Source organism: Nyctibius grandis, chromosome 3 (assembly GCF_013368605.1).
Source record: "Nyctibius grandis isolate bNycGra1 chromosome 3, bNycGra1.pri, whole genome shotgun sequence".
NCBI classification, from domain to species: domain Eukaryota; kingdom Metazoa; phylum Chordata; class Aves; order Nyctibiiformes; family Nyctibiidae; genus Nyctibius; species Nyctibius grandis.
Window position 1 is genome coordinate 12835107 of NC_090660.1, and position 288358 is coordinate 13123464.

Genomic DNA, 288358 nt, shown 5'->3' on the forward strand with positions numbered 1-288358 from the left:
TTGAGTCTATGCTATTCAAGCTTATATTTGTCAGGGGAGCATCTAATAATGCCAGATGGAGAGCTGGATCCTGCACATGATGATACATGGGACAGTCTGCACCTGTTGAGTCTGGGGGGATGCTTCACTTTAGGAAAGCCACTTCTAGGACAAAGACATTGAGCTGCCGAGGCACCGTGTCATCCCTCACACCCTTACCAACAGATCCTTCTCTTCTGGTTTTACCGATAAAATTCATGAGAAGGAAAATTTTTCAAGGAAATGAAGCAAACCCCACAACCGTGCTTATAAAAAATGCTGAGGTTTGAAAGAAAAGTGACGGGGAAGTCACATTTTAAGCTGCACCTGTGTCCCGGATTCACCCTGTTGAGCAAAAATGCAGCACTGTCACTTCAGATTCCCTCCTCGCTGTCGCCAGTGGGACAGCAGTGTCCAGGGTGGGAAGGGTTGCATCCATCTACTGCTGCATTTCTTCCGTGGCTGTGTCACTTTTCTCTGTCTGCTCCTCAAAGGGGTTGTTTGTCCCTAAACTCAATGGCCTCCCCCAGATCCAGTCTCTGGTATTTGACATGAATCTTGCTGGCAGAACGCATCCTGGCAGCCTTTTCCGTGGGGTCCTCTGAGTGATGGACAGACCTGTGGCTCCTCAAACGTTACCCTTCATCCTGTCCCTAAGCGCCTCCTGTGAACTTCCACAAAAGGACTCTGAACACAGTTGAGCAGCGTGATATGTCTTGGCATCCCTGCCTAGGCCTCTTCAAAATGTGCTTCCCCTTGTTCATAGCAATCAGGCCATTTCCGATGATGCTTCAGCAATGCCTCCCAGGCAAGTGAGGGCATGATCAGTCCTTCTTCTCCCAATTTTGTTCTGAGTGAGTCAGATAAGTCCAATAGGCAAGGAGAAGCTCTGCAAGTCAGGGGAGAACAGTGGCCTGCAGTGTTTACGTGCCCCTCACAGCCCTGCTGGGAGAGAGAATTGCTTCTGGATCCACGCACCCAGGAGCCTCCGTGCTGCTGAGGTGCAGGGGGGTATTGCCAACAGCCCAGCACCTGAGGCCGTAACTTGTGGAGCATAAGGTGGCCAAGCTCCGTAATTGCTCCTGTTTCCTTTCCAGTGTGTCTCCCAGGAAATTAGCCACATGGCCCCACTGATGTCAAGGCAGGGTCTCACTACCAGGAGACTTTCCTACTTTTTGGTTTTACCTAAAACTGATTGTAGAGTGGGTGATACAAATGTCTGTCCTTTCTTAAATGCATGTATCTATATCTCTCCATGTTGATCTGGGGTTATATTCTGGTGTCCCTGGCCCTAGGACTTTTGACATCTTGGGACTAGGAGATTGGCAGGCTCTGAATTTAGTGATTTTCATGGGTCCCTTGATGGTAAAAGTAGAGCTGTCGTTGCACCTAGCTGTACCTTCTGCAACAGTGTCGATACCTGGAGATACAGCAATGTGTTAGTAACAGTATGATGAAATCCAGAAGTGACTCCTCTGCCAATTATCATGAAGTGGCCACCAAGGTAGGAAGGAGTTTTTATTCTAAAAAAGTAATTTCTTCTTCCATTGTTTCTTGGTGTTTCAGTCAATCCATTCATTTTTCAACAGGAATCCTGTTAAGATCGGGCTTTACTTTATCCACTGTTAAGCACAGGACAGGATAGTGTATGAAATGAAGTCAGGGAAACAAGGATGGGGTTTTCCATTATTATTTACTTTTGAGACAGCAGAAGGCACACATATCCTATCCTCTCCTAAAAAAAAAGATCCCCTAACTAGATCCTCTTTTTGCACGGTGATTGGGCAGAGGTTTTATGTGGTTAAGTGTCCACCGAGATACTTGATTAACGCCAACAACAGCTAAGTGTGCTACTCCTCCTCCTCCTCCCATTGTAATAATACATCTTAGACAGGAGAGCTGACAAAATTCACCAGTGCTGGCACTTACAAAGGCAGATTTCCCTGGGAAATGTATGGCCCGTGGACCCCACTCAGATGGCTTACCCCTAAATTAGCCTCTGTTTGGGTGGTTCTTGTTAGCAGGAAAAGGCTTTGGGATCAGGCCATCTGGGATCTGGGGTGAGGAGCAGCCTTGAACAGAGGAAGCAGGAGCTTTTGCTGTTTCAGTCATCAGGAGAGCAGTTCCAGCAGGAACGAAAGCCATATGAGAGCTGTGCATGTACAGCGTACGACACCTCCGTCTCAGGCTTGTAGGACAGTGCTGACGTTAGTCCTTTAGCGAGAGGGGAATCAAAGAACTGAGTAGTTAAAGTTGTTGTTCAAGGCCAAACATCCCGCCCCACACAGAGTTGGAAAGAAATGCAAGCCTCTTGCCTTTCAAACTCTGATGTAAACCACTTTTCTCTGCTAGAGGTATAGGATTTCCAGTGCATTGGGGGAAAGAAGCATGGTACAGAAGTACAGAATAAAAGGAAGACATGAAAGACTTTGTCCTGGGGTGTGAATTTTCAGGAAGCAAACTACAAGCACCTTGTAACTATTTTCTTAGATTATTGGGTGCAAAGAAGGATTTGGCCTTATGCATGGATGGAATAATGAATAAAATTTGCTTTAATTAAATCCCACTAATGTGCCAATCTTGTGTGCTTGTATTGCTGATATCAGGAGGTAGACTATAGTTATAAATTCACTGCTCAAGATGTGTAGAAGTTATATATAAGGATATTGCAAATGCAAAAGATGAGAACAGGGGTTTCCCATTCAACTTTAATTCCTGCTTGATGTGTGAATTTGCAGTACCTAAATGGTGGTGGTGGGTGTTTCTGTTGTGCTGTTTGCTTTATAAAGATGCAATTCAAACGTGATTGTAAAATCTCCTGTGTTATATCCCAAATTCACCTCGTAGCAAAAGAAAGTAAGAATATGCACGGCAACAGGTACTCCCTGCGCAGCTTGCGTTAACTGAAGTGTGTGAAGCGCTGGTCACCCGCGCTGCAGAAGGCACTGGTCCAGCCCTGTGGCCAGTGCCAGTGCTGCCCCTGCGGCATCCAGCAGCCTCAGCCCCGTTGTGCGAACTGTGGATCTGGTTGTCCGTGATGGTTTCCTACCTCTCTATATCGATCAAATGAAGCTCTTTGCAGAACACATGAAACCTTCAATTTACACAGCCTGGGCCAGCTCTTTCTGTCTGCAGCAGCAGCCACCACCATTACCCAGCCCTGTCTGCTGCCTGGGCTACAGTAAATGCTTTATTAGCACCAGGAAAAATTAAAATGCCTGCACAACCCAGGAGAAGGCCTGCCTATATTTAGCGTCTCCTCCGCTGCAGCGGGCGACTCTGGCTCGCCTCCACTCTGCCCTGCCAACGGGGCCACGTCCCCTCGGTCCTGGCACAGGAGCTCAGGGCTGGGAGCCAAACCTGGCTGCAGCTACGACCCCGTCACTGCAAATGAACCCAGTGGGGCTCAAGGGGAAACCCTCCCCCAAAAGCTAACTCCGCAGTGTTATCGTAAAAACTATACGTGCACAAGGGGCTATTCTCTGCGCTCCGTTTATGTGGCTCTGCTGTTCGTGCTAATAGCAGCGACGTTTGTATGTCCCGCGGTGGGAACAAACCTCTTAGTGAATAATGTAGTGTTAAATTCTGGGTAAGACATCAAAGTGCCAGTAAAACCAGTGCTATAAGATTACCTCTGGCAGCTCCAGCTTGTGACCAAGCTATTTTTAATATTATAAAATCTGCTGCTCCCCTCCCATGAATAGGCATACTGTATTTTGCCCTTTCAAGTCAGAACATGCTTTCGTGAATTTCTTTCTTTTCTGCTTTCTCTTTTTTTTTTTTTGATATCTTAATACTCTCACCTGTCCTTTTAGGAGGACAGTAAAATTGAGAGTTCGAGGTTTCAGGGAAATTAAGACACTTACTTACTTATATTTTAATTCATGATAGAGACCCTTACTATTCTTCAAAGGCGGGCTTGGTGTTTGATGTAAACAGAGAGAAACTGTGTGCCTGGGTATGCTTGTGCATAAGGTACTGTCACGGTTTAAACTGGGCTGGCTATTAAACCTGAGGCAGACGCTCTCTGTTAACCCTCCCCCCCCACCTGAAGGGAAAGGGAAAGGGAAAAGGGAGAGCGACTTATGGGTTGGAAAGTTAAAACAGTTTTAATAAACTATAATAATGAAAAAAAGTGTAATAATAATATTGGAATAATCAAATATATACAAATATATACAAAACCAAGATCGAGCTCCCCCGATGTCGGCCACGTCACCACCGGCACTGCAGGGCAGGCTCCGGGAAGGCCCAGGCTGGGCCCAGCGATGGTCGAGAGCTGGATTCAGGGACGCACGGATCGGGATCGGGGGCAGCAGGAAAACGGACAGAGTCCTCTTTGGACACTGGCCAAAAGCTCAAGCCGCAGAAGCAGCCCGAAGCAGCAGCAGCACCCAAAACCAGCAGGCGGAAGAGGCAGAAGAAGGCAAGGGATGAAGGAAGCGAGACCCTCGTGATCCCCCCGCTTTATACTGAGAATGACGTGTATGGGATGGAATACCTTCGTTGGTCAATTTTGGGTCACCTGCCCTGTCCGCTCCTCCCTGCAGGTGCGACCCCCCTTTGGCTCTTCACTCGTAAGCAGTGAGGAATTTAGCAGTGACCTTGGTTTCTCTAAGACTAAGTACAGCAAGAGCCTCTCTGCATAACATCCCTACCGGTGCCTCAGTGATAACTACAAGCTTCGAGCGTTATCAGTCCTGGAAGCAGACACTGTCTGCAAAACATGCAGTTACTTTCAGAAAGTGCGGTTACTTAGAAGAGACTTAGCTGAAAGTAAAAATCACTGAAAGGAAAATTGGCCTGGTTTGGGCCAAACCAGGACAGGTACCTACAAATATCACGTGCTTATTGATCTGAGGTCTCAGCAATACCTAAGCATACGGAAAGTGTAAGAACCGCAAGAAAAGGCCATGGGAACAGGAAAAGGCCCTTTTAATTCCACCTTCCTGCTTTTCCATCCTTCTCCCCAATCCCCTTCTTCTCCAGCGACAAACCTAGGTGTCTGTGGAACTCATTTACATGCTTTGCTTTCATTGCCTACTCCCCTAATTTCTTCCATATGTTTATTGCCCTTTGTGTGCAATACTCCTGCTTGTGTTCTCTATTTGCTTATAATTTCCTAAGTTTTCAGGTTCTACCTCCTGGTTTTGGTCTTTTCTTTTTTTTTTTTTTTTTGTTTTTTTGGAACCTGCTCACCCACGTGTGATCTCTGTGAAATTTTGCTTAAAGCAAAGTTAGCAGCAGCCACCAGTGCTGCTTGGAGCCTCTGCAAAGTGAGGCTCTTAAAGCAGTGCGTGGTTCAGAGGTACTACGTCGAGACTGCAGACAGGATGGGACCTACTGGGAGATCCAATTAGTACAAGCCCTGCTTCAGTGAGTTGACGCTCCCCTTCTCCTCTGCTGCTCCGGGAGCCATGGCTTTCTAGAATGGGCCCATAAGGAGAGGAAATATCAAGACAACTCTCAGTACGTGGCTTGGTTTAACAAAATGCTGAACTGTGCACAGCAGCTCCGAGTTCACAGAAAAATGCTCGGAGTCTATTTTTGAAAGTATTAACTGTGCTGTTTGCAAGAAAACCATGGTACTTGCCACTGCTGCAGTTCTTTTATGCCCTGATACTCATCAATGAATTTTTGTTTATGAGCAGTCTCTATGCTGCATGTTGTGGATCCCCCTCAAACCAGATGCGCTGATGGAGGCCCTGCAAACATGATCCCAGCCACAAGACTTACAAATGCTTGGGCGTCTAGATGCCCCATAGGAATGTTGCCTGAACAGAACTTTTTGGATTTTTCAATTAAATTGGCAGCTTTGTGCCCCTATACAAAACCTGGTGCATCCAGAAGCCCTAGACAGAAGCATGGGAATGCTGTACGTGATAGTGAGCGCTCCGCAGCAAACACAACTGGGAGTGTTCAGCCCACCTATGGCAAGGCACAAGCTGCCCACAAGGCTGGCAAGAGGGTGGGTGGATGCGATATACCTCTGTGGCTCTCACACTTGGCTTGGGCTGCTGAGCCCTCACAAGCCTGTGACATGTCTCAGCAGCCACAAAGTTCAGAAGGCAAAGAGCTGCTGCTGAGTTTAGTTAGCAATGCCTGTAACTCACAGCTGGTAGAAGAACATCAATGATTTTTTTTTTTTTTAACTACGGGAAAACAAGCAATAATTTTGGTCTGTGTGCATGCATGTATGGGAGCATGTTAGCAAATTACTAGTTAGTTTCTTAGGTAAAATCCTTGGTTTTCTTCCCAACGATGCAAGACTGCAAGTCTGTTTTTGTGTTTTTTTTTTTCTTGTCGTCTTCAGTGACTCTATTTTCAAAGGAATGGAGATTATTGCCTCAGTGACAGCAGATTTCTTTATGCAGGAACACCTAAACTTGTCCTTAGTTTTAAACTTGGGAGTTACCTGTTTGACTGTGGGGTCAGCCCCATGGATTCTGGATGTGCACTCATGCCATCACTTGTCACAGTGTTGGGTAACCTCTTCACAGATGCCTCTTATATCTATATCTGTATCCACATCTCTATCAAGATGTAATCTACTCAGTGTGTCATTCCCAAAGATGCAGTATTATACACAAATAGATAAATGAATAGACACAGAAACACATATATAAAACCAAAGCATACAAATGTAATTTGTTGGAGAATTCTGGCTGTAAAAGTCTTACAGAAACCTACATATGCTTAAATACCAAGTATCAGTATCTCCCAAGGCATATTCTGTGAGCAATCCCCATCATTGTTTCTGACTGCTGTGCAGTGCAGATGCCTTTAGTAGGGAAGCAGAGTTTCCCTGGTCTCAGTTCCCTCTGTGCAGGTCTTTGCTGTAGCTGTAGTCACGAAGGCCAGTGACTAGTGCACCATGCGCTGGTATTGGCATTCACTGGTGGCTGCACAACCTAGGTCACCTCTTGTATCTCATACTCCTGAAGGGTATTGGGTGCTGGATCTCCCAAATACAGACTGCCCTGGAATTATTAACAAAAGTCATTATTGACACACTTGTACCCAAACCAAGATGTTGATTTCTGACATTGCACCTATTCCACCTTCTTGATTCTCTAGAGAAACTGGGGGATTGTGTAGCCTGAACCTGCTTGGCAAAGGAGTAGCAAAGGCAGGGCCAGAGAATTGCTGCCCCTGCCTTGCTCCCTCTTGATTCCTGGAGCTTCAATCAGCCAGCAGCTTGGTAGCAATGTCTGGGGTGCCTGGCCAGGGAAAGAGTGTGGGGATGGATGGAGGGCACCCACAGGGGAAGCAAGACTTGGCTCTGGAAGGAGGGAAGGGAGAGACAGCAGGGAGGAGGCACCTGAGGTGCACATGAGCATGTGAGAACCACCACGTTGCTGGAGGTGAGAGAAACCACCCAGGTGAAATGATAGTCCTGCAGAAGTCCAGGGAATTTTTCTCTTTTCCTTCATTGGAGCCAGGGTCCCAGTCCTGGCTTTCGATACAACCAGGCATTTATCTCTGAAATGTGCTTTATATTTTCTTACCTGAGATGGAAATGCATCCTCCATGGCCATTGCTATGGGATTTCTATTGAGAACAGTCTCCATGGCATTACTGTGGGTTTCAGTTCAGGGACTGCACCTCTGTAATAGTCACGTTGCCTTTGACTTGAGCTTAAAACCCTGTACAAAGAAGGAAGATGTTTTGTGATCACTTTGAGGTCAAGGTTTGACTTCCAGTACACAATGGCAGCTCCCACCAGGGGTGTCCTCTGTGCCCGAGGACTCATCCTTTGGAGGTGCCTTTTGTTAAAAGGGGCCCAAGCAGTGCACACATGTAAAAGCAAATACCATGGGTGTGTAAGACATGGGGAGAAATGTGCTTTGCTGGGTGGTGGAAGGGGATGAGGTGCGTATGTGGGGCACATCTTGATTTTGTGAAGCCAGCGGGGATGAGCTTGGTTCCAATTCACATAACACTGCAAATTTTGGCTGGACTCGGCCCCTGCCACCCGCCACTCCTCACAGACGGTGTTACACATCCGCGAGTCATGTCTCAACACCCCCTCCTCCATTTTTGGGACCAGAGGCCATCCCCTTCCCCTGAAGAGTGAAGCTCTCCGTTATGCCATCTCACCCTTCTCCTGGGGCAGGGTGCGCTACCTGGGCTGCGCTGGGGCATGGGGCATCACCCTGTGCAACACAGCCTGCCCTGGCCACCACTCCTGCCCCTGCCTCTGCTCCCCAAACTTTCCGCTCAGCACAAATGCCCACGTGCTAGGGTTGCCTACGTGTTATGGGGAGCAGCCAGACCAGCCCTCTCTTCCCTCCTCACCCCCCATGGTGGAACAATTAAACCCACTGTTATGTTTTTTTGTTTCCCTGCAGAGTTTTGCTGATCTACACATGGGAAAATCTGACCTGCTGTTCAGATACTTGTCTTCAAACCCACCTTGGTAATTTTTCCTTTGTTTTATTTAACATGTCAAATAGAGGCTAAGGTTTTCACCCTTCTGATTTTACCATGTTTGGTTTGTCAGTTTAAAAAAAAAAATCAACAGAAGGATTACATTTCAGTGGCACAACACCCTAATCCTCAGGCAAATGATTTGTCCCAGCTTAATATGAAGTACTTAGGATGTATTGTTTGATGTAAACACTAGTTCTAATAAAATGGTGCCTGAGGTACAGTTCTTCAACTTGTAATACCCTATTTGTGTTGGCCTGTACACATTGGATTTGAAACCATTATGATAAAATATATCCTCCTTAGCCTGATAAAAAAAAATAAAATCACAGCGTAGGGCCTACTCTCCAAGGAAGGACACCGAGTGTAGCGAGGAGTCCCCTGCACACGCTGTGAGCGATGTAAGGGTTGACCAGAATTACACCCCCTCATTCACGGGGTGCATCTAGGACAGAAATCATCTCTCTCTGGACAGCGCATCAGTCTCGGTCTGTTCGTAAGCATCCTGGGGAAAGCGGCTTCCCTGCCCCACAGCTCGATAGTGGTATTTTGGAGTCCGTTTGAAGTTCTTCCTGGCTTTGTCCCGAATCACCCCATCTATTTGAAATTATTTGTGTTTGGCAATATAAATATGCTCCAGGTGTGACCAAGGGTCTTCCTAAAATGCTGGGTTTTAAAGAATCTGTTAGGAGAACTGGATGGCTAACTAGGGAGGGGGCAAGAGTGTAAGGGCAGAAACACAGCACAACAGGCACCCCTGTACAAGTCGGGCCCTGTCAAAGAGCAGCCAGCTTAGCACCAGCAGGCAAAAACGTTTGGCATGTCAAGACGCTACATTTGTCTTACCACTCCATTAACACACGAGTGACAGAAAGTCACTTCTAGCTTATACCCCTGCTGCTTATACTACCTGGGTTCCCGTGAAAGGTTTTCGCAGAAATAAGAGGAAACCCACGGTTCTGGCAGCGTTACGGCAGAGTGGGCTCCACCGCTGCCTCAGTGCCTTTTGCAAGGGGGTAGATACCAACATTTTAGGTATGCTTCCTCGTTCTCACCCAGCGATGGCTTGTTCGAAATAATGCCATCTTTATGTCAAGCTTTGAAGTCCTTTTACAAAATAAACAGGCTAACAAGGGTAATGATGAATGGGGCAAGGATAGCCCTTTCATGGAGATTCTCTGTAGCAGAAATGAAGATTGAGAGAAAAGTGATTTAAAAGACAAGAAGAGGTGAAGAAATGCTCAGGGACTTGCCCATGCACAAGAAGGAGGGAAAAGATTTACAGGCACGGATGCTAGAGACTAAGCACACCTGTTACCAGCTTGTACCACATGTTGAGTTGCTCCTTATTAAACAGCTCAAGTGGAGGATGATTTGGTCAAGAAAATATAGAAGTGGGCTTCACATGGCTCTGCGGTAGCAATTCCCAAATTGTTACAAAAAGGTCCTTCTGCAAACTCTGTGCTTTCTTCCCCCTTCCTGGAGGACAGCTCTGCTTGGCTGTGTCTCTCCTGCTGTTGCTTGTGCCCCTTTCCTGTCCCTGCTCCCACTCCTGGTGTGTTGTCCATCACCAGAGCTAGCCTGGATGTGGAAAGTTTCTTTTGTGCCTCTTGGAGAAACATTTTCCTTCATCACAATTGTGGTGGGCTGTCCCTGGCTCGATGCCAGGTGCCCACCAAAGCCGCTCTATCACTCCCCTCCTCAGCTGGACAGGGGAGAGAAAAATATAATGAAAGGCTCGTGGGTCAAGATAAGGACAGGGAGAGATCACTCACCAGTTACCATCACCGGCAAAACAAACTCTACTTGGGGAAAATTACTTTAATTTATTGCCAATCAAATCAGAGTAGGGTAATGAGAAAACGAAAACAAATCTTAAAACACCTTATCCCTACCCCTCCCTTCTTCCCATGCTCAACTTCACTCCCAATTTTCTCTGCCTCCTCCCTGCCAGCAGCACAGGGGGACGGGGAATGGGGATTGTGGCCAGTTCATCACACATTGCCCCTGCCGCTCTTTCCTCCTCAGGGAGAGGACTCCTCACACTCCTCCCCTGCTCCAGCATGGGGTCCCTCCCATGGGAGGCAGCCTTCCACAAACCTATCCACCGTGAGTCCTTCCCACGGGTTGCAGTTCTTCACTAACTGCTCCAGTGTGGGTCCCTTCCATGGGGTGCTGTCCATCAGGACAGACAGCTCCAGCGTGGATCCCCCAAGGCGTCACAAGTCCTGCCAGCAAACCTGCTCCAGCATGGGCTCCTCTCTCCATGGGGCCACATGTTCTGCCAGGACCCTGCTCCAACGTGGGCTTCCCACAGGGTCACAGCCTCCTTTAGGCATCCACCTGCTCCAGTGTGGGGTCCTCCATGAGCTGCAGGTGGGTATCTGCTCCAGTGTTAACCTCCATGGGCTGCAGGGGGCAGCCGGCCTCACCATGGTCTGCACCACAGGCTGCAGGGGAATCTGCTCCGGCGCCTGAAGCACCTCCTCCCCCTCCTTCTTCACTGACCTTGGTGTCTGCAGGGCTGTTTCTCTCCCATATTCTCACTCATCACTCCAGCTGCAATTGCTGTTGCGCAGGTTTTTTTTCTCCCTTCTTAAATACATTATCCCGGAGGCGCTACTGCTGTTGCGAATGGGCTCAGCCTTGGTCAGCAATGGGTCCATCTTGGAGCCAGCTGGCACTGGCTCTGTCGGACACAGGGGAAGCTTCTAGCAGCTTCTCATAGAAGCCACCCCTGTAGCCCTCTGCTACCTGGCCATGGAAATCCTGTACAGCAATCTCAAAGCGTCCAGCAAGCAGGACTTTTTGACATTGCCAGAATAGTTCCTCCGGGTCTGGACCCACTTTGACCAAGGAAGAAGGAAGGGACCCAGGGGACCCTGAAGGAAGGTGCTAAGATGAGTTGCAGAGGCTGGGAGGGAATATCTTGACGCTGCAGCTGATACGATGCCACTGGGAAGTAGTTACAGTGGTTCCCAACTAAGCTTTCCATCTGCAGTGCAGTTCATGTAAGGATAGAGATAACCCTGCCCCACAGGGCCAGCTGACACCTCTGCCATTTTGGGCTTCCCTTTTCCCCTCAACCTTTCTTGTGTTTCTAGTATTGCACAGCGAGTAACATGGGACCCACATTTCTGCTCATTAGGGGGTGTCTCGTGCCTTTCAGCCCCTTGGAAAGTGAAGCTGAGAGTTATTCCAATCTGCTTGCAGTCTTTGTGAGGCACCAGTGATGAGGACAGAGGGACCTCGCTTGACACAGAGGTTTCGGGTTTGATGGGAGAGGAGTGTGGTACCACACACCTTTGTAAGGTTTCTGTTTTCCCCAAGGAGATATAGAAGCATTAGTTGTGTAACGAGAAAACGTTCAGCTTTCTTGCTCAATGCCTTGAGTTAGCTTGTGGGACAAACTCATGAAATTGGAGCATGATCAGGTATTTCAGTTGCCTGGGCTCAGTATCTGCTGTTGTGTACAGCAAGCCATGAGAGGCTGGGTAAGTTAGCTGAGACTTTGCAGAGAGCACAGTAGGAAAAGCTATCCGATGCTTCTGGGTGTCCCTGCACCTGATAACACATTAAAAGGGGCCTGGCTTGTCCTAACTAAAATGTGTGGGCTGACACAGTTGAAAAAAGAAAAGGCAAAAGAGCTAACCTTTCCCCTCGCTTTAGGCTGACCCTTGTGGAAGCGGAACAGATTTCTGTCAGGGAGGGGCTGGTGAGCTGAAAAACGCAAACAGCATCCATCCCTCCTCCCCTTTCTGGAGCTTGGTTTCACTATGGTCTTTCCAGAGAAAATAGAAAAGTGTCTGTGTGAAAATTCAAGAAGCAACAACAACAGAAGATGGGTTTCTACCCTTTCCCCAGAAGACATCACTCAAGTCACGACTGGTCCCTGATGCTGCTCTCAGCTTTCAACTTTGCCTGTTGCAGCTACTCATAAGCAAGACTTTTTGGAGGTCCCTTTCTCAGTCACGTGTTGTGACCAATTATATGTTGGTTTTGGGAGGAATCAGGCAGAGTGTTTTGGGAAGGTGACCAGGCATCAGGATTTCCTGAGCTGTCTGGACACACCCTGTCCCGGCTCTGTCAGGGTGACAGGAGCTGTTATTACTGCCGGTTGGTGCCACCATACCCGCAGAGCCTGGGCGCTCCTGGAGTGACTCTGGGCAACACCACTAGGTTGAGCTCCAAAACGCTGCCTAGGCAGTGTGGGGACCTGCATGCTGGTGGCCACGCAGCCACTGCCACCACTTTTGCTCCAGCGACCACGTGTCCATGGCAGGAGGTTCAGCTTCCGAGCCTGCTGCCAGCTCGCCGTGACCTGGGGCGGGTTGCAATCCCTCTATATCCGCTTAGTCATTTTTAAAACCAGCACAGCAATGCTTAGTCCCAAACCTAGCAGGGAATTACACACAGAGGCTGATCAGATAAAAACTGTGCCTTCCACTCCAGGAGCAGGGGCTGAAATTACACCCTGTAATTATAATGTAGTTAACCTGTGACTGCGCTTTATGTATTTTTTTTTTTCCCTTCAAGCCAATTATTACTAAAACTGTAAACTCACTATGACTGAGTTGTTTATCACTGCCCTTAGAGGAAATTGTCGTTTGGCTTCACACTCCTCAGAAGCCAGGTACACTACTTACCTTATATTTACACTGCCGTTAAGATAACATTATTATTAATACCGTTATTTTTCCTGTGTTAGCGCAATATTGTTGGTATTAATAATACTTAATTCAGGTCCTCAGTTCCTTAGGAGGAATCACAGCCCATGGTTATTATTAAGCTTGCAACTGGGTAATAAGCAGTTTGTCCCAGCAAAATTATGGTCTTTACAGTGAGGTGGCAACAGACCACGGGAGCCCAGACTGCTCGCCGAAGCCGATTGAAAAATATTCCCCTGGGCTCAATGAGCTTTGGATTTGGCTCCCTGCGACTGACAAGAGCCAGGAGGGAGCACAGGATCTACAGCCTCGCGATCCCCAGGGTTTCAGCAGCCCCAGGTGGGGCTGCTGGTGTCACCTGTCATCGTGGCTGATATGCCATGGCAAAGGTGGGTCCTAGCGAGGGGCTGACAAGAAGAAGGGGAGACTTTGCTATCGTTAACTCGTGGGATGGTGGGTGGGAAACAAGGAAAGCAAGGCGTGCTGTCAGGGCTTGCGGTGGCTCCTGAAAGGCCATCCCTGGCATCAGAGCAACATATCTGAGAGGCTGCTATGATGGGGTGATGGACATGTTCCTGTCACATGCAGTTCCTGTCACATGCAGTCCCTGTGCATGTTCACGAGAAGCAGCAGACACTGCGGTGGAAAACCAGGGTTTGGCACTGGGAATAAAACAGTTTGGCTTGATCCCTCAAAATATTTCTCATGGGTTATCCTTTGAATCTGCTCTTTGACAGGTTATCTTATCTGCAGAGGTGTAAACCTTACTCTGGTCCTGCAGGAGTTTCTGTGGAGTATTTTGCTCCTGGCTGACTTTAAAAATGATAGCAGATTACTGGGGGTGCTCTAAGTTCCCAAGCAAGGAGACCAGGACATTTTCAACTGGGCCACACTGGGAGGTATGGCTGTACATTCAGAAATCTTACATTACAATTTATCCCCCAGGTGACCTGAGAAAAGGAGCCTTCTCTCTCCGAGCCCTCCCTCTCCAATTTTTTTGAACACCTTAGCTGGCAGAGAAAGGGATCTGCTACCAGCTAAATAATAGACATGACAGAAGTTTATGAAAACATCAATTTTTGATAATTCATGTTTTTCAGCCTATCTAAACATAATATTTTTTTCCCAAATGACTCCACTTGAAATCTCCTGTAATAAACCAGAGATACCCTTTCCTCTATGCCATCAGATACAAAAACCCATTTTTCTCTTCCATGCTGTTAAAATCCTATCTATTTTGCTCTTGGTAGCTAATTGCTTGCCCGTGCTTCCTCATACAGAAACCAGCTTTGGCTTCACAGCCATTTTCACTCCAAAATGCCCAGAATGAGCGCAGGGTCCTGTGCAGGGTTTACTAATAAAATGCTTCTCTCCCACCACTGTGCTGACTCCTTGTGAACCCAGCAGTGGGCAGAATGTGATCAAGGAAGATTGCATCGATAGATGCATCTTACCAGAAAGCTTCCATGTAATTAACAACATTTGTAGCCTTAAGTTGGAGTGCACTTTAGAGGCAGTGTGGGTCTATTGCTTTCTACTCTTCGCGTGAATCCAACTGCTCTTAGCTAGGCCAACTTTTGACATTACAAACTTCATCAATGATAAGAAAAGAAAAAAAATAGTGATAGTTTTTAGAATTGCTTTTTTTTTAAACATGTGTGGAGAAAGAATATACTGTCATGCTGTTATCAGCCAAATTGCCCCATTTCTTTGTTCATGGAATAGCTTCTGCATGCCTAAATCTCTGGCAGCACAAGAAATAGAGGTCAAATCACTGTCCTCTGGCTCAGGTTGGCAAGCTGTGACTTCCACTGGTAGCGGCCTTGCAGCCAAAAGGATTTACTCATCTGAGTAGCTGCTTTTCATGGTGTGGGTGGAGGAGGTACAAGTGACCTGGCCTACTGCAAATGTCACCAACCAGCCTTGTCGCTATCAGAGTTGGAGAGATCGAGTAGCTGGCTCAGCCTTTCTGCTACCATACACTGGTTACGCTGAGCTCATTAAGAAAATATTGATAGCGCGGAAGTTTACGCAATATTTGATCCTGCTCTCTTCCTTTGAAGCTGCACAGATCTCGAACAGCTTGCTAGAGGGGAGAGGGGAGCACGCGCGTGCATATGAGAGAGAGAGAGGGAAATCGAATGCTCTCAATGAAGAAATCTTGCCAAAAATCTCTGGGCCTGGTTTGGGCTGAGAATGCAAGCATCAGATAAAAATAACAAGTCACACGGTAGAGGACAGAGCGCAGGGCTCCTTTCTCTCTCTTGCCTGGGGCCGCGCATGCCCCCTGAGCCGTGCCGTGGTGAGGGGAGTCCAGCAGCCTCCTCCAGCAGAAGGCTGGAGTAAAGAGGGTTTGTGTTTGATGTATGAGCTTTGGCTTGCCATTGTGAGTCACCCCAGAAGTAGCTGTAGGCAAAACAAAAATCTTTTGTGATTAATTAGAAAAACTGGACAATTATGAATTGACTGCACACAGCCAGTGTACGGTAATATAAATAGTAATGAAGCTGGCTGGGTGCGATGAACACACTGTGTTTATGTGAGAACGCAGGAGAAAGGATCCGATTTAGGTGGTGTCAGTTTAAATAACGTAATTTCTGCTCTCTGACTCTTTGTTCGCTCTTTATCCAGGATTAGAACTGAAACTTTAAAACTGAGTTTTAGTCGTTTTATCTAAACGCCTGGTTGTTCTTTTGATGTCTGCCCGAAACATATGCTTCTCTTCAACGACCATCTCAAATTATTGTGTTACGATGGATGAACAAGTCTAGCAGTGCTGGAAGTGGTGTGCGGTTATTGTTGCTCCTTTGTGTTTGTCAGTAGCCCTTGCACAGGGTCTGACAGGCTCCATCCACGCACGGGGAGCGGATGATTATTTGAATCCCCCAGGTTCTGGGTAGCTTTCAGAGAGGGAGGGAGAAAAAAAAAAAAAGATCTATAGGCGGCTCTCAGCAGCACAATGGATAATTATATTCACAATGTTCTACATCGCTCTTCATTTAGCTGCCACCTAATTAAAAAAATATATCGGCGATAAGATGACGTCAGCTCTGCGATTTGCCGTCGGTTTCGGGGGAGCCGCACGCCTCGCCTGCACACGGGCTTTTTAGGAACGGGAGGGAAACCGACGTGTGTGATTCGGAGGATCCGCCCGCTCACCCCCCGCGGTCCCGCTGCCTTCCGCCGTGCGGACACCGGCGCGCTCCGTCCCGACTGTGGGGGTGTGCGCAGGCTGCCGCGCGGCTGAACGCCGTGACAGTCGTGACAGCGGATTAAATCGCGTTCCCCCCCGCATCCAAGGAAGGCTCAAACCGCCCTCCCGACCCCGGCAGGGCTTTGCCCCTCGCCGGGCCATGACCTCGGTCGCTGGCGGTGCCGGTGCCCGCGCCCACCGCCCTCCCGCCCGGCCCCGCTTTGTTCTCCGCTGCCACCGGCGGGGGCCGCCAGCGCCGCCGCCCGCTCGCCCGCGGGGGAGGTGGGGGGGCGGTGGTCCCGGTCGCGACATGCTCGCGACCCCCCGCCGCCGCGCCGGGAGCCGCTTAGGGGCTGCTGCCGCTCGGCACGGCCCGCCCGCCGGCACGGGAATACCCCGCGCAGGGCCGCGCAGCGTGCGCGCAGGGAGCAACCGCAAAGCGGGGCGTGTGAGCGGCAGCATCTTCCCCGCTCTCTGAAAAGAGAAGTGCGGGGAAGGAAGGGACCCTCCCGCCGGGTTTATTGCTAAAACGGCCCAGGTACCCACGCACACCCACCCCCCACCTGTTTGCAACCTTCGCACCTGAATTTTTTTTTTCCCTGGCCGTTTCATTTCGCAGGGAAGATTTTAATCCCAGTACTTCATACTTGCAAATATATCCAGGCTAAAACCATGCCTGGTAGGTTTTTTTATGTTACGTCTCCATCAAGCATGCACAAGTACCTATGGACGTATTTCTAGAGAATACTCCTGGAGGAGAAATACTCTCCTCTTCCAAGTCAAGCAATAGTGGTGGTGATGTAGGCTCGATCTTCAGTTAGCACTGTAATCCCGCAACAAAACACAACACTGCAGGATGAAGGCATGTCTCTGCTGTAGTTTGCTGCACTTTTACTGCCTCTGAGACAAAGAGCAAAGGTACGATGGGGGCAGGTGTGAGAGGCAAGACAATAATAAACATTTCTTTAAGATAACTATCTATCTTTCACTAGATACTGTTGACAGAAGATGAAGATAACATCATGTGAAACAGGGTGAATGGCTCATGACGGTATTAAGTGCTCCCAGATAGTATTCATTTTGGGGAAAGAGTGACTCTTTTTACACTTTGGGTCCTGCCTGAATTAATGGAGCACTGATTAAAGGCTTTGAGCACAGCTGCAAACTGCTGCAAATAATAGTACAAGAACCGTGGGCCTTATGCGGTGAAGTGTTCCACGTGCATGCAGAGATATGCAGGGTGACACTGAGCTGTGTTTTTGCCGATACGTTAGCTCTAATGTTAAATTTAGTGAAACTGTGCAGTGGCCTAGACCATTAGTTTAATGTTCCAGCCTCACAAGATCTTAATCGTGCACATCTTTGAACATTTACAGAATTGCAGCCTAAACTTTGGCTGAAAAATCACCCTGGGAAGCCATCAGGCCATACTCCTTTTGAATTCCATCTGGAAGTGTAGGGAACAAGGACAGCAATATCGACCACATTATCTTTTCTTGCACTTCTACCGACTACTGTAGCCCAAAAGAAAACCTGGGTCTTTATCCTGCAAATCCTCCATGTACAAAATTTTCATTGCAGTCGATAATATCTGACTTAGCAATTAATGTTCTCGTTATTGTTCCCATGTCAATTATTTCCCCAGTCTGAGTCAGAGTATATCTGCATTGCAACTAGCAGTCTGACCTCAGCGCAAGTACTGTGTGTTAGTTTTTAATCTAGCGAGCTGGAGTGTCCCTAACTGCTAAGGCATGCCAGCAAGGGCATCAACCTCCTAACCACATGCCCTGCACCTGCTGGTTTTGAAAGGCCTCTGTAAAGCACATGACACTGGTTTTCATTTCTTTTCTCACACTGTATTCTGATTGCAGCATGGGCAACCCCCATGCAGTTCATTCTACATGATGTGTGAGGTTTGTGGTGTGCTTCCCCAGCTGGATACCTCAAAAAGCTCCCCACTGGCGATGCTCTGTGGCCACTCTTCCTGCAGGACTCTGGGTTAACTGTGTCTCTGTCTGCTCTTCCTTCCTTGAGCAACTCAATCCTTCAGAAATCTCTAGGCGGACCATTCAAAGTGATTTACAATGCACTTGGTATTTTTGTGGGTGTAGCCGTGCAGAGCTCACTTCAGCCTGTGCGTCTCTGTCCATGACATGGCCAATAGTAAGAGTACTGTCTCCAATCTGTGCTGGGAACGTAATGCCCAACAGTGGGCCAGATCCAATAGGCTGCCATAATGTTTCCTTCTCAAGGTCCTTTTTCTAAAAAACTTATGTTTTGCTTTTTGTTATATTGTATGTCATATTATAAGGGAGTCCTTTAAAATAATAATAATAGAGAGCTAAATTCTCTGACTGTTTCCCACCGCCAATAGCAATAACTGATCACTGTTGCTGTCCCTTTTGTCCGGGAATGATGGAAGCTCTTTTTCAGGCCTTGAACCATTGCACTGCTACTTCTGCCACCTGAGCTGATGCCTTTTACCAGCCTTTGGAAGATGCCACTCTTTGTATCTTTAACAGAGAGGAGCTCTACTAAGATTGTGCCCCCACACCAGGCCAGGGAGGGGAGGACTATGTCCTTGCCGCAAGGCAGGGTCAGTGTCTGTTCACTGCAGTTAAACCATACCTCTGAAAAAAGGAAAAAAAAACAACTGTAAGCAAACATGACAACATAACAGCCACCTCTTCCCACTGTCCCAATGCTCAAATGAATACACATATTGTGCATGTGGGAAGGGGATGGGGGAGAAGACCAGAAACTCCTAGATGCCGAGAGGCTGTTCAGCTTCACAGGGCTTGGTTTAGCGACCATTTCCTGAGCACCTCCGGGACTTTCCCATCATGTGCTCCATTCCTCATCTCCAGCATCTGTTCAGCAGCACCTGGCATCTGTGTTGCCTTCGCATTTTGTTTCTTGTCGTCAGTAGCGGTGTGGGCATGTGTCACTTCTGCCAGCGCAGGAGCCAAGCCAGCTGCTTTTGGATGTTCTCAAGGTACAGCCGGCAGCTCCAGGTCCTCCTGCAGGCCTTGCTGTAATGCAGACTTCTCATATTTGACTTTGGCACAGCCACAATAGTTGTAAGTATGTCAGGTTCCCAAATACTTACTTGTTGAGATCTCTCCTATTTAGATAGTAGCTATTTGGCAACTTTGGATGTTGCTCTTGTCCTGGCATAACCTTCTTCTGTAACTATACCTCAGGATTAATTGTATTTGCTCAAGAAATTGGCAGGATTGTGGTTTGCCTTCTGCCTACTTGCCCCAAACTGGTGAGCCTAATAAAGTGTTGTGAGGTGTGTTATGATATTCGAACGACAACAAATATCAACCTTTTTAATCAGCCAAGACTTTTTGTTATCAAGTTCTCTATCATTTGCCATCTGCCAGGCTGTTTGACGTTGCATAGCGTAGGCTTGGCATGGTGTTCCTGACTGATAAATGAAAGAGAACTGGTCAGATGAACCACTTACAATCTATGCTAGTTATTTCTAACTTAACTGGAAATGCATGCGGAGCAAACTAAGATTTACAATTTGTTAATCTGTTGGTATGTGCTGTGCAACACCTTATCAAACACCCAAAAGTGAGCCAGAAGAAGACAGCAAATAAGAGGCAGCTTACTTGGTGACCTTTCTGGTTTAACTACCATAGGTATCCATCAGTCATGTACCAAAAAATTTCAGGAATATCTTGTTATTTCACTGATTCTGTTGTATGTTACTCCCACTATTTATTACAGAATCACTCACGCTGTTATCTTATCTCTGGTGGGTGCACTGCTATCTACAAAGGAATATCTCTAGCTCTTTTTATGCCTCGGCCGAACACTGAAGACTATGACTAAGTTTTCTGACTGTTTTAGGATGACATGCTATTTGGTGCCTTTATCTTCTGTTAGCCAAGGCAAGATTTTTATCTGGAGGTACCTAGACCCTGTCTGCTGGCTGTTCATCTGGAGCCACGCTTTCAAAATCCAGTTAGGTTGGGTCAGGTTCTGAGTTTGCCCCAGCACAGATGCGAGTTGACTTTGGTTCAGATAGGACATGAGGAAACGCAGGGCTAACATTTGCTTCATATTAGTCTTTTGAAATTTCTTCCTCCCTTTATATTGAGTATGAGCTCATTTTGCAATTTTCGGGACAGATTTGTGCAGTTCGGGCAGAATATGATAAATGGTGTCCTTAATTGATTTCCAGTGTTTTATGGACTTACTCATTGTTACCATGGTGTATTTTCTGCCCGTATTCATGAATTCAAGGGTTTCATCAGCAAGTTTTTTTTTTCCTTTTCTTTTTTCCCTTCTCAGTTTTCAGTTGGACTGCAGTCCTATTGTTCCTTGCTGACAAACAGCCTTCAAAACCAGGTGAGGTTGTATCACGTTCTTTGTTACTCTCCAGATGTTTCATTAGGGATGTTTCTGTGACTCTTCTGCTTAATTCCCAGAAGATTTTCACTTGCCAGGCATCCTAGTGGCACTCTGAATTATCCCAAAGACACTCTGAGTAGAGCACTTAACTGAAGCCAATTAGAGGATGTACTTGCTTAGATGTGTTAACTTGCCTGTGAATGTATAGGAGACTGCCTTGTTTTGGTATCTTTCCACTATATAATCTACAATTTGCTCAGATCCTGCCAAATTCCTTTTCCACTCAATACCTGCTTTATAAGTTAATGGCCTAATTTCGCTTTTCCTCTTATGTTTTCAGTTCCATAGCCGTGTTCTTTCCTTTTTCTACATCTTGTGTCTATTTTTGACCTCAATTCAAAGGATCATCCAAAATTGTGCCAACTCATCTGAAACTGCCAAGACCTGAAATACGGTGTTTCTACACTTGGGCTGAAAATCCTCTACGTTGGCTGTATAGATCATTTGCTATATAGATTAGAACAGTAGGGATCTAGTCTCCAGGTATTAGTCCAGTGCAAATAATCATAATGACTAGTTTGCCCATCTCCAAAGGAAGTCACTTGTCCACATACCATACCTACCACTAAGGGAAGAAGCTATGATATGTTTTTCCTGTAGCAAAGCAGATTGGCTAAAGGCATTTGCTGGCCTCCAGTAGTGGAAGTACTCCATTTCAGTGCAGCTTGGGCATGGGTTCCTCTGCTGTTCTTTACCAGTTCAAGATAGAAGGATGCAAACGGTTTAATTTGTCCTCTTTTGCCAACAATTAGTTTATTGTGGGCACAAGGCAGTAAGAGAGTGTCACTCTGGTGAGAGACCAGGAACTAATCATGCCTCCAATCTCCTGGTATGGGGCAGAGTTGGAGATTACATTTTATTACATGACAGGGGTCAAGAGCCCACAATAGCCGGGACTAATGTTATGGGAGGGAGACAGTTAGTTCAGGTTACCGCTCTTTCTGTCTGATGTTGGTAATTAGGTCATCCAAACCTCTTACACTGACTCCAGCCAAAAAGAGGGAAGTGGACCCCTGACATTTGCAATGGAAAATCTTAATATCTGCTGTTGTTCAAAATATTAATGGCTAAGGCTTGGTGTTGAGCCTCAGCATTAGGGAGGATAAAGTGAAGAGTGGTAGGGAGCAGTGTGCTGGAAGTTGGAGGTGCTGTATGGCCTTGGTTCAGCTCACCCTAAGGTTAAGATTGAGCTTAAGATCTTATTGACTTCAACAGGATCTAAACTATTTGTATATAACCTGAAATCACGATGGACAGAAGTACACGTAGAATCAAGAGCATCATACTTCAGTTTGGGTCTGTATTACCAGATTTGGGAGCGTTTCCCAGTCCCTTCTCTGAGTGAATTCTCTTGCTCTGTTATGCCCTCGGACCAGTGCACTAATAGAAATAACTCCATAAAACTGCTTTTTGGAATTTGGTGGTAATTTCTGTAGCACTCACGATAGCATCAGGAATGTGTTTTGCCAGCACCTTCCCAGCACAAAGGCCAATTGAATACAATCTCTGAGAGTTCACTGGGGAAGGAGGTGGTCGCTCCAGTGGAGGTGAAGCTGATGCAATTCTTGCATCTGTATAAAGATAAGAAGGAAACATATTGTGTTTTCTGCCTTCTGTGTGGTTATGAAGAGGCAACCACAACCCATACTGTATAACGTTGAAAAGCAAAAAAAAAAATTCCAAAGCAGTCATGTACAATGACTGAATTGTAGAAAGGATACCCCCCCCCCAGCCCAGTGTCTTTCCTTCCCACATCACCTTTGCCATAGCCTCCAGGAGTAAGGAGTGTCATGGTTGAGAGATTGCAAAGATTTCTTCCCTTTAGAAGATGAGTTTATGAATTAGAGCACTTATTCTGAACCTTGAAGAAGCTGATTTTTTCTCTCATCTCTGCCCCAGGCTCCTTGTGTGCCTCTGAGTCAGTGACTGGCATTTCTGGTGAGGAAGACATGCCTAACTCCTACTACTTGCAAAATTTATGTTCTCAAACACCTCACTGAGCTGCCACCTGGCTTGGAGACAACTGAAATCTGAAAGCACCCAAGGATGCATTTAATACAGCTCCTGCAGGTCGGACACCTCAGTGCATGCAAGGTAGTGCCCTGCAGGAGCATGGGGCTTCAAAGCAGCCCCTGGCCTCGATCGAGGGGCTGCGCAACCCACTTCAGGCCGCTGCAGCTGTGCAACCAGCAGCATCTGTGGGGAGGGCTGAGTAATCCTACGTGAGCCTGCTGTGCAGAAGAAAACCTTTGGTTTTGGTGGTTAAGGCCCTTACGCACCAAGAAGTCATCTTCTGGGTGCCACTCCAACGCGTGCGCCTGAAGGAACAACCAAGTCCCTGAAGGTCTGACCAGCTCAATGTGCTGTTATTAAGGATGGCCAGTAGTGACGGTTTTGGGGCAGAGCATAGGAAAGGAGGTGAACCTGGAGTGAGCCTTTGCTCGCTCTGCTCTCCCCTAGCCATTGCTGTTCCTGTCCTTTAAGGCATTGCGTGGACACCTCGGAGCAGGGCCATGGGGCTTCATCCCTTGCAGTGTGGTGGCTGCTGAGTCTTTCTGCTGGCTGGTCTGATCATTTGCGCAATTTGGCCAGCAGTGCCAATGTCATCTCTGAGGGGCTCTGCCTCTGCACCTGCCTCGCATCAGTTAGTGGGAAGTCCTGAGACCCTTGCCTTTGAGGTGCCTAATTGCATTTGTGCGTCTCACCAGCAGTCCTCTGTGCCGCCTTCTCCCTCTGCAAAATGAGATCACGATACTTCCCTACACTGGCACGAGTGTCAAACTAACACAAGATTGCAAAATGCAAATATTAGAGCAATGGAAAGCATTTAGATACCTCAAAGAGATGGCCCGAGTGGTACGTATACCCTGTTATGTCACGCTTTATTTTCCCTGGAAAAAAGGGAGGACTCAAACCGTTGTTTACAGATTGGCAGTCAGATCACTGGCTTGCATGGTGCTGTTAAATCCAAAAGTTACACCACAAGTGGCTTTGGCCCAATATTCTCTAACGAATTTATTAATGATGCCTGACAGGCTGTCTACATTTGAGGATGTTCAGTTATTAGTCAGAAAATTAAACTTACAGCTGTGTCACCCGTGTGAAAAGAATACAGAAAAGTACATCTAAAAGGAACCATAAAGAACACAAGAGTCAATATTGCAGGGGTAATGGCATTTTGCTAATGCTCGGTTGTTGGGAAAAATTGTCTGTTTTTTTTAAAACTAATTTCCTATTGTTTGTTCATCAGATTAACTAAACCCAGCCTTTGATTTGGGATGATAAGACTGAAATCCATCAAGAAAAGTATATGTACTGTTTTTATGTTGTTACTCAATTTGTTTCTCCTCTTATTCCACAGAAATATTGTAACTCCATGAGTCCCACGTTCCCCTCAGTGAAGACAATGATAATTTTGTCCCAGAGCAGCCTCTAGCCTAGAGAAGCCTCCAGCCATGGCTGCACTGTCTCCTTCCACTCCCAGTCCTCAAGTGCCACTGGTTTTAGTGGGAACAGGGTGATTTCAGTGCCCCTAAGGAACCACGCCCTGGTTTCCAAAAAGGTGAAAAATGCAGACAATAAGAAAGATGATGCAGAGGATGTTACTGTCTGCACGTTTGCCATCCAAGGGTAGATGCTGACACTTTATCCCACTGAAGCGGTGGGCAAAGCACACTTGCTTCTGGTAAAACAGAAGAGGCCAATGTGTAGGGCTTTTACTGCCTCCATTTCCCAAGGAATTTCTAACGAGTCAGAGTTAACTCCAGTGTTTAAAAGTAAAATATGGTTATGGCTCTCAAATGCAAGCTACATTTAACAACCATATATTGATTTTTTTCCTTTGTAATTTTATTTCCATGAACATTTCTGTTTTCTTAATTAGTAGCCTTTTAAAGAGAGATTTAACATTTTCATTATCAGAGGGTAACTTATGAAACAGCTGTATGGAGAAAGAGGGAGAGACAGAGAGGGTAGGAGAAAAAAAGAGCATCGGTGAAAGACTTTCTATCTGTACTTCAATAGGAAACGTGCGTGCACACGCGCGCACGTGCACACGCATACAGACAAGCTGACCCTGACGTTACAATTAAGACAAAACAGCAGTGGCGAAGCCGGTGACAAAACTCAGCTATTTCCAACTGCACAGTCACCTTGTAACGGGAAGAACTGTTTACCCCATGTTCCTTATTAAACTGAAGTATTTTATTTAATGAGCATGACTCATGCAAGGTGTTCCCATAAATCATCAGCTGGTTTACAAACTCAATAACTAGGCTTCCTGCTATAACTAGGCTGTGCACACCTTAAATTATTAACACGCCAGGGCCTTAAGGCAGATCTTTGATGATGATGATATAAACACTGTGAGGACAGGGTGCTCTCTCAGCAAAAGATTATTGACTCTAATTACCATTTACCACAGGAAAAAGAAAAGAAAAGACAATAAAATATGAGGGAGAATTTAAATCTCAGATTTAATTTTATGAGGAGTTTTAAACCCCCAAACTTTTTGTTGTTGTTTTTGCTGCCGCTGCTGTTGGCTGCTGCTTTTGCATGATACTCTGTAGTTGGCTGATCTTGAAAGCATGACAGTTGTTAAGCAGAAAAGAAACAAAAAAATAAAACATGAGAGAATGTTCAGTTGATGCTATGTATGTTCTTTGAAAAGGATGGAAAAAGGCCAGAGGGAACAGAAAATGATAATACATTGGAAAGAATCCCAGCCTTAATTATTTTCATGTATGTAATGTAATAAAAAGGTTAAAGCACTAATGTGCCTGACTACAGTCATTTGGTTTGTAAACCAGAACTGCAGGTCAGCCTTTAAAAAAGGAATAGTATACCCTTATTATAGGCTTCAATTTTACCCAACCCTCACTATAAGAATGCTGGAAGTAATGGTATCAGGGTTGAAATATAGTTAACAGGAGGGCTTTATTTTTATTTCTGTCCAGGTGAAAGAGCAGAGATAGTCCACTGTACAACACACACTTCATTTCTGTGAGTGCAAACTCCATTAGAGAGTGGCACAGCGAGGAAGCAGAAGCTGGATTCGGTGTAGTCACATCCTAACACAGGAAAATAAACCGTGCCTTTCACTAGAAGAGGAAATGGCTTTCGGTTTAAAGGCATGTTTACAATGTTGTTGCTTTTTCAACCTAATTTTTGAAACTGTGTTTTTATTAATGTAAACAGCAACTTCTTACATTTTTAATGATCCTTCCATGCTGTCAGATCCCAAAGGTACTTGGCAGATGGTACAACGAGGGCTCACTTTATGCCCACTGCTGAAATAAACCATTTGGGGTTGGAATAAGGCTATCATCCTGCTTTATTATGATAATAGGACAATGTCTGTAGCTTTATTGGGAAGAGTTTTCTCCTTCCAAACTCCAGTGCGCTAAAATCTTTACATTTCTTAATTTTAATTGTTTTATCTGTCAGTCATTTGTGGGTGGAAACAATGGTGTCCCTAAGTTTGCACCTTATTTAGCACCGCTTTGCAGCTGCTAATGGACTTTGTGTGCACTGATTCTGCGACTTATACATAGTAATGCAATTGAGGCCAAACCCTGTGCAAAAATGGAGGCAATATATTATTATTTCTCCTCCAAAAGGGTTGGAGCTGTGATTTTATTTTTCTTTCAAAAACTAGCACCTCCATCAGTACCCATGGGTCACAGCTGGAGTACTGGTTCAATGTTAAGCGTTAGGGAGATGCACCTCGTAGTGAGCCACTAATATCATGTTCTGCTGTATTGAAGCTTTCCTTGGAGGTCCGTTATCCAAGCTCTGGTCAGTCCCACTTCTACTTAGCATGTGATATATGGCACAAGCGGAGCCAAAGGTTGTAAGCTACAGGCAGTCATTGGGCGTTTTAGTGTGGAAAGCTTTTAAGTACTGGTGCTGCTTCCATCTTCCTAGCAAGAGATGTTGTTCTGGGAAATACAGATGTATTTTGTTAAGAACATTCTCCCTCAGCCTTGCATATGACAGAAAGCTAAGTGCATGATGCATGATATCTAGCAGTAGTGGGTCCTTAGGTTTATGCGTGCCATTTAATCTGGATGTTAGTGTCCTATATTCATATCTGTACTGAGAAAAATGAGTTTAATGCAGTGCTTTCACACTCTCTGAGGTTCATTGTCCCAACAATGAATGGGAGATTTACATGAGTAACTCTTGTTAATATTATTGGGAGTTAGGAAAGCTACACAACACACACCGTATATAAAATATATATAATGTAAAAAACTGTGCATGAACATGTACGTGTGAGAGAGCGAAGAGAAAAGAGAAAGATAACTGAAAGCATTCACACATAATAAAGTAAAAAAAAAAATCAACATTTCTTTGTCCCCACAACTCCATTAATGAGGGATATGGTTAATTTTAACTATACAAGTCAGGAATTCTGAGTTTCCATAGAAAACCCAACTCTATTCCTCTTTGTGTGTGTATTTCTACCTTGTATTTACTTGTTCACAGAACATAAATACGGTTGTATGGCACAAGTGCTCTCTAGTAGTAGAAATGAGTGCTCTTCCATTGTGGTGTCTCGTGACCACACTGTGGGCTGAATGTGCAACTCTGGTCTTACGTGCGACAAGACGAACTTCAACAGAGTTCCTATAGAGTGAAACTGCAACAATGGAGCTGTGAATCTGGCCCTGCCCTTGTTTATGACGTTGTTGTGTGATTTACCTCACATCGTGTCACGTTGCCTACTAATGGCATCTTGAGAAAGTCACAAAGTGACGAAAACAAGTTCTGTGTTATGCTGGAATACGAGCTATGTCAATCAGAGACAAGAGATAGCCAACCAATTATTGCCTGGGATGTACAGAAAACAGAGCCAGCTGCTGACGGAGCTGCCAAAGTTGCTGTAAGCAGAGAGGCAGCCTGCTGAAAGCACAGAGAGAGAGTGAAGGGTAGCAAACTGTATGAAGGCAGTTGAAGAAAAGCTGATCCCCAGGCATGTTCTGGGCCTCTTGTGTTAGTGGTTTATTTATGCAATGAAAGCCTGAAAGACAACTTCTGTGCAGCAAAGAGCCTTACCCAGGCCTGCAGAGACAGCCACTAAACTAATTTCTAAGCTTCAGCCCCACTGCTGCACTATCCCATTCCTGCTGCTGAAGCGACCTGGCATGTATTGCCTTGGTTTTGTGTTCCTAGCTGACTCCACATCTACTCTGGTTGGGATGGGAAGAATGTAGTGTCCATTTTCTCATGTTTTTTGGCAGCAGCACATCATCTTCTTCCCACCTTCTGCCCCGTGCAAGCCTCTCCATACAAACACACACCTGCCAGCTCTCCCCCAAACCTGAGACTATTACCAGTTAGAGATGTAGCAACACCTTCAGAAGGAAAGCTATGTATGGTCTCAAAGCAATGGACAAGAGTAGCTGTGCAGTTTCGTTTTGTCTCCTTTCTCCCCACCCAAAAAAAGTGTTGGAACCATAATCCTACCTGTTTTGAAGAAAGCTGTTTGCAGGCAGCCAGCAGAGTTGAGCTCAAGGGTGAGGACACCTTCTGCCTCAGAGGTCTGATGGCCAGGCTGCACCATATGCAGGAAGTGTGACATGGTCTGTGCTACTCCGTGGTGAGCTGAAGGGTTTGCTCTGGGTGAGATGAGAGCTTGAGATAGAAGGTGAGAGCTTCAGTTCAAATCTAAACTAGAGCCTTGAGCTTTCATGGCAAGACAGACCAGCCCTCATCGCCCTTCATGTCTGCAAGTTGTGTGGAATGGCTTGATTGCAGTAAATGGATGCCCATACTTATCATGCAACTTCTTCTGGGGCAATCTAACCATAACCCTGACTTATGCTTTAGGGAAATCTCACAAATGGTCACAGCCACCCCAGAGAGGAAAAGCAATATAAAGACATTGATGCTATAAGCGAAATAAATGGCATTACCATGAAAAGCAGATTAATCAAGGCAGTGATGGAGATAAATCTCTCATTTCCATTTTTGCATACGATGTGCTCTAGCATTGCTCTTCTTTCTGTCACTAGTTTACAATCTATAACCTAGGTTATTCTTGGGTTTTATGTTTTTTTCTTGATGTAGAGGGTGGTTGGTTGCTTCCCTGTAGTTGACTGACTTTGAGAGCATGGCTGTTGTTTGAAGCTGTTGAAAGTTTTGCAACACTGGAAGACCTGGTAGATACAGACCATCCAGCAGAGCACATGTGGCTACCACAGGTTCAGTTTAGCCACAGGACTCATGATGGCTCCCACTTTACCTAGAAAGGTACACACCACTGTCTTGAGAGAGAGAGAAGAGGGGTTCTGGAAACAAGCACAGATACGTCTGCGCATACAGCAATAAATGCTGTATATGCATTTAAGTCTGCCCATCACCATAAATGATTCCAGGAAGGATACCTCTCTTCTGGTGAGGAAAAAATGGACATGCGTTTCCAGATGTAGATCAATAAACTCAGCATGAGCAACGGGACACTCTGAACTTCCAAATACATGTGCATTTGTGAAACTGAGAGCCACCGAGTCTTAAGATGGCTGATTTCACCTCCCAACCTACACCTGGAGGAAGTGTTTTCAGGTTTGCATTCTAGCTCTTTCGTTAAACACGTGTAATAAATAGTGTCATAACTTGTAATGCAAGAATGTGCTGGAAGGTAACAATTTTAACTGCTATTCTCACTTTTCCCTCCCATCTATTTAAATATAATAGTGTTTTTTTTAAAAAAAAAAAAGGAAGAGGAAGTATTAGGAGTTCTGGGCAACTTGTACAGCATGGCTGTGTGTGCGGGAATTATATAGAAATTTTAATCTGTACTACTAGTTTGTTGCTGCTCTGGGAGGAAGCAGCAACAGCAAAAAAACTGCCTGTAAGTACTTGTTGAAATAATGGCCCCATCAAACCAGATGTTGGCCAGATGAGCAGTCTTTTTGTACATGTTCATGTTCCCCTTGCTAATATTTGATTTCTATGTACAAATTAAACCTCACTTAGTGCCTGCCTACAAACTGGCAAGCCTCCAGATTATTAGGACATTTTAACACTCTTATATTTTAAACAAAAAACTCAAAAGCATTTGCTATGCCTTTTTTTCAAGGGTGCTTAGGCAAACAACAACAACAACAAATTCAAGTGGCCAATCTCGCTCGAGTTGGCTCATATGGAAGGTCTGGCTGAGGAGAAAGTGTATGTTATACTCAGATGTGTCATATAGAGCTATGGATGTGGGCTCATGCTCTGCACAGGAGATGCCCACTGAATTAGGTGTTAAGGAATCACTGAAGACTGTTGACTTGCTACCAATCTCACCCATTAAGTGCCTTTCAGTGAAGCATGCCAAGTAGTAAACTAGCCATGATAACTTGACTTTTTAGCTTTTGCCAGAGAAACTTAATTCTTACGCAGTAGCACGGAAAACATTTTTATGATGAAGCCTTCACAAGTCAAAATACCACTGTTTTTGTGACTCTGGATATCCCAAGGGTAAAAATTGAATGAGTCATTAAGTTCCTGAAAAGCAATATATTCATGTGGATTTAAATGTGTTCACAAAGCAAGCCTTTCCCTCTGTCACGACTCTCTCCCATTATGAGAAGTTCAAAGTCCTTCTCTGTCAATAAAGCAGCCACATCTGGGAGATGAACTCAGCAAACATGATGCAGCATCTCCTACTGTCCTCCAAGGCTTTCTCCTGAGTGTGTCACAGGATGTGTCACAAGACAACAGCAAAAATTAATCCAGGGAAACATTATGTCCCTACAGGTATTTTCTGGCTGGCATTATTGTATATTGATGGAAACTAGGGTTCTGATTCATTGCGTATATTTACATGAGCGTGACTGGGTCAAAGTCAATGGAGCCAATGGTTTAATATTGGTGCATAACCTTTGGGAGATAACCTTGACACTTTGGGGTCTGATTTTTTCCAAATAGTTCAGAACCTTCTGTTCAAATTATGGTGAATGGAAACCCTGATGCTTTCACATTACTGGAAATTAGGGCCTTTGGTGTCTCAAACAAAATACTAAAACAGGTTCCTAAAACACTAAAGCACTAACACGTATTCTCAGTTCTTCTGAATATTTTGACATAAAAATAATTATTTAATTAAGCCTACACTAGGAAACTGTGCTAAATGCTGGGAGAGATTGCATTTTAAGTCCTATTCAAGCAAAGAATTGATCTAGTCTCTTAAAATAAGATTGTGATGAGCTATTCACCAAAGAGACATTCTACCACTCAATTTCAGCAGACCTGTCAAGTGTTTGTATCCCAAAATAAACTGCCCTTTTATTCTTCATGGCTGGGGACAATGTGGTGATCACATCAAGTCCTCATGTTGGCTCACCTGTATGTTTATCTGAAAGTTCACAAACTCTGGCTGTGGTCATTTTCACTCCCATAGGTCCCATTAGTACCAAATGAAGTGTCCAAGTGATATTTGATGCCTAATGCAACTTAGTAGGCTCATATCTGTTATGTTTCCCATGGTGCTTTTCCAAATTAATGAAAAAATTTCTGGTTTTATACTGTCTATGTGAAAACCAGTCCTTCTCCATGGCCTCACTATATGATAAACCTTTGCTCCTTAAGGGTTTTGTATGTAAAGTAGCACAGATTTAATATAGCATGTGTTTTATTTTGAGCAGACTCTACATTATAACGCAGCAGTGTAATAGAACTCTTCTGGTTGACAAACGCTCTGGTGTAAATGATTTAATTTACTAGCTGAAGCATGAGTCTACATATTATTGTACTGATCAGTCATTGCATACTAAAATCACTCATCCTTAATGTAATGATTTGGTATCCCTACAGAGAATTTGAGTCATCAGAAAGTCATTAGATACAGTAAAAAATGAAAATTACTATTACACAGCAGTAAACACTATTAACTGTTAGTTAAAACAGCATTTAATTTAGCAATGCAACAGTTTACATATTTCTGCAGTTTACTTAGTTTTCATGTAATTGTGACTACAAAGCTAATGCTTCCAGTGCCAATAGCATGACAGAAATATGGGGTGGGGGGAAATATGACCAACTATTTCTGCTCAAAGTGGAGCAACTACACATTGTTACAGCGCATCACGTTAGCCTTCTTAATGGTTCAGCCATATGGAGTAGAAGCCACCACTGACTGTAGAGAAGGCAAGAAAGAATGGTACAGTTCTTTAAGGCATCCAGGCAAACGGTCCCTCTGTGGCAGAGATGGTATGTTATTTATCCTCCTGTGGTAAATGGAAAGTTTTCAAAGAAGTGTAAAGGAAAGTAGAACACAACAAAGTTCAGAGCTCTGTTATGGTCTTCAAGCTTAGGTAGTCTAGTACCTGGGCACCTGTGGTGGCTGGTTCACATTGCTTCTAAGTAGCAAGATAATATTCTTATGCAACGCTGAGGCTCCTGAACACCTCTTAATATGAGTGCACATCTTCTTGTGTCCATGATCTGAATGCAAAATGAAGGGGTACCATGCCCCTGGGAGTTTGGTTTCATCAAAGGAGACATTTTGAGTAAAGCCATGGTAGATTTAATTGCTAGGGACAAAGTCTGAAAAAGGGCCGTTCAGTGTTTATGTGTGACATACAAGATTCACACAGGTTTAATATCCTCCTGGCGCATCCAACATGACTGACACTTCCACCGTGACTGCCTCCTCTCATGCCTATGGCTAAATGTTATGACATTGCTGTAAACATGTACTAGTCTACAGCAAACGTGTCTTGCTGGGACAACGTGTAGAGTGTGGTAGGGAATGTTTACCAGGCTTTTACTCCCTGTTAGGTGTAAGTCTAACATACATGTGGGGATATAAGCATATATTTACTGAGGGACATATTTAGCCTGGTGTCAGTAGCAGCTGAAAACCTGATGGATGTTTGCTTAGCAATAAAACACTCCTTTGAAGTATCATCTGTTTTTACGCTTGGGTAATTGAAGTACAGTTTCTACAGGAAAACATTTGCATTTCTTTAGGTTCTGGCATATTGGTCCCGACAAATCTTGTGAGAAGTCGCCCCTCCACCAAGAGGCAGTGGGGCTGGTACAAGGGGACATGTGGCTCAGTGGGCCCTCCCTCTTCACCGCCTGGTTTTGCAGCTGAAACCCCTAACCAGATGGTTCCCACCATACCCACTCAACCAGTGGGTGGCTGCCTTACTAAAGGGAAGGGGAATCTCAAGCCAGGTGTGATTTCTAAAGCTAGAGCTGTCAGAACCCTTCAAATCAATTTTTTAAGCTAGTGTTATTAATCATCTAGTGAAGGTGCTTTCCTCAGGCACAGCTAGGCCCATTTCACATTTGGGTTTAAGTGGAAATTAAAGGGCATTTGTGCTAGGTGAATGCAGCCTGATCAAAATCACACTTTTTACTGTAAGGTGTCCTCTTGCAGACAGGGCCCACAATAAAGGTCTCTTCTCTTCTCTTCTCTTCTCTTCTCTTCTCTTCTCTTCTCTTCTCTTCTCTTCTCTTCTCTTCTCTTCTCTTCTCTTCTCTTCTCTTCTCTTCTCTTCTCTTCTCTTCTCTCTCTTCTCTTCTCTTCTCTTCTCTTCTCCTCTCCTCTTCTCTTCCTCCTCTCCTCTCCTGCCTTTTCCTTTTTTCCCTTTTTCTTTTCTCATTTTAGTTTTCATTTTCCTTTTTGTTTTCCTTTTCCTTCTCCTTTTCCTTTTCCTTTTCCCCTTTTAATCTTTTTCTTTATTTTTCTTTTTTCGTATATGAAACTTGTGCCAAACCTCTGAGTAGAAACCATATCTCGCAAGTCCAGGATTAGCTCCTTAACCACAGGGCTGTGGTTCATTTCGTGTTGTTTTCTTTTTGTCACAGTGTTGTATAAATGTCGGGGGCCAGTTTTATTTCTTCCAACCATAATCCACACAGGTTGCATAATGGACTGTCTTCTGCCGTCCTGTAATTCAGCTGAAGTTGCTGGAATAACACCAGAGGTGAATCTGATCCTTCACTTCACATATGCATGTATATTCTTTGTGGGTTCTGTGTAGCTATAAGCCTGGGAAGTATTGATTTGATATGCAGAGGATCAAATGTATGTGCCTAGACTTCACTGATAAGATGATAGAATTATGGGAATTCTCTCATTTTCATATGTTTGAATGAAGAATTGGCTGGAGGGGCATTTTTTGTTGGTATCATATGAATGTCTGGTGATACTTTTCAGTTAGCAATAATTACATTACATCTGCTGTATACATAACTGGAAACTAATTCTTCTTATGAAGCTACAGTACATGGATATAGATTTTGAGTTTTGTACTGTTACATTTACCAACCACATAATTGCATATTTAGTCCTATTACACTAGATCCTGAAATGTTATGGTCCAGGGTATAATTATATCATTTACTCTCGAAGAAACCCTCAAGATATAATATAAATAATAGGATTGCAGATTCATAGAAATTAGAGATGGGAAAAGAGCCTATTAGGTCATCTGCAACCCAGTGAGAAAAATTATAAACAGTTTGCTGGAGTGTATCTTAATCATAGGCATTGATTGCCCTTTCTATCTCCTTGTGCTAGAATTCCCCCAGATCCCTGCAGAAGACCCACTTGCCAGTGTGGGAGAGGGACTGAGAACTGGTGTCTCTGCACTGGCTGACAGCTATGTAGGAGAATTGGCAAAAGCACACTGGTTTCCCCTGGTAATGGAAAGTCTGCCCAGAAATCCATGCAAAGGTGTCTTCTCTTCACCAGAGGCATCAAATTTAGGTGTTGCATTGGTCGCTGGCAGACGTAGGGTTGAGGGCTCTTATATGTCCTGGGCTACTCTCTGCACAGGACCTGTGCTGAGGTTTATACTGGCCACACCATTCAGCTTGCCTTTAACTTAGACCCTGGCCTTTTCCTCTATGTAGTTATTTAATTGGAGTGTAAATAGCAATTATAAAGCAGCCACAAATATTAACAGCAGCTCTTATTTGAAATAGCTATCTCCTCTTCAGCCCTTTTTTCTTCCATAATGGACAGAAGCCTTCTAAGAGGTACAAAGACTGGAGAGATGGCCATGAACTGATCCAGAAGTTGTCCAGGTTGTTTCTCAGTTTGGTACCCCTTTCCGTCACTCTCTGCTCTCTCCGTGTAGGCACAGCTCCCTCCATCCTGTGTTTTCTCACTTACTGGTTTTCTTCTTTCTTCTTCTCCCTTCACTTTCTTGTCATTCTCAGAGAAGCTGGTTCTCCTTTTTCTTCCCTCCTCCTCCCCTTCCTATGCACAGGAGAGACCAGCCTCAACAAGAGAGTGTGTGGGTAAAACCACCTGAACACGCTCACCTGTGGTGCATTTAGACGCAAGTAGAAAGAACATAATTATAATTGGAGTTTTATGGCTTCAGCCGGCTTCACCTTCATTAGTTCTTACTGCAGGTACATGAGGGAGAAGCTACCGCCATCATACCTCTGCACTCTCCATCCGTGTCTCTAGACAGGCCCCCGATGACATGTTTTTCAGGCTCATGCTGTTTCCATTAACTCTCATGTGCTGCTACTGTGTTCATTACTTACGGTTTCTCCTTCCTATGACAGGGATGAGTGTGAGCCCCAGAGTCTTCTATGGCACCTGAGACAGTGGAAAGTGGTCATGTCATGATGCAGCACCCATGGGGACGTCTGCAGAGGACATGCCTTGGGGAAACTAATCCTTTCCCCAGGACAAAACCAGTGGTGCACGGGGGGCTCTCACATTGCACCCCTGCCCACCTCCGCATGCCGGGGTTGTGGGGGGCCAATGACACCTCTCCCTCTTTGTCCTCTCTGGGGGTCAGAGACTGACATACTGAAAAGCTTCGTGATTTCATTCACTTGGGGGATCTCCATTGGGGATCTGGCCCTTTCTTACTTGATTGTGAACCAGTGGCGCAGCATTCCTGAAGGATGACTGCAGAGATGAGGCAATTAATTACAAAGCTGACTTAACTGCCTGCTCAGGTTTAAACAAGTTTACATCACTAGCATTCCCCCAGTAGTTGCTTTTAAAGGAGCAGAACATGCTGCAAAGCGAAAACTGTCTGGGCTGATGTGGCTGTGTGAAAGGGCAAGAGTGACAGGGCAAGAGTGACAGGGCATGGAAAGCCAGGAAGGAGCAAGGAAGGACTCAGTTCTCCATGAGCAGGGCAGCTCAAGGGAGATTTCATGGTTTTCAGTTCAGTGTTGGAGGTTGCACTGTGAACTGAGGAGCTGATTGTGTGGAGGATGGGGTCTGGTTTGGTATGGCAAACCAGGATGACCCTCCTCAAAATACTGATAGACCTGGTGTGATACCAATAATTGAGAACAACTGCAAAGATGCTTTGGGAAGACTGCTTCTTCCTAATGCCTTCCTGTATGAAGATCCAGATGAGCATCACTCTCAAGAGCTCCATGGAGTCAAGAATCATCACTGCTAATAACAGATGAATGAATGCAAACATGGAAACATACAGGTGCCCCTCACCAGTGGCAGTCATCCCTTTTAATATTATGGACCTTTTTGCTGCCACAAAATAGTCTAGACTGAAACGCATGTGTGATGGAGTCAGTTAATAGTGAACTTTTACAAAAAAGGAGCAGAAGCAAAACATACTACCAAGAAAAAAAGGCATTTGGAGGCACAGGAAGCATGGGAAAGGGCATCTTTTGAATTATTTTATGCCATTGTAACCAGTATCTTCTGCTGCTATCCTTTGGGCTTTCTAACCTGTGCTGAAAGCTTGTCTTCAATTAGCGTTTCTGTGGAGCCTTTACAACAGTAAGTCCTCTTTAGCCTGCAAAAGTTTATCACTTCACTAAGAGCAGCATGTCTGTATCTGAGCAAAGTTAGGCCCCTGTAAAAAAAAAAAATTACTTTGCACCAACATCTGCCCTTAGGGGTTTTCAGAGGTGGACTGAAGAGGTGGACTAAATAGAGTTGTTCCAGATATCCAAATGTAACAAAGAACAAGTTAGGTCCATGCCATCCATTAAGATTAGAATGAACTGTAATTCTAATTTCAGGCTGTGTTTTTATTTAAACCCTAACCATGGATGTATCTAATAAACACTAGTGGAAACTAATTTACATTCTAAAATCTATTAATTTAATAACACTCATTATGTAAGTCAACCAGTAAATAGCAAGTAAAGCAAGCAGAGTGAAACAACAAAATGAGCTAACCAATCTAACTTAAGTAATGACAAGCACTGCAATCTATAACAAAAAATCATGCAAGTTAACACTTTAACAGCATTTGCCATTTCATCAACTAAAGATACAATGCATCCCAGTCTATTAGGTCTTTCATGCTTGGTGTGACGAAAGTGTGGGTTGAATAAAAACAAGTCCTTACAGGCAAAATTCAACCACGCATGAAAAGGCTGGATAAAATCTTCCCCATTCATTCAGTCCTACGGAAGGAGGAACTAGAACAGCCACTGGGTAGAAAATCTGTGTTTCTCCAAGGCAAAGAAGGATGGCAGAACCATGGGGCCTGGGAATGAGTCCAGACATGATGTATCAACACCTTGATATGGAGGATGCTGTGTTGCTGTTGTGGTCCATGAGACTGGAAGAGCAGCTGTTTCAAAGCTTTGCAGCCTGCCTGTGGGGAGGAACATCTCTGCAGTGCCTTGAAACGCAGACATAAACTGGGAGATTTCACCTCAGAGAAAGAACAACCTGGTACTCGGGGCAGAGGACGAGACACTAGCAAATCTGGGTTTTGGTCCTTTTACCAATTGAGTCTCTTTCTGGTGAGAAATGTCACTTTTCCTAGAGCTTAAATTTAGTGGTTTTGGTGCTACCATTCCAGGGAGGCAAAAGTGACTGTTACTGCACAACAAAGGTAGCAGCATTGGCAGCGAGGACATGGGTCAGATAGGACTGGAGAACCTGGCCTCTTTTGAAGAGACTCTGCAATGGTGGAGCATCTTGTATGAAAGAATAACAAGAATTTATAGTTAACACATGTATATTTAAAGATCATACCTTTCAAACACACCAGATATTGCTGTTGTCTGCTGCTCACTCCAGCTCTGCTTCCCAAAGCAGTGGTGACCCCTTTGGCCTCTGCAGGCAACTCCACACCCTTAAACAGCAGTGCCAGCTCCTTGTGTCATAGACAAGGCACAGTCCATAGTGCATCCACTGATGGTTAAGAAAAGGACTTTGCTCCTAAGGGTTATACAGCCCTTGGACTTCTTTCCAGAGCTGTGTCTATGGTTTAGAGAATTTCTCCTTATTTCTCTCTGAGCCTCTCACTCCAATTTCCATCTGTTTCCAAAAATCAAACAAACAAGTCCTGAGTGCTATGACTCCTCCCCAAGGGAGGAGATTTATTGTTTTGGTGAGAACCACCCACTGGCCAAGCACTTGCATAGGTCAGTTCCTGAGTGGTAAAGCCTATAAATGAGTTCGTTTAGAGATTTAGTGATGCCCCTGGGAAACTTTACCTCAACACATCTGTGTAGAGGCAGCTCCAGGCCTATGCCTCTCCCATCCCTTTTATTTTTAGAGACTTATTCCCAAGAACAGCAGACTTCTTTCTTGGGGCCATATTTTTTTAAAGTGGTCCTATCTCTGCATCCAAGTGTGAAACTGTAACAATAATAATAATAACAACAACAACAACTAATGATGATGATAAGAGTAATACCTTTCACTTATGTGTTTCTCATTGCTATGATTTGCATTACATCAGAAATGTACAATAGGGGCTCCCTGCCAAGCAGATAACCAGTGTTGACCTGAAGAAGTTGCGCTCCAAGACATAAGCGAGTTCCATATAAAAATACACATGCAAAATTATATACACTCACATATATGGACTCAATCTGATTCATCCAAAGAGATGAAAGCAGTTGGCAAACAGCAATTAACTCATTTTCATGCAATAGATAAGCATCATCTTTCTATCTGATGGATGAGCAAGACGAGTTAAATGACTTGCCCAAGGTTACACAATGCATCAGGGCAGAGCTTGGAAGCAGTATAAAGGAGTCCTTATTCCCTGATCTAACCTTCCTCTTCTTGACTTTCATCTGAATTTTCAGTGTACAGGGGAACAGACTTTCAGTAATGTGCACACTCATATACATATACTTGTAAACCTGGAAGATAAAAAGACATTAAGGTTGGGCTCTAACTGCATATGGTTAGCAAACTCCCCTTGAAGATCTGTACATTCTCCACAGCCTCTTAGTTTGCTTAGTTTGAAAGGCTGGAGCCCATTAGCATTTGATTTTGAGTAACAAATTTTCTGTTCCAACGGAAATTATGTCTCTCTTGATGTTATAATTCTCAGTTTTAATGTCACTAGATTTTGGCTTTGGTAAAGAAGAAGCAAGAGTTACTGGTGAACTGCAAAAGGATGCTTTTCTTAACAGCAAAGAGATTGTAACCATTTAAGTGTCTTCCCTTTTTTGGTGTCTGCCTGAGAGGGAAGCACTCACTATTAATTTCACAGCAGTAAATTATAGAGAATTCTCTCACTTCTGAAACGTTATCTACTCAAAGATCTTTAGGAATATTATGCACTAATTCAGTATGACAGCACTGCTATAAACATATATGGGGCTTCTCCACATTTTACAGAGGAAAAAAATCACAGAAGGAAGTTTGAAGGCCTGCTTGTTAGCGACAATTCTGTGTGAATGGTGTGAAAGGCCAGGCATATAAATGTAATAGTCCACTTCCAGGGACAAATCGGAATATGCATACAAGGCAAACTATTGTACCCAATAGCTATGAAATTTAATATCAAACAAGTAAGTGACTTACCCAAGTTCTCAAAGGAAATCTGTGGCAGAATCGGGAAAGCATCCTGCTCTTGTTCTTGAGCCACAAAACCACTCTTCACTTTGAACCTCCAATCAGTCTTTTCTTTGATTTAAGGTTGACTGAGATGAGCTGATTAAGTTTCCGTGTATCATCTGGAAGCTTCAGAACAGGCTTGTTTTGCTAGACATTCCCATCAGCCCCCATAGTTTCAGGCCTTTTGATTATAAAATGCTTTTTACGTTAGTCTTCATGGAAACTCCCTTTTTCTTTTGTTTTAATCATTTACAAGCTGGAGCCTTGCCAATTTATGTAACATGGTCTCATCCTACTCATTATTTCATCATACTCCTGCCAGATCTTTATTAAATATATTTCTTCCCCCCCTTTAGTAAAAAAGGGATGGGTGCCTGGGAACCTGGATATGCAAAATGAGTGGGAATTCAGATTCTTTTTTTCTCTAGGTTTTTCACACTCTTTCTTTCCAGACTTAGAAATATCAGTGAGAAGGGTTATCTTCCCCAGTTGTGGGAGAACAGTGCCTGTCAAGTTTAGGTGGGTTATTAGTGAAGGGGCAGGGGTCTTACCCTCCCAAACTCCATGGTTCCCACTAAGAAGGAGCCAAGCCACAGACTTTAAGATCTTATTCATGATCCTAGCACACACAAAAATCTGTAAAATTTTCTCTATAGGTCAGTGGAGCAAGTTTTAACTTTCCTAAATACCTCCCAAGCCTTTTGTACCTGCAGTTCAGGTACTCTTGGTTTTCCCATCTCCTTTCACTGCTTTGGTATTTTCCTTTCTTTCCCTTCCCTCTCATCTCTTATTTTTAAGGCGTATGCCTTGCTAACTGAAAAACCTATATAACTCCCTGTGATTTTTCACCACCCACATTCATCCCTTTGAATGCCATGAGTACAACCTCTATAATGTGATACTGAGAACTGTGCCCAAGACATCCTCAAGGGACATAGTGGTGGTCTTGACTTGGCCGGACAGTTCAGGGAGCAAGGACATTGGACACAGCTGAATCCTGCTGGTGAACCTTGGCCGTGGTGGTTGTCCATTTGTAAGCATTTATTTGAGGACTCCTTTTGTCTTATAAAGACCCATCTTGTGAGGAAGTAGTCACAGGAGATTAGTCCAGGGCTGTAGACTGTGTTGCTCATACTTGATAAAGCCACACTTCTCTTTTTGGGTTTTTTTTTTTAGACTCAACCAAAGCCATCGAGAGACATGTGATTCCATACTCCATGGGGCAATTCCTGGACTAGGCAATTTGCTGATGATTGTGTTGTTGAGCAGATCACAGGTCCCAGTCTGCCCCTCTAACTGCCCCACCATCCTCTCTGTTCAGAGCCAAGCATAGGCGGCTGCCATGGGATCCTGTAACAACTCCCTACTGACAGCTGCTGGCAAGTTATGGGCCCACTAGCCTTTCACAGACATTTTTGTCTGCTATGGCCCTTGTCTGTGAGATACTTTTTCCCCCTGTGCTTGCCTCCCATGGGCATAAACTGTTCTGCTTGTTCCCAGGATGAGAGGTTTCTGATGTATTTTGCATATATTTTGAACCATGAGCTTTTGTACAGTTACACTAACTTGTGGTTTTCTATGTGTGTGAGGCTCTTTTACCCCCAGTAGTTTTCCTAACCTTTTTTTGGTGATAACTATCAGCTTTTTGTGGTTTGAAGAGAACAGGGGCTCCCATTACTTAAACTTTCTGCTGTGCTGCAAACATTTTAACAAGCAACTTGCACAAACCTTTTTCTCTTACTTGATGGACACTGTTTTAGTGTTCAGAAGTGGACTTGGCACCAGAGAATCCAACCATGCCTTATTAGTGTAGGTGTTGACTGCATGTTGTAAGAGATCTTGAAAAACATGCCGTGTTTTCAGCATGTACCGCTATAGTACAGCATGGTATTGTACTTGTGTCATTGGAAGTGTGCTATCAGCTGAGATGAAGACCCTGTCTCTGTGTTTCAGGGATATTCTCCTCGAGATCCCCTCCCCAACCCTCACACATGGTTTATTTCAGTGTTTTTCAAGTACAAACGCAACTGCTCTTCAGAAGTACTTTTATGAGCCCCGGGGGTAAGTCATCTCTGGCAGGGATGATTTAGCAGTATGCCTTTGAGAAGGTGAACACAGCAGAGGCAGGGAAATCACCCCAAACCTCTCACAAAGGTGGTGGTAGACCTTTTAATGCAGATCCCGAGAGCCTCTTTTCACCCCTCTCCATCACAACCCCAGGCAGAACTAGGGGATGAACTTCAGGTCTCTATAGCCCACATTGCGCTGGAGACTTGTAAGAGTAATATAAAATATGCTGTGTGCTAGAGGTAAGCACTTGTCACTGCCAATTGAAAGCATCAAAACCTGAATGCTTGAACTGCATTCAGGAGGATGGGGCAGGCTCATGTTTAGTCTGAACAGCAGGAAGACAATGGGTGGACCATGCCAAAAAACCATGAATACGTGCTCATATCCTAACAGAGAGGGGGAAGAAACCATCTTGAAGACCTTCGGCTTCAAGGAAGTGCTCACTGGAGGCAGAAAAGGTGCCAGCAGGCCAGTGAGAGCTGCGAACAAAACCTCAATTAAAGTACAAGTAGGATACCCAAAGGTCTGTAATTAAACACAGGTCAATTGGCTGGAGGGAGGGGAGTGAATGTAGGGCCCCAGTGTTGTCAGAAACTGTGCTGAAATTATCGTCAAACTGGTACCATGTCAGACTTGGCTTCTGTCTCAGTTCAGAAGTGGCTCAAGAAATAGGGAAATATATTGGGATAGCAAAGGTACCACTGCTCTTCATTTTCACCTGCCTTCTACTTGGCTCTATGGTAATTACTGAATTTATGCTCCGATTTTGTCTTAATTTGTGGAATTAATGGTGTGGAAAATGTGAATTTCTGAGGATATGCAGCAAACTTAAGTAGGAAGTAACTTTTTCAGGAGCTATGGTTGTTACAGGGTTACTTGTTACTTTGGCTCAGACCTGACAGTAATGTTGCTTGTGGCTTTAACATCTTCAAAGTACTTTGCAAATAGGAATCCCAATACTGAACCATGTGATGGAAATAACTTTCAACCACCTCAGTGCCTGGGAGGGGAGGAACATCAAGACTGGCCTCACAGTTTATGTTTTCAAAGATGGCTTTTACTTTTTGGTGCTCAGCTTTTGGATGCCAAGCTCACAGACCAGCTCTTTGGCTATACTGAGAAACCGCAAGAGCCGCTGAGTTTCTGCCAGGATGCTGAGTGTGGTGTCCCATTATTAACACAGCGCATTTATTAAAGTTGAATAGCCTCTAAATAAGGGTATTTTATGGGATATATTTGAATATTTAAGGTTTTATAACTTCTCCAAACAAATGCTGAGAGTCAGTTTTCCTTCCTCACGTGGTCTCATGAGGAACTGGCAGCCAGTCCTGGGAGAGGGACAGGAGTGGGATGATCAAACCCCAGGTTTGTAGGGGTGACGAGGGGCAGGAGAGCCCACTGAGACAAGCATGGACACCCCAGGGTGTGGGTAAAGAAGCAGCAGTTGTGTGGGCAAAGCTGGTGGGAGGGCGTTTTCCCAAGCCAGCTCTGCATCGGCCAGTTTATCAAACTGAATCAAATCGCTTCCAGCACAGCCTTAGGGAAGAAGTGGTTGTTTGAATGGGGGTACACGTTGAAGAGAGACCTCAGTACTATGGAGCTCGGCATGTTTAGCTACAGACCCACCCTGAACCGCAGCTCTGGTTTGTCCCCTCCCCTTTGCTGTAGCATCCCAGAGACTGTGATCTCAGTACAGGCTCTGTGCTTGCTCTTTGACAAGTGGTAGCCTGCAAAAAATCACCTTGTAATTTTAATACTTATGTCTTTGTTTCACAGCGGGGCTCTAGAGGTTTTTAGCCATTTTTCAGGAGGCTCCAGACCAAGTTGTAGTTGTTAGTTACGCTCTGTGATGGAGCAGCTCTCACACAAAACCAACATGGCAGCTGTTGCTGGGGTTTCATGGACACATAACAGCCCAAATGCCAAAAAGACAAGGGGAAAAAAAAATCTATTTAAGCAATTTTTTCCTCTCTATAGGAACTTAGTCTGTCAGCAGCATAAACACTTGCAATCATGCACTTCCTAGGATGCATGTGCTATCGAAAAGGGAGGTGTTAATTGCTGTGCTAATTACAACATGATTGCTTTGCACTTGTTTTGCACTTGCAGGTGATTAAATTTTTAACGAAGCATATTACTTGGCACTGTTAGCACAGTTAACACATTTCTCTCCCCACCCCCCCTTTTTTTTTTTATGCCTTGGGAGAAGTCCCGCGCCACAGACCCTTCGCTGGCTGCGATGTGCTGTTGTGCTTGGAACAAGCTTCTGTTTAGGCTGTCGGTAGCAGTAGCCTGGCTTCCTGCTCAGAAAGAGCAGCAGCCTGTTATCATCAGGCTCAGCACGACGGCGCTGGCCAGATGCGAATGCAGAACCCACCAAGGTATTAGCTAAAAATTAGGCAAGGCTGTTGATGCCAGTCTCCCAGATTTCATTTAAAAACTACGCCAGCTCGAGCCAGCCAGGCAGCAGCGGTGGAGGGTGTGCGGGAAGGTGGAGAAATGACAGCAAGTTCCCCGTGATTTATTTCTGCTTTGCCGAGCGGGTTCCCAGCTGAATGAGAGCAGGGGAAACTTGCATCTGTTCGATGGGCAGGCTCGTATCTCTCTGATAAAGCAGCAATCACACAGCCCAGCGAGGCTGCGTGACCAAAGGAAAGCTGGGTGAACCAGCCTGTTGGATTTACTGATGGGCATAGATGGCTTTACCTTTCTGGCTGCTTCCTTTGCAAGTTCCCTGCAAACTTGTTGGTTCTGATGGTTTGAGCTCATTGATCCCAAACGAACAATGATCTGTCCTTGGTGGATGTTGTCTAGCCTGGTGGATTGCTTGGCTCTCTGGGCCTTTGCCTTTGGAGACAGTCTGGTCTATTTGTTATGGCAATGGAAATTTTTTGAAGCTCTTTGGATCAGGCTGTACGAATGGACTGGATGGTTGCTAGTATTATACATAAAAAAAGGGGTGTGATCTAGTTCTGGAAAGGGCTCTTCACAAGAAGAGGCCAAAAGGTGCCTACTGTTTCTGTTTAGGGATGATATTACTAAAAGGAAGAAACTGGGCAGACAATGAGAAATACTGAAAAGGTTAGAAAAGACGATCTCATTTAGCCAGTTTTTTAAAATTCATGAGCAAGAGTCACTCAATAAGGAAGCACAAAAGGAAAAAAGAAAATTTGAAACCAATAAGGAAATATTTTTAGACAACACTTAATTAACCCTGGGAACTTATTGCCACAAAATGCCACTGCGCCCAAGAAATTAGCAGAATCAAAAATAGACTAGACATTTGTATGGATAACGAGAACTACATTAGACTAGATTAAAAAAATATATAAGGGTTAAAAACTCTCATGCTTCACAGTGGTAGGAAACAGCTAACTGATGAGAAGTAAGAAAAAACTTCCCCTATGGGCAGATCATTCCATGATGGTTCAATAAGGGGTTTCTCGCGCTGTCCTGCGAGGCAGCTGGTCTCGGCCGCTGTCAGGGAGGGCACCGAGCGCAGCAGAACAATGGCCTGATCCGGCACCCGGCCATTCCTTTGTTCCCGTACGGCATTGTTCTGCATCCGAGCTGGGCCAGGGATACCTTCTACAGATAGAAAGGGGGAAACCAAAGAGATTGCAAGGAGACTACGTGAATACTCCTGACATGAATCTTTGCCTCTCGCGCATGCACGCACCCAGTGAATTAATAGGAACAAAGGGAAAAGTCGCTGCTGGGATTGTTTACATAATATGAATTAAAAAGTGCCTTGGAATACCTTCAGCATGAATTAGCTGAATTTATTTTGACTAAATGTTTGTGAACATCTTTTAGCTGCATGTGCTGAATTTTACATGAGCATACCTTGACGAGGAGTGGAATCCTGAAGGATTTGGGACAGCAGGTCTGGTCCCTGGGGAGCTGGGAAATAAGACTGAAGGGTGGCACCCACACTGGCAGTGAGCCTCGTGCCCTGTAGCTGGTTTGTCTTTAGCATTAAGTGTTAAAATAAAATGCGGGCTTGTAAATTGCTGTGAGGTGATAGCCTTACCATACTGTCATGACTTGGCAAGTTCAGTCTAGAAGTTCATGGATGCTGACCCTTACATATTAAATATAGATAATGTAAATAGATTTGCCCATTGGCATTAAGGGGCCAAACTTAAGTATCTAAGCCTCACACTTTCTGTGCCATGTAATTGTTCACGTGTCGCTGTTCACATAACTGGAGGACTAACAGGCCAAGGGGGAATGAAAATGACAACGGGAATATGTTTTCTGCAAAGCTGGAGAGTTTGCATTAACAATTTAGGATGCTGTCGAGGCTCTCTTTAAGGAATTCTCTCATTAGATCTTTTGGCCCACAAATCACAGCCCTTCACCTTTCCCACCGTTGCAGCCACGTGGCCCTGCAAGCAGGTCCATCATGCAGGAGCGAAAGGCGAGCAGAGGGAGAAAACCCTGCGTGCCCGACCCCTGCCCTGGGGGAGGCAGGGTGTGTGTGTCCCCTCCACAGGGCCTGAAGGGGTGGGGAGCAAGGTGGGGGGTGGCTGCAAAGCCCTGGGGACTCCAGCAAAATGTCTTCAATCACAGGATCGGCTTTTGCTTGACTTTTCTGTGCCAGCTTTAATAGATGTGAATTGATATCGCTTTTAACTGGCAGGTTTCATTATCTGCAGTTTCATTAAGAGCGATATCTGCTAAAGGACCACTGACTGTTTTTTTTATTTTTTGCTTAATGGGTTCAATTATATCCGTAGCAAACCTTGCCATTTTTTCCCCCACCAAACTTCATATTCTAGTCTATTACTCACTGTCTGTCTGGCCCCCATCGTGCTTTCACTGCAGATGTCATAACAGAAAAGAGATGAACAGGCAGCTCTTACTTCCCGATAAATTAATGTGCTGCAGTCTAATCCATATCCCAAATGATAAAGTTAACAACAGTTTGCAAGCCTGTCACATAATCTAAAAAATTCAGATGGATATTTTTCCCCCTCGTGTGGGAGGAAAAAGCTGTTTCGGGGATGAACAGTTATTAATACGTTTAAGCTGCAGCAGAATGTCATGGAAATGGCACAATTAATTCAGCCGCCACCTCAATGCAGCGGCGAGGCACTTTTATTGGGAGCAACCTGTTCGGCAGGCTGCCGGCCGTGGCGTGGTTCCCGGGGCTGCTGCAGCCCATCCTCCCTCCTTCGCCTGCTTGCTCCAGCTGGGCTCAGGCCCCGCTCAGCTGCCAGCCTTTCGGGGCAAATTTCTGCCACGCTCTTCGGGGTCAGTCACCTGTGGCTCTCCCACACTCCCCAGCATGTGGTTACTGGGATGTGGAAACGGGGGCTTGGCAAAGCCTGCTCTAAATCTGCCGTGCCGCTCCAGAAACCGCTGCGTTCAGCAGCCTCAGCAGCACGCGTCCGTTTGCGAGAGGCAAATTAATTTGCGGACCCGAATGATAGATATCCCTAGACCTGCCGCTGTGCCACAGGCGGGGAGGGATGCGCTTCCCGGCATCTGCCTCCTGTACGCTTTCACTGGGGAAATCGGTGCACAGAGCCTCTCTGTTCACACACGGCAGCTCAGGTGCATGGGGCGAGCATCCAAGGGATGGATCCTCAGCCGAGGGGAACTGGGTTAGCTCCTTAAAAATGCATGGAGCTAAACCAGTTTACACCAGCTGATGATCAGGCCCTTACTGCATAAGTGCCTGTGGGAGCTAAATGTGCAAAAAGCGTTTGTTTGGATAAACTCTCCAAAAATGGGAAATTACCCTAGTTTCTCAGTCAGGAATTCTTAGAAGAACGTTTCCTGTAAGACTGTCCCTGTGTCTTTCTCCAGCCATACCAAATATAATGGGAAAACACTTTTATCCTAATATTTTTCAGTTATTTTAACCACAATGCAGATGGGCAGAGGAATGAGGGAGAAGAATAAAGGTAATAATGAAAACTTTGCAAGCTTTCTGTGCTGCAGGAAGCTGAGGTATAATGGCATGGAAAGGACGTGAGGGATGGAGAAATCTTTATATCAAAGCCTAATTGCATATCCTTGATTTCAGCACTTTGTTTTGCTCTTCTTGCCAGTTCTACGCGTTATTTTTTTTTTTTTTTTTCCTGATGGCAGGCATGGCTGACATGAGATTTAGATCTAAAGCTTGCATTGCTGGTGTTACACTGTAGCTCCCTTTTACTTCAACCTGCAACCCCACTTTGTAATCTGGGCTAAGCACACGTTCAAGGTGCAAATATGTAGTGGGTAAGGAGAGAGGGGAGATATTTGGCATTGGGGTGTTAGCTGCAGTTGCTGAGCTGATGGACTGAGAAAACCAGAAGAAAATGAGATGGCAGAGTGCTGCAGAGCTCACTTGGGAAGCTGGAGGAGTACCGCAGTGGGCGACAGCTTTTTCAGTGTGCTGGCTCCTGCATGGAGCAGGCACGCCATGCTGCGGCCCGCACAGCCGGCTGCAGAGCGTGTGGGCACCGTGGGCCAAAACAGCCTCCTCCAAGCCTGCTTGAGGTTCTTCCTTCGCGTCAGAGTCACCATTGCTGGATAAGGGGAAGGTACGGCCATGCGCGGGCTCTACCCCTCTTGCTCCCATTTTGGCACATCTGGCATCAGTGCTACCCTCACGATTCCTCAGCACGGGAGTTTCCATCCAAAAAGCGGATGGGAGGCAGAGGTGGGAGACGCTGGGTGTCCCTTAAGCCAAGTGCCAGCCATGAGGGACCAACAAATGTCTCCCTCGCTCAGAGCAGAATGAATTCAACAGGGGCTGAGCAAGTATTAATGCAGAAAATATCTCACCGCTATGGGACACATACCTAAATCTAATACAATGAAAAACACAGGTGCTGACTTTAAGGACATTTCCCTCTTTAGGAGACACTGACAGAGGCAACCCGTTGTTCAGGAGCTTAATGGTCTCTAGACAAGGACCCTGCAAACAGCCCCTTTTCCTCTTGAGTGGTTCTGATGCCAAATAGGGGAAGGCGAAGCTTATTCCTGAGGCTGACCTATTTCTGTGGAGCAGCTGAAAGCCAGGGTAATAATCCACTTATCTGGGGAGAAACCCACAGCAGCACCTTACAGACAAGCATCATCCCGCAGAGCTCTGATTCAGCAGCCCATGGGTGGGAGCTGACAACCTCCCTCAGTGCCCCTGCTCAGCTGCCCGCAGTGCCCAAGAGGAAGGTCTGTCCAAAAGATGGGGTGGTGTCGACTAGTGAAGATTTTGCTTGAAATTTTACCTGATGGTGACTTTTACAGAAAGCCTTACAAAGTACCCAGGACTGCAAAACTAACAAAAACTAGAATATAGCAGAATATTGCAGGGAAAATCTGTCATTAAAACATCTTCAGAGCATGACGATGTCTTCACCAAGGAGTCATCCAAGAGAACATTTTCTGATGCCTTTCAGTTTGAAGATGGCAATGACTGAGGAGTGAGCGGTGTCCCCACAGTCACACCTTGCAGCCTTGCTAGGTGGAGGGTGGTGGAGCACAGGCCAGCCCTGGTGCTCAAATGCTTCTGATCAGCTGCAGCAACGTCACCAGGTCTGGTCTCATGCCAAAATCATGACGCTGAAAGGCGAGACCTCTGCAGTTCTGTACAAGGCCACTTAGCTCGTTGGCTAGGTGCCACCATGCTGTATTGCCATTTTGGTTAGTTTCCTCACAAACCTTGTATTGGGGATGCTCCTGAGGTCAGAGCAGGTCAAGTTCTTCCTAATTCAGGGCCTGGGTAGGAAAGTGGGGAGGTGGGTACCAGTGGTTTTTGTGCTGCTGGAGGCTGCAGTGAGTAAGCCATTCCCTACTGACCAGGGCTTGTGTGCAAGTAAGGGACCTGCTCAAGCCTACCAGAGATCTCATTGCTACCACCACATAACTCATGTTGGTTCCCACTTATTAGCAAATCTTTCCCATATCAGGAATGAGGTAACTCTCACTCACCCAGTTAGCTGTGTCTTCCAAGAGCCTTCCAGGCAAAGAGTGAGGTTCTCCACTGAGCAGGTCTGTGCTATTTGAATACTTTTGCTGAGCTTTCCCTGGCTAAAAATTATCTTACCTTAGAGGACTTCTGTGCCCGAGGGACCACATAGCGTTCCGCTGGGCATGCCAGTTGAGCGCCAGCAGAGCGTTAAGGCTAACTCCTTTTGTGGGTGTGGTGACCTATGAAGAAGAAAGTGGGTGTCTCTGAAAAGAGTTTGGAGCTCATTATATTTTATATTTCAAGACCCATATTACGATTTATTCAGGACACACTTCTACCTCTTCCCCATCTTTTGTGAAAAACAGCCCCACAATGGTTACAAAGTAAGAAAATGTCACAGGTTCTGGCCATGCACATTTTACTAAGTACTTTGGGTGAAGACATTCCCAAACTGCCTGGGAATCATCTCACATGGACCAGATGACCTTCAGCTCCATTCCTCTCACCCAGACGAATCCTTTCAAGCATTGTGGGATATCAGGACCTAATAGGCAGGGAAAAGCACTCTGCTGCCTTTTCCCTTTCTGTGTTGGAGCATTTCTCCCTCTGGAGAGAGGTGAAGTGAGGTACTGCACAGGCCACCTAGGCCATTAGGGTATCAGGATTTTGTGCTATGATAATTTCCTGTACTCACACATAACATGGGTTTGGTGGTGTTGGATTTTCTCTATGTTCTTGATAATAATAATAAATAAAAAGGTTGAAAAATGTCTTCTGTACCCCCCTGCACCCCTGTTTGTGGATGGCATGGCTGTTTGGTAAATCTCAGTATTTAGAACGGATCCAGTTATTAGAGCTGAAGTCACAAACACCAAAACAGAGCTGACTGCTTCAGGCAGCTGATGAGTGAGGAACGGCCTAAGTTAAAAAGCTGCAAGTTGCCAGACTGATGTGAAGGTACTAGATGTAGGATTCAAAACTGTTGAATGTGAGTGCATTAAATAACACAATCAACCATTGTGAGGATTTCATAAAGATGGGCATATGGCAAAAGAAGGGTTGCTTTGGTGTTTGTCTTTTGCATAGAAATCCTTTATGAACACAAACAGGATTAAACGAATAGCTCCATGAGCACCAGAAGTAATCAAGCCTAGTTTCCAATACCTCCTTCCTGCGTAGGTCCTCTGCTGCCTGAGAGACAGATCTCATTAGCATTTTCCTCAGTTGGCACTAGTAAGTCCTTGCATCTTCCTGTCCACCTCTCTTCGCAAAACGTATAGGGACATTTTTATTCTACCTCTTCATTGTGCTTGGCTGAACTCAGGCAACAGGTCCAAAAGTGACTGGGCAAGATGAGGGGACAGATAGGTCTAACCACGGTGTGCTCCCACGTGTCCCTAGGAAATCAGAGCCATGGACTGGCCGTTGCGGGGGAGGCCCTTACCAGACTTTATCATTGCTGCACTGTGCCACGGCTCTGCACTCTCCTGTGCCATCCCAGAGCAAACGGGGTGTTCAGTGGTGAGGAAAGCTTACAACATGCTCCTGGCCTGTTGTTGCACGTAAAGTGAACCTGTCTTTATATGCCAAGGGCATTCATACTGGCAACGTTTCTGAGGTGTTTAGAAAAGTCCTCAGTGTGGAGGCTAGCCTGGAGATAGGTATCCCTTTAGGTCAATTCTTCAGGAGCATGAGGTGATATTTCCATGCTCCCCATCTCCCACTGAGGACTGACCAGGCGTCATGGTACAGATATTACCCAGGGTGTTCAGCCTGGCTGCCTTTTTATCTGCAGGAACCCACACAGAAGAACTTTTTTGTAACAAATTCACATCACGCTCCACCGGAGGAGAAAGAAGTAGGTTTCCTTTGTTTCTTGAAGCCAATAGGAGGGGCGTGCCTATATCAGAGGACAAATCCATTTTGCGAGCTGTCCGCAGGGTACTCCTCCAAATGCAGCAGGCTGCTGAGCTATAGAGGTTCTTCATCTGCAGCAGCCCTGGAGGAGCCCTTAGAGATCCTCTGGGGGCTCTGAAGGTTGCCTAGATTTCCCAGGATGGGAACTCAGGAAGATAAGCTGGCCTTTTAATCTTATTTTTTTAATTAAAGAGGTTGATGACATAAAATATTCTGACTGCTGGTGATGAGTTGTGGGCCAGTAAAAGATTGGATTCAAATTTGAGTCCTTTATACCTCACACCTATCTTTCTGGTTTCTGAAATGGCGTGTGCATTTTTATTTCTCATTTTTTTTTCAGGCATGCAAAAGCATTTCACTCTGGAACACAGGAACTACAATGTGATGAGGCCACATTGTTTCATCACATGGAAACCTGTGTAATTTCAAGTGATCCCCGCTGAAGTTAAAACAGACACAGAAGACCACATTTTCATTAACTTGTGAATATACACGAATTTTACAATGGTAGTTTGAGTTTGGAAGCGAGTGCCATCTGCAGTGTAGGGGCATCTTGTTAGCAGATGTTATTTGTCTGAGAAGTTGAACTTATTCTAATGACTACTTTTATTTTTTTCACATTTGCAAGACACTGAACAAATGTAAAGACACAGCTACTACTGTGCAAATTGTTTTATATTTGAAAATACTGTGTAAAGGCAAATCGTCATTTCTACTTTGCAGACAGATTTGCCCACAGAAGCGTGTGGTGACAAGGTGGTACTTAGGAACTGTTTGTATAAGTAGTTGTTTCCTAGTATTCTAGGGAATTCATGAATGCAAAGCATATAGATAAAATCCCACTTTGTGTGGGTGCATTTGTTGAGCAAAGTTGTCAGATGTCTGTTAAAAGGAAATAATGCTTGTATAGCAGGTTTTCACAGATGTAGTGTGTGAAAAATTATTATTAAAGCATTTCTAATACATTTCCAGAAGAATGAATAGGGCATGAGTGATTTGTGAAATTATTATTTTGTGGTCAAAACACAGAGAATGTCAGAATTTGAATTTAGCTGTACATGTGGTTTTCCTTCTGTGAGACTTCTAGATTGTCTACTGTGAAGAAAAATATTTCAAGATGTTTGTCTTGACAGTTGAATACGCTAATCCAGGGAAGTAAATAACAAAACCCCCCAATGATATGGGGCCACTGTGGTCGCTCCTGATGGAAATTGGTTCTGTCTGTTTCCACTTTGCTGTGTCAGGCTAAACCCACTCCTCTCGTTTGGCTCAGGCTGCTGAAACACTGCTTTCCTATGTTGGATATTTTTTGCTGGGGGAAGGAAACAGCCTACAGACCACACCAGAGGCAGGAGCAGTTCAGGAGATCTCTCTGTATACTGCCCATCTTTCGTTTCCCAAGGAAATGGGAAGATGAACAGGACATGGAGCTGAAACTCCTCCTCTGATGAAGAGCAGCAGTTGGGGATTTTCCTGATTTAAAGCTAAGCAAATGGACTCTTTACATTGCTGAAATCTACCTTCAAACAGGTAAAGCAGAGCACTGCTGGCAGAAGACATGCTTTGAGCTCAGGCTACAATAACCTTTGGGGGACCTTCTGGGCATGGATCAGGAGATGCCTATTAAAGCCAGTGTTGCCACTACTCTCACACGCCTTTCTTGCTGTAGTCAAAGTTTTAATTACCACTCCCGTTCATGAAGATGGGTTGTTGGCTTAAACTTCAGATTTTGTTTTTTTTTTGTTGGGGTGTGGAGGAGGACATGTAGGTTTCTATTCCATTCAATGGTGAAGAGCGAGCTCTGAAGTTAACCCAAATGCATCCTAAAGATGAAAAGAACAAAAGATACAAAGACCATGGTTTGAAAAAGAACATTTTTTTTCTCTTTCCTTTTTCTTTTTTTTTTTTTTTTTTTTTTTGGTAAGCCAGTGCTGTGATTTTGCCCTGATTGATGTTTCTGAATGCTGGAGGTTGGCAAACAGGGGTCAGTATGAATAAATATATGAAATAAGTAAACACAGCAAGCCTGATTAATACCCAAAGCGTTTGTATTCCCAGACATATGCATAAACCAGCTCCACCCCGATTAATCAGGTCTGTCTGTACTGTGTAATACTTACCATTTTTTAATTAAAATTGAGAGCTCTAACTGTCCAGAGTGCTACATGTGTGTTCTCTGAAAAATTACAGCACAAGCAGAGGCCATTTTTTTCCTACTCCTGCTACAAATTTCATACTGAACTTTAAAGGCAATTTCAGGTGCAGCCAGATACTATCCATTATCTTTGCCTGTACTCCTAATCAAAGCAGCACAATCTGCCTCCAAAAACATTTGTTCTGAATGGCTGCTGTTTCTGAAAGCAGATGCTCTTGAAAATGTAGCTGTCAACAGCTCCACTTACCAGTGTTTTCTTACAAAGAAATATTCCAGTTAAGGTTTGCTTGGATTTAACTGCATGCTTATGATCATGCTGGTGAGGTATAATATTTTTGCCTGTGCGCATGGAACAAATCAATAAGCTGCTTCTTCATGACCCTGGTTTTGCTTTTGCTTCTGCCTGTATAAATCAGGAAGATCTCTGCTCAGATGAGTAGTTACACCTGGCTAAAATTGTGGGAGATGAGACTCGATTCCTTTGTTTGAAGTAGAAGCAGGTTTTTATACAGGGAGAGAATAAACAAGTACTTCATGGTTGCCTTCTCTCTGTGCTCTGTTTTTTCTCTTTTTTAGTATTTGGACAAGTAAGATTTTACTCATATACTATGCTAAACCAATGACTCCATCTAGCTTCCCACAGCACACTTTTTATAGCAGAGAATACTCCTTTCTTGTCTTGCTGAAGCACATATTTTCACATGATTTGCACTGATAATACAACTCCACTGAGCAGCTTGATAGAATATATCACTCTTCACAGTCTAGCAATCCCCCTCCTTAAATAATGGAAGTGGTAGACTCCTGGTAGGCTTGATTTTAAATATTTTAAATATATATAATGGTTTGCATACTGTGCAGTGATTTGTAAAATGTGAATGCCTACAAAAACCATGGTTACCAAGCATAACATTATCTTATTTTTACTTACACAACCAGTAAAACAGCTGGAGGTCTAAAATCATGGCCTGGCATTAAATACATTACTACATTTTAACCGTGCAGGATGAGGCTGTCCTTTCAATTGGGAGATAGGAAGAGAAAGAAAGTGTAGTGATTACTGGAAAATTAACACCTCCCATTTTAATAGACTGATTATACCAACAACACTTAAATAGAAACCCTTCAATTGAAATGAATTGGAATTTTATCTATCTATCTAAAGAGTGAGAAAGGCACAAGTGGCTCTGAGCTACACAAATCGTAGTATCAATCTTCAGAGTGGGAATGGAGTATTAGTGGAAATGGAGTATTTTACTAATGGAAATTATATCTTTTGTTTTAAGACCCACTAGTATGACACTGTTTAAATTTCTTTCTTTTTATTCCTGTCCTTGAAAAGAGATCCATATCAAGAGCGCTCCCCTAGTTGCCTTTTTCAAAGCTTTTCAGCATCCATAATTGTAATCAACTTGCAATGAATTAAGCTGTAAGCCATAAACCCAGGTCACTGCAGCACACCCACAAGGTTTAGGACTAGGTTTCCTCACCTCAAGTAGCGTTACCAAGCCATATCAGTAAACCTTCACAAAAGTGGTATCAAAGGAGAACAATTTTGTTACTGTACTTGGTGCCTCAGAAATAACAGGTAAGTTGTTCTTCCAAAGATATGCCCTCATGGGCCTTGTTGAGATGTTCAAGCTCTCCTGGGGTATAGTTTCAGTGGGGGCTTTTGCCTGCTGGGAGGCTGATGGGAGGTGAGGTGTTGAGACCCTATGGGGCAAGGGAGTTATCCCACTCCTTAAGAAAACCACCAACGAATAGGACACCTGGAAGATTACAAGAGCAGGCAACAGGGCACAGCTCAAATCAGAAATTCCTCATTGTTAAAAAGATGCCCTTAAATGTGTTTGTTCATCAAAAGGGCCCAGAGACGAACATTTCTCTTTATTTCATCTGGTCTCACACATCATGATACCTCTTGGCAGTGTCCCCTCTTGGATCCAGATGTGCACTACACCAAAATCGCCCCAGAGAATTCCTGAATTCCTCACATTTTAGTAGTCTGAGGATTATCAGCAACATGAAGGGGTCACTTGGCACCTGATCAATGTTGTTGATCCAATATCTGATCAGTGATACAGGTGCAGAATGAAAACCATCAGCACTTCCCAATTCATCCCCAAGAAGCTACATACTCTTCCACTAGGTAGATCTTTCAACTACAAGCCCATTCATGGCACACAGTGGCTGTAGTGGGAGTAAATAGTGCTTCAGTGGCTCCTCCAACCCCAACAAAAGTATAAAGAAAGCTGTCCAGGAGCTGATAGCTGCTTTCTTGCTCTGCCTGCGCTAGGGAACAGTAGGAAATTCGGCGAAACCTTATGCTTGTGACATTAGGAGACCAAGATCTGATTCATCTGCCTGATAAAGCTTTGAACAAGTACAGGGGGAATAAAGAGAGTTTGATTCTTGTCTCACGACACGAGTTTTACATCAGTGGTATTACTGTCTGTGTTTACACAGGCAGCCAAGCCAGCTCTCAGACTCCACACAGTCCATTAAAACCAGCTTGTGCTGGTTTGTCCCCTGCAAAGCCTCCTGGCTCGCTTGTCTGACATGTGCTCAAAGGGCCATACCAATTGCACATTCCCCACCTCCCTGAGCACCAGCACCCTCCAGGTGCGAGCCCCCACCCCCCAGCTCCTAGCCCCAGGGTCCCTGGTGGGGAGGAGAGCCCTTCCCCTCTCCCAGGCTGCCAAACCAAAGGCAGGGAGAGAGGGAGGGCTGTGGTATCGCCTGTCCCACCTCCTCCAGTGTTGCCTTGCATGATAGTGCAGGTCCATTCTCCAGTGTGGACATGGTCATCCTGGGCACTGAAGACCTCCACTGTGTGCTTAAGGAGCCAGGGTAGGAGCTTAGCCAGCATAAACAGCAGAATGGTGACTTCCCAAGAGCAACATTGATCTACCCCAGCTGAAAAGGTTCTCTTGGAGACTCGACAGTGCCTTTACTTACAGTGCAGGTGTTACTAAGGAAAGGTTGTGGTGGCAATGGCACGGTGTCCTGGAGTCAAAAATGTCTTGTTTACTTTGGAGAGGATCAGAGAAGGACACAGATTATACAACCAAAAGGAAGAATGTGGCCAGTTAATAGCGTTGGCAAATAATGGAGGAAAAAAATCTGCACTTTTATTCAAAGAAGAAAATGAGCATTGTAGTAAATATGCAGACAATCCACACCAAGTACAAATCTGGTTTCTGTGTGTAAATGTGTGGTCTAGCTTCAATCTTTATGGAAGCTGTTTCAGCTTCAAATGAATGTAGTATTTCTGAAATAGTTTAAACAAATGTGATCTGTCTATGAAAGGAAACAATGGATGTAGTAAACAAGCAAATATGTTTTCAATAGCTGAGCTAGAAGGATGATGAATATTTCATCAAAGGAGGACTAAGTGTGGGATTTCTCATGTTACACCTGTCCGGCGCTTGTGTTCAGTGGGTACAAGGATGGGTTTGCTGCTCATGGAGGACATGTCAGCCCTGCACCCTCCAAAGTCAGGGGATGGACATCTGCTTTTAGCAATTTCCAGCCATACCAATGGAAATGTATTCAAAAGTAGGGATCAGCTGCATGCCTTAAAAATTAAAAGCCTATGCATTCAATGCGGTTCAGATGTGGTTTCACTTTTCTAGCACCTGGCCCTTTTCCTTACGACACCCTGCCTCAGAAGGACAAGGCGAATCTGCATTACAGAAGAGCTTGGTAGGGCAGCCTGCCTCTCCTGCCCTGGCTATCCCGTCTCTGGTTTTGCCTGTGCCATGAGTACAGACGGCACACCACGGGGAGGAAAGCTACCCTCATGTGGATGGAGCTGAACCCAGTGCTCCCATTGGTGGTACCCGAGTTTTGTGCCGTTTCCTCTGTTGCCAGCTCCCTTGAGCGTGTGCTCAAACCGGCAGTTGTGGCAAAGTTTAAGCTGCTTTTCCCAGCTGCACCTGAGTTTGCACTCTGCAGTGAAACACCACGTCAGGAAGGGGAGGGCAGGAGAGCAGGACAGCCCGTTGTCCAGCCTGCTCCTTCTGCACCGTTTTTCATGTGGAGATTGGTGTTTGCTCCGAACTTTGCTCCCGGAGTGAGAGTGGCAGTCCAAGCGTAACCAGAGCATCCCCCTATCCTGCGAAGTGCACTGCCAACACCAGGAAATCCCAGGAGCTAATGCCTTTGGCACAGCTGCCAAAGGTGGGAGGTGAAGGGGAGGTGAAGTCAGTGTAGCAAGCAAAGCACAGCAATTCACTATTAAAACAGAAAAAAAAAGATCCTACAAAGATACACTGTGGTACTGTTAATGTTGCAGGACTTGCTAATTACTTACATGTTCCTGACTTACAAGCATGTTATTTTTTTATAGCCTTCACTTTTCACTGATGTTGTTTTTGCACTTTTTTTTTTTTAGGGTGACAAAGAAGAACTTCAGCTTACTGTCTGCTGCCAATTAGCTGTTTTGTCCCTGACCCACAACTGAAAGGCTTGTGTGACTTAGAAGTCCCACAGATGTTGCCAGAGGAACCTCAACAGCTTCTCTCTCCATACCTAGTGAGGATGTGAATTTACAGACACACTTTAAGGAGTTTAGTCTGAAGCTGAGCAGTTGGCTGTATTTAAAAGCTCTGCTCACTGCTCTGTAAATCTGAAAGATTTCATAGGTTCCTTCTCCTTAAGTTTCCACAGAAGAGCTTGTAAATGCCTTGGACTAAATAGCTGTGCAGTTAATGAACTGTGCATACACAGCCACTATGTCCAGCTATGAATTCACAGTTAATAGTTTAACAAAGATGTCTGGCTTCATATGTTTTTCATTCTTTTTTTTTTAAATAGTGATAGGCTTGTCAATTAAATCCATCTTTAAAATAGATTTTACCAAACATATGTACTGTCCATTGAGATTCATTTAATGTTATCTTTTCAACATGCTTTTCCAAAAGAAATAAACGACCCAATATTCTATTATAATCAGTAGAATTTTTTTTTTTTTCAACTTCTCTAAGTACCAAACGTCTTACACGATACTGTAAAACCCTCTGGAGAGATTTTCTTTTACGGAGACACAAGTGTGATAATTTTTAGTCTGAAATGCATATAAAGCTCGATTTTCAAAAGCATGCACTGCTGCCGTTGTTTGTGGATTTCAACCCAAGATACCCAAAGTATGATTTTTCAGGGATACCAAGCAAACATAACTCCTAAGGACTCCAGCCAGAATTTTTCCTGTTCGTTGCTGCTGCAAATCAAGCTCTGCATTGCTGAGGGGACCAGAGAGCATTTCTTGAACAGTTTTTACTTCCAGTGTTTCCTTACTGTGGAAATAGGCTTAACTGGTACTTGATGGCATTCAGTCACAGATGACACAGCTTGTAAAGCTGAAAAGAGAAGCAAAACTCAGGTGGTGAAAATTCAGCTCAGTGCATGAGAAAGAGAGGAGAGAGAGAGAGTTTGTGAGTGAAAGCTTGACTCTTTGAAAAGGAGACAGATGGTTTGCATCTACTGGCATAAATATTACAAGCTTCAGGTGTCCCAAAATGCTGTGAAAAGCAACATTAGAAACTGGTGGCAAGTAACATGTCCAAAAGTATCCAGGAAAACAACAGCTTTTGCCACTGCTGCAGGTAATTTGAGGAAACCTTGTGTGTAATTTCAGAGATCATGAACATCATTTGTGCCCAGAATAGAGCAACATTCCTGCTCTTTTCCCAGCACCAGACTTCCTTTTTTTTAAGAAAATCCTCTTGGTCGGGTGTGAGGAGCATGAAAGAAGCTGGTTGCATTATAAAATGCTACACGTCTGAAAGTATTTTTACTGTTTATTTTCAACTTTGCTGGATCATGCCCCCTTTAGAATCCCCCAAAACTTGCCCCCCCCCCCTTCTATAACTTTTAATCACTCAAGCAGGCAGTCCTTAATTACATTTTACAGACACAGCAATGCAGCACAACCTGGTCAAAACAGCTGTGGGAAAGTTTCTGCTTTGAAGAAAATATTGCTGGTGAGGATAATTTTGCAGCCAAATGGAGTTTTCCTTCATTTATATTAACACAGTATCTTCTGTCTCCTCCCAGCTAGTTTCCATATGTATAAGTAGGCAGCATTTCTTCCTAGACATAATGGTTTCTGCTGTGGTTTTCTGCATTTTCAATTTTGTGAGACAGTGTTCAAACACGGATGTGTATTGCTAAGATTTTGAAGATCATAATGGGATGTTTGGTACCCAAATATCACTGAAAGGTCTCTGTGAAGTCACTTAAGTGTACCAATATACGTTCTTCTGTGTGATACAGGGCAAAACATTCACAAAAATAGACATTCACAAATATTAGTTTAGATGTTTCAAAAACTTACAACACCCAGCAACTCTCACTTGGGGCAAAGAAAATACCAAGAGTCCTACACACTTGCAAAGCAACCTATGGCCATTATTTCACTGTGATCTTGGTCATGGTTCCTTAATCTATCCCTGATACTGTTTTTTTAAAGTATTGCTACTAGCAGACTTGTGGCTAAACGGGCTCTTATGACGGTTCATTCTAGTTAGCCTTGGAAACCTGTTTGACCTGAGCTCAGACACCAAGCTAGAGGTGGCATTGGCTTGTGCTTGCTGCCTTAAGAATCTGCCCCAGAAGACGTGCAGAGACCGTTAGTAACGTTTTCCCAGCAAACTACGCAAGGTGTGATTATCCTCTCGTGCTGGCTTTACTGTGGTCTAAGTCTGTTTACTTGCATGGGGTTATTTGTCATTTGTGTTCCTACAAGGAAATATACTGCAAGACCCTAAAGGTTAAGGGTTCATGAGAACAAGCAGAATAAACTGCTTATCTGGAATCACAGGAGGGTGATTGCTGAGCTAACATTTGCAAAGCATCCTTTCTTAGCAAACCTGATTTCTCCTTTCTATGAAATCATTTCCTATAGCAGAACTGATATGTAAAGAAATGTATTCCATAATTTGTGTTTATTCAAATGTTCTTTTCACATTTCTTTTATGTTTCTGTTATCAGATCTTTTATTGGATGTTAATGGATGTTATTCAGCTCTCGAGGGATCTTGGACATTTTCTCAAGGAACTTATCAAAATGTCTGAATTCTACAGTTCCTGTTTTTTTCTCATGATGCTCACTTCTTGTTGTTCTTTTTAACGTCTTACCATGTAGTATTGTAAGTACATTAAATTAGTAATGAAAAATGAAACCGCAGGAGTCCACTGTATTCTAGATAATGACTGATACGTCTTCTCACTTGTCTGTGTTACATTATAGTGTCATAACTTTTCTTTATATCCAATAATATTTTTCATTATTGCACCATCCACAGAACAGAACTGTAGGGGTTTGTTCAGATTCTAACAATATTTTTCTTAAGTAAATCCATATCTAATAACAGCATTTATTTTCTCTTTCTTTTTCTTGCTGTGTAGTGGAAGGTAATGCACTGCTTTCTCTTAGACCTCATATTGGTTTTACAGGTGCTCAAAGATGTCATCAACAGATATTAAAGAAGATACATCAGAAAATAGAAGAGGCCAAGGTGCAGTGCTGCTCAGGGGCTACAAAAGCTTTAGCTCTGTGCCCTGGTGTCAAAGGGATTAAATGTGAATTTGACAGGAAAGAATGGATGGGGGGTCAGTGGCTCTGAGCCGAAATCCTCCCCAGGTGAGGCTCTGTGGCTAGTTAGTAGCTTCCCCCCCCCCTCCCCCTTTCCATTCCTTCAGGTGTGCTTGTTGGTTGATTTGTGCCTTGGTGGAGGACTATTGCTTCCCTCTCGGTGGTGCCCCTACTTGCCTGGGCTAGGTTTGCTTTAGTGTCTTGCAGCAGAACAGAGCTGAACTCTGTAGCAGAGCTCTGTGGTGGCTTTAGGGTGCATTTGTATCCTAAATGCATAATTTCTGGAAGCAAACATGATCCATGCTATTGTCTGCCTGGAGAGACTCTTGCAGTTACTGGAGAGGATAGGAGTCTATAAACTGTTCGGAGCCCTTGAAGTTTCAGGGGCTCCTTCCTGTTCTACAGCTATGTATTAAAAGATGCTATGGTGGAGCACAGGGATGTCCTTCAGAGGTGGGCTTGCTGGAGCTTCAAAGCCATGTGGTGAGTAACTTTAATTTCTTGTATTGGGTGTTCCCGCACAGATAGCGTGTGAAGGCTGCGTGTTTCCTCCTGTAGGGATGAACTGAGGGAAATATAAAATGTGTGTGCAGGGAACCTCCTGCCTTCCCCAAAGTGGAGCTGTGGAAAGGGTGAATTCCTTTGGGAACTAAAAATGCTTTTAGTAGTTGAAGTAACTAAAATAAGTCACTTGCTTAAAATATGCAATGTCAAATGTTTTTATTTCTGGTAATCTCCATTTCCCCCTAATTGAATTTTATATCATGAATTGGAAAACTCTGAAACTGCTTTTAAAGGTGTTTCTGTGGCCCAGCAATACAGGTTCTCCCTTCAGAGATTACTCAGTCCCTGGGGCCTGGCTCTTGCCGCTATGGGGATAATGGGGACTCTGCCATGGAGGTAGGAGCTGAGGGATTTAATTACTTCAAGTAAAAAGGCACTGAACCCAACTTCCACTTCTAGGTAATGATCAGGCTACTAAGTAGCAGCTTTAAAAAAAACAATCCTCCATGTGCCCATTTTCACCAGAGTTTAACTGAATGGGCACCCTTCCAATGCTACTGCAGCTTCCAGCAGCAGGGTGGTGGGTTGGAGCAGGGGCGATGTGTGTGTGCTGGAGGTAACCGGTGGCCTTGGCCCCTGGTCAGCAGGCTGCACATCAGCACAAAAAGCGAACTGGGGGACAGGAGGTCCCAGATGAAGTTTCTTGCCTTTGCTTGCTATACATTGACACATCTTGTTTCTCTCTGTCTGCCAGTGGCTTATTTTGCAAAGGGGCAGCTTGAAGCAGGGTGAAGCTGTCAACGGCTTGTTGTGCAAAGGGCCAAGGACCCAAACGTTGTTTACATAAGTACCTGCCATTGCTTATGGTTATGTAAAGTAGGAATGAGTATCTAAACCCAGGATCAAAAGCCCCCTACACATGAATGAGTCTGTTAAGGGGGAAAGAAAACAAGGCAGGGCTGTGCCAGTGAAAGCATGGATGGCTTCACATTTTGGTTTGTGGAAGAGCTGAAAGTAAAGACAAACAGTGAAAATGTATGGTATTTCTCAAACACCAGGTCAGCAGGGAAAGTAATAATGGAAAAAAAGATTCCCCTCCTCCATTCCATTCACACAGGCACAGAAAAATCCACTTAACTGCAGGGAGATGCCAGGCAGGATTATGAGGATGGTTTTAATGAAAGAGAAGGAGGAACTATTGTTTAATGGGCAGTGACTCAAACTGCCTAAGCACACCACATGCACTATAGGCTGCAGCCAAAAGGATGAGTGGTCTGTTATGCCTCTCCTATGGCAGGCTCGGCTCCAGTCCTGCCAGACAAATGAAAAAGATGAGTTAATTATTTGAAGAGGGAAAGTCATCCTCCTCTGAAAGCATTTGTATTTTTGGAATGCCTCCACCGACTTCAGGTGGTTTGAGGGTCAAAACTGCCATGCTCAGAAAAGTCCTCGGCATGCTCATTGCAGCAGGTGCGGGTTATCTGTTTCATCTTGGAGAGGTAGCATGGGAGACAGCCTGATGCGAGAGACTGGCATCTGCTCCTGCCACAGATCAGATCGAGAGCTGTGGGATGCATTTTTACTGCATGCGGCTATTTCTTCCTCCTCCCACAAAGAGGGGTTGCGGGGGTAATTGGTGATAGTGGCGCAAAACCTTCACAGCAAAACACTGTCTTTCCTCCAGGTGATGTGTGTATGCCTGAGTCTGCTCTGCAACCTCGGTAGTGGCTCCCCGCCTGCCTGGGGTTGACTGTTGTATGTTTGCAGATGGAAAAATACTGCTGTTGGTGCACTTTATGTTTAGAGGGAATGAACACCTGAGTATTGCATACAGAGGAGGAGCTGTGATCTAAAATAATTTGGTTATGACTCTACAAACCAAAGTGGATGTAGGATGTGCTGGTGACTATTTTTACCGTGCTGAGTAGAGGTGGATTATAGCTGAACCTCCCCAGTGCTGGCTATGGGCCACATGGAGCAGATAAAATATCAGGGTAATTCTCATTATGTGGTAAACCTGTCCTTTCTCACTGCTATCCTCCCTGACTGGTTGCCTTTGCTCCCCGACCTGACTTACGCCTCTGACTCCTCCTTGAGTTGCCATCCTATGCAAAACTCCCCCAGAAGCACTTTTCTTCCCATACCTCCACTGAGGAACTTCACCTCCTAACACAGATGGAGACTTTAGCTGTGAGAAAGCTAGGATTTCTGTATGTTTGCTGCAAGGGCCAGAAGCAATCTAGATTTCTAAACTTTCTAATACAGCCCCTCTAATAACATTTATACACAGTAAAATTCCTTATTACAAATAAGGATTTTAATTCTAAGCTTAGCTTGATAGAGTGTAATTTAAAGCCATTTAGGATGGCTTAGCCTTCAAAGCAAACTCAAGATTGTTTAATTAGTCATGCAAGCCACTGAACACTACCCATAACACAAAACAACTAAAGTATTTATTAGTTTTAGAGCTAAGTTAAGCCTTGCTTGTTCTAAATTTTCAATAAAGTGCATCAAGTGTTAAGCACATCTTGCTTTTTCCTAATCTTCCAATGCTCAGTAAATTTTATTTGTGAATAAAAGCATAGCCCAAGTGTGGCAAGATGTGGAACGAAAACCAAATTGAATCAGTTCTTGTACGTGTTAGAGGAAATAGTGGCAGTAGCAGTGCTTGGGATGTTCCAGAATTATTTTGTTTATTTTTTAAACAGTCTTTAAAACAATTGCAAACCAGTCCAGGCTTTGTATCGTGGCTTCTGAATGTCTTTTTTTTCCAGTTCCTAGACTTTCTGAAATAAGGTGTGCTAAGAAATAAAGTCCCAGTAAGTAGTCCTGTAGAAGTTGCAAAATGCAGCAAGGAAGTGGTGAATACATTTGTGTGATGCAGAAAGAAAATGGTCTTTCTCTATGGTTTCTTTTAAGAAGGGGCTGTCACAGGCAATGCCAGGGTTTCAGGGTTTAAATTGAAACCATTTCTGATGCGGTCAATACGCAGACAGGCCAGGGTTCTGGAGTTTCTTATTGCTTGTTTGTATTACCTGTACAGTTGCCTGTACACCAATGCGCGCAGCATGGGGAATAAACAGGAGGAGCTGGAAATCCGTGTTCGGTCGGGGGGCTATGATTTAGTGGCAATTACAGAGACTTGGTGGGACGCCTCGCATGACTGGAATGTGGTCATGGATGGCTATGTCTTGTTTAGGAAAGACAGGCCGCTAAGGAGAGGTGGTGGAGTTGCTCTTTATGTGAGTGAGCAGCTAGAATGTATTGAGTTCTGTCCAGGGGCGGATCAGGAGCGAGTTGAGAGTTTGTGGGTGCGAATTAAGGGGCAGGCTGGCAGGGGTGATACTGTTGTGGGTGTCTATTACAGGCCACCGGATCAGGATGAGGAGGGTGATGAGGCCTTCTACAGGCAGCTGAGAGCAGTCTCGCAATTACAGGGCCTGGTTGTTGTGGGGGATTTCAACTACCCTGATATTTGCTGGGAGGCCTACTCAGCCAGCCATCCTCAGTCCAGGAGGTTCCTCCAGTGCATTGATGATAACTTTCTGATGCAAATGGTGGATGAGCCAACTAGGAGAGGAGCGCTGCTGGATCTGATCCTCACTAACAAGGAGGGTCTGGTTGAAGAGGTGAAGGTTGAGGGCAGCCTTGGTTGTAGCGACCATGAGATGGTAGAGTTCAGGATCTCATGTGGCAGGAACAGAATAGCTAGCAGAATCACAACCCTGAACTTCAGGAGGGCCAACTTTGGCCTTTTCAAGCAATTGCTAGGGGAAATCCCATGGGACAGGGTACTAGAAGGTAAGGGGGCCCAAGGTAGTTGGTTAGCATTCAAGGGCTGCTTCTTCCGAGCTCAAGATCAGAGCATCCCAACAGGTAGGAAGTCAAGGAAGGGTACCAGGAGACCTGCATGGTTGAACAGGGAACTGCTGGGCAAACTCAAGTGGAAGAAGAGGGTGTACAGATCATGGAAGGAGGGGCTGGCCACTTGGGAGGAATATAAGTCTGTTGTCAGAGGATGTAGGGAGGCAACTAGGAAAGCTAAGGCCTCCTTGGAATTAAACCTTGCAAGAGAGGTCAAGGACAACAGAAAGGGCTTCTTCAAATACATTGCAGGTAAAGCCAACACTAGAGGCAATGTAGGCCCACTGATGAATGAGGTGGGGGCCCTGGAGACAGAGGATAAAAAGAAGGTGGAGTTACTGAATGCCTTCTTTGCCTCTGTCTATACTGCTGGAGGCTGTCCTGAGGAGCCCCGGACCCCTGAGGCCCCAGAAGAAGTCAGGATAGAGGAGGAATCCGTCTTGGTAGATGAGTGCTGGGTCAGGGACCAATTAAGCAACCTGGACGTCCATAAATCCATGGGCCCTGAAGGGATGCACCCGCGGGTGCTGAGGGAGCTGGCGGAAGTCATTGCTAGGCCACTCTCCCTCATGTTTGCTAAGTCGTGGGCAACGGGAGAGGTGCCTGAGGACTGGAGGAAAGCGAGTGTCACTCCAGTCTTCAAAAAGGGCAAGAAGGAGGACCTGGGGAACTATAGACTGGTCAGCCTCACCTCCATCCCCGGAAAGATGATGGAACAACTTGTCCTTGGTGCTGTCTCTAGACACATCAAGGATAGGGGGATCATTAGGGGCACTCAGCATGGCTTCACCAAGGGGAAGTCTTGCTCAACCAACTTGATAGCTTTTTATGAGGATGTTACCCGGTGGATAGATGATGGTAAAGCTGTGGATGTGGTCTATCTCGATTTCAGTAAAGCGTTTGACACGGTCTCCCACAGCATCCTTGCAGTTAAACTGGGGAAGTGTGGTCTGGATGATCGGGTAGTGAGGTGGATTGTGAACTGGCTGAAGGAAAGAAGCCAGAGAGTGGTGGTCAATGGGACAGAGTCCAGTTGGAAGTCTGTGTCTAGCGGAGTCCCTCAAGGGTCAGTTCTGGGACCAGTTCTATTCAATATATTCATTAATGACTTGGATGAGGGAATAGAGTGCACTGTCAGCAAGTTCGCTGATGACACCAAACTGGGAGGAGTGGCTGACACACCGGAAGGCTGCGCAGCCATTCAGAGAGACCTAGACAGGCTGGAGAGTTGGGCGGGGAGTAATTTAATGAAATATAATAAGGGCAAGTGTAGAGTCCTGCATCTGGGCAAGAACAACGCCATGTACCAGTACAAGTTGGGGGCAGACCTGTTGGAGAACAGCGTAGGGGAAAGGGACCTGGGGGTCCTAGTGGACAGCAGGATGACCATGAGCCAGCAGTGTGCCCTTGTGGCCAAGAAGGCCAATGGCATCCTGGGGTGTATTAGAAGGGGTGTGGTCAGCAGGTCGAGAGAGGTTCTCCTCCCCCTCTACTCTGCCCTGGTGAGGCCGCATCTGGAATATTGTGTCCAGTTCTGGGCCCCTCAGTTCAAGAAGGACAGGGAACTGCTAGAGAGAGTCCAGCGCAGAGCCACAAAGATGATTAAGGGAGTGGAACATCTCTCTTATGAGGAGAGGCTGAGGGAGCTGGGTCTCTTTAGCTTGAAGAAGAGGAGACTGAGGGGTGACCTCATTAATGTTTATAAATATGTAAAGGGCAAGTGTCATGAGGATGGAGCCAGGCTCTTCTCGGTGACATCCCTTGACAGGACAAGGGGCAACAGCTGCAAGCTGGAACACAGGAGGTTCCACATAAATATGAGGAAAAACTTCTTTACGGTGAGGGTGACCGAACACTGGAACAGGCTGCCCAGAGAGGTTGTGGAGTCTCCTTCTCTGGAGACATTCAAAACCCGCCTGGACGCGTTCCTGTGTGATATGGTCTAGGCAATCCTGCTCCGGCAGGGGGATTGGACTAGATGATCTTTTGAGGTCCCTTCCAATCCCTAACATTCTGTGATTCTGTGATTCTGTGATTCTGTGATTCTGTGATTCTGTGATTCTGTGATTCTGTGATTCTGTGATTATTTGGATCCATGACTGTCTGACTGGGATCAGGAGTGTTGCTTGGAATTGGGTTATCCCCAGTTTATAGAAGCGACATCCCAGCCCTCTGACCTGAGGGGCTGGGGCACAAGCTGATTGGTACATTAAGAAGGGTTGGTGTTGGGTTTGATCTAGGGTTTGAGTAGCCTGTGGTGGGGTACTGCCTGGAGAGTTGTCCAGGATTTGTTATGAGGACAAAAGTTCTTAACTGTGACTCCAGGACTGACCAGCCTTAGAATATCTCCCAGCCAGAGGCCTCTCCCAAATAACAATGTTTTGTGTCTAGATGTGAGGCTGCATATCCATTGACATCAGACAGGCAAACAGAAAAAGACTAGGGAAACACAAACTGAGAACTAGCGTGAGCGTGTGTATCTCTAAGAAAGGCATGCAGTCTTCAGTAATGACTCTTCAAACAAAATTGAGATTATTAGATGGGTTTAGACCCATCAGAAGCGTTTGACTCTTCTGCCTCCATGGACTTTTACCTTGCAGGAGAACATATAATGCTTGTGTGCTGCTGGGAACGCGAAGGGTTGTAGCTTGTGTCATGCAGAAGTAGGATTTAGCCATTGTGTGTCTGATCTGTAAAATGCTTGACTTGCTGCCTGAGAGACTGAACCTGGGCCATGGTATGTCTCTGCACTCACTTTTGTAGAGAGAAATCTCTCCTCCTTCAAATCCAAGAGAAATCTTCCCGGCAGTACTGGGGCCAAGGTTTCACCCACATGACCTCTGTTCTGGGGTGCCTCGAATTAGCTGGTGAGCTGAAATCATTGCCGTAATGATTTTCAAATATTCTGCAACTTGTGGTGGGGGGGGAAAAAAGAAGGTTACTTGTCTTAGTAACTACTTTTGATTCTCTTAAATGCCTCAGATATTTTCTTGGTCACAGCAGCCAGCTTTTTACAGGTGAATTGTTTTCTGGGTTCTGTTGATATTTACAATGAATTATGTTCCCACCACCAGAAACAACAGCAGGAAATGCATTACTTTCCTCCACGGAAATCAAGTCTAAACCAACAAATATCCCATAACAAATTAGCTGCATCATTGAGAGTGGATTTTTGTAGCTCTTGTTTGCAAGCAGTATTTTTGCTTTTATGGCTTTTTTCAGGATAGTGATAAAACAGGACCATAAGACAACTGTTGCTGGTATTTGTTCCCTGCTTTCATAACTGTCCTACTATAATTCCCTTTATTTCTATAGTAAAAAGACCCTCTTATTGGTCTATGGAAAGCGGGCGTATAAAAGGGCTATTGTAGAAGAAACTAATGTTATATAAAGAACAATTCACCTATGGGAAGAAATGGGCACAGCCTTAAGCAGCAGACTAGTTTCAGAAACAGCGTGCTTGTGGCACATGTGCAAAACACACAGACAAAGCATTTGGCTCGCTGGGCTGCTTGCACTGGCTTGTTCTGGTCAGGATTTGGGCACTGCCAAAAGCTAGGGGTTGTTCCTGACTTTGGGGGCACACAGAGCATGCCTGCACTGCTTTAGGGGCTTTTAGAGCCTTCGGGTTGTGAAATAAGCCCTGGTTAAAGCAAGACCTTCCTAGTAAGGTTGCCTGAGGCTCTGGCAGCCCAGAATACCTGCCAACAGAGGATCCTGCCCAAGAAAAGAGGGCTCTGCTAGCACCATGCCTGTGACCGGGAAGAGTTTGCTCAAACCTGTGACAACTCATGGAAATGGCTGGATCTGATGAGGTGGAGTTTTCTGACACAAGTGTTTGGAATATCCACTGTTTTCTCTGCCTTGGAGGGATAACTGCAAAACAAAGGCTTGGGAGGTTGGGTATCTTTTGATAAGACGCTCCTATATAAGGACAAAATATTATAACTCTATTGCTTGTTGATTTCCTGTCATGTGAAATGTTAGTTTCTGTGGTGAATGAGAGAAACTCTTACACATTATCAGTCTTTAAGTTACTCTGCCCTAAGGCTTTGGTAATTTAACTTCATCATTTTTCAGAGTTTTTTTTTTTTTCTTGTTTTTTAATCTTGAAACTTGGGGGTGAAAAAGACCCAAACCTTTCCAAATCTGCCCCTACTCCCTCAGGTGATGTTCTTCTGAAGTGTAAATGCTCAATTATGCAAAGATAAGAATATGAGAAACTGACTTTGGAAAGCAAAAAAAGGTTACCTTGATTAATGAGTAAAGCTGTGTTAATAATGGGTTTTTAGTCTCGTGGCCAAACCAAGGAAGGGATGGGGAAAGGGAAATAAACTAATCTAACTGGAAGTAGCACTCGCATAAAGCCAGAAGAATAACCAGGGACAGAAGAGAAATGCAGGTAGCTGGGAACCCTCCTAATTTTTTGGGTCTCTCCTGGTCTCTTCCGTCTTTCATGTGGCAAGAGGGATTCAGTGATAACTGGTGCTTGCAAGTATGTAATGCAATTCCTCTTGGGGTAGGAGGCTGGATAGGAACGTTATCCTTTCCTGTCAGGAGAGGTGGAGGAGATCAGGGCTGCTCTTCCTCCAGGAGCTGCAGCCAGCTTCTGTACCAAGTACCGTGCACAACGTTAGGCTGAGCTGTGCCTGTGTCACTCCAGACAAGGCGTGCTGCAGGCTGTGTTTTGCCCAGTGGAGATGCTAAAAGGGAATATTTTGGAAGGTGTTATTTAGGGGACAAAAGATGTAAGGAAGAGGTAACTTGTTCTTACTAATTTTGGCTCTTCTGTGCCATCTACCACACTTTAAAAGCATGCACTTGTAGGCATGCCCCAGGGTATCCTTACGTACAGAAACAGGTATGTGTAAAAAATTAAATGTGACTGCCTTGACCTCTTCTGACTGACTCTAAGGCTGTTAGGTTAACCTAAGCATTTATTTTTAAATGGTTTTTTTTTTCCTAATAATTTTTTGTAATTTTAAGTAGCATGATCTAAACTCTGATATCAACTAGATACTGGAATTAAACATACTTTTCAGTATAATATTACCTGAAAGCTGCTAGATAAGCCTGGTAGGTAAGATGATTTAGGTCACAAAAAAGCAATCATTTCTTTAGAGAAAGCTTGGTTACAAAGTTTTTGTAGTTTAGAGAACACAAATCATGCTCTCAACATGCAGGTATGAGATAATTTGAGTCTGGTATTTGAGCTAGTACCATTTATCATGCTGTCAGCTTCAGGTCTGAGCAGATTAAGCATGTGGTATAATGCTGGGACATCAAGGCTGAAGAAGTCTCCTTCCAGGACTGCAACAAGAATTTATATGTTCCTGGTGCTAAGTGTCTCCTCCCTCCCCGACTACATTTTATGGATAGTTTTACTGTTTGCGGTGATTCTCTTCCTTGCTCATCCTTCTGCCTTTCCATGTTTCTCTTCAGATTATTTCTTTTTTGTTTGATTACTTTGCAAACTGTACAAGGGTCTCCTGTTATTTGTCTCTGTCTTATAACTGATGTCCTGCATAACTTTGTTTTTTGGTGTAGTTTATGTCCTGCATAAGTTATATTTTTTTTGCTAGATGTCACTGGTGAAGGAGATTAATTGTAGAAATACCACGATGCTCCTTTTTGAACCACAAGTATCTGCAAGTGTCTGGCTCTTTATGGGCAACTGTTTATTAACTCATTATCAGCATGCTGTTTTTTGATTTTTTTTTTGAACAAATTTTCTATTGAATTGAAGTGGACATGACATTTTCTAAGCTTTAGAAAACTGCATCCGTTATCCTTATGTAAAGTCATCCATACTAAGGAGGCCTGTATTAAGGGTACCTTGTTTGTGTCCGGTTCAGCCACTGAAGCCTAACAACATTCAATTTAATACATGAGCTGTTCAAAATGCCATGTGCATCATTTGATGTGTGCCTGCTGCAGACCCCACCATCCTACAGAATGTTCTTTGTTCTGCGGGGTCCCCATCACCGGCTTTGCAGGTTTGAAATCCCTTAAGAGAGAAAATCACCCCATGTCAGAGTTTTAATTGATTTTTAAATCAGTCTCTTGATGTGCGCAAGCTAACCACTCACTTCTCCAGGCAAAGGACCTGATGGTTATCACTTACACAATTACATATCAGTGAGACTACACTCACTTAAGTGAAGTTGATTTTGATTCTCAGGCCCAGAGAAACAAAGATAGATAGTTGCAACTTGTAGCAGCCTGTTGGCCATAATGCCCAGAGACTTCAGTTACAAACATCTGTTCTGGACTGGAATTTCCTCTAGATGCTGCAGTGATGGAGACCAAGGGGTTGAATCTATACAGTGTGCTGAAAAGCACAGAGCTCTCCAAATACTGCAATGGCTTCATCCCCAATAATTCACAACAGAGCTTAAATGCCAAAGGACCAGGTATTTAAGACTATTCAAATACCTAACATCTTGGGGTGTTTAATGCCTAAATAAATTAATCTTATCATGCATGCGGCCCTTCTGAGGAATGTTTTTGAGGTGACTTGGAAGCTTTGAAAAATGTTGCCCTCCAAGCCTAGAGGTACTTGTGTCGGGGCGGGGGGGGGGGGGGGGGCGCTGGTGGTTGTGGTGGTGGTGGTGGTGGTGGTGTGTGTGTCTTGGTCTGGGCTTGGTTGAGCCCTTCGATCATCTGTTCTTTGTGTTTTCCCCCCCTTCCAATAACTAACAGCTCCTGCCTGCCTTCAAACCCTGCACTGAACAACCTGATGGGCTCCATGAAATGTGGTTTAAGTTTGTTTATGTTTGAACATTTTGTAAGCGCTTGGGCACCTGGGACAGCTGTGCAATGGGGGCTGCCTTCCAGTGGGAAGGGCTTGAAGCGTCCTATTTATGTCTTAGCAAAACATGAATAATATATAGGTGTCAATATATTTTTTTCATAAGTCAAGGTACAGTTGTCTTATGTAGTTTCATTTGCAAAACATTCAATAGGGCATACTCTCTAATGGGCTTTTACTGCTCTGCAAGGAAGGAACATAAAATCACAAAGGAGAATAAGTTTTGAAATGCTTAAAAATAATTGAACTAAAGCATTGCTCAGTATTTATTGAGCTTCAGACTGAAAAAGCAAAAGCCTCCCCACCCTGCTTTATGTCTTCTGAGTTTTCTATGAATTCGAAATAGTGCAGTACTTCTGGAAGCATCTTTTAGTAGCAACAAAATCTAAATTAAAATGTTATATGGAGGGAGCTTGTCTCATCAGTGCAATGCGAGTGAAGTTTGGCATAAAGTAAATGTTTTAATCTATTCAAGTAACCTGAATAACGCACAGCCCTCTGAATTAATAGGCAGGAAGTCAATCAAATTCTTCTGTTAACTTTATAAACCTCAGAAAGCCATGGCTTGAGTGGATAAAGAATGTCAGCAGAGTTTGAGTGGCATTTAGCAATATGCAATTAATTTGGAAACGTGTGTTTAAAGGGCAGTAAATTTACTGCATGTAACATAGTTCACTTTCCTGGGCAGGTTTATCTCTTTGGAGGAGATGTAAAACTGAATTCCTGAGTAGTGGTAATACTGCTTGGGCTTTTCCTGTGATGCCAGTGTGTGATCTACCTGTATTTTTATGATAATGTCTGTCGGTTGAGGCATTCCTCACTTTATTAAACTGCTGCTGCACCTCAGCAAGTGACCAGAGATGTAGGGTTTACATGTCACTTCACAGACACTGAGATTCCCTGAGATATGTGATGCTATTTATAGTCCCAAAGTGGTTGGTTATTAGCTGTAATTATTTAATGAATTAAGTGGCAGTCAGCTGAAAGTATTGACGTGGAGGCTGATCAGCTATAGTATAGTGGTGAACAGGAAAGTGAATGCAATTTGTTAAGATCAGTGAGCTGAAGATCTCTTAGATATCTGGCCACTGGAATTCAGCTCGTTCGCCTATCTCCTCCCAGTAAGGTTTTAATTTTCTGATGCCCTTTTGTCATGTCTGATAATATCTTGAAAGCAGGACTCAGGTATGCCCTGACTGGTAAAGCAAAGCAGTACTATTGATTTCTCTCTTCTCTTGAACACTAGGGTGTGTTTCTGGCGATCTGAGGCATTTGAGTAACTTTCAGTATCTGAACAGGTAGCTAAGGCCAAGGGCTGGGTTTGTCCTCGAGCCCTCTTTTGACCTTGCAAGACCAAGCCCTCAGTATGAGCTTTTAAATAAAGCTGGCAAAAGCTAATTTCTTGGACCTTTGAAGTAAGTATAGGCTCAGGACGGAGGTCAGGCTGCAGTATGTGTAGGCTCAGGATGGAGAGGCTTAGCAGCAGAGCAGGTAAGACTTCTGCTGCATGGGCTCAAGTAGGTGACCCTGCTGTTACCTGCCTACCCTTGGTCCCACCGGTGTCTGGCAGGCATGGGGTGAGAATGCATAAATGTAAAGGATAAGCCAAACTGAATGCAATCCATGAAAATTCATGTATGTTTAGGAGCATCATGGTTTCCAATTAAAAGGTGAGGTCAGGATGGAGTGCTGTGAATTTGCCTTTGAATTTTATCTACAGATGAGCTATCTGAAAAACGTCAGAAGCTTTGTAGCTATCTGTGAACAAGTGTTCCCCCCCAAATCTTTTGGGTTTGGAAGACTCTGAGGGCTGGTTATTTTATACTGTCTCTAAGGATGACTTATGCTAATCAACTTTTGGTTCTTTAAGATATGATAATGATTTTTTTATATTATCATACAACTTCTGAAGAAAATGCATTTTTTTCAGGAGTAACTTTTAGGTACCAGTGAGTGCTAACTTACTAAATATTAGCCCACAAAAGTGTTAATGAGTTAACTGCTTGGTCATGAAGTCCTTGCTCATGTATTATCTTCTGGAGTCCAACAGTAGCAACAAGAGGTATTCAGGGTCTTTGTAACCATGTTGTGTGTAGTGATTTGCCAAGCAAGCCAGAAAATTAATTTCTATTGAAAGTGTAGACAAAATGGACCTTTGCCATCTGAAATGCCAAAGAAGTCCTCAGTGAACTGTGTGTCTCGAAGAAGAAATACCTGGGTACTGAGAATGCAACAGAAGCACTATCTAAATGTCAGCTAAGTGGGAGGAAAATCTGTATTGCTATGTTCACCAGACTGGTGCTGGCCAAGTTAGAAAAGTTCTGTCTTCTACCATGCAGTTTCTTTTCTGTAGTGAATTTTCCCATAACTCTTCATGCAGTACCACTTGACATCTTATTGATTTCATCCTGTATTTATTAATTTGGGGTATTTTAACACACATTTATCCTGGGCTTGTGCTCTGATCCAGATCTAGTAAACAGACTATAGATTTGCACAGCTTCAAGCATGTGAGTAGATCCAGTTACAGGACAAGACTATTCTTGATTAGATCTAGGCTAATTTCACTCTTGATTAACTGTAGATAGTAAAACCAAGATGACAGGCAAAAAGGCTTTGTGAAGTAAACATTGAGCATTGCTACTGTGCAGAGGCATGAACCCCTGAGATGTACAAAAGGCAGTGTTGCACTGTTTCTTTACCTGGGACTGGTTAGTCCATTTGTCCTTGCTTTGGGGATGGAGGTAAATTTCCCCTAGAGTCTGACACCAGCAAGGTAGGTTAGAGCAACCCAATACCAGCATGAGCTAATGCTGGTTTGGGACAGGGAACAGTGGGGTCAAATGGTGCTGGGATGCAGGACAAGAGTAAGAAACTTAAATAAGACAGTGAGAAGAGGGAGATGACCTAACACAGAATCAAAGAATAACACAGAATCAACCAGGTTGGAAGAGACCTCTGGGATCATCGAGTCCAACCGTTGCCCTGACACCACCCTGTCAACTAGACCATGGCACTAAGTGTCATGTCCAGTCTTTTCTTAAACACATCCAGAGATGGTGACTCCACCACCTCCCTGGGCAGCCCATTCCAATGTCTAATAACCCTTTCTGAAAAGAAATTCTTCCTAATGTCCAACCTGAACCTCCCCTGGCGAAGCTTGAGGCTGTGTCCTCTTGTCCTATCGCTAGTTGCCCGGGAGAAGAGGCCGACTCCCACTTCACTACAACCTCCCTTCAGGTAGTTGTAGACTGCAATAAGGTCACCTCTGAGCCTCCTCTTCTCCAGGCTAAACAACCCCAGCTCCCTCAGCCGTTCCTCATAGGTCAGACCCTTCAGACCCTTCACCAGCTTGGTCGCCCTCCTCTGGACTCGCTCCAACACCTCAACATCTTTCTTGAAGTGCGGGGCCCAGAACTGAACACAGTACTCAAGGTGCGGCCTCACCAGTGCCGAGTACAGAGGGACGATCACTTCCCTAGACTGGCTGGCTACACTATTCCTAATAGAGGCCAGGATGCCATTGGCCTTCTTGGCCACCTGGGCACACTGCTGGCTCATGTTTAGCCGGCTGTCGATCAGCACCCCCAGGTCTCTTTCCACCGGGCCGCTTTCTAACCACTCTTCCCCCAGCCTGTAGCGCTGCATGGGGTTGTTGTGGCCAAAGTGTAAGACCCGGCACTTGTTCTTGTTGAACCTCATGCCGTTGGTCTCGGCCCACCTATCTAACCTGTCCAAATCCCTCTGTAGGGCCTTCCTACCCTCCAGCAGATCAACTCTCCCACCCAGCTTGGTGTCATCTGCAAATTTACTGAGGGTGCACTCTATCCCTACGTCTAGATCATCTATAAAGATATTGAACAGCACCGGCCCCAGAACTGAGCCCTGGGGAACACCGCTAGTGACCGGCCGCCAGTTGGACTTTGCCCCATTCACCACCACTCTCTGGGCTCGGCCATCCAGCCAGTTTTTAACCCATTTAAGAGTCTACCCATCCAAGCCCCAGGCAGCCAGTTTGTCTAGGAGGATGCTGTGGGAGACAGTGTCGAATGCCTTACTGAAGTCTAGATAGACTACATCCACAGCCCTGCCCTCATCTACTAAGCGGGTCACTTGGTCATAGAAGGAGACCAGGTTGGTCGAGCAGGACCTGCCTTTCATGAATCCATGTTGGCTGGCCCCGATGCCCCGATTGTCCTGCATGTGCCGTGTAATGGCACTCAGGATGATCTGTTCCATCACCTTGCCTGGCACCGAGGTCAGGCTGACAGGCCTATAGTTCCCTGGATCGTCCTTCCGACCCTTCTTGTAGATGGGCATTACATTTGCTAATTTCCAGTCAGCTGGAACTTCTCCAGTTAACCAGGACTGCCGGTAGATAATCGAGAGTGGTTTGGCAAGTTCATTTGCCAGTTCCTTCATTACTCTGGGGTGAATCCCATCCGGGCCCATAGCCTTGTGGGTGTTCAACTGGCACAGCAGGTCACTAACCATTTCCTCCTGGATCCTGGGAGGTTCACACAGCCCCCCGTCCCTAACTTCAGGCTCTGGGGGCCGAGTCTCCTGAGGACAACCGGTCTTGACATTAAAGACCGAGGCAAAGAAGGCACTGAGCACCTCTGCCTTTTCCTCATCCCCTGACACTACACTACCCTCCTCATTCAGCAAGTGGTGGAGGCTCTCCTTGACCCTCCTTTTGCTGTTTATGTATTTGTAAAAGCTTTTTTTGTTGTCTTTGACTGTAGCAGCCAAATCGAGCTCTAATTGAGCTTTGGCCCTTCTAATCTTCTCCCTACACGACCTGGCCACGTCCCTATAGACCTCCCAAGTTACCCAACGCTTCTTCCAGAGCAAGTAGGCTCTGTTTTTTTCCTTAAATTCTAGTCTAAGTTCCCTGTTTAACCAGGCCGGTCTTTTTCCCCGACGGCTTGCTTCCTACAGACTGGGACAGCCTGCTCCTGAATATTTAACAATTCCCTTTTGAAGCATGTCCAGCCTTCCTGGACTCCTTTGCCCTCCAGGACTGATTCCCAAGGGACTTGGTCCACCAGCCTCTTAAACAGGCTAAAGTCAGCCTGCCGGAAATCTAAGGCAGAAGTTCTACTCTTGCCCCTCCTTACTTCCCCCACTATCGAAAACTCTAACATTTCATGGTCGCTACTCCCAAGATGGCCACCGACCCTCACATCTCCCACTAGTCCTTCTCTGTTCACAAACAACAGGTCAAGCAGGGCCCTTCCTCTAGTGGGCTCATTTACCACTTGCATAAGGAAGTTGTCCTCCACACATTCTAGGAACCTCCTAGATTGCTTCCTCTCTGCCATGTTGTATTTCCAGCAGACATCCGGCAAGTTGAAGTCACCCACGAGTACAAGGGCTGGCGACTGGGCGGCTTCTGACAGCCGCTTGTAAAATGCCTCGTCCGCCTGCTCATCCTGGTTGGGTGGTCTGTAACAGACTCCCACTGTAATGTCCGCCCTGACGACCTTCCCCCTGATCTTCACCCATAAACATTCAACCTTGTCATCCTCACCATCTTCCTCAATTTCAACACAGTCCAAGCACTCCCTAACATATAGCGCTACCCCACCGCCTCTCCTGCTTCGCCTGTCCCTCTTAAAGAGCTTATAGCCATCCATAGTTGCACTCCAGTCATGAGAGTCATCCCACCACGTTTCTGTGATGGCAACCACATCATAACCTTCCTGCTGTACAGTGGCCTCTAGCTCTTCCTGTTTGTTGCCCGTACTGCGTGCATTGGTGTAAACACACTTCAGCTGGGCTAGCGGCCTTGCCCCCGACGCAGGCCTGTCACCCCTAGGTTTATTTGTGGCTGCCCTGGTCTTATCCCCCTCCCCCATCGAACCTAGTTTAAAGACCTCTTGATCAGCCCTGCCAACTTCTGGGCCACAACCCTTTTCCCCTTCTGATTCAGCTGTTCCCCATCTGGCATAAGCAGGCCCGGTGCCATGAAAGCCGCCCCGTGGTCAACAAACCCAAAATCCCACCTACGGCACCAGTCTCTTAGCCACATATTAAACTGTTGTACTTTCATAGTCTTTTCCCTATTTTCACCAAATACCAAAGGAATTGAAGAGTATATCACCTGCGCACCTACCCCCTTTACCAAATGCCCCAGGGCCCTGAAGTCCCTTTTGATTGCCCTGGGACTTCTCTCTTCAATCTCATCCCTACCCACCTGGAATACTAATAGTGGGTAGTAGTCAGAGGGCCTCACCAGTTGAGGAATCCTCCTGGCAACATCCCTTACCCGTGCCCCTGGGAGGCAGCAGACTTCCCTGTGAGTCGGGTCTGGCCTGCATATGGGGCCCTCCGTTCCCCTTAGCAGGGAGTCGCCTATAACAATTACTTTTCTTTTCTCCTTTTTGGAGCTGGTTGCAACCCTCTTACTTGGTTGCATCTGTTCACATAGTCCCGTAGAGGGTCTTTCACCTAGATTTGTATCACACCTGCGACACCCCTTGTCCAGCAAGGAAAAAAGAGGAAAAATTGGTTCAGATCCTGGAAGAAGTCTTCCTCCAATGCAATTAGCTCAGGATTGCTTATTACTTGTGGTTTGCTGCTCTCCTGCAACAGAGGTAACTTCCAGGCTTGTCCCTCATGGTAGGTTTTCTCCTTGTTAGGAGACAATGGTGGGGAGCTGTGCAAGGAGCTGCTGGCACAGGTTAGGTTTTCAGTCCCTCGTGGTGTTGTGTGCCTCAGGCAAGTTAAGACGGTGAAAGCAGCAGAGGGATATTGCCTGAGTGAGGTTGATTGGCCGGGTTTGGAGGTTGGGGTGCTTGGCTCTCTTTTGGAGCTTTTTCTCTGGAGTCTGAGGAAATCTGAGGCTGAATCAAATGTTTCAATTTCTACATTAAAAGCACTGTCAGGAATAACGAAGGGCTGTGAATGAAGAAATGTGGCAGGGTTGGGAGAAACGTATGAAACTGGGGTTGGAACGCTGAAGCCAAGAGCATTGGAAAATGGGAATCAAATGGTAAAAGGGAGGTAAAGAAACTACTACTAAAACTAAATGCTTCAAATTTTTTTAGAAAGAAAAAAAGGCATGCATGTGGTATCTAGTTGCATGACACTGCATCATACTCCAAGATGTGCCATCCTGTTTTATCGGTCTAGTTTTTCCCTCTTTATGGCATGTAGATTCCGAGTAAAACTATTACACTGGAATTTCTGGGTTTCCACTGGATTTACAGTGGACTTATGACAGTCTAGTTTGACCTGGTGTTAAATAAGTTTTCAAAAAAATTAGACTTTTTTTAATGTAACTGTTGTGCTTTGGAGGACTGGCTGGAGCAAAGCATGATTGAATCAGCTTCATGTAATGGAGTGGCTTGAAAAACAAATTAACTGGATTCTTTAAGAAAACACCATTATACTTTGGCTAAGGTTGCACCGACAAACGTTGTAAGCTCAGCAGCACTTCTGAACAAAATGCAGAAGTAAATGTTTTCTTAGCTCTAACAATCATTGAGGCCGTCTTTGGCTGTCACACTCCCTGTTCATATATTATTTTTATACTCCCAGCCTACAGAAACAGCAGCTAGGGGAAGTTTTTATTTTGCATTTGACAAGCTGCATTTTGCTATTTTTCAACTTGCCTTTTTCCCTCTTGCTATGAGGAATTATGTCTGGGGCTTAGAAACTACAACTGCTGTTTAGATACGTACTAAGAATTTCAACTTTATCTCTGCAGCTTCTGTATTACTGTCGTTTTATTGTTTAGGTATTGGTTCCACTTAAATTTAAATCTTCTGCTTGGAGGTTTTATGGCTTGTGTAGTTTCTAAGCAAATTTTAGATGAGAATACATATTTTTAATTGAGGTTACAAAGTGGTTTACTTACTACAGGAGAAGCAGTTTAAGAAAAAAATGTAGTTATTAAAAACAAAAATTAACTAAACTTGGCACATGCTTTCTTCTTCCTTCCAAAGTAGCCGAAATTAATGTTTAAAAATTAATGTTGAAAATTAATCACTTGATATACACCATATGCTTGCTATCTTTCCAGTCAGTTGTATTGGATCAGCTTCTCTCTACCTCTGAATTGGGCTGTGATCCAAACTGCATCATAGCATGTGAAAAATGTGGGGGTATGACTGTTTCATCTAATTTTGGTTATGTATTACACTGGAATTTGTTTAGACCTTATCTAAGGAACCACGATTAGACCTTAGCAGTGGAACTTCTGAATTGCTGCATTAATGGCAGCACACAAACAAATATGCTAGATATGGAGAATGGGGGGAAAAACAGGATTCTGAAGATATTCACAGCTGTTACAGGTTGGACTGAGACTAGTGTAGAGGAGACAGGAAGCAATGTAAAATTAAGAGCAGTGGTTTTAAAGGGTATATTTATATACTGTATGTATTCAATATAAAGAGTATCACAGCTGAATTAATATGCTTCAAAGAAGAGGATTTGCACATAAGAGAGACTGGTAATGCTATATATGGCTTGGTCACTCTGCAGCACTTCTTGCAAATTCACTTGCGCCTGTATATTTTTTTTCATTCCCAATTCCCTGTGAAGCTTAAAGCAGTGTGGAAAGCAAGCCAAGCTTTGCATAAGACGGGCAACGTGCTCTCCTGGCCACAGGCGAGCCTGATCCTTTGCGGCGGGCGGAGGGAGGAGAGGGGGATCGGCTGGCTCGTGTGCTGCGTAGGTGCTCCTTGAGCGTGTACTTACGTAACCTTCCCAAAAAATCAGGCCCCGACAGCTCCAGAGAAACTTGGCTTGTCAGACTGCACGTATGCCACCTGAATTCAGAGGAGCTATTATCTGCAAGCTGACACCTCTTGCAGGGCAATTATGTGAGCAGTCATGAAGCGCAGGAAGCTGGCCAGGGCAGTGCCTCTGCCAGGGCTGCTGCCTGGCTCCTGCCGTGGGACGAGGCTGCCCATGGCAGAGGGGGACTCGTGGTCCTTTCCAGCTGGTAGAGCTCCTGGGAGGAAAAGACTAGGTCAGTCTTGGGGTCTCCTAGTGTCATGTGGGTTTTTTTTTTTCATTTTTGTTTTTAAACTGACCAAATCACTCGGCACTGCTTATATAGCTTCCTCTTATCAGGCCTTTTGGGCTTTTTTTGCCCAAATGCTATCTAGGCTGAAGGCAGTTACAGAAGAGTGTCTTCCAGTTCCCAACTGAAGCACCCAGGTCCAGATCTGCAAGGTGATTTAGCTTCTTCCAGGCTATGTAGGTGCCTGAGAGCAACTGCAAAACTGCCTTGGAGTAAGGCGCCCTGCTCTCTGTTGACTTCAGTGAGGATTAGATAGCTTGCCTGCTCTGGGTGCTTTGAAAGAGACATCTAACATTTCTGAATGTTTAAACAGCTTTGAAAATCCTGATCTTCCTCTTTTAATCTTTAGCTTCTAAGTGCTTCCATGGTCTGGCAATTCTAATCATTCTGAATATACACCAGGCTTGTTAAACACACAGTAACTCTTCTTGCACTGGTCATACATATGTGCATACAAAAGACTGTGCCATCGCTCTCTTTATCATAAACCATAAACACAAATAATTTCTGTAATAGTCCTAGATGCCTTCTGCAGTTCCCATCTCTTCTATAAACTGTAGAAAATGCATCAATGTAAATGAATGCTATCACCTCAGTCCCATCAGCTTTAAGATTGCCCCTGGGGCTGCAATCTCCATTTTGCAATGGCTTTTGCTTCTGTTTGCTCCTATAGAGTTTCTTTAGCTCCTGAACTACCCATTCGCTGTGCTTTGGGCACAGCTTCCTTCTACTATTCTCATCTCACTTGTTCACCTTTCGTATTCTACTTCTGTTGCCATCCTCCAAGAATTTGCTTACCTAGGTCTTTTTCAGTGATCCATTTGATTATGTTTGTCTTCCTAGTTGCCTCCTCTTAATTTTAAGCCACGTGAGCCATGAACATAATTTTCCTGAAATGGGGTGGACTTTGCTTGATGTTTGTATTGGACTGCTTTTTATTCCTTTGAATGTCACTCCACACTTGCTCTTCCTTCAGAGATACCACTTCAGCATATTCTAGAGCTGAAAACCTAGATTTTTTTTTATTTTAGAATTTTATAATAAAAAAATTGTTTTCCTTTCCATCAATTGATTTTAGAAGGAAAACAATTTTTTTCAGTCTTTTCATATGAAGAATGTATTTAATCCTAGGTATTAAAAAGAATCAAACCCAACCTTTCTGTGGAAAATTTTGTGCTAAGTTTTTCAAATAGAGATCTTTACTTTTGACCTAACATCTTTGTTTCTTATTTAAAAAAAAAAAAAACAAAAAACAACTTAACAAAAACACAACCAAATCTCCTTAAGTAATTATTGGATAGCTCTGTGGACATTTTACACAAAATGTGCTTTTTTTTTTTTTGTCAGAGTCCTGCCATTGTATGCTTTGGGAAGAGTAACTTTCTGCCTCAGGTGTTCCTAGGGGTTCCCCTGGGATCTAGTTAGCTGCTATCATTGAATAAATAAACTTCCAATACATGTAGTAATGGACTTTTTGTCACTTGCTAGAAGGTCATCCTCCCTTCTGCTCCTCAATTACTACCCATCCAGCCTCTCAGCGTGGTAACTCCCAGTGCTGCCTCTGGTGCTGTTAAGTTGATCACTGCTGGTTCCTCTCTGTCTTTCCTCAAAACTGAAGCTCAATAAATTCACCAGCCAGCCTGAGTTGTGTATCCCTGGGTGCCTACAGCTGCTTCCTGATGATGATTGCAAACATCCTTTCCAAATGCCTTGTCTTTGGATTTCTTGGGGCCTAGGATGGCAGACAGGCACGAGTGCCCTCAGGTGTTAGCAGGGACCCTGTGGGGTTGCCTTTACATCTGGGGAGGGTTCAGGAGAAGGGAAGGAAGTCATTTGGCAGTGACATGGCTGCAGAGAGGACAGGGAGCCAAGCTGGCTTGCTCCCTCCTTTCCTCATTGGTAAGACACGTGCTTGTGTCCTCTAAGTGGATCTTGAAGGACAACCTGCTGGCCCTTTCCCCATGCGTGGAGAAGGGTGAGGAGGGAACTGCTGCTTGGGGTGCCTTCTCACTACTTGCTGTTTTACCCCTCTGCTATTTATTAGCTCTAGACATTCTTGTTATCCCTTATACTTTGTCCGCACCTATGTAAATCCCTCAGCAGTCCAACCTTGCTGATGTTTCACATCAATGGATTATACAGGCTCACGTGCTCTGTGTTGCAGGGGAGGGGTGGGGAAATCCATGTATATGTTTTTGTTCGTTTTTTTTTTTCCTGTTGTAGTTGCAGCTTTCCATTTTCATTTAAAAATCTCAAAGCGCCCTGACTACCCTTGCAGGGGGCTGCTATTTCCACTCCTGTTCATTCTGTGTTTAGAAGACTTTTAAAAAGAAATTCTCTATAATGTGTAAAAACGATTTGATTTTTTCTTCATGTTAATATTGATAATTAATTGGAGAGAAAATCTCATAGCAAACACGGCTATAAAAAGTTAGGGAGGAGGCTCCCACTGATGTTTAAATGAATCACTATAGCAGCCAGAGGACTGTAAAATTATGGGGTTGAATGTAAGCAAAGTTAAACGAAGATACACCAGAAGGTAGATTCTTGTGCTGGCAAAATGCCTGGAACTTTGAGGGATATTGAGGAATAGCCTAAGGCCCCAAACCTTGTAGCTTTCAAGGTTTGCTTCTTTCTATCTTATACTGCTTGCTTGTCTTTATTTTGTTTTTTAAGGAAGTCTTTCAAGTAAAGTTCCGACTTGAGACCAATACTTCTGGAAAGGTTAACTCAGCCATGAGGCTGGTTTGTTCAGCTTGGAGTGGCTTGCTAGCATGGTGTTTTTTTTTCTTTTGGTGAAGTGATGTTGTATCTTTGTCTAGTCATCCTCATCATGTATGCGAACGCATTTTCCCTTTCTTCTGAGCAGGACAGGCCTTTTAGCTTCATGTGCTTGCAAAAGATCTGAGTGTTGTTCCATGCTGTGGACAGAGACGGGAGGAGGTCAGGTGTGTAACCTGGCAGAGCTGGGGGCAGGACTCAAATTTTTGGATCCTCCGAAAGCACAGCAGCACTGATGTGCTTTGTCTGGACTTGGATGAGAGGTGGGAACGGATGTGGCTGACCTGGCTGCTCGGCTGTACGAAGGCTTCCCTGCAGCATGCCCCGGTGTGTTCAGTGATGCTGACGGAGAGATTGCAGCCTGCTTGGCTCCTCTGCCCTCACCGCAGACATGATCGATCTGGTGCTTGTGTAACTCTGGCCATCGTGGTCTGCAGAGGCTCAAAAGGAGTTTCAGGAACTTGGGTAGCCTTCATGTAGGGCAGAATGTGCTAGAATGGGGTTTTCAGCAATTTAAGATTTGAGGGTTTTTTTGTAATTGGACTCTCAAAGGTGAGTAATGCTCAGGTTTGGGGAGGACGTGCCTAGCAGTGCAGTGTGCATTAGCACGCCTTATCTGCAGGTGTGAAAATACCCTTTTGTGCATGCAGTTGCTCTCTCTTTCCCATATTTGTGGGGGAAGAGTGTGAAATTTGGAGCACGTTCCAGGAAACAGTTGTCTCTTTACCTCAAGGTAATGCGAGGCTGGCCCCTTGCCATCTTTTGGACACTTTGTTCCCATTTGCAGGGCAAGGCCGATGCTGCAAAAGGAGCAGGGTGAGGGGGCTGGAGGAAGCTGAAGCAGGGAAGCCAGGGCAGGCAGCTGGACAGCAAGGAGGTCATGGAGTTGGGCACCGGTGAGGCAATGTCCCCACCCGTGACCTGGCGGGGCTGCATGAAGAGCTGAGCTGGGAAGCAACGCAGAGTGGCCAAGAGCCCTCCTTGCAGCTCCTCTCCTGCGGTGCTGGGTGCGCAGGCATTTTGAAAGAGGCAGGTCTGGGCGTGCATGGAAGCCTCTTACACCTTTTATGATCGGTGCAGCTTGTAAGGAGAAGCTGTCATTTTTTTTTTCCCAGGGCATGTAGAACCAGTCTCACTGGTCCAGCGTGCTGTGGAGCCAAGGTCTATCATGAAAGGGGCTGTGATGTATCTGCCTGTTGGTGCTCTTGATTTGTGGGAAGGGTGCAGACGAGGAGCTCAGAGGCTGTATGTACAGTCTCTCCCGTCTGCGGAAGCACCTATTTTTCTCAAAGGGCTGTCACCCTATGGCATTGCAGGGTTATTGGACGCTTGCTGAGCAGCGTTTCAAATCGTGGTTATGGGGCTGAGCATGGCTTCCTAAAGGAAGACTTTTCGTTTCATGGCTTTTTTTTTTTTCCCTATGTACGTTGTCATATTTGGGACCTCTAATGCCCCTGCTTCTGTAGCAAATTTTTCAGGGTGATATTGCCAACTTCCCTGACTTTTATTGTGTCCTGCAGCATTTGGTGTTTTTCCGTGAAGTGCAAACTCTTAGGATCTTCTGAATGTGGGGATCTCAGGCGGCATGAAGTATGGTTCTAATTTTGGTGATGAAGAAAAACTTAAATTTACTAGACCAAAAATTAATTTATAAATAAAAGAAATATCAATTTCCACCTTTTTTTTTTTCCCCTAAATGTTTTCTTGGAACAACTGACTCATAATTATTTTAAGTAATTGGCATTGGCAGTGCTGCAGTAGCCACCACAAGCAGTGCTCCTAAAATGGTTAGATCAGAAACTAGACAAGTCAGGCAACAGCCTCCTCGCTGTGACGCTGTGTGGGCAATGATGATGGCTTCTCTGGGCTCTGTTTCTGCAGACATTTCCTTTGTGACTGTTCTGTGCATGCCAGTGCACAAAGGAAACCCACACAAGTTTTTGCAGGATTCTGTTCTGCAAATTAAGCTTCTACACAAAGTCACCCTTAGAACTGAGCACTGAACTACTTAGGGCCTTGATCTTGCCAAACCTTTGCTTGGAAATGTTTTTTACTTAGCTAATCTTCCTCAAAAAAAACCCCAAAACAACACATTTTGAAAGCCCAGAACTTCAGTGTAGTCAAGTAAAGCCAATCTAGATCACTGGCTTGGTTAAGAAAGATTGCTGGCCACACAAGTTAGGGGAAACAAAGTTTCTTCACCACACTACTATCCATGACCTCTTTTCACTCCCTTCTGGTATCACTAGCCTGCCACGTTTGCCAAGAGGAATTAATGGATATAGACTCAACCCCGAAACTGAAGGGGTGGCAGGAACCACATTAGATTTGATTCATGAGTACAGTGTTTTCAGTGTTGCACTCTGTCAACAGCACTTGTCCTGTTTAAAAAAAAAAAAAAAAATTATTCAGGATTTTTGGGTTAATTAAAAATGTGTGAAAACTTTGAGGGATGAAGGTTTTGTTTTTTTTTTTTTAAAAAGAAAAGAAATGGAGGTGTGTTTGCAGCTATTGGAAGAAGTCCAGCTTCAGGACAAAAGCTGGAATGCCACGTTCCACTTAAATTTACTACCTTTTGGCTGGAAAATTTGAGTATGTAAAAATTTTTAGTTCTGAAATTCTTGTGAAATTGAATAAATGTGTTAAAAACACAGAACCATGTATTTTCCACCTCTGCAGAGAAAATGGCTGTTTCATTGATATTTGCTAAAAAATGGACTACCTGACAACAGGGTTTTGTGGATGTTTATGTATGTGTGAAAAGTGCGGAGCATGCTGCTCATGCAAGTACAATTACCCAAATGCATGTCTGCAGATTTACATCCTTTATCACAGAACTAAGCAATTAATAGTTTAGCATGCTTGCTTCACCACTTTTGTGCAGCTCTGTATATAAAACTGGAAAGTACTATAGGAACAGCTTGAGAGGCATATGTGGGTTTATTCCCTTTCGCTACCTCCATTCTCATCAGACATATTTTTACCAGTCAATTGGACTTTGCATGGTAAGGATCGCATAAAGTAGAGTAAAATCAATGAAAGAACCAAGCTTTGTTTTTTTTTTCCCATGCAAACACTGCACTGAAAATCTGTTGGTTGTCCATGCTAAAATTATGAAACAAATCTTTCCCTGTACTGATGGGTTGCTTTAGACCATCAGAATGCATGAAACACAATTATTTTTCTATCATCACAATTAATTTCCTCCAGATAAGTGTATTTCACAACAGCTTGCAGTCTGCCCCCAGAGCCTCCAGGCTGTGCTCCTGGTTTTAGCCACAAGCACACACGTAGGCTGCGGGACGGGATAACGCTGTGGTTCGAGTACTGTATTTGAAAATACTGCAGCCGTGCTTTTTGGTGGCCTCCCTCAGCGCTGGCACTGCAATAAGCCTGGCTGCGTGGTTTACATCACGAATGTTTCTTGTTTGAGGAGAGGTCGGGGCAACCGAGGGCCTCCCCCCGTTACTCTGGGGTGGCGTAACTCCTTTGGGCTGTGGAGGGAGGTAACTCCCATGGGTCTGGGTTCAGTGCTGGTGATGTGCTGCAACCGACTGCCTTCGCATGGCTGTGCTGTCCTGTCCCTACCCTGTGGCCCCCGTGCCCCCATTGCACTTGCTTCAACAGCAGAACTCCTCCGGGAGCGTGATCCTGGTATCGTAGGCAAACCTCCCTGTTGTGGCCGAGGGACCTGCGTTAACACCTTTGCAGCAAGAACCACTTCTGCCTCCTGCTCTCACTAATGTGGTCCGAACTCTGGCATGAATAGGGCCTTAAGCATCCTGGAAATTCCATGTTACCAGCCAGCCCCCCTGCTTGGTGTGGAGCTCCCAGAGAGGCTCCTCCTGAAGGCAGCAGGAGCAGCGTCCCCGAGTGGAGCTCTGCACCAGCCTTGGGGGTCTCCCAATGAGACCAGCACTGCTGGGATGTGTCTGTCGTGCCCCCAAGGGAACAAGGATGTGGAAATCATGTGGTTGTCCTTCTCTCCCCATAAGCCTGTGTAACAGGGCCGAAAAAGCATTTTTAAAAATTTATTTTCTGCTTAAGAATGGGAGGCAACATAAATAAACTTGCAATTCAATCTTGCATCTGTGTGAAACTGAAGAAGTATCAGCCAGTTAGGTGTTTAAAGACACATAAATATTTAATTGCTACTCTAAGGATAGGCTGGTAGGGGAAGATGGAAAAAGTTTACCATACCCTTATCATTTTTGCCTGTGGGTGAAAGTCCAGCAAATCTTTCACGAGAGAGATAATTACGTGATGACAGTACAGAGATGTGTGTTGTAGCCCACATGAATGCTGACCTGGCTGCTCCTGGCACTAGTGGGGCTGGCATGGTGCTCTGAATTATGTTTCCTTCTGGAAGGCTGGAGGAGGAAGGGCTGAGGGATTGGGGTAGAGGCAGGAGGGGCTTGCTCAATTACAAACCCTTAGATTTTACATGGTCAAGCACTGGGGGAAATAACTGATGCTGGTGAGGGATCAGGGCAGTCTGTGACCAGTCTGGAGTCTCTGAGCATCTTCTCTCCCCTCCATACAAAAGCCTGCTATTGCAGAACACCTAATGGGAGGTGATGATATAATTTGCAGTCAGATAAGGGCATGCATATTTATGCAGGCTGCAGGAGGTGGGGGAAAGAGCCCTTGTGCAGGAAATGTTATTTGGAGAAACATGCTTCTTGGCCACTTGAGTTGGTCTTTTCATTGCAGATCTATTTTTAGCACTCACCAAGGGATTCCATATGGATGGAAATTTTTGTTGAGTTTTTTCTTTTCTTTTTTTTTTTCCCTTTTCTTTTTCTTTCTCGGAGGGGACAGAATGGTGGGAGAGCTGAGGAGAGTAAGGCTTTAGCAACATTTGCAGTACTCTGGTAATCAAAGATGAAAGGAGGGCAGTAATGTCAGGGAGCTCCTAGCGAAGCTGCTGGGCAATAATATAGCCTGACTATATGGAGAGAGGTGAGGGGGAAAAAGGGGGATGCAGAAAAGAAGTCAGAGAAAACAATAGAGTGCAAAAAATGTCTTTGCCTTGTCTTTATATGTGTGGATTTTATTATTACTTTTTTTAAAGAATTTATTCTGCCTAAGCAATAGGCGTGTCTACCTGTAACTACAGAAACACATTTTGGATTACTTAAATTACAACAAAGGGTTATGTTTTATATGTAAAACTTCTACGTGTGTGTTTTTTTTTGTGCGTGTGCCTTTTATTTCATTCAAAATGAAGGCCTGTGAGGACTAGAAAAAGAGGAGGATACTGTCTCTTTATGAATACTAATAAGGAAATCAAGGGGGACAATGGCACTTCAAGTTTCATCTTTCCATTTCCTAGAGGCGCAAACTCTGCAAGTTGTCACCTTGGTGTATTCAGTGCCTCTTGAAGCACTAGACTCCTCCAGAGAGAATGTCAGCCCCAGCCCTGGGCAGTTTTGACAAACAGAGTATATATTGATACATGATAAAGTATGCTAGAAATCACCCCAGCGCTAAAGGCTACTATAGTTTTAATATCATCATTTGAATTAACAAGCATTCTGTGGAGAAATAATGAGCTTTCATTATTCAGAACATCATCCTTACCCCGGGAACTCAGAAACCATTAGCTCTTGAGAACTTAATGAAAAGATGATAAAGAATGTTTTAGATAAAAGTTTGAACGGGTGCACTTGGTAACTAAGGTAAAATATTAATGTTTCTCTCAATGATGAATTGCTGTTGCTAAACTCGTGCTTGCTGAGAGATGGAGGTGTGTGTAGGTATTCCTGTGGGCAGTGGCCGGGTCGGAGGGCTGTCACTGCCAGCATGCCCTGTGCTGCAAGAGCAATGGGGAAGTTGAGGAGGGAGAAGGGGGAAAGTTGGGTACTTGACTCTCTTCAACCTCCCCAGCATGGGACTGAAGATAAAATCCTAATGCTCTTTCTTTCTAGTTGGGATTCCCAGGTTTGGTGTTTTTTTTTTGTTTTGTTTTGTTTTATTAATAATAGTCAATGCAATATAGCCATGAGAGAGTGGGAAGGGGCTGAAGGAACAAAACAAACCAGAGCAAAACGAGCCCTTCCTGAGGCTGCCGACCTAAGGCTTGGTTTGGGCAGGTCTGAAGTGTTCAGCCTGAGCGTGGCTGCCACTTTCTGAAATTCCATATGGGTGGCTTGCTACATGTCTGCAATAAAAACCCCTGGTGCAATAAACAAAGAAAAAATATATAAAAGTTTAAATTTTATTGGGTGTAAAGCTCTTAAAGAACTGCTGTTCACAAAGAGTATAAAGATTGCTGAGTCTCAGCGTATGTACCCCTACTAAAATGTGTTAGTCCTGCTGTTTTCTTTCTTTTAACTGTAGCAATTTGCTTTCTTGCTGTTCTTTAATCCTTGCACTTACCGGTGTGGAGGGCTTGCAGCCTGCTTCCACCTGTGGGCAGCTGGGAGAGGCTGTCTGTCCTTCCGACACAGGTGAAGAGGTTGTGCGGGGACCCCTGAGGTTCAGGTTGCCGTGGAAGGGTTCGTTCTCACTAAGGAAAGGGAGTGGGGGGAGGAGAAGGAAAACAAATGGGAATAAACTATCACATAAACAGTCTTAAGTCATGGTGTTTGCTGCTAACAGATGCATTTAGGTAAATGCTGTTACCTCAAGAGGTGTTATCTTCTGGGGATCCTTATCATAATTTTGTTTTAAATCTGAACAGCTGTTGTTTAACTACCACAGACCACAATTTATCTACAGCTTGAGGCCATAAAGGTACCTTTATTACACTCTCTTTCTTTTTTTTTCTTCCATTTGATTTAATTTCAGTGTGTCTGACACCAAAATGCTATATACAATTTGCATATTACAATATGCACTATTGCAGATTCCATACACTGCTAAATGGGAAAATCGGAGCAGAATGGTAAATGGGGAAAGCTTGCAATGACAAATAAAAGAGGAAGATGAGCTCCCATGTTTCATTTACATGTAAAATATTCTGACAATAGTTGTTTCCCCAAGAACAAAGAGCTGGTTTTTCTAGGGTGACTGGTTTATGATGGCTGCAAGAAAAAAAAAAGGGATGTTTTTTTTTGGCACTGGAACAGAAGCATGCTTATCTGAATTGAGCCCTGGGGCTTGCCATATAATTGGAGTAAAACTTAAGTCTTACTTAAGAAACCAACAAATATGGAAGCACGAACCATATCCAAAAGGAGCAGCCATGGTGTGCTAAGATCGAAAATAACCTCTCTGCAGGCAAAGTCCTGTCTGAAATTGGAGTCCTGAAAAGCAGAGACTGTATCTAAAATGTAGTTTTGTTTTGAGGTGCCTGGTCTTTTGTAGTTGATCTCCAAAGTTTATTATAGGATGCAGGGAAGAGAGGCATTGCAGGTGTTGTATAGCATGTGGTGTGCATGGGGAATTGTGGTTCTTATAGAGGATCCTTCTAACCTCTGTGTCTCTGGGCTCGATGACCCAGGTGGTATCTTCCAGCCCTAGTTTACTGCTTCCAGTCCTGCAAAGGAACCTGTGTGTATAGACCTGAGTTTCTCACTGCCCTGCTGCAGGAAAGGTGTATGGCTCTCCCCCATAGTTCCCTTTTCCTTGGGGAAACAGGGGGCCTTTGCCTCCAGAGTTGTCAGTCCAGCAGCTTTCACTAGCAGAAAAATTGTGATAAGAAATCTCCTGAAACATGAAGCTTTGGGTAAGAATTTAAGTTTGGATAGCCCTTAATCCAAACCTCTAGAGGTTTGCCTCACATTAGTTTTTGTTCAGAATAAATAATAGTAACACCAGAATTAATTACATGTATAACAGCTTGATGACAGAAAATGCATCTCACCACCTTTACTCCCCCACTTCCTCCATCCCAGACGGGCATGTGAAGGCTGTATGCGTCTCTGGGAGTGGGGCATTTTTGTTGAACCGTTTTCCTAAGCGCAGAATACATTAATCTGTTGACACTCATCAAAAAAATATTGTACCATAAGTCAGCTTCTGATTGACCTTCCATACTCTAACATCTATCAAGTAACACGAGACTGTTTAGCTTGGCTTTTCAAGGACAGGGTGGAGAAAACCATCTGGTGGGGGGGAAGTGGGCTGGGGTGTGTTTGACCACTTAATGACTGCCCATTGATGTGACTCTCAGATGCTCTTGGTGATCAAACAATGTTCATCTCCTTGACACTTAATGCTTAAAATAAGCAGAGGTGGAGTGGGTGGGCTATACTGTGATCCCAGAAGCCAACATCTTATTTCTGAAATCTGTCCCAGCCAATTGAATCTCTCAGTTTAAGCTTCCCCATCTTGGAAAACTGGAAAGAACTGAGATTTTTTTTTTTTTTTTTCTCTTCCTGGAGGGATAGCAGAAAGTTAACAAAAAGACACCTTGATGTAGTGGTGGACTCGTCAGCACTGAGTACTTGTGTCCTTATAGATATTATACAGTGCTTGGTGTCTTGCAAATGAACAGTAGTGGGATTTATTGAAGTACATGCAGGTATGAACCAGTGGCTAATGTGTCTTTTATAATAGTACTCCTGAAAGTACAACTCCACAAAGAATACTGTCTAGAATTGCAGGGCAAGAGCAAGTCAACGGTTAATTTGCTGAGCTGTAATTACTTCTAGACGCATAATGTGCAATACTTACAGGACTTGTAGAAGTGAGGTGCAAATTTCACAGTGGTCTACTGGTACTTTATCAGATGTGGAGGATTTTGGTAGTCTCTGTAGATCGTGGGATTTATGGTGTTGTTATTTATTCCTGCTCTGCTATTTTAAAATGGTGTGTGGGTCTTTATTTTCCTCTTTTTTTTTTTTTAAAAAATGCAGTTTTTCTTTTCTTGTCTCATAGGCTAGAGGAAAAAATCATAGAATCATGGAATCGTAGAATGTCCTGAGTTGAAAGGGACCCACAAGGATCATTGAGTCCAACTCCTGTCCCAGCATAGGACAGCCCCAGAATTCACACCATGTGTCTGAGGGCATTGTCCAAATGCTGCTTGAATGTTGTCAGGCTTGGTGCCATTACTGCTTCCCTGGGGAGCCAGTTCCAGTGCTCCACCACCCTCTGTGTGAAGAACCTTTTCCTAATATCCAACCTAAACCTCCCCTGGCATATCTTCCTGCCATTCCCTCGAGTTCTGTCACTGGTTGCCAGGGTGAACAGGTCAACACCTACTCCTCCACTTCCCCTTGTGAGGAATTTGTAGATCGCTATGAGGTCTCCCCTCAGTCTTCTCTTCTCCAAGTTGAACAGACCTAGTGACTTCAGCCGCTCGTTGTACGGCTTCCCTTCTAAACCCTTCACCATCTTTGTGGCTCTCTTCTGGACACTCTCTAGTACCTTCATATCCTTTTTATACTGTGGCACCCAAAACTGCACACAGTACTCAAGGTGAGGCCGCACTAGTGCAGAGTAGACCGGGACAATCACCTCCCTCAACTGGCTAGCAATACTATGCTTAATGCACCCCAGGACATGGTTGGCCCTCTTGGCTGCCAGGGCACACTGTTGGCTCATGTTCAACTTGCCATTGACCAGAACCCCTAGATCCCTTTCTGCAGCACTGCTCTCCAGCCTCTCATTCTCCAATCTGTATGTACATCCAGGGTTGCCATGTCCCAGGTGCAAAATCCAGCACCTTCCCTTCTTAAATTTCATGTGGTTGGTGATCGCCTACCTTTCTAATTTATCTAGGTCTCTCTGCAGGGCCTCTCTGCCCTCAAGAGTGTCAACACCTCCTCCCAATTTAGTGTCATCGGCGAATTTGGAAAGTAGTCCTTCAAGTCCTGTGTCCAAACCATTAATGAAGATATTGAAGAGCACTGGCCCCAAGATGAATCCCTGAGGAACCCTACTAGTGACCGGTCACCAGCCCAATGTAGCCCCATTTACTATAACTCTTTGAGCGCTGCCCATCAGCCAATTGTTCACCCATTGCACTATGTGTTTATCCAGCTGTATTTTGCCCAGGAGAATACTGTGAGAGACAGTATCGAAAGCTTTACCGAAATCCAAAAAGATTAAATAGGACAGGTGCTGTTCAAAAGCTCTCATTCTTTGCTTAGACAGAAGTCATTGCGCTTGCTTTTTGTTTGCTTGGAGTGGCTTACACTTTTGGTGATGTGTGGCAGCCGCATGTAGCGTGCTATGGTACTGTAGCCCAGTGGGTTGCAAACCTAACAAGGGTACAGATGAATATCCACAGAGAGACAGATGTGGTCTTTGAATACCTGATACCTGATTTTGCCCACCTTTAACCCCAGAGTGCATAAGATGTAATTTCACTGAGTTTATGGGATTATTATTGTGGTTATGTTGGGCAAAGATCTGAAACGTCCAAGAACTGCACGGATGGGAATATGGATGAGATCTCTAGAAATGAGGCCAGGCAACAGTAAATTCTTGACCTGGCTGTGTCTCGTGGTTTCAGCAGCGCCCAGAGCTGTGGCTCTTTGGATGTTATCCAAGCCTCTGAAGTCAACCATAATCCTGCCCGCTGTAGCCGCAAAAAGGGTCTGCGATTTGGTGGCACAACAGGCACATTTCAGAGCTGCTGAAATCAGACTTGGGAAGCGAGCTCTGAGGGACTCGTGTGCCTGTGAGGTTTGTACGTACTATGCTTATCCATCTTGTGTGATGTGGATACAGAAGTTATTGTAAAGCTTTATAATACGGACTTTGGAATGCCCAAAATGCCATTTGTATTTTACCTTATTAAATATGGAAATCATGTCAAAGGTAAATGTCGAGGGGCTATAAAATTACACTTCTTATCTCCTGTACGTTTATCAGTTGATAAATGGAAAGAAGCTGCTGCCAAAATAACTGTGAATGAATAATTTATAAATGACTGATGCATCGTGTATGTTGTTTCAGGCAGAAAACAGTAGGACATCAATAATCAAAAGAAGTTGGATTAATTTAGCAGTATTTTGCAGTTAATATTTTTATCTAAATGCTACAGTCTGGACCTTCATCATCGGGAGATCCTCTTTGTCACCAAGGACTGATTCACAGATCACTGAAATCAATAAGCATCAGCTGTTTACTTCAGCAGGCTGTGAATCATATTTATAATACGCATATATAGCTCTTTTTTTTTTTCCTGCTTTCACAGTGTTCTGAATTTGAATTTCTTTAGCATTGTGTGCCTTAGTATGGAGTTTGGTGCACGTTTCCTCCCTCCCTATGTCCCTGTGGGCTGAACGTCCCAGGTGAGAAATTCGGAGAACTTGATGGAACAAAAGGATGGGGAAAGGTGGCTGCTAAAAGAAATACATATCTACTCTCATTTTTTAGATACTTTTGTTTGTGTTCACACAGGGAAAACTGATTTCTTGCAACTTAGGTTTCAATGCAAGGCAAACTTTTTTTCCCAGCGTGTATTTTTCACATTCTTACACCCAAACAGATAACAATTTAAAGATTTTCATCACTGGCCATTTTGAATAAGGTTAAATACTAAGAGGAGAACTAGATTTTATTCCTGTTCCCTTCCATGTGATTTAAATATGGCCCATTTTGCCCATCACATGACAAAGCTGCCAGAGATTGCCTCAAGCTTGTTTATGGCTTTAACTAAAGGTCATCTGGGGGGGGAATCCCATGGAGGAGGGGGAGGGGACAAATATATTTTTAAAAAAAAGTACATTAAAAAGTAGCTATTAGGCATTCATTCTGAAGAATACAAATGCAAAAGAGAAGCTGACATTATATCAGAATGAGTCATTCAGGGGAAAGAAATAAAACCACCACCACCACTAATAAACTCTCTTCCTCCCTCTGCACAGCGCGATGCCTCACGAAAGAAAGGTGTGCAAAGCGATTGCCTGGATTTCGGTCCACAACTTTCTCTACCTGACCTAAATATCTGGCTAGCAGTTCACCACTGCAGAAAATGCCCTACTGCAAAACTCCTATCCCACTGGCTGCTAATAGGAGCAACTCTCACGTAGCACTACATCCATCCCCACAATGTAATTGGTCTGGCTCTCCCAGCTAGCTGCCGCTCCTCCTGTAGGCCCACACTGCGAAGAGAAATCCCAGACCTCCTGAGGGCTGAGGAGCTCCAAAACCATGCTATGTTATCAACAGCTACATGGTTAGCTGACTGCTGTGACTAAATGGAGATTGGGAAGCACTGCGGGCAAGGGATGAAAAGTGATGCCCTCCTGTAGCACAATGCTGATATGCAGAATTGGCCAAAACAACGGAACTTCACATACAGTGCAGCAGAAGGCACTGGCTCTCTTGTTTGGGCATTTTATTACCTGGAGCAAAATGTGCAGAGAGAAGAGATAATGAAGTACTTGACTAATTCAGTGTGATCCAGCTGGCTAAGCCAGAGGGGCTGCAGAGCAGGAAAAGCTAGAGAACTCACTGCTAGCCATTTTCCCTTGATACCTGTGAAGCCAAAACAAAGAAGTGCAGAGATCAAAAAGCAGAGCAATATCAATATCGCGAAAGGGGAGGGGGACAACAACAGAGGAGGAGAAATCTCTAAGATTGCCTCCCCCTCCCCTTCTCCATTCTGCTCTCTATCTAGTGGTCGGGTGGGGAGGGGATGCTATCTTCATTTGCCTCATGCTAACTTCTAATCTATTTGAGAAATTCACCAAATTCCCAAATGTTTAACACCCTGTGTGCCAGAATACTCAATGTCAGCTTAATTTTTGAAGTTTTATTTACCATTTGTGCTTGGGGGAGGGGAAAAAAAGGCAGGTTTTATAATGCAGGCACGTGCATGGTAGTGCCTTCAAAAACTCATACCCCCCCTTTTCCCCAGCCTAAAAGGCTAGATAAACTCTACGATTCTTATCCAGAGGGAAATTAGAAAATGTAAAGTGTGTAAATTCCTCTCCCCAGCTTCTAGGCATCGGTGTATTTTTGCTGCTGCCTGTGTGGTGTTTTTTTTTTTTTTCCCCTCTGACAACCTGGTTATTTAAGTACACAAGACGCATCGCTCCCTCTGTATCTTCCCCTTCCCTGCCTGCTCCCCACTATCTTCCTACAGAGTGCAGTGCAATTCCAGCTGCACTAACAAGCTGTTCCCCAAACTAGAGCGTAATGCTTGCAAAAAGCCAGCAGTAAGTAAAAGGCAATTGCTATACCTAATTAAAGATACAAGGCCAAACTTCATACCTGATGTAACGTGGATGTGGTGCTGTGAAAGGAAATGGAGAAATACTCACCTCCACCAAGGCTGAATTTAGCCCATGCTGCTCATCATGGCTGCCAGGGAATGAATCACTGTTGACCAATCTGCCTGCCAGCCGCTGTTTGTAACATTTTTTTTTTTTTAATAGGAGGCAGGCAGACACTATGCATCATTCAGAGATGAGCATCACAAACACGCTTTGCAGGGAAGGCGACCACAGCAGACTGCCAATGCTCTTCCAGTGCAAATTATAGTGACGGTTTAATCGTAAATGCAGATTCATTAAAATGGGATGAGATCCAGGGCATTTGTGATTTGGAGGCTTGTGCTAACTTTTGAAAGTTATCATCGGGGGCAGCTGATGTGACATCACCCTGCAACTCTATATGACTCGTATTTTTAATGGACCACATGCCTTTGTGTGATAATTTTGCTGCTAGAGTTAGCTTGGCATTAGCTCAAGAGACAGAAACACCAGGAACCAAATCTGAAGATGTGTTGAGCGTTTGCAGTTGTCATGGAAATCAGGCAATGACTGGTGCTTACTTCCCCTCTAAAATGGAAGTCCATGTTTGTTCCCTTCAGCCTGGAAGCTAGAAAAAAAAGACTAGGTGAGACGGCTACTCTCTGACAAAGTGGATTTGAAGATATGGGAAGCTCCTTTTAGGCTTAGGTACAAGTTTTCCAGAACCGTTTTTTTCTCTAGGAGAATATTTTCAGCATTGGAAAAATATATGTCCTCCGTACCTGGCCCAGTTCTTCCAGATGGTGGTGTGGTGACCAAAAAATGCATGGAGAATGCCTTGCAAAGGGTGCCCTTGGGTACTAGCAGTGAAGGGGCAAACATGAAGTGCTGGCTTCTTTGGGCTCTGTTGTTGTGGTACAGTTGGGGTTTCACTGTAGAAAATGTGTGTATCAGGCTCCTTTTGAAGGGGGGCAGTCTGTACTCTTCATGAGGTCATGTGGAGTTTACATGATGGTGTGTGTCACCTAATTAAGAGTATCTACGTGATGCAGATTAGCAGCTGCTCATAAATAACTTATGAGTTCAATGAGTCATTACAACCTGGCCAGGCCACCTCCTGTATCAATACAGCTATCAATAATGGTGATGAAAATTATTCAGACAAAGCCTCTTAAGACACTACTGGATTTAGCAGTGTAGGGAGAACAGGAACATGCTTGTCCCTGGAGGAATGATAACCTGAAGCTATACTGGCTGGCGATTAAACCTGCAGTTAGTTAGAGGAGACTTAGCTGAAAGTAAAAATCACTGAAAGGAAAATCGGCCTGGTTTAGGCCAAACCAGGACAACTGTGTTTAGGAAAAAAAAAAAAAAAAGGCAAAAATTTGTGCTGCTGAGGAACTGGGTTTGATGCTGACCAAACAATATATATATGCGTATATGCGTACGTTATAGTATCTCTCTGTTGGTGTTGTGTGCTGCATTGCTACAGCTGACAAGCTATAATCTCATGAGAACATATTTCAGAGTAGCGGTCTACTGGGACAGAGCTGTGACCAAACTATCTTCATGATCTCTTCTGTACTTTGAATGCTTCGCTTTTCAGCCTTTGCATTATTTTCTCTAGGAATGTGGTTGGGAATCATTGCTGCATTTAAAATCATAGCTCTGATATGATAAGTCTTTAGTGAATTGTTTAAATAGGAACTGGTTGAGCAGCATCATGCAATCTGCCATCAAGATTGTGTCTGGCTTGGTGGTCTGAGGTACAAGTAAGGACCTATGTAGCTGCTAAACCTGTGGGAATGTTCAAGAGAATAAGATACTTATGTGCTGTGAAGCTCAGTGCTGTACACAAAGTCATTTGGGCAACTTAAGCCCCAAATTAAATCATGCTTGAAACCTGTTTTGAGAGCAGTACAGGCACATAGATTTCCTTAAGCACATTAAGCATCCTGCCTCTGCCTATTGGGATGATTTTATACTTAGGTTATGGGAGAAGTTTGAGACCAGCTTTTATGAAAGCTTTTTTTTTTTCTTTTTTTCTTTCCAAATGTAGTTTTTGGCATAGGTGGTTGTGATATGAATCACAAAATCAAGACATGTGGGTAAGTATCCCCTATTTTAACGAGGATTGAAAGTCAGAACATAACCATAATGGCTAGAATTGGTTGGTAACAATCAAAGGGATGGAGTTGGAAAAGGGAGAGACTGTGTTGCCAACTCTTCCCTGAACACAGCTTTCTTTACTGTCCCTTACAAGTTGGAAGCACAGTGGGTCTCAGCTTGCTGGAAGGGCTGTTTCAGAGATGGGGCTCCCAGCTCCCCCAAAAACGCCGTCCAACTGCTTCACTGTCACAGGAAAATACACCAGGCTGCTGCCAGAACAAAATCTGTCGAGGACGATGCTGCGTTTGTTATAAGGAAATGAGCCTGGCTCCTGTTAGTCCTGATTGCTCTTCTGGGTGAGATTTTTCCCTATGTGCCTCAGACAGTGTGAACCAGCGCCAAATCCTCGCTTGGCACTGGGGGAGGCGGTGGGGAGAGCGGAGTGGAATGGCTGGCCACAGCAGCACGTGGCTGTGCATGCCTGTGTCTCCCGAGGACTCACAGGGGTCAGGCGGGCATCAGTTGGATAAAATCTGTGTGCCCTGCCTTGTGCCTCCGAGTCTTACACTCATGTTTAAGTAACTCACAGGTCAGTTGTTTTTCTATTTTGAGTGTGCGGCAAACCAAGCTGAGGCAGCTTGTAAAACGAGCGACTAATTTCCAGGTTTTTTTTCTTTCCCCTCCTCCTGCTGCCGCTATCCCTGAAGGTGGTCACGGGGCAGCTTTCCTCTGACGACTGGGGACTGGCAAGCTGAGAACACAGAAGCAGAAAATCATCGTTTCTGCCTGTGTGGGCCTGGTGGAGGCTGTATTTCTGCGTGGGTTGTGTTTGGTGGTTCTGGGGGGCAGGGGGATATTTTCCCCAGTGCCTGCAAGCTGGCGGCAGCCTTGTGCGTCTTTTGGCCAGGGAAGCTTTCTGGAAGGGGGGGCTGGTGCTGTAGCACTGGGTGAGGTGGCCACCATGTATCCCATCGAGGAGAGGGGCAGAGGTGGGGAGGGAGGGCGGTCATGTGCGGGAGCTTGCTCGCTTTGCTGCCTCTGCTGTTGCTGCGTCTGCTGCCTGCAAAGTTTTTTTTACTGATGGTGGCGATGTGCCTAAGGGGCGGTGGGATACCCCTGCTTTGGCAGAGGGCTCTGGCTGTAGCTGCAGCTCTGCAGCAGCAGGGAAAAGGAGGGGAGAGAGGGGAAAATGCATCAGGGCCAATTCCTAGGAGCGCACGCACTGGTTCAGACCTTTCCTCCCTGCACCGTAACCTCTGTCTTCCAGCCATGGCTGCCTGCTTGCATTAATTACTCCTGGCTCCCTAGATGCATTCATTTCAAGCTACCTTTAGGGTTCAGAGTGCAGAAACCAACTGACCAAGGTTGAAAGCAATTAACAAACAGGTTATTTTAAATTAACAGCTGCTTTTAACCAGCTGTCCAAAACTGCTTTTTTTTTCCCCCACAGCAAAATTAGCAAGGTAATGCACCTCAGTGAAAAGATGGATTGGGATTTCTTTTGTTATTGTGCTGCCTTTTTCCTTTTTTTTTTTTTTTAATCTCTCACCAATTTAATACTAAGCATTTCCAGCTTGGATTTAAAAGGAGTGTTGAAATATACTGACTGCCTAAATGAATTGTAAATGGCATAGGATATTGAGACAGAGCAGTCTTTTTGCTTCCATTAGCTATCTTGTACTACATCAAGATGGGTTTGCTTGTGAAGGCATGTTGATATGTCAGGGCTTTCTTGCTCTGTTTTTTTCTTTTTTTTTTGTCTTGCCTTCCCTCTTCACACAGATGATTTGTTGTGTGGACCCTCACTGACTACTTTACTGCTCCATCAGGAGATGGATCTGCAGACAGGAGCAGGCTCAGTGCACATCCTGAGCCCAGCCATGTGAGGACAATGTGATGCTGTCCTGGTTTGGCCCAAACCAGGCCAATTAGTCTTAGAGGAACCAAGGTCACTGCTAAATTCCTCACTGCTTATGAGTGAAGAGCTGAAGGGGGGGTCGCACCTGCAGGGAGGAGCAGACAGGGCAGGTGACCCAAGATGGACCAACAAGGTATTCCATCCCATACACGTCATTCTCACTTTTCTATTTATCACTAACCCACTGCCTCCTGGAGGTGGGGCCCAGGAGGGAGGGGCCCTCCTGTCTCCCACTGATTGGTACCAGCTTTGCCAATTCTCCAGTTAAAAGCCTGCAGGTGTGATGGCAGGGGAGCTACTGCATTTTCCCCTCTACCTGTGCTGGGGGGAGCTACTGCATTTTCCCCTCTGCCCGTGCTGGGGGGAGCAACTCTGCCTGAGGAGGATTTCCAAGCTCTCAATCTTGGTTTTGTATATATATGTATATATTTGATTATTTCTATTATTCTTATTATACTCTTTTTCTTTACTATAGTTTATTAAAACTGTTTTAACTTTCCAACCCGTAACTCTCTCTCCCTTTTCCCTTTCCCTTAGGGTGGGGCGGAGAGGGTTAGCAGAGAGTGTCTGCCACTGGGTTAATAGCTGGCCCAGCTTTAAACCATTGACAGATGCAGAGCCCAAACTCATGGGCTTTGATTACTGCAGGAGCTTATTAGCTTGACCTGGGTGCTTTAATGACTTTTTACTGCTTTCTGGTCAGCAGAGAGCATGAACTGATCAAGATGTCCTCAAAAACCTGGGAAGAAGAAACAATGCTAGAAGCCCCTTAATACTGCTGGGAGTCTTCTCTTTTCTGTGGATTTTAATGTTAGGACTATCCTACCTCTAAGGATGTTACGAGGAGGAGCTTACACCAGTCATCTTGAGGCACTCCTTCAAAATACACTGGCCTTGGTTGTCCACCTCGACTCAATAATATGCCTTCTCATGTAGCTTCAAGCCTTTAAACCCCCCTGTGTCAGGTTGCATATTGTCAGTAGGGTGATACAAGATCATCCTGACTGATTGATCTCAGCCTTGAGAAATGTTGCCCAACAGTTTAGCCCAGGTCTACCTCTTAATTTTTCTTCTACAAGTTCTACTGAAGTCCCCTTTTGCCATGCCAAATAAATTTTCTTCCTCTTCGATGCATTTGCTTTTCAGAGACTTATATTGTTGTGATTTTCTTAACTGTTTTTTTTTTTAGTGAGAAACAATTCCCAGGATGCAGCTGCACACTTACATGCCACAGCAGTTCTGGAAATAATTGCCCCATCAATGTTAACACCCTTCCAAGTCAGACTTGGTAATTCTCAGTGAGTCCTGGTTGCTTTTGGTGCAAAAGCAAGCAGGTTTGCCTAGCCTACCCTCAACAGTCAATTATTTTGTCTCAGCTTCTTAAATTGTACTAACTGCTTTGCAAGAGAATGTCTGGTTTTGTGTTGTTTTTTTTTTTTTGCTTTTTGTCAGCTTTTTATCTTCCTTGGTTAGTTCTGCTAGCCCTCCAAGCTATTCTGTGGCTGTTTTATATGAACTCCCTCCAAATTGCCATTAGTTTTTGTTTACACAAAATGCAGAATTGAGCATGTTTTTTCCATAGGAGACTGCACCCAATCAATATAGATAAAAACCATTACTTCCTCGTTACTTGCCGTCTCTGCATATGCAGCCTAAAATTGTGGTGACCTTTCTTGCTGTCAGACTGCATTGTGGACTCATGTCTAATTTACTATCTGCTACTGACCCTCAGTATCTCCTACCCATTGCTGCTTTCTGGGTTTGTGTGGTCTGGAGGCTTTTTCTTTCTTTAAAAAAAACCCAAAACTGTATTATATTACTTCCAAGTTGAATTTAATCTTGCAATTTTTCTGCTTATACATTCAGTCTCTCTAGATCTCAGCTGTCTCTCTGTCCTTACTGGCTTTCTGACTCTCTTGGGTTTTGTAATATCTGTAAATTTAATTCAAAGAATTTGCAACCTCTTAGCATGATTCCATGTGGAAGAAAGAGGTTTCATTGCCCTATATATGTTATTTTGTTGTGAACTTTTTGTTTGCATCTACTACGTATATACATCATTAGTATAGTTAGTAAGTGCTGATAAATGGAAGCTGAGTGACAGGTTACTTATGGAGAGGTGACTGAGAGTCATTGGCCGTGTGATGATAACTGAATCCCTTTGAATGGATGAGATCACCTGTAGCACTGTCAACAAGGAGATGAGCAGGGCACAGCACTGGAGAACTGCTATGGGACAGAAATCCGGTGGTCTAGCAAGGAACTGCAAAGAGATGCTGAAAGACAAACTGGGACATGTATGGAAAGGCAGGGAAGTATGAAGCAGCTCACAAGGATGGAGGGAATTTTTAGGTAAATGGAGAAGTCCTCTTACCTGTTGTGTGTTCTTAATTCAGCATTCTCTGACATGGTGACTGCTGCAAGATGAAGACAAGGCAGTGTGTGCTTTTAATGTGGGGTAAATGCCCATCTTGCTGATGTGCTTTTACTGCTTTAGCTGGTTTCTGTGTCATCCAGACTTTACCTTGCTTTCCATAGTATAGCCTCTCTTCTGTAGGGAAGATGAAGGTACCATGGGGTACGAGGCATGCCAATTTCCTTTCCAGAAGGTCCATGAGGAAAGGGAATTGTTTTTCACCATCCTTTCACTCAGAAAAGGATGTGTTGTTCTATATGAGTAAAACAGACTTTGAATATATGGATTTATTTGAACCCTGCATGCATGCTCCACAGGGAAGTTCCAGGAGATGTTCAAGTCCTTCGGAATGAGTAACGGGGAGGGGAAAAGCTTCTCCAAGTAACTGTGATCTGAAATAATTGAATTTCTCACAGGTCTAGTAATATGAAATGTGTATTTAAACATGGATATCAAGATGAAAGAAACTATGACTCAGAAGTTTTAATTCAGTGGTTTAACAAATGCCAAATGTTCTCTCTGATTTCCTGGCAGTGCTCAGATTAAAAATTTTTGACTGAACTAGATAAAAATTGACCTTATGCTGTTGATGTTGGAGAAGCTATGGTCACTTTGCACCTGCTCAGGATCTGGTCATAAGAGCTCCAATTACTCTAGCTTTAAGTTTGACATGTCAGTTTTGCTATTCATCTGCCTGCTATTAAGGTCAGTGGTACTAAACCGCAGGGTCTGTGGCCAGTGCAGTAGCTTCAGCAGTAACACTGTGTATAACAAACGCTTATATGAAATAAGCTCAGGCTGTCAGCTAGCCAGGATTTGCTTCTCTGGCTTTTTTCATATATTCACCATTGCACAAACTTGAGAAGCAGAGCTGTAAACAAACAAACAAAAAAAGCATTATTAAAAACATAATAAATGAGTTAGGAAAAGGAAGGCATTGTCAGAAATCTGGGCCTTTAATGTTCCCCAGAAATTACTAATGATGTGAAGAAAGGATTGTGATCTTAGATATGTAAAACTGGTATTTGACAGGTCAAGATATCTGCTTGTCAATGCCTTCTGAATTGTCAAAGCTTGATATCCTACTTCACAAAATATGAAGGGCCCTGTACAGCAGCATGCAGTGAACATGCTATATATACCCCAAAGGTCTTGAGATCAACAGCTGGAGAACAGATACAGTGAGCTACTGTTCCAGTTTTCGTTTCTTGTCTCCATTACAGAAAATAAGGGTCTAACTCGATCCTGGGTGTAACTCTATAAACATTTTCTGCACCTGGAGAGTCTTGAAAGATACCTGTCCCGTCTTCTTGAGCTGCAACTACTGAATAATTTAATGGAGATGTTTACACTTGTGTGTCAGGGTGCCTGATGAGAGACATAATGTGCAATCACACAGAACCAAGATAGTGCTGTGAAACGGCGTGTCAGCTGTTGGGTTATTGCCTGATCCAGTGCCTAGTTAGCATCTTCCTGCTTTCCCCAGATGATTTTGGATCATGTTTGCACAGAGGCCAGATACTTCTGTGCAAACTTTGAAAGAGAAAGGAAGTTAAACTAGAAGGTATTTTTTCTGAAAATAAATTTCAAATGCTTTTCAAATGCTTGCTTTCTGTTTGCAAGATGCCTATGTGTGACTACAGTTTGTGGTCTCCCAGCCCTGTTGTTAATGGGGACCTCAAGATGGTAAATACAACTGATGTTTCTACAAGGCAAGGTTCATATAACATGGTCTAATTTTGATCTCATTTACTCTTGATGTTAGGCTGCTTGAGTTTGTGGAGGTTGCTGATTTACTCTGGAGTAAATATTAGCAGAATTAATTCCACCTGTCACAGAATCACAGAATTAACCAGGTTGGAAGAGACCTCAGGGATCATCGAGTCCAACCGTTGCCCTTACACCACCCTGTCAACTAGACCATGGCACTAAGTGCCATGTCCAGTCTTTTCTTAAACACATCCAGAGATGTGATACATCAGGATACACTAAGGGATGTAAAGTCACAAATGCCTGAATGAGAGATTTTTTGGTTACTGAAACTGTACTTTGTATGTGACTTATCATGGACATTGTCCTTTGCATCCTCTGACTGGGAGGGTGCCAGGTCTGTTTCCATGCAAAGTGTGTGACCTGTGCCAAATTATTACAGATAGATTTATGATACAGACAAGAGACTGAAAGGAAACAGTGTGTCAGAAATGAATTAGAAGTCAAGAAGGAAAAAGAAATGTAAAGCACTTGGGCAGCCTGTATCTTTTTAATATTTTAAATAGAAAATCATATTTCACTTGCTCAGGGCCTTGGTGTAGGGAAGGTACTTAAATCAATTCTTAAATTTAACACGGGCACATAGGTAATTGAAGCACAAATTTCTCTAGCGCTTTACTGGGATTGGCTTTAAGATTTCAGGGGAACAGTGCCAGCACTATGCTCTTTTTATAATTTACAAACAGCAGTTGTTAGGGTGCAATCCATATTGCTTTCATCTCTTGTGTTATTTAAACACTTTTAAAATACAGCAGCTAGAAGCTTTGTTTGGTGTGATAATTACATGGCACGTACTACTGACAAGAACAAAGATGAGCAGAATATCTGCTTGGATTAAGAGTTAAATTTCCTTGCAGGTGCTTGCATTTGTGTGTGTGAGAATTAGGCAGGCTGAGTTTTGTTGTCCTGGATAATTCGGAACAATTGAATTTCAAGCTGACATGCTCCATCTTACAGAAATATTGAAGTATATCTTCCTAGTTGTTGCATATTCTACACAATTGAAGGCACTCAAATATTTTATATTTTTTTGTGAAAACATAAAACAAAATGCAAGCAAATGCTGAAGATCTATAGTGAAGAAAGCTACCAAGGGAAAATCAGCTCCTCTACATTACATTTTGCAGTGGTGCTTATACTAATGGAAATCATATGCCTATACCAAAAACAGGGAAAGGTATTTCATCTCGTGTGTTCTAGTTCAGTTTATTTATGACCTCTGTTATAGATATCCAGACCATATATCCTAATGTAATATGTGGCTCCAATTGCATACCAATGACATTCACTTGCCATAACGGTGACAAATTGCAATCAACAGAATTCAAGAATTCCTCCTCTGATTGTTACAGGGAACATCCACAGGGTAAACACTGGCAATAAGAAGAGCATATATAGTTGCCCTGTGTGCTCTGGGAGTTGTGGATATGAGCAAGTCTTTTTCTCTCCAAAGTCACTCTTGCACCATCCCAGATCAGTCCCACTGGGTACGAGTCATGGGCGCTAGCCCAGAGCTATGTAACCACTGACCTATGGGCCAGGATGCACCAGTTTACCATTTTGCCACTTGCTGTCAGAAAGAGTGGGTTATGGCTGAATTTGAACTCAATGGAACCATCAATCAGAGTCTTTCTTTCCTGCCCAGCTGTTGCATTTTATGAAATGTGCAGGAATGTAATGATCCCTGAGATATCAGCTCCTCTTTCAGATTTGGTGGAACTGGTGTCTGGGTTAATGTATAGGTGGGGGAATGATAAAAGATTTAGTAGACAGGCAAAGTGACCCATTTTTTCTCAAACAAAATGGGCTGATTATTTTTTCCCTAGAACTGTGGTGTGCTAAGAAAGTCATGATGATAAAAATGCTAAAAAGTTATCACTTCTGTTTATTCACTGTAAATGATTCTCTCGACTTAAGTGAGAACATAATGAACTTGAACAACTGCACTTCCCATGCTGTGCTGTTCTGAGTGGAAACAGGCTTGTAGGAGATGTTCTGCTTTCCCAGTTTGATTTTTCTCTTCTAAGTGCAAGCTTTTGTTAAATCTAGGAACTGTTGTAGACTGTTTTTATGAAGGATCCTAAGAAGGTAGGGTTTGCAGAGGCCAATTAGTTCTGCTCCGTCTCTCTCACAGTGCAGAGTTGTAGTATACAAAGTAATTTCTAGTGCTTTGTCTAGCTAATTTTTAGCGTGGGCATGTAGTGTTTTCACAGTTGAACACAAGTCTTTTTTTCCCCCTCCCTGATGTTCAACCTAAAAATGTTCTTTCTTGTTTTCATCCCATGACCCCTTGTTATACTGCCATGTACCACACTCAGCAACTTGATTTGCTTTTTGGTGTTCACAGCATGTAGGTGCATGTGGAAGGTGGTTGTATTTTGTCTGTATTGTGTTTCTTTTTAGAAAAGGGAGGTCAGAAATACATGCCATTGAACCCCTACCATGTGCTGTGCAGTCTATTACACTGTTTGGAGGAGCACTGGTGACTGGAGACTTTGAAGGGTGAACAAGTCACTTTTTTGCAATGAGCTCCTTTTTTCATGTGCTCACCCCTGTGCTCACAGTAGGACCCAGTCTTTTTTTTTTCAGCCTCTCCTTATTTGAATTCTTTCTCTTTTCGCTACCCAGCTCCATAATAAACTTTAACAAGGCAAAGATGTACACACAGTAAATCACTTCTTTTGGCACAGGAGGAAAGTTTGTGCTTTCTTTCATAATCCTCTTTATGTATTCCGAATTAACTTGTTTCCACAGCTTTTCTCCTTTGTATATTTTTTTAAAAAAAAATGAAGCTATTGTCTGTTACCCTGGAAAACTGCTGTCCCATACACACTGTGCTGAAGATATCTGCTCAGCCTCACATAATCTGCCTGCTTTTACCAACATCATTGCTTCCGCTTAGTGTTAAAGGGATACGGTCATATCAAATTTGGCCAAAAACCAGCCTCCAAGTTCCTGTGAGACCTAGGAGTTGTGGAGTTCGGGGTTTTTTTAACATAATTTGGTAGAAAAAATGTATGTAATTTCACATAGATATTTTAAACAAATACAGGCAACAAATAGAAATACCTCCTTTAAAACTGGCCTACTGCGCTGTCAAATATGTTTGAAGATGACAATAAACACAGGTAAAACTGATTAGTCTGATTAACAGAAGACACATATAGAAAGAAAACAAACCACAGTTATAAAACTATACTCTCTTCCCTCTTTTGTTTAACTCCAGACCACTGGGTAATCCTTGCAAATGGTATGCAAAAGGCCCTTTTCACAAAACATTTTGGCTGATCCACAGTAATGTTTCACCCAAAGTCCTGGGTGTCTTGGACATTTCCGAACACTCTTCGTGAATGTTGAAGCTGCTGAGTTTCTGCAAGTTGTAGAAATCTGCTTCCTGCTTGAATGCAGCATACTTCATTTGCATTACACACTGTTGTAAACCCTGAGTTTAGCTTGTATCATCTCAAACAAAAACAGTTTGTGAACTCTATCCACATTGTGGTGTGCCTACTTTATGCCACTGGTGTTCCTGGCTGTTTTGAGATCAGCTGAGCTCAAAGTGTCAAACTGGCAGTAAATCTTGACCTGTTGATGTTAGGTAGGTGTGGAGAGGCTGCTACAGCTATTCTTATGTCTCCTGTGTTTTCTCAGCGCTCCCCATTGGTAAGTTCTTCAAAAAGAAAATCATTACCACGATTCCCATTTTATTGGTACAAAACTGAGGCACAGTGAGAAGACATACCATACTCTTAAAGTCAGTGGCTAGGCCAGGAATAGCACATGGCGCTGTGGAATTCAGGTCCAGTATTAGGTGGCAAAACAGCATGCAGGCTGGCATTTAAAGCTATAAAATGAGAAAAAGAAAGAACAGTTTCTAATAGCACTTGAGTGATTAACATAGCTTTGGAAGACACCCCAAAAGCCTGCTTCACAAGTGCAATTCAAAGATAAAATACAATACTGTCAGTTCTGGTCTTCACTTTGGGTAACAGATGTAGTTGTTGCATCTGTTCTTGCTTCTTGTGTTCCAAAATTTTCATGTCTTGCTACTGAATGAGTAAATTAAGTCACTGAGTTGTTACTTCTTGCAAAGTGCTGGGAATTTTAATGTAGGCTTATTTGTCCCTCATAAGATAGAACTGAGATGGATGAAATGTCTCTGTAGATAAAAGATCATCTGCCCAGTGCGTGCAACTCACCATTTACCTAAAATCCGTGGACTTGACCCAGGAAAACAGATCTTGTCTCATTGCTTGATTTTTAAGTTAGCCAAGTTGCTACTTTTCACAGGCAGGATGTAGATTGCTTTTCTGTAAAGTTTTATCTAAAGCATCAGTGAAAGTCAGTTTTAGAAGTAACTATTATTCTTCCAGATGATCATATGCCATATAATGATGGATGTTCCAGGCACCAGTGAAGAGACTTGCAATTGTTTTGGTTTGTCATCCAGATGAGGGCCAGAAGTGGCACTCAACCATCTATTTAGGCTCCTGGTGCAGTTTTTACAGTCAAAGGAAGGTTGGTGAAGTCTTTTCAAAATGAAGCAGACATCTAACAAAAAGTGAATGAGTTTTCTTTGAGTTTGGGAGGAAGCTGAATCCTGACCTGGTGCTTGTATTGCACACCTCTTAGGATGCTGGCCAGATATATGTCCTCAGCTGATAGAGCAGTTACAATTTTCACCAGGTCCTCAAAGCATTTCCCCCTGCTGAGTAGCATCATTTCTGCCTTGTCCAGGTTGAGCAGCGGCCAGCTGGCCTTCTTCCAGAAACCAATTTCTGCCAGACACTGAGGTTAGCAGCAGCCGTGTCTGGGTCAGGAAGGAAAGAGACAGAGAGCTGGGTGTCATCAGTGCACTGATGGTAGTGCAGCGTGTACTGCTTTGTAGTTGCCCTGCAGCAACTGATGAACCACAGAGGTGGATGGAAGTGAACGCAGTAGGAAAATCTGAGGATGCGCAGTTGCCCGGCAAAAGATTTGAAAGAGTATATTGTCTTGCATGGAGAAGGGGGGAACGTCTGAAATTTCTCCCTATGGATTTTTGTGCTCATTAGTGTATAAATCTCATAGCAAGCAGGTTGTTCTGGGCAGTATTTTTACTCAGCCAGTGCAAAAACCCTGTGGCCAGCTATTACTTGTGTACCTGGGTTGTGAGTGATGCTGGTATTGCTCAGGCAGCAGAATGTAAAGGATGGTGACCTGCTTTCTGAAACTCCCCCAGTTTTGGCAGTCTTTTTCAAGCACAAGTGCATGTCACACATGATTCCAGAACATGAAGGGTATTTAGGAAGTGAAGAGATTTAGGTGTGCAAATGCATGGTTTCATACTATAGGTTCAACCTGTGATGTGGATGTATCCACTTTAACATGTGGCCTTGTGAGTTTGTGTTTCTCTTGTAGGACTTTGCAATACTTGTACCATAAGGCATTGCTTGTGTGTCTTTTAGCTGTTACCTCTATCAAGCTGTACCTGGGAAGGGCTTAAGAGTTAGATTTCAGAGAATGGAAATGTACCTGGAATGACTTGCGACCTTCAGTGAAACAAAACCGAGCAGGCAAGCCTGAAATGGAGGACACCTCAGGAGGTGTCCTGAGGAGAGGAAAGAAATGGGAGAAGCAGTGGTTTGAGCCCAGGAATAACACCTCTCCATGAAGCTTCATTTAAAATTAATATTTTGAACATAAGGCTGAGACTTATGAGTGTATTATTATTGTGTAAAATCTGTGAATTCAGCGTGAGCTGCTACTTTAATGTGATGTCTTTAGGACATGAACTCATTATGATAATGATGTGATTGGTAAGGAGAAATTCAGAGAGTTTTGCTCCAAAGAGTGGGCTGCTAAGAAGAAATAACATTATGAGTTTAAGTAATGCTTTAAGTTGAGCACCCATAACATGTAACTTCTATGTACCTAGAGTTCTTACATACCAACAAAACTGCTGCTAAGAGTTGCATCTGCTTGCTTTACCTGTAGCAGAAGCCCACTGACATTGGAGAGCTGGCTGGGCTGCTTAGCAGAGTAAAATATTGCCTGAGAAACAAACAGAGTTTGACAGGAAAGGGTATGGAATAAAATACCAAAGAGAAGGTTTTCGCATAACTGAACTGTAAACAAACACTTAGAGATAAGGTATGTGCAGAACTTAAATGCTGTTGTTTGTTAGAGAGATACAAGCTGCCAAAATGCCATCAGTGATGGCTTGTGGACAGCAAGTTTTTGAAATAATGCTTCGGAAAGATGCTCTCTTTAAACATGTATGTGTATGTTTGTATTTTGTGTGCTACAGGGAAGCATTATGATTTCACAGGTTTAGGCTAACTGTACATATTCTGGCTCTGAATTGCCATCTGACAGTCTTCCTGGGGGGTTTTATGCCTTCTCAGTTTTCTGTGGAACACCTTACATTTGAGAACAAAAATCAAACAGCAAATCATATCAGTTGAGCCATTTTATTTTAAACTGGTGGGGGGGATTATCTAAACTACTAGATGTTGTTTCTAATTATCTGGATTTGGTAATATGGAAGCTACTAATTCAGGTTTTTGAAATAATTTGCAAAAAGCATGTCTGTGGTTCACCACACTGTCAAAGAAAAGAAAATTTTCCTCTGAAAATTTTTTCCTTAAACAAAGAAACCCTGGCAATCAATTCTATACCTGAGACTGAATAGGAAATCCCTTTATTATATAAAATAAAAGGTTGGAGTTGTATGTTTGCAATCTTGTGCTGTTTCATTCAGGCTTTCAGAGGAATTTTACTCTCATTAAATATTAGGCTGCAAGCATTTCAGATTAAGTAGCAAAACTTAGATAAACTTCTAACTCCTGGAATGAGTTCTTTACGTTTGGTCTAGCAGATAGAAAGATTCTGTGATAAATATTTGTCTAGTGAGTGTAGGTGTATGCTCATATTTGCTTGTGCTTTAAATAACAGTATAGAGAAGATAATAACATAAAGTTTAGTGTTATTGTACACTGAATGATGCATCAAAACACCTATGGCAGCATTTAAAGAATCGGTATAACTGGGGCCCTGTTAGCTATCGGTTTATCAAAAAAAAAAATCACATTTTTTTCTCTCCCTCCCCCGCCTTGATGTGCTTTAGAAAATGAATTAATTGCTTTTCTCATACTATATATCTCAGCAGGTCCATATCGCTGGCCAAATCCAGAGATACTGCGTTCATTCAGCTTCTGTTGAGAGCAGCTGGGAACCAAGTTCTCAGCATCACTCCAGATCAAGTCCTCTTGAGATTTATTACATTATAGTAGAAAATAGCTCATTATTATTTAAAGCAGTAGGCTGATTGAATAACACACTTGGGCAAATGCAGGGTCTTTACTGGCTACTAGAGCATCTGCGATGAGGTTATGATTTTCTCCTGCATTCGTATTGTTGGAATTTACAGTGGTTTAAGTTCTCCTTTATTCTGTGAGTTAATTACCGTTGGTTTACTGTAAGTGCTCAGTCTTTGACAGTTAGGTTGTACAGCTGCATAGGGTCTGATCAGATAAATTGCACAGCGTTTCTCCTGATGGGCAGAAAACAACTGTCATTAACCAGTGAGATGGATCCATCAGAGTTTGAGGGTCTCAGAAAAAGGGGGATGAGATAAGCAGGACACTTATGCTCTTTTTGAGTAGTTGTAGAAGTCACTTATCTGGCAGGTTTTGGGTACATTTTGAGGCTAATTTGTCACCTAGCTGGCAGATTTTATCCATTTCCTTACATTTTTTTTTCAATCAGTTGAAAATGCAAGAGCCTTTGTTTCTTATGAATGATGTGTCCAGTTCGAAGAGTAGGCGTGTATTTCTGTATTTTATTTTTATTGCTACTTAAATTAGTAGGAAAAAAGTTTGCTATTGAGAAAATTGTCCTTTAAAGTCAGGGACATATAATTCTATTGGCAAATTTGCAGGGAGCTGATACGACAAGCTTACTTGAGGAAAAACACAGCTTGAGAAAATTTTAGCTTTTCTTTCTGGGCTTCATGGGCTCTTCCCTAGAAACCATCATCCCTATCAAAAGGAGGTTCCTGTGAGACTTCCTGAGTAGATGCAGGCTCAAAAATAGGACTTTTATCAAGCTTTATAATAGGGCCTCATTTTAGCTGTAGAAGGATTCAAGCACCTCCTTCATAGATGTTCATCAAGGGAAAATGATCACATCTGTGTGTGAAATATACTACATTTAAAAGTATTGACTCATAGCATTAAACCAAGGTGATAAAGTCATACCATGAATGATGACAGTCAGTAATTTGCTCTTGTAGATTTCTGTGTAATTTACTCAGAGACCCATCAACCATCTATAAAAAGCCACCATTTTCTGTGCTAGCTTGGATAAGACAGCAATTTCCCTGTTGTGAGACTGATTGACTTAAGAGATGTGAGTAGTTTTGTGTTTTCCTACTAGTATGTACTGCCATTTATGTGGAGGAGAAAGTCAGGCTGATCGTAACAAAGAAATAAGATAAATAACCTTGACGTTCATGGAAAGCTAGGGAAGAGTCATGATCCCAGCAGTGCAGGTGAGTCCTCCCTGCTCTGGTGCTCCCCTGAGCTGGGAGGACCCACAAGCCCAGGGCAGAGCATCAGGACCACCACCCAACCTTGCCTACCCCAGGGAGGAGTCAGAGGAGCTCCCGCCTCTGTATTTCTTCTGGGGAGGGCAGACCTTGTTCCCCTGTGGACAATATGTCTTTGTTTCACCTTAATTTTGAAGACGGCGCCCAGATACGGGTGCTCAGGCTCATTAGGAGGAAATGAGCGGGTTGTGTCGCAGTGAGCTGCACCACCAACACCGGTTACCAAAACCAGCAGTGTTAGTACTTAGCATATAATAACAGTATTATCTGCTGGCATCTGATGTATTATTAGATTGTATAATATGTTGACAGCACTGACGAAGTTTAGTACGAGAAACAAAATTGTTGCATTATGCAATGGGAAGGAGCGTTGCTGGCTGGGGTTCTTAACTCTTCAGGGAAAGAGCTGCTCTGGTCTCTGCCAGAGACTCCTGGCTCCAACGTAATGTAGATCATCATAAACAGTGTGGATTGCTACCATTTAGGGAGGTGAATCATTTAGCTTTATAAATCTGACAATTTCTTCCCGAGTGACCTTCCGCTGGTTGTGTTTAAGGCAGTGTTACCAGCTCTTGTTGCAAGAGTACATGATACTGAAAACACTTTCTGTAATGTCCCTTTCCTATGTTCACTTGACTCCAAAGCTGGACTTCTTTCTTAACTAAGTAGCCAATATTTTTAAGAACTAGACTTTATTTCTTGCTTGATCATGTGTAAAGAAGAGAATCCTTTAGCTGTGGTGATGTGGTATGTAAACAAGACACTATTACCTGTGTCAAGATTGAGAATTTATAGTTTTCTTGTTTATAGAAAAAATATTGTTCAAGCAGATCCTACATGTAACTCTTCCTACAGATAGCAAATGTGAGTCTGGAAGGCTACTTGCTTGTGTGTCACAGAAGATGAGGTTTCTTTTTAACAGGAAGAAATATTTTAACAAACCTGTAGCCACTCAGTTCTTGCCTATAACTAGGCTGCATAAGGTGCCTATTTGCAGGTGGACTGTGGCTATGGACATGAGATTCACATTCTTTTCTGTGACAGTCTCAACATAAACCCACAGAGATAAAGGAAATAAGAGCAAACATGTTGTGTTTTTTTCCAAGTCCTGCCTAGCATTCCAAGCTTTGATCCCTCTCGTTTACTTTCCCGTGGAGGGAGTGTGTTTATTTTCTTTCAAGTTGTTCACTCTCTAATAACTTTTCTGTTGCAAATCAATATTACTGATAGCTCTCCCCTGAGCCTAGTTGCATTAAAAAGTAAACTTCTATAGAAAGCTTTGGGTTTATGCCCTTTGCACAGATTCCCATCCCTGGCTGTGCAGGTGCTCTGACTGTGGCGTGAACTGCTTGGATGGGTGAGGGACAGTCCCACTGTGTCATTGTGAGCCATAATCTGTTTAATATGCTGCTTATTGGTAACTATTATGCAAAAACATCCTGTTAATGGAAAGGAAAAAAAGATGTCTAAGGGGACATTGCTGTCACTGTGAATTCCTGGTGTTTTTTTATACCTGGTTTTGTAGTCATGTAGTCTCAGGCTACCCTGGCTAGGTACAGCAGCGGCTGGCCCTCAACTGTTACTGTATTTTCACACCCAGAATCTGCAGCTTGGATAACCTGTGTCCCTTAAGAGTACACAAACTTGGCAGTAAGTCCTTTTGTAACCTGCTGAAAATAAGAGGCAGGTGATTACCAGGGTAGAGAAAGCAATATATGGAAAATCAAGGGCCAGTTTAGGGAAAGGAAGCAACCAGATGATAGTGCAGAGCTTACATTACATACCTATAGGTACAGTGTGCGCTGCATTTCTTTGGCATTTTTAATTCGCCTAATCAACATACAAAACTGTGTATAAAAATGCTGCAAGTATCACCCAGAGAGGAGGAAAAAAAGAATTTCTGTGCTGGTGGTGAGATTCAGTGGGAATTCCCTAGCCCAAGTATCAGGCTGCCAAATGTGCATTGTGTGCAATGCTTGTGCATCATACAATGTGAAGTACTTGCCTGGAATGAATCCCAGTGATGTCTCACTGGTGTGTAACACTGGGGTTGGAGAGCCTACCCTGAGTGTGCCCTGCTGAAAGAGATCTGGATGTTGGAGGGTGTGCTCTTTGCCACCTATAAATTGCTTAGCTTGTTATTGAGGGGAAGAAGCAGCAGTGTAGGGAAAAGAGAAAAGCCTGTTGCCTTTGCTTCTGTTAAGTAGTGCTGCTCGTTTAATGGATGGGTAACAGGAAAGAGTGTAAGGGGACACCATTGTTAATGTGAACTCCTGCGGTTTTTATTATACTTGCACCCGCTATAGTTAGGGTTGAGCAGCTGTTTCCATTATGAACTCCTATTTCAGGGGTTTATAACTTGGTTGTAAAAATTTGCTCCAGGCTAAACTGTAACTTACTGGGTCTTAGCCTGGGAGAATTTTCTTAAACAAAACTTCAAAAGAAGAACTCCATCTAGTCATTGTTCTGCAAGCTTGCACAGAAGCCAAATTTTACTGAAAAGCCTTGAGATCTGTTTGTAAAACTATGAGTTAATTACATTTTCCTCTGTCATAGCTTTAAAAAAAGCAGTTTGAACTACTTCACAAAATACAGCTGAAGAATGTTAGTGACCAAGAGAGGAATGCCATGGTGACTCAGCTCATGTCCGTTCAGTCTGGTAGCTGTTGGGTTATGAAAGTTTTCCTTTGAAAAGCAGCAGTGTGTTATTGCCATAGGACGAAAGAATGTTGTATTTGCTTTTACTCATAGGATCTATGAAGGTTTAGTGCCTGTGTGTATTGAACTGTGCCTACATAATACTAGCACCGGATTCACACTTTGTAGCATACTGTTTCTGCAAAGGTGTCTTATAATATGTGCTTGGCCTTACTTGTGTGTAAGTCCCCTGGGCATATCATTTCTTTCAGAAAGATCTTAGAATGCCATTACCAGTCTGCCCAAATCGTGTTCAATGGCCTTTAACTGCCTTTTAATAATGTGTTGCTGAGCTTTTTTCTTTTTTGATAAGGTACAGTCACTCTTTATAAGGACACATTTTATCTATAAAAAGGATTGTCTCTTGGCCCTTCCAGTTTGTTTCCATGGCAGTAGATATGCACTGGAAACTGGCAAATTTCACCAAAAAACTCAGCAAAAGTTGCAGTAAGATTATGAAAACTAATCCTTAATACATTCAGTCTTTTGTTTGGCTTGCTAAATTACAGTTGGTAAGACATCAAGAAAATGGGAAATTCCTGCTCACAGGTTTGTGTGTGCCATCGTCATCTATCATCAGATTTGCAAAGCTATTTAGATACATGAAACTGCAAAACAACTTCTCTCAGTTTCCAGGGGCAGGAACAAATTGTTTTGGCAGATTGTCCAATGCATATCAAGACATATCTGAATATTTCGTTCATTGGCATCATCCTTAGGTGACCTGAGGAAACCTTGTGGTGAGCTCTGGGCCTCAACATAGAAAGTATGGCCAATGCCATATGGGAATATAGGACTGGACCAGAGTTAGGTTTGGTACTTGATATCAGCAGTATAATAAGGTTTGCTTTTGTAACACTTTTGGATCTAAAAAACTGAATTTTAAGTATGATGGATTGCTCTTCAGGATTTAGATGTTACTCTGAATCAAAACTGCCAAAGTAGGTAAAGACGCTTACATTTGTCCTAATCTTATAAAAACAAGTAGGGAAGAATATAAGAATCCAGGTTTCAATTTGAGCATCTTTCATAAGAATATCTCTGCACTACTCAGAGCCACCTGTTATTCTGAGGTGTTTTTGCCACAAAGAATGAAATTGCCTCATCCTTTGTGAAGTGCATATAGTACTCCACATCTCAGTTGTCTTTTCATCTTAGCTATTCGGTGAGGAGGCAGTCTGTGGGAATGAGTATTTGTAGATATTCCTATTTTACAGTGTTTTAGTGTCTCCCTGTGCTGCTCCTGGTGTGGCGATGAATGCCACCATTGAGCTTTCTCTGTCACGGGCTAAGCTTCTGTAACTGCATCGTGTTTCAGACTATAGTATGAGGGATGTTAATTCATAGTGTTATTGTTATTTAGAATTATGCAGAAGGAAAATAGCTAAGAATGTAAAATATATTATGATTATAACGTGCTTAGACACCAGCACAGAAATATCATCCAAACTAAATCTGTTGAAGCAAATAATTTTTTTATCCCAAAGGCCAAGGGTATAAGAAAAGTGCAGTGAATAAGTCTGCTTACATGAAAAATGAAGTTATCTTTTCATTCTTCTGCTCAGAATCCACTTAGAAGGATGCAATCTCAAAATCTAGAGCCTATAGCTGAAGATAAGATGGCATCTTCCTCTCTGGCATTAAGGAGAGTGTAGTGTGAATCTGACTGCTCTCCCACAGTAAGCGTAGCTGCACAAGGTAAAGACAGTTTCACGCAGGCAGAGCCGTGTGGTCTTTCTAGGTCTAAATGAACAGTTCATTCTGTTGGAAATGAATAAACGAGCAGACGAACACAGAGGTTTGTCACTGAGAACCCTTGTCGAGGTGCTACTGCACTTATCAGCAACTTAAATTTCTCTGTTTAAACCTGTAGTTCAGGTATAACAAATTGCAACATTGCAATGAGCATCAAAAACATGTTTTCTCTATTTTAAAAACAGACAAAAATAATTTTCTTCAGGGATAACAGAAAGTAGGCAGTCTCTGAATTAGGGTGTAGTGGTGTGTATGATAAGGACAGACTGCACATCAGGACACCTTAAAGAACTTTTCTCCCTCAGAACCATTGTTTTGGGCTTTTTTTTTTAATAACTATACTTAAATGTAGACTAAAAATTAGGGGTCACTAGTGGATGATTTGTAACGTGACCCATCCCTGTCCCATGAAGTATATCTCACATGACTAAAATAAGGTAATAGTGACAGCAGTTATATGGTGGAACCAGTCTGCCCCGTGATGAGAAGGGCTTTCAAGGTGTGCACAAGAGGATGTGCTATCCCACAGCCCATAGTCTGCATATGTCTCAAGGACTTTCTTGCTGTCAGTAAGACATGTCCAAATGAATCGCTCTGCCAGAGAAGGACAAAAAAGTTTGTTGGTGTTTTCAGCTCAAGTCTTATAGAAGAAAAGCCCTGGGACCTCATTTGAAAGAAACAGAAAAGAACAAATGAGATAAGGAGAGGCAGCAGGACAGACAGCAAGAGCTGATGCAGTTTTCAGCACTCTCAGGGATTTTGAGTGCTCCTGGAGTGCCAGGTCAGGAAAGCTGTGCTTTATGACCTGCAGTTAGGACTTCCCACAGTTACTCTGACCTTATATACACAGAACAGCTGCTAAGCTAGTAACATTTGATACTGTCTCACTTTCCTCTGGACACGGGCTCCAGAAATGCATGTTTTCTCATGATGCCTCTCAGTAATGCTCTCTGTGAGGTGTGCCACTGTGCTCTCCCCCAGGCTTTATGCTTGTGCTCCTCCAAACCTTCCTCCTGTACCCCAGTCTCCCTCATCCCCTCTTCCAGCCAGATGGCCACCTCCACCATCTCTGTTCTGCACTTGGAGTTCATCTGTTGCTCAAAGCAGTCTCTTGAGCTATCTCCATCGTCTCACCCTTTCTCAGGTCCCTGCCGCTGGATTCTCCCACCAAGAATCCTGCTCCCCAAGTGCTCCCATTTTTACTGCCCCTTGGATGCCCTTTCCTCTCTGGTGTTAGATTTTTTTTTTTTTTCTACCTCTATTGCACTCTACCACAGCTTCCCCTTTCCCTCCCACAGTGCCTCTCTTTAAATAGATCTTGACAAGGAGGCAGTGAGCTCTTATCTGCTCCCTCATTAGAAAAGCCCTATTCTTTGTAAGGTCAGAAATCTGATGGGTTTCTTACTCTCATTAGCTAAATCTGTGTAACCCACTCTGGCTAATTCCAGGATCAAATACCTCTTATAAAAGAGATCAAGCTGACATACAGACAAAATTATAGTGTTTTAACTCTAAATGTAGTATTTCATGTTTAGATGATCATTTTTACTGCTCAGGTAGGATACTGTAGAAGTGCACTCAACCCAGTTAATGACCATAAATAATAATGACGGCATTATTCTTTTGTCTTGTCCTTTGCACACACTAATCTGCTCTGACAGCCAGCTTTGCTCTTTTATTAACTCTCCGTCAGCTGTAATCAGTGATGGTGAAGTCAGGCAGCAAAATTTACATGTGCCAAGTCTCACCATCTTTTTTTTTTTTCTGAACAATTTCTGTCTTCAGTTTTGTGCACGTTTGGGGTGGCGGTCAGGAGAAAGCATGGGGGGAAGAGGGCGCAAATGTGCTTTTTGACATGTTGACTTACCACATTGAACAGCATTCATAACATCACAGGACAGTGTAGTCTTTGGTTGCTTTTCCCTCCTTCCTGTCTCTTGCCTATTTTAAAGAAGAATAAATATGTAACAGAAATTGAAAGTACAAAACACATCCTTGATTATTTTTTTAATTGTTTTTATTTTTTAAAAGTTAGAATACAGTGTTTTTTTGGGGAGGGGAGGAAGAGCTTAATGGATCATTTTCTAGCTCTTGTGACAATGCTTCAGCCCATTTTAATGTATGATTTATGCTAGTTACTAATAGATTACCCGGAAGTTGATGATTAAAGTGGAAGTTTCTTTGGAGAAGGGTGATATAACTGAGGTCAAGACCTCCTAGTGACCTCAAATGTAACTATTACCCTTCTGGGTTAGTTGCAATTGGAGATCAAAGTGTTGGTACAGGAAACATATTTGGTCCTGAGGTTGTCAGTTGGGGGCTGTTGTTTGACAACAAGGTAAACGTGGTGGCTGGAAGGGAAGTAAGTGTTTCCTTGCAGTTTCTTTTTTGCTCACAGATAAAGACAGGGTAACACACTCAAACTGCATTTCAGGGTGCGATATTTAAATTATTTTTCATGAGGAATTCTGCATCTCATCTGAATAAACCATTACTTCATAAACAAGTGGGGAAACAATTCAGGCTGGTGGTTGCAACCGGCTCTTTGAATGAGTTTACAAAGCTGAGAAATTTTGCTTTATCTCCAGGAGTCCTATTGTTTTAGTTTGTGTGGGTATATGTTGCAGGGAGGGAGAAGGGGCTAGAGCCACAGTGCTCGTTATGGATCACTGAGCATTTATAGTTTGTCTTAAAGGGGTGTCCATGTTGGTTGTGTGTCAGTACACCAGTGCTTTGCTCAGATGCAAAGGAAAAAAAAAAACCCAAATAGAAAAGTTTATTTCTCATTGGCCATTCATGCTGAGTGACTGGTATCTTCTAGGCATTTTTGACCTAGAATTTCATAAGCTTTAAGGTAATAATGATAAACACTCATGGTTACTGAATGTGCCTCATTTGCAGCTCGTGCTCATGTTTTTTAATGAAGACACCTTTCATCTGAGTTCCTCTCACCTTAGCCAGTGAAAATCATGAGGAACACTGCTTGCATTAATAGAACAACTGCTTGCACCTCTTGTGGGTGCACAGAGAAGCTGAGCTGCTGTTTTGTACTATGGAAATGCAGCTGTATTTCCAAATGTCAAGCAAGTTTCACACCATCTTTCATAGTTTTGCTTTTCATAAGGTCTCCCTCTTTCCTGGTAGTGCTGCTGTTGCCCTATCCTTAAGTGTGCTTGCATGGCGGAAAGGGGCCACAAGGCAGGAAGAGCTTGCCTTGGCAGCGCACAACTGGGTTGCACTCCAGCTTGTCCTCTCTTATTTATGATGGCTCTGCAGAGGTGAAGGAAAAGCTGTAATGCCTGAGCCACAAAGCAACAAAGAAGACCTGTGCAATAGTTGTTTTTTTTTAATGGAATTCCTTCCCAGAGAAAAAAATACCCTTTTAATCTCAGTGCAAACGTGCTACCTGAGTTTTACCGAGATGCTGTTGAACTGTGTTGCTGTGTATTTGGGTGATGCAGAGGTGGACTCTTTGTGCCATTCTTCATAGGTGCAGGTCTCTGACTTGGAGACTGCTGCATGTGTGCACACAGGCTCTTCTGTCTCCAAGCAGAGCTTAGGTCCTTTGGAGCCATTTGTTAGGTCAGGGCTTGAGTTTATGAAGGGCTCTAGCATCATCTTGGCTGAAGACCATGCTGTAAAAATCCCATCCTAATAGTGAGAACATGGGTGGCATTTCAGGCACGTGTTGAAAGATCTGCTTTACAATGACTTTTTATCTTCGTGTGTTTTACTGAGCTGATCAAGCTGTAAGACAACTTTAAATACGCAAGGGCTAAATCTTGCTCCACAAGAACGGGTGCATGCAGTAATGTTAGAATTTTCAGCGGGGCTCTGTCATCCTTGAAGGGCCACTGCTGAGCTCTACTGCAAATATGCTGTGACAGCAGGTACTACGAAAATAGATGAAAACTCATGATAATGGCCCAGGCAGCCCTGCCAGGGTGTCCTGATTGTGTATTGTTTTTCTCAGTTTTCATTGAAGTTACCATAAGGGAGACACTGATGACTGAAAAGTGACTTTTTGAATAGCAAATACCTCTAGAAGAGATAATCAAAAAGGGTTTAAAAAAAGTGTGCAAGATTAAAAAGGTCCTTCTATTTTTTTTGTGTGTCACTTAGATTTTTCCCCATTTTCCAGTCATCTGAGTATCCTGAGTTTTTACTGAACATTTCTGGAAAAGTTTCCTCTGTTTTGCTATGAGTTGATGAAATGCCTCATCAAGAACCAAGACAAGGTTTTCTTGATTTCCTTTTATTTAACAAGTTAATGATAAATAAAATAAAATACACAAATGACTGACCACCCAGTTAAAAGAAAAATATGTTCAGCTTCATTTCAAGTGAACATGACAATTTGTTTTTAGATGTGCTGATGGAAGCAGTTTCTGCCTTCTCCATTATTGCCAAGAGTAGGCAAACTCTGCATTTGTTTTTTTTAAGGTTGATAAAAGCTAGGGTTGATAACTTTAGGTCTGGTGAAACCTGTCTATGCTCTGGATCTTTCTTCAGGAGAATTTCCACATTGCTGCTGATGCTTACATTCGAACTGCTTTTCAAAACTTACCTTCAAAACTGCCCTTTGCTGCCCTGCAGAGACCTAACAGAAAATGAGACTTGTGGCCCTGTATAAAAAGGCAAACAAAAAGAAAAATTATTTCCAATAGTAAACCCATACATCTTAACACAGCCTGTTCTTGTGTAATGTAACACTAACTATACCAACATTGTCTCTGACTTATTTATTCCCAACTAGAAAGGCTGATCAATTTCCTTTAAGACTTTGTGTGGCTAAAATAGTCAAACTGTGCTGTCCACTGTGGGAACAGCTGTAAATTTCTGTACTGCTGCAACAGGGGTTAATGGCAATTAGTTGTCATTTTTTTTTCTATTCGTGGTTTCCATTTACAAAATGTTCTTCAAAACTAGTTGAATTCAAAGCTTATTTCCATTTGAGGAAAGTTGGGAATTCGACCTAGCTTCAGGAGTCAAGACAAAATAAAATGAAATATCAGACATGCAATAAAAACTTACACCCTGCAGAGCTGTGTTTGTAGTCCTGTATTATAATATTGCAGAGGGGGTGAGGTGGGGGAGCTTTAGAGCTGTTAGGTAGTTTGGGGCTACCATAGCTCACTGCTCCTATTTTGTATGCACATTCAGATTTGGAGAACCCTATGGACCACTTCCTACCCAGCATTTCATAGTTGCAAAATGCAACCTGAACTTAGGGTAAGAGGCTTTCTCCCTATCCCTTTGCCTGTATCCAAGAGGATTTCCAAGAGCCCAGGGATTACTTGACCTCCACCCTTTATGCGTTATGGCTGGGCATGATGGGGCTAGTACTGGGGGAGGAAGGCATAATTCCATTGTGTCCTACTCTAGCAGGCAAGTTTGTGGAAGAAAAGTCTTGCTTATCTTCTCTCTCAGCACTAAGGGTATGGCAGGATTTGCAGTTACACCTGATGGTATCTGAGGAAAGGCGGAGGAATTTGCTCCTTTGCCAGAGCATGTTTTGCACTTCATTGCACTATTATAAATCACTCTACTCAGCTGTAACTCATGAATGAGTATGAAGGGGGGGTGGGGTGTGTGTGCAGTAGAAAGGGGAGGGTGTGGAGGTTGAGCAGGGTTAACAAAATTTGGAACAGATTTATTGAAAGCCCTTCAAGAGTAAATAAAAAAAGACAGTCCCAGCTGCTGCTGTTCTGCAACACAGCAAACTGAGCTAGAAATCCTAGTAATTAGTTTCATTTGTAGGTGAAAAAAGGTCTTTGAGAATGTCTGGTATTAATTATCATTAAGGGTTAGTCATCAATTCCATTTGAAAAACCTATATTTTTTATTTTTAGCTTTACATGTTGTCAGCTTACATGCAATTAAAGAACCCTCAAAGCAACTGAATCGCATGTGTCACTGGTACAACTTCACTGGCTCCAAGACAGCAGCCTCCCCTTGTCCCTGGCTCTATGGAACCTAACTTCAGTGACAGCACATTGGTTTGCACTAGTAAAAGAGATCAGCTCTCCTTCCAAGCTGTGCGCCTCGCTCATACCCTACAGATGGTCTGGCTGCAGTGGCAGGACTACTTTAGATGGCTCAGGAAGAGCCTGTAAATCTTAGGTGAGGTATGTGGGTGGAGAGTTTCAAAAGCAGAGAGAAATGTTAGGTATCTGCATAGTTTCAGTGGTGAAACTCATACCCCTTTATGCTCTTTCATACCTCCTTTAAGATTAGTGTTCTCTCAAAAATGATCTCACTCTGTTTTAATTTAAAATAAAACTCCAAAGTTTGCTCTTCAACTTTGCTTGTCGTAGGATGGGTTTCTGTTTGTTTTTATTTTAAATACTCTCTTACATTCTGAATTCCAGCTGCTGCATGTCACAGCACTGTATATCTGCTACGAATGATCTTTGTTTATCTTGTATGCAAATGTTAAAGTTATATTGATTTGTACTGTGCTCATAGGGAAAGGCTGGTTTTATGCCTAGTAATTGCTTTATGGAGAGCAATAAGGACTGGAAGAGGAAGGATTTGAGCTGGTTTAGTAAATATGTGGGTAGAATCCTACTTCAGTTGAAGATTTGCCACCAACTTAAACATACCCAGGCTCTCGCTCCTTTTGAGTAAACCGCTGTAAGATTTTGGTAATTTGATGTCCTTATCTTTAAATAGGGCGACTATTAATACTTTGCTGGCAGATCTTCCTAACCCCGTATAGTACAAGAGGAAGTATTATCTGGCGTAGGTGATGCAATGCTTGGCTCCTGCGCTGTTCAGTGGAGCTTGTCAACAGAAAATATTTTGGTTGGCTGTTTCTAAGACCTGAAGTAATACTATATCACTTTGTCTCATTATAGCATTAGGATTTTCTTGTGTTTCTTTATAGATTCAGGAGGAAATAAATAGGACAGCTTTGTCAGTAACATGAAGAAGCAATGTTTCCAAAGGCACTCTACCCTGTCAGGATTCCCTAACTATGGTGCATTTGTACACTCCTTGGTGTGCAAATTACAGCAGCTACAAAGGTGGATGGGCATAAAAGGAAAAATTGTTTTGATATATTTGCCCACTGGTATTAATTAACAATGGCAAAACTAAAAATAGTTCCATCATTGTGCTCCTTTCCAGTATCTAGTTATAGTAAATATTCTTTCATGAGTTAAAGAAATATATGTAGATCATTTGCAGTTTTTGATTTGTGTGCCTCTCCCACTGACATCAACAAGTTATCCTGCAGAAAGAAACCTTCCATACGTTGTAAGATTTTCTCCTGAAGGAAAAGCAACAACAAAAGGAAACAATGAATAACACAATAGTTAGTAGTCTTGAATTGCTTTTATATTATAATTTTAACTCTGATTTACTAGGATAGATTATTTTGAATTATTTCCATATTAGTTGTTAAAAAATCTCCACTCATACATTATTTTTCTACTTCTCTCTAATAGTGTGATTTTAGCTGTTTATGTACTAAAATGTGGGTCAACTGAATACTCTAAAGTGGAATCAACATAATACTGTTCTGCGACATCATCTACACTTTCATCGAGATAAAAATCCTAATGTAAAAAAATCTGTTGGCTGGTACTAGTATTAAATCACCTCCTGGGAAAAGCCCTCAGTGCTAATTAATGAATCATGAAACTCACAGTTTTAAAGATAATCTTTGACACCTATATCTGTTCATAAGAAGAGCATTTTCATCAGCAGATTCCATCAGAAATTAGTAATTAAAGCTTTCTCTTCCCACTTCGTGTTTAGAGACAACATAGTGGGAAAAATGGCTGCTAAAGCTAGGATTTTATTCAGATTTTCAGTGGAGTCCAATTTGCATAAATTCTAATAAAGCATTATTAAAATCTATTAACACTTGTTTATGGCAATTAAGTGGAGTTGGCTATTTTGAATGATTGCATTTCATGCAAACTGAGATAAGGAAGCATGTAGGGCTAGGAAAGAATGCGGTGTAATCCTGGGAAGGAATCCGTGAAAGAAATGTTATTCTCAAGGCACAAACTTTAGGAAGGAATAAATATTGTCTGCTTCTAAAAGGCAGTGGAAAATTCTTGTCTCTATGGAGGTGAGATTCAATCATGGCTGCCCTCAGATGTTTATTTTAATATATATATATATATATGATATACAAGACCAGTTGAACATCATGATATTTTATTATAAAACCTGGAGGGCACTGTCCTCTAGAGAGAATGGAAGATTTTAACTAATATTGATTATTTAGTACAGACTGTAAAGATCATAAGTTAAAATGGGAAAAAAGAAAGCCAAGGAAAGATTTAAAATTTTTGTATAGATTCTTGAAGGTTTCGGGGAACTGGTGAAAATTCAAATAACATTAATTTATAGAACTCCTTTAATTGCTAAGGTATATATAGGATTTGTTTGTTTACCCAAATTACAGCAGAAACGCTCTTGATACAAACCCATGGAAAGAGTAAGCATTGGTACCTGGTTTGCTGTTCTGGCTTGAAAACCCCACTTCACCTGTATTTCTACAGTGCAGCTCTTCAGGCTCAGCTGTGGATGAGTTACGGTATCTCAAAGCACTTGGACTAGTGCCCTTGCAGGGTGACTTCCTATCACCCTCTTTTTTGACTGCTGCCCCATGCTGGGAAGTGGGGTGAGGGCAAACGTGGCTGCTGGTGGTCCCCATGCTACCCAGCCGCAAGGGCTGCCTCTGGTTGCCCCTGCCACCGAGTGCCAGGGTTGGCTTTTTTGTGCATCTGACCTGCCCTGGGCCTGAGTCAAGACCCTTGTCATGCTTTTTCTTCTGCACTTGCAACCAGTACCACAAACTTGAAGCTGCAGCTGCTCAGCAAACTGACCCTGTGTTTTTGCAGGCTGCTATTTCTAGGTAGTTAAAGGGACCCTTCGCTGAGGTTAAAGAGAATGTGCAACTACCAGACATGCCTCTTAAATTTAAAGAGGAGTCCTGCTTCTTTGAGAGTTTCCTGAGAAACTCTGGCCCTTTAACTCCCAACAACATGGTATTTGCTCAAAGTTGTGGAGAAGTTGAAAATATTAGTGACCCCAAGGAATAGACATGCACATAGTGTACTTATCCCAGCAATAATTTGCATTTGTAATCTACATTGGACCAACTCACTTGAATTCTGCTTATCACTCAGTTTCTAGGGCTCTTAAAAGAGGATCTTAAAAAAAACAGACTGCAACCTAGAAGAAGCTGGCAGGTCCTTTCTTCCATATCTGGAGTACCCTTGTCTAAATTACATGGTCTTTAGGGTGATGAATCAGGACTGTGATAGTAGGAGTCATACCTGTGTCAGTAATGAGTAAGAGCTGGAAATGCCATGCTATTTGCAAGGGAAGATTCTTAGCTCTCCCATGTTGTTTGTTTTGGGTATCAGTATACCTGGAGGTATCAGGCTTTGCCTTGGTCTCTGTGTGCTTGAAGACTTCCACTCTTATTTCCCATGTTCTAGAGGGAGGGGGGAAAAAAAAACCAAAACAACCACTCCAACAATAAAGACTGTGGCAGTTATGCGTTTACTTTGCAATGACCTTCCGGGATTACATCACCCTGGGAGTCAGCTATTTGGCTCTCCCTTGAAGAAGTTGTCTGTCTCCATCTCAAATTGTCTGTTAAAACCACATAAAGGCTGGATTTAGTTACCAGAGATAACCTTGGCAACAACTTCCTACCAGCGCTGGTTATGCTCCACTGGAACCAGAAACTGTGAAGCAGTAAAGAGAGACTCCTAGGGCAGGAGATGGTGCTCAGCTATTAAACCATCGTTCTCAAAGGAAAGGATATATCCCCATGCCTTATCTAGAACTAAATGCAGAGGTCTTGGCTTTGAATTTGGCTCTTTTTCTTGCCAGCATCTCATACAGTAATTCATGTGCATAGTGTAAAATAGAATAAATAAGTTTGTTCATCACTAACCATGGTGTTTTTCTTAAAGGCTAGAAAGATTTAAGACACCTTGCTTTTGTGGATCTGTTTTCTTAAATGGGAAGGGTTTTTCATAGTGTGGCCTAGGTGGCCATACAAAAATCTGCGTGTCCTGGTTTCATTGGGATTTTGTTTCAGTTTGTGGCCAACCATGGTGGTCAAGGCCCTTAGCAGTTAAATATAGGGCAGCTGACCCAGGCTGGCCCACAGGTGTATTCTATATCATTAACATCAAGTTCACTATAAAAGGGAAAGCTGCTGGGGAGGGGTGGAGCTCTTTTTGATCTCTTCTCTTCTAGCCTCGCTTTTCCTCATTGCTAACAATTGCTATTCCTGGAACAACCTGCTGCATCTCTGTAGCTAAGTGTAGTTTTGTGTGTTTTGTGTTATCGTTGATATTGGTTTCTTTATTTTATTAAATCTGTTCAATTTTAACCCATGAGTCTCTCTCTTTTTCCCAGTTTCCTTCCTCTGTTGGGGAAGGGACACTGGGTGAGAGAAAAACTGTTATTGTTTAGCCCTGGGTGTGGGCTAAATGAAGACACTGGGTGAATGGGCTGACACTGGTTATATAATTTTCAGAAAAATTACTTGTAGGGCATTTTTTTTAGAAGTTTCTCTAATTTATCTATTAATATTTTCTTCTCTGTAGCCTGCTAAGTTGGAGTTTGTGAGAACAATACCAGCAACATTTTGGAGTGTTCTTCAAAGCATTTTTAAAATAGTTTTCCAATACTATGTGGCAAGAAATGAAATACACAATATTTTTTCTATTGTACAATAGAATACACACAAATATAATAGAATATAAATGTTTTATAGGCGTAGGTTGTGGTTTTGTTTTGTTTTTTAAATGACCTCCTAATGCATTGGTGTCGCACCTCTTGCAAGAGATACTATCATTCCCAACTCTTAATAGGGGACTGTTCCCACTATCCAGCATGGGAAACGTGACCATTTTCTCTTTCTGTATTCTTTGTGTGACTCAAACTGCCACTGGAGTTGGCAATAACAGAGGGCATGCAAAGAAAGCAGGAGTGAGTCCTCTGCTGCTACCACCCTGCAGGGAGATAGAACGTGATGTTGTTCTCTATTTCTCAAGCTTTGTTGTAGTTTGAAGAATTTTTATGAGGGGGGATTTAATTTGGAAAGTGAGTTCTCCTCTCCTTTGTCTGTAAAACAGTTACCATGAGAAATATGCAGAATATTCTGAGATCCGGAGTGATCTGACTAGTTGTACAGCATTAACAGCCCTCTTGTACTCTATGAATAGCTTTCCTCCGTGCTCTTGGGAAGGAGCATGCCCTTTAGTATTTTGGAACAAGGCAGTTGGTGGCACCAAAAACAATCTGAAAAAGCTTGCTACCAGCACTGTTCTGCTACAGCCCAGGCGCAGAAATAAAAACAAATTCTCTGTGACAAGTATCAGATTTCTCTATACAAGTTAGACCTTTTGCTGGCTCTTAAAGGAAAAACATACAGTTAATAATGTATTTAAAAACTTAAATACCACTATCTACACAAAGTGACCACTCAAGACCTCCATTAAAACCATTTTATTTATTCTTCTCTCTAAAGTAATTACTGGGTTTTCTTTTTACTTTTCCACATCTGGCTATTTCTTGCCATCTGTGGTAATCATGACTGAAGTCTGCAAGACCATTTCTCAGATTGGCAGCATCTTTAAAAGTGCTGAGCAACTTCTTTTTTTTTTTTTTTTTTAATGTAATGTCTCTTGTGCCTTTCTGCAGCTTGCATGCAGCCCTCTAAATATGTTTTCATGTCTTTTTTGCTCACCCGCCCAGTTCTTCTGTGACAACTAGCTGCCTTTGCAAAATGCTTCTGGGTTTGCTTCATACCACATAAAGTCTAGACAAATGAATGTTTTCTCTAATGTATTTATGTAGATTATTAAGAAGAAAACAAACCTAGGACAAGAACAAAATTAATCACTGGCTTATTAGTTTGGCATTTTTACTTGCATACAGAAGTGCTTTATATCAAACATGTTTTTTTATAAGTAAATAAATAAATGACAAGCAGGAGTACCAAGCTTAGCCCAGCATGAGTATTGACAGTGGTTACTGCTGACAGCTTTTTACTGTTTCCAAACAACATGTTTCATTCTCTTAACTCCATTGTCATAGGGAATAGGGCAATACCAAGCTATTCAGCAGAGACGCATGCAATAAGGAGTATTCATGGCTTTACTTTTGTCTTGGCTTGAAGAGGTTTTGACGAAATCCTGCCGGGAGACTTCAGCCTGGCATCTCCGAGTTAGAGGCCATGTCCACAGCAGAAACAGGAGACCCATGATTTCCCTGTAATGAGACTGAACTGTGCTATTTTGAGAGAGCGCTCGTTCTCAGCCCTCTGATTTGATTCAATTCAAAACCACCAAGCAAACATGGAGGAGAAAATCCAGTAGTCCCAGTAGTTGCAAGGATGCATCTCTCATTTTTGGCCAGAGTTTCCATTAATGTTAAGCTGGAAATACTCACCAGAAGGGGAATATGCTGTTTTATCTTACCCCATGGTTAGCGTAGCTGTGGCAGCAATCCCCTGAACGTAACAGAAGTCATGTGTTGATGTGGCTGCTTTGGCTCTGCTTGGACACAGAGGAAAAGGACAATAAAACAGAATTCAGAAGATGAATTCACCCTTGCTGTTCACCCGTGCTTGCCATGAATCAGGCTTTGGTGAAGGGAGCTGTGGTATGAAGGGCTTGTATTCTCAGCCACAATTGACACGAGGACACCTTGCCTTCCCAAGTCGTGTGGGTCCAATTCTGGTGTAGTTAGGGTAGGCATGCCCACCACTTGCCCGAATACAACAGCTTGGGCAGCTTTCCCCTTCTATGTGCTTTCCTGCAGGAATCAGCTAAGTTAAGACAGTAACTTTGAGTCTTAAAAGAGACTGTTCTGCAAAGTGAAAGTATTCTGGTGTCTCTCCAAGCTGTCATGTTTGTCTTCATCTGCCTCGCTTGCTCTGTAGCCCGTATCACTGGAAACCTTCTGATGTTAGCAGCAGCCAGTCTGGTTTGTCTTGGCAAAACCTGCCACTTTTTTTTTTTTTTTAAAGAGGACTTTAATCCTTGAGTCTTCCAAAAATTAGTTTCGTTTGTTTGTTATTTCACTTCTACCAGACAATCCTTTTGCTTTTCACTGGAATTTAAAAGCTGTTGTTAGTTACAGGGCTTCATATGAACTAAAATAGAGAGAGAGATAACAGTGTGACAAGGGAATTTCAGTCTGCCTTCAGTCAATTTAATTTTACCTGGGAGGTCAAACACATTGGCTACAACTTGTATACTGTGGTTTCACTAGAGCATAAGGGAAGTAAAGATTTTGTTTTCCTCAGTTTATGGCACATCACGTTAATGAATAAAACCACATGTACACATATCGGCATTTCCCTACTTATTTAACAACCTAAAAATAAAAGCAGAGAAAAAAAAAATCCAAAAAAGCACTGCTTTTGCTGGTATAATATTGAATAGATTTCTGACTTAAAATGCCCGTTGAAACCTATCTGATGAAATAAGTTTTTGTCATTCATCTTAAGCCAGATATGTCATTTCCCTCCATTTATTCTCTCGTGTGGCCAGCTCCAAAGAAGTAAACTTTTTTTATTATTATTATCTTGTTTTTAATGGTAGTACAGCACTTAATTTGAATAAGACCGTAATCATGGTAACCTGATAATCAAATAGGGGAAATCAAACAAGGGAAAACAGGGCAGGGTCCGGACAACGCACAAGCCCATGTCCAATATTGTATTGCTGCATATGATGCATGTTGAGGAAAGCATTGTGCCAGGTGGACTATGAGACCCGTGTCCTGGATATGCTGTTGCTGGGTGCAGCACAAGGAATGGATCTTTATCTGTTTCACTCTTGCACAGAGTTCGTATCAGTGCTGCCCTGTCATCATACCTGTGCTTGGAAAAGACCTTTCAGTTGTTAGTCATTGCACGGTATTTCAGGATCATTAATAATTTCCTATGTAAGTTGTGTAGAGGCAAGCTGAAGAGATTGCTGGTGAGTATTTTTAAAGAATGGGTAATTATAAAAAAAATAATACTGAATAATTTAAATTAAAATTCAAGCCTGACCCTTTGCAAAGCATTTAAAAATGTTATTCACAAATAAGTTTATATTAAAGGACTTAACCTTGCTGATATATCTGGGATATACTATGGAGGTAGTTTCAAAAGTGATGTTCTTTGGTGTATGTGTGATATTTGAGATATGCCTTGACTTGCACTAAAGATTTGAACAGTTCTTTTTAGAACCAATCAAATGAACACCATTGGTTTGAAATACCTTGGATTAGGCCTTGATATGCTCAAACTATGTAGGGAAGATGCATCAGTTGCACATGGAAATACCCTGACAGTAGACTAGCAAGGAGTGTAGCTGGCATCCAAATCTGGGGACTCGCTGGGAACTATTCCCTAGGGTGACCTGACTTGTCAAGAAATGAAGGTATGGATGGATTTTGCTGGAACTTAAACATCCTTCTGTGCAATTTTAAAATTGCTCTTTCTCTGCAAGTTAAAAAAAAGAACTGTGTAGATAAAATGATTTTAAAATTAGCTTTTAAACCAGTCAAGAAAAGTTTCAGTTCAGTGCCTGAATGAAACAGAGCTTACAGCCGAAGTGATGGAGGGGATGGGGTGCCATGATACTTCACTTGTTTTTATGATGCATTAATAAGATAATTAAAAAAAAAAAAGACAAGAGCTAGGGCAGCTTGGAGAGATTAAAATCTTCTGATTTGTGCTAGGATTTAGACTTGTGTGCCCAGGGAGCAGCTATGCATACCACCAAACAGAACATAGTTACTACCAGTGTGAGCGGTTGCCTTAAACCACAGCTTTTCCTGAAGACAAAAAAAAAAAAAGAACTTTCTTTATCTTAATGTAAATCTTTTCCACAGCATAGAACTGATACCTTTTATTGCTACAGTTGTTTAAATATTAGCTTTTGTAGTGTACTTGCCAGCAGCATCATTCACTATATTTTATTAAAAATAGCTGAAGTTTACTTCTGGAATTTGTAGATCAAAAGGGTTCTCTTCTGGCAACTGTGAGAATGCCACTATGCATGGCTTGGAAAGGTGTAGCAACTGGCCATTTTTATTGTGTTGAGACGCTATGTGTAGTGTCTGTATGTACACACATGCATATACATGTACATACACTTATGTTTATAAACAAAGCATTTCCAGAGCGATATTTTATTCAGTAAGGTTAATTTTTATGTGTAGGTCCTCTGAAGCTGAATAACAAGAAAATATTTGAAGGAAGACAACTTCCACCCCTGTTAGCCTTCTGCTGGTTGTAGTGCTCTTGATTCTTCAACAAGCTGCAGGACTGGCAAAGCCTGGTTTCTTTTGGTGTTGTGACTCATGCTGGATCCTTTGGAGTATGAGGGTGAGCTGGGATTGCATGCTTTTTCTGCTTGGTGACCGTAATTAGCTCTCCCTCCCCTCAGACCAGGTGCCCATTTTCCTGATGACTTGCAGGAACTTGGTGTTGTCAAGGTCCCTGACCTTCTGCCAGCTGTGATCAAAGTCAGACAGATGCTCAAAAGTTGCTGGGAGATATATAGATGGACACACGCATGCATGCACTCAGCATGATCGCATTAGCCTTGTCTCCTTAAGAAGCAGATGAAAGCTATATAATTTAATGGTTGGATACGAGTTCTGTGAGCGGTAATGAGAACAATGCTGCCTCCACCACACCACACAAAGCGCTGGCTTCTGAGGGCCTCTTTGAAGTGTTGGGGACAGGCACAGCACTGCAGCGGCGAGACGTCTGCAGTGTGAATAAACACATGTTTGAGCATTGTTTAAGTGACGCTGACATTCGTCTCTACATACTTTCGATTCAAGCATCTGGTTGGAAATAAACTCTGTGGGGGAGAGGTTACCTATGGTCCTCGAGCTGATGGAGACAAGGCTAGAGCCCATTTTGAGACACATTCGTGTCCACAATGACAAGCTGTGGCCCCAGATGTGTGTTTTACATGGTCACTTGGAGCTTTCCTTTTCTCTTTCAGCCATTGCGCAGATTTCCCAGGAACCAGTTTCCAAGGGCTATAGTAGCTGATGCAAGAGCTCTGAAAAGTTGCAAGGACTAGTGACTGAAAATGCAGTTTTCAGCTGTTAAGCGGAGCAGCTGCTGCAGCAGGGTGGGCAGTGCAAGCAGGCAGGCTTGACTCTGCCTAAGTGTCCTCCTACGAATTGTATTCTGGAAATGGGAAATCTGTGCCTTATGATAAAAATAACATTGTCGTATAATTTTTTTTCAAAGTGAAGCCAGCATGAAAATATGGGAGAAGTTAAAAATTTGATCAGGAAGAAGAAAGGAGGTTTTTGATTCCGTTTCAAACCGTCTGTCTTATGCTATAGATGTCACTGGAGTGGCACGTACTTTTGACTAGCTGGCTTCTCTACCAGAACCCAGAGTGAAACTGGAGTTAAGGTGTGTCATAGGTATAAAAACTAATTTTACTTTAGACAGGGTAAAGAAGAGCTAGTTTTCTAGACAGAAACTTTGGGCTGGTTGTAGTATATTTCTAGCAAACGTGTGCTGTTTTTCTGCTGCAACATGATTGAGAAACAGCTTTTTGGGCACAGCAACACACTGGATGCCGTGCCTGTGTGTATCTTGAGCTGTGAGAACCTTATTTGATCTTTAATTACAGACTATTGGCTGAATAATGTAAGAGGTCTATATAATATAGAGATAATAAAGCATTACTGTATGTGTGTAAGAGGAGAGAGTTTAAACTGTGTGGAGTATTTTTTCCTCTGGCTTTTGCTTGCTTAATCATATAAGCCAAAGTTTTCTCTTAAATAAATAACTATAATGTGTATGTAGCAATCTTTTTGTTACAGTTTAGAGGTAGCAGTTTCATAGAAGTAATTTACGACACTACCCCACCACCACCCCCGATGTGCTGTGCTTTGCCTGTGTTTCTGCTCTGTCCATGGAGGTTTCCACCTCAGGTGTTCACCTGCCTTTTGTCTGCCTGGAGTCCCATCCTGCTGTGGGTCCTGGCTGCAGCTGGGCATCTCCCTACAACAGGGGGCTGGGAAATGCATCTAGGTCCCATCGGACATGTGTCGTAGCACTATACATGGTTCTGCCTCTGGGTTGCTTTCTGTAACTTCAGCATTGTGCTTATACCTGCGAGATTAATGTTTCGTGCCACAGAAAGGATTTTGACAATTACACATGGATCTTTCAGGAAATATAATTTTTATTTGATGTTGTAATTGTTTTGATGTTTGTAGTTCTTTGAGCAACAGTGAGCTAAGAGGCTGCAGTAGGGTACTCGGCGTCTCAGATCTGCTTAAAGTAATAGTTAATGGCTATTGCAGATTTGCTTTGCTTTTGAGCTGAGAAGGGATGAATGCTGGGAGCCAAATCTGAAAGCTCGTCACAACCACATGAGATGGAAAAGCAGTCTCTGTGACATATTGATAGCTGTGGATGACAGAAGTGATATTTATTGCCATGGACAGTAAAATTTATATATATTAAAAAAATGCAAACTTTGGAGAACGATGGGAAGCACTGACAGGAAACGCCTTAGAACAAATTTCTGCAAGAAAAAGTGGCCGGAGGAAGCAGCTTCAGTGAAAATGTTTTATTTGTTCTGATCTGGGGGCCAAATGATAGAATATAAGAAAAGTCAACTTCTGAAATATCATTTCTCTTCACCCAGTAAAAGTCACCTCAACTTTGGTATACAACATGAATTTTCTTTCCCACATAGCTTTGTAATTAGAAATATTGATGTCTTTTCAGAGAAGAGAACTATTTATCTGAAAGCTTTGCTCCAGCTAAAGCATACTGGCGTGTCCTAGAATTCCTGGGTTAGTGTTGCACTGTTCTCTTGAGCAAGTAAAATACAGTTGGTTGAATATTTAATTTGTACGTTGTTCCCCTCCTCCTCTCCAACATGAGTTTTAGTATTTAGGAAGTCTAGCCGGGTATTAAGGGGAACACTAGTTTTGCACAGTAAAAGATTTAAATTGCTGCAGGTTTTTGATTAAGTTACAGCTTCCCCTTTGTTTTTTCCAGCCTAGCTATTGCCATTTCGTGATGCTGCCTGAATACTGGGAGGCAAAACTGAATTCTAAATAAGAAAAACAAGGTAGACCGCTTTGATAGGCGACACTGGGTAAACTGCTAAATGTAATAGATAACACAGCTTAGAAATTTTGGGGAACAGGTAGGAGATTTTTTTTTCACCTATCTCAAATATAAATACAGAGTTGTGTAATTCTATTTAAAAAGTTATATAATTTGTTTGTTCCTGGACTGCGAGCACCCCCAGAACATCGGTGCATGCATCTTGTCTTGGGTCTGTCAGGGAGAGGTGAGGAAGTGTTTGGTTCTGGTTTTTCATTCCTTTGGTATAGCAGGCAGGGAGGCTGTGGAGATATGTGTTTTAACTGACTAAACTGGTGCTATGTAAAAAAATGTCAGATCAAAACTACTTTATATAGAATACTTGGTTTTGAACCAAACCTTTACTGAACTACTTTCTGCAGAAAACTTTCAAAACATCAAATAAGGAGGAAAATTAACGAAACTGGCTAAATGAAAAGCTGGTATTTTCAGAAGTTGCCAATAATTTTAAAATATTATGAAGGTGGATGGGAGGTCATTGTCTGCCAGGCTGTGGTGGGGCATCTTGAGGAAGGTGAGGGGGTAAGTGAGTGGTGCAGGGAGCGATGTGTGGAGTTTTGGGGCTGTGGTCAGACACTGAGAGTAAGATGGGGGTGGCCAAGCTTTGCCAGCAGCCAGAGTGACCATGGGTCAGTGCAGTACATGAGACAAGGAAATGATTTTAGATATGTATATAAATATGAAAATACATGCATATATATATATTTTTAAATTGGCTCAAATATTGAAATACTAAAACAAAGAGAAAAAGACCTGTAGTGGCCAGAACTTGCAATAACAAAATTAATGAAAGAGTCAGGCTAGTTAGGGGAGGGGGGAAGGAAAAAAGCTGGCATTTCTTGCCTTATTTTGCAAACTTCACTGTGGTAGGTAGATGTTTTAAGCGCTCTCAGTTGCTTGTGCGAACTTGCAGAGTATGACCCCAGCCCAGCTGAAGAAAACAGCAGAGCTCCTGCTGACTGGAGCAGGGTCAGACTCTGCTCCAAACCTGCATTTTTTTACATCACTAGTCACAGCAGCTCCCAGGGCCTCCACCACTGACTTCTGCAAGCTTGGGTCTGGCTCCTGTGTGGCTTTGGAGAGAGGCAGGGTGGTGTGTGGTGTTTGGCTGTGCCGGTGAGGCATGTGTGAGTGGGGAAGAGGTGGCAGGGCTGTATACCTGCGAGATTTGAAGGCACAGAAAGTGCTATATGTCATGGCCATTTAAGCTCCTGTGCACTTAGCACTGAAAGTTTTATAGAAAGGCAAAATATACAATTCAATTACAACTGCTGCAATGCAATCCAAGTTGATCTAGTTTCTCCCACATGAGCTGACCACAATTTTAAGCTTGGCATAGCCTGAAAGCTTGAGGAATGTATTTCCAGTAATTGCCAGGCCACTTCATTGTTTCTGTGTATACATAAACACTAGGCTGTGATCATAGTGGTCATGCTTGAGCTGCTATCTGAAATTCACTTGTGCTATAGGGATTGACTAATCTGGTTCATTCTGACAGCAGTTTCCATTTACTGTATTAGCTCTCTTTGACTGTTAGTGCCATGCAGCTCCAGCTAGACTCAGAAAACAAAAACTGTTAAGAAGTACTAGGCACATGAGTCACACAGCAGAAAACCCATGTGTCATTGCAGGATCCATGATTTGTCAGCTCAGGAAATCAGACTGGGTTGCAGAAGATCCATTTATAAGATGCCAAGAGTACCGAGCACCTAGTGAGGAACAACAGGCAGTCATTTAGTTTTTAATCATATGGGAGGGGAATAGCAAAGAGTTGGTTTGTTGCAGCCTCAAGACATGCACTTACTTGGCCTGCATAAGCTTTTCCCTCAGTTTTTGTTTCTCGGAATGCCATGCTGTGTGTATGAAAGTTAATTCCTAAAAGCTGCGTCCTTTTGTTCCCAGGCAAAGTTCCCTGTGAAGTCAGTAGGTTTGGGCTTTTTTCCTGTTTCTCTCAGCTTCAATCTATGCAGCTATTATGACTTCTTTAGCACTGGGCAAACTAAAGCTCCAAGTTAAAACCGGGCATACTTCTTTCTTCCTTCCTAGCAAATCTATTTCTTTCAAGTTTTTCTCAGGATATTGATTGCTGGTAATTTAATGTGTCTCAACTGTGAAAAGCTGTTATGACAGTTTCACACGCTATTGCAGTTTTTTATTTCCCCATTCACAGACAAAAATGGAAGATTTTCCTCACTGGAAACTGTAATATATAATTCAGCTAGCATCACCCTTCTCAGTAGCAGATGCTGTAACTTCCAACGGTTGGACCGTTATTTTAAAATAACTCAGTCTGTAATTATTTGACCATGTCTATAAAACAATTAGCTCAATTAAATGAATCTTTAGGTAGCTGAGCCAAAATTCAGCGAAGGATGTGATTAACTATTTTGAATTCCGCACAAAAAATTAAGCCTGTGCTTAGGTACAAAGTGGAGGAATGTTTGGGATCCTCAGCATCCCTGCCAGTCACACCACAGGATCACTTCTGTGAGCTAAGGTCTGTACATAATGTGGGTAGAAATAAAGTTGACCTTATTTCATGCCCTTCTGCTTACCGCTGAGGCCAGTCCTGTCCTTGTCAGCCTTCACTTTGCTAAGGAAAGCAAAACTATCAGTCCTCTTGCTGTCTACCGGGCCGAGCCCACCCTGCTGGGGAAGGTGGTCTTTCAGGCAAGGTCTCCACACTGCTGTGCAGAGGGAGATGAAGACTGCTTATAGGTCCATGGTCAACACCCACTGCTTTTCCCTGGCTCCCATTGTAAAATAGCAGCCTCTTTCTGCTGCCAGCCAGCGTGACTCAAGAAGCAGAAATACCTGATGTGGAGATTAAAACTTAAGTGCTCTAATTAGAGGAGGGGAAGGAAGTTACAGAAGGAAAATAAGATCTTATTTGTATTTGATTTACCTTGAAAAGTCTGTACTGTATTATGTACGCTGTTGAAATAACATTTTTTATTTGCAAAGCCAAGTGCACCCAACTTCAGAAATGTCACATTTGTAGTTACCTATGCAATCTTTGCCCAGTGCTGGTGAGGGGAGCTTTCCCATATGCTGTGATTTTTGTCAGCAGTGTCCCCAGCCTCTGGCTCCTGGAGAGTCCATGCTTCCTGTCATCACCAGCATTAATTCACCTCTCCTGGTGCTCAGCCAGCGGTGGCTCAAGGCTTTGCCTGTATCAGGGCTTGACTACTCTCCTGGTTTGAATGAGAGGAACAAACTGAGTGACAAATCACAGGTCGGGTAAAATGAAAAGTTCCCAAATCATTTGTTGCTCTGGTTTATTAATAGCAAACCTAATTTGCCTTTTCTGTAGATCAGGGGAACTGGATGTAGTGCTGTTACAGTAGCTAACCTTTGTCTGCCTTCAAAAAGGTGTATGTGAGGCCCAGAGCAGATGCCACTTCAGCCCATGAGGTTTTCCCTATTGCCTTTTGTGAGGAGACCAGCACTGCTTTCCTTCAGCTGGCTTTTGGCTCAAGTACTGTAGGGAAAAGTGAAAGATTAGGATGTGCCACCCAAAGCAAAGTGTGATTTATTCTCTAGTTAGTTGATATTGATGTGAAATTATCAAGTCCATAGTTAGTGAAAGCTGAAACCTGGCATGGTTTTAGTCCAGCTAAATTCTAATATATGGTTCCACAGAAACACAACAAAGCACTGTAGTGATAGTTACAGACATGAAGAATAAAGGAGAATTTATGGGTGTGGGGCTTTTCTCAGTTGCAAACAAGTGACAGTTTGAAACAAAAGGGAAGAGGGAAGACCTTAAAAAATAAAGAAATGGTCCAACATTCCATATGCAGAGAAAACAATTTCCATGCCTCTTATCAAAAATGTGTTAAATCAGCTAACATTGATATAACTTCAAGCAATTAGGAGCACGCTAATAATGATATGAGTCTTCAGCTGTAAATAATTACACTGCCTCAAGGCTATGCTTTAATTCTTGGCTTGCTGTATCTATAAACAATAATCAAACTGCAAAGCAAGTTGTGTTGTTTTTGTTCACAATTTGTGAAATGATTTCTGTACCCTACAGTGATGCTGATGGCTATTTTGACCTTCAGGAACTCCGGCCTGTGAGGCTAAGAGCTAATGTGTACTTCCATCGATCTGAGTTACAGGCACACAGCAGGTTACTGTGCCTGTTCTTCACAAGTACAAAAGCTGCTATCGTCAATCAGTGTGTGTTGTGAAAAGGGGGCTTGCTGCTGAGACTCAATAAATAGGGACATTAGGAGGAAATGTTATAATTGCTGCTACCCACATCTTGTTAATGAGTAATGTACAGTTAGACTCCATGCAATTGCAGCTAAACTGTTTATACAATTTATTCTTATGTTGCAACTAACATTTAACATAATGAAGTATCATAATTGCAGCCATTAAAGTCAAGATTAAGATTTGTTTAATTAGAATTAAGAAAATGTAGAATAGACTTTGTAAATGTAGGGTTTACTGGGTAGAATCTGCAGCATGTAGGGAAATTCAGAGACTGGGTATTAAAGAGCTTTTTTTGTAGAAAAACCATGTTGATGGGGCATGATTCTTCTGTTCCTTATCCCTGCTTTTGGAGCAGCTCTTTTGCAAAATAACGCACTGATGCAGGTGTAAAAATAACAACACAGACTAGCCTCAAATTCTGACTCTGATTTTTAAATTCAAATGTAAAATTATATTTATTTAGAAGGCAACGTATATGCTTGACTTTCTATTTTGGTGTTAAATCACACCGTCCAAATGCAAAGCCTCTGTTTTCTCCCTGATGCAAACCTGAAATACGTGTGCCATTAATGGGGAATTAGGAAGGGAATGACTCCTTAGACACAACACAGAATTGTAGTGTATATATAGCGTTTTAGGAATAAAGTAAGTAATTGCTCTCAACTGTCTTAAAGCACTCTGCAAATACACAGACAGATTCAGGCAAACGCTAGTATTTGGGGGGAAGTATGTGGAAAACTGCGACTAGACCCCTGAAGTAGAAACTGTGAGAGATATTCGAATAAAATTGCAAGCAAATTTTTGGAAGTGTGACAACATTCAGAGATGGCAAAAATACCTTAAGGCTTATAAATAGAATAAAACCCCATGTCAGACTTCTGATGGAGCAGAGCAGACAATACACTGAAAAAATCATGTTGTTTTTAACACAGCTCAATTAGCTGGGAAGGGCAGTTGCGTGGGATGTCTCTCTCCCAGGGCTGGTATGTCCACAGGAAACACCACCACCATCAATAACCTCGCCTCTATTTAGAGAAAAGTGTTTTCCCATATAGTGATGCAAACAATGCTATGGTTTTGCTTTGGCTGAGAAGTAAATGTCAATAATAGAATCTGTGTTTTGAGAAAAGCAAATCAATCTTAAAACTTTCTAGGCAAAACCTTTGTTTTATTTTCTCATTGTGATTCTTTTTTTTTTTATTTCCCCCTTTTTGGAATGGAGGGGCCTGAAAGTCTGACCAAATTTGGCATGGGCTAGTTAATTCAGCATGAAATAGTTAATGATTTTGTTTTGGAATGCTGTGCATTCTTTTGTGAATAGACTTTTGTACAGAACATGATTGGCCAAGATATGATTCTTAGGAATACTTTTTTTTATCCTTTTCATCGCTTCTAGAAGCTTTTAAGAAAATATACCTTTGTCTTAATTTCAGGCTGGATTTTCAACTTACTGAGTAAATATATTGCTGTAAAGATTTTGGTAATGGCATATTAAGGAACTTATTGGTCATAAATGCTGTAGTCAAATGGGATAATTTATGCAGAGAATAATTATAGATGACAAACAGAAACAAAGGTCAATTAGGATGATTACTGCTGTAGTGTCATATCAAATGAAGTTTTTATCATTCTTTCTTTTTCTGAAATAAATCACAACACAAACCTGTTGGTCAACATTTCGAAAAAATGAACTGAACTGCTGTGAATACTGGTATGATCCTGAAGGTTACTGACAAAGACAGTGCCAGTTAGCTAAGATTTAGAAGCCCATTGATTCTCTTTAGAAGGATCTCTATAAATATGGAATAAAATTGGCATTGGTTTCCTTTTTGGGGGGAGGAAATCCAAGTACTTTTTAAGATAAGAGCTGTATTCAAGTGTATCTGATTAGCTTTCAAGACACAGTGAACTGTGCAGCTGTGTGTGTATTCTTGGCTTTCTTTCAGTATATACAAAATAGGAACTCTGTGATAGAATTTTTAAAGGCTGCTTTTCTAAAATAAGTTGAAACAATGCTAGCTGAAACATGGTAGTCATGTTCTCACATACAGTGCATGCACAGGTAACACAAGTTGCTGCTGGAATGATTCTTTTTTTGAAAGCTAAGGACCATTTATAGTTCCGTTGCCTGAATTTTTGATGCCTCCATGGTTCTTTACAGACCATTTTCACCTTGCAGTTTATTTCTGAATTACCTTTCCTATCTGGAAGGCCTAATTTTGAACTGGCTTTGAAAACAACCCACCCTCTCCCTGTTGTCTGTTAGTGACCCTGACCTCCCCTTTCCTACCCCAAAATCCTAACTCACGTATTTGAGGGAGCTTGTGGCCCAGGGTACCAGATGCACTGCCCTCACTTAACCTCCTCGCGGCTGTCATGCAAACAGCCAGTAGGAAGACTAAAGCTTAGGGTTACCTGGAAGGGGACTGGAAAGTGCCATCTGAGTTGTTAAATGAGACCTTGATAATCATAGACAGCACGTGACTAATCCAGAGAAAAAAAGCCTTTTCCAAGTGCCTGTAAGCATAGAGTCCTGAGATGCTGTGCCATACACATCTTGAAAGCTATAAAGACTGGTAAGATGCACTCTTATGGGGTCTTCTCATCCTAGGTCCCTGCAGTAGCAGGAGATTTCCTAAGGTACATTATCCTGGTGGTTGTAGGCAAGGACAAAAAATACCCCACCCGTCATCGTCAAATGGACCGAAGGGAATTTCTTACCTGACTCTAAACTCAGTGATCAGGTTAGTCCTGTGTGAGCAGGACATGCCAGGCAGTCACCCTGGAGATTTTAATAGCATTTGGAGCACCAGTCCACCTTATCTCCAGCTGTGACATACCTTTTCTTCTTCCTTCCCAGAAATCAAGCTAGGCATGGGAGAGGAGAGGGACTAAAAACTGTCTTTGTCCTCTCATTTGTTTGCAGCTGGCAACTGATAGTTTTACTCTAGAGTGCTCTAGGTTCCTTATTTAAAAAAAATAAAAACATTATTGAGCTTAAGGCAGGTATTGTAGAGGTGAAGTAGATGCTTTAAATGATATTTTTCATAAATCAAAATGTATTTAGCATCTATGTTCCTGCCCTTCAGAGAGGACCCTTGCCTGGGTAGAGCAGATTTTTGTTTTACTTATAAATCCTGGTAAGGCCTCTGCTTTTACTACTCAGTCCCATGGGATGTGTTTCTGTGAGTTAAAAAATACGAAAATAATAAGCTCGATGCAAATCGTATATCCATTAAAGCTATTGTGCCCAAGTAGGTAGCACAAAGGGTTTCCAGCTGGGTGCCACCCCATTGAGCTGTGTTGTTGCAGCTCCCTTTGTCCGTGGCACCCGGGATGCCGGTGTCCTCAGCTGACTCCAGCTGAAACAGGCAAAACAGCTCTTGGCAGGTCTTCACGTCCCACCGCAGGGCTGTGCCCTCAGCCAGAAGGGGATGCTCAAAAATCGACTAACCCACCCTGCCCCCTCCTCAGCCAGACCTCTGTTGGCACCCTATGAAAGTAGGGTGTGTGACCCATGTCACATCCTATGAAATTACGCCTGTCTTTTATATTTTGTTAAAAAAGGCCATTTTCTTTCTCTAAACTTGGCCGGCTGGTAAAAGAAAATAACAGTGCAAAAATAATATTTGTCTTTTTGCAGCAGGAGGGAAAAACTAAACCCTGTTACAGTAGGTCTCTTTAACCAGGAGCCCAATGATAAGCAGATAAGCAATTGTAGTACTTCCCAATGATTACAAGTTTATAGTTCCATAATTATTTAATGCTCGTTAGATATATCTCTTTAAGTACACTTCTTCTGATGCGAGATCTCTTGCTAAGATAATTTGGAGTGACTCCCTGCCAAAACAATATCAATCTTCTGGCAAATATTATTAAATATTTGTTTGATACCTATTTACAAGTAGGAAAATAATTTTGCTGCCAAGGGATTGTAAATGTGTGAAAATACCCTCTGACAGCTTACTTCACTCACTGTCTACAAGCCGGCGTCTGCATGCCAAAGTTGGAAGACTAAGATGAAGAACATAATTAAGGAAACATATGAAGGCTAGCACCAGGTTTGAGATTAATTAGCTGCGCGTCAATAATCTCATCAATATCCGATTAACAAATGACACATTGCCCGATGAAATATATTGATTCATTCACACTCCACACTGTTAATAAATTGAAGCTGCTTTGCTAAATGAGAAAGCTGACAAAATAATAGCTTCCTAATACTTCCCCAGTATTGTGATAAAAACATAAAATTAGCCCAAAGTATATCTAATTTAGCAGCACTGTCACTGCACTTATGAAGCTTGTTAGCACAATAGTGTCGAAGATTTTTTTTTTTTTTTTTTTTATACACTAATTGTTAGAATGGATACATTAATACATGGATGCATACAAAACTAGAAATGGAAATGTTATCTGTTTGTTTGGAACGGCGTTCTTCGATGAATACATTTTTGCAGAAATGACGTGAACCTTTTGTATAAAGTTGAGACTGGAGTTTTAATGGGTATTTTTTGTTAATGTGATATTAGTGTCCAAGACAAGTGTCTAAGTGTCCAAAATACAAATTTTGTTTGACAGTGGGTTATTTTTCATTCATTTCAGTAGAAATGGTATCTGTATTTAGCCTTGTGAAGACCAGATTAAAAATTTGTTATTTTGATGAGGAAAATCCAGAAAAATTGGTGAAGCAAGCAGGTGTGGAAGTAAAGGAGTCCTGCTTTCCCTTCTATGCATTGAGACACCCTGTCTGGGCCTATGAAAGCAGCTCTTCATAAAAATGTGAAAAATGTCTGTGGACAAAATTTGTGCTATATGTTTGTCTTATTAAACTCCCAAAATTATTGAAAATTATGGAAAACTCCAGCCATATAGAACACTAATAGTGTGGTTTTGCTATGTGAATAATACTGCCGCATTGGTTTATTCTGCTATATGAAAGATTATTGTAACGGGGCTATTGCAGTAGCAGCTTGTACTGGCTGTGTTAATACTTCAGCAAAGCGTTTCCTAGAGGGGCAGGGGAGCCACTACAGCCATCAGGGTCGGGACACGGTTTTGTTCTGCACAGCAATGGGAAAAAGCCCTTCTTGTGGCTTTGTGGAAGGGGATGCTCTTGTCTGTGAGCTGCAATTTAGCTCCCTGGTAGGAGGAGTCGTTTGGGGTTGTTTTTTGCTCATGGGTGTTGCTTTTTTTTTAACCGCAGAACCCTTCCAACCCTGTGAGGAAAGCCTGCCAGGTGACCTTCTTCCCCTCCCTCATTCCCCAGCCACATCATCTCTTGCTCCTTTGGTGTGAACCTGCATTGCTACAACAAAACAGCCATGTTCCAGCCAGCTCTAGTTGCTCTGCTGTTTGCAGGATCCCACCGGCACTCCTCGCTGTCATCCACGGAGCCCCACGGGGCTGTGACAACCTGGGGTGACCTGTTGGCTCCCTCGCTGGCAGGTGCCCGTCCCCGCTGGCGGTGGGGCACACAGCAGCCGTGGGTAGCAGGTGTGAGGGGGACCCGCAGTGCCCAGGGGCAGCAAGATGCATGGCGGCAGCTGCGTTGGCTCGCTGCCCACCCACCCCTCGGGGCTCGGCAGGGAGCGGCTGCTGCCACTCCAGCCTGCTGGCACAGCTCCCGGTCCCCGTGGAGCAAGGTGCGGGGTCAGGCTGGGAAGAGGATCCCTCATCCTGCCCAGTACCGAATCGCTACCTGTGCCCGATGGCAGAGCTGCGGTGTGTGCGGACCGCACGTGCCTCTGCAGCTGGGCACCAGAACCAGGATGGTTTTGTTGTTAAGGGCTGAGTTTAGTGGTGATTTAGACACCTGTGTGCATCTGAACATGTGCTGAGATAACACTTTGGACAAGTAGTCAAGTTATCTGAGAGTTCTGGGATCCAGACAATTTTGATTTACATACATATATGTATACACAACACATACATATATATACATAAAATCTTGTCTCAGACTCACCAGGAGAAAAGAGTGATCGTTTTAAACTTCCAAGTTACCTGGACCATGTTCTAGGAAATTTGGAGAGTTTGAAATCTGGAGGGCAAACCATTTGTTTTATTTTTAATAACTACAGTATTCTTGTAAGGCTTTTATGAGTCATTGTTATGCATTCAAAGAAACCTTAACCCTCAGACGTCACAAAAAAATTTTATAGCTGTGAGTCGAAATTAGTGATCAAAAAGCTTCTCTTGAGTATTCATTGCCTTGTTGTTGAGGATTCTTTCCCCACAGTGTGAAGTACTATTTCCAACCCAATTTTAAAAGCACCAGCTAACGTTTGGTCCATCTGTAGCTGGCTCTTAACTAACTGTCATTAACTTTTTAGGGCTCCATGATATGCTGAGTAACTCGGAACAACTAATGATTTTATTACCAATCTTAATATTTAGAGTTCCCTGTGGAGTCGTGTATGGTTCTTAATGAAACCATTATTTACAGGATTAAAATCTCTTGGCAAATTCCTTTCCTTTCAACTGCACTGAAATTAACACACACTTGCAGTCCAACTTGGGATGAAAAAGGGCTTCGTGTGAGGTGTAACAACGCTCAGCTCTGGTTTCTATAAATGAATTATCTCTAGTATGTCAACAATGAAAAAAGCAGTTTACCAACTCCTACTCTAGGACGATTTAGGATAGCCTTCAACTGCAAGCTTATTATTTGATTTGATTCTACGTTGTCTTAGGGCCTGTCCTTATAATAACTAATTATTGGAATATAGAAGTACTTGGGTACTCCTGCCCAAACAGGGACATTGGCTGCTGCATTTTTATAAGGTAAAAGATAGTCCCTGTCGTGAAGGATGTCCTTGTAACCAATCTTGTGGGAGTGTTAGATTATACTACCAGGAGCACTAAGGGCATTATCTGAAATGCATGTATGAATAAACGTTTACTTATAGGAAAAACCAAATTAATTTCTTATTGGGTTTTTGGCTGTGTTTACAGCCTGTGGCACCGTCACGGGGTAAGAATTTCATTTGGTGCAAATTCAGTTTCAGATGAGGAAATTTTTGACACGAGTTAGTATGATATGAACTAACTTGTATCAAGTTTCTTGTACACCCACTGTTTTAAAACTTAACCCCAAAATACCCTCTTTCCACAGATATCCTCAGTTTTCTGAGGTACTCATAAACTAAAAAGCAGTGATCTGAAGTTTGTCTTGACACCTTCAGGATGAAAGAGCATTCGGAGAGCTCTCTGAGGTTGTGTAACTCATTGCCATGTGATGCGTGAATGTACACAACTACCTGTCCTACTGCACTTAGGAGAAGTCAGCGGAGACCATCTGCAGCTTCCACTGAAGTAATTTAAAGTTTCAGGTCCTTCTGCTGTCTCATGATGTGGATACTTTGTACGCTTTGACTAGATACAAATCACAGTAATATCTCTCTCTGTCCTGTACATGAGCAGTACCCAGGAATAATAACTTCTCTAAGGGGCACACGTCCACTAGATATCATGAATGGACTCTGGAGCAGTTCAGTCAATAGCATAGCTCCTGACAATAGCAACAATATGTCAAAAGCAGTTAACAAGGCCAAGGATACACATCTGCCTCCAGGAAATGATCCTCAGAAACCAGCAAGAGGAAAACCTAATTGTAAGTGTCAAAAAAAGGGGGGGGGAATCCATTGCTATTGGACGTACAGGATGCTAAGACCTGAAGGAAAACCAAGTAAAGCTTGTGAACTTTAGCTAGTGACTGGAGCTTTCTGTTATTTACCTGACAGTCTCTCAATGAAGCTCATATTGTAACAAAAATGGGGAACTAGCAGGTGTTTTCTTGTACAATTCCTCATTCTTTGTTCCTTTTCTTACCTGCTCTACTTACAGTGTATTTGAATGGTTTTATAGTCTTTCTCCAAACCCAGCCATGTTTCTAGAAATAGTTTTAATTTTCCTGATTTAGGTAGCCAACTCGGAGAAGTGTAATCTCTCCCCTTCTTTGATCTGGACTTGTATGGACCATCCAGCTCCTCCTACTCATTCCATCTTCACTTTAAAAAGTACTAAAGACTGAAGCAAATGCTCAAGACGATGAAATTAGCCCCACGTTCAGCACTGCTTCTTGGTTTCTTATCATGCAAAAGTGCTAAGAGTGGCTGGAATCTCCAAAATTTTTCCCCAGTGTGTTTTTTGAATCTTAAGGACTCCTTGAGCAAGCAGTGTTACCTGTGTGTTCAAAGGCTTTGCTGGGCTTCTCTTCCAGGAAGGATTCTGCCTGTTTTTAAGCCTGTGTAAACTTGTATCATCCACAAAATCTTGTGACAGAGTACTTAACTATGCAATGTGTAGGAAATACTCATCTTTCTTTCAAATCTACTACCTTTTAATTTCAGTGGATGACCTGTAGTTCTTGCATTAGAAGAAACAGTGAGCAATGCTGTTTTCTCCATACCGCTTGCTGTTTTATGGATCTGTCAGATGCCCCCTCAGATTAGCTTTGCAGGCAAAGAATTCCAGACTATTTAATTGCTTCTTAGGAACCATTCAATATTTTTTATCTTCTTTCTTGCCTTCTTACATACCTTTTCTAGTTTTATTGCACCTGTGCTCATGTTTACTCTTCTAGCCATGCATCAAAGGTTGGTTTGACATCGCAGAATGAGACAGTGGCTATCAACTTGGTAGTCATTGGCAACAGGTTATTAGACTGCCTAATCACAACCTTTGCTATACAGTCTATGGCACAGTGACTCACCTATGCTATGTCCAGCCTGGTTTTTAATTGATCTAGACACAGTCTTTTGCATTTCTTCTACAGTTGTAAATTTGGTTTAATGTTTTTCTATCATCTTAAATTTTCAACTGGATCTGTTGGCTTTGCTTGAGGTTGGATGGTCTTGGTGAATTCCATTTTATTCTTTGAAACCTTAGCTTATTAGTTGAGACGAAAATTTTGAGGATGGTAATTTGGCCAAAAAAAAAAAAAAAGACTTAAGCTGCTATTCTTTTGGGAAAAGACCTTTCTAAAAGTGAGCTAACATCAATGATTTTTTTGTCCTTTTCTTTCTCCAAAAGGAGAGAAAAACTTAAAAGCTGTTCTGAGATGAAAAATCAAGCAGCTTCAAGAAAAAAATTTAGAGAGTTTTCCTCACCAGTTGAGTGTAGATGATTTGTATTCTTTTTCTACCTCTTGTTTAAAAATAGAAAGCTGAGAGCTTCTGTAAGAGGGCTTGGAGCTGGTACATGGTAATTGATGGGCTCAGTCCCCTGTGATGATGTGTCCAGGCCCTTTGCCCCATGTAGAAGCAGGCAGAAGGACCTTGTTGAGTTCTGTATGGAACATGAGGGTGTCCCTCGCCTGGCACTCCTACTTCCTCCTTCTGCATGCTGCTTCTAGACATTTCCAGAATTCTGGGCACAGACAAGTCCCTGGTTCCTTACTTTTAATAGCTGTAGCTTCAGCTGTACTGTCTGCATGGGCGAAGGCTTCCTTTGGGTCTTGTTCAAGTCCCAGCCTTTAGGCTTCATGCCAGGGTCTTGACAATCTCAGCTGTACAGAGCTCATCCTCATGGCCTGCCTGTCATCTTAAACACTTGCTAGCTCTCAAGTCAACAAGAAGGAAAAGATTCCTTGTATGCCACATCCCAACCTGAATGACAGATGGGAAGAGGATGTGCGATGATGCTCTGTCTGTACAGACTTCAGTCTTCTCTAGGGACACTTATCTATTATAGCTCTGCATCTCCCTATGCTGTAAGACCAAGTGTGGAGGTACCCTTTGCCTTCCATCAGGGAGTAGCATGAAGGTGGTGGTGGGTTGCATGGGGTTGAAGGATGTGGAAGAAAGATTGAATGTGCAGTGATGGCACCAGTGAATCCTGTGCCTCTCTGAGCTGGGGGTGTTCCCTTGCTTTTTATTTTCTGGCAAAAGGAGAGCAGGCTAAAGTCATGTGGGATATCTTTTCATAGTGTGAAAAGTGACTGATGTTGACAGCCTTTGTATGTTCACCGATGCTGTACAGTTAAGAGACAGGGATGACAGAGCTGTTGTATGTATAGAGCTCTATGAACCTGTACTGGAGGGTCTTTGCTGTGCCTCAGGTATTGTGCTTGTTTCCATTCTCTATCTGTAATATGGGGTCAGGAAACTCTGACGCCCATCCTCTGCTTCTTTTATTTCAGTTAGAAATATTTTGAGCAATTAATTTCTCTTCCAGAGTGTTGTGCACAAAACTTCTGGGCATAGGCACTAATACATGTTGCATCTCTGGGCAGGCTCATTGGACACAAACATAGCAACACTTGAATTGACCTGAAGCTAATAGGGTAAGCAGCAGAATTTTAGGGTTTCCTTCACGTAAACACTGGTTTTATGCCACATAGCCTTTCATTGGTGGGTGGTAACTCACTGAAATGGTAATTCTTAGAATTAGACACTCAAAACAAAAGACTCATTTTTAAATAACCAAATCCAGCAATCACAAAGAATGTAGCTTTTGAAAAATTGTCTTGTTTCCTTGAATCACATTTTCCTGTTAGTCCTCATCCCTTTACTGATGACAGATACAAAAGGCTGTTGCTTGTGTTAGTTGTAAACTTCCCTTTGTCAGAGCCCTTTCCACCATCTGTCATTGCATAACTGTATGTTCCCAGGTTTGTAGCTCTAATGTGTTTTTGCTGTTTTGTGTATAGTACGTTACAAGTTATAAAAGCTTGAGTAAATAATTCATGTAAAAACCTTTGTAAATATTGTCAAACTGTGGAATATATGATTTACTAAGAGGTCTCTTGGCTCAGCCTAGCAGCTTTATTACTGTAACTTGTTTTGTAAACAACCTCCTCCCCCCACCCTGTATTTTTTCCATCAAGTGACTTTGTGTAAATTCTATTGCAAAGCACTACTTAGATGCATTTCAATCACCATAAATAATGCAATATCAGCACTTTAACCACCTGGGGACTCCATTCAGAAGTCAACCAAAGGTGTAGTTTGTGCAAGGCCCTTGAGTGAATGTATTTTCAATGCGTGTAGAGCAGCGTACTTCCCACTGCTTTCATCACTGATTGAATTTGCTAGAAATGGCTTACTCTCAGCTGGAAGAAGGTTTTCTGGTCGACTTCAGGTTTGCAGAGAGCTGGTACTTGTGTTTCACTTCATGTCCTGTGGATATTCTGCAAACGTGGGATAGATCAGCACCTAGGGTTATGAGAGGTGGTCCTGAAAAACACTTGATTTTTCTTCTAGCATTTTAATAAAATATTGTCTGAGTGGCCAGAGGAAAAGTAACCAGAAACATTTGTGTAAATGAATAATATGACTTTGCTTTGATGTATTCATGAGCCCCTTGTCAGCCATCTGAAAACACAGCTGAAAGTGAAATGTTTCTTCAGTAATGTTAATGGAATGGGAAAATGTAAATGGGAAAATGTGTTACGTCTGAGTCCTTATGGGCAGACATAATTGTGTGGCTACATGTGCTTGTTCTGTGAAATACAGGCACGCGTGGCAGGTATCAAACCATTGGTGAACAACTACAGTGATCATGATGCTGGAAGCTGTGGATCATCCGTGCTGTCGTATTGACTCAGAATCTGAGCTAGGGCTTGAGTCCTGAAGTCTCTGAATGTTCATATTGGTTATAAGCTGGTTTTCATGCTGGCTCCTGTATAGAGCGAGCAAACCTCTCTTCCACGCATTGCTGGAGACAGCGCTTCAAAGTGGACCTGTGCCATTGCAGGTAGGATGAACATGGGCTGTCTTGGGTATCCTGGCTCTGCAGACTCAAACTGAGGACAGCATGGCTGTTGGCCAGCATGGACATGGCCAACTAGTCTTCTGCTCAAGGGTGACATGGTGTGCAATTGTTCTGTCCAGGCAGGTAAAGCAGCAGTTACAGAATAAGGTTTGCCAAGTGTAAGGATGGGGGGCAGCTGGATGGCATGGAAAGAGTTTTAGAGATTCCAGGAGCTGATAGACTCTCTAGGGAAGCAGAGCAAACATTATGAAGGCCTGCTTGTAGAGCTGCTCCACTTGGCATGCCAATTTATCTCCTCACCACTCACGCCACCTCGCTTAGCTCTTAAGGTCCACGGAAATGAACTGTTCTTTAAAAAGCCCCATGCCCAAAGACCTCCTGTTTGTCTTGACCAGTTTTCTGTGCAGTAGGTGCAAGCAATCCAGCATAAATGAATAGAATTTCTTCAAACATGTGACCTCAACAGCAGATGCCTTCAGACATTCCTATTATGGAAATACTGTTTTCTGAGTTAACTGCTTTGAAGTGACTTTGTGCCAGACTGGTCTGAGAAGCTTGGGAAGGGCACTTCCAAAGATTTCTGACTCTGGGAATAGGAATAAAATAATTCTTTAGCTTTATAATATTGCGTCTGATACCAAAGATATCCAGAAATGAAGAATTACTGTTTTCTGATTGTAGAGATGCCATTTTTTATCTGATCTTAGCAAAGGAGTTGGCCATCTTCTGGTGACTCATCTAAGTTCAGAATCTAAGGAGGAAAGCAATCAAGCTATCTGTGGCTTAAGAACTAGAAGTAGACTTCAAGAAAGAAACCTCTTGAAAAGCTTTGTAATGGGTTTTGGGCATTTCCGTATGTTGGATGTGGTGAGGAAACCACTTCCTCCCTCTGTCTTTTTAACCCTTATACAAAGAGGATGTAGTGTCCTAGTGGTGAATGTAAATGAGTGTGTGAGAAAGAAGCAGCCAATAATGGCAGCATTCGATCATGTGGAGCTGATGAAAGAAGAAATAATGGTGTGCCCTCTACGAGTTATTACTGGTAGTTTCCATAAAAGTTAAGTAAATGAAGTCTGAGGCTCAATTAAACCACATCTTGTCTTTCTTCTTGTGTGCCCAGGACAATACATTGTTTGCTGTGAATAGACCACCCGAGGGCTGGTCATGTGTTTTAGTAGAAATCATAGTTTTGTTAAACAAAGCAAAAGACACAATTATAGCATTTTTATATTAAAAAACTATTTTAATTATTATTGTGCATTTCCAATTAGAAATGTGTTAAACAGTTGCCATTAGAAGTTTAAAAGCATGAAAACAGCAAAATGCCAGAGAATTTTTTCTGTAAAAAACTCATCCTGATTTGGCTCAATAACAACAGGGATTCCTCCTGCACACCTCCCCCTCTCCCTTTTATTTTTTTTTTTTCAGAAGGAGGGGTGGAGGGAGGTTGGTTTCTTTTTTATTTTCCTGTATGAGAAAATCCTAAAAGTCACAATATTTGTCGCAAGAATTATGGTTGCGGAATTAAAAATAGTAACTCTTGAAGTTGTAATTAGTTGTAGTACAAAAAATGTGGTGTCTAGCCATGTGCATTACTGGTGTAATGAAAGTATATTGCTTGGATGTATGAAGTCTAGCTAGCATAACGTTAAATAGCTGTGAAATATAACAGATGGATTGAGAAGGGAATACATAGTGTTTTTATGGAGGTGTTGGGATTCTGTACAGTGAGAGGAAAGAAAAGTCTCTTTGAAAGATGACTTTATAGCCTCAATAAGCCTAGATATAAGATGCCTTGAAATTTCCTTTTCTCTTTATGGTGTGCATGCACAGGTATTGGTTGTTGTTTTCAGATCCAAAATGATAGTAATCAAAGGTTTTGTTCCAGATGTTCTGAGGAAAACTTCTATTTATCTTTCATGTTATTTACTTTAAAGCCTGTTCCTCTTCTGGTGGTGCTTCTCCTGTTAAATTCTCATGTAGAGCTACAGGTTAGACCTTGGAGACTGTTCTCTGCTCCACAGTGCTCTGTGATACTCTGACCTCCAGTGTAACCCACTCTAACTGTGAAGTTACTCTGTGTGTTGTCATCTTGATGCTACTGCGCCCTGTCATCACCTTTGCTGTTAGACATCTGTGGAGACAGAAAAAGAAGAGCTGCTCTAAATTATATCTTGGTTGCCTAGGTGTTCCTGATGTTCCTTGGCTGATGGGCTTGCAAAAATCACCTTTGCTGGTCTGCTTTTCCATGTTGCAATACTGAGGCTGGCTATAGGTCCCTGATGGAAAGGGACCTTCAGGCACCTGTGCAACTCTGCTGACATCAAGACATACAACCCTTCTTAGTCTGGTGACCTCTGCTTCCTGTGGTTGGACTGAGAGATGCTTTTTGTATCTCTTTGTCATGAATCAGAAATTAATTCTGTATGAGCTGGGAGGCAACGCTATTTATCTGCACTTCTGTTGAGGTTAAGGGCAAACCTTTCGGCTTCTGCAGCGAACCTATAGCTGATGCTCCTGTGAGGAGGAAAATATGGAGAAAACTCCATCACTTTGGATGAAAAAATGATCTATCTTCTTACCAACTATGCAGACTGAGGCATTGCATCATTTGGGTGCAGTCCTCACTTCTCAGGGGTTATATACATGACTAAGTCCTGTACTGCTGTCTCCTTTTGGACTTTCTTGTGTTTTCTCTCAAACTAGTTTGGTTTTGTATTATTGTAGCATCTAAAGCCTCAGGCAGGGGCAAACAACCCAGCATGAGAAGGGTAGTACAGAGAGCAACAAGCATTCCCTAATCCCAAGCATTTACAGTCTAAGCATTAGAAAAGAGGTGATATATTAATAACGATCAAGATAACATGGGGAAAAAATCTCCACACAGTAGGTGTGGCACATCAGTAACCCAGCCTGGGACTAGGTTTTTAACATAACAGCAATGCAAGTTTTAATAGTATACTATTGCTATTATGTCTTTTCTGGATTTTACTTCATGTCGTCTGGGTTATTAAAATCCTCGTCTTTAAGATGATGGGCTATATGTTTTTTGGCTGACTGGTGAAAAAGAGCATAGAAACTTAGGGAAATACAGGACTAATCTCTGTCTTTATTTCATTTTTCAACTGTTTATCTGGATCAAATAGGACCCTTAAATTTTGAGTGGATGACTTTATCAGAGAGTACTCACAAGTAAGATGATTGCAGCAGTGTATCACACACGGTTAAATCCTCCAGGCAAGACCTGCTGCCACAAACACCGCTGGACTTCATCTTCTCCCCTGCAGTGGGGAGCAAGGTTGCAGTGACACAGCACTGCACCAGACATCTCCAGCTGCAAACTTACAAAAGGTCAGTGAAATATAAAGATGAACTAGAGCATCTACAGGGTGTGCAGTATCAGCAGGTGCTGGTGGTGGACTATGGCAGAAAGTCAAAGCTTTGTCCCTGGTACATCTCCCCCCATTCGGGAACCCAGAGGGAAAAGCGCTAGTGGGGACTGAACAGCCTTTGTTACGCCTATAAACTACTATGAGAAGCCATGTTACAATGGTGTGTTTCAGCATTGTATGACAGCTAGGTATATACATCATAAAAAAAAACCAGGACTATATAAAATAGCTGGTGTTTTGTAACCCCAGTGACTCACTGTGTCTTTCCTAAGGACAGAATGTCCCTGGAACCACCTCCCATGGGTGCCTGAAAGGCACATCTTTGCAGATCCCGCCTTTGCAGTTCCCACCTGCTGTTCCTCACTTAGCACTTGATAAAAATCTCTACTCTTGCTCCTCTCACTCCTCTCTCCACTAACCAGGAGCCAAGAAACATCCTTCGACAGAAGGTGCCAGGTGGATGGACATTGTAGGAAGTTTTCATCATGCTGCTTATCAGCTACTTCTACTTCATGATGCAAGTATCTTCTCCCTGCTAAACCCTCTGGGAGAAATTACCTGTAATTAGTTCATTCTATGTATGTTATCCAGATACGCTCTTTGATAGCAGTGTTTCACATTTATTTCCCAAGTAGTAGCAATTATTATTGAGGAGAAAAATAAAAAAGCTTTTAGATTCCATATTTAGACCCATTTTCCCCTTCTTTTAGGCATGGGATGGTGGTTTAACACTATTTTCTTTACTGGGTTGTTTGTCAGACCCCATTCTTGAGAAGAGCACAGAGTCCCACAGAGGAGCTGGAGACTGGAGAGGTTTCTGTTGCTGACGGATTCTCTCTGGCACCTGACACGCGCGCCAGCAGCCGTCTCATCGAAGGGACCTGGATGTCACTGTCACCATAGAGACAGCAATGAGGATTTGGTTTCAAAAGGTGAAGAGAAGCTGGGAATTAGGAAGGTAAGGCTGGGTCTGTCTCTCAACTCTCATGAAGGATTTTAAAATTATGTTATGTTTGAAAGGGTGCCACAGTAGAGGGATGCTCTACTGTATATTTATACACATGTGTAGATATGTGCATATAAATATGCCTATATACATGCATATTTACATGAACTGCTTCGAATAGACTTGGATGGAAAAGAACCCAATGGAGTTTTTTAAAAGATCTTGCTAGCGTTCTGCTTGTGCTCCTTGAATTAATTTTTCTTTTACAGATGACATAGAACAAGACCTGAGTTCTGTTTAAATTTTATTTTAATAAGTCATAAAATATTCACTACCTCAAGATTTTATGTTTTGTGCAGAAGCTGAGTGAGCTGTGGTGCATTGTAAATTAATGTTGTTCATTTCTACCCTTTTTCATGGTCTTCTGCTGTGCTTTAGCAATGATAGGGGTGTAAAGCAATGGTGAGTGTTGTCAGGCAAGACAGGGAACAGCCATGAGTCAGTCATTGTTTAACCACATGGGACTTTTAAAGCCTAGCTTTATACTGGTCCAGAACAGCTTGCAAATAATATCTCTGCCCACTCTTATATCAGCGTATAAAACCGCCCCTCCTGATGGCTTACCCCATCACTTGCAGATATAACCTCGGTGATGCATGTTCTTGTTTAAAGCTTCGGTTTGTGCACTTATAGTCCCCAACAAGGTGCTGCCCCCAAAAGGATGTTTCTTATACCTTGAAAGCAAATGATAACTTCATGGGTATGACTCTGAGAGGACGGGAGTGGTGACAAGGAGGAGTTCATCCAGCAAAGCAACAGACGAACTGTTAATGAGTAATGCCGTATAAGCATTACTGCAAAAAAGGGTGGTAGAAGGCTTGTAGAGACTGATAAAAGACCTTGTCTGCGATGCTGTGCAGTGTGGGATGCCACTGGAGAGGAAGGGGCTGGATGCACTCTTCTGATCTCGGGCCAGGGATTCTCAGCAGAGCCCTCGAGCTCCTCTTGCCTCTGCCCAGCCCGCCACAGCTCCAGTGGGGAGTAGCCAGAGCACAGCAGGTTTTTTAACCATGACACACTCCTTGCCTTGACAGCTGGAGGAAGTCTGACATGGGAGCCAAATCTATTGGCTTTGTGTCAGCTCTGGGGTATCCTTCCCGTTTTGGGAATTCCCCGCTGGGGAGTTACCACTGCTGTTTGGAGCAGGGCTCAGATCTCAGCCCCTGGGGCTGTCCACTCTGGGAGAGGGTTTTGGCAAGGATACAGGTTTTTTGCTATTTCTGGGTCTCTTTGATTTTATAAATAACTAAGTGACAAGTAAAATGTTGGTATATACCCTATGGCTGAATTTTCCACGGGGATGTTTACATGTGTGCGTAATACCATTTGTATTTATTATTCCTACTGCTCTCGTCACTCACACGTTTTCTGCAAACACAGAACAAAAGGCAGCTCCCTTTGCAGTAAGCTTATGGTCCAACTGCTGTTTAAAGACAGCAGAGGATACAGAGTGCCTGGGGGCACAAGGAAACCCTGTGATAATGTTGCTTGGGCTGCCGTTGTCAGACCTCTATAAACCATGATAATACATGTATGCTTGATGCTAATAAAAGAAGCAACCAGGGTGTATGTGAAGAACTGAATTATCTATTTACATGCAGCTGGGGTTTGCATTTTGGGGGTACCATTGTTGGGACATGCAGCTAGCTGGCTGACTTCCGTAACAAACTGCATTTTTAACTGATTTTATCTGATGACTGCTGCAGGATCTTGTCTACCCAGATTTTAGTCATTCACCTTGACTTCTGTTTCAGGAACCTTCTGACCAAATTGATCTTTGGTATTGATATGAAAATCTGTGCTGGTTGAACTTTCAGGTTTGACTCACTTTCTGGGATCAGCGTATGTCTCAGTTATGGCACGCTTTCTTCATTAATAATTTGATCATGATTTTTAGGGAGAATAGAAACTGAGATTACGTTGGATTTGGAGTTCATCCAGTTCAGTTCCCTGTCTCCTGTGGTGGTGGTGGTCTCCAGCTGTTTCAGACAAAAGAAAAAGAAATCCTGTTTTAGGCAGAAAGGAGATAATCTGTCATTCTCTCTAAGCTCTAACAGAAACTTTGCTTCAGTATGTCTTTAATAATTTTTAAAAAATATTTTAACTAATGTAACACATGAGAGCATTCCTAGCCATGCAATTATCCTATCCCTTCTTTTGGAATCCTGTTAAATTGTTTGTTTTCATGACATTCTTTGGCAAGTAGTTTTCAACATTACCTCCTCCCTGAAAGCATTTCTTCTTAACTTTTGACTTGTTCCCCTGCACTTTGTTGAATGCCATCTGCTTCTTGAAGTACAAGACAAGCAAGTGCAGATCTCGTTGATGTGCAGCTCTGGGTTATCCAGCACTTTGCATGCTTGCTTGATGATTTCTTCAACAGATGAACCATTCATTGAGAACTGATTACCAATTGAGATTATTATAAAGCCAAATGTTGAGAGAAGCTGGATACCAACATTATCTAGGGAATCTGATCTGAAAGATTTTACTGATGCAGAAGCCACGTCTGAGGGACAGCAGAAGCAGGAGGAGTGGACAGAAAGCTGTGCTTGATGTTCAGCCTAGAGCCCTGCTCCTGGCACATCCAATCAGTTGCTCCTATACTAGGGGGGCTCCTTAGCCACTGCTCTGGTTGCTCAGCCCATAAAAATCTGCTCTTGCCGCAGAATGTACATGCTTTACCCACTGGGGGAAGGATAGGAAACAACACCTATTCTAACAAGTGCCACCTTTTTTCCCCCCTGTTGTTTATTAGGGGTGGGGGTAACATAATTCATCTGCTATATAAAATTCCTCTCCCATAATGCTTCACACCTGGCTGCCTGTGTGAAGTGGTCAAGACCTGCACCTGGAAATTATGCAGTAACAATATTTTTTTCTTCCTCACTAAAGCAGGAATATTTATTTGTACCAGGTTTATGTCATAGTCTACCAGATGGTACAAGAAATAAAGTGACTTCAGCTATCTTCCTTATAGTGTTATTCTGTGATATTGTCACTTCTTTGTAAGAATTCCTGAGGTTTTCTTTGGCTCAGGCTCCTAAGATTAGCCACAGTTGTGTGTTTGTTTTGAGGATAAGGGAGTACCTGTCTGAAATCATGCCATTGTGTTTGTCAGCATGTAGTAATTTACCAATTTGTGTTGAAAAGATAGGCAAAAGACAATGTGAAACTCATGCTGGGCATGATTTCAGAATATAGAGCTGTTTAATCACTGTAAGCATCTTCGTTGATTGCAGTGATCATTGCCCTAAGTTAGATACCGCTGTCTTTCTACACACTTCCATACACTAGGTTATATGCTTCTAAGTTAAATCTCTCATCTTTCAAGTGACCCTTCATATACTTACAGAGCCTGTTTATTTTCACCTACATTCATTCTATAAGAGGATGAATGAGATAAAATAACTGTTCTGAGTGCTCAGTGTTGTAGTGAGGGTATACAATCACTTTTTGCGTGAACCAGTGGACTTTGAGGAGGGTTTCTGAGAGAGTGGAAACCTCACTGTGCTGTTCACCTTTCTCTCAGATCGGGCCCCAGCCAACAAGGATAAATTTGCAGGCAATCCAGCCAGGATTTTTCCATGTCATAAAGGGAATGATGAGGAACTCTGAACAGATGACTCAGTGCTGCTGGTGCTGAGTTAGACCTATTTCTGTACCCATTGCAGAGGCACGCAGTCCACACCCAATTTCATCCTCTGCCCACACAGAAATGTGTCATCTATCTGTGCATGACTGAAGTGCTCATATCCGACACATTTACCTGCCAAAATTGTGGGAACTGTCCGAAAAGGTTATCTTTTTCCAACTTTTCAAGTATTTCTTTCCTCTCTGCTCATTCTGACCCTTCTTCAGATCTGTTATATCTTCTAGGGGGTCTGCCTGTGTATGTAGGTCTGTATGGGAGAACTGTATTTGTGGAGCCATTTGTGAGCCATGTTAGTCTAAGGAAAACTAGTGGGAGGGACCCACTGAGCTAAAATAATGTATGGAATAGAAATGGATTGCCTTGCTTATTTTGGATAAAAATATCATCTCTTAATGCTAAATATTCCATTCAAAGATTAGTTTGGATAGTGGAATTGATAAAGATGTATGCTCTTCATTTTCATGAATAACAGAGAATTAAAATGTGGACATATCTGTCATCCCACCTGTATGCAAATCATACTAGAAGCAGTTTAATTCTATGAAACAGTGCTATGAAATTCATTCACTTTCACCACACTGTGTAAAAGAGGCTGTGGATTCATTCAACTCATAGGAAATATTGACTTTCCAATCTAAAGGTATGTGAACACATGTATCTTATGGTTTTATATTAAACTCTCAGATGTATTAGAGCTGTAGCCTTCCAAGGCCTTGGTCAGGACTCGAGTGTGTGCATGTGCCTATCTATCTCTGAGATTAGGAACTCTAAGCAAGGTTAGCTGTGGTTTCTTAGGTTTTTTTTTCAAAGTGTAAGGCCTCAAGCCATCTTTCAGAGCACAGGAGATCCAGAGTTTCCTTAGGCAAAGTATAATGAGAGTTTGTCTCAAAGCAAAGGTGGAAGCTAAGGCATGGTTCATGAGAAGAAGGTGGTTTCTAAGCCACCCTCACCAGCAGTGAAAGAGTAGACATGATCTCCCAGTTGGGAAGAGTTGCTCTAGGTGCTGCTGACAGTACAATTGTTTCCTAATGTGGAACAGCCTGGAGCTGGAGGAAAGAGATTTCTCCTGTGAGTCTAGGGAAAGAAGGGAATAGAAACAGAGGGAAAATCAGTTTCCTATCCTCCTTTCCACCTCAGAGGACTGCGGGGGATTAATGTTTTCTGAGGAAGGGATATATGGAGGCATGGTAGAAGACCAAGGTTTAGAACAGCTATCATGAAATTTCTCTTGGTTCACTTTCCTTTGACCGCCAGTCCCAAGAATTCCTGATGTGAACTGAAACCAGAAGATTTCAGAGTCCTACTTCTGAATCGAGTCATGGCTGAGTCACATCCTGCCTTACCTGACATTGCACAAATGATCCAGAGAAAATGGTGTGATGTGACTCCTCTATGGTAATTTAAATGAGAAGGATGGTTGCTGGCATGCATTTCTCAACATGCGGTACAGCAAAATACTTTTCTACAGAACTGTCAGCAAAGGCTGGTGAAGAACAAAGGAGGCATAGGCATTAATATGGGATAATCATGGACAAGAGGTGGCAGGAGGAGCTGAGAAGATTTGAGTCTTGTAACTTGTGTCAATTTTTACTGGAAAGCCAGGAGCACAAGTTTGACTAGTTCCCAAATGAGTCTGAATTGTTTGGCTAGTATTTAAGAAGCAACTTACAGTATTAATGGCAGCAATACAAAGGAAAAGAGGAAGATCTTTATCAGCCATTTTTACTTTAGTTTCATTTAACTTTTACACATGAAAATATTTAAATATAACTGTGTAAGCACACATCATGCTGTGTTGTTAGTATCTGAATTATTAAGATACTGTTACATGGGAGCAGGAACAAGTAGGAGCGAAGCATTGAATTCCACAACGTCTGCAAATGCAAACAGAGGTTTGGCTCAACACGGCGTGCAGAGCTGCCTGGCGGGTTCGAACCGGGGACAATCACTACCAGCAGCCTGCAGTGTTTAGGGTTTGAAGTACACTCTCTCATTGGGTAACAATTGCTGGGAGAAACTGCATTTAAAAAAAAAGTCAAAAGGTTTCCTCCACAAATCAGACTTATTCCCTGTGGGTATAGAATGATGTAACTCTGCTAAAAAGTGTGGGTAAAATCTTATGGAGACTGAAGACCTGGCACAAGATCCCTGTTAACATCCACGGTTTTTCTCCTGTCACCTATAACTGCTTCATATAAGAACAGGCAAACTTACTGCTGATACAAAGCCCTATCTGATCGGGTTTCACGTGGACTCTTTCTTCTGTATCCATGATCATGGCAACCTGTTTCACCCCCACACCCGATTTCTCAATTTCCTCCACTGACCCTTTCAAGTATCCTTGTGCTATATAAAGCAGCTGCTAGTGTTTAGTAACTTTCTGCACCTGTAGTGCTGTTGGTTTAGGACACTGCAGTAGATTTTCCTCACTCGAGCATGTTAAGATACAAACTGTGCCCCTGGGCTGAGTGCTGGAAAGTATTCAGCATATTCAGTAGCACCATTTGCAGATGGTGTGAAGGAAGCTGCTTTCAAGGCATCTTGTCAGCATGAGGCCTGAACAATCACGGTCCAATCTTGAAGAAAATTCTTTGACACCCTGATATGAAACCAGCCTGTTCCTGTTGTGTGTGTGTCAAAGGAAGCTGTTTCTTAGTTGATGAATAGTGTATGAAGTGTAAACTTCACATTGATACTCATGCAATTACCTTGCATGTTTTTTTTGGGGATTGTCTGTTCCTGGTCAGCTTGCACCCAGATGTCAGCATATAGGTTGAGATTTCTTTTTGAAAAATGCCATCCAGGCTCACTCTTGGTTGAAACTGAAGGAAGGATTGCATCTGCTGAAACTCTTTAGGTTATTTCCCTTCTCACCCCAAATTTAATTTCTAAAAATGCCTTTCCCCCCAGAACAGGAAACCCATGACCCCAGTAGCTGTGCCCAGGTGCAGCAATGGCCATGCATCAGACAACTCAGCTCCTGTGCTAGCCCGACTGCCCAGGCAGAGCACTGTGTCCTCTCCTGCACTAACAAAGCAGCTTCATGCCCCAGGGAATGGCTTTGGTGCAAGGGTGCTTTCCCAGTGGCTATTCCAAAGTCCAGCCTCTGATTCAGGCAAGGCGGACTCTAAGGGTTTGAAACAGGTCCCCTGGTCTGGCCAGCTTGACCCAGCCTTTCCGAACTGGTAGGCCCATGCCATCCACCAATCTGCGTGGTCTAGCTTGAAGACTTGTCCAAGATTATGCAATAAACCTGAAGCAAAGCCAAGAACTGAACCTAAGGTTTTTTGGTCCAAGTAGAATATCTTGGTCTTGAAACCTACCTCCTTCCTGTGATTTTTCTCCTTTGTGGGGTGGGGAGGGGAGGAAAAAAGAAAAGTTAGTGCTTTTAACACACTGCATATGTGCATACGCTTTGTTGTGGTAGACGTGGTGTAGTGAATCTGGACCCATCTTTTTTTAAAGTGAACCCATCTTTGAACTCAATATTAAAGACTACAAAGACGTTATAACTCTTATAAGAGGACAAAACAACTCTCTTGAAAAATATTATGCCTATTGTTTTTGCAGATGGGATGATCAAGAGGACTCTTGGTTCTGATTTGTCCTGTTGTAAATGGCTGATGGAAAAAAGGAGTCAATACAGTGAAGCGTCATTGTTAGCATCATAAAACCACCACCTTAAAGACTCTGCGTACTTTCCTTCCATCTAAAAATATGGGCTTCAGAATCTCTAGCCTAATATCATAGACGGGTTGGTTTATTGGCGTCAATGTATTTAGGGCAGGAATAATGTACTAGGAATTTATAGCGTGCTACTGAGAGGCAGTACTTGCATGATATTCATTGCTATATCAGATAATTGTCATGGTTTAGTGCAAGGGAAAGAAAAAAAGCCCTCAAAGTTAAAGGCAAGATTTATGACACCCACTCTTCCTTCTTATTCACATAAGCTGAACATGAAAAATCTGTTCCTCTGAAGCAAGTAAGTGACTGAACGAACTGTGTATGACCAGGCAGTTAGAGGATGGGCTCCATGTTAGTCTCAGTCCATAGTCCTGCAGTCATGCCATTGTGGAGGGCCTTTCGGATATCATGGAGTCCTGCTGGATTTTGCTTGAGGAGTGGCTTGCCCACACACAGCTCACTGCAGCATAAACTCCTGTGATGATTCATGGTTTTGTTTGGTTGGTTGGTTTTTGTTTTTTTTTTTTTTTTTTCTTCTTTGGTCTTAATTAACCCAAACACCCAACAATCAGTTGCAAGAAAACATGTGAAAGATCCATCAGCTTCACTCATTCAACAGATGAAGATATTTTCTAATCTAGCTCTCCAGTGCTCTGGAAGCATCTCCAAAAAAACCTTGAAAGACAAGATTTGACATTCTTAATTCAGATATTAAAAAAAGCCAAAAAAAAGGGAGACAACCCCCACCTCCTCCCCACCGAAAAAAAAAGGGGTTTTTTTTTAGGCATCCTTTATGAATCTCAAGAAAGAAGAAAAGGGCAGACCCCTTTCTTTTTCACGTTGAAGATCACCTTCAGGGAAGTGTGAAGTGTTAAAAGTAATTAACCAAAGACTTAAACTTAGCCTATAGGCGTATCAGTAACTTCAAACCAAGATGTCATTCCTTTGTGTTTCATGGGAGTGAAGTGAAAAATGGAGAAGAATTAACCTACCCGTTCTGAGACAAACAGCCACTTGCAATACAGTTTCTACTTCTAACATGTTAAGTCTTAGCTAGGAAGAGCACATCAATGAGCCAGGGCCTGGAAGGTGTGAGCAATACCCTTTCTGTGAGGGTTGAGGTATAGAGAAAAAACACAAGGGTGGGCCAGATGGAACTCAAGATCTGCCGAATGTTTCTTCCAAGTCCTGGTGTGATGAGGCATGGTGGCACTGTTCAGACTCACCCACTCACATGTGGATCAGGGCTGGGTTTACCCTTTCAACAAGTTTCTGATGTCTGAGGGAGAGATTGAATCTACAAGAGTTTAACATGACCCTTCTGCAAATTCTTGTTAGTTTTGGTGTCAGCAGTTTAGGAGGTGAATTGACTTTACAGAGAAGGAAGAAAAACAGAGATGATTGTGTTTCAATATTTTCAGCTATCACGAGAAAAACCCACAAGAAAATGTCACCTACAATAAGCATGTAGTATAAGTGATGCTTGTCAATTTCCTGCCCAACCTGAGAAAGAACCCTGTGTGAGTGCTAGTACTTTACGAAGGTCACTTCTGCTGTTTCTACGAGCTTCTCTGGATTTCCTGAGGCTTCTAGTTGTCTCTATGTTTTGGACAGGACTTGTGTAGTATTGATGGCATGCTCTAAAATCTTTCAAAACAAATGGTAGTCTTCTCATTGCTTCCACTGGGCTTCATGCCTTATTTGACTTCTGCACAGCACCACGTATGGGCTGCAGTAGAATGGCCTGCAGTGGCAAAATCAGTCTGATCTGAAAAGGTGCTGCTCATCAATAGTTGGAATTTACTACTGCTCTGCTGAGTTGTTGCAACTAACAGGGACCAATACATGACTCCTGTTGTGCGGGTATATAGTAAACTAGGCCAGTGTAGGTTTCACTTGATAAACAAGAGCAATAGCAAATGGCCATTAGTAAGAATTTTTAATCTGTCAATTACTGTTTTTGGATTTAGTTAAATAGATAACCCCCTTGTCAATAAATGAACTCGAATGAATTGTGCTCACAAGAAAGCGTATATGATCTCACGTTATAACAGCACCTTTTTTAACTCTGTTAAGTCTGCTGTTAAATTTTCATGAGGAAACTCTCTGCTTTTTAGGATAGAAAAGAATCAAGTTGAAATTTCAGACGAAAAAAGCTCAGTATTTGAGCTATCTTATGTCCACTTTAATGCTTTTAGTTTTTAGAGTGTGACTGATCAGCAGTAAGTATCTGAAACTGCTTTCACCTTCACCAAATGAGAAATAATTCTCTCAAGTTAGTGAAATTATACCAATCTGAAACTGCTGAAAATGATATGAGAAGGAGCTCCTTCAGTCCTTAATTTGTTATTTGAGGTGAAGGAGGAAGGAAGGAAGGATGGGGGATGAGAAAAAATGAAGTGCCATCATGCCTTTTTAGTTCTTTAGAAATTTTCACACATTCCCTCACTACAAATGTTCTTAATTGCGAGTGGGTTTGTACATTAGTCTGCTGTATTCAATGAAGTAATTTGTGCAAATATAAAGAAGCGTGTGCATAAGTGTTTTTCAAGATTGGGACCTATAAATTACAGAGTAGACTAGGCTTCAGTTTTTCTCTTCCACTTATGTAGTGTGTTTTTCAATTGTGATAATCATCCATATCAAATCCTAAATAGACAATCAACTTGTAGACTGTAGTATCTTAAATGAGTAATGCCATGTTTTGTAGAGCTGCTCTTCAAACTTCACTTCTGTAGTAGTGAAATATGTAGTATTAAAAGCTATGTTTAGATTGGACTATGGGTGTGACCCAAGCTAGCAAAAGCCAAGAAAGCTAAAACTCGCTTATTCTCCAACAAAACAAGTGATGCAGGGAAAACAGCTTCTTCTAGCTCATTTTACTTGCTCCTCAAGTGAAACTGTCTTTTGAGAGAGGCTATCAAAATGCCAGTACGCCATTAAAACCTCAAAAGATTTCACTGATCTATAAGCCTTTTGCTTACCAGAAAGGCAAATTTCCTGCCTTTTTACTTTCAGACTGCCCCAATCCTAAACTGAACAACCAGGTGTGGGGGCAGCAAGTGGTCCCCAAGTGGGTGAGCAGGGAGCAGAGCTGCCTCACTCTTCCCCAGGCAATGGACAGGTGAGAATAAGTAGTGATATGCATGGGTGTCCTCTCTGGAGACAGGCGGGCTGGGCCTGCTGAGCATGGTAGTGTGTCTCCTCCTTTAAACTGCCTTCTCTTGCTCTCCCTGGTTCTATATTCTCAAGTCATTGTGGCATACTACCTTGGTGAAGTAATTTTTTTTTTCTTTTTTCATTTTAATTTTCTTTTTCTTTCTTTTTTTTTTTTTTTTTTTTTAATTAGCAATACCTGTTACAATAGGGACATGTAAGTGTGTTCTGTTCTGGTTCTGACATCACCAGTCAGTGTACTGTTCTGCTTTGTTCTGGTGGAGGAGGAACATAAATATTTTCACATTCTTAGTTTACAGAGCTAGCAGTAAACTCTAATGTCATTATAGGGTCTAGTTTCAGGATATGTTTTCTTTGATGGGAAAACTCTCTTAAGAATCTTCTTTTTCCTTGCTAGAGTTCCTTGTGCCCTGGTTGTGGTGGTACAGCCATGTGCAGGACAAGTGAAGTGGTTCAAGGTAAATAATAAAAAAGGAAAGTGTTTTGGGGACAGGTATTTTTAACCTGGCTTAGATCGACAGTAATATCAGCCCAATGAGGCTGCAGCTTGCTGCAGCCCAGGGACAGGAATGAATGGCTGGAGAGATTGAAGGGACAGAGAGTAGAAACTTATTAAGCTGCTTCGTCACCAAGGAGAACATGTCATGGGATTGCTGCTGACTCTTCTACTTGGGCAGATGATATGGAGGGTGTCTCACTTTTACAGCTACTCTATTGGCTAGAAACAGTTTTTGGCCTATTAACCATGCTGTCCACCCCAAAATGCAAGAATTTGTCTGAAGTTGTGTTTGACTATTCTTTGCCTACTCAAGGTCTTTATGTGTCTGACTTTTATGTGTAATAAAGAAAAGATTGCTAGCGTTTATTTTAAAGGAAGATTTGGTTCAAGAATTCAAATCCCAGAGGCAGAATTCCAATTGCTGATTTTCTGGCTGGAGCAAAGAAACTTTGGACTTAGCCATGCTGGCCAAGGATACCCAGTTTAAAACACACCAGGCATGGTTTTCCTGCTATTATCAGTTGAAAACTAATGGAAACCACTACAGACTTCAGTTGTCTGTGTCTGGGTTTTATCAGCTAACTGGATCTTAAAAACCAAGTTGCAGCTCTGTCTGCTTATTAGTCAAAATATGTCTTTACACATTGCCATTTCTAGTTACTAGTATGCAAACAGCGCTGTTAAGTCCCTGTTCACTTTGTGTCACTTTTTCAATTATAGACATAGTTACCTCAGTTTTCCTTCATTTGTACTTGGTAGTTATGTCTCATTAACAAGTACCTGACAGAGAAATGCACTCATTGGGTGGAATATATTGCTATATATGTATAGTCAATGTCAGCTGGCATACAGAACAACATAAGGAGGAGTAATGTGAGTGTATAAACAAATAGCCTGTGTTGTTTCGTGTTGACATGTATATGACACTAATCCAGAAACTCATGCCAGAGGCAAGTGAAATATGTTTTGAACCTCTAGAGGTATTCCTTTTGGGATTGCTCATACAGTATGATTTCTGTCTCTTTGACTGAAAGAAAACTCCACTGATCTATTAGCAACAGCATTGATATCTGAAGTAGTATATATGTAAAAAGTGTTACTTTTATAAGATGCATTTTCTTGTATTTTCTAGTGTATCCTTGCTTATATTCTTGCTTAATTCAGAGAGAAGATGTAAATCAAAAAAACTTCTAACATTACATTTTTATAAATATATTTGAAATTTAAATCTGTAACTGATAGACAGCAAAACTGACTTTTTCCTAGCACAGATCACATGTGGTATTTGCAGGGAAACTTCCCTGGAAATTGATGGTCCAATAATCATAGGCGTATTTCCTAAACAGCAGAGTGTATAAAAGTAATTTCTAGTTGTTTGACTTTTCTTTGTAGTAGCAGTGGAAACCAGAGAATGAATAGTAGAAGTTCATGAAGAAGTGCTAAAATCTATGGCTAATACAAACAGTCGCAAAATGAACTACTTACTCCATGAAAATAAATTAGGGAGAAAACTCTGACACACTTTTCAAAAGAAGTTGAAGCTGTTGTCACTAAAAATGTGCATGGTCAAAATATACTACACCTGCTAGCACATTTACTGATGCTAAGTATTTTCTACCTGTCTAGATTTTTATTTACCTTTGCATAAAGTATCCACTTAGATTTTACAGCATTGTGTTTGCACAAGGAAAACTATTCACTGGTTTTGTCTCTAAAGCATGTATTTTTTTTTTAGGATTTCATGTACAGCTCAGTACTTCTAACTGACATGCTGCTGTAAGGTGGAGGCCATGTTGTTTAAGAATTAGAAGTCACAAAAGGTTTTGTAATGAAAAGAACCTTTTTTTGTTGTTGTTGTTGGATAAGGACTGGCATGTCAATGGGAAGGGAGAAGCAAGGACAGAGGCAGTGCTGAGGTTCCTGGTACCATGGTGTTGCATCCAGAGGCGTCAGCAGAAATCCACCATGGCTGGCAGGGTCACGGAGGTAATGCGAAGTATTATTGTGCCTGTTTTACAAGTGGAAAACTGGAGGAAAAAGAGATTTAAGCTTGGCCATGACCATAAGGAATGTGGTTTCCTCACTGTGCTCAGTCCCCTGATCCTGCTGCTTGCTACCATCTTGATTTGAGCTGTTTCTAAGCACAAGAAGTTGGGAGGGGACACAGCTGGGACAGCTGACCCCAACTGACCAAAGGGATATTCCACACCATATGATGTCATGCTCAGCATATAAAACTGGGGGTGAGGGATGTGGGTGAAGGTTGGCCGGGATTGTTGCATGGGAACTGGCTGGGCATCGTTCAGTTGGTGGTGAGCAATAGTTTTCTTTTGCGTCACGTTTTTCTTGTGTGTTTTTTTTTTCTTCTTTGCTGTTTCTTTTCCTCCTTTTAAAAAAATTCTCAAACTGTGTCTTTATCTCAACCCATGAGTGTTTTTGCACTTTTGCGCTTCTGATTCTTTCCCCTATTCCACTGGGTCAAGGGTGAACAAGCGGCTGAGTGATGCTTAGCTGCCTACTGAAGTTTATCAATAGAAAAATCATTTATCTATCTACTTTTTCAAGCATGTAGAAAAAGGCTAGGAACATCACAACCTATCAAGCAAAGTAATTGAATGTGCACTTAATTTTAAGTGTGTTAATGATCTTTATAAAAACGTATTTGCAGTAAACTCCTTATTTTAAAGTAAAAAAAAAAAAAGAGAGAAAGGGTAGAAAGGATCTGAGATTATTTTGAAGGACCTGAATTGCTTCCAAAATTGGTGATTAAAGAAGGATAAGCACAGAGCTTGTGGCTTCAAAGGTCAGTCCTGCTGAATTTAAGTGACTGATGGATTCTCTTCACCAGAGGTGCAATTTTCCCCTGAAGAAATACTTCTTAAAGACCAATGCTGGCTAGCTGGTATTTATGAGAGAGTCCAAAGGGAATCACAGGTAGGTTGTTAGGCTTATCATTTACTCAGTGGTTTCTGCTGATATTGTAGCACAGAGATCCCACAACACTTCTTAGCATGTGATAAATTGTGTACTGGGTGAAGGTGAGAATGGAGTGAGGGCAGCCACTGTGATGACAAAGTGTTGCTTTGCTATTCCTGCTATCAACCTGCTATTTCCCCACCAGCAATCACCAGTACCTTAACTGTGCCCAGCAGTGCTCTCCTTGGCCCCTGATAACATGCCTGCCTGTTTGGGAGTGCTTTAAGGAGATGCTGGGTATGTGGTTACAAACAGCACAGTTTTTCTTCTGCATGCCAGCACGGCAAGAACAGTACATTTTATGGTTACATTTGCAAGACCCTTATTGTATACAGGCTCTTCATGCAACCGAAGTGACTTTCAGTAGCTGACACAGCATAAAGTATCAACTAGTGTGAGAAAGAGGTACCTCAGCTTGCTCCAGTGGGAAGGTCTGTTGTTTTGATCTCTCCCAGATCTGTCACTGGCAACAGGAGACCATCAATACAGTTGTTGTGCTATAAGAGTTATTTTTGTTGCTTCTCCCTTTATTTAATTCCTTCATCTTTGTTAAAAATAGATTAATTTCATTTCAGAAGGTTACTCAGATGTGTTGCATATTTGATGTAGCTGCCTTAGTTATTCATCTTATGGAGAAAATAGCACAATTGGGGGAAAAATTGAAAAAAAAAAGTGGAAGTATCCAGTTTAAGAACTTCTAAGTGATTGTTTTGCTTTGTCATTTTACTACAAATGTACTTAAAAACAACTAAAGTCTACCCTACATCATACAAAACTTTACATCAGCTGGGTATAAAATAAAATATCTGGTGGGATCTGAAATAAGTTTTATGTTGTTTTTTTGATTGAAGGAAAAATCATTTACTTGTTTTTGCTGTAGTCTTTCAGGACTGCAAGCCAGTTTAATGCTAATGATTCAGCTGTTATCCAGCTAAAGGAAATAGACTGGTGAGGTTAAGTAAGGCCACAGTCAACATCAGTTAATGCAATGTTGAATGTGTTTCCTGATTGGTATTACAAAGAAAAAAGGAAAAGCAATGTCTGGCACGTTCATTTAAAAAAACACCAAAGTCATACCCCACCCAAACAAACAAATTCTTCAGAAAACCCAAATAAAGGGAAGTTCCTGAACATTAAGAAAATCACTGTTAAGGCACTAATGTTACTAATGTCTCCTCTGAACTCACTGTTTGTATATCTCTGCTTTTGCTTTCCTAATTTGGTCAATCACATTCTTTAAGATGAGACTCCAAGTCTTCCCATTGATGTTGGATTCCCAGGACTATTGTGGCTTTGAAACACTTTATTGCTGCATCTTTGGCTCCTCTTCAATGAGCAGATGTTGACCATGGATGAAAATGTTGAGTTTACAGTTTACATCTTTATCAGTTCTTTCTGCTGGTAGCTTCTTGTGATTCTACTTTGAAAAGGAGATGAGCAATTTCAAGTTTTTTTTGTCTTGGGTTTATGCAGGTGGTTCTTTTTTTTGCTGCTCTTGTTTGAGCCATAACAAGGAATGTGCCATGACATTGGACTTAAAACTAGTTACCTGCTCTGTTCAGTGGATATGGGATCAGATCAGAGTAGCAGCTGGAAAAGTGATATAGATACTACATTGGTCTGGAAACCCATCCTGGATTTTGGAATTGGCACTCCAGGGTTGTTTTCTGAGACATATGATGACTAGATACATGACCTTATCCTACCAGTATGGTCTCAGTAGGGCTTTATTTTCAGTATTGCAGAGTGCTATTGAGGAGAGGAATTTTGGTATGGTTTCTGCCACAGCTGTGGGCTACGGCTCAGGGGCTGTTCAGGCAGGGCTGGCCACAGGAAGAGCAGGATTTGCTGGAATTGTAGCCCCCGGCAATGCTGCAATGGGCTTGGCACCCCGAGGAGGGCACTGAAATCGAGGGGTGATGGAAAAGGTCAGCAGACTTTCAGCGTCAGCAAAGCCTGGGCAAAACCCCAGCCCTTCATTCATTACTGAGCAACCAAAGCGACAATGCAGTCTTTTTCCACGGAGAATTTGTGGCCCCGTCCACTGTCCATTGTATTGATTTCAATGAGACTTAAGCGCGTACTTAGAATTAAGCACTTCTTTGCCTGGTGGCCTCAGGAGAGAGTTTCCTCAACTGGGGCCAAACATGTGCTTTGTACAGGGCATCTTCTGACCCAGAAGGTCAGCTAAAGCTTCTGAGGGACTCTGAAGGGATATTTTTAATTGCTTGAAGTCTTGTTTTGTTTTCAAGCTCTTCAAAATAATCTGAATGTGTGTTTGTATAAATGCATAAGGGAAAAGCTGGCAAAGAAAGAAGCTTGCTATTCATTGTGGTTCCGGTCCTGCAACTGTGGAGTCAGCGTCATTGATTTCAGTGAGCACAGGGGCAACCCGTCTAACCATTTTGAATGAATAATTTTTTTTTTTCCCAAGTAGAGACAAAAGTAGCTAGTATAAGATTGAGGTGTTTTTGCTGATGTGTTATACAACTTGTAAAATTATTGTATGTTATAACCTCAGAGTAGAGGGTAATTTCTGTTCTTCTAGTGGAAATCCCAGCACAGGGAGTGAGGCACAAGTGGAACCCACCTAAATACTGTATCACAGAAGCACTCCTGAGTCTGACAGCTTTGGTGTTGTCACCTTCAGGTTAGGTGTATTCCACTGCAAACTGCATCGTTTTAGTAGTTACTGCCTGTGGGGTAGGAATTATCCACTTCTGTGCTACTTCCACTCAAAACCGCATCTTTGTTGGTGTTGCTTCCTCTAAGCCTAAACTGTGTTTTTCTTGTTTATCTCTGTTAGCTATTTTTTAAATGTGATCTGATGCAAAGTTGTTTTCAAAAAGACGAGGTGAAGGAAGAGCACTGTGTCCTCTCTTTGCTCTTTGGCAAGGCAGGAGCAGGGATTGCAGCAGGAAAAGACCCCCCATCCCGGCAGCTTTCTAGGTTGGTGCTCCGCAAATGTGTGTATTAAACCTAAGGGTATTAATGACTGTGTGCAGACTGAAAATTCGGATGCTCTCCCTCTCTTTTGTTGCAGGAGGAAGCATTTTCTGCTGCAGGTCTGAGAAAGGGCAGGCTGGCATGGAAAAAGAGGTAAGTGAAGAAAAACCACGTTTTAAAACAGAACAATTAAAGGGGCTATTCCTAGCATTGCTATTTCATAATATTATTTGTAGTGTGATGGGAGGGAAGTCAGTAGACGCGTAGGCTCCTTTATATCATTGACAAGTCAAGGGGATGATTAACGAGAGTACCAGACAATGTAATGGTAGGAGAAGGCCCACAGAAGTTAAACAAAAGTGCCTTCAGAATTTAGAGAATTCCCATGATCCATAGTAGGACCTCATTGTGCTTGTCTACTGTTTCTATTTTTGATTAGATTTATAAACACAGCACCACATATTTTCATGTGGCTCATAGCCCCAGGGCAGAGCGAGATTGACTGCGCTGAAACTGTGAGGCTTGTGAATTTCGGGCAAGGGATGGAGTGAAATAAGTAGTGTAATTGTTTTTGTGGAGTGACCGTGGGACCTCCTCTGTTCTGAATTACACATGGTTCAACCCTTTGACCTAACCAACCTCGGCAATGCCTGGTAGATCTCCTAAAGCTGTGCTGAAAGGTCCTATCAGTGACATGTTGGAACATTATCTGTCATGTGAGATGTGTGCCAACAACCATATTAAACTACATTAATTACTAGTGAGGCCATGTTTGTGACAATCTCAACTTCATTTAACCCGTCATCATGTTAGTTATTGTTCAAACAGGAAGTACAAACGGGGACAATTTATGAAATCAAAATGCAGCACCAATGTTTTATTTAATAAATTGTATGTTTTACTTTATTTCCTTTCTATTTTTCTTTCCCTCAGCATTTTTGTTCTTGTCATCAGCTCTGTAGTTTGAGTTTTTGGGGGCTTTTCTATTTTAAGAGCAAGAAAGAAAAAGACTACTTCTCAGTAACTGAACTAATATGCCAGTGTAATTTTTATTTCTTTAAATGATACCACAGTTGACTGAAAGCGCTAATGCTTATTTTCTAGCAAAAAGCAAACATGCTATAAGGTAGTTTATGTCAGGCTGAAAGATCACACTTGGCTTATTCGCTTGAGGTACACCTTCACTGCTTTACACTCCAGCTAGTGCATCTCTGCATGGCAATGCTTGCACACTCCTGGATCAGGAGTGAAGCATGAGTTTCTTTTCAATTCTCTGCGAACAGTTTTCTCATAGGCCTGTCCCTGTAGGTAGCAAAGCATACTATGAGTCTTCAAAATGTAGCCCAGGTTGTTTTTTTCCGAAACAATTCTGAATTTTACAGAAGGGAGGGGCAAAAACTCTCCTACATGCTCCTGCATGGGCCGTGTACAGGTTCAATCGTGCCTAGCCGTGCCCAGTATTATATTAGACTAGACATGTGGGGTTAATCTTCCACCTACACACTGAGCTCCTCCTTTTCGACAAGGCTTTTCCTTTAGCCTTGTTCTCTAGCTAGAACAGGCTTAAATGAAGTGGGTATTTATTTATTTATTAATTGCTGCAGAGTCAGCTAAAAAATATGTTTGACCCTACTAAGTGTCATTCTCATTAGCAATGAAGAGTTTGCTCTCTGCAAAATCTAACATGGAGTGCTTAAAGCAGACAGGTGCAAATTACAAGCTGTTTCTCTTTGGCTGCCATCCCTTAAATCGACAAAGTAATAGGCTAGGAGAAGTGAAAAGATTTCAGCTGCATAAAGGGAAGCCTTAACAGGGACTTAGCAGCTGGTTGCAAGAATTAAATGCTGTAAATACCAACGAACGCGTTTGTGTGTGCATTCACAGAGGAATATATTTTCAGTAAGGCTCCATCCTTTTTAGGTGAGAGGATCACTCTTTGAAAACTGTGCTCTGCTTTATGTTGAAAGGCTAATGCTCTCGCTGAAGTGAATGAGAACAGAAGCCAACATACCTGTTCCTGTTTACCATCATTACACTCCTTAGAGCATTTCAGGCATTATTGGGTTCTTGGAGCCCTACCAGATTGACAATATTTCCAGCTTCTTCTCTTTTGGCTGTATTCAAACAAGGCCCCAAAGGAAAAAAAACCCCAAACCCACAACACCAAAACAACCAACCCACAAACAAAACCATGGATGAATCTGCTGAGCTAGTTTGCTGATGTTAGAAACAGTTGTTTGTATTGGGAACACCTAATTTAATTTCATGAAAGAGACATAACATGCCAGTATGTGTATGAATCTAAGGTATGCATTTCCTAAAAGGAACTAAAACTCTGTCATTCCAAAGTTGCTCTTCTTTTTGACTTCCAGCTTGCATGGGGACTGCTGTCTGGAAGCAGTAACTTTAACTTTAACTCTAAGGCTGCTGATGAGGTCTGTCTGTGTGATCTTCGTAAGGAGATAAGGGTAGGGAGACAGCTCAGAGCAGAGCTTGTTTACAGCAGGACAGAAGAAAACAGCTAGACATAAATGAGGGCTGACGGTTTCATGAAGCACAATTGGTTGATCACAGATTCAATATGACTGCCCTGAACTGAGCGATGATCCGTACAGTATGCAAAATTCACTTTCTTGCTGGTCTGTGCCCACCAGCCTTCCAGCAGCTTTCCCAGAGCCCCTCAGCCACGGCTTTGAGTGGAACCAGAGCTGAACGCAGCATTGTTGTACCCAATTCCTTTTGACAACAATCACATTCTTTTAAAAACTTCATAGGTTTTAGTTGTCACTGGTTATAAATGAGGGGTTTTTCCCTTGCGGTTGCTGCTGCTGTTGCAGTGCTCGCTGCTCTCCCGCAGACCAGAGTGCGGTGGGTTCTGGTACTCCCGGTTTTCCTTTGTTTCAATTGGTATTGGAAAGCAGGCAGTGTGTTTTAATGGTGATGGTATGTAAAAAGGCATTTAAAGGCGTAGGTATCTCTTTGAATGACATGGTGACTTGTCTGTGCTGTGCTCAGACACTTCTAACTCCCCTTGTCCCTGCTGTAATGAAGCACACCCAACGTAAAAAGGCGTTTTTTTTTTAAAAAAAAAAGTTAAAAGGCAAGAATATTTGTTTTTCACCAACTGTAGTGGAGCTTTGAGATAGGATTAATTGCTAGCAGCAGCACCATCACCCTTTAAACTTGACTTTGCAAGCAAAGGACATCCCCTTTCTATGTGCTGGTTGTGGATGGACAGGTCTGTCATTTATTGTTTGTGGACGCAAGTTGGACCACCTCCGCTGCAAGTGTAAACCAGCACAGCCTTTGAGGCTCTGGCCTCAAGTTGTGTAACTTTCCTTTTTTGTAGGAATGCTGCCTTTTTTTTTTTGTAGGGATATTTTTTCATGTTTATTTTTGGATAATGTTCTATGATTAGAATGACGGCTTTCTGTACGGATGCAAATTAATGTGCATTTGTCTAGGTATGCTCACACAACTGGACTTTGCCTGTAAATATGGCAAGTGGACACTGAAAGTTTTATTTAATTTGCTATTGGAAACGGAAGTTTTGCAGGTACATGTGAACTGATTAAAGAACAATTGCTTTAGACATAAATTTGCATAAATTCATAAATTAACTAGTAGTGACTAATGATAAAATGAATATAAAATGCCACTGGATAATTTCCTGCCTATTCTCTGATGAGAAGGCAAAGTATCATATGGGTAGGGGGGCTGGGGAAGGAAACCTAAAATGAAGGCGGGGGGAGGGAAGAGTGTAATTTACACTACTTAAAGGTGCTCATGTGTAAAAGAGAGAAGGATGAGGAAATTGGCTGGAGTTAGGTATGAAACGAAAATGTCTTTTAATTTCCTCTGAAGCACAATGTGACAAGAACATGTGTTGATTACACAAAGGCCACCACCGAAATACTTTGTTATTCAGTTATGTTGAGAAGTAACCCTGGAATAATTCGTCTCTGCTGTTGAAAACCAGGTATTGCTTTCATTCTAAAAAGATGAACTCGTGAAAAGCACCTTTTTCAAAAATTGATCACATTAAGGGACAAGGTCGTAATTTCTTTTGAAGTTCTTTGTAAGTAAGTAGGAGTCACGAGCCCGTTACATCAACTACTTAAAAATATTAATTTGCATTTGAGGGGGTGAAGTGCCAAAGAATGTAGCCTATTGTGTCTATGAAAGAAACAAAATTTGGTGCTAATTATACTGAATACTTTAAAAAAAACCCCAAAACACACACACACAAACCCACTCTAAAACATCAAAAGCCACTATGCCTCTTTATTAGATATGGGGGTGGAGGAATACTTTTTTTCCTTCTTGCTGTGAAAGGAGCTTATGCATTTTACAGACTACATCAATTGAAAGTTAACTACTGCCAACATAGCCTACAATTGGTTTTGCTAGGGAAATCTGACATGAAGAAGTAATACATAGACTGTAATGCAGATCACCTTAATTCCATCAAAGTTATGGATGTACACTGATTTACGCCAGTTGAAAATTTGTCCCAGAATTTTAATCTAGATTTCGTTTGCTTTAGCTGTTAACATAAAGTGTAAGGTTTTGTGTGGTGATTATATGCAGCATAATAAGAATAATTATCACAAAGAAGTGTTACAAATACTGCTGGAATCCTTAAAACTGACTCAATTAAAATTTAATGGTATGCTGGAATGCAGCAATACTTTAATATTGCAAAAGAGATATAATTCTAAAGATAGTAACTGAGCGAATATATATTTTTTGGAACTATTTTTCTGTTGGGGAAAAAACTGGAAGCAGTAAGGTGAATTTCTGAACTTATTGAACTCTTGTCAAAACTGTCATTAACTTCAGCTGTGCTGCATGAGGCTTGTAGGAATTATTTCTGTTACAGTACTTATTGTAGCTTTCAGAACGTGTCTGGTCACTCTTACACATATTTGCTTTTTAGTAGGGTAATGGTCTTAATTTAGAGGAAGTCCACTGTTTTCAGACTAACATATATATGTGTGCGCATATATATTTTTATATATATGAGGATATTAATATCTAGAGTAATCTGTAAGTGGTATGGTTCAGTTATTGTTGACAGATTTATTGATTGTGTCTGCTGCAAGCGCTCTTTTTTTACTGGAAATTGACACCCACAATCAAATGGGAAAGACGGATGCTGTAAAAATCGCAATTTTTCAATGATTCTTGTAATTAATCCTTTTGTATTGACACTTTCCAGGAGCTATGTTGCCAGGAGTGGTCTTTATCACTGGCCAATTAAGCAATTGGCTTGAAAAAATAGCGCTGTTTTCGGAAAATGCCATGTGACCTTCGAAAATAAATGGATCTGAACTGTTTTCTTTGGTTTTTGGCTTTGATTAATACTCTCAGATGTGCTTTGTTTTAGGTAATCTTTGCCTGCTTTGACTGTTAGTGTCTGTTATAGGGGTCTGTAGCCACGCACAAGCCCATGTGTGACTCTCCTGCTGGTGCTGCCCAAGGTGTTATGCAAAGACAGTGTTTAGCACTTGGGTCTTCCTGATAGTAATGTGGCAGTATCTGTTTTTTGAGCCTTGCTTCCCCATGGGTATTAATGTGGAACTTGTCAGAGTTTAGGTCCTCCAAGATCTCCTGCTATTTGTTTTCACTGTAACTGTTGTTGGCTTCTCTAATATTAAATGAACTTTTCATTGTTGTAATGAGTCCTGCTTCCCCTCTCCCCTGGACCGCGATCTCTCTTTTGTGACATCTTGTCGTAAATTGGAGTTATTTTTATTTTATTGCCTCGTATGAAAGGGTAGAGCTCATTCATTTTTAGCTGCTCTGTGAGGAACAAATACACTGGTTATGTAAGTGGACCTAGAAAATAAGAGAACGGGGGATGTCAGGGAAGTCTGTCTATAAATATGCTACATAACCAAACTTTTGTAAATGAAGCCCTGCAGTTCTGCAAGTGAAATAAAGCAGTTGCTGCTGAATGCATACTGTAAAGACAAGTCTTACAATGTTCTTCATTTGTTGAGGTTTCTTTGCATTAATTAAAATTGGGAAAAACCAAAGTATTTTAATGTGACCTTCATCTGGCATTTGTTTTAACTTTTCTTCTCCTATTTTATTTAATTCTTCCACTTCTGTTGTTCAATTAGTGTTTGACCCCTTTAGCAGAGATGTAAATTAAATGACATTTCAATGCCATCCCATATTTAAAATACTGTGTTAGTTGTGGATCATAAAGGATGATCTTCGTTCTTTAGCTAATTTATTCATTTAACAATTTCCCTCCAGAAGTTCCAGCAGAAGGCTCTGAAGCAAACTAAGCAGAAGAAATCCAAGTCGGCTGAATTTCTGATGGGTGAGCCTTGCTTGATGAGTTATTGCTCATAATTTGTGTAAGGATTAATTAACTAATTACAGACAAATGGCTGTGGGCGAAATTTTGCTCTTGCTTGTCAGGGTGCAATTTGTAATTATTTTAATCATTTATTCTTTTTTTTTTTTTTTTTTAGAGTTAATTTTAACCTAATTCTGTTTTGGCGACATTTGAGGATGGTACACTTGAGTCTTTCAGCAAAGGAATTACTAGAAGGAATTTTCTGCTTGTCATTGAAATACACTTTGCTATAATGTGCTCTTCTGACCTCCTTGTTTTCTATAGTAAAAGAAGAGAGAGCAGCAACAGAAGGCATTGAAAATCCAGCTTTTAACATCAGCAGCACAGATCTTTCAGCATATCAGTCTTCAGAAGAGAAAGTTATTAGACATGACAAGGCAGATAGCACCCTTGCAGCTCACCAACAAAAACTCGGGCTGCAAGCCCATGCTGAACCAAGAGGTGAGACATCAAACTTGATTAGCCTCAAACGCAGCGACAGCGATTGTGTTCCCCATCCAACCTGCACACTCTGTGGCCTGCGCCAGGTGTTCCTGTCCCGACATGTCCAAACAGGCGTCTCTGCAAACCTGGGGTGGGAAACCCAAAATACTGTCGAAAACATCGTCTGTCTAAATATTTAGAGACTAGGGTTCTGTTTCTGTGCTCAAGTGACCCCTGGTAACAGCGGGGGGACAGGTTGCATGGGGCTCCCTGCCAGAGGGGGGGAGTGCAGGGATCAGGCACTTGTTGCAGAGCTTCTCCATAATTTGTGTGGGGTTGGGTTTTGGGGGCACTGCAGCCGGTCCGAGCGCGCAGATGCTGCTCCCTCGCTGACTGCCAAGCGTTGAGTAGTTTTAAACAGCTTACAGACCCGTGATTGATTGTTGTCCTTAGGTCTCCCATATGCCCTCAGTCAATCAACATCTTGCCTGTGCTTCGTCCTTCCTTATTTTTTGTTCAGCCAGTGTTGCTCAGACACTTGGAGCGGAGAGTCCTGTTTGCTCGGCTTGTCCAGGGGAGGGATCCTGACTTTTAAGCTCAGCTTTGATGCAGCATCCAAAACAGTCACTGCTTCAGGAGGTGATTTCTGTTTATTATTTAGGTTTATTCAAACAAACAAAAAGGGTCTTCCTTTTGCAGGGGTTTGATATCTTTTAACCTATTATTTAATTTCTCCATTTTGAATTATTACTGCTGAATGTTACGAAGAATGGTTATTTTTACTTAGTAATCCAGTGAGGAAGAGGGTGAGGAAAAGAATTTAAAGGCATCTTGTGAGCTGTATGAGGAAAATCTTGGGCCAAGATCTAACGTAAAAGCAAAAATGCCTGAAGTCAGACTCAAAATCTCCCCTAAAGACCCATGAAAAAAATTTACCTTATTGGACTGTGTGGTCTCATTAACTTCAAGTGGACTGTGTGTACATCCATGAATATGCAAATGTGCATCCAAGGCGCAAGACCTGCAAAGGTACCAAAGTAACTGGTATGGCTTTGGAAAGTCCCAATCATCCAGCATTTCCCACTAAACTCGCAAGCGCGGGTGCTACTTGCTAAGTACCCTTGTGTGCCTGCCCAGGTATTTAAATGGGTAAGTGCAGGCTGGTGAGCAGAATTTCAGGTGTTCGCTTTTAAAATACTGGACCTTGTTGTGTTAAGATTTTATCCCTGTGGGACTGGAAAGCCCATGGCTCCTAATGGCCCCTTGCAAAATTAGGTTTGGCTTTCCATTTAGCCTTCATGTGAAGGCCGCACAGAGCAGGAATTCTTCGTCTTTGCAGCTTGTCAGAACAGTGATTAAGCAGACAAAGGGATTGATTGTTTTTTAATGAAATAGTCTATCTGGCAAAAAATGAAGTCGGGCTCGCTGGAGACTATCCATGCTTTCAGTTGCCTCTTCAGAAATTCATGAATAGTTCCCTCAAGAAAACAACATATTTTTTTAAAAGCTTGAAATGTGTTTTTAAACATTTTGATTTTTCATCCTAAGTAGCATTTTGTTCAAAAAAGCCTAACTGAATATAATCTTTGTGAAAGGAGTAGAAATTATTACATTTCGCCTGAAATGCAATGCCTTGATACACTGCTAAATGTTTCTGTAATGGGAGAGGAAAGCTTGCTGAGGGTTGGAAAATTTTGTTTCCCAACACTGTCTCCCTCCTTGACCTTCTGTTCATCCAGTTAACCAAAAGATTGGTTATTCATGTAGCAATGCCTCTAAGTCACGCAGCTATTAAAAAAATAATCATCATAAAAAAGCCTAGATTGGAAGAGACCTCTAGAGATCATCTGGTCCAACCTTGCATTAAATTATTCTTCGTCTAACTTATGTCAGGACTTGTTTGGCAGTCACAGGGGCCAGTTAAAATTTATCAAGGGCTGCTAATAAAACAACAGCTTCAAGCCTGTCCAGAAACCTGGGAAAAAAATGAACTAAACCTTCTGGTACCTCATGAGCTAATTTTCCCCATTCCCAAGTGTAACAATACTTCATTAAAGAGAGAAAGAGAAAGGGAAAAATTAACCGTATAGGTAAGCGCAGCATCACATGAATGCAGTAATGTATAAATGGTCATATTTCACAGCTCTCAGTGAAGACTAGGTCTACAGGTAGCTTACCCTTTCATGTGTCAATCTGTTGTGGTTTGGGACCACCAAAGCCCATGGAATTGGTTCCTCGAGCCTTCCTTTGCTTTGCTTTCCTTTGCTTCATGTTCATAGCAGCTGTCATTTCAGCTCATAGCAAAAACATATGTAGTGTGGAAAACTACCACCATCTTGTAACATAGGGGGAACTCTTCCACAGTTTCCCTCCCCTCAGGTCTCAGGAGCCACTGTGCAGTTCACAAGAGATATTTTAGCACAGAAGTCTCTCTCCCCACCCCCAGGAAGCAAGACTTGCACCCTACACTGGCAGATATTTCTCTAGGAGGGGGTGCCCACACTCACCAGCACGGCTTGTTGCCCCAAACTTGGCTTTGCTAGTGAAATGACACTCCTTTCTCCACCTCATGCCAGGCTTCCTTACCTTAAGTGAATTGCTTGCCAAGCACAACAACACAGCCTGTTTAAAATAAACATGTTTTAGGCCCGTCTGCTGCTCCCTTTCACTTTTCTCCCCTTTTCTTTCCCAAATGCCAATAAAATATTCCTCCTTTTGGGGTTGTCTCCCCTCCAGAACCATTGGGAGCTCTTCCAGCTCTCAGCCCCCGGGCTTAGGTTTTGTTATTTACTCAATGGGGAATGGCATTTGTCAATTATAACGCTCGTTGTTAAACTGTATGATTTAAAAGCAGTTATAACCTTAAGCACAATTATTTAATGGCAGCATTTACCAGATTACAGGTTCAAACCACTGTATAAACATCAGGCTGGATTTTCAGGCTGTGCACTTGAAGGCAGGGCACAGAGGTGGCATTGCCTTTCCATTATCTTTACACCCATCACCTGTATCGTTAATGGCAGCAAATAATAGCTACAGGGGTGCTATCATTTCCTCCATCTTGCAACAGTGTCACAGACTGTTCCTCTGTCAGCAATTGCTGGAGGGAAGAGTTCTCTAGCAAAGCCTCCACCTGCTTTTGAGATGCCTTCTCACACACCTCCATGCTAAGGATACCAGGAAAGAGTGTGAATAGTCAGCTGCGTGTTCAAGACAGCCTTAGAACCTGTTCCTGGAATTTAGCTGTGTCTGCACAGGAGGCTGCTGTGCAGGGTGCACATCACTTGGGGATTAAATAGCCAGTGCAGAGGTCCATGATATTGCAACCTGCCCGCATCTGTCCCCTAAATGGCTTAATTCATAGGTATGTTTGCACTATACCGACTTTTCCATTCCCTTTCCTTGGATAATAGAACATTTCCTGAAAAGGAGAGTTTCTAAACTGATTCTTGTTTTCAAGAAACTGATGAAATCTTTCCAGCATTTTTCTGTAGAGGCTTTTTCATCTTTCAAACCAGATTGTGACTCAAAGTGCAAGGCTCCTGCATGCTTTGCTTGTGGGGAAACTGAGGCAGAGCAAGAGGCCTTATCTGCAGTCACCCTGCAGGCCTGTGATGGAAATGGAAATAAAACCTCTGATCCTTAATCTATTGCTGTGTTTGTTAGTCCATTCTGTGTCTCACACTGTCATATTTCCCATAATGGACAATATTCCATATTTTATCATCATTGGTAGACCGTTGTTCAGGAATAGGCCATTGAGTAACTCTTTCTGCTGTATGCTTTCTATCGTTACTTTTATATGATGAAGGAAGACCTGGTACTGCTGTTAAATGTTATAGTGACCCAGGGGAACTGGCTGACTATCTACTCAGATTAATCTCCTGATTTTCAGCCAGCTAATTTGTTGCAGTGGCTTCTACCCTATTTTCTGTTCTTGATTCTATGCTGACTCTTTGCTGATTGTTCCTATCACCTTCATTTCTTTCACATATTGCTCGTGAAATTAAGGTCATCCAGCAGCGCTCTTGATTTGCCAAATTGTGCATTTTATTTCTGAAAGTACTCAGAGTTTCCTTGTGACTAAATCCAACCAACTCTTTTTCCTTTCCTTCCCCTCAGCAAATACTGAATTTGTCAGAGATTTTCAGGTTGGCCATCCTAATAAAAAAGAGGGCAGTTGCTCAACTTCAGATGGATGATATATGTCACAAGCAATCCCTTAACACAGGACTACTGTACTTAGCATTTTATCATAGGCCTGTAAAGCAAATGTTAATCTATTTAGCATTTTGATACTTTTTCCTCAGCTGCTGTGATCAGAAAATGTGCAGTAGTGTTCACCACAGCCACCGAGCTACACAGATTTGGTCCAACTAATCCTGAGAAGAGCCCTGTGGAATGACACTGTTCACATCTCTACAAGATATGTAAAATTTCCAGCCCAGGCATGCAGAGGGACTATGTGTCAGAACAAATCAGACTGTGATCTTTCTGGGATTTCCGGCCATGCATACAAGCCACAGAATCCAGGCACGGAGCTGTTTGAGCATCCTCCTATTACATGGTCTGCCTTGCACCTAGTGGTTGCACAGACACCTTTGGAGACTGTGATGCTCTGTTGCATTTGCACGGAAGATGAAAGAAAGGCTAATTGTGTTCTCCTGTATCCTGCACACTCGTACAAAGGCTAGAGGTAGTCTGACCCTAAATGTTGATGATACAAGTTGAAACTGTCTCCAGATGACAAGAAGCATTCATTTTCTTCCTCTATCATCCCCAATACACAAATCTTTTTGCAAAACTAGATTATCTCCTAAAATCAAAAGCTCTAATTAATTCTAACATTTTATCTGCAACAGGCACTGTTAACATCTCATATCATGCTCCAATAAATTTGCCCACAGAGATTACCATTTGGGGGGGAAGAAAAAAAAAAGCGGGGGGTGGGGAGGGAAGGAAGGGAAGAAATCTCTTTCAATTGAAGGCCAGAAACTATTCTTCTAATTAGCCCAGGTACAGCAAGGCATTAACATGGCTATACTGCTTCTGGGAGCAAATTAGTTCTCTGTGGCACTCTGCTGCACCACCTCCTAGCTGCAGAGTCAGGCTGGATGTATGTGACGTGGTGCTGCGTGCTTCCCATGGGGAAAATCACACTGTAAAGTAGAGCGGTTCTCTCCTTATCAAAAGCCAAAGTAGAGAGAAGCTTTTGCCAAGGAACGGTTACTGCTGAAGGTAGTTCAACTGCGGCATGGCAATATAAGCCCTTTCTTGCTCAAGAGAGTAACCGGGCGAGGACCTTGACTGGGGAATATGCAGACAAAAAAAGGACTTTGTGAAGGAGCCATGTGGGATATCAATTTGATAAAAATATCAGCAAGTGCATAGAATTCAGTCTGTTTACAGAGAACTAGAGGCTGAACCTTTTTTGAACAGGGTCTAATTTCATTCCCAAGAGATGGTAGGTACCCAGTAGGGAGGCAGTAAATGCAGATGAAAAAACAAGTATCTGCTGGAAACTCATGTTTGTGCTGCATGTGAAAGAAATGGGAGCTTGCGGCACTGGTTATTTGTGCTGGACAAAATGATTTGCGTAAAAGATGGGACCAGAAATATGAATCAAAACCGTACCCTTTTTTTTCCTGAAACAATGGCAAAGTTTATATCTAATAATTCAAGTTCTGTGTATGTGGTTCCATGCTTTCTGATTCCAACAGGGACTTGAAATGGAAATGCCAAGCCTGGTATGCAGGGCATGATGGATCACCATGTATGCATACGAATAAAAGGGTTGTCATTGGAAGTAATTTTGCGTTGAATTACACAATGTGTAATCCAATTGAAATCAGCAGAACGGCACAAGGTGTAATGTAGTGTGCAAAACGTGATCCATTGCATGCAATTTCAACAACAGGGATACTGTACCACTCTTCTAAGTAACGTGCTAAAATTGAATTTGTGGAAGGTAGGGGGAGAAGAACTGTGAAGAATGGATGCGTTTTATAATTGGGAAATACTCTTTCAGAAGATGGCTGAATATATTTTTAAGGCTAATTTATTACACTTGGAAATCGTTTACTTCGTAATAGTGCTGTCAGAGCCTCAAAATTCGGCAAGTTCCCTCTCTGGAATAGTGCAGGACCAGCCAAGCCTACCAGCCTGGGAGCACTCAGTATCCATTTTCACCATTGACGTGTGTCACATTATCTAATAACGTTCCTAAATGAACTCCGTCATCATCAGTAAATCTTTTTCTCACGCCTTCGACCAACAGCGTTTCCCCGGGAAATGCAGCAGGTCTCGCACTGGCGTCCCTTGGCACAGTGCCCTCTGTTGCCTGCAGGAAAAAAAAAATAAATAAAAATTCCCATACTATACCTTTGCTTAAACAGCAGCAAATGTGGTAAGTCTTCCAGGAGTAGAGCGGGGGGTAAAAAAAGTGGGTGCTGTGAGTACGGTGCAGCATTTTTCAAGAGTTGGGGAAGGCGCAGCACAGTCTGTGCTGCTCAGGCTCATGAACGGCCCCTTTGCCAGGGTCCTGTCAAAGCTGACAAGTGAGTTTATTCAAGGCTTGCAATATAAACATAAGACACAGTTCTGTGGTTTACTCATTACCTACAGCCTCTGCTGAGGAGAAGGAAAATGACATACGATACCTTTAAAACTTTTTAAAAATTGAGAAGTCCCCCAGTGATGATAGCACTTAAGAAGCTGTGTTTTCAAGATATAATCTACTGTCCAGTCATTGCTTAATGCTCTTCAGTGTAATTTTTCATTGAATTCTGCCTGGTACTCATGAAAATTTGAAGCTCTGTGTAAAACACTCTACCCTCCCATGTATTTGGTGATAATCTGGAATAACTTCATGCTTCCCAGGAATCTTATTTTAGATCTACATCTAAAATAATATAGATAATGTTTATCTCTATTTACACTATAGATGGTAATGTTAGATGTAAATCTGAAATAGTAATAATATCTTAATTAAGGAATTCTGCTTCTATATGTAACCTAGATCAGGCTATACAAATTTAATTAAAGGCATTCGTAATGGCTATGAACTGAGGTAAACGTAACAGATATCATGGTTCAGTAATGACAAAAATCCAAACCAGAAGTATAACTTCTGGTTAACTCATAATAATTCTCTATTTATTTTCTTGCCAAAATGAAAAGGGAGAGTTAACATTATTTTGTAGATTACACATCAGTTCACTATGTTGTTCAAAACGAAAATTTTATTTTTAATATCTTCATAACCTTCAGATGTGATTAAATCTAGCAACACAAAATTTTGTAGTAAAAACTCAAAATGTTTTCTCATGAAAGTTTCAAACTTTCCTAAATCATTTTCCAGTTTTAAATCATTGTTTAAATCAACAAAGAACCTATAAATTCACTGGAAATCCAGCCAGTTTTTCACTGTCCAGGTGCTCTCACTGTTTATGCAGTTTTGGTTGATGATTTTTATTTTTCTTCAATTCTGTATTCTGTGAGATTTTTTTTTTTAAGGGGGCAGGCTTCTTTCACCTCTCTTATGCCTTCATTGTTTTCAGTTATTTTTTTATAATTCTTTATAAATTTTTTCCAAAGTGCAGATTAGAAGCAGAGGCCTGTATCTACAAAGAAGCAACTTGCAGATATCAAGCTTTGTCAGTGTAGGTACTGAATCATGAAAACAGGTGAGCAGGAGTGCTAGTCACAAGACCCACCATGTCTTGAGGAAGGATGAATAAGTGAAGCCATTGGAAATGCAGGAGGTGGGACTCTTCTCTCGCCTTCCTTCTGATCGCAAGTCTTAGTTCTTGCTGGCCAAGTTGAGGTGGGCACTTCTCTTAGAGGGGATTCAGGTCTGACCCCATGATGCTGCTTTGGCTCATGAGGTTACATACTCTTCTCGTAAAGAAACTGGGAAATATTTTAGCACAGAATCCTATGTTTGGGCGGCCCAAAGGGCCATATCTGCAAAGTAAAAGGAAAAGTACCACTAGGGAAATAAGTTCAATTCTGTTGAATGGAGACAGTGAGGATTTACCATGATGTTCACAAACAGGAATTGCTGCTGAAATCAATGCTTTAAGACAGCTGTGTGGAAAGGAGGACTACTCCTTTCCACTCCCAGCTACATCACTATGTTTCAAAAGCACTGTGGGTCAAAATGCTGTCTCAGACCAGAATTTCATCTTTCCAAGATGCCTCTGTCTTATTCTATCTTATGCAAAAGGCTTAAGGGTCGCCCTAGTGATGTCCAGTAATGTTCTACCAAGTCATTGGTAGAAATGTGTTGACCACACTGCTGCCAGAAAAGGGGGAACTGTTACTTAATAAGGCAGGTTTGCTCAGACCATGATCTGCATTTTGTATTCTAATGAAAGCTGGCTCATGCCGAAATTTTTGCTTTTATCCCAAAGACCCAGCATCTCTCTGAAAACAAGCACCAGTAAATGCTTATTCAAGATTTTAGTAATCAGTCTTCTGGCTATTAATAATTCCTTCATCTTTACTTTAGTCAGGAGGCACTTAATTCCAACAGAGTTTTTTCTATTCTTTCATTAAGCTAGAAACCTAGATCAGTAGTATAGTATGAATGGAATAATTGCCTGTTATCCAAATTCCAAGCTGTACCCTTGATGTGATATTGATACGGGCTACCTGATCTCTTTGTGGAGTAGAAGACCTTGTAGAAATGCAGCTTAGTCATGCCATTTCTGTGGTATTCTCAGGACATAGACTGTATAATTGACTACAGACATCTTAGCTTAAAAGCCATCTTAGAGTTTCATCCAGTCCTAGTAATATGTGTGCAGTCCCATGGGCTGCATCCAAGAATTATGCTAATTTTATTAGCAACTCCTCTTGCTTTAATTAAACTGTATAAATTCCCACCTGGTCACTGTTGTGCCAACACCCTTCTTTCTATTTTTATTTGAATTTATAGATGATATGCAGTTTTGCACTTCAATTCTGATTTCCTGAATTATCCATTGTGTTTTCCACACGAAATAAGACAAATTTGAGGGCTGAACAGGGCTTCAAATGGAGTTAATGTGTTTGAGCAAACCTCTGGATCAAAGCAAAAGACCTAGGTTTCTAAAGTTGGCCAAGTCTTTGTAGGAGCAGGTCTTCAAAGTAACTTGCTGTCTGAAAGCACCAAGCTACACACTGCTGTTCAAAATACCTGCAAGCAAGCTCTGTATTAACATTTACTTTACTGTGTTTATATCACAAAGCAGAGCGATGTGAATTCCTTAGTGGACTGCTAATTTACATGTTATACACTTTCAAATATTTCTAAAAGCAAATGTGAAATGATTAGTAATCTGTTCACATGCTCACAAAATGTTATTAGCAAAATGCCTTGGGCAGTATGTTCTGTTGACTAAAATTGATAATTTTGTATCTTAAAACTAAAGAAACTCCCCCTGCCCCCAACAAATCTTAGGACCTGCCCAGAGCCCAGACCTCCTGGTCACACCAGTTTTCAAAGCGTGTGTTGAACTGAGGGGGGAAAAAGACCAAAAAAAACCAACCCCAAAACCCCCAGGAGCAGTGATCTAAAGTTTGCACTGATTTCAACTCTTCAGAAAACCTCACTAAAAATCTTCTGTGGAGTCCTGCAGTTTAAAATGGCTTATTATCTATAAAATCACCACAAGGATGTGATTCTGGCATTTACCACTCATTTTACCTGCATAGGTCTCAAAGTGTGTATGTTGCTCCAGAGAAATCAAACCTGGTTCTTCTTTTTACTTCTGCATAACTTTCTGTCTCCAGTTGTGTGTGGTTCTAACAGAGCTAAAGCCCTGGATGAAATATCTCATACTCCTCAGGGTTGAGGTGGTTCTTTTTTTCAAAGAGGACCAAAGAGCAAGCTGTTTATAATGGTATTTGTCAATGTATCTCTTTTTTGAATAACGGTTTCCATGCATCACAGACTCAAATATAACATGACGCTTCCTCTTAAGTGCCAATTATCCTGTCCAGAAGAGTTGCCCAAAAGTCTGCTCCTCAGAGTTTCACACCAAACCCACACGATAAAGAACGTGGGGTATTAAAAATTCAATAAAAGCTGTTATGATATTAAGACTGTGCAAAAAGCCTATGCACTAGCTGAGTATTGCTTGTAAGGTTGCAACATACTTTCCAGCAATTTACATTTACAGCTATGAAGTAATTGAATAACAAAATGCATCATCATTTTCTTTTTTAACACATGGGTGAATTATTTTACCAACATGTGAAGGGGTGTTCATATAACATCACAGTGCTTTGTGCTAGAGAAAAACAATTACAGCGAATAAGGTAGAATGGCTCTGTTATTGCAGTACATAAGACTTTGATTACATACTGCCAAGATTCATACCAGCCTAGTAGTTGTTGACAGATAAAGTAACAAAAATGAAACTCATTTATTTTTTCTTTATTGAGACCTCAAGGTAAAGCAAATTTTCAGTTCTTGTACTTACTACATTGAAGGAACAGAGACTGACAGTCAAAATGTGCCAGTCCAGAAATATAAATTAAACCTAGTTTCATATCAAAGTTTCATTTAGTCTCTAAGAAGGAGCTGCTGCTTGGATTATTTTTGATCCTAAAACAAATACACTGTAGACTACTATAGTGTATCTTGGATGAGTTAACCCCCTCATACATTTAGCTCTTACGTGTTTTCCAGGATATAGATCTGTGTCTATTCAAGCAATTTTAAAATTTGTTATGGACTTAATTATTTTACTTTTTCTCTGTTTAGTAATAATTGACTATGTTTGCAAACCCAATGAATGTGAAGATGGTTTTAATAGAGTGTAGCACTTTTGCTGAAGGAAGGACGCATTTTGAGGAAAAAGCCTTCCCTCCCAACTTGTGTAAAGAAAATTCTTCTGGCTTTTACTAGGAGTTCCTCTAGGCAACTAGATGCTGTATTATTCCTTGATAAGTCTAACAAATGACTTTTTTTTTTTTGGTAAACTTGATTAGTTTCTAAAGAGCGGATAAAACTAGCTGTTGAAAAGGGAAGTGCTAAAATGAGTGGTTTTATCCCATCAAGATCTTGGATTAGTTACCTAGCCCAGCTGAATATAATTGTTCAGATTAATGAGGCAGTATTCTAGTATCTCCTCTGTAATTAAGCTCTTCTCTGGTTGAATAGAATATTAAAGACGCACCAGACATTGAAAACTCAGTGGTGAAATTTAAAACTGTTGAAATTGGAGGGGTCAGCTGTGAAACACAAATTCCTCTGCATCATGGGTAATTCACTTGTAAAATGTGCTTTAAGGATAATTTGGCTTGTATTGGGAATGTTGGATTTTTAAAATTTTTCTTATCTTTCCATCATGTAAATTTGAGAATTTTTCTCATTAGTTCCTGAGCAAAAGTAACATAAAGTGCACTTGTTTCCAGAATTACCTTTTCTGACCTTTCACAAGATGATAATTGCAGTACTAGTAGGCTTAGAGGACTTGTTAAAAAAATTAAGCTTATAAAGTAGCAAAAAATGCCCCTTTGCTTGCTGGTGTCGATTTCAAAATTAACATTTTGGTTCATGTGCTTCTAATAATCGCTGACCCTTACTTCATGTGCTTTCCACAGGAAATGAATACAGCAGAAATTACTTTGACCCGTTGATGGATGAGGAAATAAACCCAAGGCAGTGTGGGATGGAGGTCAGTGAAGAAGGTGAGACAGAATTAAGTATGTAATTTTGGTGTCGGAATATTCTTTTCCATTCATGAAAATGAGGTGACAAAGATCACATATGCACTTCTATTTAAATATTGAGGTTTACAATTTAAATTATAAGCCTTAACCGCTCTGAACACGATAGGCAGTATACATAGTCTTCGATCAAGGACAGTGAGTTAATGGACGGGTAAAAGTGAGGCTGTGCTGTATTCACTCTGCTACTGCAGCAAAATGAAGCATCCTCCGAGAACATTGTCTACACCATGTTCTCTTCAATTAATGAAGTTAGTCCAGAACTGAGTAATAAGCTGTAGGTTTTTTTGCAACACTACTCCCAAAGTCCTTCTTGGAGAGCAATTTTATTACTGAGCTGAAGGTGTGTTTGCCTAACAGAAGGAAACTCCAGAGTCTGTAAAAGTTCCCAGCACACAAGGAGGCTCTTTTGGTTTTCTTTTTGCCAGTTTAGCTGAGAAGTTTAGCTTTGCTGTCTGTGGGTGATAATGAGGAATGGGAGGGTGTGACTCTGCAGATCTGGGAGAACAGAAGTTATGCATAGGTATGAGAGAGATTAACCAGGAGGTATTGTCTTTTACTGTAGAGCAGAGGAAATTCTCCTTCGCTGTCATGGCTTTTAGATAAAAAAGGGTGGGAACGGGCCTGCCTGAGTTTGCATGGACTTAAGTAAGAACATTATCATGGTAATGAAGTGCTTAGCTATGCACTGAATGTTTTGGCCCAGCTCCTGTTGTTAAGCACTGACAATCCGCTAGCACGCAAGGTCCAGTTCTCCTGTGTTACCTTCCTAGCCCTTTGCTTTTTTAAACCTTGTGCTTATTCATAGTGCAGGGACTCTCTAGACACGCAGCTGTAGTCAAATCTAAAAAAAATTATCTACTATAAAGGGTCTCAAAGTAGGTCACTTCTGAAATTCATGAGAAACTTTTACTTTGAGTAGATATGGAAGTTTAAACTTTCGAGGCAAAAACTTGTGTGACTGAGAAAAGAAGGCTCTACTGAACATAAGTAACTTGAATTTCTGTGTACCGGTGAAAAAAAAAAATCAAAGTTTATTAAGGATGAATTACATCTAACCCTTATAATTTCCCCATTCATTGTATAGGATGGCAATGTAATACCTTTGAAGTCAGCTTCTGGCTCAGAGTTTTTAAATGAAAGATTTTCTTTCTGTTGGCACTGCCTTGGTTCATTATGTGAATAGGCTTTATGAGTCATGATCTGCTTCATAACCAGAGAATAAAAAGGAGATTAGATTTCTGTAACTGTACGTGTGTGCCTTAAAAACATATAGGGATAGAGTGGTGACATAAGGGATACATGGAAGTACAGCTTTCATTGGGAGAAAATGTTCTCTTGCCTATGCTGAGGAGGCTGAGTGATATACACTTAACCTTAAATGTTCTTTTTTTTTTTTACATTTGGAACAGATCAAAGCTCTGAGAAAGTCCATCCGGTTCCAGGGGTGGGAATGGAGAGGTGGTTTTAGGTACTTGCATATCAGGCTAGACCTGAGATCCATGTGTAAGCAGCGGTCCTTTGGTATTCGTTCTTTTTCTCCCCAGCAAAAATGTCACTCAAATGTTGAGGTAACACTTGTTTATTAAAGGTCTGTTAGTAACAGTACTGGCCTCAGGTTGGTTGTGTTGACATCTGCAGAGCAGTAATAACACTATATTTACCAATACCTCTGACAAGAGCAAGTCTTCTACCTTGGAGATATTCAAAAGCTGTCTGGATATGATCCTGGGCAACTTGGCTCTAGGTCACTGTGTCTGAGCAGGAGAGCTGGACCACATGACCTCCAGAGGTCCCTGCCAACCTCAACGAGTCTGATTCGGTCATACTCATAAACCAGGCTCATTACCTGGTTTCTTTTTCCTTGCAGAAGTGTTAAATAAGTGGAAATACATTTGTATGTAGTGGACACCATTAAAAGGACAGTCATAACTGAAGCCTGGTCCTACACGATCATCCCCTGATTGGAAACCATATTCGTTTACCTCTTCTTTCCAGCTAGCAACTGGTCACTAAAAAGAGACAAAAGCAGAACAAGATGAGGAAATCAGGGCACACTTTAAAGTTCTACTCTTCATATGACTTAAGTCAGGCCCAATGCCCAAAGAGAATAGCTGGTGAAAAGCAAATCTTCAGCCACTAACTCTATTATACAAAGTTAAATATCATTTTAATGTGTTCATCATATGGGACTCTTTAATGGGTTATTCTGTGAAAATTAAGATATTAGCAATTATCTTTTCTATATTTGATAAATTAAATTTGTTCTGGAAATTTGTCTGAGTTGATAATGCCCTGAGAAAAAACAACACCCCCCTATAGATTCACCTCCCCCCCTCACCAAGGGAACATTTCAATGTTACATGCTAAAAGAAATGTAAAAGATTCTGTACGTGCAGAAGAGGTTTGCAGAAGCCTCCCTCTTTGAACACTCAGCGTAATCGAAAAGCTTGGCTCTGAAATATCATGGTAAAGAAAATTTATTCTTTGAGATTCTATTGAGTACTTAAAAAGAGCCACCCAAGTCGCTTGTAGCTGTACTTCAATTCACCTACCTTGTATGCATTTCTTTGGTCTTCTATCTGCCTATCTTCGCTGGCAACTTAGAGAAGCCAGGGTCTGGGATATCTGGAGAGAAGACAGCCTGAACTGGTCATTTCTCCCTTGTATATAGACACTTGAAGTGATTTTTAGGTCTCATGGAAAAAGGTGCATGCGTGTGTCCCTTGCTCCTTTTTAAAATCTGCAGACGTTACTGGGAATTTGAAAGGCTGACCAGCCACAAAATCAAAATTCATAGTGTGCTGTAATGACTACTCATATGAGATAATGTGTTAGTATTATGGACAGCAAAGTAAAATTTCTAATAAGATCCAAATTCACATTAGAAAAGAAATTAGGTACTTTGGTTTTTGAGTCAAATAGAATTCATCTGGCAATATGAGTATAAATAATCATTTCAACTATTGTATTAGCAGAGTTACTAAACCAGTTTCAGTCCAGGTCAAGATATAATATTGCTCACCATTTAAAAGCATACAATTATGTGTTTTTTATTTTAAACTGTCTTTCATAACTCGGAAGAAAATGACAGTCACCTCTGCTATGAAACTAGCACTGTGAAAACTATTTAAAAGTGTCAAACGGTTTCGTAACTTTTGTATTTTTGTATCTTTATTTATAATTTAAAATAGTGTTTCCTGAAATACCACTGGAAGAAACAATAAATGTTTCACTGTTTGTTTTTTAAGATCCTGTGAAATTTGATGAGCAAATCCTGTACAGTAAACTGATGAATCTTCTAGATGAAGAAAACAAAACACTGGACTCTCAAGGTAAATAACAAAATAATTTGCATAAAGAAAAATAAAACTCTTTTGAGTTTGGATGTGGGGAGGAGAGTGGGTAATCCATCCCCTTGAACTCAGAAGCAAAAGGGACACTGATTAATAAGTGAGCCTGTAAGATCTTTTTCCCCAAGTGTTTTTGTTTTGAGTCATGTTTGTGTGGTTTTAAGTGTAACTTAAGTGGCGTGCTTTCTCTAGGCTGCTTCATTGCATGTTGAATTCCACCTTTACGAAAGAGGACTGGATATATAATTTCTTATGTGCTCAAAACTAGAAATCTAAATCCTTACTTAAGGTCATAAATGGGTGGGACATTTGTCAGATACACAGGTCATGTCACACAGTGTTTGGTTATCTACGTAAGGATTTACACTAACAGGTAAGAAAGTGTTCTGTGGCTTTGTTAGAAAATACAAATTGATGTTCCATCTACAGTAAAAACAATGAAGTGTAGGAGAAGAGATTTCTTCACCTCAGGCCAACAGCCTTACTTCGGCTTCACTTATTTTTACAGGCATTATTTAATACCCACTTGATTCACAAGACTGTTACCAGCACAGCCTTTACACGAGGTGCATGTCTGCTGCTCTCCTCTGGTTCGTCCTAGGAGAAGTGACATATGAACAAGCCCTGGCTCAGGGCTGCCCTTGTATTTTTTGTGTCTCTCCCCCCCTCCACTTTTTTTCAGCAAACTTCTTTTGTGCAAAAGTATTTTCTGTTCTTTATATCTGTATGAGGTTTCCCGTTATATTTCAGTTATATACAGGACCTACTCTGTCAGAGAGACAGAGCACGTGGTTGCCTACGGCACTGGAGCTCCAGGAGCTGCAACATGTTTTATGAATATGTAGTTTGTGAGCAACTTTGTTCTAGAAGAGGCAAACATTTTCATTTGCCTAGGGTGGCAAAATCCCTTGAACTGGAGCTACTCTGCACTGGTGCGGCCTCACTGTACTGTGTGCAGTTTTGGGCGCCGCAGTATAAAAAGGATATGAAGATACTAGAGAGTGTCCAGAAGAGAGCCACAAAGATGGTGAAAGGTTTAGAGGGGAAGCCATATGAGGAGCGGCTGAAGTCACTAGGTCTGTTCAGCTCGGAGAAGAGAAGACTGAGGGGAGACCTCATTGCGGTCTACAACTTCCTCACAAGGGGAAGTGGAGGAGTAGGCGCTGACCTCTTCACCCTGGCGACCAGTGACAGAACTCGAGGGAATGGCAGGAAGATATGCCAGGGGAGGTTTAGGTTGGATATTAGGAAAGGGTTCTTCACACAGAGGGTGGTGGAGCACTGGAACTGGCTCCCCAGGGAAGCAGTCATGGCACCAAGCCTGACAGCATTCAAGAAGCATTCGGACAATGCCCTCAGACACATGGTGTGAATTCTGGGGCTGTCCTATGCTGGGACAGGAGTTGGACTCAATGATTCTTGTGGGTCCCTTTCAACTCAGGACATTCTATGATTCTATAGTCATATCAGTAGCATCTTTGAAAACCGTTTTGTCTCATTTTAAATACAAGGAAAAAAAAGTACAACCATCACAGCTAAATTCATGCAGATAGTTTAAGCAAAGACCTTTAACAAATTATCAGCAAGTCCTCTATTGTTGCATGTTAATGTAGAGCTCCACATTGCTGAGAAAGGTTATAGCAGTGCTGCAGGTTGATAGTTGCTTTTGTCTTGCAACAACATAGATTAAAATAAAAACATGTTTGTCTGTGAAGTTAACATTATTTCTATAGGGAAGATTGACATGGGGTGTCTATCTGTGGTGCTTATGTAGTCCCCGTCTACCAACATTTCTAGTATTTCATATTCTTCAATAGCTTTTTAATCAAAATAACCCTGTATGATTAAGGAAAATGTCCTGATATCATTTTACAGGCTGCTCCGGGGTGGGGTCCAGTACCCTTTCCATTAGTTTTCTGAAAGTTTGCTTCTGGGGCTCCCCCAAAGTGGTGGAAGAGGGAGAGAGAAGCACCTCTGCGAAGTGGTTCAGCCCACCTTACGCAGGCCTTTCTTAGCTGATTACAGAAATTGTGTCCTGGAAGCAGTTCTTCTCTTTCCTTCGGCTCTAGAACGATCTTGGACAACTGACTTAGATTTGACCATTGCTTTTTGCATGGCCAAAGGTTGTGAGCTGAGCTGCACCCTGTGTATTTGTCTACTTTTAAGCAAGGGAACCAGGGAGTAAAGGGAAAGCCTTTCCCATCCATCAGTGGTTGCTGTCTCCTTGAGCTAGGTGCCCCAAACCTTTATGTTATATTACAAATAACATTAATGAATGTTGCTGAGATGAAAAAATACTTTACAGAGGAGTAAATCCTACCAGCAAATAGCGTATTTAGAGATAAAGAAGGTTTCACTGATCTCCTCAAATGTTTATGATTTAAACTCACCGGGTATGCTTGAACTAAAAATGTCTTTTTCTCCAATGGGTTTTATCAAACCACCATTAGAGGCAAAAAGCTCTTATTACAGTTTGGCTATGTGGGGTGTGAGACCGGTTCAAATCTCTTATCCCTCCAAAGCCATTTGAACATACACTCTGTGCTCTGCGGATGGTGATCTTGCACTGAGGCTGCCGAGGTTGCTGAGCAGTCAGCTCAAAGATTTAATTTAAGGGCAAGCAAAGGTATTAACACGTATCTTACACGCCAGGAGCATGTCAGAGCCCCCGCATGTAGGCATGAAGGCAGTGAGTGGGGGAAACAGCTCAGCCCACTGCTGTCTTGTGTCTTGAGTGGTGACTCAGCGTTTTTGTTTCTTAAAAGTGCCATAATGAGTATCAGAGCTAGTGCCATGGGTGAATGCTGCAGCCTGTCCTAGCTGAATTTTTTACTTTTCTTGGCTTGGGTGACTAAAACCCAGAAAAGAGCAGGAGTTTCTTGAGGAAGCAAGACCTATGCAGTCTCCACCTCTGCGTGCATATATTGGACTGTATTAATTTCTGCTTATCTGTGTTTCTCCTTCCCAATTTTTGAATGTGTCGTTCAGTTCCAAACCCTTTTTTTACCAGAAAGCAATTCTCACAGGTCTGACTTCCCTACCAGTTCTATGGAAGTGGGCAGCTGAGCAGAGCAGACAAGCATTGTTAATGTCTGCACTGAGGGAGGAAAAGCTAATATGGGAGTTCAACCCTTATTAGACATCAGAAAATCCATAGAAAACTAGGATTTATTCTGTTCCACTCTTGCAGAACTGCTTCTTTTCTTCATTTGACCACTGAGCAGAAAAATCACGTAGTCATACAGTCCTAATTAATAGGTGATCCCCAAAGGAGAGGAAAGAACATGGTTCAGAATTTATATAATTGTATATTTAAAGCATTTTGTCACTGAGTAACCTGTTGGTCACTCTTGTGGTACGTGTTAGATCATATTATAAAGCAACTTAAAGGGCAACATTGGTTTTTTTTTAGAGAAAGATATAGACTGTATATGTTCTACCTAGGGATAAAATATCTGAAACAATGTAAGATCGTGATCCATGCATATCTAAAATGAGACTACGTGAATACCATAAAAAATATTTTCTATTATGTTATTCTTTGGCAACAAACAAAAAATTGAAGTGCAATGTTTGCAGCATTTTGACCAGAGAAGTTGTGGCTGCCCCCTCCCTGGCAGTGTTCAAGGCCAGGTTGGATGGGGCTTTGAGCAACCTGGTCTAGTGGAAGGTGTCCCTGCCCGTGGCAGGGGGGTTGGAACTAGATGATCTTTAAGGTCCCTTCCAACCCAAACCATTCTGTGATTCTATGATTTTAGTTGTTTGAAACTGATGCATGAGCCTTTGGTGATGTACTTTTTTAGCTACAATTTGTACACAGTCTTCTAGAACCAGGCAGCCAAAACGCATTTGACATGTGGAGTTTATAGCTGCTTTGTACATTCAAAACCATGCTGAGGTGTAGTCTGCTGGTTAACTTACCCTTTAAATTCTTATCTCAGTATATAAACAACTGCTGTCTGATGGACAAACGTTAGGAGTATATGAAGCTACAAACAGCCAAGCTAGTACCAGAGAGATTGTTTTAATTACAGCACAGCATCTGCAAATACAACCTGTGCTAAAGAGTGATTTAAACTATGTGGAAAGCATGACTTGCACTGTTAAGTACAGTCGAGGCTATGAAAAGTTTGTCACAGATGCTAACAACTTGAAGACGCCAGTTTTTAATTGGTTTATCAATCTATATCAATGAATTTCCTTGAAATTTTCAGCCATTTTGTCCCTAGTGTACAAAGTAGAAATGTTTTTAGCACTGTGGTTACTTTTGTACAGCAAGGAGGTGGAGGCTTTGTTTTGGTCAAACATTGTTCTGGGGCAGCAGCTCAAGCCTCTAACCTGTGAGTCAGTTCAGACAAGGAGCAACCAAGGAGGATGGTGGCTGAGTTTCAGAGGTCTCTTTGCAAAGCCGTTGTGAAAGGAATAGACCAGCTGAACGACCCTGTTTTCTCCATGTCTCCAGCTCAGGCAAATGAATGGTTTTTCCAACTGTGCTTAAATGAGCATATGTATCTTTTCATCAAATATTTTTCAAACCTGAATCATAATTTATTTCTGTACTTTTAGCAGTTACTTCCCTCGAAAAGGCTTTTGAAAATATTCTCTCTCTTCTTTTGTTCTTTCTCCACAAAAGACGTGCTAATGAGCCCAGTGTCTTCTACCAAAACTGAATTCACTTGATATAATTCCTCACAAAAATAATAAACACAAGCAAAAGGGTGTTTTGATGAATCACTGCATGGTTGTCTTTGTGAACCAAATGTTTTCATTGCTTTTTTGATACATAAGGACCCAGAGGATCCTGAGATACGAATGTGTATTCTTCCCAGGATGTAAACTTGCACTGCTCCTGTGAAAGCAGTAAAGCAGCTGATTTATACCAGCAGAGCGTATGGCCCGTTGTGTACAACACAGCATTGAGGGGAATAAGCAATGCTGCATCTTCTGCTGTTGGCAATGTTTCCTTTTTCAGCGCTTCCTGGATTTTCTCTCTCCTAGCCAAACCCTTAATGTTACCGTAAATTAAGATGTAAATATTGTTTTGTTTTTGCAGTTAATAGTTGTAGGTCAAATCACTTTTCATTAGGCTTGTAAGATGCTACATGAAGAGACTGTGTACCCTAAGGTAATGGTTTGGGTTGTTTATGTCTACTGTACACTTCCCCCAACGTGATTTTGAATTGTATCTTGTTGTAATTAAATAAAAACACTCCACCCTACTTCCTGTGTGTTGGTGGCACTGAGGTGATTTAAGTACTTGGGAGGCTCAACAATTAAAGTCATTAAACAATGAGTAGTGAGGAAAACTGAAAATTTTAATAGCCTTAGTTTTATCTTTCCTTTTCTGGTCTTCATTAGAGAATGAGAGACTTCAAAGAGGAGTGAGACAAAAAAATTTTGTAACTGCTTTCATGTCTTAGGATGGACAAAGAGAAAAGTAAATAAATAGATATGGCAGTTTCTTGCAGAGAAAAGGCACAGAGAACTATAAAAACATGCACGTACACAGAGAAATATGAGGCAAAAAAGATAAAGTCAGATGTGGACAACCTGATATCTGTCATTTCTTAGTGATCCTAATGTGGAGAAATGAGCAAAAACAGTGGTCTTTATTATTTATGACCCAAACTAGTGTTAGTACTGTAGCAGATATCAATGAGAAGATATATTTTTTACATAGCATGATGAATTAAACTGAAAAAAAAGAGACAGCTTCTCTTTAAGGTTGACTTTATGAATGGGTTTTATTCTTATGTGCAGCATGTACCTTTTGGTTCTGCATACGTCACCACAGTAAAATCAGAGGAATGATGTGGGTGAGAGCAGAACTGGACCCAATTAATTAGGCAGGAGCTGCATGCACACCCCTGGGGGAGGAATCTGGTCCTCTGGGGTGAATGGGAGGAAGATTAAATGCTCGGGGTGCCTCTGCCTAAAACTCCCTTTCAATTGCGATTATTCCTCCTCTTCCTGAGGAGTGAAAGCCCAAGTCATTCCAGATCCCAATTCCTTTAAGATTTACAGGGAAGCGAAATGACCATGGAAATGCAGAGCGTCCCTTTTAAAACTCATTTAAGGAACAAGCTGCACATGCTAAATTTGTACCTGTATGAAGATGTTGCTCCTGAGGAGAGTTTTCCTAGTAATGGCACTTGGAACCCGCCAGTTGTTCTGCTGCTGTTATTTATTTACTGTTCATTTATGGCATGAATTGCTGTCTTAAAATGTTGGTGGGCCAAACGTGTTAACTGAGAAGGTACTAACCAGTGGATGAACTCCCATTTGCTAAGAGATAATCTGCCACTTTTGTTTCAAGCAGCCTGTGTAGCCAGTGAAGATTTTCCAGACTCCGTGATGCCTGTCAGCTCCAGTAAGGCACGTGACCTTCACAGGGAGGTTGAAGATGAAGTGATTCCTTCATATATCGAACAGTTTGAGAGAGATGTTCAGGATGACATAATTCTGCTTGGCAGCTTTTCACTGGAACAGGTCAGAGTTAAGAACTATAAGACAATTTTATCGCTTACTTCATAACATGATGCTGGCTTGTTAACCTTGTACACCCCAATTCTATTTCACTGCCTGGCAATACATATATTGAAAGGGGGAAAGATAACCCATTTCATTGGCTTCCTTTATGTGACTGGTACTTTGCTGAGCTAACAGCAGGACCTTTATCTTTGTCTCCGTAAAAATAGATGGCCTTCGTTGCTTCTTTCCTAAATAGTGAAGTGTCTCTGACTGCTCTGTAGTAAGTATTGCAATTGAGTTTCAATCAAGAGCCTAAGCTTAGGACATCTCTCTCTGCCAAATTTAACAGAGGCTTATTCATTTATCAATGAGCAAGTTCGGATTGGAGCCCAGGAAGGATTTATGTAGCAATACTCATTGTACAGAGGACAAGATTATTCCCAAATTATAAATCTGTTGTGTTTTTCAGGGTGGCAAAGCTTCCTATGGTTTTCTTTTTGTCATTTCGTATTGTAAAGAGACAAGGTTGGGTTCATGTTGACAAAGGCATGAGTTTTCAGGGCTGAAATGATACTTGTGGGCACCTAACTACCATTTGTCCCTTTGAAAAATCTCATGCCAGGACTAGGGGACAGGAAGAGAGATTAATTGATGAATCTATCATTTTTAATTAGCAACATGAGAACAGTGCACTGGCTCTGATGGGCTTAAAATAGGTTATCCAGTGACTGATAGTGATCTAAACTTTCTTTTATTTTCAGAGGAAGTTTTTAGAATTCTTTTACTGCAGGACTAAACCTCATCATTGCCTTCTGCATGTTGGTGAGGGACACAATTCCCTTCCTTACTGCTTTCCTCTAAATCCTTGTATAGCTGTATTTCATTCCTTATGACTTTTTGTAGCTGTATGCATCATGCATAGAAGGTAATTTGGGGAATATTGTTCAGAGAACATGAAATAGGAGGGAAACATGAGGGAAAAGGACTCATATGGTACTAAGAGCGTCACCTGCCTCAAGGGACTGATGGAGTAGGAACCTGGGAACTGGTGAACAGAGTGTGCTGCATCTTTCCAGAAGACTTTATAATATGTTGAGAGTTCACATTTTAACTAAGTTTGGGCTATTCAGGTGCCCCGAAAGCTTCATGAGGCTCTGTGACACCTGAAGAAACACAATAGATTTGTCAATCCTTCTTTTACCCTCCCTTTAAACGTGGTCACTGTGAGGCTGATTGTCTTGACCTCTTTTTGGAGGTGTTCAGCAAAGTTTGTTTCCTAGACAGGACCAAGCTATCTGGTCACCCCAAAACAACGTTCTGCTTTTTAACTGACAACTACATGTGTGTGAAACATGCTATCACATCTGCATCCTGCCATGCAGATGGTAACAAGCGAATCACTGTAAAATCTATATTGTTTTCTAGATCAGTCCATCCTTTCCTTGGGAACACATAGAAATGGTGCATTCAGCCCCTTTGAACAGAAAATGAAAGGGTGACACTGGAAGTAGAGGCTGCAAACATGCACCTCTTAAGTCATATTGGTATTCAAAGGTATCTAACAATAATGTAAGCATGTTTATTCTTCTTTAATTGGCCTCCTTTATTCTTTAATGGACCGTCTTTACTCTTTGATCTATGCATATACCCCTGCAGCACTACAGTGTTGATACCTTTCAACAACAGCTGCAGGTTCAGTGTTAGACTGCTGCCTTGGTCTTCAGAATCTGTTACTGCCATCTTTGGGATGCTTCCAGCTTTTGTTGCTTGAATGTATGTTTATTGGTTTGAAAAAGTCTTTAATTTGCCATGTGGCTTTTACTTCTTATTCAGAAAAAAAACACCTTCCCTTCCTGCTGCAGGTTTAGTGAGTAGCAGATATACTTTAGCCAGCATTATTTATGATTAGTTAATTTAATCTTCCTTAATGACATAAAATGAGCCTGAGACAAGCTTCTATCAATTTTGCTGTTAGAGGTAACACAATATTTTCAAATGTCTACCAAACTGAGTAATTAACCCTTGGGCTGAGTGAAGGAGTCTACTAGACATCTCTCTCACATTCCTTTGCTTTGACAAAATGAAAACAAAACACGGGAGCCCAAGGGTTAAAAATAGCAAGTGAGAGTTTACTGTACATGAGACTGGTTTTATAAGTGAGGTTCAGAAACATACTTGAGTTGCTGCTGTTTCTTTTTAGGCTGCCAAAAATTCTCTCCAATGAGGCATCTGATTTGCACTAGAGCTTTGCTGGCAGCGTTGGCACAAAGAGGACAGCTATGTATTAACTATCTATCCCTTAGTTCATTGCTTTTCTTCTCTGCTTTGTAGCTCTACAGTAAATGGGTGACTTTTGTTTAAACAGCAGCTCAGTGCGTGAGATCACCATGATTAAAAGTTTTTGAAAGAGCAGATGCCCTTTACAAAATAGTAATTAAAAAAAAAGGTTTATGCAAGATTTTAATTCTGGAACTTTAAGCTGCGTTGTTACTTACTTCATGCTCTGTTTTATAAATGCAAAAGCTGATAGCTGAGGTTGGTAAGAAATACATGAGGGGAGATCTGATAGATTCTTGTAAAGAAAGCATTAAGCAGATGTCAATGTTCTGTTAAAAAACACATTAAAGAATATTAAATTTGGAAAGCAGTGTGGTTTCCTGCAGCCTACCATGTAGACCTACAGTTTTCAAAAGCACCATGATATTTGTTTCTAATAAAGAAAAATAAACCCTATTAAGAGAAAATCATAACTTTGGGACTGTGTTGTGGTAGAAGCTGAACAGGTGCTACCAAGGCTGGGTATGCAGAATGCTGCAGAAAACCATCTGTCATGAGACAATGCAGGGACACATGTTTATGGGCAGAACTTGACCTTATAGAGCAGAGAAATATGCGGGGAAAGACCTGATGTAATGCTGGCTTAACATGTTTGATTAAAGGCAAGATGTTTTCAAAGCATGAGAGACAGATGAGGATGAAGCAAACACTGGTGATTGGGGTGAGATTGCATTTGATGGGCTTTTGACAACATAATCTTGCCAGTTATTAATTCAAATGCCATGGAAAAGTACCAGCTCTAGGATTTTCAGCTGTTTCTGAACTGAGACAATAAAAGTGATTACTCAGTTTTATGTGGATTCTCTCAGAAGAAATTAATAGTGAGGCAACTGGAAGGATCAATACTGCCCCAGAAGTCAAGATGATCTTTCCTGCTTGGCCATCCTCTTCCTGCAACTTGGTCTGTATTCTTGACTAAATGCAATTTATTCAAAACCTCCATCTCTCTCTACAGGATTCAGCCACCACCTTTAGACCTCTGTGCTGGGCATAACACCTTGCAGGACTTGGTCATTACAACTACAATAATCAGTTTTGATACATCACCTCAATGTGAATTATGAGAATCTGAAAGCAAGTTTTGCTCTTCAGTACCAAAGGTTGAGTTATAGTAGTAAGAAATGAGCTATTTGTCACAGGTGGATAGTAATACAACGTTGCATTTCATCAAGAGATTTACCTTTTGGTTAAAGAAATGTTAAAGCCTCTGGGCATTAGACCTAATATTCTTACAGGCTCAATATCATCACTGCTCTGACTCCTTGCCAAGTCACAGAGAGATCAATTTATATGATGACAGAGTGATCAGTTTTTCTTTGGTTAATGGTGGATAACATGTGGGTAAAATTTTGTACTCTGTAAGATGATGACAAATGTACACTCCAACTGGGAATATAATCAGGGAGATCAGGCCTGGGTCATACAAAACACCAATACAAATTTGCTTGTGTGTTCTACCCTGTCAGGTGATACTGTCATTTATATCCTGATAGTACCTGCAGACCTCCCCATATCAAAGCCATAGCCTATTAAGCATTGTACAATCCTGTATGATCATTCTTTGTGAATACGATACTTGTGTAAATATGTGCACCTAAGAGCAACGCAGAACTGAAGCTGACTTTTCCTCAGCCAAAACCTAGCTACTCCTTTGTGACATTTGCCAAGATTTTATATGACTGTGATGTTCAAATGAGTAATTTTTATTTTTTAACTGAGAATTGCAGGTCAAGAATACAAAAGCTGGCAATGTTTCTTTTCATAGAATCATTCAATCATAGAATAGTTTGGGTTGGAAGGAACCGTTAAAGGTCATCTAGTGCAACCTCCCTGCAATGAACAGGAACATCTTCAACTAGATCAGGTTGCTCAGAGCCCCATCCAGCCTGACCTTGACTATTTCCAGGGATGGGGCATCTACCACCTCCTTGGGCAACTTGTTCCACTGTTACTCCATGCTCATTGTAAAAAATTTCTTCCTTATATGTAGTCTAAATCTACCCTCTTTTAGTTTAAAACCATTACCCCTTGTCCTATTGCAACAGGCCCTGCTAAAAAGTTTGTCCTCATCTTTCTTATAGGCTCCCTTTAAGTACTGAAAGGCTGCAATAAGGTCTCCCCGGAGCCTTCTCTTCTCCAGGCTGAACAACCCCAACTCTCTCAGCCTTTCTTCATAGGAGAGGTGTTCCATCCCTATGATCATTTTTGTGGTCACCCTCTGGACCCGCTCCAACAGGTCCATGTCTTTCCTGTGCTGAGGACTCCAGAGCTGGACACTGTACTCCAGGTAGGGTCTCACAAGAGCAGAGTAGAGGGTCAGAATCACCTCCCTCAACCTTCTGGCCTTGCTTCTTTTGATGCAGCCCAGGATAAGGTTGGCCTTTTGGGCTGCGAGTGCACGTTGCTGGCTCATGTCCAGCTTTTCATCCATCAGTACCCCCAAGTTCTTCTTCATAGGACTTTACTATGTCATAAATGTGGGTGACTTCATTTTGGGTATGTTAAATGCTACACTCATTATTTGAGTGTCAAAGCACCTCTACAGTCTGTTAGTATAATGGTTTCCATTTCATTTATGTGATACAGTAGGAGTTATGGCTATCTCAGTTTTACAGAGGAAGAACAAAGGTAGAGATAGACAGAAATCTACACCTGTCAGAAGTACTTAGCACCTAATTTCCTTTTGAAATTTGTCATTAGGCCAAGCTCATCGAATTCATTATAATTCTGCCAGGTAGACTGCTCCTGAACTGGTGAACTTCCCAAAGCCTGGGGTATTGGGCTTCTGGCCCTTGGACTTCTTATATCCTGTCTAGTCAGTGTCCTTGGCCTTCAGATGTGCATCAGCACCCACCCAGCAGAACCAAAGCTGGGCCAAGATCCCTGTATGTGTAGCTAGGGGACTTCTCTACACTGTAGGCTGGCAACCTGCGATTTCTAAATATCTTTATTCTATCAAGCTTGCTCCTGCTTCCTCAATGGAAACCCTGGGTACACGCAGAATTTCTAAGGTTCCTTCCCTATTGCTTCTGGACACTCAGATATAAACACTTTTTTTTTTTTTTTTTTTAAGAAGTAGGGGGGATGTAAGGGGGAGCATGGCAATGAATGCCAACATAAGGAGAACTGTGGAAAAGATGTCTTATATGTTTGTAAAGGGCCTGTTGCTGTGCTGTCACAATACCCATAATATTGATATAGATGATCTTTTTAATTGTAACTCTCTTGATTTCTTTGTTCAGGTGTTATGTGGATTTAAAGTTAAGTAAATATTTAGATGTAAGGAATAAAAATCTTCTATATTTCTTTTATTTTTCACTGATAAAGGAGTTAAGTTAGTTTCTGCTGTGTTCTTTCATTCTTTAAGATCAGAAGGGTAATTAAACAACTAAAGCAATTCTTGATATTCTATTGAGCTGGAACAATGAATCCTACAGCTACTGTAAATGATGATACTGCGATTGCTGCTGCTTAAGGTAATCTGACTGGTCAGCTCTCTGGCTCATTATCCTAATACAAATTCCAGTAAGGAAGTCTATTTCTATGGTTCAATAAAGAGGCAATTGGAAAGATTCCTCAAAGAAAATCAGTGATTGCCAAGTCCTGTTGAAGTTTAAGTGACTTCATCAAATACTGATCACATGTTAAAAGAAGCAGAACTCGCATAAGGATTGTAAAGGAAAGAGTGAGCGCTACTGGTAAAGAGAGGCATGAACCTGGAAATATATATACAACGAAAACAAATTTTTAGTTTGTTTTCTCATGTATTCTCCAGAATTATGTTTGGTCCCACCACCCCTAACAAATCCCTGGAGGTTTTCTTTGTATTTTTAACACATTTGGAGCCAAAATGTAGTCATAGGTGTAGCTAAGTCTACTGTTGATTGGCTTTTATGACAGAAGACTCTTTAGCAGGGTTAATGGACTACACAGATTTTACTGAGCTACAAATAAATTAATTTAACTTCTTTGCTTCTGTGGTCTTACAGTAGAGCTGAATTTGTCGAGAGGAATCTATGCTGGATGGTACTTTTGAGCTCTACTTAATAGAACAGACTAATTCAAGTGGGGAAGGACAGGACCTCTGGAGGCTGTCTAGTTCAAAGCAGAGCTAACTTTGAGGTATATTTGGCTTTTCATGTGTATTGTGTAATCTGAGATTTTAAGGGTTTTGGAGTTCACACAAGCTTGTTCGTGTGAAACATAACCAGGTCATCTGTAAATTGTGAGGTGTAGAAATATTGGGAAAGACACTCCAGTTGCATTACATGCATGCTTACTTGCTCAGTACAAAGGTGGGAAGTCATCACTGTTGCTCAGCCTGCCGGCAATCTGTTAACACGGTTGGTTTCTCTCACTATTGTGCTAGACCCTTAGACAAGACACAGCTTTCAGGACTAGGTGGTTACAATGCAGTCTACAACTACCTGAAGGGAGGTTGTAGTGAAGTGGGAGTCGGCCTCTTCTCCCGGGCAACTAGTGATAGGACAAGAAGACATAGCCTCAAGCTTCGCCAGGGGAGGTTCAGGTTGGACATTAGGAAGCATTTCTTCTCAGAAAGGGTTATTAGACATTGGAATGGGCTGCCCAGGGAGGTGGTGGAGTCACCATCTCTGGATGTGTTTAAGAAAAGCCTGGACATGGCACTTAGTGCCATGGTCTAGTTGACAGGGTGGTGTCAGGGCAATGGTTGGACTCGATGATCCCAGAGGTCTCTTCCAACCTGGTTGATTCTGTGATTCTGTAATGAGAACATACACTAAAGTGCATACGTTCACTCAAAGATGTGTCAGCACAGTATGATGTTATGATACAATTGCTCATGTCAGCATTCAAATTGGAGAAGGAGGGCTTACATTTCACGTGAAAATGTGAAACCATTTCCACCTATAACTTTCAGTAGAGAGATGGAGCAGGATGTGGGCTTGCAGGAGATCTGTTCTCTACAAAGAAAAATAGTTAGGCCTGGCAACTTGTCATTTCCATTGTTGTATTTAAGACAATCATATAGTAAACTGTACTTAAAGCATTGTTTCCCTCTCTGTAATTTTCATATACTAATTGTAAGCGAATGTCTCTTTTAATTAAAAAGTGTTGAAGTGCATATCTGCACACTTGAAACAGAAGATGTGAAAGCCAGTACAAATGGAAGATATTCGATAAAGTTAAAGCCTGTGTTTTTAGATTACAATTATGGAGACAAATTTGTAAGGCAATGCTTTATTGACAGTCAGAAAAAAGAATAGGGACTCAGAAAGATGGAATAGACTGTAACCTCAGACCTAAACATCAGTTTTTATGGGGCTATAACAAGCAAATTTGTTATTATGACTCAGTTTTCCCTATCTGCAAAACAGACCTAAAATTAGATACCTGCTTTAGGGAAGAGTAAGAGGATTAAAGGAGTAAAGTTTCATGAGGGACTTTGAAAAGGCTATAGAAATAATAAAAACATTCTGTGCTGAAATTAACAAACATTTTTAAATTGAGGAAGAATGGGGGAAAACCACAAAAAAGTCTCAGTATTTCCAATTGGTATTTCCTTTCAGTTTCTCTTCAGTTGTTCATATCATGATCTGCTGTCAGTATCCAGAAAGTAGAAAATATTGTAAAACCCTGAGTTCATTACATAGCTTATGAACATTTTTTCTTTTTTTTTGTTTTTAATGTAAACTATTCATTTTAGATCCATAGATTGGCATAGTTCACTTGGTTTCCACTAGCATTGCTCGTGCAACATGAGTTTATACTGGAGGGAAAGTGTGCCCCCATAAAATGTGGTTAGTGTCTTCCATTATATCTTGTTAGCATCTTCCATTATATTTTACTGTTTAGGCTAAAATTACCTGAAGCTTCTTAGTAGCTGGTGATTTCTAGGCTAATCTGGAGACATCTGAACTTGAGGAGCTTTGATAGGCTAGCACATTTCTGCTTGAAGTGTCCTTATCAATGGCAAATGCCGTTTCAGCGTTGTATATTTTCACCGCTCGGCTGTGGTTGTCAGACACTCTGATAAATGGCCTTGCATACACTTACAACACTCTATAGATTTTGATGAGTACATCAAAGCTTTATGACCTTGAAGCTACATCTTCTCAACTGTGAAATAAGAAGCATCTGAAAGAGTACCTGGTGCTTCTGAAGAAATTACAGGTGATCTCTCTGTGAACAGCAAGACAGAAACGAGAAGAGCGAGTCCTCTGCTTTGAGGCTGGAGAGGCAAAAACTTTATTTTGCAGAAGCTGGATATCTCTGCAACAGACATCCCTCCAAAAATTCCTCAGTGCATCTTAAGCAAATTGATTCAAGTTCTTTTAATTTGTTAGTACTATCATCTTGTATCAAAATCCTGAATGAAAACACCTCTAAGTTTTGGGGAAGTTCAGGTCCTTGTTTATCACACCTACTTTACAGCCGGATCTAATTTCCATAACTTTTTAATATATATGTCTTGTCTTATAGAAGTGTCCACCTCGGTAGTAGGATACTGCCTTCCCATGTTGACTGGTAGCTCAGTCTTTGCTACATTGTTAGAGATAATGTAATGCTTTACAAATTTATCAAAATGATCAGCCTATTATGTTGTCACTTAAAGTATCTGTATTACTCAGTGTAATAAGGTTGTAGCATGACGAAAGTAAATCTCACTTTGTGTTCTGCAGTATCAGTTTTAAAAGAGAGTATGAGTTCTCTCTCCCCCCCCCCCCCCCAGCTGTTACAAATGGTTCAATTGTCTAAGTTTTTAATTTTATGCTCATGAACAGTAAATAGGTTTAATTTTCTATTTGGAAGCAAAGTCACCAGGGGTGTGGGGGGGGTTGATTTGTTGCTTTTTCTCTTTCCCTTTTAAAAACATGTCTGAGAGTTTGTGGTACATTTTTGGCAGAGTGCACTGTGAATAACACTACCACACGTCCAGGATTTTGACACAACTTTACCTACTGGTTTGTGGATGTCTTTGAGACAATGTCACCCAAATTCCAACAGGCAATGGGCGGTGCAATTTTCAGAGCAGGCCTTATCCAGCTACTAGAGTCTTTGCTTTCATTGAAGGGCACTCATCCCACTTACCTCTCAATGCCTAACTTACCTGTGATCTCTCTGTAGGTAACATGGAGAGGATGAGCCTCTCAAAATCTCACTTTACCTGAAAGGAATGTTAACTTTTCTTGCAATATTTTTTTTTTGTTCATCTCAAATGGTTCCTTATTTTTCACTTGTTTTGTGGTATATAGTGCACTAGATGTTGAAAGTCACCAGGAGTGAATCTCCGCACAGCAGACTGTGAAGGAGGAGGACTAGGTGGCACTGGTGGGACTAGAGACATGGGGTTTGTTTCTAGTCCTGCTGATGCTTTGCTCAGTGAGGTCAGGCAAGTCACTTCTCACTGGCATCTCACTTCTCCTATCTGTAAAAATGGAGTGGACAGGATTTCCATCACTGCAAAACATTTTGGGATGCAGAGATGGAAATCCTAGGTAAAAGCTTTTATTTGTGTGTTTGTTTATGGCTGGGAAGACAGCACTACCTGCACTGTGATGCACCAATGTGATTTCTCAAGGAGTGGAATGAAGGGGAAACACTGGGATCATCTGCATGAGGGATCCCTGTGGGCAGTGGGAGGCTGCTGGAGACGCCACTGGTGGTGTTTCCATGCTACCTCTGCTGTGCCCTGACCTGGTGAGGAGGACTTGCAGGAAGGTGGACCCCCATAGCACTCCTCACAGGGAGTATGAATTCATCAGGGCCGGGGCTCAACTGGCTGTTTCAAATTGCAATGGGGTGAGTACCTCACCAGAAGGTTGTAATACCAGTGCTAGGACTGACCAAAAAAGGGAGCGTAAATATTTTCCCTGAATGCTCCATTTTTGCTAAATGATAGAAAACCAATTCTGTTTTGCTCCAAAGCATTGCTGAATTTTGTAGGCTTTCTCCTAAGAGGAAAAAATGTGTTTGGGCAGGGTTTTAATTTTTTTCCAAATTGAAAATTACTGTAGGAATCAAGCCCTACCATTTGTGAAGTAGTTTCACAGTGAAAATAGCTAGTCAGCACTGATTAATAGTATTGAGTCGGTTCTTGTTTTTGTCTGCAGTAGAAACTTGCCATTGTGTGTCTCTAGGCTGAGCCCAGACTGAAAGACCTTTTTCGAATACTTGTCTTGACCATGCTCTCTGAAATCAGTAGATGGGCCATTTGTGTAATTAGGCCTCAAGACAGTCTGTGAAGAAACTGAGAAAGATGTGTGAAGGAGCTGGCTCACAGCTAAAGCAGCGCCTGGTATCAGGATGGGGAATAGGACAAAGCGGTGCTGTGACTGAGCCCTTCTGCCTTCAATCAATGCCCCGCTTTCTCCAGTACATCCCAGGTGAGTTCTGAAGGATATCCAGTGGTTCCCAGATTTTAGTCACTTTTTTTTCTAAAGGGCCCTCAATGTCTATATCGACTTGAAGCTAAACCACACTTCATGTCTTCTTGTTGGGAACACCCGTTGTCAACAATGGGTCATTTCTACAGTCTAGACAATGCTGGTATCATGGTGAGAAACAAGCGCTTAGCTATGTGTGTGATGGTATATGCCACTGAGAAAAAGCACTTGGGTTTATTCCAGTAAATCTCTGATTCAAGGGATATTGCAGCAATGATTAATCCACATTTTAAAAAAATTATATGGGCTGCTCTGTTTTTGAAAACTTACACATTTTTTCCTCTATTAAATTGCTTCCTGGTGATGGAAGTGTCTGGGATTTTTTTTTCTACTGCAGCTACTTTCCTTTAGCTTGTACACCCCTGAGGTAATTAGTGCAGGTTAAAATTTACATAACTGACTTTGGGGTTTTGCAAATAGGAAAGATGGAAATTTATTCAAGGTGGTGAATAATTCATTTTAAAGCAAGTTTCCTGTTTTTTTTAATCATGTAAAAGATGTATTACAGACTCATAGAGGTTTTGTGAATAAGACCCTAAGCATTGAATTTTTGATATATTTTATTTCTTAGTGTAGGTAAAGAAATATTAACCATGACTCATTTCACTTTTCCTGTTCAATAAGATTTGAATAAACTTAACAAATTTATTAGGTAGATGATAGAGCTTTTTAAAAATTATCATGATACACTGTGACAAATATTTTACTAGGATCCAGAAGAAAGAGTTTTAAATCATATTCCTATTGCCACTTCAGAGGCAGAGAGATGGAAAACAGTGCAGTTCATACAGAGAACCCTGATTCATATTTTCTTTTGAATATTCATTATTTAATTAAGATTAGGAAGATAAACAAGGGGATTGGACAGCTATGGGAGTCTGGTAATATAATCAATTTTTAAAAAAAATTCTTCTCTACTTCTGTCTCAGTGTAAGCCTGGACTGGTAATGTCTGAATGTTGTTGTAATATTATGGCTACTTGATATTTTACATGAAGTGAGTTTTCTGTTTCATCTTATTTCTTAATCTAAGTGCCCACCTCAAAAATCGCTATCCCAGGCATCACCAAGAGCTGCATGCAGGAGAAAAATGATGAACCAAACCCTCTTCCCACTGTCTGAACTTTAGCTTTAACTGCCTCAGCCCAAAATTTTAAGCTCTTTTCCATCTGCCACCAAACTCTGGAAACACCTGACGTCCTTTGGTTGGTAGTTTTTGCCATTAAACCTTCTCAGAGACTTTGAGCTCTGTTGCTGGGCACCCTCCCAAACACCCTAGCCGTGGCAGCCTGGTGCTTGCACCTTGCAGGGGCGATGAACGTCACTGCTTGGTCCTTGCTGCTGCTGGGACAGGTTCCACACACCTGTGAGAGCACGTCCCTGCAGGGCAGCCATGGAGGAACAACCTGCCCTTTCTCTTGGCTCATTCCCCAGTGGCTGCAGCTCCCACTGGACTGCGGGAAGTGGCACGAGGAGGGTCCGGTTGCCCTAAGCATACAGCTGCCAGAGCTGCTGGAGCAGAGCTGCGACCAGAGCCAGCTCCCAGCCCTTCCTGGTGAAGTAGTGTACGTAGTGATTCACCGGGCTGGGAAAAGAAAATCAGTGCCAGCATTTGCGGGGGCAGGAGAGAAATGGGTCCTAGTCCCTACTCCAGGGACTCTGAGTGAACTTCAGCCAAAAGCTGTCCAGGAGCAGGAGGGCTTGGTTCCCACTAACAGAGGAGCAGTGGTGAAGGGAGCATTGCCTATGACACAACTGCCATGTGGAGAGCTGGAAGGTCTCACTTTGAGCTAATTTGGTCATGTCACCTTTGTAATTGTGTATGTGTGATGCTTGACCAGGGCCTGGAGGATTTGTTGCACCCATCTGAGACTCTCTGCTGGGACTACCAACAAATCATACTGTATTTTAAGGCAACCATGTTGTCTCTGCTTTAATTTTACATGGGTTAAAGACTACTTGCACAGGCTTTTGTAATATTTATTTGTAGTCTGTTTTTATACTCTTACAATTTTCATTTTGGAAATAAGCAGGGTGCTTTGCCTTAGTCTTCAACAGAGATTCCTGAGCTTCCTTGAAAACAGCCAGACATTTGTCAAAAAATTTAGAGATTTGGAATAAAGGAGAGACTTCAATAACCAGATATGGAGCCTCTGATGGGGAATATTTCTCTGTTGACTATTACATTGTCTCCCTACCAAAATGTTTTTTTTGGCTTTGAGGCTTGATGAGAGTGGAATTGGAGCATAATTTTACACTGTTTAGATGACGGTATAGGGTATAGAGTAGGAAGCCTGCTTGTATATAGGTAGTGTTGTATGCACATTTTGTCTCAGTCTTAGGGACTCCAGCAGATCCAGGCATGAGAAATGCCCTTGAATATCCAGCAAGATCTCTGAACAGTGCAGGTCAGGGAGAAGAATTTTGTTTTCCTGAGTCTACAGCCTTCAGCAGGGTTATGGTTTTCAGGTTTTGCACATAGAACACAGTCCAAAAGATGTGGATGCTGGCTTCTCGATGGAATGACTTTTTCAGCTTGCTGTGCAAGAGGAAAATAACTTCAGGCCCTCCAGCTTCATGCTGGAGAGCTGCAGAACTGTGGAGGGGAGAGGACTGCTCATGTGAGTTAGCCTTCTACACGTTGCAACCTCCAAAAATGCCAGTTCCTCTTACCAAGTATTTAAAAACACTTGTGGTGAGACAAGGCATCAAGACTTGGAGCAGATGTAAAGTGGGGCAAGTTACGGGCTTTCTGGTGGTTTATGCCTAATTGTTTTGTGTGTTATATTTTGTTGTTTGTGTACAAACACACTTACACATGCGTATACATATGTATGCATATATGACTGTGTTAGGTGTTGTAATAATGAGGACTGTAGGGCACTATCACACACAAATATACATTGTATTGATCAAGCTTTTAAAACAAGATTAGAGCTCAGTTTCCCTTGAAAATAGTGGAGGAAACATGGAAAAATATATTGAAAAAAGATACAGAAAAAACAAAGGAATAAAATAATGGTGGCTGAAATTCCTAATTGCTCCTGAAAACCTTGAATTAGAAGACCTAAGGCAAACCTTTGGAAAATTACACATTTATGGCTTTTATTTCCATGTTCTTTCTGTACATTTGGAAACAAACTGTAAGTTTTTTCTTTTTCTTTATTTCTTTCTGGCATGTGGGACTCAAAGCACCACAAGGAAGTCTCTCACCGCAAGAAACAAAAGTTGCAAGGCAGGATTCATGAACTCTTTCAAAGGTATGTCAGATAAGGGCTACTTTGTACTTCTGTCTGATGTGCTTTCCTTCCAAAGGTCTTTCAGTGCTTTACAGATATTAATGAATGGAACTTCTCCCAAACAAAGGACCTCAGGCCTCAAAAAATGAATCCTGTGCTTTTGAAAGAGGCCTCTGTTTTGGATACCTCCATTTTCAGATACCCAGCTTGGGCTGTAATTTTTAAGTGCTACACACTTTAAAAGGTGACCAAATGGCTTCTCCCAGAGCCCTTCATCCCTGCCTCTGAATTACCCTTAGAGAGTGAAGGAAATATGAATGGGAGCAATGCTTTTGTGATCAAGCTATACGTGACCTTCAGATAAATACATGCACCAAATTACCTGTAAAGAAATGAATGGAGGAAATAAATAACCCTCGTGGATACAGCCAAGGAAGCTATGTTCTGCTGTGACAGCTTATGAGCACGCTGGTGAGCACAAAAGAGGCCTAACTTCACTGGATAAATTATTCTGTTGAATCTAATACCCTGCAAAAGGAGAGAAAGGAGAAAAATGGTGCAACCCGAAAAGAGATCAAATGTGGTTATTTAAATGTTTGATGTTCAGTAATGAAAACTGTTTACCTTCATAATTGTGTATTAGCAGCTAATAAAGGCAATAGATACAGTAGTTTAAAAGTAATAAAATCAACAACAAAGTGTAATTAATTTTAAATTGAATTGCAAGCAAATGGGTGTCCTAATGAACCCCTGTGTCAATGCAGCTCTAACCAAATTAAGTGAAATAATTTCCATCATGAGAAACTAAATAAGTACAAAGTTCCAAACAGACCATTCTTCTCATGGAGAAAAGTTAACTTTTCTCAGATGTTTCAGCTCTATGAATTAGCTAGCTCCATTCAAGAACCATCTTCTGTTACTTCCATTTAGGACAACTGGACCCAAGTTGACTTGACTGCAGCTTAAGGATAAAACTTCAAAGGTGGTTGACCCTGTGCTTCTTGTATTCAGTCCTTTGTTCTTATTGGTCCTGGCTTGGGCAAAATTCCCGTGTACATCATTTGGATTAGCGTCTACACAGACCTTCTGACTTATTCAGCTATTGCCTGGGCATTTACATGGTACAATTCTACTGGTAGAGGAGTCTGGAAAACAGTTTAGCTGTGCACCAGTGGAAACTTTACTGATGTAAATGTGTATATATATGTTTCAAAAAAAAAAAAAAAAAAAAGGCATAGGCAAGGTCTGAGTAGAAACTGATTTGTAGCAATGTGCCAAGAACTTAGAGATGGGAGCACCTGTTTCAGAAGAGGGGAATTTGAACTATGTGTTACCTAGCTAGCATGTGTGCATGAGTCTGGGATGTTTAGCATGATTGCAGAGTCTCTGTAATTTTCTGTATCAAGAACTATGTTAATTTTACAAATGTGGAGGCTTCTCATATTATTGCCTAGCATGCAAAGGCAATAAAATGAAGAGACTGGAATTGAATTTTCCAAAAGCAAGTCAGAAAATACTGAAGGAATGCTTCAGAAGTGCAGTCCAGAGAAATGTTGTTGGTTTTGATTCTTGATTCTTCTTCTTTTTTTTTTTTTTTAATGAACATCAAATTTTAGCATTTTCTTTTGTAGCTAAAAACTTAACTAAATACATGGTTTGGCAGTCTGAGAGAGCCTGCTCTCTGATCGCCTGTGTTGTAGACATCCAAGATAATCCTGAATTGCAACTATACCTGATGCAGTGATTTCTCCTTGGCTCCGTATGACTCCTCTCAGTATGCTGCAGGCAGCTCCCTTGACCTCCAGATTGGCATGTGGCTGGCCCTCAGCCACGAACAGCCCACTCAGCCTCCAGCTCCTGAGAGCTGCTGTGTCTTTCTCTGTGCTCTGCTGCCTGCCCCGACTCTACCTGTAAGTGTGGCTGGAGCATTGCCAGCGCTGGTGTGGCCATCCGACCCTTCCCAGCCTTTTAAAGTGGGTTGTGGAAGCAAAAGCTGAAGTGTTTTGAAGTCAGCAGAGCATCTGCAGATGTTTTTACTCAGGACCATTTCTATTTAGATACTGGTGCTGAGTAGGGACAGAGGAATTTCTCACAGTTCTGTGTCTATGCCGAAGCATACAGCTTTATAGTGCTTATTGTAAATGACTTCGTTTTGCATTTGCTCCTGCTGTGCTCTAGGAGCAAGGCTTTCCCCGTAGTGTACTGTGCCTTTCGTGTATCCTGTGCACTAGGCAGGGCAGTGTTGGGTTATCCATTGTAGGGCTGTTCTTACACTATTTGCTGGCATTGTTTTGCTACAGGGACCTCTCTTTAAGAAAAAAATCTTTGATCTAATTCCCCCCCCCCCAAATTACTTTTTAACTACACAAGGAGTTAACATATGAATGGCAAGGAACGTTTAATGGTTGTAAAATCAGTGTGTGTATGTATACATATGCATGACGTATAATTTATATATATAGTTTTTAATATATATAAAATAAGGCCTTTTAGAAGACTTATAAATGACATAAGATTTATACTTAAATTTATTTTGTTTTTTTTTAAAAGGGTAGGATTTATATATATAATAAGATTTTTTTCAGTGGTTTAAAGCAACCCAATCTCCAAGAAACCAATGGTTTCCAAAAACCAATATCAGTTTATTGAAGCTGTCAGTCGGTCCTCAAAGTGTCAACAGAGGCAATGGCTTCCTACTTTAATATTCTTAACCTAGAACCTGAGCCCCAACGCCAGACAGAGTTGATTATGTGCGGGCAGTGAAACTTTAGGTTCCTTATGTCAACCTGTGGCACAGACTGACAAATATTGGTCGTGTTACTGGGGCTGTGACTACATTTTTCATATGCGACTTTTTGAAGCCTAGACATTTCTCTGCTTTGGCACACTGTTGTTTTTCCTGGGTGCCCTGCGATGCTTATGATATATTCAAGCAGAACATCAAACTGTGATGTATTTCCAACAGCAAGCGCTTTCTGTGTCTGTGTCGTAGGTAATTTCTTTTCAGTTCTTCTTCCCTCTTCCCTTTCTAACTACTGCAGAGTGAGAAGTCAGCCATGGAAAGAAGAGGAGAATGGATGTGAAGAAGAAATGGTAGCCAGCTTTGGTAACCTTGCAGGTGTGAATACTGGATTAAATGGAGCAGCAGGACCTTGTGGGAAGGTGAGGTTCTCCATGAGTGCTCTTTTCCCTGATGCGAACTGCTAAATGACTAGGTCAGTTGCGTTGCATTATTATTTCTTTTTTTTTTTCCTTTTCTTAGTTTAAGAGGACAGAATTTAGCAGGTTTCAAAATACGCTTTCCAGCAGAAGTAACCATATGCTTAAAGAGAATGTCTAAAGCTATTAATGATGAATCATTTAGGCATGGCAAGAGTTCTTCAAAACAGTTTGTCAGCGCTGGCCAAGCAAAGTCTTTCAGCAGGAGATGAGACAGCTATGCCACCGTGCAAATGAGACAGGCTTGAAATATGATGAATCTTCTGTCTCCTTTTCCTACTCGACTGACACTCGCTTTGAGGAAGGTTGTAAATGCAAGAGAGATTGTGGTATAATTCCTCAGACTGGCGTTTCTGCCCCCCAGTCACTATTCGATTATCTTCCAAATTGCTGTGTTTCAGAGAGATAAAGATTTTTTATGGCTTGCTGACTTGAAACAACCAGAAGAGCCAGAAAAGAGATGGCTAACCGGCCATGCATAGTAATTCCATTGGTAAATGACAAAATCTTTGTTTGTATGACATTTCCAAAATTACTACAGAAGATGAATCTAAAATACAAAATGTCACATTTGGCATGCAAAACTATCACAATATATTTCAGTATAAAATTCATAGAGGCGTTTAATTTAGAATGTGTTTAATAACAAAGTCTGCCTGCATCAGTAATCCTGCCTTGAGGTTTAAAAAGATTGTCTTATTTATTCACATAATGTTAATTTTTTTATATATGATTCAGAAACCAAAAATATTAAGGTTAAATCTGCATTGTTAATTAAGATTTTCTAATTAAGCTGAAAATAATTGTCATTCAGATTAGTTGTTAAGTATGGTTTGTGTTGAGAAACAAAAGAAGTTTAACAAATTCAACTGTTTATTTAACTGCTTAATTTAATTCTAGAAGCTTTCTATCTATATGGAAATACACTATCTCTTCCAAAATAAATCCAAGACAGGATTAAAGAAGAGATTATTAGCTACTGTAGGCTTAAACTGTGAGACTACTAAACCTAGTAGTCAAGGTAGCCATTTGATTCTGTAGTGTGGCATGGGTTCTTGTATCACATTGCCTTAAAAGAAGAAGAACTAGCACTACTGTTTTCTCAAAATAATGGAAGAAATCGATTCTTTGGGGGGAGAATAATTGCTGATTTTGAAGCACTAAATAATTAGTTATTGCAGAAGCAATTTTATCCATTGAAGTCAATGCTGGAGCCAAACTGGGACTCCCTGTTATGTGCCTGACCCTGCAGCTTGCATTTGGGCAGCACTGAAGTATCTGCTGGCATAGTGGGACAGACACTATGCCTTTACTCAGGCAAAACTTGTAAGGATCGTACCACTGTGTCTGTTCCCCTCTCCCAAACTCCGCGCTGTGAGCTGAGCATACAAGGAAAGCACCAGAAAGGCATTTCTGATACGCAGCACAGCATTTTTTTCATACTAAACATTCTGTAACTCAGACAACATCTTGTCAACAGCAAGCAGCAGATGTTTCCTTTTGTCTGGACTTGGAATAAAGGTTCCCTTAGGGAGTTGTTATTAAACGCTACACGTGTTGCACTTTGATTACTGTTTTTAAAAGAATCTGATTATATGATAATCAGAAGGTGAAAGGATAGTCTGCATATTACACAGCACTAATAGTTTTGGCAAGGCTACTAATTAGTATAAAAACGTGGCCTGCCCTGTCTTTCACTCTGTGCCTGTAGCCTGCTCATCACATCATGTATTGTGCCTGTCTTGCAAGGCATTTTTGAAGGTGGTGTCTTCCAGTTAATTCTGCCTTATTATTGCAGAATAATAGCTTCTGGTGTCATACTTCAACAGCTCCACCTTCCCCCAAGGATGACGAACATTTTATCAGTAGTATTTGTATTATTTTTTTATCTGTCGTCTCTATGACTTTTGACCTCCCTAACTGCAGATCCTCAGTTAGCAATAGGTAATTGCAGGTTGAACAAGAAGCATGTTGTCTGGTTTTCAGTAGTTATTTTCTTGAAGAAATTTGTTCTTGCTAATTGTATGGTTAAAGTCAGCTCAACCCGGGTCAGTAACTCAGAGCTTTCTCCCTAGGCTGACTGCTCCAAGACACCACAGCCAATAGAAATTCACATCAAATGCCTGAGGGGAGTCAAAGATAAGGTCCCTAAAGGCCACTACACCCTCAAAGTTTCTGTTCTCAGCCGCTTGGGTGGTGGCTCACTGGAGTGGCCCAAACTGAAGGACCAGCCTTGGGCCAGGACAACGTTGCCTGTTAGTCACGATGGAAACTTCTACAACACTGAAATCTACTTTGGACAAAGTATCCAGACAGTAAGCAACGTTTCTTAAATATGCTGTCTTTGCTTTGAAAGTTAAAACACATCCGCTCTTTCTCCTTCGGGCTTATATATTTAATGCATTCCATCATGTTCATAATTTATTTAATAATTTAAGGTGCAATTTAGGAAGGTGCAATTTTTTTTCCCCTAGGTTAACCCTCATCACTCACCCTAAAAGTGCCAAATATACACTACATCATGTAGCGTTGTCAGCTAATTTTAAATTTTACTTTTATTCTTTCTTATCTATGCAGCTTGTCAGCTATGTAATTTGATTTCTGTAAAGTAGCTTTAGAATAATAAATGAACGAGTGGGTGTATATAAACACACGAATGCCCAAATCCTTCTGTGAGTTTTTAGCTCCATTGACCCCCATTTGCCAAAAAAGCAGCATTTGGATTATTTTGGAAGGAGCCCAAACACTTGAGGCTTTATTCTGTCTTTTGTGACTGAGGCACACATATTTTCCTGCCTAAGCATGCTGTGCGTGGCAGGATGGTTGTGTGTCAGTTGCTCACTGTTGTAGCTAATGCCTATTGCTGGTTGAAACATTGGTCTCAGATAAACTCTCTGGTACATGAAAGCTTCTTTATGGTTTGAAAACCAACCTCCATCTCTCTGTGTGTTTTTTTTTTTTGTGTTATGAGACATTGGTTGAATGAGAAGGAGAGTCTTTTCCACTTTCAATTATTTATTTTGCAGTACGGCCTGAATGGTAGATTTTCTCCTCCACCCTTTCTGCTGTGTGAAATGTTGTGTGGATACTGAACAGACAGTCCCTTTTTAGATAAAGCAACACTTATGTATGGCACTGATGCTTTCAGTTACTTGTGTATAGGTCATTTCAGCTATTGGGTTTGTGATACATAAAGTACTGCTAAGTCACATTTTCTGCTTTTTAATTGTTTATCATCTGTAAAATATAATGAACAGTGTCTGTAAATACAGCTGTTGGTATGAAAAGAATCACGCATATAGAGAGGGAAATTGTGAATGTGACTGTTGCATGATGTTAAAACAAATACATGTATCTGTCAGAGAAATCACCAAGTTGAGATTCCTCCCTAGGCAGGAGCACACATCCTCCTTACTGCCTTGAAGACAAGGTACTGTCTTCTCACGCTTCATTGAAAGGAGAACACTATGGGCAGTACGATTGAATGACTCCAGCATGCCCTGCCTCTAGCTTTCATCATCATATTTGTCCTGGGTCTGGCCTGCTCCTTTTGCTCCTGCCTGGGGAATGTCCCCCCTTCAAAACTGCATGACTCTGTTATTGGTACTAAGCAAGAACTAGTTGGATGGGTCAATCTGAACAAGTCCAGCTGCTGCTCCTCAACGCATAGGAACTCCTGACATGGATTTATGAGGAATATGGGCAAAGTCCATGTACTTGTCTTTCTGTTAAGTCTCTACTGGCTTGTGTGGACACCTCAGTAACTGCTTAGAGGTGGCTATTATGCTTCATTCAAAGGTCTGAGAGAAATGCTTGGTAGTTTTACCAGTTTCCAAGAGTTTGCTTTAAAGTCCTCTTTGAGCCTCACAGAGGACATTTAATTAACATATTCACCAAACTTCACTTTTAGTCTAGTGAACCAGGGTGCAGGTCTCTGGCAAGTCTACTTAAAATGCAGGAATGGAAGAAGTTGTACTAAATGATCTTCTGATGATTCCCTGTCTTCTTTACTGTATACTGACAGCAAAATCTTAATGTCATAATTTGAGAGAACCCCCTTCACCAGCTCATTTTGAAGACGTAGGTGTTTTACCCTGAACGATTCTACTTTTCTGTTCTTCCACCTTCATATTGGCCCATAGCCTTAAGGTATGTTGCAAAATAAACCCTTAGGGTCCGTGCTGAGATGAGGCAAATTTTAAGCTTCGGATGGTTAACACCTACTGCAAAACTTAAAAGTTAAAAAAGTTAAAAAAAAGTTAAAACTTAAAAAAGTAGTGAGGTCTTAGTGATAAGCTCCAGATAAGCATCTGGGTTTGAACAAGATCTTATATATAGCACTGCTGCCCTGGGATATGTTACAGGGGGGAAAATACAAGTGCTCACAAATGGAGAATAAGCTTTTTCCTTCATCGGCTGGAATAATGATAGGAGTTCAGTGTAAACATGGTGAAAATGAAGACATGCATGCTTGATATTGAAGGAGAGCTTAGTTTTAACTAACATATTAGAGAAATTGTTCCAGAACACTACTTCCATCCAAAAATAATAACCCTGTCATGTCGGCAAAGTTGGTGTCAGCATGGGTTACCTGCTGCGTACAGAAAGTGCTGGTCATGTAAGTTAGATCTGCCTCAGGGCTAGTCTGACTTGCGCACCCGACCTTTCAAAAATGTTTTTTGTTCATTAATCAATGTTCTTTGCTCCAGCTTGCCAGCTTCCCTTCTTTCCCCTCCTTCACTGTCCTCCTTTTTAGTTTGTCAGCCTACCTCCCCCAATAACCTCTGACTACGTATTAGACAGTGGCTCCTAATAGCTCCAGTTGAATTTTATTTGGCTTTCAGACAGTCACATGAGTCATTGTTTTACTTAAATTATGCTGGACAAAACATGAATGAATGCTTTGGATTGGGATAAAATGCAATTGCTGTTTCAAATGACTACAATTTTAGGAATAGCAACTAACAGCATGGTCTGAAGTGGACTTGTTTTAGACCCAGCATTTCAAGGATGTTTATGTGTATTTAGTTTATGCAAGAAGACTTTAGACTTAGATGGGTTAATGCTGTTTGGTTTAGGGGAAGCAAGAGCTTTGTTGAAGCTTCACCTACATTATAACACATACTGAATGTGAACTCAAGCTGAGATTCAAAAAATGCAGTAGGTTAACTCTGGTGGTAAAGTAGCTTTGTTCTTAAACTTTCAATATACTCTTGTGCTGCCTGATTTTTCTCAGGTCTGGAATGAAAGCTGAGTAAGGAGAGGACAGGAAGGAGATGAGATGTTTACTATGCATCTATTAAGGCAGTTACCACAACTAGATTTTCCTTGGCAGCACCAGCACAGATGTGACTGCATCATCTTTACACTAAACCAAGGATTTTACAAGTATAATTTCCTTATTGCGGTCTCATGGAGGCTAAGATCCTGCTATAGATAAGACCTAAGCAGTCAGTAAACATTTTTTGTTCACAGTGTATTTGAAGTAGCATCTTATTACTCCATAGTATTCATGTCCCAGTGTTAGCAAGTCCAAATTACATTTTTCAGCTTAATGGTGACTTGAAGAGCACAAACGAGTTGCGGTGTGCAAAAATTTAATTTTGTTCAGAAAAAGAAAAAGTGGTTTGGTTTTTGTTTTTAGTCAGCTTTTCTTAAGTTAGTTCAGTAAACATTAAAAGAGTTGTATGAAGCAATTACAATAAGAAGAACAAATCCTCACTTTTCAGAGTCAAAATATTCATTAGCTTCAATGGAATAAAAATTGGAGTGTGGTTAAAATGCTTCTCTTCTCAGCTATAATTTCAATTATCAGGACCAAAATATTTTGTTGTACATCGCAAGTTTCACCTACTGTGAGAAGGGACCTTTAAGGGAGATGTTCCTATTTCAAGTATTTGCAATAAATTTTAAATATTTCTGGAGTGATTTTCCAGAAGAAATACTGCCTGTTAGGAAGCGAGTTTTTGTTCAGAAGGGGAAGTTCATGTAGGAAATTTTCAGCTATTATGAAGAGCGCTGTAAGCCAATGAGACTGCCTGCAAGTGACATTTAAAAAACATTCATTAAGCTGTCCAGTCACCTGAGATGTCAGTCTAGCACTGCTGAGGAGAAGCAGAGACAATTACAGAATCACAGAATCAACCAGGTTGGAAGAGACCTCTGGGATCATCGAGTCCAACCATTGCCCTGACACCACTCTGTCAACTAGACCATGGCACTAAGTGCCATGTCCAGGCTTTTTTTAAACATATCCAGAGATGGTGACTCCACCACCTCCCTGGGCAGCCCATTCCAATGTCTAATAACCCTTTCTGAGAAGAAATGCTTCCTAATGTCCAACCTGAACCTCCCCTGGTGAAGCTTGAGGCTGTGTCCTCTTGTCCTATTGCTAGTTGCCCGGGAGAAGAGGCTGACTCACACTTCACTACAACCTCCCTTCAGGTAGTTGTAGACGGCAATAAGGTCACCTCTGAGCCTCCTCTTCTCCAAAACTGAGTCAGTGCTGGGTTTCCCAAGCTGCTTTTTAACCCCAGTCCTGCTGCACCCATTCTGCATTGGTCCTTACTTCTGTGCCAGACTTCCAAAATCAGCACTTCAGCAAAAAAAAAAAAGTGAGCTCCAGAAGTATGTGAGCACTGGCACTATGCATTTTCCCCAACATACCTGGAACTTGGGATAACACTAAATCAGTTCATGTGCATATAAAGCCACAGTTCCTGACAGAACAGTTCACAGATCTGTAGATTTTTAGAGTATATCAACCGGTTAATATTTATGTATCCGTGTGGCAAGGTACTAGCAATATTATAACAGTAGCTGGGTACCATTTTGTTTTACTTGAGGGAAATTCAATACGAATAAAACAGCAACTTTTCAAACATGACATTTAATCCACACATGTAAATCATACCAGGAGATCTATTATTCATTATTAAAAGGGCACCATATTTTTATTACACTGAAAATGAAACACAAATGCTGTGAAAAATTTAGTGCCTTTTCCTGAAGTTTCAGGACACTTATCATGTAGTCGTCTAGCAGGGGCTGACGCTCATTTTAAAGTATAGCTACAAAATTAATAAATTTGAACTCTTTTGCTTGGAAAAAGAGGATGTTCTATTTCACTGAATGAGGTAGATTTATTTTTTATTTAAGGCTTCCTAAATACTTAAGATGGCAAAGTACTTTAGTAATGTTCATATTTGGAGTTAGATATATAATAAATAAAATTCATATCTTTGTTGTTATTAGTCATTTCCAGCATTTTCTTCCCTGAAGTGCATTTTGAAAACTACATATATCAGAAACTGATTAACATGACCTAAGGTACTAATTCTTAAAATATGATGAAAGAAACAGTTTCAAGGACCTCATTTTCTGTGTGTCAGCAGCTAAGGACTGTAATGCTTTTAGTAATTACAAAACAAGGTATCATTAGGAAAACTAGAGCACAAACTTTTTCTCTCCCTCCCCCCTCCCCCCATTTTATTCTTGAGCGTAATGCTGGCACAGATGAAGAACATTTAGCTCTAGGACACTTTATAGGGCCTAACATGAGAGTTTGATACACTATGAAAAAAGATAGGAAGTAATAATGCTTGGCAGTGCCAGAGGACTTTCAAAGTGAGAGACACTTAAATTTTCCCTGGATGCAATTATTTGCAGTTGGGATGATAAGGTGCTACGTGAACCTTTTGGTAAATGCAAGAACTAAGCTTAGACAGATGCTTGTATTTATTTGAAGACTGAAGGTTTGAAGTTTTTTTCACACAGCAGGAACACATTCTTATTACTGCTTCTGTTTTGTTTATCTGAGTTTGTTTGGAGTTTTGGTCTTTGCTATTTGCTAAATGTCTTTTTGCAACAGCTCCTCAAAACATATTTTCAGAAAAATTCTGTTCCGGCTATGTCACGCCACTGTGCCATCCTGGGGACAGACCTCTGTGGCGTGCTGTGAGCAGCCCTCAGACTGGGCGCTGCTTACACCATGGGGCCAAGACCCCCACGCTTCTTGGGCTGGCTGCTAGCCCTTCAATAGCGCTCTTCTCCCCAAATGGCCGTGAGTCTTTCTCCTTGATGTGGGCCCAGCAGAAAGTGTCATGGGGAGCTTCTTTGGCCCAGTGCAGTGCTGTGCACAGATCCTGTTCCATCCACTGGCTGCAGCCAGGTGGTTTCTCTGGAGACCTTTGTGGCCCATAGATGGACTTTCCCAATGTGGAAAGCTCCGTTTCCAGCACTGTGTGAAGACTTGAAGGGATTAATTAAGTCTGGTGTGCTGACAGTACAAAGCCATCGCATATCAGAATCTATTGCATCTACCTTATATAGCATTATGCAATTGATTCACATATGCAAATGGTTACTACTTACCCCAGGTTTTGTTTTCAGTAATTAATTGGAGTTACTTTTCACATGTTGTCTAGTCATTGTGCACTGGTGGAGAAGTTCTTGGAAACACCCACTGGACTGTACTGTGCATGCTCCTTCAGCTTAGACCAACACATACTGCCCAAAGACCTCAGAAATGTGGCCTACATTATAATGCATCATATCTAACTAGGGTAAGGTATGTGGTCTGCATTGGAAAATCTAGCAGACATATGTTAAAAATCAGGACCGTCTAGGGACAGGCTTTCATTTTGGACCACTCCATGGCCTATTCCCTACCTAATGGGAAATTATATCTGTAAGAGAGCTTGACGTGAGCCATAGGATACAATAGTTGTACAAAAGTCATATATTATCTGTGGCAGATCAGTGGGAAGGCAGAATGCAGCAGCCTCTGCCTGTATCCTTAGCTCCAAGTAAACTCCAAACAACAGAGGACACCAAGAACAAAATAAATGCCGACCCCAACAAAAAATGCTGTGAGTGGAAAAATGGAGCAATTACATGACTCACCAGAGCTGACAGTCTGGAACTGTGAAAAGGGGCTTAAGCCGTGTTTTGGTTGATATATGCAAGTTGTGGGAGCCACCAAAACACCCTGAGAATACACTTTTTTTTTTTAAATAAAATATCTAGTTTTGAAGCATTTCATGTATTAAATAGTTATCTGTGAACTCAGGATGAGCAGGTTAGTTGCAAAGCCGTACTACAGAAATGGGAAGCGTACTTTATGCCACAAAAAGAACAAAAAATAATCCTGTTTAAATGTGCAATTTTTAAGCAGAGCACACAAAGAAAAGGGAATTTGTTATAAGGAGTCGGTCTTCCTGTTTCTTTGCTGGAGGGGGCTGTTAGCTGACCCCCTGGAAAGAGAGCAGAGCCCGACCAGGTCTGGACCACCCAGGAAATACTGCAGGAGTGTGAACTCCACATTGGCACAGCTTCCCTGGTGAAGGAAGCGCTGCTGTGTCCCAGGCTGCACAGAAGCTTGAGAAGGAAGGGGATGCTGTGCTATGTGAGGTGTGATGGGGAATCCAGGACAGCATCAGGAAAGAGACCCAAGATGGAGCAGCTGGTGGAGCAAAAAGGAGAAGAAAGCTGCCTACTCCTGCACCAGAGCCTGGGTTAGGCAGAGCAGCTCTGCTGTGTGACTCAGGCCTGCGTGCCAAATGAGCCATGTCTTCATGAGACTCCTTGGCTCCGAGTGGTTTCTGAGGAAAGTACGTGTCCTCTTGACACAAAAGAAATAAACTCTGCTGTTTCGTGTCGGTGGCCTACGTTATCCCGGGAAACTCATGCTCTGACCGTGCTGGAATCAATCTCAGGAATAAATAAGTGAGATGGGAGTGGCGTGAGAAGGAACAGGGGTTCTTGCCTTCCTCTTACAAAGACAATCTTTCCCCTCGCAAGATGAGGTCAGAATCTGCCCAGGCCAGCGGTATATCACCAGAAATGCTCTGGGTGGATAGCGCTGACTGTACCATACATTACTACTCCCTGCTGGTCAAAGAACAGAAAAGAATTAGCAGCAGATGTGCTGGGACAATTAGCAACAGATGCAGAGGCTAAAGCTCACAGAATGCAAACATTATTCCCCTGTATTTGGGAAGATAAAAGGCCAGATTCTGGTCCTCTGGTGTAAGGTAGTCGTGCTGCATGAGATGCTGCTGGAGTTAACTACACTCTGAATTATTTCTCCTAGAGGAAAGAGAAATGGCAGGGAATTGTCCCTGCTCTGGTAGAATGGGAGAGGGCAGGAGTTGTTTCCATCAGGGCACTGGATGCGGGTCTGGGAAGGCGCCCAGGGTGCTTTGGCATAGCACATCAGGAGAAATCCTGCTTGCTGCCACTGCTGCAGGACTGAGAGTGGTGAATAAATTGCCTGCATACAGATACTGCTGCCCTGTGCTCCGTGAAGCTCATCCATGATCCCGAACTCATGTGCAGTGCTGCAACCACTTCTGGTCGCCACAATCAGGGAAGTTGGGATACTGGATCATGGGAAAGATGGTGGTACTGGATAAAGGTTTAAGGAGAGCTGCAAGCTGCAGCGAGAGGAGTCAGGGAGTCATTTGACCTATGTCAGGCTTGAAAGGTCTGTTCTCTTTTTCAGAAAATAGAAAAAAAAATATATAGGGGGAAATGAATGATAGTGCACTGCACAGTCCTCCTTTGATTTGTACGTTATTCTGTATTCAGATACCTGTTTACAGACAGGCAGCAATGGAAAGCTGGGGAAGTAAGTTTCCAGCTACTCCGGGACATTCTGATGATAGATAGGGCTTTTGGAAAACCTTAATAACATGATATTTTATTTTTACCTCAGTCTGTGTTTCTATTCCCTCCCCTCTGGCCTTTTATAAATTTCAAAGTTACATAAACACTTCCCAAGAATGCCCTTCCCTCTGCCTGTATGCTGGCCTTGCACGTAAACAGGGAGGGCTTGACATCTGGTCGTGAAAGCTCCACCTTATTTTGGCAATAACAGCCTAATCTCCAGCACTATTCATTTTACATAGTGAAGTAATTGTTTATTTGTTAATGAAATAGTTCGATGGGAACCGCTTCCTATTTAAATGATTTTCTAGCCATGTTTTACACCAGTGAGGTTCATTTGCCACAGTTTTCATAATCAGAAATGGTGAGCTGTTAATTTATATGGTGTTTTGCAAGATTCTTCTGTGTAATAAGTAAACATTGAATTGCCTTTGCATATTCTAATTCACTTCAGTCCATTTGAATTGTATGTGTTTAGTGGTAGCATTTTTGTGTTATGTGAATTAAGTAATGAAACTTTTGTCCTTTTTCCTCTAATTTGAAAACATTTGAAGGTGCAGAGGAGAGAAGCAAAGGTTTATTTCTTCTCTGACAAGGTTAAAGCCCAAGAGTATGTCAGACAAAAACTCCAAAATCCTCACACTGGATCTGTTTACTAAAATATTCAAATAGAATTCATTCTCTCTCTCGAGTAAACGATTTCTTTGCTGAAATTATGGTGGCATATGGGGAAGTAAGATGTATTACAATAAAACTGATATAAAACGGTTGAATTCAGAAATAGTTGCAAGAGATAATTTTAGTTCACTATGATTTAATTCAATTAAATGCAACACTGTTAACTGCAGACTAAGAAGAATTACTTGTGCCTGTGAAGGCACGTACAAGCATTATTTATTCTTTGCTGCATCTCTCTGCAAAAGAAATTACACCAGTAAAAACTGGGCACTAGATGCTTTCATAGCACTGTAAAAGGCTATATACCTCACAGACCTCAATGGAAATTTTACTCTAGCAAGGAGAAACAGCGAGGTAAGGTGCTAGAAAGTAGACCCGTTAAAACTCAGAAAACTGTATTTATGTAGTATGCTCTCTTTAAGCATCAACAGTGTTGGTGCAAGCTTGTGGACAAACTTACCAAATGGTGCCTCAAAAGAGGTTGCCACAAGCAGGGAAAATGTAGCTGTCTTTTTTTTTTTTCCTTCAGAAACAAAGCAGTCCATCAAAACAAACTGATTAGTTTGAGCTCCCTGTGCCTTGCCCATCCCAGGCACTGCCCCGAGCCAGGCAGCGTTCTCTGTGGATGCATCTTCTCCCTCAGCTCCAGAAAACATCCCTTCCCGTTTTCTCCCAGGGCCCTGGGTCTCTGATGAGAGAAAGTGAGCAATTACTGATTCCCCTCTTCCTCTAACCACCCGAGCTGTTCCCTGCCCTGTACCTGAGCATGACTGCCCAAGCCCACAGAGGCATGCAGACACTTAAGGACCGTGGATTTCAATTGGAGCTACATGCCTAAATGCCTTTGTGCCTCTATGCCTAGGGGTTATGCTGGCTGTGCCCCAAATCCCTGCTCTCAGGCTTGCCGCCTAGGAGGAAGCTAATGAAGGGCAGGTGGCACAACACCGAGCTCCCTCCCAGGGCTGTCTGACCCTGCGGGGCTGTGGTACAGCAGGCTGTGATGGAGACGTGCATGTACTGTGGCGGTGGGAATAGGGTTAACATAGGGCTGTTGAGGGGACCTGCCACCTTTTTGAAACTCTCCTGCTTCAGCCTGGCTGTCCCTTCCTAAACAGGAGTTCCCCTGTTTGAATCATGCTCCTGGTGATTGTCAGGATGGAAATGAAAGCCCACAGACGCCCCCGTGAATGCTTGGCACACCGGCGTTAGAGTAACAGGCAGAGACTTGGCCAGAACTTTTACACAGATTCAACAGAAAGAAATTTCTTACTTGTTAGGTATGTTTTATTTGACCATGTACACTGAGATGTGTGACACTGTCCTACCCAGTGTTCATGTGTGAGGACTCCCAGAATGAATCTTACAGCCTCAGGCTTTGTAGCACACAGGTGTGTGACAAAATCCTTATTTTTCTTGTTATATGTTTTGTCATTATGTGTTTGGATCATGGCATGACTTAAACATCCAGCTCCTGTAACTGTGTAAGTAAAGGGATGCTTCCAGTCCCAAGGAGCGAATTTGCAGTCTAGGCCCAGGATGGGAACTTGTAGCAACTGAAGAATAACTATGAGCAGGAAACAAAGCAATGAATTTTTAATAGTCACAATTACCCTTACACCAACAGCTTGACCACTGTCTGTTTGTAGGCAGGCTGGCAGAAGAGCATGTACTGTTGAGTTATTCTGAAGAAAAGAGTAAGTCTGGGAAACAAGGGAGAAACCGAAAGGGGATGTTGTGATACGGCAGTGATTTCGGCTGCTTATGCCTTGGGATTGTTCAGTAATGCAGGTAATTGTCTTTGATCATAGCCTTGTAACCACCACCTTTAATTTGTAGCACGGAGGTTACTATCTAGCACCCAGCTAGCCAAATGAAATGTATGGCTTGATTAAGGATCTCTTTTGTCAGTAATTTGTGCCTAATGTTTTCAGCTTTCCCACGGGCTGTTATAGAAAATGGTAAATCTGGTTTAAATGAAACCTGATACTGTTAATGGTTTAATAGCAGCTGCCACAGGGTTATGGCATTTTTCAGCAGATGCTTCTGTTTCATTTTAAGCCTATACTAAGTCTTAGAATATATTTACATAATTAATATAAAGTACACCTACATAATAATGACAATATTCATAGTTTTAAAATATTTCCTTAAATGACTTCCTCTCCCTTGCCATTATCTAATCACAATATATAACTTGAAACAGGAAGGCATATTATTAAAATAATAATTTTTATTCACCTCTTCAAAAAAATTACAGAATGCAGCACAACTATGAACATGTATCTTCTCTTAACATAGCAGTTATTGGTATGGGCAAATCCCTTAGCTGCTTCAGAAAAAGAGAGAGAAAAAGCTTGGCTGTACCTGAGTTGTACTTATTGCTTACTGCTCAATCAGGAGCATAAAAAAGGGATGCTTGCAATTAAAAATATCAGTCAAGAAAGAGCTGCGTTGAGGTGTGTACTTATGTGCAGAAATATTTGAAGCAGTAAAGATTTGTGGCTGAGGAAATCCCTGCTAATTTAAGAAGACTTTGGCATTTTAGGCTTTTAATAGTGGGTGATCGGTTTAGATGGATATCTTCTATTTGGAGGTTTTATTCTGAGTTTCAAAAAGTGCTAAGGGTACATCCTACAGGACACTCAGAGTCAGAGGATACCCTTGAATATTGTGGCCTTCTACAAGTACATGCCAATTGACAGGGAGGAGAGAAGGAGAAAAGGCTGGAAGGCAAGGTAAGGTTGATCGGGAGTCTCTGCAAGGCAAAGGTACCAAGGCATTCGCTGCTATGAACTTTGAGGACTGAAATGGGAACAATAAAAAGTGGAAAACATTCAAATAACAGAACAATGTCTCTAATAGAGAAGCATCCAAGACAGTTTATTTAAGCGATTAGGCAGTCTCAGTTTCTATAATCTGGGAGAATGTGTAGGAGGGGTGGTGAAGCAGATGTTTTGCTGTGTGAGAGGTGTAGCTGGTGTGTTTGCTGCCCTTGTCCCTAGGTGATTACCCTTCAGCGCTGTTAGCCAAGGTGTGATGGTAGTCACTTTCCATGTTCTAGCTTTTGTCTTATTTGCCCTTTTGAATGTACTAGAGCTGTTCAACAGGACCTGGGTCAACTCCCACATTAATTAAAGGAAAGAGTTAAAATTGTGGCATAGGAACAGACTTATTTGTATTCATCTTTGCCCTGCTTCCTTCTCTACCCTCTTTTCCATGACCTTGCATTGCTTCACAGAACAAAACTTACAGAGGGATTTACATAAATTCGTTACTTCAGGGTGTTTCTTCACCCCTGATTTTCAAGTCTTTGCCATGGGAACATAATTGCTCCAGGGCCCTAAGGCATTGGTAACCCTCTTCCACAGCTCCAAGCTGCTCAGAAGAATATCTCTAGCTATCTTATGAAAAGTGTAAACAGTATTAGCCAGTCTTTGGTATGCTGAGCATTTACTACCTCAAAATCCTTTTTGACCCTACCCTGAGGTTCACGTACTTTGCAAGAAGAGGTTCCCTGCTTTATTTTTAAGGAGGAAGGTTATTGTGTACCAATATCATTCCCAGAACTGGGTGGAGAAGAGTTTATGACTCAGTGAGGAGCAAGCCTGCGAGTGTTCTCACTGGGTTTTTGGATGAACTCTCCAATGTTGCTGCAAGAACTCCTCAGTGGTGAATCTCAGTGAGCCCTCGCAGGGGGACACCTCAGGTTCCCAAGGTGGCTTGTCACTCTGTCTTAAAGTTTCCTAGTGGCAATGTTTTTCCACCACTGGTAAATAAAGACAGAAAACGAATGCTTTCAGAAAGCCAAGGGAAAAAAAGAAATCACAAAAATGCATGGAAAAAAAAAAGCACAGCATTTTCTGTCAGAGTGGAAAATTGTCCAAATATATGATTTGGTGGAAAGAGAGCTGTTGTTAATTGTTTTAGCATGCAAAATTGGCTCAAAGGTATGAAGTTTGTAGAGCCTTATATGATAAAAGAAAGCTGTTTCCCTTGTGATGTTTTTATAACTAATAAATCTTCTCTTTTCCTCCTTTGCTAGGTTCTACCACCTAGAAAAGCTGTGAAGCCAGGCATTGTCCTTCTCTTTGAACTCTTCCTTCTTCGTGGGACCTGTACATGGATTGATCGAGAAGTGGGATGGGGAGCTTTTCCCTTGTGTGACAACAATTTTAGTGCTTTGGAGGGAAAATTTAAATGTCCCTTCCTCAGAGGCCATTATGACTCCAAAGTTGACCGATTCAAAAAAATTGAAAATTTTATTTCTCAAGACTTGGATCATTGGTTATGCAATCTGTACTTTCAGGTTTGTATTTTTAAAAATTAGGCCTGTTGGTTTTCTCACTGTTCCTCAGAACAGATTCCACTTTCTTTCTGTCAACATTAAAATCAATACCGTCTTTCCAAAAAGCAGTTTGTCAACCTACCCCCTAGGCATATAAAGAAAATGAAAATCACATGCATCCTCCAACTTTCACGTGAAATTAGTGGCTTTTTTTACAATTAAATTTTAGGATTATTTCAAATATCAAATATTATTTGAGGTGCTGAGTAATTGGATCAAAAAATTTCATCAAAAGCTGAAATTCTGAGTTTGAGCCTGCCACCAGTACACGTTAATTTCCTCACATTTTTAGTGAATCTCAGAGGTGCTTTCACATGACTACAAAATAAAATAACATTGCTTATGATATTGTTGTATTTGTATGTTTGGGATCCCCAGCTAACGAGCAAGGCTTTGTTGTGATAGAAACCTTACTTTTGAATAGTTTTTGGACATAATTCAGGGTTTTTTTATTGTATGTCTTTGCTGAAAATGGGCCTGAATTAAGAACTCCTCTTCAGTGGAAGCTTTGTTTCTGGACTTGCAAATTAAGGGTGTTATTGTAACTAAGAAATGTTCCCTTATTCAGAATCCTAACAAGACCTCAGACTTATACCTCTTTTATAGTTGTGTCTGGTTCAGGAAAAAAAACTTACCAAAAGAGATGAATTCTGAAAGAATCTTAATTTTAACATCTGAGTTTACTTAATAGAAAGTGTAGTTATTAATTTTCTTGTAGTGATGGTTTTCAGGCAATCTTCTTTTTTGGGTCTACCAAGAGTAAAAGAAAGTGAAAATATCTTCAGAATCAGGTGGAGATATAAGAATTTATACCAAAAATATGCATAAGATATGCTAGGAAAGAGAATGTGAGAAACAACATTAGTAGAGCTATGGTAAAAAAATTACAGAAGAGTCAAAGTTGGTTGAAATGGGGGGTTGGGGGAAGACCCCAAAGCTGCAAAATTAGTCTTTCAACTCAGTGTATAAGCTAGCATGATTTAATGATCCAGGGAATCTATATTTTCCCAGATGATTCTGAATTTGGATTGTGAGTCACCCCCATTTACTGAGATGTCTGCTTTGGTCTGTAAGCATGAGGAAGACGTACATGGGAAACTGATATAAGAGAAAACTGTAGTGAATGGAGTACAGAGAAACAAGAACTCCTAAAATCCTCATAGCAGCACCTTGGACTTCCAGGGTTTGCAAATAGTACACAAACAAGTATGTTCTGACTTTGTGGAATACTGAACGGCTTCTGTTTATGTTTTGTGTTTTTTGTGTCTTTTTCTTAATAGATAATTAAACTACCACAAGATTCAGATAAACAAAATAAGTGTGATATGCACCTTCATCTCCCACCTGAACTTCTCATGTATTCAAACATTGCTGAAAAGAACGGTGTCTCAGAAAAGGTTGAAGAGTCTGGACCACAAGGTGATGGATTCAAACTTTCATGTCTGTATTCAGGCTTTCATTGGAGCAACGCATAGTTTAATTTCAATGTTGGCTAGTCATTATTGTTCTTGTTAAGCTAGATTTTTCTCATTCAGTTATTGGTCCAACATGTGTTATAGCAGGAATACTGTGATTCTTTTTATTAATATTGCTTAACTTTGTTTTCAGTTGTGAGCAATTTAAACCAGCCTCATTTCTGAGGATGAAGCTTTCCATGCTGGCTTCTGCTTCAGACTTAATAATGCTTGCAAAGTCACAGCAATAACAGTTCATCTGCTTATGACACCAAGCTTACAGGAAGAAAAAAAAATAAAATATACTTTTTTGTCTAATTATTTCTGCAAGAACTCTAGCACCTCCCTGGGCTGGAACAGGGACTTCAGATTTGGCAGGGAGATAGCTCTGGCATCAGAGGCACGAAAGAATAGCCACAGTGATGCACAGTAGAAGACATGGGAGGAGAAAGAGGAGGATATTGGAAGGAAAGGAAGAGAGAAGATAAGCAATAATCACATAGCATGGCAAATGGGCAGCTCAGGTTGGACGTATAACATGAAAAGAGGCCAGTAGAAGTATTTTTCAGACAGTAAGTGAAGGTTTAGGAAACAAAGAACATGAGGTTTTCCCTGTGACACTTTTAGGCTTAAGCAGCAACTGCACTGTGATCAAAAGGCTTTTATATAACCACCTTGACACTAGAAGCACAGACGTGTAAGCACACATTCTACTGAGGAGTAAGGTCCTTTTTGTTGCTATATATCTGCTAAGGTGCTTCTAGATGCAGTACAAAACCATGAATAGCAGATCCAAAAGGTGGAGTTGCAGCCAATTTTTCTCAACAGTGAAGAGTTACGGACAAGCTCTTAATAAATCATACTTGTCCTTACCACTGTTTGGTCCTACCATCAGTCTTCACATGCACATGGACACACACATAAAGCCGCAACTAAATAGGTCACACTTCTGGAAACACATGTAAAAACTTGTGATACTCAGTTTGAGAAGTCCAGAAAGATGTATTTATAAGAACTGAGAAAGAGCATTAGTGTATGTCCTATTTGGTGTGCAGACCTCTGAAATATGCTGATAAGCTGATCATGGGCGATCTGCCATTTCCATACCAAACAGTTCTGTACTAACAAAATTTCTAGGAGTAATTTTTGATATTGTTTATATTTATTTATTTTTCTTGGAGCCTTCTTTAAAGATATTATTAGCTGCTAATATCCCCTATGGGTTTGTTTTTTAATGTATCTATGCAGTGCTACAGTATGCTGTTTCTGCTGGTGATATGTTGCTAAGAGATTTAATAATGGGTAAACAAACACAACATGTGGTAATCCATTTCAAATTAAAAGTTTATTAAATGCTAGCTTGATGACTTTCTGGCTATTTACAATTAAAGGAGCAAACCTTAGGGAACTGGAGATCACGTGGTGAAAATCACGACTTCAACATTTCCAACAGAAAAATGTGTTTATGATCTGTGGCAAGCTGTCGCACATTGATATGCTCTATAAATACTGTATTATATCTGTTAAACCACCAAAAGCAGGAGAGAAAAAAAGCTCTGTTAAAGTGACATTAAGGTTCAGACACAAACCAGAGAAAGCAAGAGAAGTCTAAATGAAGACTGGTGCTCCGTAACTCACTCTACTGCAGTAGTCTAAACAGTGAGTGATCTTACATATCAATACCATATGTGGTGCTGCAACATATAAGCAAAATAGAGCAGGTTAGGAGATGGTGTTTTAACCTTCACTTCAAACTTGTCTTGGTTTTAGAAGTTTAAGACAAAACCTTCATATTATTTCCATTAACTCCAGGCTACATTATTCTTTAAAACCATGTCTCTGTGTTGGGCTAGGTATGGCTCTTCCCTGCTGCACAGGATCTCTCTTCCAGAGTACAATGTAGGCAAATGCAACCTAATACCTCCCATTATACCTTCTTTGTAAGTCACAGATGCACATTATCATATCTAGCCTGTTTCTTAGTCCAAACTATATCTTCTCCCCATTCTTCTGAAGTGGTATTCCATGAGAGGTTCATAGAAGACTATAGCTTCTGCTTTCACGACCACCATCCTTCGCTTTTTTTAAGAAAAGCTTCTGTTGTTGATCTATTGCCCCATTAAGGGATCAACAGGCCCTGTCAATAAATAAATGACAATTTCTCCATGGAATTCATTAGCCATTGTTGTGTGGAAGGTGGTAACAACTCTAGTAGAAGTAGCACAGGTAGGAAAATTGGATGCACCTACCAGAAACGTTGCCTTGATGGGCTTGGATCTAAGTAACCCAGTCTCCTAAATGCATGAAAACTTCAGAAAGGTGAATCTCTATATAAAACACTAAATATACGGATTCTTCAAGAGAGCACTCTTTCTCACTGTGAAATGCACAGCAAGATCCCCTTTGACTTTGGTGTCCATAAAAAAGGGGACTTGTATGTGCAAAATGTCAGTGTAACTCAGTCTTTTTTGAAAGTGGCTGCTCTTTCATCCCCAGAAAAGTAGCTGGACAGCACTTGTATGTTTGTTCTCCAGTTTGAATGCTTTTAGGTCAGACTCAGGCTCATTTGGGAAGTGTTACCCTGCACTTGTTGGGAACATTCTTCCAAATGTTTGCTATTCTCTCTGTGCTGTTCCTCTGACTCGACATGCAAACACCTATTTGTGCCCATCAGAAATGGTGATCCAATAAAATAGGCAAGTAGAAAACCAGGGATGATTTTATCCTCTGTAGTTTGTAGAACCAAAGGAAAACCTTTTTCATTATAGTGACTTATACCTTTTTAATATTGGCCTGTTTGAAGTCCTGTAGTTATGGTCAGCACTGTTCTAGCATGTAATGATGTGCACTCAAGACCTAAAAAGAGTGCTTACAAGGGAGAAGGTGGAAGAGTTGCTGAGGAGGATTAAGATACTGAAACAACAAATGTTTTTAGTGCCAAGTTGTGTGCAGTTTTTGGTCAAATTACAGCAGAAATCACTACTTGTACCTAAATAGTCATGACCAATTGTATATCTTTTTAAGCAGAAGTTAGCCCAAGCACTGCAGTGTGAAATCAAGATGGGAGTTTTGCTTAGCCTGGCTGTGTTGGAGGAGAGGCGTTATCAGCCAAGATTTTCAAGGAAAGTATGCGAATGTAGCCAGGTTAGTCTGGTCCCAGCAGCAGGATGATCTTGCTATAGTAGAGCTGGGACAGAGGCTATATTAGCCTGGGTACAGTGTTGTGTTAGCATGACTACACTGCTCCCAGTGTCTGGGAGTGTCTGCTTTGCCAGGTAGATTTGTCATGTAGAAAGACTCCCACCATCTCAGCTGTCTTTGGACTAAACACCTACATGCAGATTTTCTATGTGTCTGCAATGTTTTTATTCCGGGAAATCTGCTTGTCCCTCTTTCTGCCCCACTCTACTATACTTCGAGAGTGTAAAAAAAAAAAGCAACTCAGCTGTTTGAGTACGGTTTTAAGTACACTTATTTTATTACGATGAGCAAATAGCTAATTTTTTTTCCTAAGATTTATTTTTCCCTCCCCCTGCAAGGTTTGCTGTCTAACAGCAGCACATGTGCCCCATGTGTCACATGCAGCAACCAGAAGTTAGAGCAGCTGGAATTTTTTTAGTTCCCAAACAATGAGCTTATAATGGAAATAAATATTATACAGAAGGATCATTTTCAGGTATATAATTTATCTGGTTACTGTACAATTCTTCCTTCTGCCTGCCTGGCTGTTAAAAATAGGGTTGGTTTGTACCACTTGGCTTCGGCAGTCCTTGAAGCTCACCGGAGCTGTAAAGCTTTAAACAGTTACGCAGGTCTTTAATTGTAAATTAGTTTTGACAGGACTGCTAGGCAAAGGCCTGCCCCATCCCGTCGTGATGCTAGCCGACAACCCCTTACTGCTCCTGGAGCAAGGAAACATGTGGAAGGAATTGTTCTTTTACATTTCACAGCTTGTCATTTCCTCTGCAGGGCGACCTCTGACCTCCCCGAAAGATCCCGACACCCATAAGGGAAGTATTCCCACTGTTGTAAAGGAAGTGGGAAAGCAGTTTAATGCCGTGAAAGGAGGAGAAGCGTCTGTGTCAGAAGCAGCTGAGAGGAAAAGAGAAGAGCTTAAAATGCTTCCAGCAGGTTAGAACTTTTACCGCGTTATTTAATTTACAGAAAGTTTGCAAATAGATCTGCTTGGCCTGTGTGTAAATACCCTCATGTCTCTTCCCCCTAGCTCTGTGATATCATCTCATCATTATTTCACCAGGCCAAGGAAGCCATGGAAGAGTTTAAATCAATTGTGAGGGATCAAAAGCAGCTTAGGCGAAAAAGGCACAGGAGTGGTGGGCTCCTCTGTCTAAAAAGTATTAGTAGGCCAAATGTGTTAGTAATTACAAGGTGTGTGTGGAGTGCACTGACAACATTAGATTACTGCTGGTGTTTCCGTGACATTTTTACATCCTTTCATTTTATTTGGTCATTTATATCCATGGATCACAACATGTTGCTGTTAGGTGCTTGGGAAGTATTTTTTCTTCCTGTAACATGTTAATAGCAATATCCTTTGTTAATTGTACTGAGCTAAATTACGTAAGAGTGCCTGTCTATATTAACATCAGGTAGCATTTGCTTCTGGGATGTGGGGTTTCTTTTGAAGGCAAAGCCTTGCAATTTGCTCTGTTTGGGGTTGGTTCTTTTTTGGGTTTGGTTGGTCTTTTTTTTTTATTTTTAAATCTCAGGTAAAACATACATGTCTGAGAACTTAGTAATACAGCCCCTAGGTCCTATTCTAAACTCTGATACCACCATGATGGCTGGAGGCAGATTTACCACAAGACAGGCATCTGACGGTACCAAAGTTATGGACAGCCATTCCCACCTAATAACCTGGGTAGTGAATTGTGATCTCCGTCCATGATAGGAAAATGACTGTGCAGGCACAGGAACCGCAGCTGCCCACGCTCCCCTTCTTGCTCGCACATGTGCATGTGCCCTGGGTGCCAGCCAGCCCCCCTGGTCATGGTACAGATGGTTAGGATAAATAGGCAGATCAAGCAGCTGAGGTAGCAGAGAGGGCATCAGGAGCCTACCTGAGATCTGTAGTTGCACCCATTGCTCATGACTCTTCCACCCACAACAAACAAGGCTGAGGGTCAGCTTTCATTTTAGGGAAGGGGTTATTCTCACTCCCTTGGCTGTTGTGTAGATAGAGCTGAAAGTGCAAGTGCAAATAAATTAATTCCTTCTTTTGAAGGAAAAGAGTGACTCTCCTTCTGTACCAGGAGGCTATAATAGATCATGTTTAGACATTGAACTGAAAGATATTAGATAAAACAGAGTTACCTGAGGTCTGATAACTACCTCTTATCTGTGTAAACAGTAGTTTGTAGTCGTCTTCAAGTCTGTGGGCTCCCTGAAATTACGCAGTAGAATTTTGGATGCTGATTTGAAGCCAATTGACATGCCAGCATTCCTTTTACAACAACCCATGAAATATAGTTCAAAAGCCATTGCTTTGGAGCTGTCCTTCTCTGTTGACTGCCCAAGAAGGCTAGGACTATGCATTTGCTATTATAGGTACATTTGCTGAATATCTCATGTTAAGTGGGCACAGAGTTAGGAGCTAGCATGGTATTGCTTAGTCAGGTTTCATAAGCATTGAGTATTGATGTTGACCATCATAGATGCATAAGAAGCAGGACACAGAGCTGGTGTCAGTTTTTGTTAAATGGTGTTGGTGACAAAAGGTTAAGCATGTTACAGAAAAAAGTAATAAAAATTTCCAATCTTTCAAGTGTTCTCAATACACCTCCTAATAAGACCAACACTTCATTAACATGTCTTTTCTAGATGTTGGTCCTTCCAAGAATGCAATCACAGCCCTAGCTTAGAAATATTTTTCCAACTTTTAGTTAGTGGAATCTACTTTGAAGTTCATTGAATTCTTTTGCCCAACATTAGTTGTGCAAAGCAGCTTAGATCACAGTATTTAAAACATGAGCTACCTGCATGAACAAAAGTTGTTTTAAACAACATTTAATGGTATTTTACATTTGCTTTTGGCTGCTTTTTATTTTTTTTTGCTGATTTCTTTTCCTTGCCAACATTTGGATGTTTCCACCTTAAGATGTATGTCTCAAATCCCAATTATTAGTTGTGCAGGTAGACAGCTATTCCTTTTCCCCTCTTTCCCCTACCCCTATCACTAATGCTTATCTAGGTCTAAAACTACCCTGTTGAATTTTTATTCAAATTAGAGATGAGGAGTTTGGCAGAGATCCAATGCCAAACAAAGCACTTTAGAGCCCCCATTTTCAGTTCAATAGGGTCTCTTACAAATACGCCGAAATAATGCAGTTACAGAAGTGGCCTGATTTTGAAAGGTACTGAGTTATTACAACTTTTATCAAAGCAAGGTTAGATTCAAAGGGTATTGTTTTGCATTATCAGAGGATCTGACTCAGTATACTCTAAGAGATAGTACTATAATCTATTGAGGATTTTGAAAACAGGTCTTGTATAACAAGGAGTCTACTTGAACTACAAGCAGATCTCCAAAAGCATCCATAGATTTGGCTTAGGTGAAAAACATTTTTGCTTATCTTTATTCACAAGACAATAGAAGTTTTTCTTCATGACCTCAATTTCTGGTACTTGCTAAATCTATTACATATTAATTTAATGCAAAACTTTGGTTTCAAAAGGCACATCACAAATGCACAGATTTTCTGTGATGGAGCACAGTAATGTAACCACTAAACTCACTATCTATACTCAGAACTAGGGAGGGGAAAAAAAGCTTCATTTTTAAATTCCCAGGTAATTTCTGCAGAACCACGTAACAACTAGGATTTATACTATAACCGATGTTTAATTTGGAGCTTCAACAGTGTCTGCATTTTCCTCCCCACCAATGCTCATCCCAGCAGGCAGCTGCTCCCCAGCCTTCCTCTCATATGGAACATTATTTCTCTTTTCAAAGCCCCCAGTTATGCACGTACCACAGTAAAAACCTTGGAAACACATAAAATATTTCTCATAAATATTGTTAGTCAGCCTGTTACAAGGAGCTTACATTTTGCCCATTTTTGGGGTTTGACACCACTTCTGTTGTTCCTTCAATGCTCTGCTCCATCACCTTTCTATGGCACCACCCAGGACGAATCTTTGGCCCCTGATTTTCAAACCTACCATCTCAGAAGTATTCTTTAGCTCAATGCCTGTCTTCCAAAATAAACTGAATATTGAAAATTAAATATTGATCATATTTAAGATCTTAAATTCTAAACCCTCTCTGCATCTGAGGAAAAACACTGGGAAGTGAATTGTGTCCTTTCGTGACATCAGTAAACATTTCTGTCTGAACAGAGCTTCAGAATAACACCTAAGTAAAGATGGTGTCAGGCTAACTGAGGAGTTAGTACACTAGCAGATATCACTCAGAAATTTATCCAGAACATATTAAGATGTCCCCTCCATATCAAAATACCAAACACAGCTTCACTCTAATTTTATCATTAACTTTGGAGAGAAGGTGTTTCATTTGTTAAAATATGCTTGTGTAGGTGACAAATGGTTTTGTTGAGAGGATTATATTTATGCTCACAGCCACTTCTGAAACAATTTCATGAAAACTGGCAAGCCTTCCTTGCAATATTTCTCGTTATACTGCAACAAGGTCCTTCTTCTGTGGTGCTATTTGCTTCTACATAACAGTCATATGCAGATGCAAAAATAATTGCTTAAACCAGAAAACCTAAAGCTATTTTCATTGGTAGTTCCTCATGGATGGTGCCACTTTAAAGGGAACAAAGTGATGTTTTAAAATCAAGATTGCTTGCCCTTCTTTTTTTCTACAGGCAGAGCCTCAGAGAGCTGAACCTTCTCTTTCTGTGCTGATCTTTTCCTCCTCTGAGCAGGACTGTGTAAAGGACTGGGTTGATTCTTGCAGATAGGATCAGATTGAGCTCCTGCTTACAGTTGTGCAATCCACATAATCCAAACTCTTCTCTTTTCCAACTCTTACCACCCTGTTTGATTTCCCACAGGCCAGGGTATTACTAGGGAGGTAGTCCAGATAGGATTTTCATGTTATTTTCTGTTTCCCTGCTGTAATTTAACCAAGCTGGTGATTTCTTTGTCTGCTGTCCCACCCCTGGATGGCACCACTCTAAAATCCTTTCCTCCTGATGAAGAGAGGTTGCAGTCATCGGAAGGGAGTGCACTTCATCCTTCTCTACTTTGCCTCCATATAAGCCAGAAGCATTTCCCACCAAACCAATGTAAAGTAATTTCTTAGCTGTGCTGTTTCTTTTTATCCATATTTAAAAAAAATCTTTTAAAATCCCCCCCCCCCCCCAATATACCAAAATTTCGCAGTATCAGCTGTATACGCAGCCTCTAAAAGTTTCACATCACAGAGGATCTGTTTTCCACCCCTCTCTAATCCCCGTTCACAAAGGGTGTATCTACGTTAACATTTAGGTTTTTAGGGTACTTTTGAAGCGATCGCCCTGCCCCAGTTCCTGCTCTCTGGTTCACATTGCCTTAGTGATCTTGGAGGACAAGAACTGGACTCTTTTAGGGTGAAGCTGAGCAACAGGATGCCCTTCAGGTGTGTGTATCAGGTATTATGTGCCATCAGTTCCCAGGATCAGACTACAGCTGGTCTGACATAAACTCTTCAATACACAGTGGGGTCCCCAATGTTTAGTGGTGTCCTCAGAATCGCTGGTTTCATTCTACAGGTCCACTCCTGTTGTACCACAGTACTTGTTACAGAAGACATAACTGAAGAGGATAACTTCCAGACTGATTGTAGAGGATAAAAAAAGGTTACATTATACTCTACAAGGGTTAAGAAGCAGTAAGACACCCTCCATTACTGAAGGTCATGCTACTACTCTCAGCTATTGCCCCAAGAAGGCTGCTGCTGAGAAATGGAGTAGCACTAACATTTTAGTTTCCAACCTCTTTCCATCCTCTTTTAAAAATGTAGGTCCCAGCTGAACTCAGGGACTTGGTTACAGGTGACGCTTTCTTTGTATCCTGTATCAGGTGTGAGCTGTGTAGCACCTAAACTGTTTTGTTGGGACTTAGTATCACAAAGAAATAAGACTGATCTCAGCATTGTCAAGGTCTGGAAACAAACTTCTCACCATTACTTTCCCAAATCCAGGCATGACTGTTATCGTGTCCATTCCACAATGGTGGCAAAAAATGCCACCAATTTTTTTCCTATTTCTCTTATACAAATGTACAGCATTAAAACTATTCTGCTGGACTTCTTATTAATACCTGATCACAGATTTATAGCATTGGATTAAGAATTTTATTGTCTTTTCCAGGCCCTGGTGTAATCACATTTTCCTGCTTTTATGCATATGTTTGTTGACTTCCAAATAAATCTGTTAACAGAGAGTTTACACCTGCCATTGTACCTTTATTGTAGCTATGATACCTGTCTTTGGTCATTCTTACTTTGGTGCTATTTTCTCCTCCTCAAATTGTTCATTTTTATCATGAATGGTATTATGTTCCCCTGTCAGGCAACAAAATGTATTTTGAGTCAATTTACTAAAATAGTCACTGCTAAGTGCTATATCTGGACAAAGTTGACATCTTTGACATTTTCTAAAATGGCAAAAATAACTGTATTTAAGGTATGATTTATGGGTCCTGTATGTCAAAGGAATTTTTATGTTATTACAGTCTCTAGTGCAGCCATCCCAACTCCTTCAATGAACAAATTGCTGACAGTGCAGCTAATTAATGCTTTATTAGTTTTCTGTGGTCAACTATAACAAGTTATAAAAAAGTAAAATGCAATTTAATAATAAAGAACTGTGTGATTCTTGTTTCTTTCTCAGAACTGCTTTGTTTTGTGCATGTGGAAAAACAATTTCTACACAGCTCAGTTTTATAAGACACATTTCCCCCCACTAAGAGCAACTCCTATGATTAAAAAGTAGACTGGAGTCTTTAAATGTCTTTCTGATTGCTGGCCTCTATTAAAAACTTCTTAAAATAATAGATAGGTTTAATTCCTCAAGCCAAAGAAAAATTATATCATCTTAAGTATTTTCCATATTTATTATATTGATGAGACTTGGCTGCAGAGAAAAAAAAGGAAGCAAAATCTCTTGTATTGCAAGTTTTAAATGTACCAGGCTAAGGTTTACTTAATTAGAACCTCCAGGCAATAAAGGAGCCCTTTTTTTAAATTCTGTGAATCTTAATATGCTAAATAATGCAAAGCTTCAACTCTTCAAGCATGAGACACACATCTGGCAGCTTAACATTTAAATTACAGAAAAAAACCCACTTCAGTAGTAATTTTCATGAAGAAAAGAATGGGAAATGTATTACAACTAAATTTAATTTCTTTTTAGATTTTTCATCCTGTCTAATTGCAAGCATTTGCCATCTTCTCCTTTATATATTTATTTTCATACAGATTTTTTCTGTATTTTTTATTGATCTTTAATTTGAGCAGCTTCTTACTGTTACAGCCATTGAAGAATTACATTGTGTTTTTACTTGGCAAAAATTGTTCTGAGAAATCTATGAGGAATTAAAATAATGAGCTCATTGGTATAGAAAGAAAAGAGCATTCAGAGCCTTACGAATAAAATATAAAAAGAGCATGTCATGATTAAATAACAAACTTGAGTTCCTTCTCCCTCCCATTTCTTAAATGTAGAATATTATTGTTTTCTTTATTCTTTTTATTGCGCTATTTTTTTGGCCAAGGTAATTACTGCTTTATTCATTTGTCTCCAAAAACATTGTCAAAGTCTTCATTATTTCAGCAAAGCTATTTGGAAACCCATTTCAGTGAGCCAAAATTAAAAAAAAAAATGAACAACAAAGAAAACCACAGTAACCATCTTTACAAAGGTATGTTTATATTTTAATATGTGTTTATGGGTTCATACATGTATGACATGGAATACGCAGAGACAATTTTAACTGTTTGTACTGCATGTGTGCACACACGTGACATACCCAGCAGCTGTATTTTACAGTTTCACTGCTTTCAGTAGACTTCTTTCACCCCAGGTGATGTAAATACCTGTAAGTACCTCATCCACTATGAATGCTCAGTATATATACACCTATATGTGTGTATATATATATATAGAAAGTAAGAAATAGAAAGATACCCACAGGTATATACACAAACACACAAGCTCAAAGCTGCGACATTGTATATTTGTATATTATATATCTAGAACTATAACACCTAAGAGCAGATCCTGCTTGTACTGTGATTTTAAGTACACTTTACTATCTTTTACTGAAGGGAATTGGAAGTAACTGAACAAAAAAAAAAGTGAAATAATCATTAAGTGTATTTTTGACTTATCCTCCATGTGATGTACATTAAGAAGTGTAATACAGACCTTTATTTCCATCGCACCACTGCTTCCTATGATGTGGGAGTACATCTTCACTCCACAGGTCACTGCTTTTCAAGAATTTGAGGGACACACTACTTGAGCATTATAAAACACAAATACTTTGCATCCCTGTGCCTCATTCTTGATCCACAACCATGCCCATACAAGAAAACAAACTTTCTCCTCTTTTCCAACGAACACGTCCTGGAGTGTTCAAAATACCCTTCTCTATCGTTCTTCTGTCTGTTACTTCTTTATTTCTGTTTTTATCCCTGCTTCGTATCTAAACAATTGTTATTTCCAGCACCACAGTATCTGAAGTCTTCTCTGCATTTATCAACCTAACACATCTGGAAGGTAGGTGAGAACTAACCACCTATTTATAACTAGGATGGAGGGGAAAAAGTGACCTGCCTGGAGTCATGCAGGATCTTAGTGAGAGAGGGATTAAAACCCGGCTCCTTCCTTTCCAGATCTTTGTCTTATGCGCCGATATAAATTTTTTTTTTTTTCTTACAGAGGATGACTTTTACCAAGATTGCCATGGCAGCGCAGACGAGCACTGTGGCTTGTTTTGGCTGAAGGAAGGCCAAGGAGGACATCACAAGGTACTGGCCTTGGTCTGAATGTCACCATCTCCCTTAAAGCGCATGGTGAAGCCACTGGAGCTTCTACCTGTGCAATTTAGGAAAGATTTGTGGGCTTGCTTCCAGTTGTTGTTGTGTCCTTTAATCTATCACTGTGAATTTTGTTACAGATACCATGTAGTTTCACACGGCCAGGCAGGAGTATTGCTGTCTCCTGCATAGATCTATAGGGAGCTAATCTCTCCAGCAAAGGAATTTGAAAGGAGTAGTAGGAAAGGCTATCCAGTAATCAGACAACAGCAGCTTGATCAAGGCTGCGCTGCAGGATGATATTATTTCAGTAATGATAAAACTCTCGATAGTAAGATATATTTCCTATGCATCTATAACCTTTAAGCTCTCATATTCTTGTGTGGGAGACCCCTACCATCAGATACTTTTAGTATCCTTATTTTTTGTATCTTGGTCAAGGACATAATTAATTTGTGAACATATATTGTGTCATCAGTACAAGTTACCATGAAATCACATCTACATCATGAAAACACCTTCTGGGTGAGACACTACTGGAACTTTCTAATTTAATGTAAGTTCTGAGAAATAAGACACAAAGGCGGTTCTATATTCCTGAGAATTGCTTCTACCTGCATTATCTGTTCTAAATCAGGTATTTTCCAATGAAGGATGCAATTTTTCTCTGTAAGTGTTCCTCTGCTTTCCTCCTTACATCAGCATGGCTGCAGTGAACTGCAAACAACAATATTCAAATTAATTGTTCTGGCAATTTGTCTCACCCTGTTCTTGGTGTACTCTGAAACATTTTTAATGCTTTTAATTGCCCATGGAAAAAAGTCATCACGGTACTCGGAGTACTCACAAACTTGTGTACTATGTACTTATGCGTGGACAGGTACTGTGGCATAAATACTCAATAGCTGGGAATTATTGTTGCAACTTTGACTTTAGTAGTATGATGATCTACATCTAGCTATGAGCAAAACCAGACTGGCCAGCTGGAAATTCCTTTCATTTTAAATGACTAAATTTTCAAGTGATTTATTTCTTTATGGAGGTAAGGATAACTTGGATAAACCAGAGTTTATATATAAACATAACTGCAGACTGATATGTGTGTGTGTGTATAGCCTTGTATCTATACGAAGACCGATTTAAGGACTAATGGAGTGTGTCTAATGGGTAAAACAACCCAACCCATGGGAGTGGCAGAGTGAAATTCATTTCCTACAATCCCATAATAGCACAATGCCTTTGAACAAAATGCCACACTCTTATAGGAACCTCAGTTGTGGATGGCTCTCAAAGCCACATTAAAGTGACCTGGTTTCAGTAAGGTGCATAAGCCCATGGGTAATTCCGCACTGTCTAGTCCCTTTAGACTCAGTGAAATGACTCACAAGCTTACAGTTATTGACATATTTAAATATATTTCTGAACTGAACCTCTTATGAGAATACTTCTGCACAAAAGAAATGTGAACCTGTGAAATGTCATTTCAAAGGTTGTAAAAGCCCTTCTTTTTTAATGGGATGAGTGAACTCTAATGTTCAGAGAGATCCTTGTCTTAGCATGATCAAGATTTAGACACTTGCTCTGAATTACATCGTTTGGGCATACTTGTATCTCTGGAAGTGAAACCATCTTCTAAAATAATACCCAGCAATCATATATTGGAAACAATTACAAACTAATGTAAAGAACAGACTTAAGGCAGAAGACAGAAGCTCATGTAGTGGATTAGTCTCCTCAGCTGTCCCTTTTCTTTTTGTAAATAATTTTTTTTTTTTTTTTGAAACAAAAGCAAACAGAAAGACCTTTGTGTCTGACCTCACCTTTTTGGGCAATATAGGACATATCAGCAAAACCAAAGGTGTTATTGCTTTGCCTCCCCTGCCCTCAAATTCGTCTATGATAAGGAGCTGCAAATAGTCTCCTACTGAATATCTTCGAGTGATGGGCATTAGTGACAACTTAGTTTTTGTTGCTATAAATATGCACGCCGTTGCATGTATTCAAGATATTGAACAGTGGCTATGAAGGACACAGTGCTTCCAGTCAGTGACTTCTGAGAGAAGTAAAATATATTCTGTGGCCACAATCCCATCCTCATGCAGATGACTGAGCTTCTGCTTTCGTACTTCAGCCAAGATCTCTGAGACAACACAGTCTCAGAGAAATTCACTCATAATACTCTTTAACACCTTTGGGATTTATGTCTTAAATAATGTTTTTATATCTACTTTGCACAGGGATAGTTTCATGGAGATGTCAGTGCAAGCAAGGTACTTTGCACACCCTACCTACTCTGAAACCTTGGCTTTTTCTAGGGAGTTAAGCTGGGCAGTCATGTGGCTAGGTGAAATACAATGTTATCTGTAGCTGCCTGGTCTTAGTATTTGAAAACAGTTTTGAGCACACTACCCACATCTACTCTGTCTTAGCTGTTAACGTTTACACAGAATCACTTTTTGACAATATTTTCCATTGCTTGTGGCAGCTTTTCCAATGACCACTGAAAATACAATGATTGTGTCATGTTTACTGATAACCATATTTAGCATTATGTAGGTATGGATATGAACCTCTGCCTTTTATGTCCATGAGACTTAAATTAAAATTCAAAATGTGGATGTGGTCTATGTAATCCAAGCTTCAGAATACAGATTTGCCCTTTAGAGCAAAACGGTTTACTGAGTTTATAAAAAAAAGCCTTTGTAATTTTCATAATTAGCGAAGTATACAGCAACGTGACTACATCTAATGCCAATGCAGTGTTCCCTGGAAACCCTGAGATTTTTTGAGCTCTATGGAATAAGCTTGGATGGTCTGTTCATTTCATAAATGTGAAAGTCAAAAAGGACCTTAAATCATTTAGGTGTTAGCTTCTAGTATAGGCTAGAAAATTTCAACTACTTGCTCCATAAAGTCAGCATCAAGGGATGGAGAACCAAAATTTCCCTTTGAGGTTACCTCTAAACAGTATACTTTCCATCTCCCTGTCTAAATGAAACAACAAAAGGGGAGTCCTGTTTCTCTTTTGAACATAACTGGTTTTAACTTCCATCCCTTTGTTCTCTCTGGGCTTGTTCACTAAATGTTGACAAAACATTTAGAGTTTGGTATTGTGCCTAGAAGGTATTAATAGATAGCTTCATGAAGTTACCTGCGGATGTCTGTTTGGTAAGTTATGACCTCATTGTGTCTCTTGGTGGAAATTATTTTTGGTGCTCTGTCTGCGGGCAGTAACGCCGAGCGTGTGAGGCACATGCAGGTCACTCCAGAGAGAGGTAATGCCAGTGCCAAATTAGGCCCCATGTATGCAAAAAAATGTTATTCCAGAGATGAGCACAGATTAAGATTCTGTACTTTGTAGCTCAAGGAGTAATTTAAATCAGCATAAACTGGCACCAGCACTGAAAGATGCAGTACTGTCCCTCTCTTCCCTTGTGCTGGCACCAGTGCAGGGTTGCCTGGAACACAATGGGTCCAGCTGAGAGCTAACCCAGTTAATAAAAGGAAAAGAAAAGAAAGAGGCCAAACAGCATTAATTCCCTTCCCAGATCAGTTTCCTCCATATGTTTTACTATGTGGATGTCCAAATTTTTGTGCTGATGGAGTGCAGTGTGCAATGCAGGAAAAAGCAAGCAGGTAGAGAAAGGCTGGATGACTTCTGGTGTCAGCATGAGCTTATGCCTCTTTTAGAGGGTTTGTCAAACCACAGCCTTGTAGGAACATAAATCAGTTCACTGAACAATACTCTGTGTGCAGTTCTGGGCCCCACAATTTAAGAAGGATGTGAACTTACTTGAATATGTCCAGAGAAGGGCAACAAAGCTGGTGACAGGGCTGGAAGGAATGTCCTCTGAGGAGTGGCTAAGGACTAAGGGCTGGTCTAGTTTGGAGAAAAGGAGGCTGAGGGATGACTTCATGGCTCTCTGCAGCTTCCTGAGGAGGGGACGTGGAGAGGGAGGTGCTGATCTCTTCTCCCTAGTAGCCTGTGGCAGGATGCTTAGGAATGGTTCAAAGCTGTGCCAGGGGAGGTTTAGACTGGACACTAGGAAGCATTTCTTTACCTAGAGGGTGGTCAAACACTGGAACAGGCTTCCTAGAGAGGTGGTCGATGCCCCAAGCTTGTCAGTGTTTAAGAGGCATTTGAACAATGCCCTTAACCACATGCTTTAACTTGGTCAGCCCTGAATTGGTCAGGCAGTCGAACTAGATGATCATCGTAGGTCCCTTCCAACTGAAATAGTCTATTCTATTCTATTCTTAAGCATTTTGAGCCAGCTTTGCCACTGCTGTTTTCCAGGTTTGTTATAGAGTAAGGAGTAAAACACAGCTAGAAGTTCAAAACTGAGTGAAATTGGCAGCTTTTTGCTAGCTGTGCCCAGCTAATTACCTTACTATTCTAACCTGGTTTTTCTTTTCATTTAAAGATCAACTCGAATAACCCACTTGACCAATGTTGTCAAGAAAAATCAGGTCCTGGGAACCATGCAAGCCCAGAAGAAGGGAAAGCATCTTCAGAGACCAATTGTTACTTGGAGGAGTTAGAGAAATATACTTTTTCTGTGTGGTAAGTAATCTCAGCATCAAATAGGTTCACAACCCAAAACTATGGCTTGTTATTCCTGTATTATAGAGGTATCTACATTCAGACGAATGTTATTAGACTGCAAAATCCAACTCATAGGTTGACAATTACCTAAGCAATATCAGTTTGTCCCCTTTGTGCATGCATGTTATGGTTATGACATCACATGCTATTTTTCCAGAGATCAGTTTTCTGAGTGTGTGCTATTTATTTGTGTAAATATTAAGTATTTTCTGCTTTTTGGTCACTGTGGTCCCTGGCCTTATTTACAACCCTGCCTGGAACTCAGAATGATTCATTTCCTTTTACTTTCCTTCCTAATAGAACTTTACAAATAAGAGTCACTTTTTCTTCACAAAATCATTGTGAAGTAAGGAAGGGGTGTTATTTCACCTTCACAGATAGGGATATGAGGTAAGGTATTTCTAGCGCTTATAAGTAACCAAAGACTTGGATTTTCTTTGACTCCTTAGTATTATTTATGAATGAAATTGATTAGAAAAAACTTGGAAGCATTTTTTGTCTGAGAATGCAATTTTGACATTGCTACATTGCTTTCAGAAACTGTGTCAGGGGAAGAAATAAAAGAGGATTTCTAGCAAATTCTTTTCAGCATTTTAAGAGCAATACACTACCTTTCTTGGATGTTACTTTAAATATTATTACTTTTCTCTTTTATGAAATACACATATGGGGAATGACTTAAAATGAAAAGACAAATTAAAGTAAAATTAAAAAGACTGCATCAAAATGAAATCTTTTCATTTACTTCTAATTATTTTTCCTGGGATTTCATCTTCTAGGTAATTGCAAAAGTTGGACAGTTATTTGTAATTAGTAGAAAACAATGAAGACCCATTCTTCACTAAATGATATGATCTGATAGTCTTTCACATAGCTCTGTATTGTGTTTTGAATGTTCAAAACCCAGCTGTAAAGTACATCTCTGGCATCTATGGTCCTAGGCAAATCAGCCCCTAGAGTTTCGAATAAAGCATCCAGAAAATGAGCACCAGAATAGGGTGGATGCCTGTGAAAATTTAGTTTTAAATGCCTTCCCTACCAAAATATTTGAAAGCAGGATTATCTAACCAGGCAAGCCAAGCAGTCTTCAGCAGCACTAGTCCTGTCGTTCCCTGCTCTCACTTGCCACATTCACTTGGTGCCTTTAAAGTTTGGCAGAGAGTTAGGTAAAGACCTACAGGCACAATGTGCCTTTTCACTATAGAAATCTGAACTCAACCCTAGATGTGGTCAGTCCTGAATATTACAGGAGGCAGCAATCAGGTGGAAAAATAACATATGATCATATAATTAGACTGCCATAATTCTGCTGAATTAATCATGGTTATTTTGGACAATTAAGGAATCCCTCATTCTGGCCATAGTTTAAGAATAGATTTTAGAGTAGCAGTGTTCATCCAAATATCCTTGCTGGCTCCCACTATTTTATTTTACCTACCTCAGTTTCCAAATTAAATTAACGAAATTATCAACCCTTTCTATCTCAAGGTGCTTGCTTTCTGTGGTGAACTTCACTCTCTCCTCCATGTCTTGCAGAATTACAGTGATACAATTAACGTTTAAAGTCAGCAGCATTGATCCTTTATTCTTTTCAAAGTCGTTCAGCTTGAAAGTGTTGGGAAAGGGGCCCAAATCCATCCTTCCTGAGCACTGAAGCCCTCCTGGAGCACATACTGGTTTCTGGTCACTGTCCGTGCAGCAGCCTGGCCCCAGGCTTTGAAGCCTGTGGCCTCTGCAATTGGACAAGGTGCCCAGAGGAGCAGAGGGCACAGGCATTTGTCTAAGTTGGCATGGACCTCGATGTCTGATTTGGGGACCAAGAAAAAAGTGATGGTTCTTTCTTCCTTTTACGTTTCCATTTCCTTTCTTCATCCTTTCTTAGGAAGCCCAGTTGACTTTGAAGCCCCATACCTGTGGGGACACTGGCTTTGCTAGGGTTCCCTGGGGGGACAGAGGTATGTCTGAGCACAGTAAACTACAGGGCATGAACTGTATATCCCTAGTACAAAACAAAGGCTACAAGGTATGCTTCATGGTGACGGTGCTGTCCGTCCTTCTGTGAAGACAGCTGAGGCTAGTATTCTATTATTTCAATGTGCCACACTATTTACTGTCTCTGTCATCCTGTTTGAAACAAGGGCCAGCGCTTGCATAATTTACTTATTTATTGCACAGAAGTCCCATGAGGTTAGAACAAAACAGAATTTAGAGAGCATTTCTTTGCTTTCTGCTTCACTTGTGGTAAAACCTCATCTTTATCAGAAAGATAGGACAACAAATTACTCCACTCTTGGTCAAGTAATATAGATATTACACTTCGCATGCCATGTAAAGAATGTGTCCTTAATAACATTTAAACTTAGAGTTAATTCAGTTTCCCTATGTGATTGAAGGAGTATCCGATACTTTATGAGTCATTAGTTCCATTTGTTACCATACCAGCATGATGTTTCAGTTGTTACTCACTTCTGTCCGTCTCTTCTCCTTTCCTTCTCTCCTACTTTCTCCATCAAAGGGCATCAACTCCTCTTTGTCTGTTTCCAGACCTTCCTCTCTGCTAGGATTGCTACCTTTTAAAAAATGCAATGCAAGATAATTAGCTACTACAAAAATTTTTAATAGGACTGTAGATCTGGGGCAGCTTAGATCTCCATAAACTTCAGAGTTTTAGATGCTCCAAGATGCAATCTGAGCAATTTCCTTGATCTTTTACTGCAGCTGGTAAATCATTTATTGGGCTAGGTTATTTTACAAAATCCTCTTTAAAAACAAAATCCCATAAAATGTATTTATCATAAAATACTGCATGACCAACAGTCTTCAAAGTTGTACATACCCTGTATTAATTAAAAGCTAGTGTTGTACTGTGACAAGTTAAAAGTATACACTCCGTCTCAGTCTCTTTCTCCCCACCCCCCGCCGCCTCTCCCTGTAAATTTTTTCTTTCCTCTTTCTCATCTTCTCTTTTCTTGTAGGGTTTGCCAAAAGGGAGACTGGCGAGTAAGAGCAAAATATCCTTTTGTGATCACAAATATTTTTCTGATAATTGTAATTTTTTTTTTGTTTCCATTGCTATAGCATGCTTGTCCTTTTCCATTCATATTAGTTTGACAGTGGTGTCTCACGTCCGTAGGCCATAGTCAAACCTGCTTACAGTGGACATTATACACACATGGAATAAAAAGATCATTCTGGCTGCAGAAGCCTGCAGCCTTCAGCTTCGATTGTGCAGCCTACACAAGTGACTTTTCCACTGTGCCCACATACAGCCTTGCTGAGAGCAGCAGGGTTTTGCTTAGGTCCAGTGAATTGGGCATGTGTGTGTGTGCGTGATGAGTCTAAAACTTAAGATGAGGGAGAAGAGGTTAAGACAACAGATGAATGTGGTCACATATTACAGGGAGGTGCACATCATTGAAGTGGTCAGCCGCGGTCACAGCCCCATAGCTGCTAAATAGTCACCGAGCACTTTGCAGACCTTCCTGGAGAGCCAACCCCAGGACCTTGCCTTGCACCACAGTGTCTCTGAACCTCCCTTCTCTCAGCAACTTGTGTTTCTGGAACTAAAAACCCATGTAACCTGCAGCAGAACATGAATATTTTTAGTGGCTATTGTCTAAATAAGACAAGTGAAATCTATAACCCTGAGAGAAAAAATGTTTGGAGGAATTTTGACCCTTGCAGCCCAAAACCTGCTGCCGAAAGCTTTCTAGCCCTGTTCTTCTGTTCCCTGAAACAAGCAAAATTTGAGGAAAAAATGTTCTTTGTGGCTATTTGTCACTATAAAGCCAGATTTCCTGAAAGTGCATAATAAATATGGATCTGAGAAGTAATTTCAGCACTACAGCACTTTAACACTGCTTTTTGTGCACCGTTGTATTGGAGATAGGAGAAAGATCCCAGATTTCAGAAATTTTTATTTATCTTAATGCAAAAAAAATAGTGACATGAACACTTTCTATGACTTTTGGAACCTTCAGGCTTGAGTTTAAACATAAATAATGAACTAGCAGTTTCAATCAGTTATCATCAAAACCAGCTCTTAAGGGTTAATATTACACAGTAATATAAAAGTAACGATCATCCTTTGTCTCCATGCAATTAGCTTTTTAACAATGTGCCAGCAGCTCATACCCAGGCTAAATGCTGCTTTGAAATATTTTCTCCTGCACTCTAAATGTGTTAAGCTGACTCTGGCCAGCTTCTGTAAAAATAATTTATTGTAGGGCGCTGCCTTTTGTGGTGGAATACCCAGAGCCCCACGCAGCAGTGCCCCGTGATGCCCATGGTAGCTTGGCTGCAGGCTGGTTGGTGCAGCATCAGACAGCATCTTGAGACAGGAGACCAGCCGGTGTCCCATTGCACGCAGGCATCAGTAGGAAATAAATCCTACCCAGATTTATATTCTCACACCTCTGGAATCCAGCAGGGATGGGCCAGGCTTTGGTTCTCACTTGCAGCTGTCAGAAGCAGATGCAGCCCCTGTCCAAGAGGAGTATTAAGGGGAGGGTGGAGAAGAAACAGGGTCTCGGCAGCATACGCCAGCCTGAGTAGGGTGGATGGGGTTGAAGACCCCTTTGCAGCCCTGCCTCTGCACCTGTAGACTTTATGATTTTACCTGCTATTTTTTCTTTTTTTTTTCCAAATTGATGAGGACACTGAGGGGAAGGAAGAGTTAACTCTAAACAGCACGATACAGTAAAGTTGTTTTTTAATAAAAACAATAAACTTTCCCTTTATAATACACATGTGATTTGACATTGAAATAAATGCAGATGCTTCTTTGCTTGGTGTATTCCCTGTTGTGCTTTCTGAAACACCTTCACATATGGTTTGCCTCATTCCTGTGAAACTGCTTGTTGTTTATGTCATTCAAACAGAACAGATTGAATTTACACCGAGTAAGGAGGGTGATGAATTATACGTTGGAGGAAAATCCTTGTCGGAGTGTTTAAAATTTGTTCAAAATTAGTGTTGCCTGTTTAAAAAGGTTTCCTGGATTCTCCCTTGAGCTCTTCTGAAGATTTCATTAAAATATAAAAAAGAATTCTGCTGCTGCCTATAAATGCAACCTTTTATTCAAATATGTAACATTTACCTAAAGTCAAAGGTCAAATTTTACCAGTTTTTTATAGCTGTCCTAATAGAATCTGCTTCATGCACTATATATAAAATATTACCATTAAGAGTAGATATTCAGCTTTCTTTGTGAGAAAGAAACTAGCTCTTTATTGCCTGCTTTAAAAAGTGCTAATAGTTTAAAAATTACTTCAAGAAACAGTTTTTCAGTATCTTCTGATAGTCCACCTACAGCCTGTTTCATTGTTTCTAATTCCATTTTGAAGTGGAATCTAGTTAATATTTTTTAAGATGGAGATTTAAAGGCAGACCAAGCTTTACCTCTTAGGTTAAATCCAAAGTCCCACTGTTTTCTTTGAATACCTTCAAATCTTTCACATCATTCCTAAAAATGCTTAAGCTTTGGCTGTGTGAGGACAGAGTGTCACCAGGATTGGTCCCAGTTCTGTATGCTTTGTGGGAGTTTTGATTTGCAGGCAAGTCACAGCAGGACACAGGTCATGGATTATTTTTTCCATGTATGCAGGTGTCAGATTGGTGTTTACATTGGTGCATGTCCTCACATCTTTACAGATTGAATTTTTACAACAGACTGGTACATATTTCTGTGAAGTTTTAGTCTTAGTTTTGTCGGAGATTTTTCTGTCACAGTAAAAGTTTACTTTTTGGAAACTTATCCTATGGACAAACCATTAAATATAGCTATGGCATCTTTACTATTCCCTGTGATTTTTTTGAAGCTGACCGTTGGTTCTTTAGTATGTAGTATAATTCATAAATGGGTGAAGTCCAATGAACTGCATACATTTAGAGAGACTGTATTTCTTTGCTGTCTTGTGCAATTGAAGAATTATATCCCTGTACCAGTGTATTGTGATAAAATCGTGCAAGTGACAGGTGAATGAGAAATAAGGCGTATCTCCTGCTCGTGATTCAGATGTAGAGGTGAAGACTGAGGGGACCAAACTGTTTGGAAATGAATTTGAAATCAACAAAAAGGATTATGTCAAAATTTGTCTAAACTGCTGGAAAAAAACAGGAAACAAAATTTTAAGGATTGGAAATACATGCTAAGGAGACATGAGTCTTTTACAGGAGTCTTTTGCGAAGCCCTCCAATATCTCTGCACACACTTGGTTTTGTTGGAATTTGATATTGTGATGGGAATGTGATTTGATATGGTGATGGGAAACATTTACTATTGTGAGTACCTATGGGCTTCAGTGCAATTATGCTTGATAATAATTTTATTTATATGTTCAGGATGATGAAAAGTGTTGGCAGCCACTGCCCTTCCTCCTCCAGGTTCCAGACCTGCAGAACTCCACCAGCTGAGAGCTGGCCTTGAGCAATGGAGAGGACAAATTGGTGACACAAATCACTAGGGTTGAGAGTGTGAGTTGAGAGTTATCTGTGAGTGACCACTCACTGAAGGTGCCAGGGAGATGTTTGGTTTTTTCCTTTTTTCCCTTTCCTACTGGCTTTAACGTTCTTGAGCAGAAAGAAGCAATGATCTCAGTCATTGAGCAACTTTGGTACGAAAACCAAGTTTTCCTAGAGATGCTAGCAAGGGACTTGTGTGGTTGCCATCTGATTATACATAATGGAGCTGAAAGAGCAGGCAAATGCTCCCCGATGCTAGTGCAATTCACAGTTTGACCTAGCTCTCTCCAGGAGAGTATGTTTATAGTTCCCTGCCAAAATGCTTTTTCTGCTCTCCTTCTCCCCCTTAGAGAATTCCTATTTGGTAAAAGTGAAAGAAGACGGTTCAAATTTGGCAATAGTCAGGGGAAAGCTGGGTATGTTGACAGAATATTGTTATCATGCAGCTTTTTGACAGAAATTGCTAGTTACCCCTCTTCTTAAATACTGGGAACGTTGACTGTCCAGCCACTGAGCAGCATGGGCTCCCAAAGTTGTTGGAGCCTTTGCCACGAGGGTAGTCAAAATGCCTCCCAGAGAGTACTGCTGGCATTTCTCCCTCACAGGCATTTCACACCATTTAGCCTTAATTCCTGCTCAGTGCAAAAGCACTTTTTGACATAGCTGAATTGCTCTTTGGTTTATTCAGTCTCATAGGAAGTTAGAAGACTTGGCAAGCTGGCTGTGAAGTACTGGGTAGAGAGAGATGTAGTTGTTGTTTGTCATTTAATACACATTTTGTTTTCATGAGCTGGAAAAGAAGACATTACTGATGACTAGTGGAGAAAAGCAAAGCTATAAGTTCGTCATACACAGTCGTCTCTAATGAATAGAATGAATAAAAATAATAAGTGCATTACATATCTAACTGTCACATCTTTAGGGCACTACAGTAAATAAGTGGGAGTTATACATGTGCATTAGTAGCAAAATGGGTACCACACTTTAGATCCTGTTGAGTACAATGTGGAGAGAAGAATATGATAGATTGCTGCTTTTTATCTGTCACTGGTGTGGCACAGAAACATAGACCATATGTATGTAAAATGACTTTGTTATTTCAGTAAATTCTCTAACTCTTTCTGTTGTAGCCTGTAGCAAAATGAATAAGTAGCTGAAGATCCTGGTGGGATAGTTCTGAATCTATCAGAATAAAATACCTCTGAAGAGGCATAATTATTATTAAATATACAATGATGTTGACAAAACAGCCAGGCAAGTTAGGAGGGTCTCTGTCCTTACAGGTTCCCAGTACAAACTGAGACACTTCGCAAAGGGTGGGAACAAGAAGCTGTGATGATAAGCTGAAAAGAGTAGGAGCAAGAAAATTTGGGCAAATACGGGCCTTGTAACCTATGACTCTTGTTTCTTGTCTCAGAGGTGATGATAGAAGTGTGGATGACTGTCAAAATCCTCCTCCTCAATCACCTAGCGGGACCAATATTTCACCCCATGTATTTTGTCCTTGCTTTAGGTAGAATACAATATCTCCCTCCCTGACAATATCAGACTGGGACAGGGTGGAGATGAGAAAGATGAATAAGAAAGAGCAGAGGGGATCTGCCATTTGCCTGGCCTTGGATCCAAAAATCCAACCCAGCCTGCCAGGTTTGGGAGTCTGGTCATGAAATTCTGAATAAAATGCAGTCTGTCTGCCTTTGGATTTAAGAGGAAGTCCAGCAAACGGGGATTTTGCGGTAGTCATGCTTGAATGTTATGAAGGTGTGAATCACTGTCTTGAGCTCTATTTTTAAACGGATTAGGTAGCTCTCTGGTGTACTTTGTCCTCGTAAGCTTCTGGGGCTGGTACCTAGGTTTATCCCAGTTTTTGTTTTAGGTCTCTGCTGAGGGATAATGACTGAAAACATGCCAGACAATTTGTTTTATGGGATTCACAGTAATGAAACCCCTGGTTCAGCTATTCTTTCTTGCAGCTGTACTGAATGCTGCATCTTTCTCACAATGGGCAGAGATGCCCTCTCTGACTGTTAATCCTCCAGTCTAAACAATCGCAGGGGAAGAGAGCTGGGGATGGAAAAAAAATCCCATTCCTTCATCAGTCCCGTTACTCAGAAATAGAGCGCAAGCTATTTTACAGAGCTTTTAACTAACTACTAATGTAATTTGTTCTGCATTGTTTGCCCATTAATACAAAAATTACTGTTCCCTTTGAAGTTTGTTTTATATAGAGGAAACAATGCCACCATTAAACATCATGTGTATCATTTTATGCAGGGTAACTGTCTGTTTGTATTTGCTTTGCATTTCAGTTAAATGTAGTACAGAGACCTTCTAGCATCTTTGATTGCTTGGTAAGTTATAGTATTTCAAAGTTGGAACAATTTCCATTTCAAAACGTTGTATCATGATCCTCATCTTCTAAAAGACACTCAGATGTATGTTCAAGCCACCAGTATTCAATTTAGCCTTAGAGGTGGCAGGAATTTTGAGGAAAGAAAGGATTCTCTCATCTCTGACTATCTGCCTTTTCCTCTCTGGCTTTAACATACGTACACCAGATATAGAGTTTGACCTACAAAATGTCAGAGGGTGAAAGATGCGTATTCAGTCCAGTTCATCATGCATTTCACTGTCCCACACAGTGCATCTGAAAAAATACTTCCCTGTCTGTACATGTGTTATATACGTAAGTATGCAAAGACAGTCCCCAGTTTTCCTGGAGATAGCTATAAGAACCAGCATCTCCACTGTGGTAGCGTCTCTCTTATTCCTTAGCTTTCACGAAGAATATGACAAATGAAGTGTTTAAAAACCACAATGCCTATATTTTTTCCTCAAGGCCAACACTGAATTAATACTGAATTTCCAGATTTGAGGTCCCAAATGAACGTCAACAGGTGGTCCTGGAAACCAAATGATGTTTTAGTGGCTTTAGATGGAAATATGCTACCTTGATATTTCAAATCAGTCCCTAATAAATGAGCAGCCCAGATATTAAAATTGTAGCAGGACTGTCCTAACAGTGGCCTAAGGAATGGCTTCATCCAGCATATTAGTGGCTTCCAGCAATTCCTTGTGATTGCATGTACCCAAATTCTTAACGCCAGCTGTGCTGCAGTGTAGTGTACTGCCACCAATCTGTGGAGTCATGGGAGATTAAAAAGCCTACTCTAGTTCATTGGTAAATTGGCTATTATTTTTAGTTAGTTCCCCAGGTGAACGCATCCATGCTATGCTAATAATCAGTCTGAATTAATTCTGGGAGAGAGTTTTCAAAGCGGTATACAGCAGGCTGGTGTCCCAATGGTAGGTTCTCTCCTGTGTATTAGTGTGGAAATGTATTACATGAAAAGCTCTATTTATTAGACTATCCTGTTTTTCTAAAGCACTGAGTCCATTTGACCTACTGTGCTAGTTATTTTCCTAAAGACTTCCAGACCTCTGCTTTTTTAATAAAAATTAAAAGTGGGAGAAAAGATGGGTGGATGGGAAATTCAGTGAAATCCGACTTGGACAATGTAAGAAATTCTCAATTATAGAATCAAGTGACAAGAGAAGTACTATTTTAAGCCTGGCTTGCACAAAACTGCAGCCATGTGGAATCTTCCCATTTGCCTTCACTGGGCTTTGGATCAGACTCTGGAGATATAAGCCATATTTCAATGGTTTATGATCATCGTTAACTTTGGAAACACTGCCAGGCTTCAGAATAGGGACTGCCTTCCACATGCACCGGGAGTAGCCTTTTCCCTGCTTTGAGTAATGTTACAGGAATAATAAAACATTGCTACTGGGAACGCGAAGCTCTGTGGGACTTAGATGGGACCTGACATTTATATAGTTCATCACTACTGTAGATCAAGGAACACTAGTGTTAGCAAAGAATGCATATTCGTTCTTTTTTTGTTAACCTTTGCTTCAGTGCATTCATGACAAGATTGTATGGGTATGTAGCTGTGTTTTAACAGTTTTTTAATTTCAGTTGTTGCTTGAAGCACTATGCTGAAAATTAGACACTTTTAGTAGTTCAATTATTGTTGATTTATTCATCCCTCTTGTAGATACAGTGAATGTAGTTACTATAGTAAGGTTATCTAGTTCTGAATGCCAAATGCCAAGTTTCAGAACTTGCATCTTGGCAACTGCAAGACTTATTGGCTTGGAATTTGTCATGCCAGCAGTACTGCCTTGTAGCATTTATTTCACAGATTTTCATTAAATGGGGGAAAACAAGAGAGAATAGTGACATTGTGCATCAAACTCTTTACTAATGTAACAGGGAAATCAGCTCAAAATAACGTACTCCAGGTTTCATTCTGCTATTTTCCTAGACTTCATTGGAAGAATGGCAGCATTGTACTAAATATAAAGATGTAAAAATGCTAATCAGGAGAAATGTTTTATTTATTATCACCCTTTTGGGAAAAAATGGGAAGCTTAGAACAGCAAAGTAAACTAAAAATGCTTGAACATTCATTAACTTTGTTCTATTTTCTCTTTTGGGGCAATGAGTCAGCAGAAACGTGCTTAAGTTCCGCCAGGTTTAGCATCTGCTCTGAGTATTTTGCTAAAGACAGCGAATGCTGCAGTAATACAAAGGGGCAGATCCTCAGCGGAGGTAAGTTGTTAAAGTGCCATTTTCAATGCAGTGATGACAATTCACTCTGACTGAAGCGTAAACTTTCATGCTAACGTAGTGTAATACTTCCCATCTCACTGTAGACTGTCTACACATGAAATATAATGCACCTAATGGCATTTAAATTAGCTATCATTGGAGGCATCTGTCATACTATAATCTTTCCCAGTCATTTGTAAGATCCTCTACCACTTAGCCTCCCTCTACTTCTCAATAGCTTGTCTTGTGTTGATGTTACTCTACATCCAAAGATATCAGTTCTCATCTCCCCTTGCCGCTACCTCCACGGGCAGCTTTAACCCACCCTTTTTACCTGGGGAGAACTCCTCGTGATATCTATGATGTCTTTCCTCTAATCCCATCCTTTGCAAAAAGACAGCTACAAATCACTGACATCTAGCTCTGCTTAGAGTGATGATAACCCGAGACTGCTGAGACTAGTGTGACGTTGAACGAAAACACAGTCCTGTACATGGCTTTCAATTTACATTTGTGTTTAATTCTCCACCATGCAGTTTCAATGCTACATTATGATCTCTCTGAAGCATGAACTGGCAATGTTATTAGTTCATCCAGCATCTTGGATGCCTCTAGAATAATAAAAAAAAAAGGAATGCCAATTAATCATTTGCATTTACCATTTAGTAACAACAGAACTTCAGCTAAAGGTCAGTGTCACTGCAGTCATTTCAATGGTTATACACATGTAAGAAGCTGATTCTAATAGTTTAGGCAAAAACTGTAGCAGGCGTATGAGAATAGCTGATCCACTCAGTGGAGTGATCCATAATCAGCTGATAAATAACATGAGGCACTGTAGTTATTATTTTGTTTCAGTGGCTGTCATCAGTTAAAGGTTTTGTCTTTGTTTAGGATTAAAATGAAAAATCACAGATCTTCTTTCTTAATTCACCACTCAAATCTTCTCTCCAAAACAACTAAAGCAAAAGTTTCAACTGGAAAAAGGGATATAAACTTTTTTTCCACTGTGATTATTTATTCCTAGAGGTTGAGGACAGTATTCTACACTTTAAATGGAGAGTCCGCACTGAAGTTTTCTTTATATGGTGTTCACCAAAATGTGAAGATTTTGGCTTTACAAAAACGATGTCTTTTGTAGCGACACTGCTTTGTTCTCTGGATTTAAAAAAGCCAGCACATTTTTTTTAAAGAAACAGCAAACCTAAAAATGTATCAAAGTCTAATATTCTTTTGATCGATGTTTGCATTTTTCATTGCCTTTGAATCCTTGCATCAGACCCACTGATTTATTAACTCTCTCTTCTTTACTTGGCTAATTTATGTATGTAAAATATTTCTGGTTTCATTGCTGTCCCCTTTTCCTCATTAGTGGTTCACAGGTTTTCTCAGGCAGTTGAAAAACACATGCTGTTGCAGGATACTTTCTAATCCATGTTTGCCAGTAACTGAATTATACATGGGTGGTATAGCACATATTCAGTCTTTCATCCTTATCTGTTACTTCATCATTACTTTCAATCTGCAGTGAAAGATGTGACTAACATGTTGTGTGGTATAAATAGACACTGCAGGTTGAGATCATTTATGCATGGTTTGAATTTTGATGAAATTTTATACTGCCCTCTGGGCTAAACACTTAACCTAAGTGATTGTCCCAATAATTTTGTTGAATCAAACCTTTTCAGATGGAAGTTTTACCTTTCATTATCTTCTAAATTGTTTACTATAAAGCTTCCTAATAGTGTTAGGAAGCAAATAAAAAGGACAGAGTTCCTGTTTATCAGTGATTCTGTGAATCATTATCTTGACATTATAAATGACTGGAAATAGGAATATAAAATACTTTAACTCAAAAGACTATATTTTTAAGTTATTGCAGGCCATCCTCAATATGTTTTTTCTTTTACACCCACAAGATTAGGGGTTATACAAAATGTGAAAGTATAAATGTAGATCTATTTATTTACAAGTATTTGTGTATAAATATATTTGCATTTGGTACAGTTCAGTGTACCAATTTATGTAATTCTTAATTTTAATTTCTTAATTGCCACAGTTGTGTGATCTTCCCGTATTTATTTATTTGCTATTAAAATTACTTCAGCAGTATTTCTGTTATTTTTAAAAGTGATGTTTCGGGTCTATATTTGGGATATTTTTTTGGGGATAATTTTTATTTCAATGACAAACATTCTCTCTATGTAGCTTTATTGGTTTTGATGTTTAAAAGTCTAGAATTTATTATTATGAGCTGAAAGCAATCATTGAACACTGACATTTTAAGTACGACAATAATACAAGTAATTGTCATACACTCAGTTAAGATATTTCTATTTCTTGCAAGAACCAATTACAATAGAGTGCTCCTGCCTTTTAACTGGAAAAGTCATCTTTGGTTTTCAGCTGAGTATTTTGTAGAGATTTTCACTGTTCATAACCATGACGAGTTGCTGTTCAAACACCACCCACTACTTTCCCTTAGACATTCTTAAGTTAACAGTCCTAATTTTTTAATGAAATTTAGGGAAAGGATTATTTTTTCCCCTCCAGAAAACAACAGCTTTTTAACAAAGTTGAGACATCCAGTCCAGAAGAATTAAGCGGCTCAGTTCAGAAAGATTGTCACTTGGTTGCATGTCCGCAGTGGCACAGGCAGGCCCCATGGTATCCTCCATAGTCCCTGTCTTCTGTTCCTCTTGACAGAGGTAGGTCATGGGGTGGTCTCCTACCCTGCCTGTCCTCCTGGGTTTCTTTGATGGAAACCTGGGTACGTGGGGTGAGAGTGGAGGGGATGGCACTTGGGTCTCATTCAGTGAGAAGATGATCAGGGTGTGCATCTGGGGACCACGAGGTAGGGGTTTACCCCTGAAAGCATTTGCCCAGTAGTTTGGCTGTGGCACTGTGTCTCTTCTCCCTGTTTTCGTCTAAAGCCAAGGCTCCCCAGGTGGGCTGCATGCATGTCGGTCATGCAGTGTGGTCTCTCAGCCTTTTCATTGCACATTGTGACATTTGACTGTGGTGTATTCAAGTGAGGTGATATGGCAATCACCTCGTTGCATGGCATGCGGACTGTGCAAATGAAGAGCTGGTTACCGATTCTGATGAGAGGGACTGCTGAAACAAAACAGTTTTATTTTTTCAGCACCAAAATCTGAACATTTTATCAGAAAAAAATTCCCCACAGAAAGGCAGTTTTCTGGCAACCGCTGCTAGTCAGAAGTCTCAGTTCCCTTTCACACAACAGTCTCAATGGAAAATTTTATGGCTAGCCCTAGTGCAGACTCTTTCAGAGGTGTTGAGCACCTACTGTGCCCATTAATTTAAATAAGCCCATAATGTGGTTTACATTTAATAAAGTTGCAGCCTCCACATGAACCAGGTTTACTGAGTGTTGCCTTCTTTCCTGCTGGGTCTGTCTGCTGGTCTGGATAGTGTAAGAGTCTTGGACTCAGACCATGCCTTCACCCCTTGTATTCTTTAGAACTCTCCAAGCAAAGACTACAGAGAGTATGTTTTCACCCAGTAGAGATGACTTCTATTCGGGGATAAGCTTGCACACAAGTGAAGAGGAAAACGAATAGGTTTGTACTTGGAAGAGCCCTTTTGTTGGTTGCCCTACTACTAACATCAGAATGGAACTCTGATAACTCTGATAAATAAAAGCAGTGTATTGCTTTAGTACTTACACAGGGCTAGAAAGATAGCTTACTATTAATTTAAAAATCTCTGGGTATAGTGATAGAATAAAAAATATCAAGTGCATATTAAGAAAACAAGGAAAATGAAAACAGGTCAGATACTTCACCCAGTGAGAATTAGCTTGCAAGTCTGGTGGCTTCAGCAGGGCAGTTATGTCAGCTGAAAAACTGAAGTTTAGTTGCACTTTTCACAAGAGGAAGTATGCACTGTTTAGAGAAAGAAAGTGGGAAAAGCAATGTATGTGTGATTGTGTGCTGATTTGTTCATATTTATAGTGAGAGAGCCCAAGTAACTGTAGCTCACAGGAAACATTCCTCATTTTTGGCATTCTGAATTTAAATAGACTGGTGGTGCATGCTTTTGTAACCAAGCCTAGTCTTGTAGGCTGGCTGCATATGTTTCCAACACTGTGTCATCCAACTCTGCTCATAATAAATCTAACCAGTTTATTGTTCAAGACTCTGCACCAAGCCCTTGTCTGCAATTGAGTCCCAGTTTATTTGTTACTAAGGAGGAAAAGAAGATTTGTGGGAAAAACATTCTTAAAGTCCAGTGCAGATCACTGTCCAGGGTTTTCTATACTTAAACGGTAACTGTTTAAATGGATCTTCAATCACCTTTTAGTTGGTTGATTGGTGTGGTGAAAACTTGGTTTTGCCTTTTGGTAGCATCCTGGGGGGTGACTTGCTCAGTGCCGAGTTCTCCCCTTCTCTTTCTTTCCCAGGACCTGCCAAGCATTCCCCAGTCCTCCCACTCAGCCTCTGGCAGCCCTCTGGTCAAGTCTCTCAGCATAAGGATAGTCCCCATTTCATTTGGATTGCACAATGGAAGACGTATTTTCAACTTGCATGCCTCCTTCTCACTATGAGTGCTATCTCAGAACTCTTCATGGTCTGCCACAACGCTTGCCAGAGTGGTGCTGGAATGGGTTGACACATCAGTATTTTACAATCTGTCTCAAGCTACCCACTGAAATGAAGGAAGCATATGACCGCATCAGAATCAAGAATGTGTGGTATTACTGCTGTCACTGAGGGTTGGTTTTTTTTTGACAAAACACTTTTCACTGGAAAACAAAAATTTAAAAAAAATGAAGTTGTGGGAAAGAGCTGGTGTTAATGCTTCTTCCAATTCAGGAAATGATAACTGGAACAAAATTGGGTGATTCTTGAAATATTCTGTCTTGATATTTTAAAAAGAACTTTTGGTTTGAAATTACTTTTTTTTCACGTTTTAATGTATACAAAAGGGTTCATTTTCTACTGAAAAGGTCAAAATAATTTCAAAGCACTTTACATGATTAAAACAGGTCCTTTCATTAACCAAAATATCAGTACAGGAACATTTTTGTTTTCAACATTTTTATCCCAGTTTGGGATTAGAATTGTCTTTTGAAAATCTTCACAGGAAGGGAAAACTACTTCTCGTCCATCTTTATTTTGCAATTAAAAACTTCTAGGAGACCTTCATGTTTTAGTTAAACTGAGCTCCCATGCAGCATGAAATAAGTAATACCAGTTCTCTTTGCCTGCATTGATAATTACCTTGTGTGACTTCCACATCTCAGCAACACAGAATTAGATTCACTGGGAAAGAAGAACAAATGGACAGTAAGGACAGTTCCCCAACCTGCTACTGGTTTACTTTATCCTGGAGAATATTCTTGCTCTCTGTGCCTCAGCAGCCTTATTGTATTCTTAAGATGATGTGTATAATGGAAAAATGTTATAAAGACCTTCACACTCGTTCTGCTTCCCATGGATGGTTTTTACATGCCTTTGTTCTTGCTCACAAACTCCCTCTCTGCTATTTCTTTGCCCATTCTATTATATTTTCCCTGCTCTCTTATTTCACTTTCTGTCCAAATAAATAGAGTTCAGGCCAATGATAGCTATGGTATTCCCTAAATTTTAGTACTGATTGGTTGGAGTGTTCAAGAAGTATCAGAGAAGAGAAAGACATTCACAGAGAAATGTTACTGAATTTTACATTAATTTCTCACCCAACTTCATAGAACCTGGCTTTTCCCTGATTCTCCCTTTTGGGCCTGGGTGGAAGCTGAAGACTTTCAACATTTGTTCAAGATGTCTGGACCTTTGACAGCCCAAGTGGCAAATCCAGATGCACCCACTGGACTGTACAGGCTTGCTCTACAGCACATAAGAAGGAACTTCTCGGTGCCTGAGACACGTTAGATCTATTGTGTGTGGACTAATAGCCTTCAAATGTGCAAGAAATCTGGTGCTCTCTAGATGCCTGGGACTTGCTGCACGCATGCAGCTCTATGGACAGTACTTCTGTAGCAATTCCTTGACTATTGTTCCAAGGGTGTTTATGCTCTGGGAAAGCCCAACGATACGAATACCCTAAGCAGAATGGCTGAGATTATTGAATATAAAATGAAAAATATCTTAATGACTTTTTTTTTTTTACAAAATTATAGAGATCTGACATACTGTTATGCAGTGATTTTCATTCTGCACAAAGAGATGTATTTTCCAGTATGGCTCGGTATTAGGAGATTTATTACTATGGTGTGTTAGGGGCTAATTTCCAAATCACACTGCTTAATCTGCGTATGAAAAACCAGACCCAAATAAATCACATTGTAAGCAGGATTTTTTCAGCTTCTGGAATTATGGCTTAAAGAATCTGCCAATGTGAAGTTCTCAAATGCTGTTTAATGTTATGAATCCCATGGACTTTTGTGCCAGACTACAAAATGCAAATGCAGTATGTGACCCATCTGCCTTCTCTGTGTTTCCTTTTCTTCCTAACTTCATGTAGGACAGAAATACCAACTGAGGAAATACCAGGGGTAATTATAAGGATACATTAAATAAGCTTAGATGAGCCTATATACACAGTATAACCGTCTTGATCAAAGGATTCGCTGTCAGGCAAAGAGCTGAGTAACAGGCAAATGATTGGAAACAGCTTTTTTTCCAGTCTGGATTGGGTGATAATAATGTGAAAAGAATGGAAGTGCTAAGAGGAGTGCTCTTTCACTGGCTGTGTTGGAGAAAGTATGAAAGACTGTCGCTGGGTGAAAGAGGCAGTCTCTTCCAGAGGAGAGATCATTGCTGGGAAAGCAGAGGTAGAGAAGATCCTGACATGCTGAAAGGAACTCTGACCTCAGTCAGAGGAGTGCTTAAGAGCAGTGTGGACATGAAGAAAGGGTGACACATTTAGGCTTTTTTAAGCTTGTGCTTTTACCACCATATGCCCCAGGAAAGATGCATCATTAACACAGAGCAGTCACAAAGCTGGAGTACTGCAGTCTGGGAGGTTAGACCTGACCTGGAGAGAGGCTAATGCAGCTGGGCTAATGCATCTCATTTTTCTGGAGGTCTAACGCCCTTGCCCAGAAAGTACGCTCAGAGAGGCCAAGTTATTTCTCTCTCCTAGCAAAGCGACACAGGATCACCGGGAGAAAGAACGAACGTCAGGGGTAATTTGAGAATTGACACACCAAGGCTTAGCAACTATATTAAAAGAACTATTAGACATATCAATTAATTTTCCTTTGCCTCATTAATGAGCATCTTAGCTATGCATCTTCTGTTTGAAGCAGCAAGCAATCATTTTTCCAGGTTCCTTCATGCTGTGACAAGTCACAGCCCTTCCAAGACTACATGAGACAGGGTATAATATAGTATGATTATTGTTCCTAATTTCATGAATGACTCTTAACTTTTGAATTGAAGGGAAATTTAATACTTTTTGAATGTTAAATGATGTCTCTGAAAAAAAAGGAAACCTATGCAATTCAACATTTTTCAAAGCACCAGCTTGTTCCATGGTTTTAATTTGATTCTCTTGCAGTAACTGAGTTTATCCACTAACTGCAGTCTCAGAGTCCAATCAAAACCCCAAAAGAAGGAAGGGGAAAAAAATCTCCATACCCCAAAATCAAAGCCAGAGCACACTCTTTCTTTTGCTATGGGAACTATGAAGTTGCTGATGACCTTCATTAAATACCACTGCCAACTTCTGACATGCTCAGCAGTGAGTCTCATGACCCACAAATAGAAAGCCACTCTAAATCATAGAGTGGTTGTATTTGTCTTTTGTGTCTAGAAATCCACTGCTGGAATTTGCTGAGTGTCTCTAAAAATGTAGCAGAAGGTTCACTGACAAAAGGCATTGTCTTTGTAAATTTTACCTTCAAACCTTGATCTCAGCATGCAAAAAATATTTAATAAGCAGACAAAAAACCCAACAAAACCTAAACCACCAAAACCTTTTCTCTCTTTCTTTTTTTGTAATGATTTGGAGTCTTTAAGCTGGAAGAATAACATCAAATATGACCTGTGAACCATTTTGCCTTCAGGTTAAAACAGAAGCAAAATAAAAAATAACACAGTGTGTTAACACAAATTTAAGGTTACACAAGTAAAATATCACCAACAAGAAACTAGGAGACATGAAAACCAAAGTTTTAAAATAAGTGTAATTTCTGATGCATTGTGGATCAAGTAAGTTTTAGGTTGATCCTTAAGGAAACAAAGATTATTAAAGCTACATATTAAGCAAGAAAAAGAGGCTATAAAATGCCAAGAGCCTGAGAGAGCATTATTGTCTGAGCTGAGACAGAGGTTTTCAAAGCAGTCTGTATCCTGTAACCACAGCACTCTTTCTAGTTGCATTTCAGCAGCTGAATTCCTTCAGTATCTTTGGAAACCTCACCCTGACTGCCCTGCCTGACTTCTTGAGGTTTTTGCATCCATACACTGCTACCAAACTTATGGAAACCCATGGGAAGGTGAGCAGGCTACTTAACTGAATTGAATTAATACTGTGTAAGCATATCTGATTATTAGGCTTTGCTCTTAAAAAAAAAAAAGCTCTAAATAGGAAGGAAGGACTGATAAGGATCCTGCTGCACCAGGAGCTGTTGGAGGGGAAAGGAGAACCAGACTCAGCAGTGCTGATAGCCCATCACACTGAATTTGTCCAGGTGGGGAAGGTTTGACTACTTCATAGGTGCTTCTATTTGAATGAGTTATCAGTTGTGTCAAGTCAAAGGAGCACAGTCCACTGCAAGCCAGTGAAATCTTAACTGAATTCAGACCAGCAGTGGAAAACCTTATGGGTCTAAGATAGTGGGATTTTGTCCTCTAGGACTGTGTGAATGTCTTTATTGTAGATAGAAAGATAGAAAATTAATAAGTGTTAAGGCTGATTGGCAAACTGACACCCTGCCCCTCCCCCCCCCAATAATCCAGCCTTTCAGCAGAATAAGAGAACCCTAAAGCTTAAATTCAGAACTACCTCTGTGGTGCCTCTTGAAGGTTATTTAAGTGTTTCTTACCCTTATTGTCTGGGTGAACCTGGCTCTTTGAAAAACTGCAGTTGTGTCTTTCAAGTATTTGGAGTCCTCTGATGAAAAATCTGTAGCTTCCAAGAAAAAGCCAAATCGTATCTTTATAAAAAAGACAGTAAAAAAATAGTTTCTGAGAGTTCTTACAAAATATTTTCAACAAACTGTGTTTTTTACGAATACACTTGCAGACAAATATGCACAGGGAAAAAACAACAACCAAACAGAGAAGTTATTTGTGTGGTAAGTTCAACACCTGCCAACTACCGTTTATCAGAACAGAAAAATAACAAGGTTTTTGTTCTGCTCAAATGCATTATTCTTCTGCTTTGGAAGATTTGGTCTAATGGCTCCTGAACATCGGGGTTTATTTCTTATACAGGTTTTTTAGGAAGGCAAGGTATGTGTAGTAAGGCTGCTTGCCACTCTACCTCTAATAAGTTCTGAACCTGCTGGCCAATTTTATCAAGAGGGGTAGAGTAGAGGGGAAGTACCTCAGTTATTGCCCCCACAGAGGGAAACGCTGAGGTGCGACTTAATATAAAGTCAGTTCCTCTGTTCCTCTGAATCCTGTGTATGGGTGAAGTCTCACAGCTGAGTCTCTTTTAGAATGTCACTTCTTAGAAAAATGTGTGTGTGTGGCAGATAAGTAGTGTAATACCTCTCTATATTTGAACTGAAGGAACAAGTTTATTGCCATCTTTAAGAAGTATGTGCCCCTTCTTTACTCCTGAATAAAATTTTGTTTTGGATGGGGTGCCACGTCCAAAATATTCTACTGCCATTGAAATATTTGATTTTGTTTACTTAAATGCTTCTCTTTGTTCAGTCTGATGAAATTGTAGTTACCTAGGAGCCATACTAAAAGCTCTTTAAAACTGCAAAGATTCATATGGATGTTGATTAGCTATGTATTATTACAAGTAAATTTTTATTTTTAAAGGAATTTGTCTTTTCTACATCCTCACTTTCTGCTCTCTCAGTAGATAAAGGTGGTGATGTCTTAGGCCAGCACACTATATAATCTCTCTCTCCTATCTGTGTAGAAGCACAAATGAATGTTTTTTTTTCAGGGATTTTTTTGTAGGCATAGTCACCTTTTTGTAGCCCCAACATCCTTTACCTATTCTTTACTCCTTCGCTTGCCATTATTCTCTGATACTGGTGTTTCTCACAGTGACGCTGTTTTGTGTTTTGGCTCATGCTGGAGGTCGTTTAGTCACACGTGGGGTAGCAGTTTTGAATGTGTCTGAGAGGAAATGTCCCCAAAGCTAAACACGGACCCAGAGCACATTTTTCTCTAGAGCACACAGAAAACACATAATGAGTTTATTATATTACACTTTTTAAATTATAGACTTTTAGTATCAAAAAGCAACATTTATACCAGGAAAAGGACGGCCTCTGTGTCATTTGAGCTTATTTTTTTTACCCTGTTAGAGCTATGTATTACCATGATGCTGTGCAGTAATTAGCAGGAAGTTTCAGGATTTCTTAGCATCAGGCAGAAAGGTTTGCTTCTCATAGCAAATGTCCCCTTTGGGAAGGAAATTTCAGATGAAGAGCATTTCACTAGATCAATAGATGACACCAACAGAAAAGGAAGCCTGCATTTGTCTTGCCATGTCTTACATGCAGCTATGGGCAACAGAGGAAAGTATGTTATCTTGAGATTGCCTCTGATAAGGGGATATCCCTCAAACTCCCAGTGCAGCTAGCAATCACACATCGATTTTTGAGAAACAAGCTGTGGCAATTTTTTAATTTCTGTTTTATACCGTGGAACCAGAGGAATAAAGCCATGTCTTCACGTTGAAAGAAAATTTGTGAAATTTCTTTCCAAAGGCAGTGAGGCAGCCTACTATAACACTACTTGAACACCTTAAACACAGCTAGTATCCATTATGTCATATAGTACAACAAATGGGAAGGAGAGCACTGGACAAGAAATTATGCAGTTTTCTTTCTTTCTTTCTCTTTCTCTCTTTATTTTTTTTAAAGGCGGGAGACCTGATTTTTGTAAACAACCCCCTAAAGGTACTCCCCTACCAATAGCAGTCCACTGTAAAATAGATAAGGTTCTCATTATGTATCCTCCATGTCTTGATCATAATTTCTATCATGGTTGACATGCCGGTCCAGTTATATCAGGTACATTCTGTGTAAGTCCTTTAGAAGACCAGGATAAAACCCTGCTGAATGTAGGATCATTTTGCCTTGGGGAGAGAGTTAGTCAAAGTGCGCATAGTTCAAGGTGGATTTCTAGTCAGATTCTGCAGTACTGGGACATTCTGAAAGAAATATTTTTGAATTGAACATAGCTCAGAAGGAATTAAATTAGTTCTTTAGTGCTTGGTTTTTCTCCAGAGCCACCAACACAAATTACTTTCTAAAATAGGCAGCTAAATATAATAACACAGCGTTAAACTGAAAAGAAAAAGTTAATGCTGTTATTATGTGATGCATTTTGTTTGACTAAATTGTATGGATAATTTCCACCATAATTTCAATGGTGTTTATAAAGATCTTTTAAAAAAAAATTTCAGTTTAATATTTCCTATAGCTGTGTTTTTTCATAATGTAATTGAATTTAAGATATCTGTACAGTATCTAAGTTTTCTCATCTTGATAACTGCTTAATGATATTTTAAATATAATAGTATCCGAGAGTATTCTGTATATGCACATAACTTCCCTTCCCTTCCTTTTTGTTTTTTTTTTCCTAGGGCTCTTAAAGATTTAATTAAGCTGGTTCAACATAGATATTTTTTCTTTCAGAAAACAGGTTTTATTAACGTAAAAACATTTTTATAAATGCAGTGTTATAACGTCATTCATCTGCTCAAATCTGAGATGTTCTATTTCATCAAAACCTTGAGGAAGAGTTCTTGCAAAATGGTTCATTATAGCTACATTTGGATGAAGTATGCCTTGTAAATGATCTAAATTTTTCAGGCAATTTTCTGTTTGCAAGATTTCTTTTTCAGTGTATAACATTTTCCTTCTAGTTTCATGAATTGCCTTATCTGGCTGTGTTTAAATCTGCAGGGGTTTATTTTTAACTGCATTCTAACTGGTGTTACCTGGGTCACATCATACTTCACTCTCTTCATGGATTGCTGTTCCTGTGTCAAACTCTTCTGTGCATGGACATGCTGGTGCACAAAACAGTATTAACTAAAAAAAGGTAGTTGATATAAAGTAAAAAATTAATTGCCAATATCAAAATTGCTCTAAATACATGTCCCATTGTTCCCCCAGACTCTATCTGTTTTGCCTGTTTAGTTCTTCCTTGTAAAATTTGCTATGAAAAAGGAAAGGTCATTTTTATCAGGTCATACAGAAGCTTCTAGAGGTCTGACTGGAATAACACTAATGGTCTTTTAGAAGCATTTTTATGGATAAGCTACAGCTATAATTTCACTTTTTTCCTTTCATTTTTATACCCACCTATTCCTATGGTGCGTATTATAAATCTGCCCATGAAGCGAATGGTGCATTCAGTTTAACAATCGACATCCCAACTCCAGCATCTTCACACACATACGATTTAACTGTGGCAAGGGAAACAATGCAAGCATGCAGGAATTCAATTTCTGTTTCAGCCTGTTGCTGTGAAAAACAAACACAACTGAAGAAGTAAAGGGGCTTTGACTTGTGGCTTGTCTGCGTTTGTATAAAATGAAGTTTCATCGCTGTGCAGCCAGACAGCAAAAGGTCTTTCTGAAGTGTAGGACCATCCTGTGCAATGCGTCTCTTGCCCGCTCTATCCACAGCAGCCGTGAGTCTGTCGGTTCTCACTGAAGGAAGGTGGCTGTTTGACTCCAGCTGTACAGACCCACGCTCCCAGTGTGATGCTGCTGCTAATTAAGTCCAGCATGGAAAAGATCAAAGCTATGCTTTTTTTTTTTCTTCCTTTTTTTTCCCCCCCCCCTTTTTTTTCGCTTTTTTTTCCCACACCAGAAGGCTGTTTCTTATTTTTAAGCTTCATTGCTCTCTGCTACAACGTCCACTGGAAACCTCACCTGTTTGCTTGGTGGAGTTTTGGCTGGTACTGGATTGGCATTTTAACTTGGCAACTTCAGAGTCTTGTTTCCCAATGGCCTGCCAGCTAAATTGGTGTGTTACAGATGAATGCACAGCTCGCAGATGGTGTTTGAGTGTTTAGTGGCTCTCAGAAGTAGAACTGTATTTGGTCAGGAGGAAGATTACATTTTTCCTCCAGACAGAGCAAATGTCCTTGGGGATGTTTTCTGTGTCAAGGTAGAAACCGTTCCACACATCAGGTACAGGGGACTCTCCTAGCTTAAGCAGGAGTACTAGCTACATATATATATATGTTTGGTTTTTTTTTTCTCCTGGGTAGGGTGTGCTGCTATTATTAACATAAATAAATTTTTTTTTACCTTGATTCTCCTGAACTTCTACAGATATTTTAGGCCTAGCTTCTCTCCTCCTTTAGTTTTTAATTTATTTCTAACTGAGATGAGTTTGAAGGTATATTTCTTACTCTGGTTGCCCTGTAAGGTCATCTCCAGGTCCTAAACTCTTTGTTTTATTGCTCGTGCACAAGGTTAAGTGTTTGTGCTTACTTATTGGTAGAACAGCTTTACAGATAGTTCTGTGTTTGTGAGATCTATACCTCTGCTGACGTCTCGCATCCTCCTGTATATGAGTTGTGTCTTTTTCTTATTAATTCATTGTCTTAAATTACTTATTTAAATTAATTATTTAAATTTACTTAAAGCAGTTAAAGGGCAAGAGGTAGGGGAGGAGTTACATGCTTTTGCTGCTTGACTGGCCTAGTCATGTCATGAGGATGAATAACAGAGACTGTCCACTGCCTTTTGTTCCTTTCTAGAATGAAATATAAAACAGAGCTTCTTAAAAGTTCTGAAAGCTACATTTGAGTTTCCTCGTTTCATGTTTGTTCCCATCCAAAGCTGGAATTGGACAGACTGGAATATTTTAACAAAGTCTGTTCTTGTAAGATTTCCAGGCTATTTTGCCAAACCAATAGGCTCATGAAAATGCAGTTAAGCATGAAATAGGCAAAGTTTTAGTTGCCTACCTAAACTGCAGGCGTGATGATAATGATTTGGTTTTTGTCATTTTTGCTTTGTCATTGTCAGGTGCTGCTCAAAGCTGAAATGTGCAAAGCTCTGCCAGCTCTCTACAAGGAACTACACTGTTCTACAGCACTATTGCCCTCTGCTTAAATTTTGTGGTTCTTCCTTCCTCCTATGCTTCCTTCCCCAGCTTGGTAAGAAATATCTTCTTGTGAATGTCTCAGTTAATTCCCTCAGGAAATTCTTAGTTAGCTAAAGGCAGGAGATGGGTTCCTCTGCCAGCCTTACACCGTTGGGTAAAGGGAAGGCTGAGGACAGGAATCTGAAGTTGTTTGCCAACTTTCTGTTGTCATAAACTCTTTTATAGTGAAAGCTGAGTGTTCACCATTTTGAAGCTAGCACAGATACATCCAGAAGAATATGAAGCTGTCAGCACTTTCTTCCCTTCCTCTTTAATGAACACATCTTAGCCCGCTAACCCACAAAGTCCATCTCCCAGTATGGAAGAACATAGTGGTCCCTCCAAGGCAACAGCTGTGCCAGCATATATCCCCGTGAGCTTCTTGGCATGAGTGGGTTGTGGGAAAAGGTCAGCTGATGTGTTTGTTCTGGCTTCTGGCTATGCACGTGATCCAAACACACCTGGGCTGTTGCTGATCCAGAGCTTGCTGCATGCTGGCCATCTCCTCATGAGCTGGCACAGCCTGGACCTTGGAAGGAACTCGGCCACCATCATCTTCCTCCTCCCCAGGTTGGTGGGACAGCATGGGTGTTGCCAGGTGCACTCACATATCTGTGTCATGTTCTTTGCAGCAACCCAAAACAATTATTGCAGCTCTTGGCTGACTATTTTTCCTGTTTTGCAAGAATGTTCACTTCCTAAAGCCTTCCTTCGGTGTTTTTGGATTTTGCATGCTTCTGGCAGTTTCTTTTTTCCGCTGCAGGTGCACCTGAAAAATAAACCTGTCATGATTTCCAGCATTTCTTCCGTACCATGATTTTGGATTTTTCAGCAAGCTGTAGAACAAATTCTCTTATGAACATCTGTATGTTAAGGAATTACCTAATGCCCCCTCAGGTTTTTGTCACCTCTATTACAGCAGATAGCCCCTGTAACTGTTTGAGGTACCCGCTTTCTTGGTGCTTGCAAACTGAAGAATATGAAGCACGTGTGTGTCCTGAAAAGAGATGAGAAAAAACAGTGTCTTCATCCTTGGCAAATGTTCTCCCTGGTTATTTTCACTTTGCATACAAATAAACAAAAAAGTAATATTTTATTAGGAATCCAGTGGATAGAATAATGGACTGTAACTCAGCAAAGCTCAGTTCACAGCTCTGCCGTTGGCTTATTGGGCAAAGTCATTTGTATTATCACCATACAATCTGGGATAAAGACAATCTCTTTGTAATGCAATATGAGATCTATAAAGGAAAAATATTATGCAGAAGGAATAATAATAAAATCCTTCTAATGATAATAAAGTTATATGATTTTTATATCTGTATTTATGTTGTGCACAGTGGAATGAACCAGATTCCATTCTGCCTTGTGCTTCATCAGTGGTGGTGTTAACTAGTTTCCATTTTAAGGGCTACATGTATTAGTGTATTAATTTGAGATGTACCCTCAGATACAGGTGTGCGTTTCCACTGAAACTGATAACATTTCATTGTAGTAACATTGGGCAGCATTTCCTGCATCTTCATTTCTGTTAATAAGCCGTAAAGGACTTTATGGCTAAGTTTAAATACCTACCAGTTATGGTGATGATGGAGAGGGGTCTTTTTATTTGTGAACTGAGTAAATATGTTGCATAGATTCTTGGACTGTGAGGATTGAGATTCCCTGAAAGCAATTTGTATAAAGCCATTCGTGTCTGCATTTGCTCTTTAAACCTTCTCTGGCTGTATGGATAACGTAAAATATTTATTTTGGCTTATTTTATGCAATGCAAATAATAGATACATTCAGGACTAGATCCTGAATACCTCAACTGGTATACATCAATGTAGCTCTACAGCAAGCAGGGTTGCATCGGCTGAGAATCTACCCCCACCATCAGTTGTAAGTGCCAGTCCCGCAGTGCATTATACAAATGTTCGCCATAGTTTGTCAGCAGCAAAGCTGTCACCCAACAGTACACGCTGCCTTCTATCAGCCATTACTTTTCTGTCATCATCATCAAGCGTAGCTTAAGAGAATCTGTGCATCGTTTCTTTCCTTCTGAACAATTTCAATTGAAATAATTGACATGGCTTTATGGTAATTCGGTCTCTGCTATTTGTTACTGCAGCATTTTGCAAAGAAAAATGCAAAACTAATGCCCTAGAACAGAAACATTCAGCCAAATTACTTACCAGTAATCCAAGGAATCATGGATAAATCCATTGCTCAAGTGGCTTCTCATCTGGAGCTTTCTTTACATAGTTTTCACCCAAGGGTTGAGATTTGGGTTTTCTGTGGGTGGAGGGGTTGTTTTGTTTTTGAGAGGTAATACTCATGCTCTCTGCCCTAGAGCAACTTTATATAAATCTCTTCTGAAAACTGTATCTGCCAGCACTGTCACTCCACCCACAAGCTTTCACTAGTAGCACCAGCTAAAAATATTTAAAGGGGCTGTTTCCACTTGTTTGGTGCATTTCATTTCGTGTTTCTTCCTCTTCCTTTCTTCATTCTTCAAAAAAGTCAATAAGAGATATCATTTAAGCCCAGTGTTTTGAAGTGACAAGCAATAAACAGCCTTATAGCATGATTAATGAGTACTCAGGAATAGTTTGCTGTAACTTACAAGTAAATTGGGGCCCACTGAATTTGTTTTAAAGTAAATGAAGATATTCCAGTTATGGGTTGGGACCTTCACTGAGTCACTGGATATGCTATATGTTCCACCAATTTCTACCACTGGCTGATGATCTTCATGTCAAGGTGTTACACAGTCACAGGGAAGTATAATCTAGCACAGAGGTGACACTCAGAATCTGGATTTCTGACTAGTTAAACAATAAGGAAGACTTTAATTTCCATTTAAAAGCTGGAAATGATGGTCAAGATGTATGATAAGAATCATGAAGTCTTTAAAAAAATAATTACTATTCCAAAAGTCAAAATTAATGTTGTTTGGTTCTCCCTAATGGACATATTTTTCTTGATTTCGTTGACTTCCAGCAAGCTTGGCTTTCCGTGGAATTTCTGGACTGCTATTGCTTTTTTCAGAGGAAAGATGCACGAATGTAAAGACATCATAGATGTTGCCTTGCTGGTTTAAGCGAGGTCATTGCCAGTGGAAGGCTTCTAGGGTTTGATAACAGCGAACATGCTCTGAGTTTCTCTACTTTCCTTTGGAAGTCGGTTGAGTAGGTGGATTCCTGTGGCTGAGAGCGCCAGCATATCAGCAGGGACGATATAGCTCACAGCTGGAGACATTAGCTCTCTTTTGACCTCTTGAAAGTGGAAGCAGGCAGGGGAGCAATGGAGTGATGAAGGCATGGGTTGAATATTTTCATTGCTGCCTAAGTCATAGGGAAGTTCAACAGCCACACTTTGTATCATGTGCTCATGGTGCTTACGCAAGCAGCTTACACACAATGAATTACAGAGCTGGAGTAAGTGTATTCACGAAACTTCTGTGAAAGTATTGATTGCATCTCTAGATCCTGCCTCCGTGAGGAAGTCGTTACCTCACCTTTCCAACCCAGCATTTTGGTCGCTAATGTTTCTCAGTGTTTCTGGTGCTCCAGGACTGCTGTGAATGAAAGAGCACTCGGTATTTTCAGCACTCTGAGCTGCATGCCCTCCTCAATCTGTGTGTTGGGTTGGAGGAAGAATTTATGTCTTGAAGCATTTTGCAGATGGTGTATTGAACATTTCACTCTGGTGGTGCTTGTTCAGAGGTAGCTTCATTTAGTAAACTGAGCCCAAATAATGTAGTAACAAATGACTCTTACATGAAATGGGATGGTGATCTCAATCTAGACTTTTGTGGAAAGTACATGGTTACTTGTGCTCTTGGCACAGAAATGGAGGTTGGCAGTGATCCCTATAGGATGTGGATTTCTGACATGGGTGAGGTTGGGTGGGACATCTCTGTAATTCTGCTTGTTTGATGAAGGATGAGAAGAGTATTATGAGCTAAGATAGTATTCCTTTTTCTTCTTTTTTTTTCTTTTTTTTTGCACAAACAATGAACTGTTCATTCTAACTAAAATAACTGTGTGGCTATCTTGCCCTATTAACTTTCCTCAAGGGGTGAATACCTTAAGAGTAAACTTAGATGGAAATTATTAAAGATGACTAAAATTTCTTTGTATAAAAGGGAATGTAGTACAATCTAGCTTCAGAGTTCAGAACATCCAGAATGCCCTGATTAATGTAGTATAATACCATAGCCAACTATATTTCTTACTTTACATTTTTCTTTGTTTCTTTCCCACACAAGCCTAGACCATGATTTCATAATATTAATGAATGATTGTGATGTTCCTGTGGGCCGCTGTGAGTAAATAATTACAATACGAGGAAGGAGATTCATGATGTGACGCTAAGTCTGTAAAGTAAGACTTTGTGACCGGTTAGGATATAAATAAAGTAGACTGCAGCATCTCAAAAAGCCCTTCAAAACTCCTGACAGATCAACCTATAGTCACTGCAAGGATCATCTGTCTCAGCCCAGCAGATGCTTCTGTGAGAAGTTTTGGTGATTTATACTTGAGACCTTCTTAGTGACCCAAAAACTATTTTTTGTGGTGTGTCCCTGAGAACTTCTGTTTTTCAACCAACCAGGTAATTAAAGCTTGAACCGTCTCATGAGAAGAGGGGCTTACTTGACAGCATGCCTTCTCCTACACATGCGTCCTGCTCAACACTGAGAGTCAGGAGTAACATGATGCCAAGTCTGGTCCTGAAATCCAAACCTATGACTGGCAAGTTTGGAGTTCTTATTTCTCCTTCTCATTCAAACCTAGACCAAATGCAGAATCCTTTTAAGTTTCTCCATTGATACTTGCAGTTCTCTTTGTGACTGTTGGATAAAAAATGTCTGCAGCTATTTAAGAAGTTCATATGTATAGGCAGGAAAATGCTTTAAAAGAGTATAAAATACAGTGTAAGTATCGATGTTGCTTCTTCTCCAGTCATATGCTACACTTTAAAAAGTCAGTATATTTTCTTCCACAAAAAGATCTTTATATTTCTGAACTTTCAGAAGTCTTAATCAATATAAATAACAGTTTGAGCATGATGACATCATATTTAGTCCTAGGGTTGTGCATCTCAGCTGCTTAGTCATTTAAATCAGTGGAAAAAAGCATAGCAGTTAGAAGTTTCAAAAGGTCAAAGAAGCTACTGTCTTTTCAGCTTTGAATCAGCTGAGAGACTCCAGTTGCTTGGAAACATAATGCCAAGACTGCATCTCTGCATCTCATTTATTTTTTTTCCCCTTTGAAGCAGTCTAGTAATTAGCTTAAAGGGCAAATAACACCACAGTCAGTAGCAGAATACTGTACAGTGCAAGTTCCTTTCTCTTTTCTCTTTCACTTGAAACTAGTTTAAAGAGGAGTTTTAGCCCACATTGTGTACTGAAACATTTGACTGAAGTTCTCTTACCCAAACGCCAAAAAGCTGTTAATGTTTTTCAATAAAATGAGTACTTTTTTTCAGTACAAATATAACAAGTTCTTTTACCATTTTCTCAGAAGGAAAATAAGTGATAAAGTGTTCCTCAGGGAGCAATTTGTGAGAAAATTAAAATAAAAATGAAAGCAAAATACTTTTAAAAACTTGGTTTTTAAATGTGATTTGTTGTTTTTTTAATAAAAATAGCAGCATGACATCTGGGAGGAAGCCACCTATCATCTAGACTGCAATGGAAAAAACCTGTTCGTTCTTTTCCTGTCAGATGCATTGGTCAATCAAAAGTTACGATCAGAACCTGTGCCACATTTATCTGTATAACAGGACTCTACAGTGTTTTAGGGTCTGCTATTTCTTGTATGTTTTTCCGAATGACTCTTTGTTTTATTTCCATGTATTTCCAGCCACTGTCCTGCTGCTGAAGTGAAACTGTCCAGGCGGGTTGTTGAGCGTTTCCATTTTGTGGTATACGCAGCATTCTCAGAGCTGGGAGCCTCATGCTGGCGCTCTGGGGACTTCTGGCTGCTCACCCTGCTGGTAGTTTTGCTTTGGTTCGTGAGACTTTACCTGCATTATTTGAGCCAATGGCTCTTCCTTCAGACCATCTCAGTTCCTGTTACAAAGTAAGTCCCGCTGCCTTCTTTCTCTGTTGGAATATTTCTACAAATAACTTGATTCAAAGTGGTTCCTTCGCACTATGAAGAGAACTGATTAATAAGACTTGTGCTAAGGGCTCTGCATGCAAGTCCTGATAGCAGCCTCTGCAGAGACTAGGAGATCAAGAACCATGTCTAGACTCCAGATGATCTGGTATGTAAATGTGACCCTAAAAGAAAAGTGAAGGTGTTAATAATGTAAATTTTCAACCCAGAACAGGATGTGTCCGTCTGTGCATCTAGTATCATGTCTACCTCTCTTCCCTCCAAGATATCCAGCAGGTTATGCATTTTCCACAAGAATCATTTATCATTTTGGGTCAATTATTTCAAAATGCCTAAGTGCACAAAACTGAAGAAGCATTTAAATCATATTTGATGTTACCAAAGTGATCTATGAGTAAAATACTTTGAAGAATTTAACTTTGATATATCAATTTTACTGTGAGGTCTACAATGGCTTGATATATTTTAACTGTGTGATACATTGACTTTAGGTTGGGAATCAGAGCTCTCTAGAGAGTTCCAGGAAAATCATTACTTGTCATTTCTTGACATGAAAAAAAAGATGGAGAACAAGTCCACAAGGTGATATATACCTAGTTCCCCATATGTTGCTGTGGGGTAGAGAATGGGTTTACAAAACAAGAAAGATCAATCATGCTTAGAGAAGGGAAGATTTCTCTGATAGAAACTTTTTGTTTCTTTTCTTCACTTTAAAGCATCATGCAAACCTGAATCAGTCAGTAGGAGCCAGTAACATGCAACTCTGTGACCTGTGTCTACTGTGCTACTGGGATTATTAGCTAAAATTTGAGCAGCCTGTCTGGGCAGCACTGGGTATTGTTAAGGTGGTCTTCTAGATCTTAATGCCAAGCCAGCCATCTCTTGCTTCTGGCCTTGTGCAGACCAGGAGGGCTCAGACAGCTGGCATTAAAACTTCTGGGAGGCCAAGCATCAAGAGTCTGTGAAAGCAAAGGAAACACAACAGAAGGAAGCAACGTGTGAGAGAGGGGTGGTCATGTTCAAAGCCACTAATCACAGCTGTCCCAGGCAGTCAGCTAGACAAAGGATAATGTTCTCAAGCCAAGATGCCCTGGATCAGCATCCCAGTCTGTAGCTGTGTGCCTGCAGAACAAGAGACTGAGTTGAGCACTCTCTAGTCACACCAGATACAGTGGTAGCGCTCATGAGTTGGACTCAGAATGAAAATCAAACCACTTCACCTTTACTTAGAAGCAAAATTTACTTGAATTTTTTTGTCTTAAATTTCAGCATCTGTATGTAGCTCATAGTACCATGCAGTTCCTGTCTCCTAGAGTGCCAGCGAATTTGCTCATTGTGCAAGTTTTTCAAATCCCACCATTCCATGATGGCAAGAGGGACACTTTTAGTCACTTTAGGGATGCTAAAAACTATGTCTTCTATGACACATTTTCCATTTTGTGCAGCGTCCAGAGGTGCTTCAGTATGCAGGGAGGAGTGAGTTCCTGGGGCCAGGGCTCACACTGGTGTTACTGGGAGCTAACATCTTCCTACAGCCCTGCCTGCACAGACCCAAGGGCCTGGTTGTGCATCCACTGAACTGAGAGTCAGAGGGGATCAAAGGACATGGGAGCGGGAGGAGAAAAAAATTATTTTTTTAGTACCTTCCTACAGTTTTTGGTCAGAGGACTGTGACCAAGATAGGGATGCAACTTTACAATGCAATGTGCTGTATGCATTATTCTATAGTTTTTTTTTAATGGTTTGCCCAGGAACACAGATAAACTCTCTCCTTTTGTTTATTTACAGATTCCAGCTTTTTCCTCACACTGTTGAGCTGTGCTACCAGAACTCCTTGCTGCAGACGAGTGAAGAGTTGGTCATGGTTGTGGTGGGACCCCTAACCTTGAACGCAGGACTGCTTCTTATGGTCCTGATCAGATGGGGCTGTCAGCAGCTGTTTGACTCATTCCCTTCCTTCTTGTCAAAGTTTATCATAGCTCTGGGACTCTGGACAGTGCTAGACCCCTTGGCAGTATTCATAGTGGATTCAGTCCTGGGGGTAAGTCACTTAAAATAACTTGGACATGAGACCTTGACGTAGAAGTTTGTTTTATTCAGTAAATCACTGAAAGATACGAAATTCCACCCCTGGCAATAGAACATGAAAGTTAAAAAGAAATTAAATAATAATGTTATACATTACCTTTTTATTAACAAATTCCCATCTAATGAAGTCACTGTGTTTCTGCATAAAATTAAGAGCACTGTACAAGCCATGTATGGAGATAAGAAAGTAAATCCACCACTGGAATGACTGCATCTGCTTTGAAAGGGATTACTGCGATTTTGGATGTTAATGGAGATGGGTTAATGAGCAGTCCTGATTATGAGCGCTTCAAATTTTTCTAAGAGCTGAAACAGACAAACTGAAAAAATAGCAAAACCAAAAGGAGAGGTTATTGCGCACTTCTCTGACGTGCAATATAGTTAATATAACTTGCTGGCACTCCTAAAAAGACTTGTGGGATTGACGGACAGACATCTTTAAGGAAGAAGCTTCATCACATGTAAAATCATGAGAGCAAAGCTCCCAACTCTGCCTGTGCCTGTGTTCGCGCTGTGTAGCCCATCTGTACTTTGATGGCTGGGGGCTTTTACGGCGTATGAGGTAATGCCCAGTCTCCCAGAACATGCATTTCAGATTTGGCTCTCACTGTGTAGGTGACATGGGGTCCTTTCGATGGGCACTGGGCCCTGTGAGCTTTTCTGGGGGCATGGTATTGCTGTTCTTCTGCTCTTGTCTGCCTTTCAAAGACATCTTTGTTTCTGTTGCTCATTCCAGATCAAGCAGTAATGCACAGTCCTTATTGTGGATCAGGTTTTCTCAGGTCTCTTGGTTCCTCATTCACTAACCCATGCTCTGCTTTTAAGAAGTCCTGTTAAAATATGATTTTCCCCTGTTTACATGCTGTTTCCCATTGCAGTGGTTTCTGAAAATTAAAATTCAGCTGTTGAAGAAATTTAATTTGCGCTCACTTGGGAGGTAATTGCAATATATTAAGCATGTGGCAACACACTGTAGTTTTCACCTGAACAACCTGCCTTTTTTTTTTTTTTAAAATTTCATAGTGTAAACCATGCACAGAATTGAATTTTAATTGTAATTATTCTGACAAAGATTTTTTTTTCCTAGGAGAAAAAGGACTATTTCCCCAATATCCAGGCCAGAAATATTTAAAAGGCTTTTTTCTCCCCCCTAATACTGGTGTATTCATAAAAAATGGAGGAAAGGCTGAGGTCTGCCTTATTTTTCTCACATTTGCAGTGAGAAAATTGTTGCCACTGACTTCAGTGGAATCGTGTTCAGTTCTAGACAGGCTGGATTCATTATCGATTTCAAATAGGACTTCTTTGCTCAGTCAGAGGGAAACATTACATATGAATACAGTAACTAAGTTTTTGATTACAGCGTAAAAAAAGTACACCTCTGTACATCATACTGAAAATTTGGCAGTTTTACCCACCAAGATTATTTTGGGTAGAAACTCATTTGTTCAAATATTACACAATATACTGCGTGTATCCTTTCCAAAATGAAACTATATTTCTTACATGTGTTTTCGTTATTGCATTTGTATTTTTTTTTCTCCTGGCATTCTCTCA